Here is a 243,793-nt window from a genome sequence, read left to right as displayed (position 1 = left end):
GTCACTGGAGTATGCTAATGAGCTCTCCTCCCATTGGCTCACCCGTCCGCGGCGGCTCCAAACCACATTTGCATGGCGGTGGACAGCTCTTTGTTGTCAATCGCGGCGGGCGGTGCGCGCGCGTGCCTGGGGAGTGCGGGAGGGCGCGCGCGCCGTCCTGGCAGCCCGAGAACCGCGCGCCCTCCCCCGCCTACCCCCGCGCCGAGGAACTTTCCACCGGGCGGGACTTTCAACCCCGGCTCCGTCAGCTCGCGCCCCCGGCTCTCCTCAGCCGCAGCGTTCCGTCCGCCTTTGTGCGCGCAGCCCCCGCGCTCGCCCGGGGCCAAACCTGCTCCGCGTCTCTGCCTGCCCCCGCCCCCCGCCCCGCCGCCCCCTTCCTCGCCGGGCTTTTCCGTTTTGGAGGGTGGCTGCCTCTCTGCAGGGGAGCGGCGGCGGGATGGTGGACCTGGACAGCGAGGTGCCCCCGCTCCCGCCGCGATACCGGTTTCGGGATTTGCTGCTGGGCGACCAGGGCTGGCAGAGTGACGACAGGTGAGCGCGCGGGCGCGGGGGGCCGCGGTGACAGCCCGCGGTGAGGGGCGGCGCGGGCCCCGCGCGGGCCGTGGTGGCGGCGGGCGCGCTGAGGCGGCACGCGCCGCCCGCAGCCTCCGGTCCCGCGGAGAAACTTTGCTGGGAAAGGGACGCGGCGGCGGCGGCCGAGGGGCTGCGGTGCCCGAGGGGCTGCGGTGCCCACCTCGCTCCGCTGCCGGCGGCGAGTCGCGGCCGGCGCCCCGTACCGAGGCGATGGATGGTTGTCCCGCAGCCTTCGGGGCACCGCCGCCTCTGCGGAAGGGCAGTCCCTTTCTCTTCCCTACGGCTACGGCGAGAGGAAGAGTAGCACAGGTACAGTACCAGCACCGGCTGCTAACGCGCGCTGAGAGGGGAACCTCGGACAAAACAGGCTTTTGCCGCTTGTCGAAAGGCTGTCTGCCGGAGTCACGGTGTGTTTTTATTGCTCACTCTGCGTGCTTCTTTACATGAAGCTTCTTTTGATGCCAGGATCCCAGGCTTGGATGTATCTACCCTGAATTTATTCCTTTATGAATGATTTCAAGGACTGTCAGCACCTTTAGTTACAAACTGATGATAAAAGATATTTGTCTCATGCCAGATAATGCCTTTAAAAGAAAACAATTCCTCACCTTATATGAAAACAAACAAACCAGGAATGTGTGTTTAATTTCAAAAGGCTAAATGACCAGCGTTCACGAGCACCAACAGCATCATGCTGCTCTATTTGACCGTACAACCTGGTGTGTCAATAGGCTATTAGATGATCCTGTCTAGCAAAACTATGAGGTGCACTTTGTAGTAACAATTTATTGTGTTAAGATGACAGAAAGGCAAAATAATCTGGCAATGTATAACGGCAGCTTAGGTCGATTTAAATTCAATATATTTACATTGTTAGAATGAGCATTTAACTCATCAGTCAGAAACTTTGATTTTAATGCTTGTCTGCATCGTTCGGATTCTAGCTGCTTTCCTCAGGAAAGATAGATTTTCATCGACTGCTCATCACCAGATCGTGCAGATATGTAAGCAATTATTACCTTTGCTTTCTGAGAATATGCTATACGTTGAAGCAATTAAACAAATGATGTTTGTTCAGTCAGTCATGAAATGGTGAATGACATCCTAAGATAGGCACAAAAAACAAATGCTGTTAGTTGGAAATGATAGCATTGTAACTGCATAATGGAGAGTGAAAAGAACATGTTTGTCAAAGCATGGTTTCACAGTTTAAAAAAAAATGAAACCAATAGTATATTCATAACTTCTGATCACAGTATTCCTTCAGATTTTAGGAAATGTAGACCTTAGCATCTTATACCTACATTTTGTTTTCTACTGGAATAGAAAAAAACCTCACAACCTTTCTTATTTTATCAACTTTCTTTATTCAGCTAGGGTTTTGATGGCTAATGAAGTATTCTCTGTATACCTTTTTGGATCACTCTATAGCTTAACACTTTTTTCCAGCTGTAGTTTAAACTTCTGTTGAGCACTTCCCTGATTCCAGTTGTTTGACTTGAACTTTATGAAGTTACCTTTTATGGAAGAAGCATGATCTGGTCTCAAAGAGGAAACAGCATATAAGCAACTGCACCAACTATGGCATGCATTTAGCTATGGACATGTCTATTTCAGGTCTATGTTTGCTAAACAATATGAAAGTAAATAATCCTTAAAAAAATACTGATAGTAGTTATAGCATAACAGTATTATAGAGCATGGTTACTGTTGGAAAATTATAGCAAAGGACCACTATTTTTAATGTTTTCATTAATATTTATACAAGCATTACAGGAAAGATCTCTGGCACATCTGAAATACAAAATACGAACCCAGGATTGAAAAGGGCTAGTGAAACTGGCTTTCTAGATCTTCAAGTATTGTCTTGTGCTGGACAGAGCTACACAGTTGCAGGAAGGCTGTGCAGTTGTCTCCCCACAATGCAATTGGGGTTGTGCTTTACATGAGACTGTGGTAGCAGCACTCTCTCCTCCAGCTCTGCAAGTTACCATAGCAGTCTCTTTTGATATTAGCTTTCCAGAAACTGAACAAAGTCCATTCTTAAAAATTCTTGCCTTTTGTTTATCTGCCTTAGAACACGGTTCTGTCCAGATTCTTGTTCTTCTGTACTGGAGACTATCACTTTTAATACAGAAATATTAATCCAGTCCCATGATGCTGGTATTTTGCCTCTATCCATTAAAGGGAAAACATACATATTCTGCATAGAAATATTGCCAAATGGAACATTTAGAATTTTGGACATACTTTCAGGAAATATATAATGAAAAAGACTGCAGACCTGTGAGGACCTGAAGATCAGCTGCTTATAAGTAATGTTCAGTATTACACAAGTCTGTCTCATTTTTAAGAGGTTGCTTTTTTGTCTTTTCTTTGTACTTCTAAGATAAGTGGTTTGAGTTTGTTTTTGGTGAAGCACAACTTTTGTATTCTAGTCTAATGAGTGGGCAATATGGATATTGACATAGGTTTTGCTTTTAACCCCTTCATCTGAATGGACATTAGTTATGAATGGACTATCTGAACACTAGAATGCAGTTGAAAGAGCTTTGTGGCATGGCTACACAGTAGCAAGCGATCAAGGTAGTTAATTTTAGGAGGTTATTGGCCCTTGACTGAGATACTGGAAATAATTTTTGGTGTATCTCCCTTTCATTGCAACTTCTTAATTCCAATTGCTTTCAACTCTGGCAGTCTGACATATCAAGTGTTTTCCATCTGTGTGGTCTGTGAACTTCAAGTCTACTACTAGCTGAACTCTTTGTCTTTTGTCTCAGCCCCATTTCTTTTTTGATCTTCCCAGTCTGTTCATCCTTAAGGTCTCTTCTTTTTTCCTTCCATTCTGCCCTTTCTGGAAAGATGCTCACTTTTTGCTGGCTGGGAGGCATATGTTCCATCTCTGTGTTTTCAGATGCTTGTTTATTCTTCGAAATGGAGGGGAGATGGAATTACTTCTCTCATCTGCTGCAAACAACCCTGGATTCTGTGTCACAAAATCACAGTTTTGATAGCAAAATTTGCCAGTAAGTCATATGGTAGTATTTAATAATAATTATGATTGAAATGATATAGGCCCCTCCTCTTTTTTGCTGAAAAATATGTTTCTGACATAAACATAGTACCCAATTTTGAAACCTAATTGGTTATATTTCTTTAGGAGAGTTCAATCAGCTATTTCCTTTAAATGATCCTGGTCATTGTAAAACTCGCACTTGCTCTAACACTTAGCTGAATGTAACACGACTCTGATTCAGTAATTTTATTCTTAGATCTGTACCTGTTTGGAGATAGTTTTCTAGTGTTCATTTTTTTCTCAAAGACTTTCTCCTATGGTGGAACTTCCATTTCTTACCTATACTTCTCCAATACAGTAAAATCTATCTCACTGCTTTTGCATTTCTCTCCCAGAAAAAGAATTCTACTTACATAGATTCCTAACCAACCTTGTTACTGAAGCAGTTGGCTTGAAGTAACAGATGGGTTCTGGGCTGTAATATTCCACAAACCGCCAAATTGGCTTGCATATTCTTTTTCATCGAAGAAACTGCTGCGTGCAGAACAACATGGTAAATCTTTGGCAAATGCATTTGTTCAGTAAATAAACTGGTTTTAATAATTAACATTCTTGAAGTTGCTGAGTGATTTTTTCCTTGAAAAGAAATTTGAATGTTAAAACTGGGTTTGGTTTCTGAAGGGCTAGTTTTTCAAAGGATCTAGTTCCCTTTGAAAACTGTGGAGATGAAGCTTGAGTACTCACAATTTATGTGGAATATTTAAGTATTCATTTACTCAGAGACATAACTCACCTATTTTCCTGTCACAATATAAAGTATTTATTTCCTGGATCAATCTGAAAAGCTTCCTCAGTCCAGCATGTAAAACATCAGGCCAAGTAGCTACAGAGTGTGTGTGTGTTATGTCAAGCAGCTGATTTCTATGGCAGGTAGGGTAGTGTGCCAAGTTGTTTTTTTTTCTGGTGGTCTGAATAGCCCCGTAACTGGGCTTAGAGTACAGAGGAGACTGAGTCATTGACTTTTTCACTGGTTTTGTAAATATCGCTAATATCCCATTGTGAATTTCAGATTTTGCTGTCATTATTGAAGTATCTGAAACTGACAGAAACAATTCTTATTTGATGGCTATTCTGAGATGTTTCTTGACCATAATAATGCAATTTGTCTTTCACTTTGGCTGCTGGGGAAGGTTGCAGAAATAGAGGGAGGCTGGTGATTAACACAAGTCATTCAACAGTAAGTTCAATGAGGTTTCACTGAATTGTGATTGTAACAGGAAATCATGTACTAAAGTTTCATAAACCTGCTTATCATCAGTCCTTAGGTCTCACCAGCTGTGTTGAAGAGCAACACAAATACAAGTTCAAAATATCCTCCCTAGTGAAGACCTGACATGTTTAAAAGCTCCTAAATAATTTGCTTCAGAGGAGGGGAGAAAAGGGGATGTTTATTTTAGGTTCCCATATAAGCTTTAGAAGGTAAAATGAAGAGGTTATTTACAAATTATGTTTCCTTGTGAGTATACATAGTGACCAGGTACTTCAAAGTAGCCAAACCATGGGTCACTAGAGATGCAAAGAAAAAACTGAGTTAAAAGAAGCATTTACATTCCCTCAGTATCAATGCTTTTTTAGTGAGGTCATATAAATTCAGTGCTCGGGTATCCTGCAGAGCTCAATTTATCTCACATTTCTTAAACCATTTATGTGAGGATGTGTAGTCCATTGTTTAAAACCTTATAAAATATATAAAAAGCTGTGTTTGTTTTAGTGCAGAGCCCAGGAATGATTTGGCAGCTTGAGTGTCTGAGGGAAAACTACCAGCAGACAAGTTGCAGGTGGTCATCCAATCAGGGAAGCTGAAACAGTTTTGTGACACATATGTAGGCTTTTTTGTGCCATTTAATGTCTGTGCCTGGGCAAGTTTAATTTACCTAAAGATGTTGCCAGAGGGTCAAAATCATTTCATTGTGAAGGTAACCTCTACGCTTTAACATTACATAATGCTTCTCCCATTTGTCTCTTTCTGGTCTCCTGTATTTCCTACACATGCAGATTATGCACATGTGGTGGACTGTGTGGCAGGGAGATCCATTTTTAAAGCACAGAATTGTTCATGCTCTGTGCCTTCATTCCTGAAATAGAGAGTATAACCCTTTTAAGTGTGTTTTGTCCGTGAGTCTCTAAGAAAAGGAAAAAGAAAAAAAACCTTGCTGATTAAGAACTTGGTTAATTTGAATAATTATTTCCCCACATTATTTTAGAGAAAAAGAAAGAGAAACAAACATATGGATGCTTTTAAAATATGCAGAGAGAGGTTCATTTTTTTAACTTTACAAAAAGTTAGAGTATTTTTTGGTTCATATAGATGTATAGAGTCTTTTTTGTTTTTCTATACCTTTTACAGTTTAAGTCTGCCTGGGTTTAGGTAAGATTAAGTGGTATGTTGGGCTTTCTTTGAACCGTGCACACCATGGTAAATTTTACCAATGCTGACTATTTCTAGCAAGATTAATTAAGAGACCATGGAAGTACACATTCCAGCATTGACCTGTTGAGTTACTACAGCCTGTCATTTGAACAAGTCATTTGACAATCATAAATGTCTATTTTATACTACTGTTTCGTTCTACTTACTGCCTGCTTAAGTTTTGCATTAGGGAGCTAACGTGTTCTAGGACCAATCAATTAGTGTGCTGCTTAAAAATCACATACAACCAATAACATGGAAAGAACAAAAAATCAACATAGAAACCCAATATATTTTCCAACCCCCGCTTCTCAAAGCATCTGATTTTATAATTTTTCTATATGCTGTTGCAATAACTGTTTACAATTTCACAGTTATGGAACAAAAATTTACATTTTCCACTTCTGTACTTTTTTTCCTTTCTGTTTATATGCAACACGACAAATGAACTTGCATTATAAATACTTTTTAAGTATTGCTACTTTATTGAGATGAAAAACCCAGTAACTTTGCTACAGTATATACTTTCATGATGAAATTATAGAGCTAAAGGTTACTTTTGTGCAATAATTGTTTTTACATTGGATACTTAAAGGATCAAAGTAAAATCAGCTTTCTCTTCTGGTGTGGTTACTGCATAAATGCACATTACCATCTATCTGGAAAAGAAAGAGATTCAGATAATATGGAACACCTCCACACATCACTTGGACAATTGTATACTCCTGGCTGTCATGTTGACTAGTGACTTTCAAGGAACAACTCCCTACTGTAAATCTCAGAAGGCACTTTAACATTTGTCACAGTGTGAATTAGTAAGCAAAGCTCTCTCTTTGCCTTTCCTTTTGGAAATCACCTGAGATTGTTAATCTAAAGGGGGATAAAAAGCCCACACATTTCTGAATCAAGTGATTTAAAATATCTGAGTCTAGATTCAACTTGGATGAAAATTCTATTATTTCCTCAAAGTAAAATTCTCTTACGGCTTCTTCAAATGAATCCTTCTCATTCCTTCAAGAAATAGCTTAGTCAATTTAGCCTTCTCATTTTAGAAAGCATGTTAACTTGTACAAGACATAAAAGCTGGAACACAAGAAGTTCCACTTAAACACAAGGAAAACCTTCTTTAGTGTAAGGGTAAGGGAGCCCTGGCCCAGGCTGCCGAGGGAGGGTGTGGAGGCTCCTTCTCTGGAGGTTTCCAAACCCACCTGGACATGTTCCTGTGCGCCCTGATTGAGGGGAACCTGTTTTAGCCAGGAGGTTGGGCTGGATGAGCAATAGACGTCCCTTCCAATCTCCACCATTCTATTACTTTATAACAGATGCTACAAAACAAAAGGACTTAAGCAAATATTGTCAAATTTGTCTTGATTTGTAAGTAAATTTCCAAAAATAGAAGCCCAGATTTTACTTCAACAGCTTGATTTTGATTGAAACTGCTCAAGATCTTAATGGTCTAAGAAAGTGTTTTCATATCTGCAGGGAGACTGCATAATAGTAGCTGGAAAATCTGAGTTGCCCTAAACCCTGAAAAATATACCTGCATGTATACACCAAGCCCTTTCTCACTCTGCAAAACCACCTAAATTAGAAAAAGAAAGGTTAAAGAAAAATATTAATATTTGCGAAAACACTGCATGAGTCATATCAAGAGGCCTGACTTTACATTTTTATGGCAGGTTTAGGAGTACAGTTACATGTAGGTAAACTGTAATATATCTCTACTCACCTTCCTTCTAAATTTATCTTATAACAGGGACCTAGTTCTAGATGAGAGGAAATCAGTTTATTTGTATGGAAGGAAGAGGAAGTAATGCTTTGAGGAAGACAGTTCTGTCAGCTTCATGCTAATTTCTGGTTTAGCATCATTTTTGCAGCAACAATGGAACCAAAAATGCATTGTTTCTATATTTCACTTAAACTAGCACACACTGGAATGGGAGGAAGACTGTGAAGAGATGAAGAACACTTTGGTGCTGTTGGTACTATTTGGTGCTGTTATCTGTCTGAGGAAGACTTTGGTAGTTTGCTGCAGGAAAAGTTTTCCAGTGCAGAAAAGTTTTAAGTGTCTTAGCTTAGATACTCCCCCAGACAAAGTAGTCTTCCTCCTCTGAGACAACATGATGCACAGTTTGTAAAAATGATTGGTACTTCAGTCATTGCTTAATTATACACTTACTACGCTAAAGCTCTTATTTTTCCATCTAGAACATGATAGACACTACTTTACATCTGGCAGACACTATAATATTCCATGGGGAACTGAAGCAGTTCTTTCCCAAATGGTTTCTCTCTTAATTTTATGATTATCATTCTATCACAGCCAATGATTATAATTATTTATTTTATAAAATTAAACTTCCGTGCTGTACTATGCGTTACTCTCAGAATGACTCTTCTATAACAAATGGTAACTGATTCATATTGTCTTTTATCCTGAAAAACCAGATCACTTGGAGCATCAGAAATGCCTGAAGCTTTAAGATCTTTTTTTTTTTTTGTAAATAAATCTCTCAAACTTTTCAGTGCTACACATTCAGTTTCTAGACTTCACAATTAAAGGTGATCTTTTGTACCAAATTCTGATACATACAGCATGCCCAATTACTTGTCGTAATCCACTAAATGCTTTAAGAGTAGATCTTCATATCTTTTGAAGTAAATGAGTAAGTTCCTTCCTGGAGGCCTGCACACCATGGTCACATAATCTCTGTGTCATTGGAGAGAATGCTGTTCAAAAACTCAAAATGTTCAGCAGCACAGAAGATTTGGTACAGAATGCCTTAAAACAGCTGTTAAAGATTTCAGCCTTCCCCACGCAATCATCTGCTAATTATGTTAGCAGTCAACTTCCTGGTGGGAAGTAGCAGTAAAACAGAAACAGTCATTAAGAGACAAAAACCAGTGTTTATACTCACAGATAAAAACAGTGATATTATTATTTACTCAGAAGCATCTCTTGAGGGACAAATCCTGCCTCCACTTACGGAGACATCTGTTAGGAATTGCTGTAGTTTTGTGATGGAAAGCACTTGCAGAGTATCAAACTATTGTAGATGGGGAAGGAAGGTTAATATCAGTGCAAATTAACTACTGAGTTAGCAAAAAGAAGAAAACTTTGCCTGAATTTTGCAAGTCTCCTGCTAGCTTTAGTCGTTAATAAGTATTTAACAACTAACACAAGGATCCTATTTCTAGCAGAGGCAAGTACACCATTGGTCCTCATTAGGACGAGCTCAGGAAAGTTCAGCCCTGCCTTCTAGATTCTGTACCTTGAGTCAAACCACTTTGGCTTTTCGCAAAAAAAAGTTTGCCCTTCAGCTTTTTATGATATTACAGTTAATAGCATTTACCGTACTTCATGTAGCTGTAATTTACAGAGCTCCTTTAAGTATAGCAATTATTCCAATATTTAATAAACAGTAAACTATAAATCAGGCTCACTCTTTTATTGTTCTAAATTGTTAGGTTTTATGTTTTTCTCACTTTGTTTTCTCTTCCCCTTGTGACTAGACAAAACTGAAGAACAGACAAAGGTAGTGTTACCAAACCAAATCTGAAACAAATACAGATGGGAAAAGCAACAAGCTGAGTTGCAAATTGAAAACTGTGGTTATATTTGTTCCTTATGTGACAGCACTTGTTAATACACAACATTCTCTGACTCTGGAAGGGGATTTAGTCTTCACACCAAATTTAAAAGATGTGAAGAGCACTGGTCACTTTCACTATTGCCCTTTAATTCTCACCATCAAGCACAGACAGCTATAACAGAGGTGGCCTAAAGGCTAAGCTCTATATTTAGCTGAATGTACCCTTTTGAAAAGTGAGCAAGTTATATTTTCACTGTGTACAACCATCTAGCATTTGATCACTTGTTCAATGGGGTTTAATGGCTGAACAAATAATGTCCACTTTCTAATTACTGTTTTGTTGTCTCAGCAGTCATTCAGAAAAGACAATACAAACACAAGAAGTGGAACAAAATATTTGGTAATGTGCAGATTTTGATTAGTCGACCTTTTTTTTTAAAGATTATCAAAATCTAAGTAGTTTTTTTACCCACCTAAGAGTATCACAGAAGTGAAGCTTCTGTCACAAGTGTAGTTCCAGATAACACATATTTCTTTCACACTGAGGAATTAATTTACAAACTGTATTCAGTAACCCACGTGATTATTTATTTTTTACTGAGACTGACCACAGATTGCATGAAAATTAAAATTTAGCTACAATCATAAAAACAACATTAAAAATGCACCAAATTAATTTTAAAGGCTTGATCAGTGGTTTCCCCCCCAATTTTACCCTCTTATTTGGCAGTTCACAGATCAGAGTCTGAGTCCAGAAAAAAACAACCAAGGAAGTTATATTTGTGTTGGCATTATGAATATATTTAATACAATTAATTGTGGCAGTTACTGTTTGTGACAAGCTCAAATGGTCAATCACGATGTTGAGAATTTAGTGTGATGTTGGTGGAGTATTGCATGTAGTAGGAAGAACAACTGGCTACTAGAAATGTTCCCAAGTATGGAGGAAGTTTGAGGGGAAAGGAAACTTCTGTGAGCCTTTAACAGTCAGTCTTCTGACTTATACCATGAGCTAGTCTGAGACTTGTGGAAGACCTCAGGTTTTGCTCCTGATTTCAGACAGAAATGAGCTGTTAGAAGATCACCATTATCAAAATTCGAAGATTAATATTGTCTTCCAAGGCAAAGATGACTGGGGATGAAGAGTTGTCTAGCATCCTTCTGTTACTTGACCTCAGGTTAAGCTGAGCTGAGCCTTTAGAAGTTCCTTTACTTTTTAAGATGGTAGTGATAGAAATGGTCACAAGGAGAGAAGGAAGAGCTGCACTACTTGCGTGTTCTTGTATCACCCTAGACATTTGATAACTCGTTACCAAACCTCCTAATATCAATACAAGCAGTTCAGTGCAGTTCATAGACACAAATCTCTCTTTGTTGTATCCATATACTCCACCTAAGTCTGATCAGTGTTGAGATCTGTTATAAGACTGCAAGATGACAGAGCATTACCTGTACTAACCCACCTCGCCGGTAGTTAGCTAAAGAGACTCTAAAGAGTTTGACTCTCACCAAAGTCTGAAATTTCTGAATTCACTTGGGAAGTCACTTTTAAGGAAAATAAGTAGTATTTCCATTGAACAGGCCATTTTTTTTTCATGACACCTGCTAAATTATTTTCTAAACACACACAGCATATTATGAAAGTTGGAAGTTATTATTTTTGAAAATTAAATACTAGGTATGCTATTCTACCAGCTATTCTACCAGTACTGATGAACAACATTTTATTTCACAGAGTACTGAGACGTTAAGTGGTATTTGAGTAAAGATGACAGAATTGAACTTTGAAAGTATTGGGAAAAATAGATATTTTAAATTTTTCTTAATGAAAAGACAATTAAAACCATGCTTTATGCTTAATCTGGAAATGTAATAGCTCACTAAGTAAGGAGACTGAGATTTATATGAAATCTGTAATTATGTATTCTGTGGAGACAACTGTCAGGTGACATTTTAGAGGTAATAATGACTTTTTAAATACTTTTATGTGTTCAAAGTTCTTGAATCGTTGACACTCCTAAATGAGACATTTACAATTTGTATTGAAATTGTGTAGATTTTTTTAAAATGTAAAACAATAATCATATCCTATGGTTGTCCTGTGCAACAAGCTGGGTCTGAAAGGAAGAAAGCAATTCCACACCACTGTTAGATATATTACAGCATTTACGTATATTAAGCTGCAACTGTGACTTCAAAAATCATCTGTATTTCATTCTCTACCTGGATGGCAACATTACAGCCAAAGCATCTTTAAATATTAGAGAATGAAGATAGGTAAGTATCAATGCAAAATTCTTTTAGGAAGTGTCATCAGCACTCTTCTGTTCATTTGGTAAGGGTAAATGCAGTCTCTGACACCCCTTCCTCTGTGGGAAATGTCAGTTGAGATGCCTACCATCAGTACTGGGCTTTTACCCAATCTTTGCCTTAATACTCCTCTTTGCATTTATCTGTTAAATATTCACCTTTGTCCTTTGTGTAACTGTTAAATTTGATCATGGGAGACTCAAAAAGTATACAGCTCCCATAATTTCACAGAAACTGTGACAATCTCCGATTTAGCTCTAGATCTGCTTCTCAGAGTTGTTTGCATTCCAATGGCAGCTTTTGGGATACAGTCTAAGTGTATCCAGATTGCAAGTCGGAACCATTTGAAGATGTACCTTTAAAAAAAGAAAAAAAGACACTTGTTTGGTAAAGTTACTCTGGTCCTGGACATGTGTAAAAAAGTGTGCAATATCCCTTGTTTCTTTTTTGCTTTTTAACACATCAGCTATATAATGAATCTCAGATAAGTTCTTTCTGGGCTTGTTAAAGTGTCAGTGGGAAGCTCCTGGCAAATTTAATTTTACTTTTTCCTATTTTTTTCCTTTCAGATGAGGTACAGTTCCTATAATTTTTTCTTACATTGTAAGAACTCTAAGTAAAACTGTAGAAAGGTGGGGAACTGAAAAGAGGACAGAGAAAATGAATGGAATATTCTTTTGGTCTAACCCTAGCCAGCAACCAAGCACCACGTAACTGCTTGTGCACTTATGCCCTACACAGTGTGATTAGGATAAGAAAAAAATAAGTAAAACTCATGGATTTAGATAAAAACAGTTTTGTAATTGAAACTAAATAATACTAATCTGATGTAAATGTTTTGCCATTGCTTCAGTGTGTTTTGTGACAGTGATTGGTACACGTTTTTGGACTGCAATCAAAAAGATAACTATAGTTATAGTTAACTAAACATTTCTAAAAATAGTAAATCTAGTACCATTATTTTTAAGAGTACTACTGTTAACTAGTGATATTTCTCCTATGGGAATTGTACTGGCCACAACTAGAATCAAAAGTGAGCTATAAAAACTAGACTTCATTGTGTATGGTTGTGAGGGTTCTTTCCTAGTAAGTGGAGTTCATATGAAGGTGAGGAACGATCAGAGTTAGCTACACATTTATTTTAGATGAGGGGGACTGTGCACATTTATCACACAGCTTAGTGAGTAAATTTCCATAGTGACTTTCAGTAACTCTGAAGAGGCAATTTAAAGTCTTCCCTCAAAAGAAACTGAAAAATTGCTAAATTGTTATACTGAATAGGGAGTTTGATGAGAATTAGCACAAAGCTTAATTTTAATTGGAAATTTAAACTCTTCAAAGCTAAAAAATATTTAAAAAGTACTCTTCTGCTACTGTGATCAAGTAAAGATTCACACTCCATAAAGTTTTATATCTTTAGGACAAAAAAGAGATTTCAGCATTTATTCCTGTAAAAGGTATTGCGCCATAGAAATTATGCACAGATGAACACAGTCCTTCTGCCTTCCAGACACCATCTCTGTTCCTTATTTGCTATGCTTCTTCACCTCCAACAGATTTAGAGTTGAGACTATATATTGCAGGGGTGAAACACTAGTGTTTTATCCATCAGATTGTCATACTACCTTACATGGATTTTCTAATCTGTGCAGCAAGACTGGGGAATACTGCAGCAATATTCTATAGTATTGTTTTAGCCAGAGTTTCATTCCCTGTGTATCATTACGTATTCACCAAAATACTGTATAGAATCATAGAATGGTAGGGGTTGGAAGGGACCTCTTAAGTATCTTTGTACATGAAATGTCACTTTGTACTACAAGTAGAAAATAGTCTTGTTAATTTCCTATTGGTATTTGATCATCTCACCCCGGGTATGATAGCATAAGGAGGACTGGTGGATAAATGCTGATATACTAACTTAAATAGACTCCATAAATAAAGTAGAAACAGTATTTAACAGTATATTTGAATGTATCTGAGAGATACTTCTCCTGCCTCTTCCATACAGGGAGAAAAAAAGCTAAAAGTCTGGGTAGACCAATTTATTTCATCTCTGAGTCTAGACTGAATTCAAACTACAACTTGCTCAACAAATTTCCTCAAACCAGTCATTATTTTGTAGTTTCATTAATGATAACAATCTGGACCATTTCAAAGACAAGACATCTTACACTCATTTTACAGTCATTTCAACTGAGACTGTTTCCTCCACTTCAGTGATTATAAGGTATATTTCACAACACTCTAAGGTATGGAAATATGTTTTTCTAACTTTTATCTATTTGTAGCTTTTGTGGTAACATTTTAGAGTTGGAGAGTAGTGTGCTGAAAGAAGCAAGTGACTACAGACAATACAAGAAGTCCAGGCTACAAATGGGATTTGAACCAGGATCTGAAGGATATGCAACAGAAGGCAATGTTTTCTCGTATCTACCTATCATTAGATGGGTAGATGACAGCATGTTTAAAACATATGAACCAAATAACCACAGCCTTCCAGTGCATGTGGTAAAATACAAGTACTAAGCTTTCCATTGTCTTTCAGGTAACTTCTCAGACTTCCAACTGTAACAGTGCAATTTCAGACCTTTCCATTCCGTCACAGAGGTACCAGAAAGGGAAGACAGATATATGCAGTTCGAGCCATTAAAAAAACCTAACACCTTGGAACTGTCTGGTTTTCTGAATCACACGAGCTTGGAAACTGTTCATATTTCTTTTCCTTGTTAAGAAAAAAGGAACATCTCCATTTTCATTACAAACAATCCTAGGAAAGAGTGAATGCAGTAGAAAACTATAAATCCTGAGATTGAAAAGTTATCAAAGGAGACTAATTTCCACGCAATAAAGGAATGAAGATGGAAAAGTGAGCACAAATCAAAGTTGTTACATTTTCTCTTGCTTTATTAGATCTGAAGATGGAATCTTAGCCCACAGTGAGACAAACAGCAAAAATCTCATTTAACGGTGTGGTGTATATATCTCCATATAAGGGAAATGTTAATGGATATTTTATAAAGTAATAATAATGGAGTATTTAATTTTTCATTCCCATTCATACCCCCTTAATACTTCCTGTGCTAAGACCACTGTTTATTGTAACAGTTAGTCTAATGAAATTCTTGATCTTCTTTTATATATTTAGTATAAATTATTCATAGGGAGGCTAATTTTTTTCTTTATGTTCTGTTTGTCTCAGTATCTAGTAAAGCAATAGTTTCATGTACTGTAATTCTTAATGTTCTGGTTAAAAAAAAAAAGAAAAAAGAGAATATACCAGTCTAGGAATATTTAAAGATTCAGAGTCTTAAGAATATTCTGTTCAGATGAACTAAACAACTGATATTTGGATTGTGGGTTTTTTATTTAACTGAAATGTTTATTTGGCCATCTGTTGATTGCTTTTACCTTCACCTATGGTCATGCCAAATACTTTGCTCACCTTAGTACTCATATATGAATATAATTCATAAAGCAGTCATGAGCACGTTTATATTCTCATTCGTATGTAGGCTGTGTATTATTTTATCAAAGCAACACAGACAGCAGAAAAATAAGAGGTAATCATTAGCTATTTTATTCTGCAACTACATTATCTGAACACCTAATATACATACTAGGAACACACTTTGTTCTGACAGTGTGTTCCAACAGTTGTCCTTCCTCTTTGCCAAAGTAGATTATTCTATACCTGAAGTACATGTGTATCCTGTTTGACTGCAAAGCATTTTTATTTCCTCTGTTACGAGATGTAGCAAAGTCACAGTCTGGTTAATAAATGCTGCTGAACACATTCTTACCAATCAATATATTCACAGCACAGGAAGAGAGTTGAAGTATATGGGTTTATGGTTCCTTTGTGTTGCAAGTGAATATTTTGTAACTTGTAAACAGACATTCATTCATTGCTGTTCGTTATTTTAGTGTTCCTATTGTCTGTGCTCAAGGCAAATAAAGATTAATTTTGTCTTGCTTAGCCTGCTTCTGCTTTATAGGTACATCCAGCCTCTGCTTTGCTATGTCTGTAAGAAGTTATCTGTCTCATTCTATTAGGATTCTGTCTATCTAAAGGAACATTGTACATTCATTTATGAAAGAGGATTTCATACTATTTTATTTTTCAAGTTGTTACCTTCCTGTTCAGTAAAGTCTTTTCCTCTTTGACTTTCAAGCTAATTTATTACATGAAAAAATGTACAAAAAAGATACTATGTTTCTGTAGCCATAGTAGCATCTTTACTGTACATTCTTCCCAAATGAAAATATCTTTTGTGAAGATAGGTACTCACTTTGTGTTGTGTCAACCTTGTTTATTTACTTTTTGGGTTGTTTACTTCTTTTCTGTATTATAAGCATTTGATTTTTTTAGCTTCGGTATCAATCTCCAGAGAACCTTTTCAAATGCCTTATAAAAATTTAAGTACATGATGTTCACTTCAGACTTCTCCCTTATCTATCTCTTCCAATTATCTCATAATGGAGCAGAGTGCTACAGCTCATGCTCTATTTATATCTGTCACTTGCTTCATTCTTAGATTGTTCTCAGGCTAAATCCAACTTTAAGGTCTTGGCATAGGTGCCATTTATTCTTTTTCATCTCTTGTTGACATTCTGACCAGTACTTATGTTTTTTTTATCCTAATGCATATAAGAATAATATTTTTGTTTGCCTTTTGCCATGATTTTATTTAGCTGCTATTTTTAACTCTTTACTCTTATCTCTAATAACGTGCTTACAAAATATGTCAATTCAGTATCTGGCATTGTAAACCAGTCTCTGTGCCTGGAAGCTCTTAACATTTTAGCAATGTTAGGATCACGACAGCTAGAATATATAAAACTAAGTAGAGTTATTATATTAATGGAGTAACATTAACCATATATTTGAGACTACTATATTCATGGATTTTTTTCAGCACCAATTATGAATTCTGTGGATGCATTCTTATGCAACATCACAGGAACTAGAATCACTCCACACTGAGAATTCTCTCCTGTCCATTTAAAATATTAAGACACTCTCCAGCTTCAGTGACTATTGAATTGGATCCTTGAGACCTACATTTTGATTTTTTTCAGGCAAAACATTTTTAGGAGCTCATAAAGAGAAAAATGGGAGAAACAAAAGAGCATTGGAAGGAATGCATTATGATACATAGTAATCTGATTTTGAACTTGATACATATTTCCCTTGTATTTTCATTGCTAAGTGTATTTTGATACAAACTGGAGACCTTGAATCTAGGTCAGAGCACTGTAGGGAAACAGAAGAGCATAAGTTTCCTGTTTTAAAAAGAAAGTGGCAGAAGTCAAGCAATGTGAAGCAAGGACCAGGATACTCAACTGCCCCTAATCCTGAAGGCATAGAAAAGACTTAAGAGGCACTTTTAGAGAGAAGAGCATTTGATGACAACAAACACAAAAACGGAAGAATGACTGAAGGAAAAATAGACACGGTTACAGCAGTAAACTGAACACAGTCTTCTTCGAGACAGAACAATGGCTTGATAACCTTCATATGTGTTTGTGCAGTAGAGTAGGACAGGGGCTTAGGCTCTTGACTGTTATTCCTTATCCAGAATCGGTTCAGCACAAAAAAGATGACCCATAAAAACCTCCTTTAGGGAATACTGTGTTTATGGATCTTCTTCTTTATTGTACTTCTTTCAAACACAGTTCTCACTCTACCTGTGAAAGGATCAATTTTGAATTTATGAACACTGCGAACTGAAACATGGAACTATATCATGCTTCATTTTAGTAAGCTAGCAATTGACAATGTTTCAAGTGACTGTGTAAATGTATACATCTGAAAGTTAAGATTGTAAGTTTTCTTAACTCTCCTTGTTAAAAGGATGAAAGCTCTTACATTGTTTTCCTCCTAGTCATATTTGTCTTTGCGTAATTAGGTTTCTTTTAAAGTTGAAAAGTGTCTGCACCAAGGCAGACTATTTAGCCATTTATTTAGCAGATTGAACTAATCTGTTTGGTCAGTTACTTAGCAGACAGTGGTAAGTGATAAGACGAAATGATGTAAAGGCAGAACAAGTAATCATGGTTAATTGTTCCAATATAGCCTTTTTCTAGTATACTCTCTTTTATCAAGTTTCTCTACATCAGTGCTCATTCTATTCTCATGTATATTCCAACAATTTATCCATTTTGTTCTGAAGTGCTAAAATGGGCTCTGGAACTTTTGTATTAGCTAACACTTCGAAATTGTTATTAGATGGCCTAATACAGGCAATGTGATTAAGGAAAGGTTGCAGAGAAACATCTGTACTATCTTAGAGAGAAGTAACTTGTGTTTTTGAAATGAGCTTTGACTAGATGATTATTAGCATGATCAAGTAAACGAGTGATAGGTTCTGCTTAAACTACCCCTGTAGGAACTCTTAACATTAAAATAGTGACAGATACGTGATTTTCTCATAATCCACTTGGAAGTTTTTTATTAATTTAAGAAGGTCGTTTAGGGATTTGGCCTATACAAATATTGTCTCAGTTTAGGGAACTAATTTTGAAAATAAGATAATAACATTTGTTCAGAGTTGAAGGAGACAAAAATGAATCAAGTAATTTAATTTTAAATGCTGTTTATAAATATCTACATTTGCCAGTTGCAAAAATTCTGAAGGAATGTGCAAAGGACCTATGACAGCTATTATTACTGTATTATGAATGGCATATATGCTTTACAGAATCAGTGGAAGGCCTTTCCTGAAAGGTTAACTAGCTAAGGACCACTGATGGAAGTATGTATACCCAGCAAGTCTCACTGATAAAGAATGCACAACAGCTTATTATGCTAAATCCAGGTTTAGTTTTAAACATAGTTATGGATAACACCAATTTTTTAAAAAAGATATGACAGAATCGTAAATCCAGATACTTATGATTCCATGAACATCACACTGTACAGTCCTAGAGCTAGAATATTTGGTTGTCATCACCCCACCCACACTTTGCTCTCATTATTTTCATTATTCAGGCAAATGAAGAACTAGTCCATAACTTTGTGGCAGCAAATTCATTCTTTTGCACAAATACAAAGATCATTCGTAATCACTAAGTTGAACACCGCATTTGCACTAAGGTCCTGCTGTTGCCACTATTCCAGAGCATTTGCTCTTGCTCTGCTTTTGCATTAGCTATGATAACCACAGTGATTAAGTCTGATCAATAAACTGATACAGTTGAAAACTTTTTCCAAATGAAAGCTGTCTTAATTTAGAGCAAGTTCCTGGCCAGAGTCATCTGCAAATCTCCCTTTGTAAGGATGACATGAGTGGACATCCTTCTCGTGGGGTAGTAGGTTCTTAGACTAGTCATAAACCAGTATCTGAAGTTGACAATGTAGCCACCGCTGTCTGCTAATAGTCAGCACAAGTCTTTTTTACATGGCTGACAGATAAGAGATTTTGTGTTTACATCTAATTCATATAAAAATCTGTACCATTGGTAGTAAGCAAATTGTTGACTGGTCAGTGCTGATAAGAGTTAATGATAATTAGCAAGAAATTGCATTGTTGAGAGCAGTAGCAAGAATATTCCTAATGGTTTTGATGCTTCTGCAGAGATCTCAAATCTACAGTAGCAGAAGACTCCATGCTGAACTCATGTATGTATTTTCCATCTTGTGTGTACATGTGACTGCAAGTTCATCACTCGTACACCACACGATTAAAGAGTTCAGCTAATTCAAATTGAAACCGGTAAACCTGGAAGTGCAGTCAGAGCATAACCTCATGTCCTAAATTCCTCTGTGTTGCCAGGCCTCTGGCAGCAGCTCTCCGTGTATAATAATAATGTAAGTAATAGCAAGCAAATCAAAGCCTAGGCCTGTCCTCCTTTCAGGGCTTCTATTCCCTCCACTCCAGGTTGCAAAAGTAAGGAGAAAGTCCCTCTGTTCCATCAGTCCGAGCCCAATGACTTTGTGTGACGTAGGTACTGTCCAAGTTAAAATCCTGGCCAGCTGCTTTTATTTGCCACATTCTGTGTGTCTTTGTGGGGCTTGTGCAACTACTTCCTGGAGCCTGTGGTTGAGTTTCACTGGGGTAATTCCCATCTATGCTTCCTTTGTCACAATTGCTTCTCATGTTTTGCTGGGTTTTGTTTTGGTTGTGGCTTTTGTGTTTGGTTTTCTTTTTAACGCATAACTAGAGAACTAATTTTATCACTTGACCTGCATGGATCACTGCTGCAATAGTGATTTGGACTGTCAGACTTTTATTTAAAAATGCACTTGACAAATAAAGTTTCTGGCCATTTCGCAGAACATATCTCAGCTTGCCAGTCTACCCAGATATTTATTTTTACAGCACTAGGTAGGTGTGTATATGCATTTATCTTTTATATAGCATAAAACTCAGGCAGCCTTCTTCATGCTGGATAAACCGCTGTGACTGATTCTGCTGCAGAGAGCCCTGGAGAGCAGCTTTGGCACTTACTCTACACTTATATCCTTCTCTGAAGGGGATTAGGAGGTGACAAAGCAAACTGTGGTGACAGCTGGGGGTGGCAAGAGGAAGTTGTGAGGAACAGGGATGGAAGGAAAGGAATAAGTAGCAAGGGTGGTAACAAAGTGAAACTGAACACTTTTCTTCCTTCATGTCTCCTAAACTAAAGACACATTCTGCAGTTTTGCTGAAGGAAACAGGCAAGAGGTCAAATAATCAAAGAATCAAAGATGTATGTATCACAGGTATGTAGGGGTGAACGTATGAACTACAAGTGATCTCACTGGAGACTAAAATTAGCAACAACTTAGTTCTGGTGAAATAAAGGTCTAAGTATTTAAGGGTTATAGTGCCTCAAGAATTTCACTGCTTGGTTTCCCAGGACTTGTCAGTGAAATCCACTAGTTTTGAAAGTGTAGTTCATCCCCGGATTGCCTTTGCAGAATAGATATATTTGAATTGTAGACTGAGTGCCAAAGTTACATTGACTGGAGATGAATCTTACCTGCAAGGTTTTTTCTATGCCAGACAAAATATTCTTTGAGGGAATTGTGTGATCAAAATTTCAAGGCATCAGGTTAGTATCGCATCACTGGAAATATGAAAGTGTTTCACTGGCTTCATTTTGAAGCTGGATTTTTAGATCCATCAACTGCAATATGTTCAGTTAATAGTTATATACACTTCAGGTTTATAATTGTTTGAGAAGTATGCTAAGTTTAGTTTTAAATTGGTTTAATTTCTCCCAGTTATCCATAATATAGGTATTTGGTTTGTTTTGGAAGAAGCAGCTTTAGGAGATGAAGAAAAAACCAGGTCAGAAAGAAGAACCATGTTATCATTCCCATATACTTATTCAGAGATCAATCATGACAAGTAAGTTAAGACACAAATATGAGTAGAATACAGCTCCCAAAAGGGAGAACAGAGAACAGAGATCACATCTCACCAGGTCAGTGTGATACAAAAGGCTGCATAATGCCTTGCATAGTAACTGTTGTTGCACAGAGAATAAATTTAAGGCTAAAAAGAAATTTCAGGTATTCCATTTTAGTTATGTCAGAAAATCCAAGATGCCAAAGCTCAAAAGAAAAACAAATTATTCTTTGGGTTGATGAATGAATTTTCCTTGGGAAAAATAGATTTTGTACCTAAAGAACAATAAAGGAAATATAAAATATAATCACCTTGAACAACATTTTCAGAGGGAAAACTGGAACTTGTGATTTTGATGTGCCATTTTAATATTTCTATTTTAGAACTCAGAAAGTTAATTCTGAAACTCTGCTCCTTATGAAATGTTTATCAGTGAGTATGACTCCTTACACTAATCTCAAATTCATCTGTTTACATTGAATGCTATAGTTTAAGATGATTTTCCCAAGTTTTTCTTGCCTTCCGAGTACACAGCAAATACTTCCCTATAATATACTATGTCTTTGGTAGAAATGTTGTTTAAGTTACTCAATCCTGAAATTCAGTTTTGGAAAAAAACCTCACAAAACCAAAACCACTTGAAAATTCATTTTTCTGATTTGATATAATTATGCTGAGTATTTTTTCAGGAAACACTGAATAAATTGTTGGTTGTAATTAAAGATTACCAAGTATAACTAGAATAATACAATAAAGAAACCCAAAAAACCACCAGACAAACAAAAGCATACAACCAAAACCAGAAAAGCCAGCAAACATAAGTAGTAATAAAGCAAGATAATAAAAAGCTGTGCTTTTCTGATTCTCATATTGACCTGCCAATTTGATGTAAAATATATTGTATAGTTGAAATGGCAAGAAAATTGCTTTTATTTTGAGAGAAAAATAATAATTAAATACTTAAAGAAATAGAGAAGCATCTAGTTTGAATATTTTACTCTTTGATTATTTTACTCAACTCTAAGAACCTTTTCTTGGATGTGAGCATTGGACCAGACCTACTAGGAAGCAGGGTCTGTGTTTCAGGTAACATATTAATGAGTAACATTAAAAATGATATTTAATACTTGGTCATGTGATACTGAAAAAAGGACAGATTGGGATTCACCCACAAAGTTTCTTTTTCCTTTTTGGGATTTTTTTCTATCCATCTGCTCTATTTATCTTCTCCCTGCTGCAGCATTTTCAGAAAATGAAATCTTAACTTCTTATTTTAAGTAAAAAAACCCCTGAAATAAGCAATCTCGTCTGTGAGAATGCTGCATACAAACAGCTCTCAGCTTTGTTCTACTTGCTGGTTTTGAAAGGATGCAATCTTGAAATATAAGAAAAAGAAAATTTAGAAGTCTAACAGTATAGATATGTTTGTCTTACAGTTGAGAAGTAAAATTAAAGTGAATAGTGATTTGGATGTTTCTGGTAATTAGAAGTTAACTCAAGTCACTTGTAAGGGAACAAATTGAAGATGAGTGTTTGCTCACCATTTCCTTAAATTCAAGACACGTTGGGCTCATCCTTTCATTAAAAAAAGAGACCTATGTGCATACGGATTTTTTTGCTAGTTTGAGGCCTGAACTACTACACACATGTAAAGATAAAGAAAAAAAAAAAGAAGATAAGTAATAAGTTGCAACATGTCATCTTTGTTAAGGTGCAGGAGCTTTCACAGGTATTTGTTTTTTTTAAAATGTAAGAGAGATGTGTGTACCAGTGAACTGCCTTATCTAAAGTGAGCAATGAGTCTTTAAGATTATTTTTTTAATATTCTAGAAATGACAAAAATCTACCAGAACAATTTAAGGCTCCTATTTGTCCGAACACCTGTTTCTATCTTTATCTGGATAATCTCCATGACAATGTCCCTCAGTGTTTATCTGCTTGCTTTGTAAGATAAAAGTGTTAAATGGAGAACATGCAAACTGAATCCAAAGTTATTAAAATAAGATCTACAGAAAAATAACGTCACGTGTTAAATGTTGGAGTGGGAGTGATACAACTCCATCACTGCGGTCCATCTATTTGGAACATGCATTGGATATTTTTGTACATGGTCATCGTTAAGTTTCTCATGGGCCCAAGGAAGAAATATCTTCTAAGGACCATATAACACTAACAATGAGAGGGCCCATATAGCATTTTTGCAATGTTGCAGAGTTCATTGATATTTGTGGGCTATCCTAATGTGCAGTCCTGGAAGCAGGCAGAAAATTGATGAAATATTTCAAGAGGAGAGGAAAACCAAACATCTCAAAAGACTGAGATTTCTCAAGGTCATGAAATCCTAACTTTACTACTCTTAAAGTCCAGAGGTACCCATGGCACGGGCCAAGACTTTGAACACTAGGAATTCAGAAGGAAATGACCTTTAGATTTATTATTAAGTTAAAAGTTAAAGTGACAGGAGAGGAAAGATAATGAATAAAGAGAAGCTGACAGAGGTAACACTAAATCAATGACACTTGGTGAAAAAGAACCGTGAAATTTTTAACAATGATATGAAAGGAGACCTAGAGAGAGGACTGTACAATTCTGGTTTAACTGTGGCTAGAGGTGGTGGTGCTCTGGTAGTTCTTCCTGCAAAAGAAAAAGCAGAAGCAAAAAAATAAGAGACCTTGACCAGAAGGAAGAGAAGTTTCCAAAACTGAACAGAAAAGGAGAGTAAAGGAAGAAAACCAGGGTCCTGAGTTACAATTCCAGACAGCAATAGTGCAAAAAAGAAAGGCGTGTTGAAAGCAAAGATCCGTATAGGGAATAAGAGCAAAGAAACCAGTGTGATTTCCTTGATGCTTTCAAGTGAAATAGTGAAATTCAGCAGTACACAGAGGAAGACCAGACAAGGTGAATTATGCACAGAACTAGAGAAAAGGAACTGTGGAAGAAAGGAATGGAAATGGTCTTAAGATTTTGATGGAAAAATAGGAAGAAGGGGTTGGAATGAGAGGGTGATGGAGAGTGCATTCAGAGCTGAGCATGAAGCAGCAGGAGAGAGGTTTCACAGGACCAAAGAAAGAGACTGGGGCAAGAACATAAGTAGATGGACGGCTACAAACATCCTGAAACTACCCTGACCCTGCAGACAGTCTTTAGTGTAGACTCAAGTGTGTCTACTTGGGGAAATAACTAAGGGGATTTGTTTTGAGGGAACAAGAGCCTTAGTAAGCTAACAATTAGCTGGAAATGCTACAACAGACCTGTGTTTAGTAAGTGTTATTAAATAGCTTCAAATGGCAGGTTTGCAATAATTAACATTAAATACTATAGTAGAAAATACAAATTTTAAGTCAAACACCTTGATGCATATTGTTATTCTATGAACAGTAATTTCCAATTCCTTCATGCAATGTGTGCAGGGTACTCAGGCGAGTTTCTTGACCGTTTGTGTGCCTCACCTATCAGGGAAGCAATAGACTCAATGAACAGACCACTGTAGTTGTAGGAGATCTGACATCTAACTGCTGTTTAAGAACACCAACAGGTGCTAAGGGCATGGAGTTGTGATAGAGGAATAGAGCATGTTAGACACAAGAATTGTCTGCCTCCTAATGCAGTATCATTACTCATGAATCACAGCTGTTGTGTTGCCTTTCACAACAAAGCAACCTTTCCCTTGAAACAAAAATTAAATGTTTGTTGACTAGCAAATAGAAAAGTTGATACAGAAAAATAAATCTAGGAAAGCAACAGAGCAATTGGCATGGTGAGCACAGAAGACAATATGAACTGAAAATTACGAAGCTATGGTAACTTTAAATTAATTATTGGCTCTTTTTCTCCTAATGCTCTGATACAGAGTGAAGAATCCATGCTGACAGTGATGGAAATGTGTTATCACAGTATGCTCGATATTCAAGTTTGTTTCAAGCCTTTTCAAAAAGTAGTTACCAATTTTATAAAAAATTCAAACATTCCTGCTATTCAGATATGGGTAATTGCCACAACTACATCCACCTGAACAGTGTCTGGTATCAAAGTCTTGAAGCACACCCTATTACTCAGAGTTCTTTGATATCTAGACTTCAGACTTAAAAAGCTTTGCAAAATGGATTTTCATTGCAGTAGCTCAGTGCTGTGTCTGTCTTACACGTGAAGAATTTTTACCCAGAGGTTAAAAAGACCTATTTTCACATGTAATAAATTAACTTTAAAATATGTTTGCTTTCCTCCTCTTTGGGAGAAAAAAAGAAAAGTTTTACCAAGCTTGCCCAAGTAGCTTTCCCGAGTGAGTTTCTTGCAAAATTTAGCTTAAAAGTGCACCATTTCTTAATGTGTCGTTCATATTTGATCAATTAACTTCCTGACCTTAGGCAATGGAGTTGCAACAGGAAAGTGTATTTTCTGTAAGAAGACGAGTGTGTGGTATTTGCAGGGCCACTGAAATGGGGAGGTAGATTGCTCTGAGATTTCTTTTCCCCGTAGCAAAACATCATAGTATTTTCTTTCTTAAAAAAAAAAGTTTCTAGTGACAAAGAATACGTATTGCAAATTCAATTTGTATTACTGTAACTGAGGCCAACTGACTGTAAAAGGGAACATTAAGCTGGCTCACAATCAGATTTTAAACTATATTTGTATATTTTATATTTGTGTATTTGAAAAAATTGGTTTGGCTTATTTTCTGATGTTGTCTTGGATTTCTTTCAATTAAAACAAGCAGCACTTATTGGAAAGATAAAGTAAAAAGGGTTTGAGCACACATACATACAGTTTTAAGCTCTAAGGGTATTTATGTATTGTCAATCCTTTGTCCTGTAACTTGTGATGAAGCTGAGCTCAGTTCATACTATTTCTATATTCACTAATACAGAGAAGTTTTACAGTAACACTGATAACACTTGAACTCTGTAAGTCCATTAGTTATCATAACATCCAATTACACGATCAAGCAAATGTAGGTATGTCTGGAAAAAATGATTAACTCAGATTCATTTATTTCTAAATAAATGGACCCATAGAAAGAAATGAACAAAAGGAACTCCCAGGTACCAGTATCATAACATACACTGTAAGTATTAAGGTGACCAAACATGTCTTTGTTACACAACAGTATGAATTTCAACCAGTTACACTGCAAAAATTGTTGTAGAGGAGTACTGTGAAAATTTAGTTTGGAAAAACAGGAGAGATAGTAGGTACTACTGTAGATTACAAGGCAATTATTAAAGAGGTGTGGAACCTGTGTTCTATCATGCAGATTCACAATGTTGGATATAAAGAATCTATAAAACACAGTTCTGCAAAAATTTAGAAAGTATTAATTGGTTTATTCATAAACAGATAATCCTGTCAGAAAAAGACTTCATACCTATCAGTTTTTGATTATTCAAAAACATGTTGAGGCCTTAATCTCCACAGCTCTCATGTCATGCTCACAGTGCAAGATTCGACTACCAAGTTAGGAGGCTGCAAAAGAAAGAGCATCTTCTCTGTCTTTTCAACAAGGGAAAATAAACAAGTACCCTGCCTCTCCTAGTCACTATCATTTGTTTTGGATTGCTGTCATTCTGCATGGAGAGGAAATGAAAAACTTGTAACTTCATCTGTTCAGTGTTCATCATGACTGTTGCAACTGATGACTGATTTCCTACCAGAAACAAAGAAAAGGCAAGTTAAGAACCAGGAATGGAAAAGAACTGGTCTTGCTGCCATTTCCTTCAGCATAAGATGATGAGGTGTCATTCAACAAGCAATCTTGATGTGTCACACTGATTCTGGTGGAACAAGCAGGCCTGGAAAGTCCAATGACCGTTTTTCTGTGAAGCTCTAAACCAATCAGTTCTGGGTATTTTAAAGCTTGTAAAACTTCACAAAGAAGAGAGCTGCTACCTAGGACATGTCATCATTAAAATACACTAATCTTTTACTAAAAAGGATGAGAAAAAGATACCCATTTCCTTTTTTTCCCCCAGGAAAAATGAGCTCTGAAAACAGCAGTTCACTGTAGCACTTGAAATACTTGATTTTTAAGTACCTGTCTATACCCTGCATAATGAACTTTCATGTTTGAAGTCTAATGAGATTTCACATACATTGGTTTGTCAAATCCCAATAAACGTATTGGGTGTCTATTACAAGGCCCTATTTGTAGGAAGAACATGAAATACCACTTCCCATTAAGATGGATTCAGATATATTTATGTGATTTCCTCAGATTGGCTCCATTTGCACAGCAAACATTTGCTTGATTCCAATGTCAAAAAGTAGTAAGCATAAATACTTACAGCTATTAGTGCACACACATAGTTATATATCCAACTTTTACTCCTATTTTTTAGGAGTAAAAATTATTTAAGTAACCAGAGTGCAGACAGATTGTTCCTGGTGATTTACAGTCACGAGAACAAGTGCTTTGCATTAGTGTCCTCAACATAAATTAGTATTTTCCTGGTATACTTCGTATTACATTAAAGTGTACTACTCAAGTTACATCTTGACCTAATTAGAGGAGTGCAATGTATACTTGTACTCTGGGTACGTGAGGGTGCTGCTTAGAGTTCGAAAGCATCATTGCCTTTTGAGTTTAAACTAGGGATGACTACTATTAATGGTATTTAAGAAGGTTAAAAAAACCCTCACATTGTGTTTTCAAAGGAATCATATAAATTCAGTTACTTCTGCCACAGGTATTTCAGCCACATATTTGTGAATTTTAAACAAAGCTGAAGCAAGAGTCAGTAAAACATACCTTCTAAAAGCAGCTTTTCATGGAATACTTGTGCCTACCACATACAGATAAAGAGCCAGAAGTGATCAACTGACTGCATTCACAAGGTCCTCATGTTTCAGACATTTCTATCCCATCATCAGAAAAGAGCATTTTAATTCTTCAGTTTTTGGTCAGGGTGGACAAAAACTCCCTTTTACAGGAAGATAAACACTAAAGCAAAAATTTTTTAAACTATACTTTTAAATTACTTCACTAGAAATATAGAACAAAACCAAACCTATTCCATAGGCCAGATGATCTGCCTACGATTAAACTATCTCTTTGAACTGCTTATGTGCTGTTCCATTCAAACTTTTTGCTTCAAATCAAATGCTAGCTGGTATTTATCCTGCAACAGAATATTCAAGTTTTATATGTATGTGGCAATCAATTTCACTCACTTGTAACATCCATAGCAACTTGTATTTCATTCAGAAAAAAGTTTATTCAAGCTCTTCACTACTACTACTAAATGATATTAATATTGCAAGCAAGGGTCAAGGTTTATTTGCTCCTTTCCCAAAATACTGCTTCCTTATCTAGGCTACATTTCATAGTGGGGAAAAATACAGAAACCAGCAAAAACTTGAGGTAAAATTCGTATCATTAAAAGATTACAACGAAAGTTTAATTAGAGTGAATGTTCTCCCTAAAAACAAAAAGTAGAGTATTGAGAAGGAAGAGTGTCTGGAAGTTTCTGTCCTTATCCCTGCCAGTGGCTCCTTAAGACATTCATTCTTGTCTTTGCTTAGTAAATGACCTTTAAGAAACAAAGAAATATTCTTTATCTGGTAGCCAGAGTATCCTGGAAGTGTACAATGATTATAGATGAGTGATAATGTATTTCCTGCAAAATGCAGAAGCTTGATATAGTTTTTGCTTAAGTTCAAAAAAGCCAGGGGAAGGAGAAGGAGGAGTTGAGCCACAGAAGTGGTATTAGCAGCATTCGTAATCCATTTTGCCATGGAAACTGCTGCACTGTGGAATCCCAGTCTGCTGTGAGCACAGGTTGCTAAGGAAAGAGAAGCAGACAGCTGTTAGAAGGCTATCAGAGCAATTCATAATGGTAGTGATAGAAGGGTGATTAGCTCCCACATCCTCTTTTCTCATTCTCATTAAATAATGGCTTACCATTAACATGTTGTTCTTTCATAAGTGACTACTGTAATTTTCTTACAAAAAATGAGAGATTTAAAAAGTATAAAAAGGATACTGCCCATCTTTTAGATATCATCCCTTTCTTGAATAAGTTTTGCCACTTTGTTTACCTACTGAAGTACATCCTTGAAGATTAAGTACATACACTTAGCACATGGCAACTACCAAATCATAGGAAATGTTTCCCACTAAAAGTATCACTGGATTAATAACGTAAGTACCTTGAAAATTGTGCAGAAAAGAAATGAAGCAGAACGCAGGCTCACACAAACCACTAATAAACCCCTGGTCATTTTTCCTTAACTTGCCTTTAGTTTACCACATATCTAAATTGTACTTCTGCTACAGGCAATGACTTCTGCAGTCTTGAACAGCAAAACACAGTCTATATTTAAACTCAATAAAAGCCCAGAAAGAAGTTGCTCTTCATCTGGTGGGCTTTGACTTTAGTTTGGTGACGGCTTCTAGGATGTTCTTATGGGTCCAAGCTCTTTGAAATACGCAGTTGCAGCTACTCCAACTACTTAAAAATCATACTACATGAGAGGTAGAGCCAGATGGGGCAGAAAAGCTGATCCAGAGTAGAGTTTGCTCTTACCGCCAAGTCAAATGTGTCATTGCACAGAAATAAACTCTAAATTCTGTAAGTTATGGAGCTCAGTTCCAATATAGATTCTTAAAAATAAGGTTATGTTTTCGCTTCCTCTGAATAGGAAGCAGTATAATCATCCATTCTACAAAGAACACTACAATAAAACACACTAAAGCTAAGTGTCTAGCTAAAATTAACTGACCTCACTAAGTGAGTCAGCAAGCTTTCTTTTTATAACACACTGACCTTGTCCTACAAAGTGATACATCTAAACTTCCGGTAATAAATAAGCCCGAAAAGATCACACTACCCAAGATGCCATCCATTCTGGCAATAAATACTGCTTGAATTATTTAATTAAATAATCACCCAATTCTGTAATTGTACAGAAATATATGGTATCGGGCAAGAATTTGAAGGGAAGAGAAAGACTATAGATAACACCAGATTATACAAAAATTGTTTCAAAGACTTCACATGCAAGAAGGGAAAAATTAGAAAGTCAGGATCCTGCTTGAAAAATGTGACTCTACATGTAAGAACGAGTAACTGAAGTGCAGTCATTTGATGAAAGGCAATGAAAAGAAATGATCAAATAAAGATCAAGCATACCTGTAAGCAAAAAATGTATATGGAATTTTGCAACACATGATCATAGTATGGTAGGGGTTAGAAGGGACCTTTAGAGATCATCTAGTCCAACCCCACTGCAGAAGCAGGTTCACCTAGATCAGGTCACACAGGGACATGTCCAGGTGGGTCTTGAAGACCTCCAAGGAAGGAGACTCCACAAACCCCCTGGGCAGCCTGTGCCACTGCTCTGTCATCCTCACAGTGAAATAGTTTTTTCTTATGTTTAAGTGGAACTTTTTGTGTTCCAGCTTCATCCCATCACCCCTTGTCCTGTTACTATCTACTATAGAAAAGAGGGATGTCCCAACCTCCTGACACCCACCCTTTGGATATTTATAAATGTTAATAAGATCTCCCCTCAGTCTCCTCTTCTCCAGACTAAACAGCCCCAGTTCCCACAGCCTTTCCTCGTATGAAAGATGTTCTATACCCTTGATCATCTTGGTGGCCCTGCGCTGGACAGCAGTTTCCTGTCCTGCTTGAGCTGAGGAGCCCAGAACTGGACACAGGACTCCAGATGAGGCCTCACCAGGGCAGAGTAGAGGGGGAGAAGAACCTCCCTTGACCTGCTGGCCACACTCTTCTTGATGCATCCCAGGATGCCATTGGCCTTCTCAGCCACGAGGGCACATTACTGGCTCATATTTAGTTTATTATCAATCAGGACTCCCAGGTCTCTCTCTGCAGAGCTGCTCTCCAGCAGGTCAATCCCCGGCCTGTACTGGTGCATGGGGTTGTTCCTTCCCAGCTGCAGGACTCTGCACTTGTCCTTGTTGAACCTCATGAGGTTCCTCTCTGCCCAACTCTCAAGCTGGTCAAGATCCCGCTGAATGGCAGCACAGCCTTCTGGGGAATCAGCCAGTCCTCCCAGTCTGGTGTCATCAGGGAACTTGCTGAGGGTACACTCTGTCCCCTCATCCAGGTCGTTGATGAAGATGTTGAATAAGACTGGCCCCAGAATCGATGCCTGTGGAACTCCACTGGCCTCCAACTCGACTCTGTGCCATTGATCACCACCCTCTGGGAGAATATGAGTAGTAAGGATATAACTTAATTTGTGATGTTACATTATTCTTTAGCAATAGTAGAACAGTTCTCAAACCGAGGACTAACTTCTTAGGAAGGCACAGATGTTGTGCCACAGTAAAGTGATTCATTGCTGGAGGAGAACTGGGACTGATGAGGGACATCAGTCAGTTGGGTAGAGCAGGGACTTCAGTGGAAATGGAATTAGTGCTGCATACATCCTCCAATAAGCAGTGCAGCTCCACAACTCTGGAATGGTCTACATTTATATATGTACATCCTGCACACTTTCTTTTCCCCTTGCCTGCCCCCTGCAATAGTTTTCTTCTTTTAATTTGTAGAACTATTGCATGAGTTGTAGTGAAACTAAATTAAGGGACAGAAATGTAAACTGTATCCTGGAAAATATGAGGGGAAGGGAGGAAAAAAAGATGTTACTGTTTCTTTAATATCATCAGGAAGGGGAGTTATTTTCTGTACAGTATTATCTGATTGTAACATAATTTTGTTTTCAGTATTTCATTGTAACAAAAGCAAAGTTCAGAGAGGGTGTTTTGTTTGGTGCACGAATATTTGGTTAAACGTGAACACTTCACTTAGACCCTAATGACAGACATATGAAGATATTAGAAAGAAGAATCATTAAAATGTCACTTTTAGAGGAAGGGATTTAAACTGAAATGGAAGGTTTAACCTGAACATCAAGAAGTCTTCTTTACAAAGATGCAGATATGAGAATAGTCTTCCAATGAAAATACCAAAACCATAGATTCTTATGATTTCTCAGTGTTGAGTGTCCAAGTAACATGAAAATGATTCTGCATGTAAGGGAATAAAATAAATAAGTTATTTTGTTTGTTGGGTTTGGTGGGGTTTTGTTTTCTGTTTTTTTGTTTGTTTGTTTGTTTAATATTTTAACATTAGTCCTTTAAGGGAGCTTTGGGCCAAACACTATCTCTATATGTTCCCCCAGTTTTTATATAAAGAACAGATGATTAGGGAAACAAATTAGTTTGAAAAAAGCTTTTATCTTTCATATTCAATTCTAATACTTCCTTTTATATTTCAGGGTGCAAGTTGAATTCTATATGAATGAAAATACATTTAAAGAGAGACTAAAGCTCTTCTTCATCAAAAACCAAAGATCAAGTAAGCAGTTGGATTAATTTATGTTAAGCATAATTGTGATACTTTGAGTAGAGTCCAATTCCATTGGAGGCAACAGCAGGGTTATCAATTTACTTGTGAGCTAAACTTTGCCCCTAGAGGAATCAGTTTTATGTATCAAAACCAAATCCAGAACGTATTATTTAAACTTAAAACCAATATACTTATTTTGTAGGTTAAAACATTCAGTGATGTGATTGTATTTCTGTGTCATGATAAAGTTGAGTAATTTGCCTGGATTTGACATTGCAATGGTCATTGCTTGCTTAGGTCATGACTTGGCAAAGTGCCTCTAAGATGCTAGAGGAAAAAGGCTGGAGAATTACTTACCTTTTTGAAGTGTTCAATTAAACTAAGTATTCCCAAGTAAATGTCAAACTTAAGCTGTACTAAAAAAAACAATTTGGGAAGCAAACTAATGGGGAAGACAAACCTGCTTCTCCTCAATGTAGTACCTTAGAAATCTAGTCCTTGTCTTTAGTCTGATTTAACAATATCTTCATTGATATATGCACTTAAATTCAAAGACCATTACAGAAGAAGAAAAAATGTGGAGCAACTAAGATAAACTTTTTTTATACATCCATGCAGCTGGTCCAATGGAATGGAAGCACTGTATATTATCAAATCTTGGTTAGACCAGTGGGGTTCACAGTTGAGAACAGCAGTAACTAACCTTCATTTTCCTCTATGTAGCAGGATTGAATTTACCTCCATTTGCCCTACACTTGTAAAGAACTGAAATAAAAATAGTTTTGTATATAAAACTTGGTAATACAGTTAAGATGATTCCATCGCTTTTTGCTTGGGAAAGGACAGATACGAGAAAAGAAAGAACTTCACTTTTTTGCTGTCCCAATCTAAAAAAACCCAGACAAACAGAATTTTCAAAATTTGAGGCTAGATCAAGTTTTTAAGAATAACAGACATCTTATGGTCCATCTCAGAGTATTAAATAAATACTAGTTTTATACCACAGAATGAAATCTTTTTATTGGCTGAGCTTCTCTGGTTTTCCAAGTATGATAAGCAAAATATTCCCTAAACATCTGAAGAAAAAGGCACTGTACTGTGAATAACTGCTACTTTCAGTTTAGGCTTTTGGGTTATTTGCCAGTTTCCACCTGGAGAATGATGTTTAACAAAGCTGCTGGAGGTTCATCCTCCAGCTTTATATTACAGTTACATAGACACACAAGGGAAAACTTCTTAATTTAGGTGCCTAAATAACACAGAAAGCAGAGGACCACCTCTGCTAACAAATGACATGGGTAGCCTTTGTAGTATCTTGTCCTTTAAACTTCAGAAGAGACATAAATATATAAAAATGTGAAAATAAATCTAACTAGATTTGGTTAGTAAATGTATTTCTAATCAAAATCTTCATTAGAAAATAAGTTCCTTATTCTGTATTAGCACACTTTAGAGCTTTCTGCATTTTGGGCACTAGAAAAAGAATGTGTACAAAAACTCAGTATGCATAGAAGAAAGAAGAGATGCGTGAGCAATTTCATACTCCATTTTATATTCACAAATCTGTGTTGCAAAGAATGATTTGTCTCATACATTTTTATGTAGGTTATGGAGTCTCTCTCCACAGAGATATTAAACACCCCAGTCTAGACATGATCCTGAGCAGCCAGCTCTAGGTGTTTTAGCAGGGAGGTTGACAAAATAGAATCATAGAATGGTGGGGTTTGGAAGGGACCTTTAGAGATCACCTAGTCCAACTCCCCCTGCAGAAGCAGGTCAACCTAGATCAGGTCGCATAGGAACATGTCCAGGTGGGTCTTGAAGACCTCCAAGGAAGGAGAATCCACAACCCCTCTGGGCAGCCTGTTCCACTGCTCCATCACCTTCACAGTAAAATAGTTTTTACTTATATTTTTGTGTTCCAGCTTCATCCCATTACCCCTTGTTCTGTTGCTAGCTACAATAGAAAAAAGGGATGTCCCAACCTCCTGACACCCACCAAAATGACCTCCAGAAGTCCCTTCCAACCCCAGCCATTCTATAATTCTTGTTATAGATAAATGAGTTTGACTAGATTTACATTTAAAATATAAGTAATTGCACTACAACTTTTCAAATGTTTTTATTTCTCTTCTGCTTTTCTCCCTGTGACTTGATATGTCTAAGTATTTTAAATCTTTATAGCCTTTAACTTCTGACACTGTTGATATGTAACAGAGACAAGACAGAAAAAGCATCCTAAACTTGAAAAGAATATTACTCCTTGCTGGAAAGGCAGTCAACAATAAATATCCTTTTTGTTCTTGATCTACTCCACAAAATAGGGATTTGATGCACTCTTGCTTACTTACTAAGAACATCTATAGTTATGACATGACTCACTGTTAAGTCTCTTTTCACTGATAAGACAGAAAGCTTCCAAATAGTACCTTTTTGCTTGAGAGAAGTGAAAGAATTTTTCCCTACTTAGATCTTAACAAGGTTTAAAAAATACATACATACAGATACATATTTTGATGGCAGAACTTCAAACTCTTCACATCTAAAAATAGATACATTTATGATCATCAGCACAAAAATGAAAGCAGAAGTTACTTAATTAGTATCAGTTCACAGCCATTCATTTGCTAAGTGCATACCCTTCTGGCTAAACACATTAAAAGAGTTGTCATAAGTTACTATACTGGGCCATCTCTATGAGGTTATGACTGGGTAAGTGTGATAAGGACAGGAATTGTGTGGAAGTTTATTTGAAATACCAAGAATGGGAAGGAATCTTAATTCATCCTACTGGAGATGGGTTCGTGCTAGTAGACAAGTAGAACAAGAATTTTCCTGCTTGGCTTTCTTGATGATTGCTGGAAAAATCCAGGTTCTGTTGAATTCTACACAGTGATGCCATATAGAGCTGAGGTAAATTTTGTAGAAGCATGCTATGGTTTGGATAAAAAAAAATGAAAGTCCACTAATGAGTTTTTCCTGTAGACAGCTAGTAGAGATGCTGCCATTATGGGCATCTCCTTTTCCCAACAGGTCCTCATGAGAGGACTCCAAAGAAAACTCAAAGAGATGAGGCATTTTTTTTCTGTTGTTGAATTATGCAGCCAGTTCACAGAAAGTAAACTGGAGAATGAGGGTGCTCACAGTACTTTGAGCAGCACAGGGCATGAACACATAATTTCCCACTAGAATCCCATAGGTTATCCAAGCACTGCCTTTGGTTCTCATGATACAAGAAGATTAACTAAGAATTTGACATTAAACAAGGTAATTTTCAGGAGAAACAACACAAAATACAGGAAGATTTTTACTGTAGCAAATGAAAAAAAAAACCCTAACAAAATCCCCAAAGTGTTCAGAATTACTAAGTTCAGTCACACACACCTTTTGCTTATGTAGATCTTGGTTCTTGTCCAAACACTCACAACCAGAATCTTCTAAAATACAGTTTTCAAATAACCACTGCTGAGATATTACCTGCCACTCATTCAAATGTACTCATTCTATCCTCCATTGGAACTGGAGGATTCTGTTGCCCAGAGGTATCAAGGAATTGATAAATTAACCTCTCCTTAAAGCTTAGTGTTCAGTGAGAGTACCGAAAACCTTCCTTCACATGCAAAAGGTTTAACTGTTATCATTGAGGAAATAATTGTCAGTAGCATCAACAAGTCTTCAGATTATATGACTAAATCAAGCTACACACATTCATCAAACAGGTTTCGCTAATCCTGAAGACTTCACAAGTGGATTTAACACATCAGTGTAGTATCATACGGTTTTGTCAACGAGAGCAGTCAACTCTAAAATTTATATGAATTTTCTACAGAAAGCTATTCTGATCTAAATCATATACATATAGACTGGTAACATTAATTGTCAACTGTTTCATTCATTATTCTGATTTTGGAAGTAGTCCTACAAGCTGATAAATCAAGCTTTCATCTATGTCTAATGTCAACCTAGCTTCCACTCAATCTTTTTCAAACAAATGTCTAATCAGTTTCAACCAATGCATAAAAGGCATTTTTACAAAGGTGTTAGCCATCACACCACAGCACACATGCCCCCCCAAAAGTGATGACATATTGTTATGACTTGCCTGTACTTGTCAAGATCACAAACCACATTATCACAGCCTAAAATAAGCCTCAAAGGGAAAAAATAAGTGAAATCTCAATTCAGTGGAGAGGGAACAAAAGATAACTATCACCAGGATATAAATTATTAACAATATATTTTGATCCAAATCCTAAAGCCAGCTGCCTCTGAAATGATTTCGCTAAAACCCAAAAATGTTTAAGACTTATGAGAAAGGAATAATGGAAGGTGACTGTAAAAGCTTCAGCTGCTATCTCTGTCAGTGTCCCTTCAATTTAGATCAGCTCCCTAAATCAGAGGATAAATCTCTAAAAGTGTTTGTAAGGAAAGCATCCAGAATTTACAATAAAATGAAAGTCACAGTCAGTACTGGTAAAGTATAATGTATCAGTCTGTACTTAAAAATGCCTTTAAAAATAGCAAATACTTGCTCAAACTGAGAAGGAAACATTAACATTTGATGTAGTTATATTTATTTCACAAAAACAAACAGATTTTGAACTATTATTATCATCAATTTCTTCTTTTAAAGAAGACAAAGGATGTAACACCATGGTTACATGGATATAATGAAATTACAAATTCATTAAACAATACATAACTGGATAACAGAGTATGACTGATGTAGCTGAATACAAGTTTCAAGCACCAATGTCAAAACAGATATTCTGTGCAAATGACCCTGCTACTTGAACAATCTGGCTGTGAGTGAAAAAAAAAAGAAATTAAGTCAAGCAGACCATGTTGATGCACTGATAGGATGTAAAACAGAGAACAAAAATTGTCAGCCAGCAAACAGAAACATGAAATACTTTCTTTGTAATACAGCAATAAATAAAACCCTATTTTAAAAGCCTTCTGTGGTGACTCCCCTCCTTCTCACATTTGAAATCCTAGATCTCCCTGATAAAGGAATGAATACATTTCTTGCAAGTCCCGGGTGACATTTTCAGCTATGAAACTACAGAACATTTTGACCAGGGATTGGTGAATTGATAGTCCTACATTAGTGATTAAAGCTTTAGCAAAGGTGTCTAAATATGCACCTTCTGACAGCACATCCTATTTCTAAAGGCTGAGAACTAGGAGACGGAACCTTCTGAGACTGAATAGACCTGAACTCTGTTCTTGCATATTTATATTGCAATAACTAACCCAATCACACATGGTGCAAGACCAACCCTACTGCTTTACTTTGTGTATCAACTCAGTCCATGGTATACATTCTCTATCTGTGCTAATTCAACCCTTTAGATGAAAGGATGTCTAGTGTGAAAATGCTGCCTTCTATTCTGTGGGAGACAGTAATTCCAGTGGAAATATTCAGAGCCTGAAGCAATTTTTGGAGTAGAGCAAAACAGAACTATTGAACTTAAATATTTGAATATTTAAGTAGTTCTAGATCTTTCTGGACTAAGATTTCAGAGTTAAAAGTTTAAGAGAGCAGGCAGAAGCATGAGTCCCTTACATGGATGTAGTTGTTAATCAGAAAAGCACCATTTTCTTTTGTCACTTAAACCAACAAATAATTTCAAATGATGATAAAAAACCAGGCTGTTATCAATAGAGAAAAGAAGTGTTTCACACCAAGATTAACACTTACAGAGATAAAAAAACCCAGAAGAAAATAAATAGTAGACTTTTGTACTTACCTAAGAAGGTTGAACAACACAAAATTGTTAAAGAAAAGAAATCATGGTGGTCTTCTTTGCTTGTTTGTAGTTAGGTTTTTTTGGGGGGTTTTGTGTTTTGGTTTTCATTTTTAATAATATCTGCCCTTCTTGTTGTAATAGCCTAGTTGTTATGGCAACCATTCATACTCTAGCAGACTTCCACAAAAGGGTTAGTACAGGCAAACAATTCATGGTTTTTTCAGCAACTGTTCAAAACAAAAAGCTGGGGAAAAAAACAACCCCAAAATCATTGTACTCAGACTCTTCCTAGTCAAATAATATCACAACAACACTCCCACCTCAACCCACTTACTACTTCAACCCCTTCATTTGTGTTGGGAAATAAATAGCCTGTAGCTAATTAACCTTGATAGGCCAGCAGGAATCAGTAGGTTAATATTCACAAACCTAATTGCCAATAACAGCTGTGAGACTTCTTATGGTCAGGACCCCACAGCATTTTAACCTCTAGTTGACAAGATGCTATAAAAGTCCATCCAGTTCTCATGTGATCACTGTAACTTCACAGATAAAAATAGTAAGCAGCATTGTGTAATAATCCAAAAGATTTCTTTAGGCAATTGCATAGTAGAATATTTAAGAATCTATTTTCTGTTTTTCCGTGTTGGCTGTAGATCACATTTTAATGGGAGGGGAACTAATAGATATAAAAGATGATTTATCAGTTTTATCTGTAAAGGGATCATATTGAATTTAGTACTGAGTGAAGTCAAAAAGTATGTAATGTTATTGTAATTGTGCTTCTTTCCTTTAAGGGCCATCTATGCATATAGCTTTGGGTATGCATAATGAAGCTGTAGTTGTTAAAACATAGCAGTAATTACATTGAGTTCAGTAGACTTCCTAATGTATTTGCAACACCACAATATAATGGCTTACTATGACTAGGTGCAAATGAAGTCACACCATTGGAAGACTCAGTGATGGCATTCTATTTTGGACAGAAGAGTTTAGCCATGCACAATTGTCATAATGCTTAAAATGTCCTCTCCCCACCTAACTGTAGTCATCTGACAGTTTTAACTTAATTTTGTTAGCAAAAACTTAAACCCAAGAGTTAGGTACAAGTATTTACACTAGCAAAATTTTAAGACTGCAAATTTAAACTCCAATCCTCTAATGACAGCAAAATCTGATTAAAATACAACTAAGTTCCACTGTAATACATAATGGTCCCGTTAGCCCTGAAATAAATTGCCCATGTGATAAAAGCAAGTGTCCATGTGTACCTTTGGAAAGAATCTTGCCTTTGTGCAGTAGACCTGTGATTGTGGGAAATATTGTAATATTTTGTGCTAGTATTTGTGGTATATCATTTCAACTTGAACATTTCAATATTCACATGGTTCTACACACAAGTTGCTGATTCAGTTTAGTTGTGTATTCAGGATGACTTTCAGATGTCCTGATTTTTTGATGCATAATTACATAACTTCAACATTAAATAACTATGATTTAATCTTTTTTAAGTTGGGATGGTATTAATATATTATATATGAGAAGCTACTGCTTGAACACTTTCAGATATTAATATTTAAATACTTGCCAATGTATATCCTTTGCCCATGGTTGAAAGTATGTACTTTTTCACGTTGCCATACCTTGCATCTTAATACTGTATGTAGTTCTGGTTCCCTTTTCAACAAAGTGGACTTGTAAAACTACAAAAGACCCAAAAGAATGGCATCAGGAAAGATGAATGGCATAGAGTAGCTTTCAAACAAATGACTAAGTAGTTCTTGACATTAACACAATCTGAGTCATAACCCAGTGATTTTTGGAAGCTGGAAAGTTGTATTATGTGTGTCTGACAAGCTTACTCTTAGTTTCTTGTGTATAATGTACCAATCAGGGACATGTTAGTGGCCAGATCAACCTTGGCTCTGTTGCAGCATGGCTATTCTAGTTCCTTTTAGTTTTACCTTAAAAGTGGATGAAGCTGTAAAGAACCTGAATTGATTTCTCTGTTTTCTTTTCTTTTTAAAATAGGTCTGAGAATCCGATTATTCAATTTTTCACTTAAACTACTAAGCTGTTTCTTATACATAATCCGTGTGCTCCTGGATGATCCTACACAAGGACTTGGATGGTAATGTTTTGGGGTTTTGGTGCTTATTTTGTTATTTTGGCTCTCAAAGCATTATTTACCTTATAACAAATAAATGAACAAATAAATGTTATTCTGTGAACAGTGGTTATATGTCGTATAGGTGTTTTAACAGAATTATAAAGCTAGTCTTGCATTGTGAATGAAAATAAGAACAAAACAACAATATTCTTTTTGTTAAATTGCTAAAATAATCCTGATTCTTTGCTTAGATACTGTGTATCGGATATAATTCTACAAACATATATTTTGTTTGTATTATTATATAACATTTCTATGTATCTTATGTTTATCTTTATTAAAATAAAATTGCAATATCTGGTAGCCAGTTTATGCAGCAATAATTTTAGGATTTTACTTAAATAATTTTCCTTTAACACTTTTACTTGAAACCCCAGATCCCAGAAACAAACAGACAAATACATGAAGGTGTCATCTTCTTTCGTGAAGATTACATTGATGATAATTTCCTAGCCCTTGGCTTTTTCTAAGCACTTAGAAGAGAGTGAGACCAAAAGTACAGTCTTTACCCATGATGATCCATGGTCATAATGTGTAATTTTGCACACCTGCAATTGTCAATATGATAGTCTAGGTGGATCACTGGGTACCCCGCTTTACTTATTTTTTCCATGTGTTATACAATCAATCACCAATTGTTAAGGAAATTATTTTTATGATTTATTAAGTCCTCTATTTCGGTCGTATTTGTGTGCTGAATATATTGAATCTTCTCAGTTCTAAATGCTGGTAAGAACCACATTTTATTAACTTACTTGCTTTCATTTGATGTGTTTCTGTTGGCCTTAAATACTGCAAGAAACAAAGCACAGATTAAAATACTAAGCTTGGGATGACAGAACTAGCACTCTTCACATAATGTTAGGCAAAGAACAAAGTATGACTTTTAATTTTAATATTTGAAAATCAAATCTAATAAGAATAATAGGATAAAGAAGCTAGTGCACAAGAGAAGTACTATATTTTACAAGAATCAAATCCAAAGCAAAGTAAGTTTAAGAATATCGGCTTTACTCAGCAGTGCATGAGAGAAGGATGTGTGAATGGGAAGTACAGAAGTTGCTTTTAAGCAGGTTTTTTTTTGGTAAAAAATTTATTTTAAGAAATTAGAACATCTGAAAAAGAGCCAGAAAGAAAAAATCTCCCTGGAAAAGCAAGAACATGCAAAAAACTATTTTTTGACTCCACATGTATCTTAGAATGTCTCTTCAAGGAAAGGAAATGTTTAGGGAGGAAACAAGCAGTAAAGATTTCACGAAACCTTTAACAGTGATAAAGAAGAGAAAAGAGAAGAACCATCCTTAGAAATTTAGACATAGTAGCATAGCAACTTGACGACTTGACATTTTACAGCTAATGATAGTTCTTGGCATGAAGAAGCTGCTGACACTATTTTGTTATGAGAAGTCTAGTGAGCCCAAATGAGCCTATTATACTGCAAGGTCATGTCTGAGTATGCAGAACAGATCAGCATTTCTTGATACTTTTGTATTCATATGCAAAGATTTTTCTGCATCTTGCAGACTGCATAATTCCCCAGAACGTTACTGACATGTTTGTTCCTTCAATCTAAATGTTTAGCAATGCATCAGACAGAATGTTTATTTGTATTTTCTACATATATCACTTCCTTATTGTGTTGTGGTACATTCAGGAAACCAGTTTGTTTTATCTCTGTATATCATTTGCCTGGCTGAGAAGTTTCAGGTATGCACTCGCTAGATCCCAGTCCTAGAAGCTATGCCAGAAAAACCAGCTCAGTGACCAAATGGTACCCGTTAATGTTAGTGATCTTTTCTACAGGGAAGTTGAAGGATTGATATTTAATGTACTTCCATAACACATTCTTACCAATGCTGGGTTAGGAGAAAAAAAATTAAATCCTTTCTAGATACAGTATCACAGCCTGAGGAAAGAAACTACTTGGTATGCTTGAGACCACAAGAAACATTATCACCTGATTGTTTTTAAAGCAACAATTCTGAGGAATGCTTTTCATCACGGATTCCTCCTGTGCATTCATTTTCTGCTTTTCAGAAATGCCTGCACAAGTTAGTATCTTTCATTTACTCCTTCAGGCATACAGGAAGAGCTTAATACATAAAGCATTCTTATTAATGGATACCATTTAGCACCCTTCCCACTCATAGGCAGTAAAAATACAGCTTTTACTGTCTGCAGATCCTTTTGTTTTTCACTGACCTTGCTTGCCAAGGATAAACAAGGATAATTTTCATAATTTTCAGAAATATATATTCCCATATCCTTACATGACCATTTGAAGGGAGGATTTGTGCCAGCAATTCAAGGCAAGATAATATCACAAGTACATAGCAGCTACTTTGTTTTACGTACATGTCACTGGGTTCTTACTTGAATTACTGCTGCATGAAGCTTCATCTCTCCTCAAATCCCCACAAAGATATAAAGTTTGATGTAATCTTTCCTGTTGAGAGTATGGGAAGGATGTATGCTCTTTCTGGCCTATCCCTGTGATAGAATTTCCAGTATCTCTTGATAATCAATATTTATTGTGTACTTAGTTCAGCTTTTGAGTATAATTTAATTGGTTTTGATTTTAAATTGGAACATGTTTGAAAAGAAATATTTTAACTATGTAACCTGAAATGCTATAGTCCTTAATTTGCAGATACAGAACATATCCAAAACTTTGGTTTATTCTTTAAAATGTCTATATTTATTATCTAGGGTTTCAAAATATTGCATGCATTTTATACAACACTTAATAATGTAAATAATATCCCTTTCCTCCTATATGTTTTTATGATTGTGTTCCCACGTACATTCACTGATGAAAATGGACTTTGCATGGATGGAATGACAACTGTCAGTAAGGAATTAAACCGTAATTGTTCCAATCAAAACTACACACCTGGAACAATTGATTGGTGAGTTCCTAATTTAAAAAGTAAGCCAAGAGGCCACATATTGGTGGGAAGGGGAGGAAAACAGGAAGACAAATTCATTTCCACCTGAATGGTGATATTTTAACATACAGTAATGTTTCCATAATTCTCAAGCAATTTCATGTTCCTGAATATGCAGAACTGCCTTTCATATTTCAGTAGTTTCACTGATTGTGTAAGTGAACTACTGGACTATGTGCTCTTGTATGATCTGAATTCCATCAATACTTACCTTTCTGAAAAAAAAAATGTATGCCTTTATGTAAAAAACAAGACTAGCAGTAGAGACTAAAAGCAAAGTGTTGTGCCATTGAGCATGCCAGATTCCGGTAGTACTTTGTCAAGTGCCTGTTATCATTGAATTTAGTAAATGCCATGACAAAATCAGATTTTCCAAGATATGAAAACCCCTGTGAGTTGAATACTATTTATATTGTTACATGGTTAGTAAAAGTTCACATTAAAAAATTGTAAAGTTTCTTTTTCCTACCACAAAAAATTATTCCTCTGCATCTTTAGGATCAAAAGCACAAATTTATCTGTTCTTTCTGGAATCACAGAGAATGAACCAGCAGTCACAGATTTTCATATCACTGGATGTTGAATTACTCCCATGGAAATTCAATGACTGTCTCTGGATTAGAAATACAAGCATTCCGAATACTTTGTAGATAACTACTGATGTACAATTTTTATTACTTTTTTTTAAAATAAGGCTGCTGTAATTTCCATTCACATGTACACAATTTTTTTCTCTTGATTTTGTCCAAAACACAGACCAGATTTTTAAATTTCATATGTTTTTTCTTATTATAATGAACAGGTCTCCTATTATTTGGGTGAATAGAAGCTTGCCTTTGTGGGGATTACAGGTAATATATAAATGGCCAATGTAGCTATTTTCATTTAATAACTGTAGACAGTTGATATTAACCAAAAAAATCTGCATGATGACCAAGTATCACAAAAGTGTAAAGAGAAAGTAAGCTGATCTGAGCTAACTGATTTGCATTTACAGGGCTTTAGAATATATCTATAAAGTATTAAAGCTTATAATGAAATATTGTGGAATTAGATACCCTTTTCTCTTGGAATTACCAAGCTCTGTTGAGTCAAGTAGTCACTGTTAGCTCTAATGATGACTTTAAATTTCATTATTACTTATGACTAGCTTTTGACATGCTTTGTGTGCTTTCTTGTTAAATACACTAGAAAGCAGAAGTTACTTGATAATATAGAAGTCTGCATGTTTAGAGGAGTATTTCACATCAGTGCTTTGCAGGGCTTGGAGATCTTTTGAAGTTCGTGGTTCAATCCTCAGTGTCCTGCAGCTTGCTCATTTTAGGAACACTTTTTTTACCCTGGAACAGTACTGTTAGAATTCTCCCTGTGATATGTGTTTTTCTGCTAAGAAATCATTAAGCTTCAAGAATGGCGATACCATTATACTCTTGCACCATGCTTAATGCAATGCCATTGCAATGGTTTGTACATCTATGTAACACAGTTTTACTAAGGGAAGAATCCCTTGATGAATATACCTTTCAATTCCTTGCTTAAAGTACTCACAGTACTTTATGACTTGTATACAGTAAGATAAATGTTCTTCCACATATTTGCGACATGTTCGTGACATCTTTACAGAAAAGTAAGGAGCAGAGTAGCTTCCATTATTTACAGCTTCCTCCTCTCTTTCTGTCTTGTGAAAAGATCTTGGTACCTTTTAGGAACAGACGACTGAAACTTGAGAAACAATCTGGCAGACTGTATATGGAGCTCTCTAAAAACCATGGAAAGGCCACCCTGCAGGCTCTCTGGACTGCTACACTTTGAAAAGAGCAACGAGACTCAAGTCACAGCCTGTGCTTTAATCAGAAAAATGATGATACTTAAGCTTCTTACTAAATGCTGTTAGCTGAGATGTTTTCAGAGGATGCAAAGAAAAGCTGTTTTTTATTATCTTTTACTTTTCACTGTAATGCTTAATGTCCTATATTCTTCAGAAGCCAGTATTAATACACATATTATCATTTTACTTAAGGTTTCTGTGGCTGTAATAAGTCTCTTTGAAACTCTACTGCTGAGTTATCTAAGCTACAAGGTAAGTACCTGTAGTTACCTTTAAGCGTAATTCATCACAAAAAGTAACCAAATTAAATGTTTCAATATAAAATTCACGTGTCTGCATTTGTGCCCACACTGATGTTCAAACAAGAAGTCAAGAAAACCCAAAATCTAGAGGACAGCATATTGTCACAGACAGCCCTTTTCATGTTTCCTAAATTTATGAGCAAACACCACTAAGGAGTGGAAGTCAGAAATGAAATATCCATTTCTTTTCCATTGTCCACTGGCACATTGTAATTTGAAAACACTTTGATTTTTGAGTACCAATTTTTCAAGTGCCCAGTTTTAGATGTCTATCCATAACATGATGGACATCATTCTCATTAATATCAAAGCTCTAGCTACTCAGTATCTAGAACTCAAGTTTTAGACCTTTAAAACTACACACCAAAACACTAGACCAAGATAAGTTTACAATGGATGTTTACATTCTTGTGTTAGTCATCTCTGATGTTATTGGAACATCTTTACAAAATACCTTGAAACCATCTGATGTGAATACAATATATTTTTGCATTCTCCTTAAAAAGTTATAATTTCCTAATATTTTAATTACATTTTCTTCATTACCTTTTGTCCCGTACTATCCTAGTGAGTTGTAGGTACTATGCATTTTTAGTATCTTCAGGAAAACAACAGTAAAAGAATTTACCAGAATAAATGCGAAAAGACTTTGTTTCTAAAGCTGAAAATACATTGCAGCATAATCTTTTTATTTTCTTTTAAACTTTTGAATTACTGACATTCAGTAGCTATCAGAGTCACCACCAAAGTTAGAGTTGTACTTAGTGTGCTTATCAAGTCACGATGGCATAAATGTCTTCCATAGCACCCAATAATGCTAAGAGGCTTAAAACTGTCCACTGTCTAAACCTTATCCTTTCTTAATCCTTGTAGCATATACTGTTACATGTTGGGGATTACAAATGCAGATGAATTATAGTCAGAAACAATCAAAAATTAACACATCTAGTGCCAAAAGAGTAAAAAGCAATCACAATTTATACTGTTCCTGAGTTTATTTGGCAGCATTTTATCCTTATCCATTTTGCTTGTAGTCTGCATCAATTTCATTGAGTACAGAGATAAGAGAAATCCTGGCAAGTCTGCTCCCATGAGAAGTTACGTATTAGTGTGCAATAGGTGTGGAGCTGTTCTAACTTGATTTGCTCAACAGAAGAGGCAATGTTATGATAGCTTATCTCCATTCCCCATAAAGGAATAAGAGTAATGTAAGGAGGAATAATAGTACTGAAATGCACTTTGACAATCCATCTGATGCAAACACCTCCTTCCCTCTGGCCCTATCCTCTTGGTTACAATCTGGAAATATTATGATGGACCCATTTACTCCAGTTTTCTACCAGTCTCAAGAAGCCAAGATGGCTATCATTTTGCCCACTGTAAGGCCTTTTTTTACAGCCAGGATGACCAAAGGAGTCTTAGTTCATGTAAATCTGTGATAGATGACTTATTTCATGCCAACATCTCCAAAGTTTTTACAATATAGGTACAAGTCAAAGGATAAGCCAGTAAGAAAACAACAATCAAAAGATGATTGTGTTTGCATTTATGTGCACATTGCCAGGATTTCACAAATAACCTGCAAAATAAATAAAGCAGTAATTTGAGGGAATACTCTAAGTAATTTACTTTTCTGATACTTGATCGATGACATATGAGAAATGATTCCACAAGTAGAATAGTGAGTACATAATAGTATATCATACTATTATATACTCACTATTCTACTTGTGGAATCATAATAGTATATCATACTATTATGTAGTAGGAGACAGTGAATTTGCATTCTTTATTGCTTTTACATTTGGAGGAATGCAAAAATTGTAGCACCGTATTACATGCCTGATCACTTGGATCCAAGAATGAATGGTTTACAGTCTGCATTCTCACAGCTTAAAGCATTACATGAGAGTTTGCCCTTGGCCAAAATTCTGAAAGATGTCTACACTAGAAATTTCCTTTGCCAAAACTTGTCACAGACATCTGGCAGTCCTCCTCTATCACTGACGCACGGACTGTCTGAGCTGCTTTTAGCACTACCATACATTCTCACTGCAGAAGGCAGTTTTGCAGAAGACGTGATGCATTTGTATGGTGAAGTGAGAATTGTACAGCTGCACGCATCACAAAGTACCCTGAGCACATCTGAACAGGCACTTTGCTGCACAAGTAAATTCTGTGACATTTCTATATTGCAGAAAAAAAACCCCTTAACATTAAAAATGAGGAAATTAGTGAAGGCACAAAACAAGCCACTGGGAAAATCAAATATTATTTTGATTTTATTATAACTACAAATAAAACTTCAGCTTACAGCCTCATAATTTCATTTCTGTTTACAGGCTTGCTTATCACATGAAATATTTAAGATTATTCAAGTATGTCTAACTCCTACCAATTGCAATGACAATAATCCCTGCCCCATAGGTACAATGGCTTCCAGATGTGAAAAGTTATAAACGGAGAAAGAATTTTACATGATATGGAGCTTGTATTGAATTGTTAGTCATTATCTCAGATGGCTATTTTAACAGGAAACGTTCATATGTCATTGGAACTGAAAATATAAACGCGGTATTGCAAATTCTTAGGTTGTTTGGATATAAGTGTCTGCAACTCTTGCACTTTACTAGGACTTTGTGTCTAGTTTTTAGACACTAAAGCTGTAAGCATTAAGGTAAGAAAAAGTTTGGCACAGTAATAATGCTAAATGCATTATAATGAAGGATTTTAAAGATTTAGGGACTTCTAAGAAGTAGAAATAGGTCTAAATAAAAGAATTTTCCATCAATCTGTTACTTTTATAAAGAGACACTGAAAATTGAGATTAAAATAGAAATTCCACATTTCAGGAACCTCACTTTCATATCTCTAAGTATGCAGGTAAAAATGAAAGTAAACTAACCTTTGAAGAATGAAAAAGGCAGAGACAAGATGTCTGTGTATGATTCTAATGTACCTAAGAATGCAATAGAAGGAAACAACATATTATTCTCCAAAAAACAAAGAAAACTTAATTTAATAAAGCTCTTCATTAGCCGATAGAATGGGTTGACTAATTAATGCAATTGGAATTCTTCATTTGAGCTGTCTTACTAGTAGGTCATAGCAATGAAATATATGGTCATACAGAAATAGACATTTGCCATAACAAAAGTATAGATTTAAAAGTACACATTTTTACCTGTGGGATACATTATGCTAAACAGTAAGTAAAATAGGCCAGAGTGGCCTATATTCTATAATCACATTTGACATATGTGTTTAAATCTGAGATGAATGATATTCCTGAAATTCAGCTAGTGGGAGAGACTCCATATGTGGCATTGAAATATCACATATATTTCTCATCAGAATTATATGTAAGCTTACTGTGACATGGTGGGTTTCTTTTTTTTCCTTTTCTTTGAAGGGAAATATCTGGGAACAAATCCTGAGAATACCCTTTCTCCTGGAAATAATTAATGCTGTCCCTTTCATCATCACGGTAAACATCTTTGAATTCATACATTTGCACATTGCACTTTTATAGCCGCACAAATACTCCTTAATTTTTATTGAAGTAAATTTGAATCTAATTCAGATGAAAAATTTGTGCCTGTGGGAACAGAAATTTATCAACATGAAGAAGATCATTTGCTGCTTGAATGAAGTATTAATACAGATCGCTTTCCACTTCCTCCCCAACAAAAATCCCCAACCCTCTCTAACACAAACTACAGCACAATCAATAAAATAAACTACATAGATATAAAAACCTAAGAATTTCTGGTGTCTGGATTGAAAATGGACTGTCTTTATATATAATCTTACATAAAGTTCATCACAAAGGAAGAAAAAATGGTATTGAAAGCCATATCTCACACTAGAGATGCATTATTTATCCCAAGTACTTATTTCATTTCTACTTGAGTAGAAAAGCTTTTAATGAATTTCCTCATTTTTCTTTCAGATTTTCTGGCCAGTCCTAAGAAACCTGTTTATTCCTGTATTTTTAAATTGTTGGCTGGCAAAGCATGCTTTAGAGAACATGATTGTAAGTATGACAAAGAACTATTTTAGAATTTCTTGGTTTTTTTAATATGTTGTTTTTGATGTGATTTTAGCAGTACAGTCCACTGTCCAACTCTAATAGGAAGCTAACCAGATGTGCTATTTAGATTATAGAAATGGTCAAGCATTGCTAAACTGCTTTTTGTATCAAAATTTGGAAAATATTTAAGACACCAAGTGAAATCTCAATTAGTATAAATTGTTACTGTGCCAATAAGGGAAAGTTGAAATGGCTGGTTCTTTTGCTACTCTTCCATTCATACACAATTGCAGGGGACTCAACTGCTATGCCGTAATTGGCCCTTGTAGCCTGTAATTTGTAAGCTAGGCATGAGCAGACAGACCTTAAGGCAGCATGCAATAGTATTAGAATTGTTCCAGGATGAACAAAGAAATAGTTAAACAATCCCAGAATCACAGCTGGCTCTTTTACCCTCTTCTGTATGACCAACAAATTCTAAATGCATTTGAGGGACTGCATTTTATCAGGGCAGTATATAATATAGAATCAGCTCATGCCTTGTTAATTCAGAACTAAAAATAACACTTCTTTTCCATCAACACAGAATGATCTTCACCGAGCCATCCAACGCACCCAGTCTGCAATGTTTAACCAAGTCCTCATTTTAATATCTACTTTACTGTGTCTTATCTTCACTTGGTAAGTGCCAACCCCCTTTTCTTGTTATTATATTGTATATTGGATTTTCTTCCTTAAACCAGGCATTGTGGAAATATTGCACTGAAATAAAAAAAAAGTAATACACTTGCTAGTGTTAACTAGCACTGGTGCTAGTAGGGTACTGATACACTGGGTTTGCAAACAGAATGTGTATGAGTGGCAAGGGGAATAATTCTCACTCTATGGATGGAAAGACATGAATACAAAACCAGAAGAGAACATTGTGGAGGAAAATTTATTTATGTACAATCTCAGCACCAAAGTAATTTGAATTTGAAGAATACCAACAAAAGTAATGACACTAAGGTCATCTTCCTCTGACTGATGGGAGAGACGGAGAAAAATATGCAAGATCTCAGCTCTATCACTCTGATGACCAACTCAGATTCCCACAAGGAGGGTAGAGAGCAGTTGTTAATGATCTAGATTGTAAAAAATGTAGATTTTATTAATCTAGATTACAGAACGTAGTGGATGGTAGGTTTAAACATCCAAAGTGTGTTACTCTGAACAATTGCTGCAAGACCTTGTAACAAACAGGAGTTTGAGAAGCATGGAGAAAAATCTGTTGAGGGCCTTAATTATAGACATACTTGGTTAATGAAATTCATGAGCTGCAGGTTATTTGAGGTGAAGAAAAAGTTTACAGCAAACACCACTTGATTGCCTTATTTTTATATTATGCCTTAGGAATCTGCTATTGACCAAGGCTGGAGATAGATAAGGTAGACTACATGAGTCTCTGTTGTCACCTAATACAGTCGTGCTTATGTTTGTATAAATGGATAGTGGTTATAATGTAGCTTGGTAGTGTTCTAACATACAGAATTTTCTCAGCAGTAGTGCGTGAGTACCATATATGGAAGAAAAAATAAAAGATAGAGGAAGAATGCATGTGTTACAAGACAGTGTACAAGGAGTCAAGTGAAGAGAGATGATTTTGTGTGGAAAGGCTAAATCACCTGTATTTATCTCGCAAGACAGGCTGCCTTTGGGTCAAGTTTGGTCTGTCATTTTGGAGATAGTGATTTGATTTTTTCTTACTTTATCTCTCTAGTTTGTTTTTCTGATAGGCAATCTTATGTGCTGCCTAACTGTTTTGGTAATAACACATAGTCTTTTCCAGTGTTGTCTTTCTCTGTCCTTTATTTGAGAAGCGGCATTTCTTCTAGCCAGTGTTTAAATAAATGGTTCAATTTTACCCTTTGTCTTTTTGCCACACAAGTGTATAATGACAAATTCTAACAGTTCTAAACAGTAACATATTTTTGTGAGATTAAATTTCCTATTGAATGTTATGCCCCTTTAAGATGAAATTTTGTACTAATAAGGACTACATACTTGAACTGGAATGCACAAAATTCTATCACTGGAGTACCTGGGCATTTTTAATTGGCTCTAATTTTGCTTTTACATTTTTTACTAACCTACTTCAATATTTTACTGAACTGCTAAACAAAATATGTGGCCAGTTCTCACTGAAGTAAACCAGCAACAAGAATGTTTCCTAAGAATTTATGTGGTCATCCCTGGTTGAATGAGGTGTAGAAGCTGCAGATAAACAGAACACCATGCTCACCACCAGGCTTTTAAAAGCTGACACAAAAACATGCAGCAAATGGCAAGCTCACCTACAGTAATTATGTCTGGTCTCAACAACCGCAGATGCCAGCTCATTATAGGTCATTATATACTGACCTAGTATTAACCCTGCTAGACTGCAAAATAAGCTAAATAGGATGAAAACACCCAGTAATGCAATAACTAAGTAAATTAAGCACTTTTTGATTGACTAAGAATAGTTATCTGAGCATCTCCAGATTGCCTAAGACTGGAGTTCTGTTTAGGCAATTGTTACTGTTGCTTAAATGAACACACATGATGGCATTTTATACACTTTTTAACCCATCTATGTATAATTTGATATTACAGAAAATATTTTTAAAATATGTAAATTTTTTCTAGAAACAGTCATGTCTTTGACTATGTTACATCTGTGGTGAATTTGAAACAACTTTTCATTTTAACAGCCATCATTTACAGAAAAACATTGATAAAAATTATAAATGTATAAAAGGAGCTCTTCCTCATTAACTTTGCTCCTGTCTGCATATAAGAAGTATTTGCAAAATAACGTCTATCTTAGGTAGAAGAAAATGAACATAAAATTAACTAACTTCTGCCTTCTTCGTCATCAGCAAGCCCATCGGTGACATCTCCACAACAGAATGTTGGAGTGGTGGTTACACATGTAGATGCATTCCAACTATTGTCTTCTAACTCAGGTTTAAGCTATCAGCTGAAAAGTTAAAAAAAATTAATTAATGTTTAAAAGTAATTGGCAAATCTAATAATTTTTAAATACTATTATTCAAACTGTCTTTCACAGTCAAAATATAGTGGGAGAAGGCTCCTTTTGTATTTTTGTATGCAGCTGACAACTTTCGATGTTATTACAGAATAAACAGTAATGACATAACAAAATTTTTTCTCTCTTCCACTCTGATTTTTGATGATAATTCTTTGTGAACTCATCTCATTTGCAGATCAATGCATTCATAAGAACCACTCCATGTATATGTAAGTTTGCAGATTAAATACATGGATTTTTTTTTCTCATTTCTTCTGATTTCAAGGGCAGATTAGGTTATCCAATAATTTTTCTTTCTTTAAATACCTCAGTAGCCTCCTAACCAGAGCAAATATACATGTACTAAAAGATGTGTACTCCTGTATTGCACTGTTCAGCAGTTGCTATTGATAGAGTTCCAGTGAAAGAACAGACCTTGTCAAAGTATGTGTTGTGTCATTTAGCTAATGGTTGTTTGTACTTGTTTGTCAAATGGAATACAAATTATTTCTGTAAACTGTACAAGTCAACTAATAACAGAGAATGACTATTTCAGGCATCTTTCTGCAACACAGTGAATCATCTATTAAGACTTATTTTGCTTTTTAGATCAGTGTTAGTCATATATCAACACTGTGGAAGGATTAGCTTGTGAAAGAGGTGGCCACAAACTGTTTGAGACAAACTTTTCTGTTTTTCATACAGAAGACTGAGAAGCCTCACAAACTTTGCTCATGTCTTCACTGAAAGCTCGCTGAGGTCAATCTTACCTATTTTAACTTTTAGTGTTTTCAACATCAAAAAACTAGGATGACTCCACAGAGTGACTTACAGAACAGATGTAGTATGCCAATACTATACCCTCAATATCACTTACATGTCAGCATTCTTGTGTGGGGGAAACAATATGAATAAGTTGATTGTAAGGATGAAGACAAATCCAGACAACGATCTAGTCCAAAGAAGACAAATCAAGACCTTCACATTTGGAACACTATGTTACAGAAAAAAAACCCAAAACAGAACAAACTAAAAAAGGTTTAATTTCATGTAATGTTAGAGAAAATAAGGCATCTCATTACTGCAGTTCCTTTTTTTATCAATAAACAGAGACAGACAGCTTGGAGGGTAGTGCAGATCTGAAGGGGGCTAAATCACCATATGAGGGTCTGTGCTTTTCTGATCTTCTTTCTTGATAGCAGTTCTCCCAGAAAGATGCATAGCATTAAGAAGGATTAACTTAAAAGAGTATTGGTGGAATAAAATGTTGGGATTTGCGTCTGCAGTTCTTTTTATGATATCGTGCTTTGTTGTACAGTGCTCAGGCTCAGTCTCAATTTATGATTTAGAGGGATTTTCTGCATTCAAAAACAGCACAAAACTAAATTGTAATTCCACCATTTAGTTTGATCAAATCCAATGACTCACAGGTGGTAAAGCACATGAAGTCTCAGGATCTAATACACTAAACAGGGGTTGCAGAATTTAAATCTTAGAATATTATAAAACATTCAACTGAAAGTTCCAAGTAACAGTAAATAATACAAAATAAATTATTCAACTATTGCAAGAATCCACAAACATATTAAAATAATAGTGTCTGTACTTTTCTTTCTCTGCAATAAAGCAGATCTGTCAGGAACTTTCTTGTTACAAACAAAGGATGTTTGCTTTCTGTTCTGAAATTTTCCTATACAGTGCTCTTCAAACATAAACAAATAGATCTAGAAGTAGGCCAGGTAGCACATGTAGCACCTTCCAAATCCATTGGACCAACTTCCACCCTACCCTTGTCCTACTGGAAATTAGGGCAGTGTGTATAGGTAACCGTATACAATTAGAATTGAGGTCTTCTTCAGATGCTACCTTAACACTTCCTTAAGTGATGGAACAATTGAAAGGTTGTTCATCCTCTGCAAGGTCAATAACAAAACATTTCTTAAAATACCCGTCTGTTATTTGTGAACAAATAGTCTATAAATTCAATTAAAGTTTACCTGAATTATAATTGTCCTCTGACAAAAACTGTGTGCATGAACACAAAAACATTCCCATCAGCTGTGGTAGGAGAAAAACATATTGCAAACACAGTCTATCTTTTCTTAACCATATACATTTCTAAGGTGGCTTTGCTAAAATCTGTTGTATAAAGAAGCATGTGAAAACAGTGTTGCTACAAATAGTTGTCAATCTAGATTATTTAAATGAAACACAAATTCAGATAAACTCCTACTGTTTCTGTGGAATACAGACTGATGAGATGGGCCACAGCTTTTTCACTTTTGCTACCACTAAGAATCATTTGCTTACATCTGAATTATTAGTACTTAAGGGCCAAAGCCTTTGAGGAGACTTGATGAGAAAATGTAATGAAAAATTGCAGTGACATAATATAACAAAACCCCCAGATTGTTTCTTGGATTAACGCTTTTGCTTATTTTTATGCAGCTATTGTTTTGTGACAATGGAGAAATGTTACGTGTATAAATTTACTCTGTTTCTTTTCTTTTCCCTTTGGTTGATAGTGTGGCATTTGTCATTTTTTGCAAATATTTTTACGTGCTTAATATTGAGAATTCACATCTTAAAAAAGCATGTGGGTGATCAGTGCTGTTGAAGACAGCTGCTTAAAGAGTATAGGCTAAGGACCAAATGCTACTGAAAAACTGGTTAGTAGTTTGTGAAGGCAGAAAAGAAATCATGTTTATTATAGGGAAGCAGAAGTATGGAAGCCCAATCAGAAGTCTCTTCGGCTACCCATCAAACATGGTTTCTATGGAAACCTAGATAATTATGCAGTGATTTTCATGCTATTTTAGTTACTAATTTAGTAGTGACATAATATTTCCTTTGTTAATCTTTTTAGATGTTTCTACATGGTTATTTCTAAAATAATTAGGTCAGCATCTTCCCATGGTACATGCAGGGAATTCTTGTGCAAGTCTTGGAACATTTAGAACTAGACAAAGAAACCAGTGAAATTCATAATAATTTGAATAGCCTACGTACTGTGGTTTGTGGAACAAAGTCATGAAGGTTGGAGTTCAATTACTTTCTGAACATGAGACAGACATTTGCAGTCATCTTGTCTTCTCCAGAAAAGAAAAATCAGAAATCAACTAAATGGTCACTGTGTTGTACCACACAACACTTTAATATTTCATGTAGTAGATTATTATAGATCAGGTAAATCATCCCTTGACAATTAATACAATTGCAATTTCACAATCTGGTAGTGTGTTGTTTAAATCAATATTTGTAACTGGCACTGGGAAGAATTTTCTGCATGGTTTTGCAAGACTTTTACTCTTGATGTAAATTAGACATTAAATTACTTTCCATTCTGAAAATTCCATCCTCTACCCTGTGAATCAGTCCAGGATCTTTCTCTTTTAGTAATTTTTTTCTGCTATGGGAAGATACTGAAAATTCAGTCATCAGGATATGCATATTTAAGTGAAGTGTAAAATAAGATTTAAAACCAAACTCCTGCACCAAGATAAAATGTTTCTCAGGTTCTTTCCCAATATTTCCCCCAATAAGTTTCATGTGCTGGGAAAATGTGTCTCAGATACCAAATGGTGCCAATATTTACAATAATCTGGACAATTTTTTGAATTAAAGATACATTGAGAATATTTGGGAGAGATATACAATATTTTGTAATATAATGCCCTCTGAATATGCCATTGGGAAAACAATTTTTCATCTTTTATTGTCATGACACCTTGTAGTACAGTAATAATGTTACCAGATACCATGACAAGCAAAGGTTGTGTTGGCAGCAAACACTAATTACCATTATTATGAAAGGAGGAAAAAAAGTAAATCGTTTTGTCATGTAACATTTGGACTGTTAGAAGTACAGTTCTAAAAGTCTACATCTCCATAGCATCCTTTCTTCAGCAATCACACTTTTAATTTTGTGAGAGAGAAATAAAATCATCCTGCTGCTAATAGTAACTACTTATGGCTTACCAATGTGGGTAAAACAACACAAAATTCCTCAAAGTTAGTCTAAATGCAATACTGTCCTTTTTCTTTTGCAGGAATATTGCACAAAATAGAATGACACAGAGAAAAAAGTAAATATTGAAAATTGAATTAGCAGAGCCTGCTTTAATTTTCTGTGTCACATTGATGTACACAGGAGTCATAGAATTGAATGGAATAACTACTGGGAAAAACAAATAATTCCATAATTGTCATGTGAAGCCCATGTCATCATAAAGAGGGATTTGGTGAAAATCTAGAATTGATCATCCGAAGAGCATGGACAAATAAGGACTGTCAAAGAGAAACAGAATGTCCACAGAAAAAAACCAATCTGAATACAGATTCTGGGGATTGAGACATAGGGAGCGATGGAGGTAAACTAACAGGCTTGCAAAGATGTGTCAATTATTAGGATGTGGGGTTTCTAGTAAGCTTTCTGTTGCTTTATAAACACACACACCTGCTGCTGCATCACAGGCTTATAAGTAGATATCTTGTGTGAAAATGTAAATGCTACATATGCAAAATACTCAAGTTACCTTCAGAACCAGGGTGACAAGAATAACTTTGGTAAAATAAAATGCTAGAATAACAGTTGATCTGGAGTACAGCCAGAGTCTACAGGTTGTGAGATACTGTATGATCCTATTGGTAAAATAAATAGTACGTTTTGCTTTGGTTTATGGAGGACCTCAATAAAAGCAGGTAAAGTTCCCCTTCAAGGGGCGATTTGATACCTAGGTGTTAAAAACCTCCATTTCTTTCATTATGAGAAGGCATTACATTTCACAGGCTTCATTTTGTCTTTGCAGTAAAAACAAAAACCTGGTTCTCACATGTTGTCTTTGAGAACGTTGTATCATTTTAGACAGTAGCAAATAGAATGCCATGTGTAACAACAGATGACTAATTATGTGAAGGATGTTACTTCACCATTTAAAATTCAATGCCTGGCAGCAAACCATCACCACTCACAATCCCTGGCTCAAAAATGAAGTTGTCATTAGCATGCAGACATAAAAAAAAAAAAAGTATCTTTCATTGACTGATTCATTAGGCTGACAAGCTATTTTACTAAAATTTGGTGTTTATGGTGGTTTATGCTAACACATTTAACTGTATTATTAGATGTATCAGTTATTCTGGTTCTCTGATGAGCAGTAACTCATTATGCCGATTTGTGATCAGCATAAATCTAGTGATTTGTTCACTTTTTTGATCTGTTTCCTATTCCAACTGCATTTGAAGGGTGTGAAGTTTAGCAAAGTTCATATTTATCAAGTTAGAAAGGGAAGAGTTAAAAAAGATGTTGATACAACTTTGGCCATGCTAACAGAAGCTGGCATCAGCCACCAGTAATGATTCACTCACACTCTGTTTGTATTAGGCATAACTTTAAAGAATACATCTCAGAGGCTTTGGCAGAGCTATGGAGGTGATAAAAGATGATGTAAAAGAAGACAGATTTTAGTGCATTTACAATGAATTTACAAAAAAACCTTATCTTCTGTGTACTTCATATTCCATTAGAAATTACTATAATGTTTAGACAGATGTTTTTCAAACAGATGAGAGTAGAGGAGCAGAAAGTCATCCAAACATAATATCACATTTGGGTGATAACCAAATATATGCAAAAGTTAAAGGCCATGGATTCCTGTAACTCACCTGTGTGTGATATTCTTTCTGATAGCAGCAGGAGCCTCATCTCTCATGCCAGAGCTATCATATGCCAAAATAACTTACTGTGCTTAAATAAAGGAAATAAAGAATTACAAATACGATTCATTACAGAGTTGTTACTTGTAAGCTCAATCTCTGATAATTGCTTGTGGACTTCAACCAAAGTCCTTAACAAAACATGCAGGTCTGTCAATGTTTTGACCTAGTCACAGCGATTAAACACCAAGTTGATGTCAGAGTGTTAAATCGTATCTCAGCTCCTCCATATTTTTATTTCTAGCACTGTTAACAGATACTGCTTTCCGCTCTTCCTCTCCCCCACAAAGTACAAATCTGTAAATAAAGAATCTTTATAGAGTATAATCCAACTAAACAGCACTCTGATTAATGAGTTCTGTACTTCCATGTGCAATTAAAACCTTCTCCTTAAAGAAGTTTAAAATATTCAATTCTATTGAGATTTTTTATTGTTCAACCTCAATACAATATCTAACTGTATGTTTACAAAGGAACTCAAGCACAAGCTTAAAGTGGAATATATGCTCCTATTCTTTGCAAAACCACAGCAATCATGTTTGTGGAAGTTGCACATTTATGCAATAGGTATGAAAAATTATATATAACAGTATATTAGAGTGAAAGTGCCCAAGTCATTGCAATAAGGAAAAAAATAATTGGTATTAATTTAGTAAACACTCAAGTACAAACCGCGGGTTGACTTTACTGACTGAAAAGTTAACAACAGGCATGTAATCAGATTGTCAGTTCCTTCGGGCAGAGAATTCCCTACAGAACAACATTCTACAGTAAAACAGCATATTTACTAATGTATTACAAAAGGAGGAGAACATATAAGGAGTGAGGCTATTTAAAGGCATCCAATACATTATGAAATCATGAAGGCATCCAGTACATTGTGTCAATTCATATGTCTGCTGTTTTTTAGTCATGCTGCTATAATCTGTGTTCTTCCTTTAAACGATGAGTATAATCAAGTAAGCTATTTTGAGAATATAGGTTGTTGGGATTTCATCATAAACTATCATGAACATACTTACGATTGTTAAAGAGTCACACCTCTCACCTCAAAATAGTCCTGTGAAGTTTTGTATTTCACCGAGTTTTAGAAAGAGTTATACGCACAGATACATTTGATTTCTAGCCAAAGAAATTATCAGATATGAAAGTTTTTCTTCAAGCAAACTTATGGTCAAAACAAAGAGCCCAAAGAAGAAAACTCAGATGGAATTCATAAAAACCTCTATGACTTTCAGGAAGCTCTTTAGGTTTTGAGAAGTTCAGTCTTTTTCACTCAACCAAAACATTTCATTGAAAACACCATCAGGACTCCACCAGTGTTAACAACAGGGAGGCATAGGGGGAAAATGATGATGCAATCGTGAAGTTTGCTGATCAAACCAAGCAAGACACAGATAGATAAAGGTATCTAATTCCTCTGGCTCATAGCTAGAAGAATTACTAGGTGTCCAAGCAGAAACTCAAACCACATATGAGCCTACTTCTTGGATTCTGTGATATAATATATTGCTTTTTCTCCTTTTTTATTGCCTCCTACAATTTTCACCCTACTAGACAGCCTCTATTTAACTGATGCCCCCTTTCTGGTATTTCAGCAAACCTAAGCAGTAAGCCTGGTGCTTAATTACATCTTGTTTACAGGCCAGTTTTTTCTCTAGTCATTGTCCAAACAAGTTCTCCAGCTAAGACAGTAGGTCAGCAAGGATGCAACTTTGAAGTAAAAGTAGAAACAAAACCAAGAAAAAATTGTTTATGTGGCAGACATTTTCACTTATGCTCTTGGTTTTTAAATAATGAACTACTATGAAGTACAGGAGCCAAAACATGCCATATGAGTATTTCAAAAGTCACATTGCAGTTTCCATACAGCCTTTTGGATCTTGTACTACTCTTTTTAGTGAACTTTCTACTCATCATGAGCATACAAATAGGGTTCTAAATAGTCAGACTGGACATCAGTTGCAACTGTCTTTGCTGTTTAACCAGCTTGATGGACACTACCCTGGTAAAGCAGCAACATAGTGTGTGCTTCCATTTTGCTCACTGCCTGTTTGAAAAATCTTTATCTTAAGAGAATCACAGAATGTAGCATCTAAATTGAGAACAAACTAATAGAAATGTAGATGCATGGGATTTACTTCTGTTGCCCAGATCCAGAAAACTTCACTGGCAACTTGCAGAGGTATTTGTGTAATTATTGGTCAGATTTTTCTCCCTTGTTGCCTAGGTTTGCAGTCATCCTCCGTTTTCGTAATCAGCCCATCCCTTGTCACTGTCCTTTACAATCTCAAGAGTTCTCCACAAAAATAAGGATGATAGTGACTACCCCAAGACTAAAGCAAACTGGTAAGAGCTGAGAGAAGCCATAGAGATGAAGCAGGGCGGTTTCTGTTGGTAAGGAGGCTACAGCTTTGACAGTAACTAGTGGCCTTTATTCTTTTCTGTACAGGTAACTTCCCTGGCAAAGGTACCAACACTGACAACACCTATGATATGAAAGAAGTTTAAATGATGCCATATTTGTGCACATAACAGCAAAAACATTGAAGGGAAACACTTAGAGAAAAGATCCATGATGAGTCAGTGATTTCACAGCGCAGCTTGAAATGCAAGAAGCATATAGCACTGTCCTGATGTGATCTGACTACAGCTATTAAATTTAGAGTGTTTAAAGGTTTCCAGAAGGGAGAACAATAGGAAGTTTCCCATTACCTAAAGGCCTCACCCATAAAGGTGTGTTTTATCTAACATCCACAGATGCAGAAAATAAGATACATCCACCTAACTTGTGACTTGGAGAATGAGACTGCTTGCTTCATTCTGTAAACATAAGGGTGTTATTGTATTTTAGAACAGCAGAACTTTGTAATTTAAATACTATAAAGTGCTGCTATTTTCACTGATACTTTCAATTATTGTTAAAAAGACTAGATAATACACTCATGTTTATTGTTCAGCATCTTGAACAATTATTTAAAATACTGTCTTTAGTTCATAAAAATACACATATCTACTTAAAAAGTAAATAGTGGTGCAATAACAAAATCCCAAATTGAGCAATTATCCTAAGCTTTTGTATTCATCCATCTATAAATATTCACCTGCCGAATGAACTTGTTGTAAGTGTAAACATTGTGCTATAGAAAGAATCAATCTCTCTCACTGTGTTCCTACATAATTGTAGCATTTCACAGCAGTCTTCATTTGGACTTCTCACAATGTTCAAGTAAGTCCATCATGTTCCATCTGTCTCCATATCTGCAAACCTCTCTCCTTTGTTCTCAGAAAGATTATATAAAGCACAGCAAGCAGCTGCCATGAGAAACAGTTATTTCTGATCAGTTTTTAGCCTATATGTCTGGGTCTTCTATTTATTCATCCTTTAGTCTTCCAATTGCATATTCTATTGTTTTTCTCCAGAAGTGCATATGAGGGCATAGAAACTTTGTCCAACTTTTTTTGCCTCTTCTTACCATCTCTGTTGTTATCATAAAGAGGAAAGAAACAGGATCTGAATTTACAGTCACAGAGGACATGGAGGATGACTATGAAACTGGATCTTCCAGATCTCCATTAGCAATCTAACCAATAATGGTTACTTACTTCAAAAATGAGCAAATAATAAGAAAGATAAAAAATGGTGTTTCCACGGCAGATATGAACTGATCTCAAGAGATTTAGAAGACTGTGTTGCCATTTCTTTATAACTGTGGCTTCTTTTAGCCAACCTATGATTCAAGATTTTTTCTTTTGAAACAAATCCAATGATGAAAATCCAAGCCTCATGTTTAAAATCTATCAAATACATAATTAAACAATTTCTCTAGCAGCAGTGCTACAGTCTGAGGCTTTGGAAATTCAAGATAATCGTCCATGAGTTACAACTTAGAACAAACTTGGGTTGAGACATATATCCAACCAGCATCATAAAGCTAGTTTGCATTTTTTAGGTTTTCTTCATATTTGTAAGGGTTTTTATTACTTTTTATTATTTATACCAAGGGGATAACTATGGCTTACATTCTGCCACTGGGAAATTAAATGGATGTATACCTAGTCATAGTTGATACCTCTGTCTCTAATTCCTGTCCTGATTTTACACACACTGGGTTAGGTGCTTCTTAAACATTTTAAACAAATATTCAGATAACACATCTTTCAAATGTTAATTCAGTTTGATTGAGAGAGAGTGAGTAATTTGCATAACAACTGTTACACCCTTAAAAGTGTTCCAAAACTATTGCAGGAAACATTAAACATGATGTTCCAAAACATAACCTGGCAGGTATATTAATTTAGAAGTTTGCATTTGAATTTTCCAGTACAATATGTAATTTATGAGCATTATAGATTACTTAATTTTTCTCCCTGAGAAAGAAGGAATTCTACTACTTCTAATATACACTACCTAATTCTGTAGCACTCTGCAGGTAAAGAGTATCTGATGGTTGAAGGACTGACTGCATGGACAAAGTCTGGACTTGATCTTAAAAGGTCTCTTCCAGCTGAAACAATTCTCTGTGATTCTATGATTCTATTTCCTGAACATTTACTGACTCCTTGTGTGAACAGTCCAAAACCGCAGACTCTTAGCTCCAACAGTAGTGACGCATGGAAGTTGTAAGACCAAGTTTTACTTTTTTTATCATCAAAGCTATGAGGCAGACCAAAAGCATACAAAAATATAGATGGTTTCTTGGATTTACAGACAAAAGAGTGCAGAGACCTTTGTATGGGAATACAGTGAGCAGAATGCTGCCCACAGTGGGACTCGTGTGGTCTCACTGACCAGAATTGTTTTCCTACAGTTCCACTTACAAAATGCAGCATCAGGAGTAGAAAGTTTCTCACTCAGTTTCAACAAATATTTATATAAAGCTGGCCATTTCATAATATCCTGTCCTGCTTAACAAGATGTTCTGCAGTTTCTGGAAATCACATGTCTTGCTAGTGGAAGTTTATTTTTATAAGCTGAGCTTTTGCAAGCCTTAGCTGTGTATAACATACCAATCGTTGGGAAGGAAAATGCTTCTATTAGACATCATGGGTAAGCAATAATGATACCATCAAACACCATCGTTTAGGATGAAGATGAAATTGTAATACAGAAGAAAGTGACCTTTCCAAATGAAGAGAAATTAACAATTAATTTCTGACAGAATGGGATTGCTGTGTAGTGAAAGAAAGACTTCTGCACCCCTACCTCAGCTTGCCTACAAAGTCCCTCAGAACTGAAAAGCTTAAGTCAAAGCCTGTTGAAGTTGAATCTTTCCCTTTACTATTGTGATTCTGAAAAAAAAGAGAAAGTGTTGTATGAAAACATATGATGGCATTTGAAAAGAAAACATTGTGGAAGTATTGAAAGATTTACTTTGGACTGTGTGGTGAAGTTACACTAGACTTACAAAAATATCTGAGATATTTGTTATAACATTAATTTTGTCCGTGAATATTAAGAAGCCACAATGTCCAGCAGTATTTTTTTTTTATCCAATCAGTGAATAGATTTCAGTGCAATCTGCTGCATTTGTAGGATTTGTTACAGCAAGTATGTACCTCTACTGACTTAAAGATAACATAACAACCTTCATCTTCTTTCCAATCAACACTTCTCCCTTGGTACTTGCACTGTCGTATGCAATTCATCATTTCTATGTCCTGGAATTCAGGTATTTCCATAGCTTTAAAGCCTTCTAGATGAAATGAAAGGGACAGATTGGGACTCCTCATTTTAATTCCTAGATTTGATATACTACATATTTGGTATATATTTGATATATATGTTGGACCAGATTCTGTTTGAAAATTGCATCTCTACCTAAACTAGTGGTTGTGGTTTTTTTTTTTCCTCTTTTAATGCTCATTTTGGAAAATTGTTTTTTAGAAAATAACCAGATTTTATACAAGATCTGAGAAACCATCATAGGGCTTGGAAAAAGTAGCAGCACTTGATTTTTAAGAACTTAAAAGCTTCAGGATGTTTGGGCAGGATAGACATTTTATTATCAGTCATAGCACTTTCTGATCGTCTCTTCCCTCATTTACTTGCTGTAGTTTCTGATCATTCATTGTTCTTTGCCACTTCATTATTTACATAAGAATCTGAGGTTTTGGCAGAAAGCATTAGGTTTTTAGGTCATGAGTAAGGTTGTTAACAACACTTTCACCTTTTGTAGGTTCAGACTACACAGGTCAGTAGTGTCTCCTTGGAAAAAGAGAATAAAAATTCAGAGGACATGTATTATTCAGAAGTCAACAGACAATATTTCCCAATGTATCTGATACAGTGAATGAAAAAAAGTGCCACTTTGATGTCCTTTCAGTTACATCAGTATTCAATACAGAGTTTTATGAAGTGCGAACTGAATTTAATAGTTCTACGTATAATAATTCTACAAGCACCGAGAATTGCTTTTCCAGTAATGCCTGGACGGATATAGGACAAAACTGCATCTGGCTCTGCATTAGTGTCCTAGAGAAGACACTCCGTAGAGACAGCTTCCAGTATGAAAAACTTTTTACCTCTGTACAAAGAAGGCAATTCTCCAGATACAGCATTAGTCCTAATAGCACTTCCCTTTCGAGGGCTTCAGACTGCCATCAATGTAATCATAACATCTCTGGCAAATAGTGAGCACCTTTTGCAATTTCGGGCAAAACTTCTATGCATTTATGAGACTTCTAAGAGGTACTACATGCCTCCCAGAGTGAGACTGAAGTATAAACTGTTCTATAGCAAAATTTTATTTTGGTATAAAGATTGAGGAAGTTTCTTTAAACATCTTGGAGGAACTCCTCCAAATCTTCACTTCCTTAAGCAGATAGTTACAGCCACCGTCACAGTAAAATGTGACTCTAATGCCTGCCCATATATTTCCTGGAAAGTGAATGTGGTTGTCTTCCTCAATATTTTTCTGTGTTTGCATTTTACCCATAGATATTTGCTACAGTAGATGGTCTGTCAAAAATTTTCCTAACTGATGGTTCATGCTAATTTTTCTCGTAAAGAAAAAAACTAAAATCTGTGACAGTAGCATTAGAAGGTTTTAAAATAATGCAACAGCAATTTGGCAGTACAGAACAACCAATCTTATTTTAATCTGCAATTTGTTCTAACATTACCATTCTGTGGTAGGATAGGTGGAAACTTTAAAGAGTTTTGTCTGTGGGAAGCTGCTGGTAACACGGGGACCACCTCGTGGGATGGGATTCATGGACTACACATCAGACCAATATGATCAATGCAGAAGCCGTTTATTTTAGCATTCAATCACATTATAGATTATATATGTTATTTGTTTCTAAATACATGATGTAATCTATTATGATTGGATAGCTCAGTCTATCATGCTCTGTTCACGCGCCTAATAGCAAAATATGATTTGTTAAGCTTAACTATGCTGATACCTTGATAGTAGCAGTTTCTACATTCTTTTACCTAATTCCTTCTTTATCTAATTTCTTTCTTTCAGTTTCTTTCCCACACACAGCTGCCTTCATATCTACATTCTAATAAGCAACTCATCCTTTACTATTCTTTAGGCCCATTGTTCACTGTCTGATATAGCCAAAGTCTGAGGCCTGCATCTGAGCCCCATGCAGCTTACAGTTACATATAACCAAAGTCTGGGTGGGCCACATGTCCGTTTTCCTTCACATACATTGCTACAATGCAGAATTACTATACACTATATTACTGAGTTATTTCAGATGGCTATTCTGTATTGTGGAAGCACTGAGTCTATACCATGGAATTTCACTGAACCAAATAACATTAATCCCCATTCATTTCAATATATTTATTAGTCCCTTGTGGCTAGCTACGTGAAACACAACAGAGTAACTACACAAGTTGAACCTCTAAGTTAAGATCCAAAGAAAACAATGCTGTTGATACCTAATCCTGAAGACACCTAAGCATCTTGGGCTTCTGCCTCAGGTGCATTATTTTAGACCTCAAGAGATTGTACCTGTAAACAATAATTATCCCTTAAAGTAAAATCAAGAGCGTAGCAATCAGGCATATTTGGCAACAAATGAAAATATAAACTATGTATGTAAAATACAAAAGAGATTAGAAACAAGAATAGTTAATGGACAGTACTTTCAAATCACTATTGAAATGGTTCTTATTCTGTCCATTCTATCTCAGGGGTTGTTTTTCTTTCCTTCTACAGTATTTCTTTCTGTACTACATCTGGAGATAGGCTAGTTACAAATAATACTTAGTTTTGGCACATGAAACACTCAAGCAAACAAAGGTTCCTAGAATTAGAAAACTTCCAGTAAAACAAATATTGAACTCTGAAAAGTTCATATGATAACTAAACTAAACATGACTAATCTTCAGAGATTACACGTTACTATCTTTACTTTTTGTAATTTTGAGGAAAAAAATGAATTTGTTGAACAAGTTGTTAGAAAAGCTGAATTTCTGCTTCAGCAAAGAAGAAATAGCTCCCATATCTTACAGACTTCAATATTGGTAACTAAATGTGAGAAGCTCTGTCTCATGCCCACTGAGTTCAATGAGAAACAGCTTGAATCCACAACATTCTGGATCAGACACAAAATTATCTTGATGGCTTCGAGGAGTAGGAATATATAGGACTAGAAGGGAGTGCAGCTGATAAAGTGAAACCTTGTTCTCACTAAATTCAATAGAGATTTTACTGTTCACTTAGAAAAGGCTGAAATGATTAATGATATATTATTTCATTTAAGCTAAAGTATGATTGGGTGAGCTAGCTGAAGAGAGCTCATGAGGAATAATAATTAATAACACAGAAAATATCTCCTTCATCAAGGCTTGAGTTTTCCTACCAGCAACCTACTAAAATTTTTAAGGTTTTACAAAAGGAATAAAAAGCAAAGAAACAGTTCTTATTCATTGAAAAGGTAAAAACAACATAGAGCAGATTACTTTTAATGTTTTAATCCAACCTGTCAGATATAAAGGGTAAAATTGAACCTTTTGCATATACAGACACCAATCAATTTCACAGGTACCAGCATCAACCCCCTCCCTTACATTTCTACCAATAACATGATCGTTCACAAGATGATCAGGGGACTGGAACATCTTTCATATGAGGAAAGGCTGCAGGAACTGGGGCTGTTTAGTCTGGAGAAGAGGAGATTGAGGGGAGACCTTATTAACATTTATAAATGTCTAAAGGGTGGGTGTCAGGAGGTTGGGGCATCCCTTTTTTTCTATAGTAACTAGCAACAGGACAAGGGGTAATGGGATGAAGCTGGAACACAAAAAATTCCACTTAAATATAAGAAAAAACTATTTCACTGTTGAGGTGAGGGAGCCCTGGCACAGGCTGCCCAGAGGGGTTGTGGAGTCTCCTTCCTTGGAGGTCTTCAAGACCTGCCTGGACATATTCCTATGTGACCTGATCTAGGTGACCCTGCTTCTGCAGGGGGGTTGGACTGGATGATCTCTGGAGGTCCCTTCCAACCCCTACCATTCTATGATTCATTACAGACTGTGTGTTAAGTGGGAGCCATATCACAGTATCAGAGTAACTGCTGCTTTCCTGGTTCTTGTAAACTTAATTTGTGAAGTCAAGAGATGTGCCTACAAAAGACAACTAAAGAGAAGATAATGCACCAAGGTGATCAGGAATAATAACAACAAAGAATTAAAAATCCATCACCATTCTCCTTTTAAAATAATCTGTAACTTATGTGAATAATGGTATTAAAATAACTTCTTTTTTTCATACTTGTCTGCCTCTATGGTATTCTCCATTATTTCAAATGAGAAGGATTTAGCTGAAAAACTGTCTTTTCTGAGGCCAAAAGAAAGCTTTATTAGCATAATTCCTTACAGTCCTACTGTAAATATAGTTATACTTTTTGTCAAGAAGAAAAAGGAAAACTGAGAACATGGAGAAGTTATGGAAGATCTAGATTATAGCTTCAGTGAAAAATGTGGGACAAATTGAATAGGAATATGAAAGTATCAGTTCAGATTGAAGTATGAAACTTATGCAAACAACAGGGGAAAAAACCTTCCCCCTTTTTAGAACATTTTGAGATGTGTGAAAACTACAAATGCTAGAACTGTGAAAAGGAAACTGGGAATTTGATCCATATGTTCTGGAAATGCCACTGCCCACAGCTAAATTATTTTTGGAGAACAGAACAGAGAACAGAAGAACAACTGCTAAAGCTGTTATAAACACAGGGTCTCCCTGGTGATGCAAAGATCTTACCATAGCAGATATTGATGAGTGACTATTACCATCTGGATACCATAGACAAAGAAATCATCTTTGATATGTTCTAGGATAATTACTAAGATATTATTTATCAATTATTCTTCTAATTCTCTGAGAATAAATCATTCTGCTAACTCCAAGGGGGAAAAAAACAGCATTCAGGATGGTTCACACGTTGGTTTTCTTCATATAGCTGAAAAGCCTGAACTGGTCTAAGCAATTCTACTAAGGGAAGATCGTATTTTAAGCTTGGCAAACTCTATGTCTTGATATATTTTATCAAAGTAATATATTTAAACAATCTGCTACATAAATAGCAGTAAGGCCTTTGGATAGATTCTGCTACTGCTTCTCAAAACCAAACCACATGCTGATTGCAAGAGAAATAAGTATTAATTAATTTGGGTTACCATTTACTTGTGTAAATGTAACGTGTGACTGGAAGGAATGAACTTCATTTGTTCTACTATGAAAAACAATCATTTCTCTTCTGTACTTTTAGCAAACAGAATCTTCATGACATATGGTGTCATTCACTTTCTATCTGAAGGATGACCCTGGACTCATTCCTCTGACAATTCGATAGCCTGCAATTCTTACATTCATTTTATTCCAGAGTCAGTACCTATTTGTACCAACGTTATCCTTCTCGTGTGCAACACATAGTACCGTTAACTAGTTCATGCTAGTAACTCTTGTCACAGAAAGACAGCAATAGATTTGAAGAAAGCAGTATGTACATCTTCTTGGACATGCCAGCAAACTCTCTCTGAAAAAGTTAGAAGATGTGTATAAAAAAATTCTGAATGGTGGCAACTATAAACCATCTGTTTTGTTCTGGTTTAGAAAGGAATTACATCAATCCATGATGTTCTATACACCAGGCCTTCCTCACAACAGCCACTAAGCAAAACCTAGATACAAAGTTGTGGCTATCGTACTCAAATAATAAAAAAATGAGTTTCTTTTATTACAAATGACATTTGAAAATTGTATTACTAACACACTTCTGCTTTGAATTAATTTTTACTCTTCTTAAAAAGTTATCTCTGCTAAGCAATTGATGAATTATGAAAGTAAATAGTTCTCTGCACAAATAATCACATCGAACTTGAACTGACCCTGAGTACAGTTTTTATTTTTCGTGTCTTTATTTATTCTTTTCTACATAGTATTTGTGGAATTCAGCATCTGGAACGAGCAGGAAACAGGTTGACTCTCTTTGACTCCCTTTATTTCTGCATAGTAACATTTTCCACTGTGGGCTTTGGGGATGTTACACCCAAGATATGGCCTTCAAAGCTGCTTGTTGTCATTATGATCTGTGTTGCTCTTGTGGTGTTGCCCATACAGGTAAATGTGGATTTTTCTTATCTTTAGAACTGTTTTTAAAACAAAAGAATAATAGCTGTGATAATTTATTGTTACTATTATTATTGAATATTAAATGTCAGAAAAAATAACCATCTTTCTATTCAGGTTCTTTTTTTTTTTGTTCTTTTTCCTTTTGTCTGTTCTCCTATAGCCTAGATTTATACTTAAAAACAGAGCACTAATAACAGTTTTCAAGTGCTGATGAAAGCTTTCTGTTCCTGTCATGTACCACAGAGCCCTTTCTTTATCCTGAGATATGGGTTTGTTATTAAGGGAGCAATTAAAAAAAAAAATCCCTACAACAGTAGCCAGCACTTTCTTCATAGCATTTCCTCTGCAGGCTCTTTGTTTCTAATTTTGGTTCCTTCCACCTCCTCTCTTATTCTTACAGCTCAGTGCTAACTTGAAAAAAATCTCATTAAATCTGCAACTCAAGCAAATTGGGTTCACAGCTGTGTATGTTGCTACACACACACATGCGCGCACGCACACACAGAGCCAACAGCAGTTAGGACTTTTCGATACCTACTTAAGTTTAGAACTTAGAACAGCTTTAACAGGAAAAGACTGATTTATGAAAATCCATTTCAAGTGGTCAACCAGTTTCATTAAATTTCTACCAAGTATTTCCCAGCTCTTTAGGTGAGGCTTGATGACAGAGATTACACTGGAAGCCCTGCCAAGACATTAACTTTCCACTCTTGCTGATCACTCAGATCTCATGCCACAAACAGGGGATGTGGGGAGACACTGTGCATGCTTATCAAAGCTTGTATTAGACTTGGTTGGAAGCTCAAGCTTTCAGCATTACTTTTCTTAAAATTATTTCAACATTTTCTTTATACCTAAATATTTAATTTCTGCATGCCATGGTGTATACACCAACACAAGAACACTGCTGTTCATTGGAAATCTAGTAAAAGAGATATTCTATACAAAACTAAAATATACTTTAGTTAAGAAATTTGGAATTTCCTAGGAAATAGAAATTTAATCTTTCAGGTAATTCTGATATACACTTCAGCCATAAGATCTTGGCATTAGGCATAAGAGTTTGGCATATCTAGTAAATAACCTGGAATCTACTGCCCTTTCACAGAAATGTACCTATTATTAGCTAATTTACTGTATAGTTTTGAAGTTATAATAGAGCTTCATAGAGTTTTCCATACATAGAATGTTGGGGACATTCTTTCCTGAGCTTCTGCTATGATATGAAGTCAGTTATTATTCATGATTCAGTCTCTCTATCCATTGAATGCGGATAAGAAAGAGCATCTATCAAACGGATAAGTAGTTAAACTAAGCTCAGTATTAAATGCACATGAGTTGCAACAAGCTTTGAAATAGTGTTTGTATGTTTTATTACAGATTGTTACAATAGCACTAATTGCTGCAGTATCTCTTTAAAATTTCAGACTAGTAGAGCAATATTTATGGTTACCCTGCACAGATTGTTCAGCTGACAAAGGGGAATTTGCTGTATTAACAATTGCTGTGTGTTTTAAATGGTATCTAAGTTTGCAAGACAGATAAGAAAGCTTCCAGAAGGTCACTTTCAGAACATTGTAAAATCTCTGGGAAGATTTATTGCCCAAACTAAATAAAACGGGACTTCTGAGTGTCTATACTCACAGTATACACTTAAGTATGTGAAAATTTAACCTTTCATGTGAGGGAATCATTTATGTCACATAACACTACAAGAAGAGAGCTCAGAGATAGAAAACATATAAAGAAAATAAGCTAGAGCCTTCACTTATTTCTAAAATTTGGGATTTACTGGAATCTCATTGTATTTTAATGGATTTACTCTGCTATTTTGGTGTGGCAGAGACTGGCTCTACTGCCATGTTTTGCAATCACTGTATTATTCATTTCACCCACTTATTAGAGAACATTTTTACAAGGAAAAAAGACATTGGGGGCTAAGGGCAGCTTTCCATAGAGGCATGAGAGAATGATGCAACATTGTGAAGTCATAGTAGAGTTGTACGGCATATCTGCTTGTCTATATTTCACTGACAATTGGCATCTCTTGCAGTTTGAACAGCTGGCATATTTGTGGATGGAGAGACAAAAGTCTGGTGGTAACTACAGTCGACACAGAGCTCAGACAGAAAAACATGTTGTGCTGTGTGTTAGCTCCCTGAAGATTGACTTACTTATGGATTTCTTAAATGAATTCTATGCTCACCCCAGATTGCAGGTACTTCAGTGGAAAAAAAAGGAAAATAAACTGAAAACACCAACTTTTGGCAGACAGTCTTCTGAAATGATCTTTAATTTGTAAAGCTGAATTTGGGAACAGCTGACTGAATTGAGGATCTATAATTGCAATAAGAAACCTGAGATACCGCGTGGAGATGTTAATTTTAAATAAAGATACATAGACTAAATAGATAGAATTACTGTGGAATTATGCCAGTTGTTTTGAAAACAGATATTTTCTTGCAAATTCCTAATATTCTCCCCCAAAGCAGAAAAAAAATGAAAATTACTCAAATTATTTTTTCCTGTTGTTTTGAGAATGGATCTAAAACTCCTCCCAAGTCAAAGCATCTTTTGGTTTTCAAATTTTGCTTTGTTTTTTGCCAGTGTTAGGAAGATTTGATCCTTTTGGAATTGCTGCAATTAAGAAATAAACAGGTGTACTTTAAAGAGCAAAGATCTTGAAAGATTGCACACAAGACATGTTCTTAGTGTACACTTGTTCCCTAGCTAATGCAAACATGTCACATGACTTGTTTTGATCATAGAAAAACTTATTTATATGAAGTAGCAGTTTGGATTTATTATCATTAGCTTTGCTACAGACCATTTCTTTTACTAAATCTTCTCTATGTCTTTGACTAAGTCACCTGTAGTACCATGCTTCGTTAAGTAGCGCAAAACATCATAAAGATATGGTCCGCAAATTGCTGAGCAGTGATTTGGCAAATCCCAAATCCAAAATATTGCCCAAAATAATTAGCTAGTGAAAAGCATAAACAAATGCAGAAAGAAACCCTGTTCTTTATAGATGCAAACACAAATTGAAACCCAAAATTCAGTTAACTAGCTTGAAGAATGAGTCAGGCTCCACAATTCACTGATGGAAAAGAAGAAAAGCCCTAATACTTCTTACGTAACCTAAAAGAGCTTGTATATGTTCCCTTCAAGGATACAGGTGAAGGATACAGGTGACGCACTGGATCCAATGCACACACTAAGCTTCCTGAAAAAGTCTGTGTGCTAAGGAAGACTTCTATGAAAAGCCTGTCCAAGGCTCTCAGTCTCTCCTCTCACATTGCATTTACCTCTCCTTTTCATACGTGTATGCTTCAGAGCAACCTTACTTTTCTCCACAAGGACTGTTTATAGCGCAGGAAACGAGAGTTTAGATCTGCCCATTAATGTGGAGGAAAAATGTTGGGGGAAGACAATTCCATTTCAATTGTTGAAAACTTCCTATATTCTTTAGAAATGTAAATTGTCGTACTAAAAATGGCTGGACAATTGTCAACTAATCACAAAAGAACCCAGGGTGGCAACAAAAATCCATTTAAAAAAATTTTTGTTTCTATGGGAGCATTAATTTTTTTGAAAGAATTCAATGTTTTAAAAACACATATTCACATAATTTTGTCAATTAAATTTGAGGATTATCAGAGACATTTTTGACATCTTGATTGTCTCTTGACTCATTCTCTACCAACAATAAATGGTAATGTAAAAAATAGCATGACTATTCCCCTTTATGTTTTTGACAGGACTATTACGTCGTTATTTTGTGTCCTACTGAGATGGATGCTCAGGTCCGAAGGGTGTTACAAATCCCAATGTGGTCCCAAAGAGTTATCTATCTGCAAGGCTCAGCACTAAAAGACCAAGACCTGTTGAGAGCTAAGTAGGCAAATATTGACCACAATTGGTTTTTTTACTTGTGTTTCACTCATGCTGTTTGATAAATAAGTCTGACAAACAACTAAAGCTATGCTAGAAGGAAGCATGTGTATGGAGAAAGGCTCTTTTTCTTAATATCTGAAATTTTTCAAGGGAAAAATATTTGTGAGCTCTTTCATTTGACCAATATTTTCTTCACTGTCATTTCTGTCTCATTTTTTAAAGGTATTGAAACAGAGTGCCTGTGATTTCTTCTGAAAAAGCAGCACAGAAAATTCCAAAACTGCCAGTAATGCTAGAATTGATTTCTGTTCCTTGAGCAAAGATGGTAAATGTGATGGTAGTTCTCCTCACCAACTGAAGGGGGAAGAAAGTAAACAAAAATAATCATCACCCTTTGAACCCGTTGCACAGTTTTGTTCTCTTCCTATATTTGGTCTGGTAGTGTAAGCAACTACTATACTATAACTCCATATACTCTTCTTTCAGGGCCTTCCTCTTATCACATACTTCCATGGCTTCCAAAAAACCCTCTCTACCACTTAAGAGTGAATGACATTAATCACAACATATCACTCAAGCACAGTTCCTCACCACCCCCCACATCCAATCACTTGAAGATGTGAAGGAATTCACAGTGGAATTCATGTAGGAGGATCATCTCTTTAAACTCTCCAAAAAGAAAGATGATTCTTAGCAAATAACTGATTTAACTTATCTTCTCTTTATAAGAACTTATTCAGCAACTAATACAGATATCTAAAATTAAGCCAATACCTGTCTGAGTATTTATGTCATTCAGCTTTCTTTACCCTAGGGGAGTTATTGCCAAGAATCTAATCTATTGAGAAGTCTAGTGAGCAGTGTTATCTTCTCAGATTTCTGCTACTGAAAAATCCCTCTACTTTTATATCTGTTTAAAATTTGAAGATACAATGAAGCTTTTTTTTTCATGATTAAGAATTTTCCTTTAGAGACAAGTTCCTTTTTTCACTTTCTTGCTGATTTCAAGAATGAAATAATGTAGGGATTTAGTTGGCATTTGTTTTACACATTAGGAGAAGAAAAATTAGGCTGTCCCAAAAGATAATCTTGAATTTCACTTATAATAACCTGAAGGTAGTACACTGTGGAAGTGTGCTTTTTCCTGCAGAACATGTAATTGGATGTACCTGTCATAGAATAATTTTCAGCCTCTCCTGAGGGAAGAAGTGTACTGGGAATTTAATAGAACACTTCGTATGAAATATAACCCCATACCTAAGACATTTGCTGTATTTCTTTTTAATGAGAACATAATGTACTGAGAAGCTAACAAGGCACATGTTAAACTTCTTCTAATAAATAAATGGTTACCAACAACAAGAAGAAGAAATTATCATATCATTATCAAAATTTATACATGTAGGTGAAATGCAAAGTTAAAATAACACAATAAAGGTCACACAAAAAAGTAAAGGAGTACCCAAAGTTGGCTGAGTGCTCAAGTAGTAAATACTCAATTCACTTAAGACTGTGTTTTCCTTCATATGCTTTAATACACAATTTAACTTTACAAAAAGGATATTTGTTTTTACTTCCTACCTTTGAGAGCTTCACTTTGCAAGTTTTTGGTGTTCTCTGAACAGTTTTCATGTGCCCAGCTTTAATAAAAAAAGAAACAAAATCTGTTGTGAGGTATCACGCTGATGCTTATATTGTTCATCAGCATGACTGGAAGCTTTATAGCTCCTTCAGCTTTTGAAACAAACCACACAGTAGCTGATTAAAACATTCTCCATGCTGACAAGCACTAAAAAGTAAATAGTACTACCATACCTGATTTCTTTCCCCTACATGTTATGTCATGACATCAAATATTTTTTTCTCTCTCTTTGACTGTCTTTAGTGAACCATCACAAACCTTAATCCTCTTCATGCCCGCTTTTTTTCCTTTAACTTACACCTTAAATATCACAAATTTCTCTTTAATATATAAAGTCCCTTTAACTTCTATCAGCCTCAAGCAGCAGAACTGTTGAGTTTTTTTTGTCTCAGATTCAGTTTTCAGTCACAAAAATAGTGTAACTGGCAAAGCTTTACAGTTATTAGGGCATTAACAACACTTCTCTCATAAGGATATTCTGAGTTCTAACAAATTTCTTTTTAAACTCATGCTATTTGTGTTTTTGGCTCTAGATGAATTACAGCCATAGTTGTTAATCTTGAATTATTATCCTTGTCATCTGTGGCTGAAGTAATTCAAGTTACGAAATAAACATTTGGGAAAAAAGTGAATATATTCACACGAGGTTTCACTTCCTTATGAAATCATCTATATATACTGTCAATCTTAGTTATTTCATCAGCTCTCATCAAAATCTCATCTAATCTCACTGAATTTTCTTGAATACAATTTAGTTAAAGATCTTCTGACTTCTGCTCTCATGCTTAGCTGGAACTACCCATACAGCTCCGAAGCTTTCTTCCAAATTAGCACTCAGAAGTGGCCTCCTGTTCTCCCTTCTCCACATTGGCTATATTTGATGTTACTATTTTGGATTTATTGATTTGCTTTTGTTACAATGACTATTTCTATAATCAGAAAATCAAAAAGTTGGCCAAACTATCTGACATCCCATTGTAGATATATGTCTTCATCAACTTTAGTTTAGTTGCAGGTGCATGTAAATAGATCTTAAATTTTGCTACCAAAATAAAACCAATAATCCTATTCTGGATCATAAGCTTGGAATCACATTGTGGAGCATCTTATGTAGAGTGAGCCTGTGTCTTGCAAATGTTTTCTCACACGAGCTCTCATTTTCATCCCACTTAAATCTATATTTGTGTTCTTAAGTCTATATTTGTATATAATCTCAATGCCCTGAACCCTTGTTTCAGAACACTTTAGAAATATTATTTATGTAGCACATCACTTTGCCTCATTACAGTCCTTCCCTGGCTTATCTTTCTTTATTGCATCAATGAATGACCTTTTGTTCTCACTTAGCTTGCAACTCCCAGTTCTTATGGAGAGGTAACCTTCTGAGAAGTCTATAATGCACATTCAGTGGATTAACATACAAATCCCATTATGACTTCACCAATGCTGTCCCTTCAGTGAAGGAGGAATTTCTCAGAAACATATGTAAAGCAATCCCAGTATTCTCCATCACATCCTCTTTTCAGTCAGTTTGCTGCTCTGATAACCAGTGAGACCACTTTCTGCCATTAACCCGTTTCTCTTTGCCCAGAAAGTCCTTTCTTCCCAAGGAGGTCAAGCAAGTCCCTATTTCTCTGCATGTCCACCACCACTGTTTTTATTATGTGACCAGTTGTACCCACTGGGGAACAATTAGGCATAAAAAAGTTCTCAAAGAGACCGTGAACGGAAAACAGTTCATTCATTTAATGCATATGTACACAGAAATGTTTGTTACTTGTCCCAAATGTGTGCTTTCAGTAAATCTACCTGTCTTTCTGCTATCACTAGACAAGAGAAGATACCTCTCTTATTTATTCTTACCAATAACTTGTACAAATCATACCCTTACACACCATGCAGACTGGTGCTATTTATTTACCTTTTATACTCATGGCAGATGGATTTATTTTGCAAATTAATTGTGTTTGAGGCCACTCTCTTATTGCTTTGGCAGCAGGGAAAGAAACTTTCCCAGAACCTAGTCAGAAAGTACTGGTACACCATGAATTACTGCACAAGGTGACTGCTGCTGACACTCAGATAATGCGTGAGAGCAGATAAACTTTCTCTGTATTCTGTTTCTATAAGCATACGAGACCATGAGCTATGAAACACCAATGCACATCAGTATTGTTTTGGTATGTAACAGGCTTGTCTCCCCTCTTCTAGAATGGATGATGCTGAAGCTTGTTTCATTCTGAGCAGCCGCTGTGAAGTGGACCGGACAGCAGCTGTAAGTTTTGTAGCAATAACTAAGAGTGAATGAGTATAACTTGTTTAAAAAAAGTGTAAAAATGTATACATTCTCACAGGACTTCATTCTTTTCAAAGCAGTGTATTCTTACAGTACTTTGAAAAAAGAATTTTCATGCTGAATAAATTAAATTTTTATTCATTCTCTCCTTTTTTACGGAACAATGGCAGAATACCATACATCATGGGTCCTTGTATTGATACTTGGTCATTAATCACTCCAAAGGGTAGCAGTCTGTCAAAACACTTTTATTCATATTGCCTGGACTATTATCAGTTATTAAATCAGAAAAGAGATAGATATCAACTGACTGGTGTCTCCATTCAGAACTACTGAACGATTGAAAGTTTCCTACTAATATGGTAAAAATTGAATGGAACTTTTCAGTTGGTGACTAATGCCAAATAACCTATATATCTGATAGTTTTTCACCATTTCTCCTGTTGGCCAATTTTACATGTGAAAAATGGCAAAGTTCTTTAAATAAGTTGTTATGATTTTGCCCATGCAACTAGTTTGCAGTCAGGTCCACAAAAGAAGACTGATAATACAAGCTGCTACTGAGCATATCTGTGATAAAAGAATAAAGCTATTTCAAGATGAACTAAGCTCTTTAAACTAATGAAATTACCTACTACAAATATCCAGGAAAAAAGTCCACTGAGGAAGGATTTATGAACACAGCTTTGAATTTTTCACCATGAGCTTCCTGCTAATTTATAGCACATTTGCCTTTATTCAGTTCAATCTTGAACTGCAGAGGAAGATCTTAATAAGTCTGTATATTCACAAAGTTAAATTAAGATGCTTAAGAATTACCTAACAAGGTTAAACTAGTGTTTATAATTCAGTAATTATGCTTTAAGCTATCTCAATTAAGAAATACTACTTTCCTACTACATTGTAAGAAACAGCAATTATTTTTCTAAATGCTCAAAATTGATACAGTCAAACAGGAGAAATGAGGGCTCTGCATGATATATGTAGTATTTCTTAATATATTCCATATATCACTTTGTACAATTACTTCATCTGCCATCAAAACTTAGTTGTTACCATATCTACACATATGCATTATTAGAGAAGGAAGAAACAAAAACCATCATAAGCTGCAGCTAGTAAGAAGAAAATGTTATTTTCTTGCTGGGCAAAAAAGCCTCCAGAAGCAAATTTTATAAAAAATAACTTAATTTTTTTGTAGACTGTTAGCAGGCTGCAAAAAAAAAAAGTTTTATTCAAAGCTAAAGACCGTGTGCTGGATCCACCACTTGCAGAAAGAAACAGAGCTCCCTGAGAAATAAATCTGCTCTTACTATAATATTCAAACATACTCAAATAAGAGCGTGGAATTTGATTAATCAACAATAGACTCCTGAACACACCTAGTGAAAGCCACTGAATTGGCAGCAAGTGATTCTGGAGTACTGAAGTAAGGCAAGCATACTGTTTGGAGCTGACAAGAGGTGCTGGAATATCATTTAAGGATAAGAACAAACAACCATTCTTGCAAATACCTGACAAAATACCAATATTAAAAACATAAAAAAGCCAAACTCCCTTACCTAATTAGCCATGAAGTTCAGAATAAATCAGCTACAACATCTTATTTCACAAAATATACTTGAAAGTTGTGGAAAGATTTGAAATGAGAAATCCCATACAAGCAGAGCATGTGATTCACTTTGCATTTGGTAGGTTTATGCAGCTTTAAGGACAGCTGGACCACCACAGCATTCATTTAGAGGCACCTTCTGCCCTCAGGGACAGTGTGCCCCAGGAAATACCAAATTAGTACCTGGCATATTCCAGCTTCCAGTACAGACTGTTGTCAAATCTCATTTATCATTGTATCAGGAGCATACAAAAAGACAAACCTTACCAAAGACAGTCTCGTTACCTTGCTCTAGGACAGAGTGCCCTGTTGGATGACTGGTCATAATGGTGTAGTATCTCAGCTGTTGATGCCACCTGAAGTGTTCAAACAAGATGTCAACCCTCTCTCTTTTTTTTTCGTTGTTCAGATTTCCTTTTCACAGGGAATGCAATTATTTATCCTGCAGGTGGAAAACAGGATGACTGTTTAATTTTTAATATTTTACTGCCCCCTCCCTAGAAAATGGAAATGAAATGGATTGAATTTCCTACCTTGTTCTAGCTCTAGTCACTACTAAGAACTTCAGTCATGTGGTATATAAGGTTACGATTTGTCACCCCATATCAATCTTGGTAACTAGAGCTGATTTTTCACCCTTCTGTGCTCAAGAAGCTGACAAACTGCTGGGAGTGCCTTGGATCGTCTTCTATGTCTCATAACTGTCAAATCAAAGTTAACAGACGCATCAAGGAGATTCCCCACCAGAAAAGCTGTCCTTACGCATGTGATTTTTCAAAGTCCAGAAGGGTTTCTACCTTCTCAACTGCAGTCCTCAGCAGAGGATCTGCTCACTTGCCATGGATACCAGTGGGTGTTCATTGCTTGTTATTTTGTTAGTTAATAAGTTTTACTGCCAAATGCTGGGTTGCTTCTGATCCATGGATTTCATCTATAGCTCAGAAGAAAAGTAAATTCACAGGTGACATGCAGTTACTTCATAAAAATTGTCAGTTGCTTCCTTTTTCTCTTGGAGGAGTAGGAACTTCGACAGTCAGACGAAGAATTTGTCAGCTTTCCAAAGTCTGATACCAGAAACTTTCTCTTCTCTGGCAAGACAAAGCTCTGCCAAATTTTACTCTATCAAATGCTATTTTTACATCTCAGACCAAGACGTGAGCTGCTCATCTGCTATATCAAGCAGGACAGATGTCTGGTTCACTTCTGGAGGATGGAACTCTTAAAGAGAGTGTAAATTGTACTTAAGTCTATAAAAGTAGTATAGAAAAGTGACTAAGTCACAGCTAACCAGTAACTTCTATGGGCTGACTACATCAAATTGCTGCACAAAACTAAACTGCCTGAAAACCGTGCATCTGCTGTTTATCCCAAGGAGGGGTGGGAAGAGAAATCTTGTTTTTAATTATCCTGTAGATAACTGATTAATAGGAAGGACCACGTCTGCTGACAGCCTTGTTCTTATGCTTTCTGAAAATTCAGAGATGGTTGAGTACAAGCTTGCACCTTTTTTTTCCCTCCTTCCATTAATTAAATTGTGTAGCACTGGTAATCTAAGTTACACTGCCTTAATAGCATCACAAGATGGATGCGTCGTGTAGGAAGATAAAACTTAATTTATCAAGTCGTGTGTGGCAAGAAAGAAATAAATTAACAGAACTAGTTTAAAATCTATATTAAATCAACGTCTTGCTTTGAGTTCTGATGATTTCAATTCCTGTTACACCCACTTTAAGATATACAGTTTTTGATATATGACCTTAAATATCTCCTCTATATTAATCACCATTGATATCAGTGATATTTTTTAAATCACTGACTGCAGTTCATTGTGTGGAGAGCACACAGAAGAATATACATTTTTCCCTTCTCCCAAAGAAGCATAATTTTTTGATGTAAAAAGAAGCATAATTTAAAGTTATCTCTTGTTTATAGCATGTACATTTATACCTCTTTCATACTTGGGAGGAATATTAAATCACTTCAAGATAGTCTAGAAATTGGTACGTATGTAAAACAGGGAGCCACTAATAGTATATCATAGAATCATAGAAAGGTAGGGGTTGAAAGGGACCTTTGGAGATCATCTAGTCCAATCACCACCCAAAACAGGTCCCACCTAGGTCAGGTCACACAGGAATGCATCCAGGTGGGTTTTGAAAACTTCCAGAGAAGGAGACTCCACACTCTTCAAAAAAGAATTATCATATGGAAAGCAATTTCACAGTGTTAGAACTGTAAATGTGCCAAATAATCATCAGAGATTTTAATTTTAAGAAGTCATTCCTTTTCCTATACAATTACGTAAAAGTACGTTGACATTCATACTTATGGTTTTACCACACCCAGTTCTATGGGTCTAGGATGGTTTGTTTGTTAACAAAATGGTGTCATTTGAATCAATTCAATAAGCATTTTCCGTACTATTTTTTAGCAATTCTTGCACCTTCTGAGAAAACCAGGCTTTTTAGACAAAACTGTAAAAAAAATCATCAAAGAAAATATCTAGCATTGAGAAGAGGAAGAGCAAACTTAGTCTGAAATGTACTGCAATGTACAACCAAAATGGTATTTACTGGTACAGTTTGGATTTGTTACAGTTAATTTAATCTTAGCTCATGTATGTAATACTCAAGAATTAAAAATATAATTCACCTAAATTTAATTGAATATAAACTATATTTCTATGCAGGTAGCATATAGGAAACAGCCTTTTCTCACCACTTTTAAAAGGCAATGTGTTCTATGAATGATTGCTACGGAAAGGAAGGCAGGCAAATGTCAAACCCTGTGCAATGAAGCCAACACCATTGCTGCAAGTGACACAGACTGTGTTTCCCTGACACCTTTTGAATAAAAATATTAGGTTACATCTTCAACAACACAGGTTTTAGAAATCAGTCCCAAATCTGCTCCCAAACCTGTTACTCCTCCTGTAGTATATCTGTATGACCACCACGTATCCCATTACCCAGGCATTTGCTACTTCTAAGGTGTGTTGGCATTTCATTCCCTTAAGACAATGCAGCATAAAATCCTAAATACATTTCCCCCCCCAGCCCTAAGGACATTAAGTTGACATGTCATAGAAAAAGTGAAGAAAAAATGACTGCATACTAGGAAACCTTGTAGCAGAGGAGCAGAGTATGTCCAAGTTCTGAACTCTCCTGAGTGAGCACAGCAATCCTACAACTATGAAACTGTTAATGAGAAAAATGTGACATAATATATTTTATCATCCTCAAAAGGTCTTCCACTTATGACTCCTTTCTAGTATTTCTAGTAGAAAAAGTACTTGCTAACATCTCAACTGACATTAAAATATTATGGTTTGAAAAATGTCAATTATGCTCTGTTCCAGGCAGAGATTTTCCCTTGTGTTCGTGAGTCTGAAAGCTTTTCTTATTGCTGATGCTGCAAACATAATGACTCATTCTTTATATTTTATCTTTTAATATCACCAATTTCATGACTAGACAAGGCATTTCAACCCAAGTAACACTGTTATTTGTATTTCATTGTCATCACCTCATACTCTATTCTAGGATCATCAAACCATTTTAAGAGCATGGGCAGTTAAAGACTTTGCTCCAAATTGTCCTTTGTATGTCCAAATACTGAAGCCTGAGAATAAATTCCACATCAAGTTTGCAGGTAAGATTTCATCCATTTGAAACACTTTTTAGTATTTAGAGCTTTGTTTCATAACCACACAAGCAAAGTGAGATTCTCTAAGCATACTTACTGGTTAGAATAAGAGTGCAGTATTGTAACATAACACAGGCTGCATATATCCTGTCAATGGTAAAATGTCATGTTTTACATGAAAGGCTTACTGCTAAGCACTTTTAGGGATTATTTCTCTTATGTTACATACAATACAGAGTAGAATTTTTTGCTATATAACACATTGTTGCTCCTTAATTATAGATCCAGGTAGGTTTCCAGCTTGCAATATCCATATTTTTTAATAATTTCTGTCTACTAAAACATGCTGTTATTAAGGAATAAATGAGAAGCCAAATTTTATCCAACAAAGAACTGGAAAAAACCCAGATCTTCCCATTGGACCTTTTTGTCTTAAGTGGTATGAAACACACTATTTTAATTACTTTTGAATATTTTGGAGAGGGACATAAAATTTGATTCTATATGCAGTCCAATACATGTCTTAGAAACTGTGATATAAAATGTAAAATTATATTAAGAAATTCAAACAAATCACAGAATCTCAAGGGTTGGAAGGGACCTCAAAAGATCATCCAGTGCAACCCCCCTGCCAGTGTAGGACCACCTAGAGTAGGTCACACAGGAACTCAGGTCACACAGGTAGGTTTTGAATATCTCCAGAGAAAGAGACTAAACAAACTCTCTGGGCAGCCCATCTTATAGGAACCGATTACCAGCTTTAATCTCACATACTGTTTATCTGCACTATGTAGGTAGGTCTCTCTTCCTCTATCTGTGTAGAAACGCACACCTACATACATACATACGTTCATACAGATATATGTATGCTTATGTGCCAAAACACACTAATACTTTTAGAATGAACTCATTTTGCCTGTATCTGGAAAAATATCTGTGAAGTAGAGACAAAGCTTTCCTTTTCAACTGTAATTCTGAAAATCAAATTTTCTTGAAGCATATTCTAAGGAAGAAAAGTTTGCTGATCCATGCAAAACAAAACCAAAAAAAACCACTATGGAAAAATATTAGTCTCCTCCATCATCACAGAATGTGATGAAAAAGTAAATTCCAATGCAGAACAATTCCAGAGCAACAGTTAAAGCTGTAATTTTAAAAGCTACTGAATTTACCACTAGGTTGAAAAGAAGGGGAAAAAAAAGAGCATCAATAGCAGTCCTGAAGTTATAAAAGTGTAATCTCAAACTATGAGATGGCACAGCAGGGAATAAGGCTCACACTGTGACAAAAATGATGATGCTTTTTCATCTCCCCCTGAAAACCACACAACACAAACATAATCTCTTCTCCCTAGCCACGGCCACTTTTCTTTATCGGTAACCATCTTAATTTGTTGTTCCTAATTGGATTTTTAAGAGAGTTTCATTATTCTGAATGTCTTATCTCAGTAGGAGCTTATCTCTAACTAGACTTGCAAAACAGAGGTAATTTTTCTTATCTGTTTAAAGTCTTAGATTGAGATTTTGGACCTTTATTATTTTTTTTTTTAAAAGCAACAAAAACCCCAAACCTCTCTTTGTAGTATTTCTGTAGTCTGTAGTTTTTCAAGGGCTTGAAGAGACCTCATACATTCTGCGCCTCATTAGCCCCCTCTAATATTAATTATAGTAGTACTGTACTGTAAGTCGAAGCATTTATATAGCAGCTTACATCCCAGATGAATTTCATGTGGATTACAATCACTGCATTAATTTTACACACTCTCTCTGCACAACATTAAGAGCAGAGAATTACAAGCCTTCCTTCAAGATTAACTTAGTCTTACTCCTATAAAGCAAAGGTAATATTTAATGCAGTTTTAAATTCAGCAAGGTTACAAACATAGTATAAATGTCGCCACTGGATGCCACCTACTGCAAATGGTGAGGCCACTAACAGAGTCATAAGGCCAACATTTGTTTGCATACATTGTCCTCAGAGGATTCTACTTTGGTTATTAATCTCATCCAACTCTTCTTCATTCTGAAGTATGGAGCAGCAGGGGCTGCAGACTAAAGCCCTGTGCAGAGTGCTTACAAATGAAATGTATCAGAACCACATGGAACATTTTTCTAAGAGCTTTTCCTACAATGATTCAGGACTGCTTTATTACTGCTTTAATACAAAGGTTCTTTTAAATTTGATATTCTTTTAAAAAATGACTCCTTTCTTCTGGAGGTTTCCCAAAACAATATTGTGCACTTTTATGAACCTGAAATATTCAGTTATAGGATTTCTTCTTTTTTTTTTTTTTTGATCTGTTTGGTTGGGGTTTTTTACACACAATTTTAGAGATTATAATTGGCAAAAAGAACGTTTCTGAATTTAGAAAAAATACAATCAAAGAGTCCTGGAAAGTCCTCCTAACCAATGTTTAACTTTTAACTTCATTGAAAATTTATAAAACACTACAAGACCAGTTTCTCAGCAGCTTCTATCAGGTTGACCAGTTGTCCTGGCTTGCATGAGATAGTCCTGAAATTTAGACCCTGACTGCATTTAACCATGGAATAGCAGCCTAGAGATTTCCTGCCTTAGGCTTCAGAAGCAATATATAAGACAAGTAATTGCTATAATTTATTCCCATTTGGTAAACAAGACTTTTACATTCTTCTTCTCTGTAATGAAAGTAGGAGAACTTATGACATCACAGCAAAAGACACTTTGCACAAGGTAATATAGCTCATCAGAAAGGCACATTTCCTGTCTTTCAGCTGATGCCAGACACAAACCCTTGCATCCTGCATGTTCTCTGTTTAAAATGGTAACTTAGACTGCTATTAGTACAGCAGAAATATTTTTCTGTGCTTGGATATGATTCTTAAGTGGAATCTGAAAAGCACAGGGCATAAACATTTGTCCCAAACTCCTTTGCAAGTTGAAGGTGTGAACACTGTAAATATACAGTCCCTTTAACATGACAGTTATCAGATGAGCAAGGAAACAGTGTCATCATTAACTCTTATGTCTTTAGCTGAAGTGCTTTGACAACTCTTAGTATTTCCAAATGCCTTGACGTGCTCAGTTTTTCTTTCTCTAATACTGCATTTTCCTTCACTGACAGTTGCATATGGTTTTCCTAATCTTCCTGCTTTGCCTTCAAACACGTGGGGCCACAAAAAACTGTGTTCTCTTAGGGCACATGTCTGGCCTTTCAGCACAAACATGAAATAAAGTGAAGATTGTCACAGCAGAGCACTATATTTATCCAATTCAGTGACTGCAGTAAATTGTACATTTTCAGAGTCAGCTTAAAACTTTTATAGATCTCCTAAAAGAGAAAATAACTGCCTTTACCTTGAATATTCAGAAATTATGTGCAATTACAGTTCTAGGAACTGGTGATACGTTTTGACATACTCTGTTTATTCAAAAGTGAATTAGCACAGATTGGTGAAGTCTGACATTAAACCTTCAGTAGTTTATTAGAAAGGAACATGGTCGAGATTCAGCAAAATGGCTATTGAATGCATCTGATGATTAATCTATCCAATTAGAGATGAAAATAGTCCAGAGATAATGGATGGGCGTTTTTCTCTGTCTGGCCTGGTAGTGATCATGTTAACTTATCAAATTGACAAAAAGCAAGGTTTCTCAGAATACTTATGTCAGGTTTAGGACATTCTTACCACATGGCTACTGCTTCAGGCATAAATCAGTATTTTGAGTATGTTTTATCTTCAAGAACATTATAGAAGTCATAGCTCACTGCACTGCATTGCTACATCTATTTTAGACTGACTTAGCAACAAATTTTCTGTCAAAATATATTTTCAACAGAAACTATGGTTTCTGGAAATTCTAAATGTATAAATGCAATCAAAATACTGCTGTTTGGTAGGCTGTTTTGACATATTTAATATTCAGTTTGAGGTAAAGTGGAGTTTCCTGTGCTACTTCACTGCCACACTGAATGGGTAATTTGCTGATTCTGGTACATGCTGTCACAGGACCTGACCGAAGGCCCCAATCTGAGGAGTGGGAGAGCTGTCACCCAGCTTCCTGCCTACTCACTTTAGAAGAGAAAGCATCAGATAAAGTTCTGTATAACCCCCATTGCTCCAAAATAAGAGTCCTGAACATAAACCACAGTAACTTTATAGGCAAGCTGTAATCTGTCAAATAATTGGAGAAACGAGCAAGTTATTTTTGACCTGATCTGTGTCTAATACAAGACCTTAACTCCATCCAAGAGGAGAAACTCATAGTACCTATCCTTATGTTTCAAATGACTAAAATATTTCTAATCATGTTAATTAGGTCACTGAAGAATCTTTCAGCTGGTGTTCTCAAAGTACATCTGAGAATTCAAAAGCTTGAAAACGCTTCAGAAGTAGACAGGGTATTATTTTCATGTACTCATTTTACAGATGCGTAAGAAGTCATGAAGGGCATAAGTAGATCATACAAGGTCAAAGTCTACAACAAGAGTGGAAACAGTGCTATGAGTCCCTGCTCCATGGCCTGTGATGTAAAAACACTTGACAACACAGTGTGACTCTCTCACACTTATGAAATTAAGATGACTGTTGCAGGACAGCAATCTGTATTTGCTGTGTGCTACATTCCCTGTTAACACAATACTTTATGTAAGATCCATCCAAAAAGTCCATCATAATTATTAGACAGTATAGAACATATAGAAGATTGAAGTCTAAGTTATGCTTTTCATTTGCACTGTGTTATCCATGATTTATTAATTTTCCTTTATATATATATTTAGGTCAGCATGTACAATTTGGTTCAAATACAAGATCTGAAATAACAGATGATGAGATAATTTTCCTGTATAGTTTTCCTAGCTCCTATTTTCAAAAGTATTAGCTACAGTATAGCAACATTTTAAGCAAATAATAAGGGAAAGTTATTTGACAAAATCCTATACAAATTAAAAAATCTGGAGAATTCTCATTCTTTCTATATCAGAAATCAGTGTTCATTTTCATAAACCTTTGCCATCTGACTAATGGCAATGGAATGCAGATATTGCCTCCACGCAGTAGACTATGCCTTACTCTCTCAACATCTCTAGTTGAAAATTCAAAGAGATTTATTAATGGCACATGGTCAACTAAAATAAAACAGTTCTATCTGAAGTATTTTCTGCAGGAAATATTTAATTGCTATAACTGAAATATATTTAGGGAAGGAAAAATCTCTTTTTGTTCTCTTTTTGACAGGATATTTATATAACTAAATTAATTCCTTCCCTATGACATTTAAATAGGCCTTGAGCTTCAGAAAATGAGAGAATGAATGCTTCCTTTCAGTAGTTAATGATTCTGTTACTGAAAAGCTTCTAGAAATTTGAAAAAGGGAATAGAGGAAGCATACAAAGTATGCCCTCACTTCTGTTTTCACTAAGTGGCATGCTGTTGTGGTTTAGCCTCAGGCAGGAACTGAGCACCACACTGCTGCTCACTTGTTCCTCATCCCCCTGCCCCTGGTGGGATGGGGAAAATTGGGAAGAAGAAGTAAAACTTGTGGATTGAGATAAGAACAGTTTACTAACTAAAAATATTTTTATATGAATTATAATAAATAATGAGAAGGAATACAGCAAAAAAAGAACCTCCCCAAGTGATACACAGTGTAATTGCTCACCACCTGCTGACCCATGCCTGAGCAGCGACCCACCCTCCTCACCAGCTCCCTCCAGTTCGCAGACTGGGTGTGCTGGCCTATGGTCTGAAATAGCCCTTTGGCTAGTTAGGGTCAGCTGTCCTGACCATGCTCCCTCTCAGCCTCTTCTGTTCCCCAGCCCACTCTCTGCCAGGTCAGGGTGAGGAGCAGAAAAGATCTTGACACTGTGAAAGCACTGCTCAGCAGTAACCAAAACATTCTTGGGTTATCAACACTCTTTGCAGCACAAATCCAAAACACAACCCTGTACTAGCTTCTGGGAACAAAATTAACTATCCCAGCTGGAACCAGACACATGTTTATTCGTATACTACTATTTCTGTCTAGAAAGTAACTTGGAGAGGTAAGGTGGTTCTAAAGATTTCAATTATACATTAGTGCAAGTAGAAGCAGAAGTATGTGGACAGCTCAGACCTAGGTGGGCAGATTATTTGCTTACATTCACCCAGCAGTATTCATATGGCTCATGTTTTGTTCATCAGCTGGAGTCTTGCATTATTCTTTCTCATCAGTAGCAAATTCTGTTCCCATTGAAAGTAATTCAGACTGAATCACACATTAAATTAATAACTAAAAAAGTTTACTTAGCATGCAATAAATACCTTCATGACCTTAGAAAACCTTTATGACTTCAAGTTTCTAAACTGACAAGAAATTTAATTAAGTTTTAAATTTTGTGCTTATCCCTTCTTATATCTATTTTAATACTGTCAGGTATCTGTGAATGACATTAAAGAGTAATTTCTGGTTCCTTTTCATGCTGTCACCAGCAGTGGAGAGCATTTAACTACGATCTGAATTTTAAGCACTAGGCATCCAAGTTGAATAATAACTCATACAATACTGAAAGCATGTGCAGAAGATTTGGCAGGTTTAAGTACAAGCCAATATAGAGGACTAAATATAATGACTCTGTTACTTTCTCTTCTCACTTCCTCTCCCATGAATGCCATTAAAAGACAGGAAAATATAGGTATGTCTATAGAACTATTCCATAGCAGCAAGACTAATGTGCAGACATATTTTCTTGTGAGGACTTTCAAAACCGGAGCACAATTTAGTGATTGCAGGAGTCAGACAAGGACTGCAAAGTGATAAAAAAAAAAAGGAAAGGAAAAAGCAACACTCCCCCACTTCCCCCTGCCCAGATTGCAAGGAGGCAGCAGCTGCTGGCAGTTCCTGAGGGAGCCCGTCAGTCAAATCTACATTGCAGTGCAAGATCCCAGAGCCACTGCCAAGTAACTAGTCTGCAATCCAGTACAGCCTAATTGATCAGCACTTCAGCACTGCAGTAGCCCAGGTATGCTATTTCCTGAACACAAAATCATCTCTCTACAATGCTTGATGTTTCTATATGAGTTTGTGCAAGTCTGCAGAAAGTGCTAAAAGTACAAAGTAGACTATGCAGCATCACTTACTCCACAGAGCCACTGCTTTCTCTCCATGTGCAGGTCAGAAAATATGTATGAACTACATGCAAAATTAACTCATGCAACCTGAGAGGTAACATAGATGGGGCAAATGATACACAGCTGCTCTCTGGGTTCAAGTGGAAGATGAAGATCTGGAGGCAAATTTTGTTTGTCCCTACCTTCCTCATTTTCCTAGACAATGAAAGGAAGTGACAGTTCTGTTCAATGAAAAGTATTTTTGTAAAAGAATTTGTATCTTTTTCTTTTTTTAATACAGATCATGTTGTGTGTGAAGAGGAATTCAAATATGCTATGCTAGCTCTCAATTGCATATGTCCAGCTACCTCTACATTAATCACTCTGCTGGTTCATACATCTAGGGGACAGTAAGTATATACTACCATAATAAAACCCCAAACCAAAACCCACTGCCTTGTAAAACCTATAGGAGAAATTCCTAGAAAAATAGCTTGTCCAGAACTCCCAGACAACTACAGTTCTAAAAAATAAATTAGAACTTTCTGCACACTAGAAGCATCAAGATATTTAACTGAAGATATTATAATTTCAAGGAGAAATACCCCTTTCTCCTCCCCCACTATTTAACAATTAGTTGCATGCTATTGTGCCACTTCCATGATTGTGTTTCCAATTTAATCGATTGAATTGTGGATTTATCATACAGTTCTGCTTAAGAAGACTGAGACCCAAGAATACCAAACTTAAAACATTGATTTTAAGGTCTGTTTTTGTATACAAATAAACATTTCTGTTCACTGAGCTCCAAAAAAGTTTTTCTGGTAACATGAAATACTATTTTCTATTTAGTGCCTATATGTTAAGAAGTAAGCAAACATACATGTGAAGAGATGGTTTTTAACATAATAACTGCACTACCAGAAGGAGTACAAAACTATGGTGTCTCCACAGATTCTGTGGCCACAGTAGAACCTCTATATTTACCAAAATAATTTTATCCCATCTAGTGTATCTCTGCTGTCCTGTCTTCTTGAAGTAATAATGTATTCTTACTAAATTGTTGTGAGTAGGGAGAGGCATTAAAGGGTACGTCTCCAAATCTGTCTGTAGAAATGGAATACGTGTCTTGACTGCACAAGAACACATTGGAGAGTCTGGTAAAAATGTGTACTTTTTTTTTCAAGTAACCATGGGCTCAGCAATATCTTGATACTTACAAGCAGTTATTTATGTGTCTGAACAGCATTTGCAGTATTCCCCTGTGAGCAGAATGGGGAAAACTGAAGTACTGCTAGAACTTTTACTACCCAAAGGAACAAATGTCAAGATTTTAATGGCATTGTCTGTACTAGAATCTGTTAATAACAAGACAACAAAATACTGTTTGCATGCCTCCTGAGAATCATGGTGGAGTAGGCTCTTCATCTGCCTAGCTTTCACTATCTGACACACACTGGAATACAGAGGCTTTTTTAGTTACTTCATATCATATGGACATGAAGGAAGATTAGGATTCCTAACAGCTAGCAGAAAACCATGAAAGGAGTTAGTTTTTTGCTGTAGTTAAGAACTTCAGCATTTCATTGTTAATGCATGCATATTGGTCTTCTACACAGATTGCCAACTGAGGCAAAGTAACCAGAATTAGCATGCAGAAACACTATTTGTTTTGCAAACAGAATAACTTGATGTGATTGGGATTGTTAAACTGATTTCTAGTCTGGTCACTGTATCCTAGGAGTAAAAAAAATAGTTTGCAAAATACTTCAAGTCTTTCTTATAGAAATATACAAACTTGCTGTATAAACACAGAAAGACTGGAAAAGTGAAAATGCCTACCTGTCATTCTTCTTTAGTCAGCACTCATCAGAGTATTTAATCTCACATGGGCTCCAAAATACAGAAGAATGGCAAACTTTGTACATCTTTACACATATGTTAATGCTGGGCTTAAGTAGTTGAATAGATATGACTGTTCTTTTAAACCACATTATATCTGTTAAGTTAAAACCTGACACAAGAAAGAAAGAAAAAATATTTTAAAGGTTTCAAAAATATTTTAAATGTTTCAAAAATATTTCAAATGTGAGTAGTCTTTATTTGCAGTTCTACAAATAGAAAACTCAAACCACTTGTTTTCCCAACTTCTAAGCTTTCAAATTCAATACTATTTAATGCTTTTTAATTTCATTTTTGCCAAAATGTCTGTATTGGCTTCCTTATATTAAAAAACAAGACTTGGATTATGGGGAAACTGCAGTGAATCAGCTTCTTCCAACATTTTTAAAGTCTGTTCAAAGTCATTGGGAGGATTTTCTTCATAATTAGTTCAGGTTTCCATTTGCAGAAGTCTCATATCTGTTGACATGTAGTAGTATCAATATAGTGACTGGGAGCGTTTGGCCAAGTTGTTATCTGCTGTTACATGAACTAGCTTTGCTCTTCAATGCTGCTTTTTAGACTAAACAAACTAGATGTAAATAAGCCCCTTGTCTTCTGAACTGTTTATGGAATTCAGAACATCAGTCTGCAAGACACTACTTGGAATCTTACTCAGTGTCTTATTACTGATAATTAATAATTATCTTGACATTTACCTTTAAATGTAATCTAATAATCTTTTCTAGTAATAGAACTTTACTAGTTTTTGTCTTGTGATACAAATGTAATCTAATAATCTTTTCTAGTAATAGAACTTTACTAGTGTTTGTCTTGTGATACAAAATATTGGAAGAAAATAGACTGACTTGAACTTAATGTGATCTTTACAGAACAGCCCCATGGGAAGCTTTTAGACAACTAACTGGAACCAAGCAGACTTTAAACAGGTGAACCTTTTATTTTAGTGGGAAAAGTGAAATATGGAAAAATTTTCTTCTGTAACTACATTTCTACTTGTGCTATTCTACACCTGATGCAATAAAAATGGTTAACTTATTTCTATCCTCAAACAAAATGTTTCTATGATGAGGGTGGAGAAGTGAAGAAAACCAAAAGTTGTGTTACAATATTGAAAATGAATAAGTGAATACAAAGGAGCTTGAGATCTTATCTCCAAGTGGCAAAACACAGAGTGTGTTTGTCAGTTATCTGTCCTGTCTGCACTAAAAACGTCCACAGGGTAAGTACTGAAGATATTCAACAAGTAAAGCAGAAAAAAAAAATCTTTCTTACAGATAAAGTGACCAAAGCCAAATGGGTCTTTACTCCTTACATTATTTTTAATGACTCCTCACATAGTTCAAGTAGGAACCAATCTTCTATGAAGAATCTGAAGACACTGGGTTCATGAGTAAAATGAACATGCTGTTGGTTTCACCTGTCATCTTTAAATTGCAGTGAATCTATTTATTATAGTGTGAATTTAAAGTAATATGTCTCCTGATATTAAAGTATATATTATATGTCAATTACTTAACAGAAAATACTCTTCACTTGGTTAAAAGTAATCTCTGTACTTACAGTATTACCAAGCTTTCATCTCAAATATTTTTCAGATTAGCCTATGAGACCTTTTTAATAGACATTTTCAGTTTCTGTTGCCATGAAGTACTGTTCTGAAGAATAAGAGTTTTACTTCAGGTTTTAAATTATTGTCTTTATCTGTACTTATTCCAGGGAGAGTCAGCAATCACCGGAACAATGGCAGAAAATGTATGGCAGATGCTCTGGTAATGAAGTGTATCATATTAATCTGGAAGAAAGTACTTTTTTTGCTGAGTATGAGGGGAAGAGCTTCACATACGCTTCTTTCCACGCACATAAAAAGTATGTTTGTTTTCCTATCAACATTAACAATTCAAACAAATAATGAATATCTTTGCCTGCAATGTAGCTCTGCGTTCAAAGTTGCAGTAATACCTATTATTCTGTTTCTGGGTTTAAATATCTGTTCACTAATACATGGATATTTTTCTGTAGGTTACAGCTGGTCAGGTAAAAGCTCATGTTGGTTCTGTATAGTTCAGCTCAGTCAGAGAGTGGAATATAAAGGATATATAGGATAAGCCTGACCACCAGAAAAAAAATTGTACCTTAGATAGTTTATATGAGAATACCAGTCCCTTTCCATCTCCAAAACAGCCTAGAAAAGTGTGGGTGGGAGGGTGGGTGGGGTGGTGTTTTTTACTTTGTATCAAAATTTATTTAGGAGCCAGATGGAAATTTGCTTCCTTTTTGGTGTGCTCATTATATGCAAAATATTTGATTTAAAAGTGGTGTATGCTACATTCTGATCATTATTCAAAAGAAAACTGTGGGGGTTTTTTTGTGTTAGATGCTAACATCTTCTTTAGGTTCCAGATCATGCATCACTTAGAGCTGTGAGGTGAACATCCAAACTGAACACAAATGTTTATATTAGTATATATTTAACAAAGTGGATATATATCAAATCATGAACACTGAGTTTAATGCTGAATAAGTGAAAGATTTTTTTCTTTCAATTCCTTATTTTCTATCATTAATCAAACACATTTCTAGGAGTGAATCACAAAAATGAATTCTGAAAATGGTTTCCATTACGTATGAATAATGGAATAATTTGAAATGATGAATACTTTTTCATATTATAGATCCATTCTTGTATTAATATTTTCCCAGAAGAGACTATTCATCTGATAGAAAAAAACCCCACTGGAACATCATTAGAAGAATATTATGAGTATTAAGAAAAACACTGGATCCAAATGCCTAGGGATTCGTGAGCTCAAAAACTTTTTGATCAAAAGTGGCCTATTTAGGAGATAACATTCTTTCAGACATATTTGTCATCCAAAAATCTGCAAATGTTCATAACCTGCAAAATATTAAAATATACTGGAGGTTCATTTTTTATAGTGGAAATTCTGGTATATATGGGACTATGCAAAATGAACCATGCCTTTCCTTTTCTAATTAAGGTTTGGAGTCTGTCTGATTGGTGTTAGAAAGGAAGATAACAAAAACATTTTGCTGAATCCAGGTCCTCGATATATCATGAGTTCTACAGATATATGCTTTTATATAAATATCACAAAAGAAGAGAATTCTGCTTTTAAGAAGCAAGAAAAGCATAGAAAAAAACATGAATCAAAGTTATCTTATCATGGAGCATCTAGGTTACCCGTACACAGTATAATAGCCAGCATGGGTAAGTAAAAAAACAAACCAAAAATCAAACCTCATAACATATTCTTCTTCAATGGATAATGCCTTTTAAAGATTTTAGCAGTGTATTCCTAAAATTGTCATTTCGATTACTATGTAAGAAATTATAATAGCATGCAGAAAGAAAAAAATATTAAACACTTAATCTCTTATCTTCCAAAGAAACACATCAAAACTCAACAATGTAATTTGGTTATGCTTTTTGTTTACTTCATTATATGGAATTAAACATCTTAAGAGTGTTGTATAAAAAAGCAACAGTAAAATATCTGCAAAGCAAAACAACTGGGAAAAGCACACATGTAATTTATTTGTCATTCACAGCTGGTTGCTTCTAATAATTTTTTGTAGGCTTCTTTAATGGAAAAAATGCCCTTGCTCAAGAAAAACCAACAGGTTGTTGATGCATATAAATATGGATTAATTATATAAGGTAGGATTTCAAAAAGGTAGTTAACAAGAAAATAGGTATTAATGGTCAGGAAAAAAACCCACATTTTGCAGGAAGAGGCTTCCTTGGGTATAGTTTAAATATCTGTAATATTCTAATGTAATAACTACAATCAGTATCGTATTCTTTTCAGTGTTTGGCCAAGTAGTCAGGTAAACATAGGAATCTCATTCAAATACTTTGACAAGGACACTGAAAAGATGCTTTTAACACCACTGCAGGGACAGTGGCAATCGATTTACAAGACACGGGATGCCGGCCGTCGAGCGGCCCAACGCTGACCCTCCCTTCCGAGGGTGGGAAGGAGGGCAGACGGCCCAGCATAGCACCGGTTCTGGAGGTTGCAGACTCCTCCTCACTTCAGACTTGTGACCTGCTAAGTGACCAATCAGAAGATGAAACTACCCCATCAGATGATGAAGTCTCTGCAGGCTTAGAGTATGTATATTAAATAGAAAATGAACAACGTAATCTGAAAAGAAGTATTATGTAAGTGGCATGGATAATTTTTGGATGTACACAGAATCACAGAATCAGTCCAAGCAGTCATAGCAAGCAGGACCCTTAAAGGCCAATTATGCAATTATTCCCTTTTATGAAATGCTATTCTCTGTTAGCTGTTATGCCTATTTTGAAACAACAAAACCCCAAACAGATTAAATCCTCCATTTGCTGGAGATTTTTCTATATCCAGTTATAAAGACCCAGTTGTGAATTGCAACTTTTTAATAGCATTTTTAATCGCCATTTTTCTTATCTCCTACAGTTATAAGAACTCAACTAATTTGTAAACAGATCAGTACTTCTGTGATAATCAGATCCTTCAACAGCCTTATTGAATACTGGGACTAGGTGTCTGGTTTCAAAATGTAAAAATGACAAAAAAAAAGCCATAAGAGACAAAATTATTACATCTAATTTAAAATGCTTGTTAACGTGCTACTGAAAGTAATGATGCATTACTCAAATAAAGGCAGAAGATTCAATCCTGCAATTGCCTTGCAGGTAGCAATTATGTTTATTGGGATTACTGACAGGGATGTTAAAACTGAAATATACAATTAAGCCAGTGGCTCACCTAGCACAGTTTCCAACAGTGTCAAACCTGAGAAGCTCCAGGGAAGATCATAAAGCTCCAATGAGAAAAATAATAGAACAAGTCATCTTAAATTAGCAGAAAAATACCAGGATTTAAAAGGCCTCTTATTAAAAACTATAGTCAATTAGAAATTTCATCTCATCAGTAAGTTTCATTTGATCATGATTTACTTGTATGTTATTAAAGCAAGAATATAACAGCCTCAGTCATTCTTGGTAAACAAACAGAGAAAGAAGAGCAGAAGTACCATAATTATTTCTATTTTCGTTTCTTCCTGGTTTTCCTTCCTTAAAAGTTTCAAGTACATGTGTTCAAAGTATTAGAACAGCATATCATGAGACATCAGCCCATTTCCAAAAACGCTTATATGAAAAAAAAACCACCACCAGCAAAATTCCTGTCGTCCACTAAGGCATGATAGCTTTCACTGAACTGTGTCGAATTGGCCAAAGCCATAAAATGTATTCCTTTGATCCTTCCTAAATATAGTTCATTTCATGTACTTGACTCTACCTGTCTACAGTTAAACAGGTATAAATATCCCATAAAAGAGTTGTATAGTCAACTGTGTTCCAGTAATTTGCTATCCTGAGAAACGTTTGTTCTGTTCCTAGGTATGCCAAAGGCTATCCCCCTTACTCTCCATATATTGGAAGCTCTCCCACATTTTGTCATCTTCTGCATGAAAAAGTACCCTTCTGTTGTCTAAGACTAGACAAGGTAAAAGGAGTTTCTGTCACTGGATAAAACTGCATTCTTATTTGTATCTTGCATCTGGACAGAGTTCAGTTCTAGTTTCTGCTTAGAGATGAACTTTATTCAGCACTTACTAAGCTATAATATGTTTTCTCATCCTTTCCATCATCAAGCATTTGTTTATGGCTAATGAGGTCTGTATCAGGTCATGTGACACAATTTTCTATTTCTTATGGCAAAACCCTTTAATGTCACAGCTAAATCTCTTTATGCATATCAACTGAACTTGTTTTTATTATTATTGATTTTAGGGATGCCAGCATAACTACTATGAAGATGCCAAAGCCTATGGATTCAAAAATAAATTGATTATAGTTGCAGCAGAAACTGCTGGAAACGGCTTATATAACTTTATTGTTCCACTCAGAGCTTATTACCGACCAAAGAAAGAACTAAATCCCATTGTATTACTCCTGGATAACCCGTAAGTAGATTTTAATATTTATTTTGTGATACATTTTAAACTCATTTTACCATTACTTTGCTAGATCATTTTTCACATGGCCAACTTGAAATCAAAAACGTTATGGCACATTTATTGTTGAGAAAAGCTGGTGACAAAAATAATACCTTATCTTCACTGTCATATACAAAATTGACTTTTGTTTCTGACTGTAAATGGCTGTGGTGAATTTAAATGTCTTTTTTTCTTCATGGCCAGTGTTTCAGCTAATTATTTGTTTAAAATACCCCAAATAATGTGAATAATCCTGCTAAAATTAAATATCTTCATAAACATCATAAAAAACAAACTGTATAATGGTTTTACAGCTACATGACAGCACTTCAGACAACAATAACGAGGCACTTATTGCCCTGCATATATTTTAAATAATTTTAGACTCTAAGATAAACAGTTCTTTAAGCCAGCAGAACCACCCACACCTCTACTCCATACACATTCTCCCACTCCCCACTTTGTCTACAATTCTATGAAGCTGTGGAAGAAAATAAAACCTGCAATATTGTTGCTACCATATCTATCTGCAGATGACTGTCATTCTCAGCCTTTCTTGCATTAGCTGTTCAACATTTCAGACAATCTTCTCTAGCAAGACTGATTCATTTACAATCTGACAATGAATGAGGGTTTTCTCTTTTTGTTTGTCAACACTTTGGTACTGCTCGAGTAATTAAACTCCCAGTTTGGAAGACAAAAAAATGGTAGTTAGTTGTATACAAAATATTAGATCAAACCATGAATCACAAAAATGACAAAAGCAGAGTTTGTTATAGGTTCTCATGCCAGGCTGATACTTTCTTTTGTATCTATATATTCTAGTTTAAGTGATTTATTGTACAGAGGTCTGTTGTGAAGTGACCCACTTCTGCCCCAATCAGCTCTTCAGTGAAGCTCTATACACCTGTGTTCACAAAACAGAAGTGCCTTTTTTTTTTACGCGTGTATCATGACATAAAGTGATTAACACAGATTGGCAAAAGCCTACAGTTTTGCTGAAGGGCTTCGAAGTGTCTTACTCTCAAAGACTGAGCACACAGTGTCCTCTAGTGATTGTTCTCTTTTCTAGCGCAGGGCCTGATTTTACAGGCTGTCATGCTGATGTGACATTACCAACGAAAAACACTTATTTAGCATAAAAGAAAAGCTATGGTTGCTAATTAAACTCGATCTCATTAGTGTGTGTCTCTTCACAGCATTTGCAGTGACTCCTTCAAAAAGCCAGCATGCTTTTCATACATGCATGAGGTGGAATCCAGGCTGCCATTCAAGTCAATTGCAATTTTGTAATTCACTTCATTTGGCACAGGAATTCAGCCACCTTTGATGAACATGTCTATGCCTTGTTGCTGTATTCCTATTTTCTGTACTTATCAAGGCATTTTATTACAATATGCTTATTCCAATATCTGCACATTACATCTGTTCCAAGTGATGTTTCTTGTTACATAGGAGGAAACACAGAAACATTTATGATTAGAGAAACAATGCAGCAAAATACAGTGTCTCAGTATTCCCTTTCCATTTAAAAAATAAAGTTTCATCCATATTGTGTCATTGACTTGAATGGAGCTGTTGACACAAACACAAATGATGACTGGGTTTCCACTTCACATTTTGACTGAAAATTCTCACTGTGCTTATTTTAAGTACTCCTAAGTCAAGTCATGCATTGGAGTATAACTTGGTAGTGTGTCTTTGACATGAGTCATTCATTCTATTCTGTTTGGAATTGCACTGTGCCATAAAATTTCTGATTTAAGAGATACGTTTCTTAATATAAGCATGTTATTCTGGTCATGCTTTATGATCACAGAAAACTGTTGCTTCACAGCTTTCTGCAAACCTGTTTCCTGTTTAAAGTGGTATTATACTGCCAAAGTTTAAAAAATGTTTTGTTTTCTTTTTTAAAAAGCTACCAGTTTCTTGAAATATTTTAGAAGAGATGCTGCTGTTGTGATATTGTGTTTCATTTTGTAATCCCATCTGCTGCTTAGGCCAGATATGCATTTTCTGGATGCAATCTGTTGGTTTCCAATGGTTTACTACATGGTGGGCTCTATCGACAAGTAGGTGAAATAACTGTTAGAAAACTTAACATTGTAGTGCTCAGTGATTTGTTGTGTGTATTGTCATTGCATGTTTAAGTGTGTGTTGTATTTGAAGATGATCTTTTTGCATGCATGGTTTGTGTCTGTGTGCTATAATTTGGGATTTCAAATTTCTAATTTATAAAGGATATCGTTAGTGAAAAGCATGACATGGAACACAGGTTAATATCTTCAAAACCAAAAAGATTCACACTTATTTAGGTGCACTAATAGGTTTCTACAGACTGCCAGATTCTAGCCTTGATTCTAGTGTCATTCTATACTTAGTTATAATTTGTTTGGATTTACTTACTAGGGTTTATAAAGATAGCTACAGAGTGTAGACAGCACTGACAGTCTTGAATGTGTCCAACAGTCTTCATCTTCTGCTACTTAAAATATCACTTACTCCCACATTTCTATCTTCACCTCTGCTAATATACATTTGCATATCTAGGTTTAGCAGCAGAGACTTCATGTAAAAAGCAGGCAGAAATGAGAGAAAAGCAAGGGCTCATTAGCATTGTAGTAAACTCCTGTGCAGAGGGTGTCAATTTCAAGAATTGTTAAGAATTCACTACATAGCTAATTTTGAGTTGGGGCTAAAAGCTCATAATACTTATTCCCCAGGCAGAAATCAAAACACTTGTTTCCTGCCTTGAATTAACAGAATCTAGTTTTTCCAATGAGAATTCTGGTCATTCAATGATCAGAACAAGGTTGTAACAAGGACTTTAAATCTACTTATAACAGTGATACAGTTACAGATTTACCTTGACAACACCATACTCACGGTGAGATTTGCAAAGTACCCACAGAAACACTTTACACTTTCTACATTTCTTCCTCTAAACCAAAAAAAGTGCCTCAGGTTAATATCTGCTGCTTTCTTAACTTTTAATTCCACAATAATTATAAATAAAATTCATACCAGCAAAATAACTGAATTGATTCAAAGTATCCAAAGTAATTAATAATCTAAAGATGTACACCTGGCTTTATTAACATGCAAAATTAAACTTTAATTACATTTATGGAGTTGAATTCTAAAAGAAATTCATCAAATTCCCCCCAAAGGTGTTTAAGGACTTTTAAAAAATATATTTCATACTTATTCTCTATGTTTTCATAAACATGTTTATAAATCATGTACAACCAATAGAGGCTGATCATCTTTAGCTAAGAAGTGCAATGTAAAGTATGCAGTTTCATTTCTTATTTAATAAATATAGGTAAAATACACCCTCAAAGTGACTGCTACTGCCTATTAAGTATCTTATACATTTGTCATTGGGTCAGCTGGCATGAAATGTCATCACCTTAGAGAGAAAACCACCAAAGAAATGACTCTCATTTACCACTTCTTATTGATAGTTGATGTCCTGCAGAAAAAAAACAGCTTTAACAGAACTCCTATATAACTAGACATACCTGAAAACTACTTTAGTGAATTTTTAGTGAGTTTTTTAAATTCCCTACAGATTAGTCATTACTCAGAAGAAGGTCAGAGTTCTATTTGTGCATGGAAGCTGCTAATATAGGTTCATAGAATCATAGAATGGTAGGGTTAGAAGAGACCTTTAGAGATCATCTAGTCCAACCCCTCTGCGGAAGCAGGTTCACCTAGATCAGGTCACACAGATCATATACAATACAGGCTTTGTTTTTTTTAGTAACCACAGGTGATATTGCACAGTTTAAAAAATTATGACATTATATATTTGTTTTGGAAGAAGTCAGAGAAGATGTAAAATAAACAGCAGAAATTTGTAGAGGTTTTTTATCCAAGATTTCATAATGAACTTATAATCAGTTACTTAAACTTAGAAGCCTGTGAAGATCATTGCTGAAAAGAAAAACTGTACCAGGACAAAGAAGACTTAATTAATATAGTAGATTTCCAAATAAGAAGCAGTTCTAATGCCAAAACAGCTTTTTGCTTTGCTTTGGAAGTGAAGAGAATGATGTAAAAATTTAGTTTTCCAATTCCCTTGGAAACAATGAAATTCATCCTTTCTTCTAATTTTCACTTAAAAATTGCTAGGAACCTAGCAGTCTTCACCAGTACAGAAAAGTCTTGTCTAAACTTTTCAAAAAATGCTTATATTCTGTGGGAAACATTATTGTTAAAACAACAAACACGCTTCATTTTGGAAACAAAGCTGTAAGGCATGATGGGAAATGTGACTCAGTTGTCTGTGTATGTTTTCTATGGTTGGGCTTCACAGGAAACCTGGTTCAGCAGAGCACAAAGTTTTCCTTATGTACAGCTGCTCCTAAAAGCCGCATGAGAACATGCCAACTCGTATCTCAACCTAAAGGAGGAATGTATCAGTGTCCTGGCAGAACTTTTATTAGCACTTTGAAACTGAAATGTAATGTGGGACAGAACAACCCAAAGCATTAATTTCAGTCTATTTATTGTGAAAAGTAACTGCGATGAAGCAATTTGTTGCAGGACATGAGGACATATTGTCTTCTCAAGTAACTGTTAAAGGTGTATTTTTAAGAGTTGAAATAAATTTGTCATTTTAGCAAGAGGAGAGGGCCTATAAAAACTTACTAAAGTGCATTCTGTATGACTTCAAAGAAAATATTCTTATTCTATTTTATCAATTGACATGATATACATGATATAGATTATATTGGAATTTCTGATATGTACATGGAGATGAAGGGAACCAGCAACTCAACCTGTGATCTGCAAATTCCAACCATCTCTAATCTTTTAAGTGTTCCATATTTAAGTTGCTTGTTTCTTTCTCCCTTTTTGTCTTCACAAAAGCCTAGATGACTTATTAAGATGTGGGGTCACCTTTGCAGCTAATATGGTGGTGGTGGACAAAGAAAGTACAATGAGTGCTGAGGAAGACTACATGGCAGATGCTAAGACTATTGTAAATGTTCAAACACTTTTTAGGTAAGGCATTTTTACTATCTGTGTATCTATACATCCTCACTAATTCTGAAATATTTAGCGCCTTTTGTACTCTGATAAGAAATGATAGTTTTTTTCTTTCTTCTACTAAGGTTTTCCCTCGTGTATTTGTGTCTTAAATGGGAAAACTTTTTCCCACCCTGATTAGCAATGCATTCAAAATCCTGAGGTGTTCTTCTGAAAAGTCAGATTAAATTCTATGCATCCCAAAACTGCATGATGACTTAGGAATTCAACTATCAGGTTTGCAGGAAGAGCAAGAAAACCCCCCTTGAAGACCTAGGACCAGAGATAGTTGAGAATAGATTTTTTTTCCTCAGTGCAGCAGTCTTTAACAGTAATGATAAAGTCAGTATGAAAAGCAGATCCTTCTAACACTGAGAGCTGTCCATCAATATGAAGTTAGTAGTAATTGTTCACATTTTGGATATTTAGCATATGAGTGCAACATTACATACAGCAACAACATACTAAGCATCATGAAGGAATAACTCAATACAGAGTGAAAAAACGGAGCAGTCTAGTACCAGGCAGAGAAGGCAGTGCTGTGATGCTGAGCTAAACACCTTGAGTTTCCTGTTAATTTGAAAACCTCTCCTGAATAAAACCTCATTTTGTTGAATCAAAATATTGAACATGAGAACCAAAAGATACATATTCCTTCAAACTGAGAAAAAAAAGGTTGTTATTTGCTTAAATAAACACCCCAAAGCCCAAAAAGCCCCCACCAAAACAAAACATACCACACCACACAGTCAAGTATGAAATACCTCCCTGATTTGGAGCTTTAGTCTAGAACTTCCTGTTCATTCTAATTAGACCTGGACAAAATTAAATCTTTCCTTCCAGAATTCAGTATCCTTCAATACTGCTGCCCTTTTCTGTATCAAGTGTTCTACATAAGGCTGGAGAAAAACATAGGAAAAGTCGTTTGGGTCTGTTAGTGGTTTGGAAAACTGAACACATTATTTCAATGTGTTCAAACCTCAGCTCAAATATTTTTAATGCAACCGTGTGAAAATGGAGTTAAATGCTGTTAGCATTTCTGCATGTGCTCAAAAGAATCAAAAGCTACATTGCAAAACAAACTTTAGTTCGATCTTTTTCTTTGAGGGTTTGCATTTGAATCTAACACGAGCACAGATGTGTTTCATAATCACAGCTCAATTTAAGAAGTATAGTTGAATTTAATCTGTGCGTCATTCCAGTCAACACTTAATCATATTGTGTTGGTGTGTCTCACAGAAGTTTTCACACACATCACATACGTTTCTCAGAAATACATTTCTCTCCCCAATATAAAACAGAAATATGAGCTGCACAAGAAATAAAACTTATGAAGTAGCAGTTGATTTATCCCATAGTTTTGCTCTACTGTGTGAAATACTAACACAAGAAAACCCAACCAAAAAAACATAGTAGCACACTACGTACTGTACATATCCAGCTAGAACTTAAATCACTCAGATGTCTTGCACACTGTTCACAACTAGATGGCAGCTTTAACTCACATATGGACTGTAATTCTGATCCAGTACATTTGTAAGACTTTTTATGAATATCAAAAGAAATCAGAATGAAGACCTTGTTTTAAGATACTTTTTCAGAAACAAATCAGAAATTTTTTTAACAATATTTCAGAATATTTTATAAGCTTTCACAAGTAGTGTATTGTATGAACTTTTTTTCTATCCTTTTTCCCTAGAACACTGACAATCATTTCACTGCATTTTTATACTATGTAAAAGTTGTAGAAATAAGTAAAATTTGGCAAAAGGCATAGGGTAGTATCATTTACCTGTTTCACACAATAAACTACATTCATTGTACTGAGGCAAACAGTTTTTTAAGTGAACTCTAAAAACATGTTTGAAGATTTCTTTTGTTACTTGATAATAGCTGATATTATCAGAAACTACTGAAGAAGAGGCTGGACACCGAGGAGAACCACATCACTTCACACCAACTGTAATGTTAAAAATGGATTTTAAATCACTGGTGCTTTACTAATATATGCTGTTCTCTAAGATATCACAACAAGGAAGAAGATTCCACTTAAGCTTGGATTTATGAATTAGATTAGTCAGGCTAATCTAAATCTCATTGATTTGACTGACTTGGATCAGCTGACCTTAGTAAGAGTTATAGACAGGCACTGCTGCTTGGTCTAGGTTGACAAATCTCATATACCTGTTCTGACATTATTCCCTGATTTACATAAATTAATATTCTTGCTTTGCCAGAGAAGAGAAGACAGATGCATTTTTTAAGAAGAAAGTTATTTTCACCTTAAGTCTAGAAACTGTTCTATACCAACAAAAATTATGACACTAGTTCTACTTACAGGGAGTAAAGAAGTGTGAGTCAAATGGTCACACTAAGAAAATAAATCTTGAGTCTTTTGGATGGGAAAGAATAAATTAGCTTAGTTTGAAAGTACAAGGAGAAATTACTAAGTTTGGACTGTGTCCTAGAGATGCTTTTTGCTTTTTAGTATGACATATGAAGCCACTGAGTCCCTATCAACAATTATGACGCCATCTGAGAAACATTGTTGGTGTCCTCAGGCAGCAGGTCTGGACTAGAAGCAGTGTTTATATTTACTTATTTACTCTTGCATTCTATTCATTAATGAATGGGACAGAAAAGTGGAATCTTTGCACAGAAGCCAGCTCCAGGGCTGAAAGCTTTCAGGCAGTGGGCCTTACACTCAGGACAAGAAGCAATATGGTCCTGACTACCTGGAAAGACTTTTCCCCCAATTCCTTTAAGAGGCACCCATAATTAGAAAATGAATTTTACCAAGATTGAAACAGATTTCCTAATATAAATCAGTTTTCACATTGTAGTGATCTATCAGAAAGCTACTAACCTACATTTTTTCCTGTAAATTGTGTATATTTTATCAATTAGAGCAGTATTTAATTTCCCATAATTCTCATCTCTAAATGTTAAAGGAAGTTTGAATTTCTGTTAACTTAGAAATATTTTCTAGATGTAAATATTTCAAAGTGAGCACTAATGTATACCTAAGCATACATTTTCTTAGCGGCTCCCAGGAAGAGTCAATTTTCATCTGTGTTGCTCAGTCTGTGGAAACAGATCATACAAACAGAACTCAAAAAAACCCTTAAATGGAAAGAGTACATAAGCAAGTCCTAATAAAATGGTAGTTTACATGCAACCTGTTACTAAGTGCAGCCTATATAGCTTTGGCTTTTTTAGTTGTTCCCTACAGATTTATGTAATTTCAGAAATTATCCCATAAAATCTCTGGTAATGAAATTAAGTAGTTCCTTTCTAGCATTAAAATATTTCAGAAGCTGAACTTTTGAATGGATGTTTGCTGCTTTGTGAATTCTACAGAGGATGCTATTATACCAGCATTTCATTTTGCTAAAAAACACCACAGGTTTCAGGTACTTGATTAAAAATGTGGACATAAGCACAAGCATTATATAGAGCCTTACATTTGTGTACTGTTATAATTAGAGGTGTAACTGCTACATTCTTTTAAAATACAGGTTGTTCTCAAGCCTAAGCATTATCACAGAACTAACTCACCCAGCCAATATGAGATTCATGCAGTTCAGAGCCAAAGACTGCTATTCTCTTGCTTTATCCAAATTAGAAAAGGTAAGGAGATTTGCTTCCCACAGCTCCCACCTCCAATTTAAATGTTCTCATTTTCACTCTTTTTCTCATTTTGTAACAATGCTTTCAAAACAAGTGGAACCAGTGAAATGATTTTATTATTGCAGAGCTAATGTAAAACATTCTTCTTTCCAAATTCTACCCTTTAAGAATGAAGTTTGATATGTGTTCCTTCACAATATAATGTTACTCCACGAACCCTCTGGACAGAGGTGGTGACAATTTGCTCAAGGAAAATGGCATATTTTTGGCTGACTAGAGCTAATATGGTTTTCCACAGGCAATTAATGTGGAAAATATTTTAATTGACTAAACAGTTAAACCAAATAGAGCTTTTATTGAAAGGCATTTTTTAACTCCAATTCACTCTGAAACCACTATAATTAAATACTCTGTATACATTTCCATGCATGTGGTATTTGGCATTACTGTGACACTTTGAGAACAGCAATTGTTTTCTAAGGGCAATCTGAGTTCCAAGAAGGACAAGAACACTACTAAATGCTATCTATAACCTTCATATTCATACAACCTATAGCATGTGTTGGCTTTTTTGAGCTGTGGAACAGGGAGACTATGTGGAGATAAGTTTAATTTAATTTGCTTGAACAAAACACTATTTTAAAACATTAGTTGGAGCATGTGAAGTAACATTGTGCATCTGTTTAACTTGGTACATTCAAGGACAATCCTCTTTTTCACAGACCTTTGTTTGTGACCTGACCTACCTATCTTTGCAGTCCACAACACTTACAGTATTACTTTCATGATCTTTTAGGCCATTTTCTGAGTTTATGAGAGTAAGACAGAATATTACCATGTCAGTCTTCAAGGACAATCTTTTATTCCAGTCAGCTCTTTCTCCCCCTGGCTATCAATCTAACTATTATTGCTAGGTTCTCTCATGTAGCCTCCCAATCTCTTCACCTCAGATATCTTACATATCTTAGCAAATGTGATTTCATGCTAAAATCATTATCATTATAGAGAATTAGCATGTCTTTGTTACTGCAGTGAAACCAGGATTTTTATCTGAGTTCTTCTTGCTTTACAAAGCTCCTTCATTGTTTGAGCAAAGGTTCTAGAAATCAGAAATATAGTAACTTTCTCCTTATCTTTATTAATTTATTGTGCAAATTAGGTTGGGAGCGGAGCAGTTAATTATCTTTCTATCCAAACTAAGCTATGCTTAAATAGAGGTAGACACATTATCTTAATGAAATAACATTTTCTTCATTGCTGTTCAAGTTGCCTGCTGTTAGTAGTTCCCACTCATTTCATTGTAACGTTTGCAGGGAGCACTTCACAGGTGGTGCTGTAGTTCATTTGATGTTTTAGAACTCCCTCATGCAAAATGAAAGGTGATTAAAAACGAGTAAAAATTATCTAATGCAGTCAAATGTACAGTTGATTGTTATTTCTGCATTACACAGCTCATTTTCAGAAAGACAAAAAGTCAGGCAAGTTGCCTTCAGGTAGCACCTAAACACACATGCAAAATTAACTTTTCAACCTAATGGGCTGAAGAGGAAAGATATGCAAATCAGAAGACCATCAGCTGTTGCAGCTGCAACTTTCCTCATTTTAGAGATAAATAAATCTGAACTCTAAACTCAGTACTGATGTAGGAGAAAGCAATGGCCTGTACACAACAAAGAAAAGGAAAAACAAAGCACTTATAGTCTAAATTTCAAACTCCATTTGTCTTAGATAAGAATATGACACAACCACTGCCTTTTTCTTCAAAGAAAGGGTTTAGAATGTCATGGATAAGAGTCATACTTTAGTTTTCCATATTTTTTGAATATTTTTTTCATTTTCCAAGTAAATCTCACAGATGTCAACTGAAGGATAAGAATTCAAAGCCTTTAAGTGATCATTTTCATATATGTACTAATTCCTTTATCTGTTCATCAAACCAAACCTGTGAGTTTGTATCTTCCACAGGGCTAAACATACATGTTAGATGAGTAGAAATCTATCTGGGATGGCCCAGTACCTTTGCAGTGATACACACAAATCCAGGCTGCTTTTTTCATCTTCAGTTAAGCATAGGGCATGCACTCTCTATCTGTTTTTAATGTTACTGAGGTTTTAATCAGATTTGAAGTAACAGTAAGTAATAGCAAGCAGTAATGGTATATGAGTTAGAGAAAAAAAAAGGTCACTGTAAAAGAGGAATGTCCTTGAATGTATCAAATTAAATAGATGTACAATGATGAAATCCCTCTGCAAGTAAGATGAGGTAAGAAAAAGACATAACAATAGTTATTTTTTTCTGCATCTCTTCCCTAGAAGCAAAAGAACAAGAGGTTTCTTCCTCAGTCTATGTATGATCTTGTCTAACATCCTCACATTCAATGAAATACCATTTTTTTCCCTTGGCATCAGATTCTCTTCATATTTTGTGTTCCTGTTCCTAGTAGACTTTCTGAACCATCAGTACACTAAGGAATAGGAGCAGGAATAACAAGAATGTCCCTCCAAGCACAGTTGAAATCTCTCAGTCATTTAAAAAATGGTCTGGTAGAATAGGCCCATGCAATTAGAGATGTGATAATTGAAAAAACATATGCATGAAAGTCATTCTACCTGAAAAACTCTATACTGGATAAAGATGCCACATATTTGTAGAAAGAAACTATATTCAGAGTAAAGGGATTTTACCCTTTTACCTCTTTCAAGGTAGTATCAAATTGATTTTTCATTGTAGTGCTTTCAAAACCAGCATTGAAAGTATTTGCTATTTTTTAATTCCTTAACAGAAAGAGCGTGAGAAGGGATCTAATTTGGCATTTATGTTTCGGCTGCCCTTCGCTGCTGGCAGGGTTTTCAGCATCAGTATGTTGGATACGCTGCTTTATCAGGTACTGTGAACAATACTGTGACTTATCTTAACCCAGGTATGCATTGCTGCCACCTATTTTATTCTACATAGTTGTTAAATGACACTGTTTTCCTACATATAAGCTGTTAATGTGCACACCTGTACCAGGAACACAGGCAAAATAGAATGGAGCACACACTCCACATCACTGTACTCAGTTATCGAACCAAACCAAAATCACATTGTCCTTGCATGAATTCTGCAGTGAAATGATATCATACTGTTTGTGAATCTCTTCACAAACAAATAAGCAGGGTAGTTTTGATGTTATAATAACATAACATACAGATTATACGGAGTAGTAATGCTTGTACGCTGCAACAAAAAGGCAGAACCTGTTCTCACAAAGTAACATGTCTAACCATGAATATCAATAGAATTACTTTTGTGAATAATTAATCAGTCATCTGCATTTGCTGAGAGAGGCCTTGATTACTTCATTGTGTCCTGTCCTTTTACTCATGTTGAGTAGACCTCCAGATGACCAGTCGTCGTATCTTAACCATTATGGCCCTAACAAGAATTAGGTGCAGTGGTTACAAAGACACAGTAAGGGAAGAAAAGGCCACAGTAAACCTTGTTGCCCAAGAATGCAGGACAGAGGTCCTCATGCAAAAAAAGGTCATGGCAGTCAGTGAGGATAAGGGTAAAGAAACAAAGAAACAGCCTCAGACAGTTGAAGAAAGAACATATCAAAAATATACTATTAGGACAAATGAAGGTAGTAATTGCTAGTTTCAGGGTGGAAAATCAGGAGAATATTGCCCTCACTCCTCAGCAATGATCACCTTTCTGCACACCCTGATACACTGCCCAAGCGATGGGTCCCACCACCAGCCTTCAAGGATCTAGCTCCTAGGAATAAGCAGCAACATCACCACAGCCCTTGTAGTCTGCTCACCTAAGCGGCTACCTATGCTTTGCCTGCACATAGAGGTAGGCTGTGGATGCTTTTGTATTCAGGTACTAAACATTCTTTCAGGGAAATTTGTTTACTTGGTAATTTAGAGCATGAAAGGTGTTCTTTCATCTCAGTTTTACTTGCAAATAGATTCCCTGCAGGCAAATTCAATGTAAACAGAAAAATTCCAGGAGCTAAGCTTTTCTCAACAAGTCATTAATATATAGAACAGTCATGTATATAGACAGTTACCAAAAGCAGATAAACCAACAGATATTAAGCCATTTATCAAAGTCCAGATGTTTTAGAAATAAATATATTTGCTTATTAAACACATTTTTAATCATGCCCCAGAATATTGATTCATAGGTAGATAGGTAAGTTTAGGTTATGGAAGCTTGCTTATTAAAACTTAGATTATTAGTTAGAAAATCTCACATAAAGTGTTATGAAACTCCTAGTCTTGTAAGCCCACAAACAGAGCTATTAGAAAGACACAGCTATTTCTTGTAACATAACTATTGCTTAGCACTGATAGTTTCAAGGCTGGCACGTTCCTAAACAAAGTTACTATTGCTTAGCCCTGACAGTTTCAAGGCTGGTATGTACCTAAGCAAAATTATTATGGCAAAGCTCTTATGTTAGTTCTACACTTGAACATTTGGACATTGTACACCACTGATAGTTACAAGGCCTGCCGAGCCCTAAACAAAACTGTTATCTGGGATGGCAGAGGTTTTAGGCCAGTTTTAATTTTGTCTGATATATATCGCAAGGAAAGTTTGGATCTTAATCCAATAGTGATCCCTAATGACCACTGAAGGAAGCAAGAGGAAACCAAAGAAACCAGACAGAGATGTAACTTGGGCGGACCAAGACAGGACTGTGAGTGGGCCCTTTCCTGGAAGTGTGATGAATATTCATGTTTGTTGTAAATCCAAAGGCTGGTGGGGGGGCACTTTTTTTGGAGAAACCCCATTCATTATTATAATTTCACACCTAATAAAGGTAACACCTTACTTCCATTGATCTTACATCTGCATTGATCTTTGCTTTCATGGTGCCTTATTATGCCTCAGTCTCTTTGAATCCTCTGTGTACATTGCATGCATATACAGAACCAAATAAGAAAACTTACTTTATGTAAGTAGATTCAGCGTAAAGAAAGGGATAGCTATTCCTGTGGTGGTTAAGAGACTTAGAAGATGAAGGGACTGATTGTAAACACAGATGTACAATTTCTTTGAAGTTCATAGATAGTGCTAATGGTTACCTGCTCATCTCTTCATTAAAGCATTCTTCTTTCTTTTCTGTCTGTCTTGTTAAAAATCTTGCAGTCATTTGTGAAAGATTATATGATTTCTATCACAAGACTTCTGCTGGGACTTGATACCACACCAGGATCTGGGTTTCTTTGTTCTGTAAGTTATTAAAAAAAAAATTACTACAGAGTACCAGAGAAGATTCTGTACTGTCTGCAAAATACCCCTACTTCCTATTGTACAGCACTTGCTTTTGTGATGGTCCATGAAAGGCCATCTGTTTCCTTTTCCACCAGGGAAGAAGACAGTAAAAGAGGAAAGACAGGTAAACACAGGAAAAATGCATTTTATATGAAATAGCAGTAGCAACGTATTGTTAAAATGAAGTCTATAAAACCCAGGAAGCAACCTATGGCTAACACTCACATGCAACTTCACAGCAACCAGTTCTATCACAGGCAGATGGAAACAAGGGCAGGACTGGATTTCGCATAAAAATATATTAGATGACTTCAGTTTAGGTGTCAAAGTTTAAAAGTCATCATGTAATTATGTATGTCACTATTCACCAATGCTGAATCTATTTTTTTAATATTTATATACAGACACAAAAATAAAATCCTAAAAATGTATTTTTTATTAAAAATAACTCCCACCTTTGTGTTTTCTCGCACACCCCTCACACACCAGGGGGCAAACAGATGAATAGAAGTTACTGCTTTCAGAGGAAGTTATGAGCAATGTTTTAAGAAAGTTGTTTAAATGAAAATCAAATATGGATTTGCTGGTGAATCACTGAGCTTCGTTACAGTGAACCAAAGATAGTGGAATCGCTGAAAAGGAGCTTTCATATCTTGAAATAAAGCTTCTGTAACAGTAATGAGATATTTGGGATTAATTTAAGACTTTATTATACCCTTTGTGTGCAGCATCTTACTTTCCCCCCCACTCCCTTCTCCCCAAATATTCAACCTTCAGCCTAGTGAACAGATAGCTGGCTGGAGGATACCAAATAACTTTCTAAGTAATTTCAGGAGACTGAATCACTTGCAGTGCAGTGGCTTCCAAACAGAGAGAGAACAAAGAAATAGTGTCTACAAACTCGGTAGAAGTTCCAGATTCATTGTGGAGCACAAGTGCAATGCTGCAATATGATCATTAGCAGCTACTGTTTAGTTTTAAACTTTTTTTTCAAGAGTACTATATTGAACACGTGATAAGCCCTCAAGAGTTAAAAGTCCTCCTTCCTATTATTTGTTCAGATGAAAATCACAGAAGAGGATCTATGGATTAGGACATATGCCAGACTATATCAGAAACTTTGTTCTTCTACAGGAGATATTCCAATTGGAGTCTACAGGACAGAATCCCAAAAGCTTACAACGTCTGAGGTATGTCATTTTACCAGACTTTTCTTTGGATTTGATTACAGAGTATACAACGTTCTTTGGTCCTAGCAAGAATGGGAACCACTTGCTTAAAGAACATACTGAATGTTGTATCTGTAAATGCACCAAATTCCAATAAACACTGCTGACATAACTCAGGGCTCACATTCAGACTTCATGAATACCCACAGCCAGTCTACACACTGACTTCCATCCCTGTGGTCATCTACAGAGAACTGAATGACTGAAACCAAGGGGCAGCTCAGGCACAGACAGGCTCTCCTCAGAGCTTGTGTGTGGTGGCTAATGGCAGTATCCATACCAAGCTGTGTGATCAGGTCCTGTAGCAGGTGTGACAAGAACATCAACACTGTATCTCAAAACAGGCCATTTCAGTAATCACATGAATTTCTAACTAGAAGTGAGCAAAAAGAGAATAAGTGTTATTAAAAGCATTGTGGGATTTCTCCAAATTTAGGGGCTGGACAGTGGTCATTTAAAAAAATATATATATTTACATGTCTGCCATATAAATGTAGACACTTCTCCCTATATATAAAAGAATGACAAAAGTACATTTTCCCTGACTGTTTACACACATTTTTGTTGTTTGTGCAGCTTTTATTACTGTCCTGTATAAGCCATTTGTTTACATTGCCATTAACACTATCATATCATTAAACCACAGCTCAAATGCAGCTCCAAAATGCAACAGTGAAAAAAACCTGCTCCTTCCTTCTGAAATCTTCACACACAGTTTACTGATTTCCAAGACAGACAATTTGCATTTTCTCATTCATATTTCATAAAATGTTATAAAGCATTAAACTACATAATGCTGAACTGCAAGGTTTATCTTGAAGGAAGTACAAACATTCAGTTAAAGTTCATTTAAAAATAAGAGTTACAAAAAGCTATGCAAGGTTCCTCCAAGTTCACAAGTGTCTTTCTTTGAAGACCACCAATACTTCTACAGGCAGCTGTTACAGCTTAGCCAGTGCACTGTTCCACTGCAATGAAGTCAGCTCATTTTAAAAAATATAGCAGCATTTCCATTCCATGGAAATCATTCCTTGGAGAACAGTACAGGCAGCATCACTGCTAATACAGAAAAGCCTGTCATAGCTTTCAACAAAACAGAGGATGTGCCAGATTAATAATTCATTAAGTAAGGATAAGTAAGATAAAACTCCTGGTAGTGCTTTATTTTCACATTCACAGGTGGCTATTTAACTTCAGGTCCAAACAAGAGAATCAAGAGCAGCTGAACTGTGAACATGCAACATACTGCCAAGAGGGCATTTTTTTGGTGGCCTGTTTTTTACTTTCTGCATTGTCATGTGCTTTCAAATGTACAGGCTGATGGGCAAACAGCATCTGCACAAGGGAGGGGTAACTCTAAGAGTAACATCCTTTCTACATGAACCTTTTGGTTTTGAGCAGGGAGATGGGGGTGTGCATACACACTCTTCTGAGGAAAGCTTAACTGAAAAGATCTTTAATGTGGGTTTCTTTTTCTGAAAATAAGTTTTGGGACCATCAGTCACTTAATTCTAAACTCAGAATTTCACCATAGCATTGGGAACCTCTGGAGCTGCTCAAGTGCTTGAATGCATGATCAGGCCAGGCCTGGATTTAGTTAAAGATAGTTAGATTGTCTTTTACACACAAGCAACTTCTTAAAGAATTCAGACTCTGGAACCAGACTGGAAGCTACTCTCCAGTAGGTGTGAGGAATTCTACTGTTGCCTCCTAATAACTCTGAGTAAAAGTATTTGTTACTCTTTTTAAAAACTCAGCTCTGAATGCAGATCCCCAGGGGTATTTTCCTACTTCAATGCTTCAGTAGTTTCTTGTTTAGTGGGTAAGCATTTGTGGAAGCCCCCTTTAGAGAGGGGCAGGGGAATCTTCCCTAACCTAGATCTTGCCCAAAATATAAAAGAGCAACCTCTAGCTCTGGTTCTGTGGTCTTTCAGGGTAGATACCTACAAATACAAGAGATGCTGAAAGCTGTAATCATTCTGTAAAGTGCTTCTGTTGAAGTTAAAGGAATCTTCAACTAATTTAACTAATAAGATAGTATTAGCGTGGAGTAACATTTCAGCTTTTCAATATATTAAGCCAGAATCAACTTTAAGATATTGTTGGATGTGATCTGTAAAACTGAGGTTAGGAAATGCAAATTGCTATGTTTCTCGGGAATCATGAAATTTTAACCAGAATATGGAGGTTTCTAACTGAGAGAGCTTCCAATGTATCTATCAGTTTGAGTTAAACAGACATACAAAACTTGTATTGGCACACATCTGGAAGCTGTCAGTTGATGGTTAATGAGTTACAAGAACAAAATATGCCAATATTACTATTTCTGTGTGTACAGTTTCTCCTCTTTGTGTATAGAAATGACAAGCCCTCACTGCACTCAGACCTAAATATAATTTCTTTGAGAAAACAGCCAATTTTCAGTGATCTAGGTTCTAAGTAGTAAGCAAACCTAGCCTGTCTCTCAATAACCCAAACCTGACTCAAACCATTTCCATCCTACATAAAAAACCAAAAAAGGAGATGTGAAATCATCCTGGAGCTGATTTTCTGTGGCGTGTGTTTAACAGTCCATGTTTGTTTCTTTAGATGCACTTCTGTTTAAATTGTCTTTTGTTTCCTTTTTCCCCCTTTCATCAGTCACGAGATATGGCTTCACAAGTAAGTACTTGCCTGTTATCTGACTGTTTCTGGGTGTCATAGTTGAAGACTAGTAGGCAGGAAGGGCCATGCAGCCGCCCGCTACCCCCAGCGAGGCATGGGACAAGGCAGGGAGGGAAAAGTGAGGCAGCTCAGGGGCTGAGCTAAAGACAGTTGAATAGGTAAAGCAAAAGCTGCCTGTGCAAGCAAAGCAAAAGAAAATTCTATTCCCTGCCTCCCATCAGCAGGCAAGTGTTTAGCCATTTCTAGGAAGGCAGGGCTCCATCAGGCATGCTTGGGAAGGCAAATCCCATAATTCTGCAAGTCCTCCCATTCCTTCATCTTTCTCCAGCTTTTATTGCTGAACACAGCACCATATAATACAGAACATCCCTTTGAACAGTTTGGGTCAGCTGTGCTGGCTGTGTTCCCTTGCCAGCATCTTGTGCAACCCAGACTACTCTCACCAGCAGGGCAGTGTGAGGAACAGAAAACACTGACACTGGGTAAGCAATAACTGAAACATCAATTTGTTATCAACACCTTTTTCATCACAAATACAAAACGTAGCCTCATACAAGCTACTGTGAAGAAATTTAGCTCTATCTCAGCCAAATCAGTACACTGGATTAAACCCTGGGACTAAAATCCTTACAGGAAAGGCAACTATTCAATGGATCACCCTTGAATACATAAAGCTCAAGGCAACATTGTTCTGGATCCAGACATCTCACTTAAAATCTGGAAGCTGACAGACTGGGACTTTCAAAGAAGCCCAGTGGAATCTGGTCACTATTGGGCCTGTCCCTAGTGAATTCTGAAGATAACAGATCATTACAGTCTGGTGAAAGCCTTGATCCTAAACACCTTAATGGATAAAAGTCCCAAAGTTTATCACAAAAGGATTATGTGGCTGTAAGACAGCTGTTGGAGCATGAAAGCATTCCTAGAACCCCAAATGCAACTAAGAGCTAGTGGTATTTGGAAAAGTAAAACTATTTTTATATAAAAAGTAAGGCATTCCTTCAGAATAGAACAGATGAATCTGCACATTAAAACTATTTCATATTTTACACACTTAGCTCCCAGGGAATAGCAAGGCAAGAGAACAAAGATCCAAAAAACTTACTCATCTTTGGTGTTGTCATGCTGTTACCACCATACTCACCATCTCAAATATGAACGCTCATCACTACATCCCTGTTCCTGCCATGAGCTGGCCAGCCTGAGTTAGTGTTTGTAGAAGGATGTGAAACATCCTATCACAGCACCTTGCCTGAGTGGAAGAACCTCTGTGAGTCACAGATATCCAGGAACACAAATGAGCAATTACACCCACTGGGGCACAGAGTCTGATGGTTGAGATGGAAACCTGCCTGAAAAAAACCCCAAACACCCAAACTCCTGGAACTTTAAAATCTTAAAGGCAAACATCTCTTCACTTAAGGTGTGACATATGGATTCTTCCCCAGTAAAAGTAGCAGTGATTATGTAAAGAACATACAGCTTGTTATTTTCCAGAGATTTCGCCATGTTTCTGTATTAAGGAATCTCAAAAAACCACACACATTATTTTATAGCATGTTATATACATATAAATATATGGTTTCTTATTATAAAACATAAGAAAATCGATTATTATTACATGACAGTAGTGACACCTTATCATCAATAATGCTTCTCATATTGCAGGTTTACAAGTGATGAAAAAATGAAATAATAGCAACCAAACCTCAAAATAAATTAATGATATTTCAAAAAGTTTTTAAAGGTAGTTTGGGACTGACTAAAACAGAGGGGGCCACACAGAAGTATGGTCTAGATGGTTGGACAAGGAAAGCTACCAATGCAGACAGGAAGAAAGGCATTATACTCAGTTTGTATCAGATTTGTTCAAACCAAATAGACTCTTCCTATCTCTGAGTACCTTATCAAACACAATATACATCAATTACCATAATCCTTGCTGTAAAATGCATGCAAAATCAAAAGTCACGTGATTTAGAAAATCACAAACCAAACCAACTCTCTATCTCAGGATAAATTGAACTGTCTTTGCATGAGGCTTACTGCAAGATCCTAGTCTAGAATATTAAAAATGTGATTTTATTTGAAGTGCTACAACATAAATATATTTAGTGTTCTTATTAATCAGCGATTCTGATGGTTTTGTTACATGTTTGGGATTTTTTGCACAGATAAAATCTAGTTTGTGCAAAAAGTTACTAACTTTCTCACACTGTCAGACTTACTCCTATCAAATGTAATTTTATGGAGTCAGGAACCTTACAGGTTCTGTGTGAGACAAGGCGGTATGCCTCTGAAAGAAGTTGACAGAATCTTGCTTTCAGATTTGGTGTTAATGGGAAAAGGCCTTTTGAATGTCAGTAGCTCTTCAGTTAAATTTGCATTATTCACTGACCACTTCTGGCATATTGTGAACTCTTTCTGTTCTTGGGGATTCATGAAAACTGAGCCAGCTCTGCTTTAAGTCATCTTTGTTTTATACTTCATTTGTTTATTTCAAACACTGAGCACACTGAAATCAATCACCAGTAACTTCATGATATGACTGCTGTGATACCAGTGAGAGCTTCACTATTTCAATGTCAATAAAAGCCATGTTTCATAGATAAAAGCAATAACTCAGGATTACAAGGAAGCAGTTTTGAAACTAGAAGCTGAAAGTGTGGGTTAAATGTAAATTTAAAATAATTTTGAAGTTATCTTTTGAAATTTTTCCACTATGATCTTTTTAGATGTTAGAACTGCATCTGTAGCCCATCCAACAGTTCTTTCAGCACTGCTGTGTGCATATAATATTGGTCAGACTTGGGTGGCATGAAGGAAACACAGCAACACAGGCCAGATTTTGGCTCTTAAGTCCGCTTTTTTTTGTTACTGTATGTGTGAAAATGTAACATCACTATGCTTTAAGATAGGAATTAGTTGCCTCTTTTGCAAGAGGTGCCCTGCATCACACTGAAAGCTACTGCACACATTCCTAGTTTCAGAGGCATTACGGGTATTATGTGCTGGAAGGTCAAAATTGTCTGAGAATTTGAGAGGCACACTACTCCTAAGGACTTAAAACAGTACTCAAAATAATGCAAAGTTGAATTATGACATAGAAAAAGCAGTTAGAGAACTTGAATGTATATGTAGACTTGGAAAGAAGTGGAGAAGTCATTCAGAACAGATTCCCAGACTCAGGAAAGGCAGTGTCGGAATAGCTGGAGTTTTTCCTCAGAGTCAAAATGGAATCAGACACTAAATAATGCTTACCTGCTTTTGCACTTGAGAAATGGATCTATATCCTAAATGAGCTTTTTACATAGCAGTCCATGTCCAGTAAAGGGTGTACAATTCAAGAACACTTGCTTTACCTAGAGCAAACAGCTCTAGAGCAAACAGCTCTATCCCCTCACCTCCATTGAAACTGCACTGTTGAAAAAAGGAGAAAACATCTTCATCTGCTTCCAGTTTTTAAACTCCTTACTCACTCTTGTCAATTTCCTTTCAAGTCTCAAATCTCTATCAGTGTGGAAGAATGGGAAGACACTAAAGACACCAAAGAACACATTAGCTATCGTAGTAATCATCGTAACTCAACATCTAGCGATCAGTCTGATCACCCCTTGTTACGGCGGAAAAGCATGCAGTGGGCTCGACGCCTGAGCAGGAGAGTGCCCAGGCACGCTGGGAAAACAGCAGAGAAGATCAACCAGCAGAGAATGAACCTGTACAGGAGGTCAGAAAGACAGGAGCTTGCTGAACTTGTGAAAAACAGAATGAAGCATCTGGGCCTTTCTCCAGCAGGATACGGTATGATTACTAAAATACTTAATGAAGAAAAACAGTGTCACGCTAGATTAACTTGTTGTTAAGAACTGATATTGCCTTAAACAAGATGTTGTTTATGAGAATCACTTTGGTTTTTTGTTCAGGTGAGTTTTTTTGTGGTTTGTTGTGGGTTTTTGGTTTATTTTTTTTTTTCTTACTGAGAGAAGCTTGGAGAGGTTTTAATCACTTGCATTATCAACCACTCTACAGGAAGATTCAGGACGAAATATTTTCCAGCAGTGACACAGGCCACGATAGCATTTGATCAACTAGAAAGAAGTTCTGTAAATCTGATTCATATTTGTACTAATAACAAGAAAACTTTGTTGTATTCCTGCTTTTCTTTTAAAATCTTAGTTAAAAGACAACAGTAAAGATTATTTAAATTTAAGAAGACTATGTGCCACCCGCAGAACAGCCTTTCCTCTCTTTCAGAGCTCACTCAGTCCCCACTCATCCCACTACATATTAAACATGCAATAGAAACTTTTAAATCTTCCTATTCTTTTAGACTAGCAGGAATCAATCATGCCAGTTACCTCCCTGCAGAAGTCATACTCCTTAGTACTGTCTCTCTGCATATGTGGGGAACAATGAAAAAACAAACCCAAACCAAACATGAAACAAAATTCAATCAATTAATTTGATAACTCAGAAGATGCTATGTCAGTTCCAATTCAAGTGTAGTTGAAAAGAAGTTGCTAAACTTATTTGAAATCACTGGCACCTGACACTTTGACACCTCTATGAACCAAAGATGATGATCTATCCAATTAATTTGTCCGAAATCATACTTTTCACAATTTGTTTGCAAGTAATTGATTTGGTATGGTTTTTTTTCCTATATTCCAGACGAAATGAATGATCATCAGAATACCCTTTCTTACATCCTCATCAATCCTTCTCCAGATACAAGATTAGAGCTGAACGATATAGTGTAAGTGGAAGCACAAAAAAATAGTTAAAGAAAAATCCCAAACATCACAAGACGTCTTCTTTGCACTTCCTGCCTGAATTTGTTTCATCATTTTTCTGCTGGAAAACAACCCCAAACTTCCCCATGCACCTGCAAAACCCAAAAATGATTGCGAAAACTACTATTTAAATAGACATCTTATTATACATGTATATGTATAGATTTAAAATATATATGTAAGTATATAATCATGATAGTAATGCTCTTACCTCAATATTCTCTCATCCTCCTCTTTGTGCATTTAAAAAAACATTAACCAAATCTGCTGGTTAACCTCACAGAATTCATATTCTCATTAAACTCTTGCCTATAATTTAGCTACCCAGACATAACAGTATGATCAATCCTTCAAAATCAGCTTTTTCAAATAGGACTTTATTACATGGAACCAAAGCTCATTAAAGCAAGCATCAGCCTTCCCCTGAATATCATGTGACATTCATAATTCAAATACAAGTGGTGTCAAGTCTTTTCTACTAAGAGTTATAATTTCTTTTTATAGATACTTGATTCGACCTGATCCATTGGCGTATGTTCCAAATACTGCACCCAGACGAAAAGACAGCTTCTGCAATACAGTGGGACAAGACACCAGGGAGGAAACACAACTTTGATATGTAACTCATCATAAAATTAAGAGACAATTTTATAGACATGTTGTTTCCACTAACAATTTTGAAAACTGAATGGTACCTTTTATTCAGATTTTGGAAACAAAATGACAGTGGGTAAGTGACAAAATTCGGCAATGTGGTGTTAGAAACAGAATTATGACACCTATTACTATTTAATTAGTAAGAACACATGATTTTAAATGAGGATTTTCAGTGATTTTAAGTGACAGATTCCATCATGTGTTTTGCTTAGATGCTTCTAAGCATATTTATCAAGGCAACAGCATGGCAATGACTAAGCTTCTGACCTACATCAGTAAAGATTATGTGATGCTCATAGAGCGACCATGCATACTTTGTAGTAGAAAACGTTAATAGCTGAAGCTACCAATGAGGCTTTGTGTGGCAAGAAACATTTGAAATATTTTTCCATCTCAGCCTGTCACTCATTTATATTAGAACAGGCTAGTTTCAGTCCCATTTTAGCCTCCAGAACTTGAGTGTTAGTTCTCTGGGTTTACACAGATCAGGTTGAATTACACAGCCTAGTCACACCATAGAGGTTGAGGTCTGAGGCATATTGCCTGAAAGATTAGCCCAGAGGAGCCCACCGGGAAGAAAGTCCCTGTCATCTCACACAGGCAGACCTCACATTTGCAAAAACTGGAAAGGTACTGTCTATGTGAAGCTCTGAACAGCAGGAGCTGATGAGCCCTTAGTGAGTTTGTCAATAAAAGCCTGACTAGATGATGATACTAAAGTGAAAGTATCCCTCTAAGGAACAGTTCATACCACAAGTCTTTCCCATTTCCATGAACATGCCATAACTGTAACTGTCCAAGGTGTGTACATGCTGAGTCACTCAGATTACTCAAATGTGATACATTTTCATATTAAATCATGTATCACATGGAAAATTAGAAATATTTATAGTAACACTCATTCCATAAAAGAAAAAAATGTGAAAAGACACCATGGATTTGAAGAGTCCCTTTTGGCATTAAGTACACAAGAAAGCATCTGCAAGCCTATGAAACATCTGAAGCTGCTACAGGGTCTCCAGTCTGCACATACAAGAATGGCACAATTGGTCAAGCTTTCTACACAATTAAACATGCCTGTATGTGATCTTCCAAAATCACATTCTTGCTTTGCCATCTGTCACAAAGGGGGAAGATCATGCTTAAGGTAAAACCTCTACTGTTATGTTCATCCACATAGCACTGGTACAAGAAATTTGGCAGATAGTCTGCAATAGAACAACTGATTATTATCTGAATTCTCTTGATATGCTACATGTACAAAAAAATCCAATCTAAATTGTTTATTTCCTCTTCTATATTATTTGATAGAACAACTAGATTTTACTTCTGAAAAATAAAATACCAAATCATCCAGTGAACAACTCATGGATATGGGTATGCTTATCAGTATTGTAAGGATGTTGAAATCAAGTCACATTCATATTAGGAGTGACACCAAATCTACTGGTATTCCCTCCCTTCGTCTTAATTCTTCCAAAACTTAACTAACCTGTTCCACATTATGTCAGAAATCCTAAAAGCCACAATTATAAAAAACCCAGAGATGTCAGAGTGAAGACCTCAGAAGACCAACTGTATCAGTTTTAAAAGCAAAAAGGATAACTGGAAAAAAGTTTCTCAGCCTTTTTTTATATGGACATATTAAAGTAGTATCGTGGTTCAGAAGGGTTTCAGGGATTCTGCATAAAGTCCATGATTGTTCTGTGTTTTTCCACACACAGCAATCATTTATGAAATTATTCGCAGGTAAAGACAAAGTATTTCAAATGTTCCCTCTGTGCACTATGGACAAAAAGGAGACAATTCAAAGAGCTGCACAGACTGAAACCTGCCTTTTTAAAACACAGTATATGGTACAGGATCTTGTCCAAGACCTGTCAGAGAAGTTATTCCAGAAGAGACTGCATGTGCAGTGAAATAACCTGCTACTTCTAATGCCTTCAAGTGAGAAGACTGTATTCCAGTTTAATATATTTTAAAGAAAAAAGACTTAAAAACATTCACTCCAAAATATTAAGAATCTTTTGTTTTGTACTGAAGGCTCTTCTAGCAGTCTCACACAGACAGGATTCAGTAATATGCCTACCCTTCAGCTGGCAAGCTAGAAAGGTCTGCTTTCAGTGTGATTCACACAGTGTTCACAGGCATTCCCTGTACACTACCTACAGTACCAGCACAGATTTAAGGACTCTTTGCAACAAGGGTCTGTAGCTAGGACTTGATGTCTCACATGTAACAACCTATAAAGCAGCAAAAACAAGCAGTTAGGTGTATCCATTTTCCCACCCAACTCAGCAGAATTGCTGCCCAGCTAGAGTTGAGCAGTAGCATCTATTGTGACCTGATACTTCTCCAGGCTTAATGAATTTCTAATTGCTCATTAGACTCAGAAGATTTTCTAAAGCAAACATGGAGAATTGGAGACCCTTGCAGTCTCTAATATGAATGAAAGGCAATCTGAACAAAATGCTTGGTTATTTTTGAAAGACAAGCAAAGTAATAAAATCCATCAGCTTCTCATGAAAGTTCTAATAACCCATGAATAATATACCACAAAGTTCTATTATTCAAAATATATTGCCTTTCACATTGAAAGCAGAATGCCTTTGCTTCCTCCGGCATATCTTCACAATCACACTCCGTTCTAGTGGGATTTGGGCCTTCCAAGAACCATCCTAAGCACCTCTGCATTAACAGCAAATGAGACAGTATGCACATTCCTTCAGTGATCAGGAAGGAGATTTTTTAAATGGTTATCCCACTAGCAATCTTGTATTCCATTGCCTTCCTTTCATCTTGATTATCAGAAACAAGTCTAGCTGGACTAGCAACCAGATTGAGGAATGGTAATCTCTATGCACAGTACAAGAGAAGGGATGAAGAAGTTCTAGAATCAGCAGGTCCAAAAATCACTGTTGAACAAAGGAGTTTTGTCTGACAATAGTTCACTCAGTAGACAGAGAGATTTAGTGCTATTGTCACCAACATAACCAAGAAATGTACTTCTAAACCAGTTGTCAGAGGTCTGATGACCAGATAAACTATGTTTGTTTCTCTTATTAAAAAAAAACCAAAAAAACCAACCAAAATAGATTACTTCAATCTGTGTTTTTTCCCCTTGGCTCACTTCTACCAGTTACTCAAAGGTGCCTGTCTTTCCCAACACATATCAAGCAATTTGGTACCCAGAGTCACAGTCCAAATGAAGAAGGTGGTAGCAGGTAATAACTTCATTCTCACAAAGGAATTCTCCAGCAAAGCAAGACCTACCCATGAAAATGTGTTACCTAGCCTGCAATAAAAAGTCACTAAAAGTGTTTCAGTGGATTGCAGTGTGTATCCTTAACTATTTCACTCAAATTCCAGAATATGGATTAGTTCTCATACAAAATTAAAAGTATAGTTTGAGTTTTTAAAACCTGCAGTAGAATGAGTTAGTGAAGTTCCCATGACATTTTGACTTGGAAATGAAAAGAACAGTTATTTCCCAGCATACGTATTTCCTCTCCCACAAAAAGCTTCCTACTGCAACTATTCTCTAACAAAACATATAAATAGATGTTACCAAATATTTCTTAAACATCTTTGTTTACCACATGTTTGTTTACCACAGCACTGTCCAGTTCCTTGAGATCTGTCGCTTTGAAAATGTTCTCCTCTGCCCCACCTTGGGCCCTTAACCTAATATTATCATTCAATGCTCCTCACAATATATTTTTCTGTTCTTTTCCTCTTCTGCAAAAGCAACTATATTTCTGCAGTGTCCTCGTTGCTGTCTGTTGTTCCAGTTGTCCCTGGAATCAGTCTTGCTACAGATCCTCATCTCTGATGCCAGACAACTCTGGGAAGGTTTCAAAGATGTGTTAAATGGGATGGGATGATGGTGTTACCTTGGCTGTCCAGGGGTGTCTTTTATCCTTCATGGACACCTCTAAGATCCTGAGAAGCACAGTCCTTATTTCTAGGGTAATGCTGTCCTTTAGTTTGTTTTACTTAAATATAAACAATAGGAAAGACTCCAATGAAATTCCACTACCTCACTGCACTGCAGTGTGTCATGCGAACTAATACATAACAAAGTCAATACACTTTCATACTAGAAAAACTGATACAATGGTTAAAGAAAGGGTATTTTTATAGCATTATATTTCTAGCACTATAAAAAAGGATCAGCTCCTTTAGACTTTTGTCTCCTCAGATAAAAGACATAAAGGTCAAAATACTTGCTCCCTTCCCCCTTGCCCCCCCCAAGCTGGCTCAATCCTTGCTTTACATTTCTCCAATGAAAGCTTAAAAGTCATCACTCTCCTTGTATTTGTCAAAATGAAGAACTGACTTTCTCCTGAGTGACACTTCCTTATCTAACTCAAATAAATAACACATGTTGAAAGCAATAAGGAGAAGATTCTCCTCTGTTGGCACAAGGCAAAGTAGCATAGCCTGAGACCTTTCACACTGTTACCTAGTTTAAAACATAGCATGGTGTCATGCATTTTCTCATCAACAGAATCCAAGATATACCAAGCATAGGGTATATGGAACGTACTCATAACCAGTTTTTTGTTAAAGAAAAAAGAGGAAAAAAAGAATGAAAACACTAGATCAAGGTACAAATGATAGGTAGAAAGACACACAGATACTTTATTTGCTTTCTCTCTTGTTACAGACTTGATTTGTTTATCAGTGATACTGCAGCTCCATATGAGTTTCATATATAATTCCACCCCTAGTGTCATTTCATTATTGCCATCCACAGAGCTGCTGCTTGCACAGCCACCATCACATTGTGGTAGAGGCAGTAAATGTTTTCTAAAAGCATTTAAGGAATTTGTGAACTTGTGTAAAATAAGAGAAAACCAATCAGCTCATAAGTTAGCCATAAGCTTTTTTTAATTAAATGGAACCAGCAACTGAGAATTCCAAGTGGAATACTTGACAATTGCTACACTTGTGCTATGCTCTTGCAGTGATTTTGGCATATAAAATACTACTCTGTATCAAGCAACCTCAGTTTTCAGGCTGACCTCCTCAAATAATTTGTTCATATGACTAGAAGGAAGGGGAATATGTTACAGCATAAGAACAGCTCTCTGGTCAACTGAAAATGTTATGCAAATGTCTGCAAAACAACTCCAATTATGAATGTGAAACAATATACTATCTGAGGCAAGAGAATATTTTTTAATCATTATTGCACTGGTACATTTTCTTCTATATTTTGAATGAATACATCCATTAAAAAAACCAAAGCTGAACTGAACAGGGGGTGGCTAAAAGGAATATATACACTGAACTACAAGAATGGCCATTCTAAATCAGATCAAACTTAGCCTAGAGCTTTAAACCTTCTCCAACAGCTTCTAGAATACAGGAGTCCCTAAGACAAAAATCAAGACGTCAAATCTAAAATAGAACTTCTTTTAGTTCTGTGAACTGATAAGCAGAACAGTAAACATCATGCCAGCAAACATAAAGGCAATAATGAAATCCAATTATCAGTTAGCTTTTTCAGACATAGCTTTACATTATTTCTGGATGCAAAACACTACCATTTCACTGGCCAAAACCAGAATTGGAAGATGATAATGTTCTTGGGATTCTGTTTCCTGAGATTAGTTTTACCTGGACACAGGAACCTGATGCAGACAAGTTACTTTTCCAATATCTTTCTACCTACAGCAGTGAGAGTGCTTCTGCCATAATGAAGACTTTCCTTGAAAAAAAAGACAGAGGAGAGAAAACTACGCAGCTCAAACCTCTCTCACAGGGCCCACAATCTCTACCATGACTGTAAATCACCCCTATCAGAACTCATCTATGTCTGCAGACAGCCTTAAAGAACCAGCATCATGCCTTACATAGGGCATATTGATTTCATTTGCAAAATTAAAGATTGCCCCAAAGCACAGCAATATAAATATGAATTCCAAGTGCTTTTTTTTACAACGACTAATGTAAAACCCAGTTTCACTGTTTTAAGAGTCTCTACTGTTCTGGGGACAAATAAAAAGGGTTTGAAAGGGCACAGAACATATTGCAGAAACAAAACAGTATATAATTGCTTGTTCTCTGTTTTTGGTGCCAGACAATAGACCCCAGTTTGTTAAAGCCCACATTATTCTGTGTAGTCATAATGTGTGTATCAATTTGATACACTCAGTAAACTTTTTTCAAGTAAGCACTCTTGTTGGATTTAATTGGAATATTTGCATGACCAAGTATTGTCAGCTCTAGTAAGCGGCATCTTGAAGGAAATGCTTTCTCAGTAATAATTATTATTACTCGAGTGGATCTCTGTTCCCATCTAAATGCCACTGCAACCACACAGAATCTCCATATAATTATGTTCCTGTAATTACATTGTGTCATACAATCATGGGATCACAGGATAACACAGTTAGAAGTGAAGTTCAGGAGGTCTCCAGTCTCTAGTCTCCTGCTCAATGCTGCTCAGATATTTCTTTAGCTGTGGGAATGAAAAGTACAATCTAATCCTTACCTCTATTGCAGGGCAGATCAGCTAATCTATTGCTGGCATATTAGTGCAACACAATCTTGAATTAGAAGATGGCATAGAGAAAAGAGTTCTAGCTTCCTCAGGTTTTCATTGTCATTTTAATCAAGGCTCCTGCTAACTCATGATTTTCTCCTTTGGATTCTCTAAATGGTTCAGCTATTTGGACTCCAAAATAAACTGCTTGCCAAGAGGAAAAAAGAAAGCTCAGTCTATAACCTTGATTTCTATAGGTGAATTTCCTAAAGGAAGTATATTTTATCTTTTTCTGAGCAGCTGCAGAAAAGGGTTGTTTTCTCCACATAAAGGCATATAATTCAATTAGGTTTCTTTAATAAACATCACTATGTATCTTATAAAATGACAGTGGGAATATGTAGTGGTGGTTCAGCCCTGGTTGGGTGCCAGATGCCCACCAAGTTGTTCAATCACTAAACTGGACAGGGAAGAGAAAAATATAATGAGAGGTTTGTGAGTTAAAGACAGGGAGATCACTCAGCGATTAGTGTCATGGGCAAAACAGACTCAACTTGGGGAGAAATTGATATATTAATGAACAATCACAACAGGGAGCAGGGAACAAGAGAAATAAAACTGAATCTTAAAACACTTCCCCCTACCCCTCCCTCTTCTCAGGATTCTCCTTCCTTCCCCGCAGTGGTGCAGGGGATGGGTGATGGGGATTGTGGTCAGTTCATTAGAGATGGACTTTGCTGCTGTTTCTTCTCAGGGGGAGGCCTCCTCACACTTCCCATTGCTACACTATGGAGTCCCTCCCATGGGAGTCCATTAACTTCTCCAGTGTGGGTCCTTCCCATGGTCTACAGTTCTTCACGAACTGCTCCAGCATGGGGCCTCCCACAAAGACTTCAAATTGACTGGCAATTCTACAAGTGAAGATTGTGGCAGCGTTTTGTCTAAAGAAGCCACCATCTCTAGCTCCTCCACTTCCAAAACCTGGCTCAGAAAAAGCCATTACCCACGTATATTATATACTCTCTTACTTAATCTCTGGCTGAAGTATTTGGTATTTATGTGTTTGACATTTTGATTTCCACATGCATCAAGTAATCTCCCTGCAAAGCTACAGGTACTTTTTGTCCTAGTTAGTTAATTAATCCAGCCAATTGGCCTACTCAGTAATTACTGAAAGGTCTCTTAATTCTTACTGAGAGCAGCAGATCATTTATATTCTTGGTTGGAGAGAAATCTGGAAAGTAATTTACTTACAGAGGCATTTTGGCTGAAACTTTTAGCTTGCAAGGTTATTAAGCATCATCTTATTTTTCCTGTAGCTATGAGGATATTTTGTACATGGCTGAGTTCCCCAAAACAACATTTAATGTGTTCTTGTCAAAACACTATCAGCATTTAACTTTCCTCTTATTATATCTCCATAATAACAACTAAGTGATATTATGTGTGAGATGTTCTTTGTATACACGCCTACAGAGAGAGTAATGGCAGCTGCGTGCACTAACAGAGATCTGGCAAATTCCAGTGAATAAAAAACTCCAAACAGTTTCCATCCATATTTCTATCACTAATTCACCAGCATAGGATATCATGTACGCTTTCTTCTTCAGTCACATTGAAATGTCATCTGAGGAAATGTAATGGTATGTAGACATATATGAGCAATATAAAATTAACACATTGTTATTACTCGTTAATGAAAAAAATGTTTAATTGCATCTTCATTGCTTTACTTCAGTGTAGTTAACATGATCTCTTGCCATGTTTCAAAACAGTTTTAGAATTAATTGGCACCTCATCCAAAACAAAGTAAGATACCAAGCAGCACTCACTCAACAGACAAGGCCTACTGTATAGAAGAAAAACCCTTTGAATGCAATCTTATACGAAAACTGTGCCCCTGACTCAGAATGTCTCTGAACCTTGTAACTTAGCTCCATGTAGATGGCTGTAAAAGAAAATCAGGAAAACATTTTTCTTGGTGCAAATCCCAAGGAGAGGATAAGAATTTGCTCACATTGGCAGCTTTGATACACAAAATGCTGAAAAATTTTAGGAAATTGGGACTTTTCCTTTTTTTTTTGTGCCAAGACACTACTTGACAGATGAAACGTGTAGCTCAGTCAAACAGCAAGATTCAACACTTCTTACCAGCATCTTTGAAAGTGCAGATGCATCACAGTCATACAGCCATGGTAGTTTGGAATAGGTTCTTCAGTAGTCTCCTGCTGCTTCACAAAGAAATGACAACTTTAGGAGGACTGAAATACAGTCAGGGATCTTGGTTGATAATAAATATGAGCCAGCAACGTGCCAAGAAGGCCAATGGCATCCTGGGATGCAGGCAGCAGGTTGAGGGAGGTTCTGCTCCTCCTCTACTCTGCCCTGGTGAGGCCTCATCTGGAGTTCTGTGTCCAGTTCTGGGGACAGGGAACTGCTAGAGAGAGGCCAGTACAGGGCTACCAAGATGATCAGCGAACTGGAACATCTTCCTTACAATTAAAGGTTGTGGGAACTGGGACTATTTAGATAACAGGAGACTACAGGGGGATCTCATTAATATTTACAAATATCTAAATGGTGGGTGCCAGGAGGTTGGGACATCACTTTTTTCTGTTGTATCCAATGACAGGACAAGGGGTGATGGGAAGAAGTTGGAACACAAGAAGTTCCATTTAAATATAAGGAAAAACTCCTTCAATGTTGAGATGAGGGAGCCCTGGCACAGGCTGCCCAGGGAGGGTGAGTTGGTTCCTTCTCTGGAGGTTTCCAAAACACACCTGGACACGTTCCTGTGTGACCTGATCTAGGTGGACCTGCTTTGGAAGGGAGATTGGACTAGATAATCGCTAAAGATCCCTTCCAACCCTACCATTCTATGATTCTATGATCCTGTGTCTGTGCACATGGAGAACCTGAGGACAAGCTCGTGGGCCTCTGAGGTTCTGTCCTACACAACTACCAAACACTCCTGATTATGTTATGTTTTTCTTATTTATTTAAAAAAAGACTTGACAGCTCATGAGTGAAAAATCTACCTCAACACTTTCTAATTCTACCTTCATTGCAGATTTTTGGAAGAATTTCAAAATAAGACAAACCAACCCCTCACATTGTAGCAATGCTTAGATATCTTCCCAGCTTCTTGAATTAATGAGTTATAAAGTCCAGTCAGTTCAAGGAGGTCACAAAAATGGCAAATTTCAAAGTAATCTTTTGAGATAATGATATATGTGTTTGAAGATGCAAACTAAAGGTTGGCAGAAAGCATGAGATAGCTAATTTAATCTCAAATTGCCAGCTGGTAAAAGATCAGAGCATCTTGAATACTTTGTTTCAATTTAGCAAAACTGATTTTTAGTCAAGTTAAATAAATGTACATAAGAGGATAGAGCTGGGAAGGAGGAGAAGAGCAGGAGATGCACCCACCTAAATCTGAGGCATCCTCTCCTGGAGATCAGCTCTGCACAGTACTTTGCCATCTTCTTTCAGTCCTCTGGCTCAGCCAAGACAGAATTGCAGAAAGTCCCAATCTCCACCTCCTGTTTGATCTGTAAGAACTCCCAGAGATAACCACAGCATTAATAAGATGAATCCACAGCCATTTCACTTCTTTTTTTTGACACTTGTACTTCATTTCAACCCCTACATACCACAGTATTTGAAGGATTAATTTGGGCATCTCAGTAGCACTCAGTGGTTATAAAGGGAAGGAGGAATATTGCAGTTTCTGTCTTTGAAACAAGCTCCACTAATTTGTTCTTGAGTTACAGTGAAAAAAAATATTTCTTAATGGCACTCAAGGACCAGGAAGCCAGTCCCACTCCCTTTTGCCAGCAACACAGGCAATTCTACTATGGTTTGTGCATGTAAACTCATCCTAATGGGTAATGTGAGGCTTGAGTGGAATCCGTGGTGGAGAGGAGGAAAACATTCTTGTCTTGGTATGCCTTGTTGGAAAGATCTGCATTCAGTTATTCCTCAACTTGAAATAAGGTCTTATGTTCCATAAATGACTTGGTGTGTATCTTTTAAAACACTTTCTCTTAACAATGATTACAGCAATTTGAACAGCAAATGGCTTAATAAACTGCAAAGGGAATTAAGCACTTCAAAGAAAATGCTGAAGAATTATGATAATAATGCTTTAAAGTGTTTAATGAGTGTATGGAATCAATTTAACAGATGTATACTTTTTTCTAGTGTTCTGTAAAATATTTGTATGTGTACTTTTCTGATTTAAATTAGGCCTAGACTGAGTTAATCTCATCAAAATGCTGCTTCTACACAGAAACATTTTTTACTTTTTTTTCCACTGGAACATTTGTAAAACTCTTTTTTTTCTAAAAAACCCAACAGGAATATGTGAAAAACTTGAGAATTTTAGGTTCTCTTTTTCTTTACACAAGTACATAAAAAGGTTAAAAATAATCTTAAAGGAGAATTTAATATCAACAGCTATTCCATGGTTCGGTTGGCTCTAGTTACCTGCTACATCAATTTTTTTTCAAGCACACATCAGAATGTGGATGCTAAATATTGGTGAGGTCCAATGAGTCAGTGATGCCAGATTTTCTCAAAGAGGAGAAGGATTTATGGCAAATTTTCAATGCATCACATTCTTTACCAGAAGGAACACCCTGATGTTGATGGAAGTGCCTTCCCTACCCAAGAATCCAGTAGTGTGAATTTCCATGTGTTTCTGAAAATGCCTGCTGGACTAGTATGTCACAGCTACCTCAACTACATTGTATGCTTTGAGATATAGTGCTTCAGTAAAAGGGCAAATTTAATGAGGTCTTGCTAGAAAGCATATTTTTTAATACAGAGATGTAAACCTAAACCACAACCCAATAAAGTATATTTTATTGCCCTTTTTTCTACAAAGAGATATTTGCATAAGCATGTACTATAAGCACCTCATAGTACTTTTGCTCACATAGGCATGCTAACAAAATAAGCTTTTTACTCAGCATTTTTCCCTCATTATGAGTAGCAATACCAGGACTTCTCTCAAATATTTTTAATATAGTTTTATTTGTTTTGATATTGCATTTGTGCCTAAAATAGAATCGTGCCTTGTTAATAACAAAACACAAACCCACAAACATAAAAACAATTCCTGACTTTTTAAGTCTCCTTCCAGGAAGAGTTTTCATAGTGAAGAGATAAGAGAGAGATGAAGGTGCAACATAAGCATGTCAACCAGTGTGCCAGTTCAGCTACATATTATTGCTGAGGGAAAGGGAAAATGCAATAACATCAAATATCAAAAAGATTATTTTCTAGAAAATTATATAATCCTCTCCTGTTAGTTTCATCTGCCCTATAGCTCCTTATCCAGTGATTCTGCTCCGCTCACTAACAACAACAACAAGCACCCTGTCATTGTGCTGCTTATCCAAAAATGCAAACATAGTTTACCTTTCCCCTTTATTTTTGACAAAGCACTAAGTACCTTCAGTAAGACTGCAATGCCTTTACACAGATTACAGAGGGGTTGGACTTTCCACTGTAATCACTTCGACACTTTTCTGAGTGTGGCTCAAGAGACGTGTGTCATTGTGTCGGCTGCTGTGACTATAGACAGAGCACTACCCATCCTATTGATTGTTTCTTATTTGTACACTACGTCACAGGAGATATTGGACACTTTTAAGGTATATGTAAGCCCATCTTTACATGTAATAATTTAAGGGCAGAGTTGCTTGTATTAAAGCTCCAAACACTCTTACTAAGCAATGACAAAAGAGAGAAAAAATTCACTACATACAAAACTGTTTTTGTAGTTTACCTGGTGCGAAGGGTTTTGTAATAATGCCATCTTGTGACCATGGTGGAAATGACACTGCCTAAAACTACAGCACATTTGCTTTTTTCCATGTAATTCAGGCTCAGGCAGCTAGTGAGCAGATAACATTACAATCAAACTGATGACAGGGGGTACTAGTCTTTGTGCCATTTCATTACTTGGCCTAAAATGGTAAGGTCCCCATGGTAAGGCCTTCATCAGATGGCTGGGTCTTCAATGGTCCAAACAGAAGGTAGCAAACACGACTCCCAATAGTTTTTAAGTATTTTAAACCCCCCAATTTATTTGCATATGTAGAACCAGCACTAGAACTCTCTTTAAAGACTGTACCTCATACACAGCCATCTATCCAGGTTTATATGTGCATCTAAAGATACCATTTTAACAGCAGGAAAACTATGTCTCTGCAAGGACGTTACTTCACTACACACAACAACGTCTGAATTGCTTAGTGTGTATAGGGAGTATAAGGAATTCAACTCAAAATTTGGAATCATCAGAGAAAGAGATTGTATTTTAAAACAGTTGATGCTGGCAGTAGTCTAATGGGAGTCATTTGCAGAACATATTTGCTCCATTGATCCTCCACTTTGAGGTGGCCCTATTAAGAATTAGGAAACTATTTTATACTTTGTACACTCATACAACCATGAAAATGCTTTCTTAAATGTATCAGGACAATATGCAGAAAAAATGTATCTTAGACACAAGTCAGAAACAATACATTAGGTTAAAATTTTGTTTTATTAAATTTATCCTTCACTTGTTTGCTACCATTATGTCTGGATTTTTAAACTCCATTTATCATGGGCACAAGAACCAAAACTGCATTAGTTTTCTTTATTAACTTTAGCACATGACTGGGATTTTATAGGGATTAGGATAAATTAAAATAGCAATTTCTATTAGAGATGTTTGGCTAATTTCTATTTTTAATTAAAAGTTCTGACAGTAATGAGTTACTTAGATCAAGCACGACAAAAATTAACATAAATTTAATTACGAGTGTTTATGTGTGGGTAGCTCATAAACAACCAGTCTTCAGGATTAGTGTCTCCTAATGCCTTATGTGGATTCCTGTAAAAGCTGTAGAACCTTCAGGTCTTTCTTCCCTTGAACTTATATAGCTTAATTCACTTAAAACTGACATTTATAAAGCTTCATTATTTGCTAGAACATGAGCTCCTTGTTCTGTTGCCACAGAGGAATATGCACATCGAAAGTCTTGAGAGTTTCTGTTCAGCAGTCACTGGCTGCAATTTAAGTGGCTTGTTCACTGCAGGGATCACTAATGTTTCGTCACAAATGTACCTATGTGAGTCTCATGCTGTTTCCTACGTGGATCTGCCACAGGGAATCAAAACACAGGGAAGGTAACCTGCAGCCCCTTCCATCTGGGAAAGGTACTGAATGAACTCTCTCCTCTCCTGGACAGAGGGTTACCTTCATGTCCTACAGCTGCTGCACGTGTTTTAATGTCACTCTTCTGCATGAGGCACGAGCAATGAACACTTATCACATCTTCAAAAGACAAAACCAAAATGTTACCTTGTTTAAATATTCTGAAGTGAGTTTAGGGATGAGACAGATAGAAGCTGTCGACCTTTCCCAGACAGTTACTGCTGTGAGCACATCCAGAGGCACTGCACAGAGTTCTTGAAAAATCTCCTCAGTGAAAACACAATGGCTTTTTCAGTTGCTGTGGGGATATACTGAAGTTTAACCGAGACTTGTAGTTTTAACTGTACACATCTGAATTTCACTTTAATTTTCTTTTATGCAGTTCATGTTCTGTTGTATTTGGTAAAATATTTTCACTATTTGAAGCCACATAGTATTTCAAGGAGATGTTGATCAATGGAACACTGGGGCTCCCAGGATTGCTGAAGCAGGAGCTATCTGATCCAGGCACAGGTTTTACAGCCTAGATCTTCAGGCTTCTGTTTCTTTTCTAAAATTTACTGATAAATCCCCTTAAATGTAGGAGAAACATCACCTTCAATTAGGGTTTGTTAAGAAAAATTGGCCTGTAAAAAAACATATATACTGCTTAAGAAACTATGCCATGAATTCCACCCAGACTAAATCCTCACGTTTAGACAATTCCAAATAAATACCAGCATAGTGATCTGCCTACTGCTCATCATCTGGCTTGGCCAAAGACATCTGCAAATCCAGATGTGAGAGTATTTGTCCTCTGGCATAATCATTTCAAGAACAATACATCATGTTTCAGTCCTAAATAACGAGAAGATGCAAAAAGGTGATGCTAACAAAATGCAGGGTTAAATAAAAGGAAAAAAAAAAACCCAAACAGCTTTACTTTCCTAAGTGAGAATATCTATGTCCTTCCTGTTAAATCCTTCACGTTTTTGGTAGATTTGCAGGAGTTTGCTCTCAGTCCTAACAGTCAAGAAGTGCACCTTTAGAAGATATTTAGCAAGTTGCCAGTGTACTCGGGCAGTTGTATTGTCAGGCCTTGAGAACTTTCAGCAAAATGGGCCTAAAAAGGGTAAAATTTTTGTACTCAAGAAATACTTTGAAAAAGCAACTTCTTACAAAGATTTTGAAAACCAAAATACCCTCTGAGTTAAGAAAGGAGGACTTTCTTTTAACTTTACATTTCAAGGTGAAACAAGAGTTTACACTAAAGAGTTCTTAAATTCTCCATTAGGCTAAAAACTTCAAAAGTCTGAAATAATCATAACAATCCCATCCTGAAGGTAATCATAAGGAACTGAATGAAAAGCATAAACAGGAACTGATTTTCTGGCCTTCATGCTAATATTCAGGTCGCACAGAATAGACAACAATTTCCATTTGTATGGGAAATCTTTGCTGAAAGGCTCTTGACTGATGGTTATATGTAACTAGTTCAAAGTAGAACGAATAGCATTTGTATAGGTGTAATAGGTACTTATCATAGCTTAATCTTGGCTGGGCCTCTAGATGGTAGTGCAATACCACTAATAATAACAAGAAGGTGGTGTATTGGAATGTGATTATTTTCACTTTTATCACTGGCCAATACCCAGTTCATGTTATGAAACAGTCATAAAATCCATGTGTTATCAGTCTTCATAAAACTATCCAGTAGTTCCAATTCAGGTTTTATTGGAAAACTCTGATTTCTGCCATCTGAATTTGCATTCTTATTGGCCATGACAGCCAAACCATTATTCTCCAGCACACATTAGTGTTAAAATACTCCACTGCAATAAAATAAGGGGCGTTTTTTTATGTTTCTTTAGAGGAAAATATCAAAACTGACATTTTAGTCTGACACTTAAACAAACATCACTTTTATGTCAGCAATCTATTTAAAAAATAACCTTCTGGGAATATGAATTCTGAGAGGATTTAGAATGTGTCATGTAGCCTTTTCAGTACACATTTTTGTGTACTGTTTTCTTGTTCTGCTCTTGATGTTTAGAGTTTACCAATAAAGCTAATCAGTTCATAATAAATTTATGAATATATTTATGTATCTTCTATATTAAACCATGGGTTATGATGACTGAGCTGATTGCATTGAAATGATGTAATGATTATTTTGGATTCACACTAAGTTTTACTTCCTAAGGATGGAGTTGCTAGGCTGGGAAACTTAAATTTTCAAAATAACTTCTACAAACCTTACAGAAAACATAGTTTTCTAGTCATTAAGGATATAACAGTAGATAGATTAAACCTTTTCAAGGCACTGTGCACAGTACACTCAACCTAAAATAATGAACTATTTTCCATCTCTGATAAGATTTGAGACTGGATTTTGCAATGAAGGATAAAATACCTGTCTGCTCCCTGTCTGCATCACGGTATCCTCTTGACTGGACAGGAATTCATATCATGGGAACTGAATGAATATGTTTATAAAAGTGTAGTTCACATAGTTTGTGAACAAATAAAGAAGTTTAACCCACAGTTCTCTCAAACGCAAGACGTACAACTGTAAAAATCTCCAGTTGTATCTGGAAGTCAGATTCAATACAGATTCAAAACAGAAAGAACCTGTGAAATTAAGACAAATTGTCACACAATCTCTAAACAAAAATATTTTCTCCTGGGGACAATAAATAGAAATGACCAGATGTCTTCAGCTGCTAAAAATATTGGGCTTTCAAAAACAAACATTCTCTGTCAAATACACTTTTTCATCACAGTACTGGATTATATTGTAATGTTTTCAAGATAATACTATGATGGCTGCCAGGAAATTCTGTGACAAACAGAAATTGGAATTTATGAAAAAAAAAGATTATATTTGATAGATATACCTGAAGTATAAAAGCAGGAATATCTGCAATATTCTACAATTAGTATACAAGGTGGGTGATAACCTGTCACTTCTGGGATTATTTGCATTCTCACTTGTACTCTCCCCATTTCTCTTACTGATTTTTGCTGCAGCAAATAATGTAGGAGCTGAAAAAAAAGCATTGAATTATTTAATGGGAGTCACCTCCTCAAGGCAATTACAGAAAGGAGCATTTAGACACGCACAATATTTTTCACTGAGGTTCCAATATTCTTCCATTTGCTACCATACCTCGAGCTCTCATACCATTTTTACTTGGATTTATAATTCAGTTTTGCACTTCAGAATACTACTGCAAGTAAGTCTATCATGTATAAATAAAACATAGTTTTGAACTGTCATAGTTATTTTTTCATACCATAGAAGTAGCATTTATGTGGCAGCAAAAGGGAAGCTAAGCTCAGCAGCAAAAGCACTGGAAAGCTACATTTATTAATACTGCATACAGACTTTACCAGGTTTCAGAATAGTACTTTGTTGTGTAGTTCCCTCATGATCAAAAGTTTCCAAGGGGAAAAAAAAATGCTCCCATTCTCTGCTAACCTCAGATCAAGTCATCTAAAAAGGGAAGCAGAAACAAAAGTCTCCAACGCTAGAATTGTTACCACTTGCAAATTTCTTCCCTTAGTCTGAAAGCAAAAAGGAATTTTCAGACTTTGCATTCCTAGCTGAAATACAACATACTGCAGGAGGAGAAAAGGTGATAGAAAATTGAGTTCTGATATAACTCCTATGTGTGCTGAGAAGATAAGCAGGTCATTCTAAATAAAGGACCAAGACCTTTGGAAAACTTAAACCAATATTATAATATAAACATGATTCTTATTTATGGTTAGGATCGATGGAAATGAAATCTTATGGAAGTGGCAAAATATTCTATTGTTTTCTGTATTGAAAAAATAAGAATTATTTGGAAGTTTCCAACTTGAAATTTGATGAACGCAGCATATGCTTTTTACTAGCTGGCTATTACTAGATGATCTTTTAAGATCCCTTCCAACCCTTAACATTCTGTGATTCGCTATGAGTGTAGAATAATCTCTTAATTTGTCTGTTTTGATGCTATCTCCATGGTATTGGAAAACACTTTTCCCTCCAAAACAAATTGAGCACTGAAGTGAAGCTAAATTTCACACATCCCAGGGGAGGGCCTCACTTACCAGAACTATGCTCACACACTTAGATTTTTATTTCCTTTTTATCTTCTATTGTAGGGCTGAAGAGGAGAAAAAAAGTAATTTTCAAAGGAATTTTAAGAGTTTTGATTGTTTATGGGTGCAGTTGAAACGTGTTTAGAAAGTGAATAATGTTTCCAGGAAACTGACAGCACTAGTAGAAGTAATTGAGGCCTATTTACAAAATCCTGTTGAGCCAAATTTCCTCCAGAGGCATAGTATAAAGGAATGAGGGCTTAGTCCCTCTTTTTCTTCAAATCTTGTTTCTGAAGCGTGGGAGATAATGACATTGCTAACATGAAAAACAAGTTTTTACGCACAGCTATGCGGGGACCATGATTTAGTTCTCATGCTTTCCTTCATTATAGAAGTCACGATAGTCACCTTATTTCCTCACAGAAATAGTGACATCCTAAGTTATTTATTCACTCTTTTTGTAAATAATAGTAAATTGCTCTTCTGATAAGCAATAGGTTATTGCTTACAAGTACCATCAAGGTAAAGGTGCATTAAAGCGCAGCAGGAATGAAATATCTATCTCCTCAGCGCTTATCCAAAAAAGCTTGGTTATTTTAATGGGCTGTGATACATTTTGTCACTGCAAGTCACTTTCAAAACTCTCTCTGCAACAAATTATTTACCTATTTCCAATCTTTTCTCATATATCAAAGGCATTAATTAAAATGCAATTACATGCACTTTCTTGATGTTTGTAACGCTTTCCTCCCATCTTCTTGTAAGCAGAAATACATGGCAAAGAAACCCCTTTTAGGGATGAACTTCAGCAAGCATGATGAGAACTAGTTTGACAACCTCTGGAAATAGCCCCCCCAAAAGGTCTGACAAGCAGTACTTCAACATTAAAGCAGAGTATGAAAGTAGTAAAACTATTCTCTTATTCAACTACCATTTTATTTTCCTCATGCTTCTACTTATAGCTTTCCTTTTCTTCTTCCAATTTCAATTTAAACTTTATGACTTGTGTAAGAATATTCATTCCAAATTGAAATCCTACCCTCTGTTAGGAGGATACAGCCTGCTCCCAGAAATGGTAGTCTCAGCATTTTTAAAACTTGATCTGGAAAAAACAACCCAAAAGGATCTCTTTTGTACATGTACAATAAAATGTGCAAACTCCTCTATAACATAATACGTAAACTTCCTACCTGTCTAACTGCATATACTTTACATTAGCTATTCTGCAAATTCTCATTTTCTCTGTCAAATGATGCATGAAAGCTAGAATCACTACAGCTTAATGGAATAAGCCTTTTATCAGCTCTATATATCAAAGGCATCCCTCTCTGAACATCTAAGGACAGAAGGATTGCAGGTTATAAAACAATTTCAGTAGAATTCACAGTAGATCTCCATGCTTGAAGTTTTACCCCAGCCATTTACTTTTCCCTTGCTGCGGAGACAGTGCTCAGTGTCAGGCTGATATTTGTTCTTTACAGGCTTAAGTGTGCAAGAGGTCAGCATGAGGTTACAGCTAAGAAATGATGTCAAGAGCAATTTCCATGTCCCAATGAAGCTCTCTATTTTCTCTATTAGAGAAGCTAGGAATAGGAAAAAAATCGTGCATATTTGAAAAAATTTATATAGGAATATCAATAACTAAATAACAATATGAATAACATAATAATAAATAATATATATAAGCAAGGAAGAAGGAGGTTGAAAATAGTTTTATAAATTTAAGGCTGCAGTCACTGTGGCTATGCCCAAGGAACAGAAGCACAGGTTTGGGGTAAGCTACAAAGAATGATGAGGCAGGAGAGAGGAGAGAGAGAGAATTCACCTACCTTGACCCGGACTGAGTGCCTCTGCATCTCTTCGGAGCTTATGGTAACAGTACTTGGTAGATGTAGGGCAGACAGGATGATTCAAGTCCCATCCTAGAAAACAAAAGGCGAACAGGTATATGAACAGTTTTTTCCTTGCTTAAAAAAGATCAGTTAAAAAATATTCTTCAGATACTCTTGTAGGGGAGGGGGGGTAAGGACAGGACTGTGCAAAAGGTTCAGAGCAGAACAGTGAGAATCAATTCAGTAAACTTTACATACATGTCCTGTCTTTGCATGGTGTCCAAAGCCAAACTTCAGATTTCATTTTTTTAAATCTTAGGATGCTTACGATGTTGTGGGAGAAAATGAGTCTGACTGAAAGTGTTCAGTTGACTGATAACTATTACTTCCTTTACCAAAGTCCCATTTTCCTTATAAAGTTGCATCTTAGCTAGATCTTCAAACTCTAAAGTGACCTATAAATTATACAAACTCCTTGCTTCACCTTCTTAGTTGAATCCTCTTTTGGATTCAGTCAAGAGTATCCAGCTTTTCTCATGAGAAAATCTGTGGCTCCTTAACTAGAGTTAACCAGTTAGAGCCCTAACAACCAAAAGCCACAAGTTTTTTCTCATTCATTTCTATCAGAGAGTACAGTAAAAGGGAGAAATGAACATGTGAAACATGAAACTAACACAAGAAGCTTTTGAAGTGTCCATCACTGGAGAGCTTTGAGAACTAACTACACGAATTTAAGCCAGAAGCATCAGTCTGCTTTACAGCGTGGGAATTCCCCTGATGATCAGTGAAAGTTTCTTTCTGCCTTATTTTAATTTGATTTCTATATTATACTAATTTCCAAATATTTAAGCTATTTAGGATGTCTTTTGAAAAACCTAAAAAGCCTCTCACAAGTTTACAAAATATTTGGTAGACCTTCCACCACACTCCCTCGCCTCAGGTTAATCTCTTCAATCAAAAGATTCAGGGTTCTCACTCATTTCTGAGATCTTTATAATATAAAGTTTATGACTTTGTGCCTCACGTTCTGATAATAATTGAACTAAAACAGGAACCTGCATTAATTCTTCAGTTTTCTTTATATTGATTCTCATATTCTGCATACTTTATATGGCACGTTCCTTGTCTTGAGAAAATGGCTCTGCCCACAAAATAAGTACTCCAGAACAATTCATTCCTATGGCTTCAATCTAATACTGTTGTCATTTCCAGGTCTTTCTATAACATTATGTTTATCTGAGAATATTTTCTCCATTTTATAGGATTTCAGTAGCTTTGAGGTGCAGCTGCTCAAGTTTCTGTGGCCACTGAGCATGACACGATCACTCTAATTTTTATTCCTAAGTGTACTAACATGCATACCTACCCAGGATAACAATTACTAATACCTGTAAACAATAGAGAATGCTGTATTATCCGTTGCAATTACATTTATAACTCTGAACCACCACTGATGGAATTGCCAAGGTAAACAGGTGGGTTTTTTTATTCTTCCTCTGTGTTGATAAAGGCCTGATTTCTGCTCAGATGCTGGCATTTTGTAAATGTCATAGTTTACGAGGAAATAATAAAACCTCAGATAACACCACACAACACTGCGACCTTTAGCTGAGGGTTTGCTATAAATTCTTAAGTAAGCTCAGTAAAGAAATCCAGAGGTAAAAATTCAGGTTCTAGTTAGTAATTGAAGACTTCAAAGGTCATAGATTTAGCAGAAATTCTGTGTGTGAGTCAGAGACAGCAATACTTTTTTTTTAATTACCTGTTGCTTGTGATTTGATTTGCAAATGACCTCCTTTAGCAACAGATTACAAAAAGCTTTAAATGACAATTTGGAAATTTTCACTGTTATTTGGAACTGTGTTTGTTTACAGTGCTCAGTCTAAGCAAATCTAAAGGCATTCCCAAGATTAATTTTATTGCTTGAAAGTACATTTTGTGGATGTGTTCCCACAGTAGTATTTCTGGCAGACCAACAGGTATACATTTGCATTTCATGAACCATTCCAACAATATAGTTTGAGAAAAATATGTTTTGTCCATAATTTAAAAATATTATCAGAACTAATTCCAAGACATCGAAGTGCTTTCATAACTTGATGTGTCAGAAAACAAGGGTGCCATCATAGCTTACATAGGTGTTATGAAATTTGAGGAAGAATCCTCCAGTACAAGGGTTACCTGTCAAGCAAGTATCATGTGAAAATACGAGCACTTGATAAATGCTATGAATAGTGATACTCCTTAAGAGTATTGTCAAAATAATTTTGTAATAGAAAAGGAAACATTTGAGTAATTTGGCATTCCTACTCCAATGACCTACAAATACTACCTTTGGTGTGAGCATTATAGACCTCTGAACTCTCCAACTAGTGCTGTGTTTAGGTAAGAACTAAGAAGTCAGGTTTAGAATTTAAATAAACGCTTAAAAAATATTTCTAGCACACATTGAAACATTAGTAGGTTACTTGGTAGTACTATATAGAATTTTTATTGTGTTTGCTAATTAATGCATTCTGTAGATATTTAAAAACCATAAAAAGCCCCAAACCAAACAGTTGCTTCGCTGCAACTGTGAACTAAGGTAGTACCACTTCCTAACATCATTTATTAAAAAATATCACAAAAACATCGAACTTGGCAGCTTCCTGAGTCAGGTACAATGATCTCTTAATGCCTGAACTGTGGAAAGCAATTTCTTTAAAACTATAACTGCTAATTGTTCTCTTCTAAGTCCTTCTCCATTCAAATTTTATGGATGTCAATTTGTTCCAGGTCATACTTTCACATTTATTAGATTTTGTGGGTTGTTTTGTCAAAAGGCTGGGTTCAAGCTGAGAGGGCTTTTGCGTGTCACTGCTAATTGTATCCTAGGAATATGGCATAGCATTTCATCTCAGTCCTTAAGTATCTACATATATAATGTATTTTAGTATAAAAGATTCATCAGAAACAACTAAAACTCAGAGTAGATAAAATCAAAGATTTTCCTGTTAATAACAGGAACTCTTGCACTCACATTGAATAATTTGAGAGGAAAGGATCTATTTTGTACCCAGGTATAACTTTGCCTCTTCTTTAAACCTTGAAAAAGAAATTTACTGTTACAGAGTTTCCTACTTTTATGTGTCAAATCCAGGCAAAGTTATGATTGTGCAATAAAAAGCATTGTCACTGACAAATACTTTGCCAACGTAAACATGCATTTTATTGAACTGAAATTTCATGCTGTCTTTCATTTTCATTGCATGTTATTCCAACAGGTTTTGTGGTGACTCATTCACAATAATCTTCAATGTTCTCCAGGAAAAATCTGTTAAAAGTTAACATTGTCATAGCAAACAGTATTTTGAATATTCTTTGCACAGCTAAGTTCAATTTATTTCTTATTTTTTTTTTATAATAATATACTGTACCTCCTACAAAAACATATTTTAGAAGGGCTCACATACACTGCTGAAATCAAGTTTATAAACCTACTGTGACTAAATAGAATAATTGCTGGGTATTGGAAAGAATTAAGACATGAGATTTCATATAGAGAGAATAATGAGGAAAATATTAGTAAGAAATTATTAGGAACCTAATAGGAAAGGTCAATTGAAACTGGAACAGGGAATGGAAGAATGAATGTCTCTCCTTCTGCCATTAAGCACTCATGAGATGTGATTCAACACATTTAGTCTGTGCAGCAGCAGGTTAAAGATTGTTCTGTTTTAGGTTGAGACATCTAATGGGGTACTTTGAGGAAGTACAAAAATACTTACCAGTTCATTTCTATAAAGTTCACAATACAAATCCTTGGAGAAAAGGTATTTCAGCAGCAGACATACTCCTGGCATATAAATTCACACCCAGTTTACTCATAATTTATGAGGAAAAGAGCCTTCACCATTTCAAAGATGCAACAATCCACTTCAGCACACATTTTATTTGAGACAGGGAGACTACTCCCACTCTTAAATGCACCTCTGGAACAGACACTTCTGTCAAACATTTGTAACAACTACTTCTTTGAATCACATACAGAGATAAGCAAAAATTATAGAAGTTCCAAATCAATATAAAGATTTTAAAAACTCTCAACATTTGGTTAAGAGGTTTCAATTGCTGATAGCAGAATACATTATATTTCTTTTTCTGGAGAAGTACTCTTCTCTTTCTCACAATTTCTGTAAGAGCTGTATCCTATGTTCCTCTACAAATGCTGTTCATATTTCCATATTTTTCCTCAAGCCTAATGTTAAGACCTTTTGGAGAAGAATTACATTTCACTAAGATTTTGAGATTTCCAAGTACAGTTTTGCTCTGCTTCTAAACCAGAACATTACACACTCCATAAAGGAAATATAGTATTCTCAAGACAACTTGCTTTGTCCTAAACAATTAAATTTTTAACTTTCTTTTTACTTGTTACTATAATACATTTTTTGAAATTGGTCAATATTAAAACTTGTTCTATAGAAGATATACTGTTAATAACAAGTTTTAAAATAGAATAACCTGAAGCTGACAGGACTTATTTTTGTGGGGGTTTTTTTCCCCCATTGAAACAAAGTTCTAAGAATAAAATGACTGTTTTATCCAAGATTTAAATTTCCTTTGAGCAATACATTCTCATAGAGGTATTTTTGTTGCTTTTCTACTTGTCTCAATTAGAAATCTCAACAACAGGGTTTCTTGTACATTAAAAAGAGTGGGCCAATCTAAGCTGCTCTGTAGAGACACGCCCACACCAGCTGTGCAGTTATTACTTGCCAGACTGGAATAGTTTCCAAATTTCCTATGAGAAATGTGTGTACCCTGAAAAAAATAAAAAATCCTATGACCTGTTGGCTAAACTCTGAATTCAGAGGCCCTGCCAGAATTCACAGGTATGAGATGTCTGAAGAGACCGTCATTTTAGACAAGTATAGAATGAGCCCGGCAAGCTTTATATGGACAAAATTACTATTAGTTCTTTCACATTCATTTTAGATATTTTAGAAGAATAATTTTGTAAACTTTAAGGCAGTGCTACAAGGAAAATGTTCTTCTGTTCCACACACTGTGATTCTGTTACCACATTGATTTTTCTCAACTACTTATGTTCTTGAAAACACTTGAACTCATCCAAGTTTTGAACTTAACACTGCACTTGTCTTCTGAGTGACAAGTCTTTCTCCCTGCATGACATGCCTCATTTGACTTACTTAACTTTGACATACTTAATATGAAATTATAATTGGAACAAAGATGTGAATAAAGGGAGTGCCCTTCAATAAGGTATCTTAATGTATTTAAAGAGTTTTTAAAAGTCTGTTGTAGAACTTATCAGTACCTATGTATAGACTATGTGTTATAAATATCTACAGTTAACCCTTCAAAACTCCTATTGGATTCTGTGGCTGTTATTCCAGGAGCATCAGCAGTGATGTACATACACTGTTATTTACTGTCCTCCATTGGCACTGTGTTCAGGTATACCACAGTCTTTTAATTTATTTGTAAACCTGCAAACTCAATAAGCCTGGCATAAAGGACTACATGCAACAGAACTTGGTTCTGTACAAGTAGCTACATCAGCTCAAGATCCTAGCCAGCAGCACAGGAAAACTGAATGCATGCTCTGTGAGTTAACAACCACATCTGTTTGGTCTAGAACTAGATATGAAAAAGAGGAATTATGAAAAGTTACAAACTTGGAGTAAAATAGTAACAGCACTTTTTTTTTTTTTCCAAATGATGATTAAGCATCCTTCTTCCAGGAATTGTGCACTAACTCTTTGCAACCTGCTTTTGGGAATATTCCAAATATCACAGAGTTCTCAGTGTCATCCACCAAATCATACATATTACAAGCAGTATCCAAAGTATCCTCCTTCAAATCTGTCTGTACCTGGCCATGTATGAATTTCCATCATGAAAGCTAGCTTAATTATTTTCTTTTGTTGTGTTTTTTTTTTTTTTTTAACCACTGGAAGTCAGCTGTGCTATCTAATAACAATTGAACCCTTTGAAAAAGGGCTTCCAAAAGTTCTCTCTCTGTGGAATCCTCATATATCTGTCACAAATAAGCAACCATTTGCTGATTAGAAGATGTAACCAACTCTATTAGCCAAGCTGGGTGAAAGAGCACACAAACATATGAGATACACATGACCCTACAGGCTTCCAATGAGTGGTTTAGATAGAATTACTTTGTTCTTTACTACTAAAACACAGTTAATACTGGTTTGTTCCTACAGATTCTTGGCAGCTATTGGCCTTGGTTTTATTTTTAGTTGACAGCTTACAGGGCACACAATTGAAACTAAGATGTAACATTTTTATAATTTAGCATCAATCAAGTACCAAAGGACCATTAGTCTGCAATTACATAGTTACAACTTAACACAACCAAGTCATGAATTCCATCCTTCCCTTAGTGGACAAGGAAGATGGTAGAGAAGAAGAGAAAGGCTGCAGTCACATCTCTATTTCAGCTACACGGGAGTCAGTATGAAGTTTTGTTTCACACTTCTTAGAAAAGGAATAATTAATTCTTCAGGCCTCTTGTATAACAAGCAGTGTTTACCTTGCTCTCATTTTCCTTTGTCCAGTTTCATAGCTGAGTAATAAATCCTGTGACCTTGTATAACAAGCAGTGTTTACCTTGCTCTCATTTTCCTTTGTCCAGTTTCATAGCTGAGTAATAAATCCTGTGACCTTAGCTAGTTATTTGCTACTGATTCAGTAGCTTCACCTAGGGAAAGCACAGAGTGAATCTGAACATTGCAGAGCTTTGAAAGACACCGATATTGTAGGTATGAAAACTGAGCATTTTGTTACTTTGGTATCAAGTGAACGTGAGTAGGCAGAACAGAAGATGTGTGGGTGTGTTACTGACTGGGGAAAAAAAAGCAGTCCTACTTATTGAGGAGAAATTACAAATGAACAATAGCGGAATTTAACTACTTTGTTTTGAAGAGCAGACACTTGCAGTGTTAAAAACTGCTTTTTTTTTTTTTTTACCCCATAAAAAGGTAATATTCAGAGCCAAATGAGATTTGTATCTCATGAGTCCCCAGACACATATGGGAATAGGTATAAAGTACTACTCATGTGAGGCACTCTTCACTGCTAGTCTTCCTAGCTGAATTGAATGCTATTTTGAAGACGTTCAGCCCTTCCAGCCCTCTCAGTCACAAGTTCCATTAGAACTTGTTGTGATAACAATGCTCTTCTTCTGTAGGTTAGGAATGATGTGTTCCACAAGATGTCACAACACGGCATCTACTGAAGAGAAGATAATGTTTAGTTATCAAGGTGATAGCTGAAATCTAAATAGCAACTAGTGGCTCCAAAGAAAATGGCTCGTCAGTTATATCCTTGGAGTAAGAAATCAATTCAGAACTGTTTTGATGTGGTCCAGCATGTCACTACATAGAAGGAAAATTTCCCTGTGTTTCTGAACGGTGACAAGTGGAAACTCATTTTAATTATGAGAGGCATTCATCACCTCAAAATCCAATAATCTTATTTCTCTACAGAAAACACACTGGGTTTTCAGTTATCTTCAGGAGTTATAATTTTATGTCATTAATATTTTTATCTACATAGTTGAGGCTACTTTATTTTACTACACATAAACCAACATCTCACAGGTTTGACAATGCTTCTATTGAGCAGTCAGTCATAAATCTTCTTTTTAGACAGATTAATGAGAGATTTTATGAAGGAAAGAGCTCATTTAGGAATTATGTCTGAGACTATTGCAAAGTCTTGTCTATACGAGTACATTAAAGATGATAAAATATTTAGAATTACTTTAATGAATCTATTCTTATCTCTAAAAGAAAGATGGGGGGAAGTTCATGCAGTTAGTGCTTAATGGAAAAGGTTTATATGCTGACACATACTGTTGTGTTAACCTTCTTCTAGTTAATTCTTTATATATTATTGAAAAGACTCTTACAAGGTGCTGTAAGAGAACTTCTACTATAAGACAAACAAAACTAACAGTAGAGCTGCTCTGGCTTTATATCACCACCAATACAAAGCATGCTTCTCTCTGTTATGTACTATATATTCAAGAACTTATATGTACAACCATTTGTCATCTCTTTCCTTGAAAGAAGAAAGAAAGAAAAAATTATAAGGTATCCTTAATGGTCTCACACCATTCCTTCCGTGAAGAAGGGAAGATTCTTCTTTAAGAATCCAATGCTAATTGCAAAAGACACGATTTCTATTTTTAAGTTACTCCATCTGCTCACAGAATGTAGAAGTCCAATGAGTAAAAATATACCAAACAACTGAAAAGAGCACTTCACTGCACATTTTGCCATTACTCCATTTTCCTCTGATGGACATTATCAGACCTCTGACAGTTATGTTTTTACTTTCATAGCCTTCTCATACTGTGCAAAAACTGCACATAAAAAAGAAGGCACACGGATTGAAATTAAGGATTTTTTCTTTAGCTCTGATGAAAGAATGATGGGTTTTTTCATTAATTTTAGTGGCAGTGATTTTATTTTAAAATAGATTTTACTGGAACAACTTCAGCCAGGTTCACCTATACTTTAACTGAGAAAGACTGGTAAAAATCTAGTTCTTTTCCTCCCATCTGAACCATTTGTTTTTCAGCAATGTCTTTTCTCGTGTTGAAAAGCCATCCTTACTCTTTTTACAAATTTTCAACATGTTTGTGCCCTATTTTTATTCAGTTTCACCAGTGAAGCAGGATTTTCCCTCCAAACACTGCTGGATTATCTCCTATGAATATGAATGAATATTGAATTTTTCTGGTGGTATCAGAAACAACGTGGCAGAAAAGTCTTAATGGAAATGAAAACCACTTTTCACATGAAAGTGAAGCATGCTCAATCATTAAAGCAAGAGACTGAGAGTTAAATCATCTGGGTCATCAAGCAGCTGTGGGCAAATCATTTAAAACAGCTTTCCTTAATTTTCTTCAAATCAGACGGCCAATTTAGATTTCACATATGCAACATCCACAAAAATCAGGTCAGTCATATGAAGTGTCTAGATTTGAGTTTATCACACATGCTTTATGGGACAAAGTATTAAAATCTCTGACTCACTTTTTCTCCCTATGCAAGATTAAAAATGGTTTAGTTCTTTCACAAAGGTATCTAATAAGACTTAAATAATTATTGTACCACCATTACTGAGTAATTAAACCTTCTAAAGATCCACAGATGAAATCTAATGAAACAATATCATTAAGAAACTTGTGCTAAGAAACATGCAACTCATGGCAGCAATAGCAAGTAGCTCTAATGAGGTTACAACATACTACTTTCACTTTTTCATTGAGTATAATGATCCATTTATATAGGAAAAATACTGATAACTGTCATTTCTTTAATGATTATAAGTTGAAAAGTGTGAAAAGATACCGTCCATCCTGTTGCTGAAAATTCTGATACTGAATGGCTGACAAAATCCTTTTAGCAATTGCATTTCTTTCTGAAAGGAGGTATTAAAGATTTAGAAAGATTAGAGAAGATACTGATTTAGAGTTTAACATTATCCCCTGACCTACTACATATAATGACTAACGTGTTTTAGGATTAGAGGGCATGTCCAGACAGGATGTGGAAAGGTTATATTTGAATGATGCAGCATATTTAATTGCTGGCTATTAGAGGTACATTCCATCAGAAAGACACTTCCTCTGCCTCTCACACTGCTTGCCTCCCACAAAAGCACAGTAGTACAGAAATAACTGCATTTTCTACTACATTGTTGAGGTATGAGACCTGATTTGTGACTTGAACAAAAATTAGCTAGAACTACCCATCATCAAGGAGTCTGTTATTTGCAAGTTTTAAATTCAGAACTCAATAATGAAGGTCCCTATTTTACTTGCAGTGCTTCTCATTTAGCAAAGACCTCATCCATATCCTGCAGATCAATCTGGTCTCAAGCAGGTTGTGCTCATGAGTCATCACTGCAATCACGTCTGCTTATTACAAGTCCCCACAAAACTGAAGAATATCAATGATGAACCAGGACACACTCAAGACGATGAACTTGACCAGAACTTCAAAACTGGATCTCTTACTGGAAAGTCTCTGAGGCTCAGGCCAAAGGAGGTTGCAGTTCAGTTTCTTTTTTTTTCCCAACTGAACCGTCTCTGCTGCACCAAGAGAGCAGAGAAGTCATTCCTCAACTTTATTATCAAGCAAGGAAATGAAAAATTTTAGTCTTGGAAAACAAATGCAAAAGTTGCAGCAGCTACTTTTTCAGTTCAAAACACTTTTTGAATGCTAACCAGCACCTAATTTCCCAGGACACTGAAAGCTAACCTCCCTCCCTGGTCCCTATTATACAAGACAGTTGTAAAAGAAGCACTTTAGAAGTCAAACCTTTTTACGTGAACTCTGTTTCTTTTCACTTTGGAAAAAAACCCAAAAGTTTATGTCAACTAATTTATATAAAAAAATTCTCAATAGCTAAAAGCTTTGTGATATATTTAGCACATCATGAAGGTACAGTGTTAATTGATTGTAACAGAGCAGTTGATTTTGCTGCTTACTTTCCAGATCACCGTTTCCACAGAAAATTCGGTGACTATTGCATTATGGAAAACTGTGTTCAATAAAGCCTTTTTTTCCCAACTCTTCCTAATGTAGATTGGAGTTAATGTAAAATCTGTAAAATAATGTCACATCATTAGTTACATTTCAGTGTAATTAATTCAAATATGACATAAAATCAGAAACTAGATAAGTGAAACAGGACTATTCTGCTTGGTTGAGATACGTCTAACCTGTCACAGCTGAGCCAGCTTAAATCTTCTGAGATGCAACTAATATTCGAGGATTCTTTCTTGAGCAGTGTAATTAACCACGTTACATAAGGCAGAACTGGAAATCCACACCAGATAGTAGAGGGAAAATATTCCACTGTTTCATAGTCCTTTATCTCACATGGTGAGCTGGATTCCCTGACAATTTAGCTATGTGATTTTATTTTAAAATAAGATGGGTTGAATGGAAAAGGTGGTCTGAAAAAAAAACAGGAATGTCATTCATAGAAAAAACAAAAAGCTGACAGGTAAAATGTCACCATAAAATAGCAACTTTATTAGTCTAGTAAAGTGCCAAAGCTGCAAGGTGAAAGCATCACGAAGATTTCAGCATCTAAACAGGAGAGAGCTTGACAAATTGCCATCCTATTCATATAATGACAAGGAAGAGAAACTTCAATGCTTTTGTATATTAGACAGTATTAATTTTTCCAAATGATCCAGAAGCATGTAATCCAGAGAGGTGTGTACTAGCCTTGCTAAGCATAAAGAGGATAAATTACAACAATATGATGACTTTTATTTCAGGTAATCAAATTCAGTCCACAGTAGTATCTAAGTTGTGCTGAAGACCTTTCTATAAACTGAGGATGAGTGAATTGCCATGTAACATTTTTCACTACCAGAAACACTGGAAAACATATTAACAACTAATACATTTGCTGCTATCACATACAATGTGCACAGACCTAAAGTGGATTAAAATAATTCTTTTGTCAACAGTTCATGATCTGAGCATCCAAGGCATGAGGAGCATCTTTTTTTCCTCCTAATCAGAAATTTGTTACCCTGTTTTTTACATTATTGACATTCCTAAGGATAAACCAGCAATAGTTTCAGTGCTGCCTAGAAAACTCAGAGCTGGTGGTTTATGTGCAATAAGCCACCATCATCAAAAAGTATACAAATTCCAGACAAGATAAAATGAAAGCCGACAAAGGTAAGAGTCACACAGCACATTATCACCAGATTCTGTTGGAGATTGCCACCTCCTTTACTCAGATCTCCTGCTTTACAAGGCAGTACTTACTGTCTTTCATAAACCATTTCATATACTAACCTAAACATCAAAAGTAGGCAGAGCAGTCCATCCCCACTCTACTCAGCACGAGACACCTCTTCCAGTGAGTGTGTTAAAAAGTTGGTTAAAACTGAAACACATACTGTAAATTGGTTTTGTGAATCCAATGACTATGCTCAGCTTTTTTTCTTTTATTTTTTTTAAGTTTAAACTTGCAAACTGTTTTCATTTCTTCCTTAAAATTAGCAATAGAACCTAAAGTTACCTGCAGCACAGAATCATGACATGATATAAGAGGGCATTAGTGAAGAAGTGTGCAAATCCTGGGATTTGCAATCACTTCAACGGACAGCTGTCAGCTCAGATACAACATCAGTTAAAATCAACTGCTGCAAGTACAATTGAAACCATAAACTTAGTGAAGGAAACCATTGTGTGAACAGTTATTCTCTAGAGCTCTCGTTAACTGATGGCACGCAAATTTCCTGAAGGGAAGACAGGATATCCTTGAAATAAGTCTAACTGTGACAAACTTCTATGATAGAAAAAACTCATTTACTCACTCAGAAATGCAGACTGACAGCCTGGATCTCCGAATTATGCAGCCTTGGCTCTAGTGTTCACTTCTAAAGGTCAGTTAATGTGTCAAACTTAAAAGGAACAACTGTTAAATCATGGCCTTGAAAAGCCTATACTTTATTCTTTTTCTTTAATTTTATTTCATTCTGGTAATAAAGAGGTCATACTCACTTTGAGTTAGAGGCTTAGACTCTCCCCTTTGCAGGAAAACCTATGAATTCACATAACAATCTAGATTTTAGAGAAACAAAATGTTCTGCAGTGTGAAGATTCACTTCTGCAGCCTACCTCCAGACAAACACCTATGCACACAATGGCAACAGGGATGTGACAGTCTAACAAGGCCACTTCTGGTTGCAGCTAAAGAAATGAATAGGAGGGTGGCAGAAGGTATTTAGAAGATGTTTTGGTGTACTGAAGTCGATTTGATTCCATAATCAAAGGCTCAGTGAGCCATTACACTTTATCTTTTAGAAGACAATGTGCTGAAGTGGTTAATGGAACTGGTAAGGACGGCAATTAGCAGAAATCATCTCTGAATTTTCAAGACACAGTAACCATAACAAAGATGCTTCAAATGTTCTGTTACAGAAATCTCAAAATGACAACAGTAACTGGATAAATACAGTTGCCTGATGGTACAAATGCAAATAAAAACTGCACTTCTCCATTAAATCCAATTGTAAGAAAAAGATTCCAGTCTCCATGGTGTAGCTTCCATGATTGCAAAGATTGACTTGAACAAGAAGGTCCTAGGAATCTGAAGCCTACTATATTTATTGGTCAACCATATTTAGCATGTTTGGACAATGCAATTAATATCCAGCTATTTCCAGAACTTGCAAGCCTCCACAGTTACTTTCTAAAGGGATCTAATTTTATCTGAAGCTAGCATTTGGCGATTTGTGTCATGACAAAGATAGTGTATACAACTGCTCTGCCATAGGTAGTACCTACAAAAACTAGTCCTTGCAAAGTTACTTCAGGTAAAATTAATAATCTGGTACAGGCTGTTTGAATTATCACGAAAATTGCTTTTTTGATACAGTCATCTCTGGTGTCTCCTCATCTAAATTATAAGAAAAGGAAGATCATTTTTATAAAGCATGCTATTCTTTTGGAGATTTGTTCACAGTGGCAACCACTCTATTGATGTAACAGCATCTATTTCAGTATTTCTTCTACAGCAATTGTCTGCAAGAGTCATTGTGTCTTCAAATCTATCACACAAAAACAAGACTAAAGGATGAATTGTCTCTTCCAAATTATACACCAACCCCTCCAAGCTCTTAATTCCTCCAGATTCTATATTCAGTAGAGCTTTGATGATCTTAAATCAATGCCTAATATCCTAGCTCGTACAAAATACAGCTTTTTGATAACAGCTCCTTTCAAGCTTCTTCTCACTGTGGACAGAAGTGAGTCTTTAAGAATTATCACAGATGAAATTTGCAAAGTTGGGTTCCACTCTGCTCTATAAAGCAAAACAAAACTGCCTTAAACCAAAGTTCACAAATGATTTATCTACTTCTCCTTAACTAGTGGCTTGTAGATGGTTAGAGTTCAAAGATTCTTGTTCCATGAGCAGATTGGAATGGAAGGAGGAACCAGGAACAAACTGAATGCGTTTTTCCATTACCAGTCTCAGTGGAAACACAGTATTAGTTTGATTCAACTAATTACAATGCAAAGCAGGAACAAGGCTTATAGCATAATGGCATACTATTTTTGGAAATACATTTTTATATAATCACAAACACATGCAGTGAAGAATGTTACAGGCTGCTTCTCCAGCTTTATCTCAACTTGAAAAATGTAGACAGCCAGATATCTATCAAACCCAACAAAGGGATAATTCCTTTTGTGTGCTGAGAAACTATAACATGCTGAAAAGCACGTCTCTTTCCAAAGAAATATATTAAAAATAAATCTAATGAAAAGAAATCATCAGCTAATGTTTTAAAAATCAACAGATTGATATGGATGCGATATGTAGTGTTTATGTTCAAACAGTTTGCTTCTATTTTGGATGTTTTAATGTTGTTATGCTTGAATGGCACATTAAGTTTAGAAAACACAAGAAACGGGAAACTCCGAATGTACATATTATTTCCATGTGAGGATGAACATGAATTTGGCCTGGGACACATCTGTAAGATTTAGATAGTTAAATTTTATCTCTGTGATTTGGATTCAGAATGTTCCAGAGATCCAAAGTGATACAACATACCTTGTTAAATTATTGTATACCTTCATTTTTAGCTAATCATCTGAATATTTTTTAATGAAAAGAAATAACTTGGATAAAAATATGAATTAATAAAAGTGACTTTTTTTTAGGTATATGCTTTTTGTTTCTGAATACGGTCTTACAAATCCGGAGTGGATAGGGAAAACTAACTGAATCACCAGTTCAGAATGTAAAAAACTCTCAGACAGGATAGAACTTAATGAAGGCTCCAAGTCTTAGAGGAACAGAGAATGTTTTTGCCTTTCAGGAATTCTTTCACAAATTAAACACTCAAACCGGTAGGTCACACAACTCTAGAGAGGATTTTTTTTCAAGTCTATTACCTGTTTTATATTCAAAGGACATAGAAAATAGTATTTTTGTTTCTGAGCTGGCAAAGCTCCTGGCATAATGGGAATAGAAAAGCAAAATATATGCTCCTCCCCTGAGCACTGTGTTTTGCATAACATGTTTTACATATTAAGCAATATGGACAAAGGGATATTTTTAATCTCCCCACAAAATACAGGCTAGTGTTCCCAAGTGCCCCACAAGCAGCTTTTATTTGAGCAATTTTATTAAAATTACTGGATTTTTACCTGCATAGATGAGTATAATTTGGATCAGCTGATCAGAGTCTATTTTTCCATGGGAAAACGTCCCATATGTGCTAGTATTACTGAATTCTCTCAATAAAAAAACAAAATTAGCCCTATATTGAAGGCTTAAAAGATTACGTCCAACTAACTAATAAAACACCAATGGGATAAGAATTTAAATATAAAGGATGCTATTAAAACCACTTTGCATCTTTCTTTTTTAATGTTAAAGTTCTACTCTAATTAGGCATTCAGACAGCTGTTCTGATGGCCTTCTAACTTCTCATAACTAACAGGAAAAATAGAAAAAAAGGAAGCTAACATTATTATATTTGAAAGTGTAACTTTCCTTACGCAGTTACTTTCATTGTTGGGTTGTTTTGTGGATTGGGGTTTTTTTTTTCCTGAAAGAGTACTTTACTAATGGAATGGATTTCTTTAGAAATATGCCAGTAAGAGCATTTTAGTTACACTTTAATATAGAACAAGGCTACTTAAAAATGTTACAAAAGCTGACGGACCATATAATTACATAGTAAGAGACACCTTTATTTTCATTAAAATATAATTGTAATTTCCTACTGTAAATTTTACCAAGTGCAGTTGACAGGAAAGCTGAATGGATTTTATTGTTTAGTCCTCAGTTGCAAGTTGCCAATAATTTCATGAGGTGTGACTTCTGTAACAGTTTCTACTGTTTACAATAAACCTTTTATCACTGAGGAGGTAAATTATATGCAGATTTATAAATTGTAAGACACTTAAATTTTTGCCTCTACAGACCTGCATGCAGGCAACATATTTACTCTGTTGACAACCATCACTGCAGGTTCCCCAAACAGCCTTTCAAAAATTGCTATCACTTCTTTGTAATCAGCTAGTGATAGTATGGTCACAGAATATCAAAATGTTTCATAGACAAGTATGAAACAGTTTTGTCTGCAAGATTCAGGTAACTATCTCCTTCAATAATTAATGGCTTGATTTTATTTGTACTGTTGAGTTATAAGTTAACTCATTCAGGACACAATTGGATGAGAAGAGCTTAGGTGAAGCCTGACACAGAGATCCTGAGGACTTCAGCACATTTACAAGTGTGAAGGTTTGCAAGATCAAGCTTTGACTATATGTAGAAGCACGGAAGATTTAACAGGAAAATACTTTAAAGCCCCTATTAGTTCTTAACAGAATCAGCAATCAAAATGAATTCTTGTTGGTAGTTTACATCCTGTATTTCTATTCTACCTTTGTCTTAAAGGATGTGTCTGTGTTTATGCTGCAAGAATCCAAACTAAAGCACAATTTTAGTCAGATATTTCACTTCATAAATAAAAATCAACATCCTTTCTAACCTGTGAGCCTATGCTAGGAAGGAAAAGACAAGTTCCTAAGCAAGAAAAGACAAAGAGAGATACTATATGCAAATATTTATGACTGCTGGGTTAATTGGTCATGCACAGGCATTTGATTCCAGTTGTCAGTTGAGGCACTTATAAATAAAGCCCTCAACAGCACAATCCTGCCTGTGTGACTGCATTTAATATGACTGAATCTGTGTTCTGAACATTTCATTTTCTAAGAATGTCTTCTTTTAAAATACTTCATATGATCTTGATCTCTTCTAGTCTGAATAAGACATTTAGAAAGATTTTTCAACATTCTACTCTTGAAGTTGCAGGAACATGGAAATTAGATAGAAAACAGTAGAAAAATCAAGTGCTTTCTGGATTTTCTCAGTGCATAATAAGATGAAGCAGAACATCTGTTACATTGGAAAACAAAGTAAGGCAAAGATCCAACTCATCAGTACCTACAGCAGCCTTGCAATAGTAAGGGGGGGGGGGTTCAGCTTTTATTGATGAAGTAATTTATTTCTAAGGACACATCTGAGTTTACATTTCATAGATAGCAGGACTTAATAACAACTCTATCTCCCAATAGGTAATTGAACATAATTCTGTCATTTTATCAACAGGAGTGAAATGATTTCATGTTCTAATTTCAAGGAATATAACATTAACTTATTATTACCAAATAGTCCACATCAAGTTAATTAGACCTAATAGCTGAGTTAAGTGATATGCACTACCATTAGTATTTACGGCAACATGCACTTACACTCTAATTCTGCAGGCTAATAATTTGCCTGTAAAAGCTTTATTCAGAGTACTCTGTGATTTTTTACTTTACTGCTAAGATGTGGATCATCGTTTCCTCAGGCCATAAGGAGTGTAGTCAGTTTTAAGAAAGTTTTTTTTTTTCAACCCACACAGGGCCTAGCATTAGAGAAAGAGTCCACAAAGTGACAGCATTTGCCATTTCACAGCTCTCCAGTATCTCTCCAGTACAATTTCTTTATCACTTTCCAAGTGGTCCTATAAGGCTCCTCCAAACAGACATCCTTGACAGTACAGCAACAAGGGAAATTCCCCTGTAGGAAATCAGACTTTTCTGCATAATACAAAGGAACTAGAATGAGAACAGTAACTTTTTGTTTTCATAAAACTCAAAATGACCCTTAACTGAAAGTTTCTGAAACTTCTGAAAATCGAGAGCCCCCAAATTCATGATCTCTGGGCACAGATGAAGCTGAGAAAACTGCAAAGTAAGAAGTGTTCCAAAGGGATCACTTTCTCTTCAACATAACAAGATATGAAACAGACCCTCAGTATGAAATAACTATTACTTGATACCTGTTTGAACAGATGTTGTAGAAGATAAACCAATTGAAATGAGGGGTGGGGGATTTTCCTGTAATGTGTGACAAGCCCCAACATTTTCTGTTCTGATCTGAGTGATCAAAGAAGACTGATCAGCTAACAATCTAAGGAAGGCTTGTCTCATTAGAGGTACCAAACACTGGTAACAAGACATCGGATGACACTAAAATTCAGTTTGTACAAGGAAGCTTAGTGGTTCAAGGGGTTCTCCCTGGCAAAGATATTTTGAATATAAAGTCTTCAGCTTACTGTTTAACATTCATAGGGAAAAACATTACAATCGTGCATGGTCTCTTTGATGGACCACATGTAATTAATGGGTGTTAACTATTGATTTATGATGGAAAGCAGACAGTTCTCACTATTAAATATCACAATCTGGTTAGCATTACTCCTGTTATGAATTTTAACAGAATTGATGTAGGTTTAATGAGCTTTGAACTTGACATTAAAAGGAAAAAAATCACAAGAATATGCAAGATTTTTATTTAAATGGTTTGAAAGAACGGATAATAGAATAACAAATCCTAGCTACTATTTCCAGTTGAAGAACAAAATTTGGTACACAATATCCACCAAAAAAAGAATGATCTTGAAGCTGTAACAGTTGTGATTATCAACCATTAGCCTTAAGCTGTAGAAAAAGAATGGTCTTGTAATGGAAACAAAATAATGCAATCTATTTGGCTTCCTGCCTAGACACACTGGCCTGTTTTAAGTAGAAATGCTATGAAATAAATGATTCTCTGATTTAACAGCTCTGACATACTATATCTGCCATCTCTATAAGGGAAATAAAAACCAAAAAGTGATATTACAGTAATGCTATTACCAAGTACTGACCTAAAATCTAGCACAGCACCTATTACAGTAGGTATCAAGAAAAAAACTACCAGTGAGTTAAATGTCATTCTAACTTAGTGTATATTTTAACCATGCTGTTATCTTTGCCAGCATGACCACTCATTCACGACAAAAAATGTGAGCAAGTAACAACAAAGACAAAAAGCAATAGGATAAGCTATGAAAAAACCAAACCATAATACGTGATGGAGAAAAGCATAAAAACATAACAAGGTCATTTGTCAGTCAAGAAGGCCAGAGACCCAGACACAAAAAATACACATCTCCTGGCAAAACAAAGTCACTTACATCTGAAGTTACAGTCCTCAAAATACTGACACAGCTTCTGTTTACTAGTAGAGTCTAGATGGAAGTATCTAAAAATTCAGTCAAGTTACACTCAAAAGTCATCTAAAGTGTGCTAAAATTCCTTCTGTGCTTGAAGGAATATCAATGTTGACATAGATGAAAAGTTCCAATGAAAATCACCAAAACAAAATTCAGGCAAATGTAAGCAATTTGGGTTTTTTAAAAAACTCTCTGAATTATGGAGCACAACGATGCAGCTAAATTACCATTTTGACACAAATAGTTGTAAGATGTATGCTTCATCAAAAGGTATTAGAAGAAAGACAAATTGCTTATGTCTTTAACTGCATGAAGTGTGTGAGGAAATCTTTAAAGTACATACAGGTAATTATCTGGAGTATGGATGAAAAGACATTTTAAATGTCAGTGATTTCATTAATTTTACAAATGAAGATTGAGAACTGGCAGGGTAGAGAGTAACAAACCATGAACAGCTATCATTACAGGCTAACAGACTATTAGGACAATTCTGATGTAATAAAAATAGTTGGCATTGAGGTACACACAGAAACAGAGAAGTGTGTATGTACAAGTTAGTAACATCCTCAAATCATCTTGGTCAGGCACACTGCGGAAAATTATTCATCTTGTTGTGATTGCTGATTCAACTACCCGGACTGCATGGTTTATAGATAGGACAGAAAGATTTATCATGATAAGGCAAGATGCCTAATGTGCTTTTAACAGGGTTTTAATCTAAAATCTTTAGAAAATAAGAATACTACATTTGTGCAAACTCTAAAAGGAGAATACAGTGTGGATTTCAAGACAGTGAAGAGACTAGAAAAAAAATTAACACCACTATGGTTAAGTAGAAATATGTTTCAGCATTGAAAAAGTTAGGTTCAACTAGGAAGGCCATAAATGAAAGACTAATTCATTGCCATTATGTATTAATAATTCATACATGAGATCCATACCATTAGCCCAGACATTCCATCCCTTCCTGATCCTCACCTGTTCTTTTGACATCCAAAATTTAGTTTCTCTTCTCCTATAGTATCACTTATGTAGCTGTTACTGTGCATGGAATAAATTGATACACGAACTTCTGGTTGTTTTAAAAACGTTGAATGCTTTGATTTATAACAGTAAAAATATGGAAACAATGCTTCTTGCTACATTTTCCAGGGAAAGATATACTCTACATACCCATCTAGAGAAAAGACAAGAAAAATGCTTTCTAGGAAACAATATTGCAGAGATAGTACACATAAAATCAAATCCATTTTGATCAATATCTTACAGAGATTTTCAAGAAGCATGAAGAAAAATCAGTCATCTACTCCCAATGACAAAGCCCAAACATTTTATTCACCCTGTCTATGACAACAGACAATAAGAATGGAGAACAAAAAAATTAAATGATAAAAAAAAATCCAGTTCTACTCTTAATGAAAAAAAAAAGCATACTCTTAGGAACTAGGATTTTAGTAAAATGAGACACAGAAAGGTGTTTCCATTGTTTGTTTTTTAGGAAAAGATAATAATGAATCTCATTTAAATTTATTTACTTATTCCTGCTATTCAGTTCCTGGATAATTAGAAGACAGTTTTCTTCTCTTGTCAGGCAAAATATTATGTGGAATCCTAATGATGCCACCCCTAAAGCATCATTAGGTTACTTGATGGAGGATATGATTTATATATGTTACAGAAGCATTAACTCCAGGGAACCTTTTCAAATCAGTAAGAACAAAATTTTGTTCTCTGGTAAACAGAAATGTAATGACAGGGTATTAGTTTTGGGTGGCTGATGTTTGATTTCCTGGAGTTATAAAGACAGTCTGTTTTTGTTTTAATGACATTATATATTTCTATAATAGAAATAATTAATGACTGCCTAACTTAGATCATTAATGGGATAGCAAACACTGTTCAGTTGTACTCTTACACTTGTGTAAATCCATTTCAACCTGTATTTTCAGAAAGAAAGAATAAAATACATCTCAAATTCCTGCATATTTGTAGGCCTCATACCAAAGCAGAAAAGAAGTTTTACTTTTCAATTCTGTTTAAAAACTTTAACTTCACTTACTCCTTTAGTCACAAAGAAGTGCAGGCAGACAAGCATTTAATATCTAATGAAAAGTTAAGGCAGACAAGTGCATTCACTCATAGATACTACTGTAGAATAATGTCATCATCTACAGAGTTGCACTGCAGCCCGTGAAGTAGATTGAAGTAGAATGAAGTTCATAAGTATCAGAAGAAAAAACACAACAATCAAAGAAAAGAAAGGAGGTTTTCATGTTCCTTCCCCTTCACTAGCTGAAGTAATATTAACTGCACTAAAGTCCTAAATCTAATGAAAACAGGTTTAACATAGTAATATTAATAACAGTAATATACTCAAGATGCATAAAGCTTGGGGTAAAAGGCTTCAGTTTTTAAAAGAGAATCTTCCTACTCTCTTCAACTTCTGACTGTAATGCATCAAAATTCTTGGACTTGCTTAAAACATCTCAGTGTAATGTGACTTCACAGGTAACAACCATTGCAGTACGAGAATTACAATACAGTGTAATACAAGATACATGCAGAATTTTGAAGAAAAATTAGAAATAATGACAAAATATTGGACATAAATATTTTCTTTACAAAGCAACACTGAAGTTGTACAGAATCCAGCTGTATTTCAATTTGTTCATTTCATTCCTTCATCAAACTGATGTTAATAGAAATAACCTTAAGGTAAGAAGTAAATGAAGTTGCTGAAGATATCCGAAAGCATTTTGCTAACCTCAGGCTACTTGGAAATAAGGTGCAGCTATGTAGAGTTTTATTGTGAAGTAATTATTATAATTTACATTCTCAGTTGTTACAGATGCAACCTGTAGCCGAACGCTTCTAATCCCTTGGGTCCAATTACCTCATGATAATCCTGCCAGTTGGTGCCATATTTAGTTTTATTCAAAAGACAATGCTCAAAGGTAAAACAGATATTTTCTGATTGTAGGGAAACTTCAGTCATCCTTCTTTTTTAATTTCTGGTGAGTTACTGTGTGGGCTGTATAGCTCTTAATAAACAGCCTGACAGTGGTGGATTCTTTTCCAGTGGTCCAAAATTTTGAGTAGCTCAAACTACTCAAGAAAAATCCCAAATTTATTCCTTGAAAAGAAAAATCAATCCAGACCTAGTTGCTGCAAGTGGATCAGCGGACAGGTGGTAAGATGACAAGGAACTAGGCATTTATAAAAGATGAAGTACCTCTCCTGAGCAAGATAATGTTTTCTTATGACACGTGAAATGATAACGTTAGGTGTGTTCAAATCTTAGTGCAAGGTGAAATCACGCAGGATTTCATTGAAATTTTCAGATCGGTAAAGCAGCACAACATTCATCAGCAAACAAATTTTGGATATCACTACTTAAAAAACTTCTGACATTAGACTCTGAATTTCGATATTACTTGCCATGCCCTGCAAGAGCAAGAGGTAAACTTCTGTAAACTACAGGAGGCTGCCATTGCACAACTTCTACTTTATTCTGTAGTGAGATGTGACAATATATTATAGAGAATAATTTCCACACTGTAGGCAAGTGGAGTAAGTTTACAGAGCCAATTATACAAAGTCCCAGATGTCTAAAGTCATGAAGTGTAAAGAACGTTAATATGTAACCTGAATAAACAATATCATCACACACTCTACTGAAATTCACAGGTACCTGAGGGGATATCTGTCTAAAAGCCTCATGAACAATTTCAAAAAGCTACTTACATATGCATTTCCCAACAAATAGCAAGTTATACTATAGTGAATTTTTATTTTAAATTTCAAAGAGTTTTGTAGTGAGCTCCATTGCTGAGTACACTTCAGCTGCATTTCCTTGGAGGGCAGACGCTTAGGTAACTAGATTAACAAAAGTGGAATACATCTGCACTTTAAAACTCTCTTTGAAAAACAAAACCAAGAAAAAAAAAAAAAAGAGAAAAAAAAGAAGATAATCTTCAGTCTACAAGCAATTATACTACAACGCTATCCCATTTTAGCCACAGAAACTAAACATTTCTCTCTTTACAAGTTACTGAGTTTTATACAACTTGATCTTTTATATGGTAATATGCTTTGCAAACTTCAGATATTCCAGCAGTCGGTCATACTGTAACAAGTCTAAATGAGGAGATATGGTGCCTGGCAAGTGGATATGAAAGATATCTCAAAACATACAGACTTCTAATAATGAAGTCAACACTGCATGTTCCAACGATCTCACAAAATAGCTATATACAGTAAATTCTTATCACTTCAGAAATATAACCACTAACAGAAAAAGCTTCTGCTAAGCAAGAAAAAAAATGTTTAAAAATATGACATATTCCACAGCTAATATCTGATGCAATTCTGAATTAGAAATCAAAAGGAGACAGATCCAGAACATAAGTAAATAAATAGTGGTTATATGATCTTCTAAAAAATATTTTTCTCATATGGAAAAAAAGAGTAGAGTACATAAAACATCAGGTGTTATGGAAATAATTCTGCAAAATGAAGAGAAATTGTTTCAATTTTTTAAAAAAGAAATCTTGTTTTTACCTGAATTTACAGATCTTTTACTTCATCTACATAAAGCACATGCCCAATTAAGACCCTTGAAGAGAACAGTAGACTAATAAAGAAGGATCAAATTGAATGAGAAGATATGAAAAACAGTGATATCATCTTAAGGGGCATTATACAACATTCTGGCTCATCTTATCATCATATTTTTCCAACTAATGTAAAGCAGCTTCTTCCCCTAAAAGGCTCTGTGACAGAAGCAGTCGATGTTTGACAAACACATGTAGCTGCCCCAATTTTGAGTTGCAGGAAAGAAAGCATCATTTTAAATTGTCTGTTTTTCCTGAGTGCGTCACTTTAACTAGTTCTATAATAACAGTGTTTTGTTTAATCCCTTCCCCCCCTCCCCAAACATCAGTAAAAAGACTTTTGAGGTCCTAAATATAATATCACACAAGGCTAAGAGAAATTTATTCCTTACTGGAATAAATCATAGGGAGTTTGTTGGGGTTTGAGATTTGTCTTTTTCAAGAGTTCTTCTAATATCATGAGAGGACCAGAACTTGACTCTATGATAGCCTCACAGATGTAATATATGGTAATACAGCTTTTCATTAAATGTTCATAAAACAGGCTTTGAGTAGTTGTATGTTTCCTTCCCCTTTTCTCTTTTTAAAGTCTAACAAAAATTAATTCTGAGTAGACTTAAATATTACAGTGAGTAAATGGTTTGATGTCCATATATATGAACATACACACACACAGACTTTCTCCATATCAGGAGAAAACATATTTCTCTAAATATAGCCATATAGCTAATGAGAAAAATTGCAATCTCTAGTTAATGAACCATCTGCTTCAACCTCAAACATCATCTTCCATCGTAGCATTAGAGCTACACATATTGTGATGTTTGCTTCCTAGGTCTTTACTAGCAGCTCTTATATAGAGTAGCTTTGGCCAAGATCTAAGAAAGGAAAAACTGTATCTCATCATGCATTTCAGTAACAGATCGTGCCCAGAATTGCAGCAAATCTTGGAAGTAGATGCCTGGAGACTTTTCTCATAATGTGTGCAAAGCACAACTCAGAGAAGCTCTTGCTGTATGATGAAAGATAGAAAAATACTTTCTCCTTCCCTCTTGGATAAAAGCCAGAGCTATTTTTTGCCCTCAGACATTGGAATTCAGCTGGTAGCTGTTTCCTTAACCAGACACGGTAGGTTCAGCAAATAAACTAGGTCTTTAGTAGAAGGTTAGATAAAGATAATGCAAGTATTACATTTTACATTCAAATAAGTACACTTGTACAGTGTTATTTAAATACTAAAATCACCTCTTCATTTTCTTTTACCCTATAGATTGTGAATCTTTTGATTTTCATAACCAGATAACTGACCTGGTGATCTCAATTGTATTTTGTGTCACTATCACATTTCATAACAACAAAATTCCAGTAACTCTTCAGAGCATCTCTCCAGTCATAAAGAAGAGAAAATGAAGGTGGAGTTTCTAGTAGCATCAAAAGGCAAACATTGATTGCTTTCTACTAAATACTCATGGTGCATGCTCATCACCAAATGAGCAATTAAAACCTTATTAAGAGGTTAGAACTAAAACTTTATGAAACTTGCAGGACTGACCATACTGGCATGAAAAACACGTGGACAAAATAATGTTTTTGTGCACAGAATAATCTTTTTTGTGATATATACTTTTATGCCAAAACATTATGCGAAGCGCATTAGTTCTTCACCCTCCATCATAAAGTGAGAGAAGATCTGAGACAAAATATGTCATCAAATATTAGACATAAGTTCAGTTATTTTGAGTAATGCAAGAGCTTCTTATCATAACAGGATGAAAATAAAAATAGAAAGAAAACCTAGGTTGTTTTTGTAGGAGCCTTATGTTTTGCTGCTTTCTATCGATGAATATAATAATGTTTGTGGTAAAAATAGTGGAGTGGAAGTAAAGCTGAGCTATGAAGTGGAACGGTTTGAAATACAATGAGGTATAAAGTAAAGCTATATAAATAGATCACAATCCTGCTCTGGTGCATCAGATATGACCTGGACTATTCTGCCACATGCTTCTTTAAGAAAGAAAAAAATGTTACTTTAGCTGCAGTAAAATTTCATAACACTTTATGGTTTTATGTGGTTCATTGTAAGCACAAAACTTTTGAATTCTGGGCACAGCAAATAGAATAGGCCAGTTCAAGTCAGGACTTGCTACAAGACTGACACCCTGTGAGGAACTTCAAATAAAACTAGACTGCAGTAAGGATAAAATGCTTGCTCTTCACCACCTTATGTTGTAGAAATGGTGAGATCCTTGTCTCTCTCCTACTGAAAAAAAGTTTTTATTTTCAAGGCTAGAAATCAAGCTTTTAAAGAGAGAGGAAAGGAAGTTCCCCTTTTATGAATGGTTACTATGAATTCTCTTATCAAGAGCTTCTGACACTATATCAGTTACCAAGGCAAGCTAATATATATTGAATATGTGAGAAAAGTTTCTTTTTTTCCAATTCTGATGTTGCTATTGGAAACAATTTCAAAAGTCTTGAAGCAATCATTGTGAACTTTGATGGCAGTAGGTATGAAATTTATCATTACTTGAAATTATAAAACCAATTCCCTTTCTAAATTGAAAAACATGAAGCCGATTAAAGTATTTTTCCTCACTCTCAAACACATTAGCAATAAGAAATTACCCACTAGCTTTCTTTCAGCTTTGGAGCAAACCATGAATCTTTCTAACCAGAAACTTTGGAAAATTTTCAAGAATGATGGGAAACATTTTGAAATCCATTTAGATGTGAATGAAGTGCTACTTCCTCCCCTCTACAGCTAAATATTTTATATATTCAGAGCTATAACAATATAGAATATATGACAATGGTTTGTATTTTGGAGGTCAGAAAAGAGAGAGCTAAGCAGCATGCAAAATTATCTTTCGATTATGAAAATTTAAAGAAACTAAAGTAAAACTGAGTTTTTCTTAGGAAACAATTGCAATTTGGTTCACCTGAAGATAGACACGGTTACTCTCTTTTTAAGAGGAACTAAAGACTAACAGCCATTTGCTCATCTCCTCTGATGTGATCTGAGTTCAGCCTCTTCTGAAATTATTTCTTTATGGCTACCTTGAAAAGTTATGATCAGTGAAAGAAATGAATAATAAATGATAAGAAATATTAAATCTTGTTAAAAACAAATAGCTTTCTCCCTTAAGGAGTAGGGCAAAAAAATTCAGTTTTACTTTGAACATTTTGGGGAAAGTACTAAAATATTGGATAAGAGAGAATGTAATGGAAGAGGAAGCAACAAAGTGAACATGCTATTTCGTTTGCTTTTATCCTTTTCCAGAATTCATCAGAAGCAATTTTCAACAGCTCAATCTCCTGCTGTTCTGATTTTCTAAAGGAAAAATGTAATCATAAGAAAGGTGATATTTATGTATTCCAAAGATAAGCTGATGCTTTTAATGAGAATCCCTGTCTCATTTTCTTGCTGATGCTTTTCGTGGGGAATCCCTCTCTCATTTTCTTTCTGTAGGTACTGGGTAAGTACCAATAAGGAGATACTGTACTGTAGGAGAAGGACCAGAGGCACATCAAGGATTTTGAACCGTGCACATCAGACTGGATCATCTCCCTGCACAATGCCAAAGCAGAAAAAATACCGACGGTCCCACATGCTGAGCTATGAAGACCTGCAAAATATCTCACCGTCTGAACCTCCTGCATTTCAAATCAAAAAAGCATGTTAAACTCAATCAGTATAGCTATAGAGCCTGTACCTGTATCAGCTTACTACATAGTTCTTTCAATAGTTCAAGGACAACTTTTTTCTTCTGGAAGCTTTATCTCCCCTCATCCCACCTACCAGAAAAAGCTACACTGTAGTTAACGCTTCTCCCAAATAACACAGTTCCTATGAACTTTTCAAACACAAAAGGAAACAGAACAATTACTTGTGACAGTACTGGTATGTGACTATTTAGGATAGGAAGAAAGGAGCACCTTACACCATTTTGAGGCAACTAGCAGAGTCAAATACAAAAGACAGACAGATAAAATTTTACTGTATTGAGACAGTTTCAGTGACAGATATCCCAAGTTTCTTGGACACAAGAAAATAACGATAATGAAATCTAATATCAGGAATCAGGGATCTTCCCTTCATAATTTCTGATTAAAAATACCTTTGTGATACTGAGTACTACAATTATTTATAGGAATGAATTTGTCAGCATTTGTGAACACATTAAGTAAAACAAATTGTATATAGTGTGGTGTGTGGTTAAAAAACTGATTAAATATAATAAATAAAAATAAATACAAAAATAATTAAAAATAAAAATATTTGTGAACAATTACAATAGCATCTTTCTCAATTTAATGTGATTCACACATAATGAAACTGGGTAAATGTAAAGAATGACAGCAGGTACAAGTTTTCATTTCATAGCAATTAATTAACTTGATGTATTTCTACCAATTTGGCCTGTAGCTTGCACTGAACTGCAAAGTGAATTTGTGTAAATATGATATACATGTACTTTGCATACTTTCTATTCTGAATTATAAAGGGGAAAAAAGAGGATTTCATGTTATATTTTCTTTACATCAGAATATCATTTCAAAGTGGAGCACAAAAAGATTTTTGCAGACACCATGCTTTTTTAACCTTCAAAGCCAACGCTTTTCTATTGGATATTTTGATTATTCACAATGACATATAATTTTAATGTGGCAAAAATGAAATATGGCACCTGAAACACATTCCAACTAGTGCACATAACTGTTTTTAAAAACATTTTATCCCAAACAGGAAACTGAAGTAATTTGTCTTACTGCATGAGAGCATATATTTTGATAAAAACTATATCAGAGACAACATCTTGTAAGTTCCAAATAATTGGTTCATTTTTTCTGAGGATAGCTATGCTTATATCAATCTCTCCTACCTCTAACAAACACTTAAAAACTTCATCGTTTTATGTCAGGTTACACTTTGCATACACTTCCATGAATATTCACTGACTGTCCTTCAATACAAATCCTCCAGATTTTCCTTTCTGAACTTCCAAACTTTGAGACAAGGCTGCCTCAAAGCTATTTTATCAGGAAGGTAATTTTAATTTTTTGTTTAAGACATGTTGTTACATGTCCAAAAGCCTTAAGTAGATCATATTTTGTAAATTTATTTTCAAATGGCCACATTTTCAGAAAATCCTGTTACATTGTTTCAATATTATTATCATTAGAAAGTTCTTACCCCTTTTAAACTAGACCCCTTATGCCTTATCCAAGTCTGTTATTTCTTGCCTTGCCTGCCATGAACACAAGAGCACAAAATACTATCAAGCACAAGGAAATATATGTGATTGAAGGTTTCCTGTTTCTATTACCTTCTTCGGGGTAAACAAACACAATCCCTTTAATTTTGCAAGCAAAATGGAGAAAAAAACTCCAAATGTTAATCTAATTATTTTAATTTCATTTTCTCCAAATGAATACAAAAAATATGAAGAAAAAAATGTGCTTATGTATTTTTATACCATTGTATTCAAGAAATGTGTCCATGGTAACTGTGCTGTCTACCATATAGAGGACAAAACTTCCCTCCAAATTTGGGGGCCTTTCCAAAGCAGAGTCTTCTTTATAATGGAATATCTCCTCTGTCATCAATTCCTCTCTCATCCATGACCAGAAATTTGATATTTTACTGTTAGCAAACAGTGGAAAGCAGAAAAAGAAAACAACACCTGTGGAAAGGTTTTCTGCATTCCCTGGGCAGCAGCATGGCCCTAAGTTCTAAGAATATTTCTACAAAAAGATTGTAAAGGAGTATTTGCTGTGATGATCCATGACTCTCTATGGGCACCAGAAAACTTGGATCTAAAGCTGTTAATGTTGGTGTCAAATAGTCGGAAAAAAATCTTCAAGTGGAAGGAAGAAACCCAGTACACAAAAAGAAAAAAAGAAAAAAGAAAGTCTGTGCTTCTGCAACAAGACAAAAATAACAAATCTCTTCACAACAAGCTACAGTCAATAAGAAAGAGACTAAAGTATGACTGCAATCTGCCTGTGACTAAATAATGCATCAAACCAATGTAAAGCTAATGCTCCAAACCTTCACAGATCTTATCACATACCTGAAGTCTGAATACAACCACAGTTACAGATTCATCTCAAACACTGAGTATTTCTGCACTAAAGATCTGATCCCCCTTACTATACTAGTGATTGAGGCACCAAAAGATCCTTTTTACTTTACTTAAAGAGCTGATTAGACATGCAAAGAAAACCTTTCCATTTCTGTCAAGCTCAAAAGCAGTTAGAATTTTATGTTACTAATCACTCATGCCATTATCTATAACTATTTTCTAAATACTCTCCCTAGCTAAATTGTCACCCCTATTCTGGTGAACAGTAAAAAGACTAAAGACCTTTCCTTTTGTGTTCTCTGTCCTAATCTCAGATCTTGTTAATCTTCCTCCTACCTCTGCCATCATTTATTATGTTCTTTCCCCTTTTATCACAAACTTCACTTAAGCCAATGTCATATTGAATGCCAGCACTACTGTGGAAACAACCCCAGTGGCAGCAATTCAGTTTTCACAGTGAAGTAAACCACAGCTTAGGTGATAGCAGTCAGCCAAGTGTCTGTATGAGAAATCTATGACCAGAATCAAGCTTTATTTTGCACAACAAGCTATCATACAGATTTCTAGAACCAGACTGAAAATAAAGTTCTGTCAGTCAGAATACATTTTACAAATAGAAAGAGCTGGGCAGAGTCACATTTCAACACCTTTTTTTTTGGAGGTATCAGGTGTAATTTAACACGGCAAGTGAACAAGAGGGGACATCATTTTTAGAATATAACTTATTCTGCAAAAACATCACCAAAAGTTGAGTTTCTGGTACCCACCATTTAACAGTTGGTTAAAAACTTCCAAACAGCACTGTATTTTTCTTACAAGATACCAATTCAGGCGCTAATTTCAGTAAAAGACATTCCGAGATCTCAGTCTGCACAAATGACCTTGGCAAGGAGATTGATTTGTATGGGAAAAACAAAATAATCTCTCATCCCTATATGTAGATTGATTGTGCATTGTATTGTTTGTGGTTTCACTTGTTTATAGGGGCCCATACAAATAAATCATGCCACAGTTTTATTAGCAGTTACAGTTTTTTAACACAACTAGTCGATGAAACTAGCCTTTTTTAAAACAATGAAATCTTGCTGTGAACCGAGCACTTCAGCCCTAAAACTGAAACAATTCTTTCTCCCACTCGTAATGGTTTTGGCTTGCTGAGACACAGTGTTTGATTCCAGCTGTGAAACTGTATTGCACCATGCCCAGTGCTTGGCCTAAAAGGGTGTTTGGATCCAGGTGCAGACCATTACAGACTGATGTATATTGCTCTCCTCTACCTCTCCCCTCCTCTTCATGTTTGGTTTTTTTTTTTATTAGCTTCCTAGATTATTCAAACTGCTTCCTCTCCCCCTCATGCACATCTGGATTTTTCTGATTCATGAATTCCAGTGTCTTAAAAAACATACCAAGAGAGCGATCTCGCTTTAAATGATGGAAACTTTGATGAGCATGATGTGAAACTATCATCCCCATTGCCAGCACAGAGAGGGAGGGTCATATTACTGATGCCATCCTTTAAGTAAAGACAGCCAGCCATTAAAAAAACCCGCAAAAGCAGCTGCATTAATAAACAACATATTGTAATAAAGAAATATATACTGTGCTACAACAAGGATTATGAAATACCCAAGAAACCCATAAAGCATGATTAACAAGATATTATGGATTTATAAAGCTGTAACAACACAAATTTGCAATTCATAATTTAAATTGAACTGAACAGTTGTATATTTCCAAAACTGTTCTTCACATGCACTGTAAGGACAGTTGTTTCAACAATACAATGAAACTCAGAACTTTTTTCAGTGTAGGTTTGGATTACAGTTAACATGAGAGCAACTCAGAAGAAATCTTTTATGTTTGTGCTTTATGGAAGCAGCTTTACTGCATAGTGGAAAAATAAAAAATTAAAAAATCATGTTGGTCAAGAACACTGCTCATTGCAAAATATTTTCAATGAAGTTCAGGAGTTTGATTTCTTAAACTCCAGAAACTGATGAGAGTTTAAAAGAGTGTTTGTTCATCAAAAGATAATACACGACAAGGTAGGCTATGAATTAATAATACACTGACTAATTTCACTCATGTAGACAGCTGCAGCACAAGAATGCACTCCTGGTAAAAACTGAAATGTTTTCTAGGCAGTAGTGAGGAGTATGTAGTGAATACTAAATTCACAGTTGGCTCTGTACAGAACAGCCTTCAGTTATCCCAAAAGTTACAAAGTTACTCTAATTACTCAAAATATGTGTGTCTGAGTTTGTTCATCAGGACGGAAAACATACAAAGATGTTACCACACTCTCTTGCAGCATGTTTTAACAAGAATGAGTTATACTTTGAAAAACGTAAACAAAAGCAGATTCAAAATTATGATGCAACTGAGTACATCTGGCCATTTTAGGTTGGTATTTTCCCATAAGTCACGAAATGGTTTAAATTCATTTCTTTCAATGAGGTCAGAAAATAAGACACCTACAATAAACTGTATTGACTTTAAATGGATCTGTGCCAGGTCACACAGGGACAGAATCTACCTTGACTGTGATACAGATAAAAGAAAATGGATATTTGGTAAAAGAAATTAGTGTCAGATCGTCAATTTCGAAGTGAAACTGCAGTAGAATGTGCATTGCCTAAGGGACAAAAAAGTTCACAAATCATACAAAGAAAAAAGAACACAAATGTAAATAAAAGGTGCAGTTGCTTAGATCCAACTTCTAGGCTCACATGTGATGAAAAGTGAAGTACATAAACATCATGATTGGGAAAGACAGTTTTCCAAACAAGTAGAAAGGTGGTCTGGCCTTTCTGTATCAGAAATTTCTAGTCCCTGTAGCTGAACAAATGGGGACAAGCCTCAGGGCAAAGATTCATGTGTTTTATGGAAACATGAAACAACATCTGCATGTATAATTAAGACAAAGAATCTACAATGTTACAATCTAAACTCTTTGGAAAGTGCTGAAAATCTGCCAACTGTGAAACAGAATGTAATGTATAAACAATTTGGTTGTAAAGCAATTTAGAGATTCAAGAAGTGATGTAATTCTCATTATCATTCATGTATCACAGGCAAGTAATAATGGTACCATGAGGCATGACTTTTTATTAGCATAATTTTCTTCTTGATGCTACCATTATGGTTTTCTTATGTTGACAAATGACTGCTGCCCATTCCTACACCTGCTACCTTCCTCCTTAGACAAACTATTTTATGCTTCTGTTCTACTTGAAAAAAAAAGCAACACCAAAAAACCAAAATGTCATCCACTACAAAGAATACCCAAACAACAAAACCTCCAAACAACCAAAGAACTACTTGCATTTCATTTCTGCTTAATTACTTTGTTTTCTGTATTCATTTACGCCTTGGTTATCTGTGGTTACTGACAATTGCACTACTCTGTTATATGTTGATAATCAGGCAAAATTTCATAATCTTTGAGAAATATTAGTTCTGTTTTTCCTAATCATTCTGGATATATGCTCTACTATAACTGAGGGGATGTATTATGAACTATAATTTCTGAATGGGGAAAATAATATGGAAACAATTTTCAGATTAAGCAATTAAAAACAAATTGTTGCCTAGCTCAAAGTTTCAGGTAATTGTTAAATTAATGCAATTTGTCTACTCTACAGCAGTTAAATTTCCAGAGACTGTGAAGATGGTGTTTAAAACACTGAGCTACTGTTACGGAGGTCCATAAATTTTCTAAGCATCTGGTTCCTACAAACTGAATTTTAATACAGCACACCCTGTAGCAATTTGAAAAAACATTTTGAAGCAAGAGTTTCTTTCAGTCTTTGAAGTACTTGCTTGGTAATGTTAGCTACTGAGGTACCTTCCACAGAAATAATGGAGGCTTGGAGACAGAGAACTTGTCAAGTCTACCTGTATAAGTCTCCCTGAATTCCGCTTCAGCAGATTCAAGGATCTTAAGTGGGGTATCAAGTCCAATCAGCAACATAACCAGCATCAAAACTGAAAAAAGACCAACCAATTTTCACTGTATCTTCCATTTGGCTGCCCATGAACGAACTCCAACTATATAGGTGATAATCTCACATTTTAGTTAAATAAATTTCCCGTCCAGACATTCCATTTTTTTTGCTAGTGTGCAAAAAGCCATTCAAATGTTAATAGTTACTGAAAAAAATTAGAGTGGAAACTTCTGTTACTTCTTTTAATCGTGAAGAGAAAGCAAGCTCATGGAATAAGAAAATAAAAAGAAAAACAATTTACCCTTTATCCTCTCAAATCAATAGGTTAATCAAAAGAATCTTAATTTGCGTGACATTGGAATGCCCTACAGAAATCAGCCACTCTCAGATCTATACTATCTTTATCAAGGACAAGATAACCTTAGACTGGGCATTACATCTATTGCATGAAATTGATTGTTTTCTGTTTAAAGATGTTGTTTTTTAGCAAAATGAACAGAAATCTCTTACAAAAGAGATGGTAAAATAAGGCTTAGCTATTAAAAAAATCTTAAATATTGAAACAATGAAAATATTGGAAAAATGAAAACAAACTTGTTACAATATTCTTAACGTTATTAAAAAAGAAACCTGTGACGCTAATTTCAAAAAGAAATAAACCCCACTAGATTCAAATCAGGAAGTACTTTAACCTCAAAAAGAAACTCTGCCCTTGAAAAATAGTAAATTAAAGCTATCAACAGTTTGGTTTTATCTTGTAGAAAACAAGGCATTAATGAATCCTAGAAAACTCCTTTGAAGCCAATGTGTACACACCCGGTTACTGACAGAAAGTATGGGAGCAAAACAAAGAACACTGGGATTTTAAGACTCCATAAAATAAAGTTCAAAATCTGAAAAGTCAGCAGGTGTGTAGGGCCCAATGTCTCTTTGGATCTGCATTCTAAATAGTCAAAGTGCCAGGAGCAACAATGATGTTATTAACTATGATCTATTTAACACAGTGACTAAATGAGGTTGCAGAGGTATAACAGAAATAATTTGACTATGAATCAAAAATCATCCATAGATTACCCCTTATATGGTCACATAGTTGACAGTACACTTGCACAGAACTTCAGGTTTTTGGGAAGTCTAAATATGGTAGCATTTCGGCTTCAGTGTGATCAGGACATCTACCTTCCTTAGACTCTAAAAATTGCACACATTGTGTCTAGCTTTAAATACATCAAAGAAAAACCTTGACTCTTACCTTCAAAATCTCATAGCTAATAGACTATCTTCTCTGTCATATCCATTATTCTAACAATGACCAAACTATCAGCTCTGAGATAGATTTCATTATCCTAGAAACTCAGCCAACTGTTGTCTTCAAAGCAGCCAAAAACTGAGATCCCTGCCTTGTGTCCAAAAGGCACTTGTTAGTATGATGACTTCTTATCTTCAAACAATTTTTACAATGAAATTAATTAATAAATTTTAAAAAACAAATTAACAAAAACCTGTGTGAAGAGTCTGCAGATCCCACTGCTTTCTTCCCTTGTCAGGAGCTTCATAAAGAGCCTGACAGACATTTCAGATGTTCCTGCAGGGAAACAAAAGATGAAAGCTTTAAGGATTTTTGACTTTGGTTCCGTAACCTTGAAAGTACCTGAGCAGTACAGGCAATAGCATCCCATAAGGGACTGAAATGAAAGGATTTTAAAACATGGCTACTAATAATGCTCTCTCATGTTAACACAGAGTGAGGGTGAATTCAGAAGGAGAAAGTGAAAAACTGAAAAACATCAATAAGTGAAAAATAACTCACATTTAAAGTATGCTTTAAAAATTAAGTAGATAGCTCTGTTTCACAACAAAACAGAACAGGCCAATTTGTGTCAAAATGCAGTGCTGTTGTCTATAAGGCTGTACCTCACACTCTATACTCTATATACACAACGGGAGCATTACACACTTCTACCTTCTCTTGCCAACTTTGCCAAAAACATATCAGCTTGCATTAGTCCCCATCAAAGTGTCAGTTGAAGAATACAACCAACACTGCTACTGCACTAAATAAGGATTTAGTTATGTTTACATATGAAGAAGTTAGTTACTAGTGATGCTTGCTAAAACTTAAACTAAACCAGTCACTAGTCTAGTTTCTGGTTTCCCATTCTCTTTTAGAAACCTAAAATTGACTCTTGTGCAGGTAATGTGGAAAGCCTGATCTACTTGCAAAGAAGATGGAAAAGTGGAAAATGCATCAAGTCAAATACATTCTTTATTGCATTCTTGTAAACAGGCCAAAATCCCATCCCACTTGTTATAGAGACTAAACACTCAGTTCTTTGGCAAAGATCAAAATATAAACCAAATGAAAAACTTTAATGTATTGTTTGGAACAGCAGGAAGCATTATAGCCCATCAGAAAGAAACAGAGTCCATTCTACAAAATTAAAGGAGAGGAAGAAGAAATAGTTTGCAGAATTGTTCTCAAAATGAGCACATCTTTAAACTGGGTGAATTTCTCTCTCCCCACTCCCTCCCCCGCATTTCATAATCTTCACTTTCTAAGAGATACCAAAAGAAGGAAAGTCAAAAAGAGATTTTGTTTGCAAGCTGATCCTGTTACAAATCACAAATTTATAAATTTAGGAAATCACAACCATGCTAGCAGACAACCAGGATTTGCAGCTATGATTTCCACTTTAAAGCCTTCTTTCTTAAACAGCATGTTAAACAGAAATTTCTTTTTATGGCTGCTTCTTTACTGCATTCACAATGAAGTCTGTCAAGGGAAGCTCTGTCTTGAGGACTGTGCAAAAATGGTCACTTTTTACCAGACAGATGAGCTGCTGCTGCAGATCTTCAGGTGATCTTAGATGGAGAGGATGTTAAACTAGAACTTCAGGATTTTCCGAATTCCTGATAAAGTTATAATGGAGAATTGGGAATAATTTTAACATACAAGATGAATTTCCAGGATCTGCAGTTCAAATTAATTTCTATCTCATAAATTCTATCCATTTGTTTGGAACCATTAAAAATATCAAAACAAAATCAGCCATAAAATACTCTAAACTTGTAGAAGTAATATAAAAATTAAAAATAAAATATTCTAGGCTATTATCTCAAGTACAAAAATATTGTAACAGACCAAATACTGTAAAAGCTTTTAGACAATAATACTAGCTTCTGATGAAACTCATACTGCTCTTTTTGAAAACTGTAATAAATATGTAATAATATATTTAAAGAGAAAAATGCTAGACAAAGCTTTGCGGTATTGAAGAGGCAGATTCTACATACTTCTACTGTATCTTGAGTATTGCATATTTCATATAATATTGTTTATGGAAATAACGAATTGAAAAATCCTCTGTGATTTTCATGGCCAAGTCCTCTGTGACTATTCATGCCTTTATGTCAGCTTGTGACATGAACTAGTTAATTTATCTTCCTGAAATGAATCTGATAGATATAGGAGAATAAAAAGTTGAAGGAAATCTTTATATAGACAGCTTCTTTTTCCCAGTTCATATAGCTGAAGAATAGTATAAGAGACAGCTATTGCTGCGGCAGATTATTCAATTGTTTTAATTTTATTCTATTTTTTCGGTTTTAAATTGTTAAAAGAAATTCCATTGCGCTAAGTTTTGAAGTCATGACCACTAGCTGGCAGTACTGGACAAGACTGAACGGGCACAAAAGTTTTACATCCAGTTCAAAAGGCCACTTCATAAACTCGCAGAATAAAATCTTCTGGGAATTAGTTCAGACTCTAGCAAAATTTTTCAGGTTGACTCAGGTTAAATAGCTTTAGATGCATTTTGCAGTTGTAACTTTAAATATAGTTGTTGTGTAATGTGTTTGACCAACATCTAAACCTGAATTCCAATCAACAAATTCAAATAGGAAGTATGAAAGGTCAAGACTGTAAGTTGTTTACATGAAATGACACAAAACCCATAAACTTAGAAAAAAACACAGGTCTGGCAATATCTAATAAGTGATGATGAGTTGCGCTTAAGCATAAAAATCTAGTTGCATATACTTTCAAAGGAAATCATATCACAGTTTTCAGTGATTTATTTCCCGTATCTTTTCTTTTGGTGGTGGTACTTTCCAAAATGTATCACTTTATGTACCCAGTCAATCCACACAGATGAAGTAACAGAAGCTACTCCAACTGAGAAAATAAGTGACTGAGTAGTAACCTCAAATGCCTGCTACTGCCATAAACAAAATATTTTTAGTCCCAAGACCTGAAAAGGGGTGGAGATGTCTAAATTCAGTGACAGTCCAAAAATCCTTGGCATAATTCCAATTAGACTTATGTATTACCACAGAGTCATGGTGTACACAATAAGCAGATAAATTAAGAAGATAAATACTGACAACAAGTAGGGTGAGAAAGGTGAGAAAAAAAACTGGTTTAGCTGGAGGAACTTGAAACTAAAAAACATTTCTTTCTTCAATGTAATTACTATGTGTATGCACTTGTTTCTGTTCTCCTTTTTTCTTCCCATGTAGGTGTTACTAAGACTAGTAAAAGCATTCAAGTGGATCATTTAAATCGTTGTCCACTAACATTTTTTTCTGTGCTTGACTTTAATTGTAAGCCCTTAAAGCTTAAAAGCTTGTAAGTTCCAAATATCTGTTATTTTAAACAGGCTACTTTAGCAACTTAATATTTATTTTGTCACATCTATTGTATTTTTCTTTCAAAATTATGCTTTTCTGGTATTTTCAGTTTGACATCTTTATTTTTCTGGCCATGTCTTGTTAATATCGAAAATTTGGAATCCTTTTAATTCCCACCTTCACCATTGTGATGCATTTGTAGACACTTCAATTCAATGTCAATGCCGTAATTTCAATGCCATAAGCCCCAGCTGCAGAGAAGAATCCTGTTTCCATTTGTGCAACCTATGGTCTTGTTTGACTAATGGTAAAACTGGGAATAACCCAAAGCATGTACATACGTTAAATTTATTTTACACCTCTCTAATGCCACTGACTCCAACATCACAGCTACTCCTCATTTCCACTGCTCTAAATCAAACTGCAATCACAGTCTGAGAGTACCTTTTTGGTCAAAAGCTCACATTTCCACATAATTACTGTTCCAAATAGAACTGCAGTTAACATCCTATTTATTTTTCAGAAATCTTTGCATTGTAGTTTTCATTTCCGCTGATTTAGCTATGTAATTACTTTTCAGTGGTGGCAATAGCAAACATGCTTTCTCCTTGCCATCAAGGCAGCATATGTTTTGTCAGTTACAGTAATTGCATTTGCCACCATGAACAACATCCAGAGGTAAAAAAAAAGAAACAAAAAAAAAAGTGATGTAAAAAAACCCCAAATAATCAAAAGTTAAAGAAGTGAGGTTTTTTTACAAATTTTTTGGCCCCCTAAAAATAGCATCATGGGCGTAAGAATATCACATATCAAGTGAAACAACAAAAACTAGAAAGAAGAATGAAACAGTTTCAGATTCATAATGACTACAGGAGTTCATTTTGAGAGTGCAGAAAGCAGAAAAGGAAGAAAGAGTATTTTAACTGCAACTAATTTCCATAGCCATTTACATGGTAACTAGTGAAAATGCTGTTTCTGAGCCACAAGACTCACAGAGGCCTGGGAATATCACAGGAGTGGTCCAGAATTGAGTATCCCCCTGGACTTGGAGGTGTACTTTAAAATGCATTATCAAAGAAAATCAAGTTAGTCTGTGCTAGATATTATCAGTGAGACTGAAGCATACTGTAGAGAAGCTTTAATTGAAAGCACATTTTCAATTATTTACTGCAGGCACTGACAATAAACTGGTCAGGGCAACACAAAACTCATTAGGAGCTAATTTATATTGCAACGCTTTGTGCTGCTGCAGTTAGACTGATACAGTCACCTCAGCTGAGAATTTGTACATTATACTGAGTCTCTTAACAGGCAGTTTATGTTTTAGGATTACCAGTGTAATCCTATCAAATTCAATGCTGACGATATGAACCCTGATTAATTTTAGTGTTTTTCTAAGATCAAAAGCAATCTGCAGAAGTCAAAATAATAAGAGTCTTCTTTGGTTTAAGTCATACGTACTGAATATAAATTTCTGTATTATCAAAGCTTCTGTTTCCAGAAATTGAATACAATTTAGTGAAAAAAGTAAAAGAGACATAAAAAATTATTTCTCCTACTAGAGCAAGAAACCAAATGCTTCCAGCTCAAGGCCAAATCATCCAAACAGTAGAATTGGATTCAGTCATTATGGCTTTACCGCTTTTAAGGTTAATTGGTAAAAATAAGGACTAGGAATTATAAAAGCCCTTATCTTGATATTCTACTGAATGCAAAAATAGAATTTCAGCACTTCAAAAGTAATTAAAACAGGAATCTAAACCCTTAAATCTAAAATTGCAAGCCTCTATTCAACTGCCACTTAAATGTTAGATGTACCAAAATTGTTTACTTCAGATATGTCTTAAATATCTTCCAGAACCCAACATTCTACTCCCAGGTATTCTTGGCAACCTTTAAATTTTGTCATGGCCGATAACTCAGTGCTTAAGATTGGTCAGGTTCCCTCAACCTCTCACATTGAATTGTTCTAGAATTCTTTAATTGCTCAAAAAATGTTGAAGTTTCTCAAATCTTATTTGGAAATATCTGATGTGGGAGTAGGAAAGGTAAGAAGAACAGGTAAAAGCTGTTCCACATGTTTGTTCCATAAAATAGATACTACTTGGAGTATCTTGGTTCAATTCATGCATATGCCCAAGCATAGAAAAACACAGATTTCCAAGGAGAAGACTAGACAGTCTCATAAACTCTTTAGGCTATTCTGCAAAAGTAACATTAATTCTTTTGTATGGAATATGCAGTAGCAGGAGTTACAGCAGGCAAACAAGAACATTTATGATTCTTTTACATTAGTAGGTTGAGCACTCATCTGTGACTGAGGGCAGTGTGGTTTAATTCCTCTGTAGGAATTTTAAAAAAGTATTTTATACTAAACAGTCACTGAATGAAGAATACAATAAGGTGGGGTAGGAATGAAATCCTGTACTCTCACGGGGTAGTTTTAAATATTAGGCACTAAATTTAAACAAATGATGGGAGATTTCCTTTCTCTTCATCTCAAGGAATCATTTTCCTTTTTCCTTTTCAAAGATGTAGAGCTATAAGAAGGCAAAACTGCAGTTCAATTGATCTTTCACACTTCATAGGGAAGGTTCAAATACATTGCTTAAAAGAATAACTTTTCTAGGTTCCTGTCAAATAACAAACTTGCTATTAGGTGTCTACTTCAGGATACAGTTAAAGACACTGAAAACTTGACTGGAAAAAGTTACAATCCTGCTAGGGCACGATTTAGAGTACATTTCAGTCTTTACAATTATGCATTTTCTTTCTCAGTATTTTTTTCTGATCAGTACAAGCTGTGAGGTTTTTTTTCCAATTTCACTCTAAAGGGACAAGCTTTGAAAGGATTGCTTACAAACCAAATATTCAATACCTAACCTAAAGACTCTACATGGATCTAGCTAACACTTTTAGAGAAGAATTTCACTTTTAGGGAAGAAAGAAAACATTTTAGAATTAGGCCTCTTATTTGGAAAGCTCATAATTTCAGGCCTTCTAAAACAAGCTCAGAGGTACCTTTTCAGTAAACTATTTTACCTACCTTCTAAACATTTAATCATACACCCATGTTTTACTCATGTTGAAAGCCTCAGTGATTGTAATAAACCAAATGTAAGTAAAAGTATGCATAATTTCAATCGCTTAAGTAGAAAAAGCAATTGAAGTACTTAAACCCAGATTGACAGACAATAATAGTAATAATCAAAAAGATTTCACAGGCAAATTTGAACTGAAAGTTATTGCAGCAGCATGGGAAATAGCCAAATGGACACAAAAAATAAAACAGAAACCAAGCGCAACTGTACGCACTTGAGTTTCTATGAATTGATCAGTGGGTACATTGTCTTAATATTAAGTTCTTCTGGCTGAGACTATTGTTATGGCTTATTAAGCACTGTCATTACTATTTACAGACTGCAGACACCTGTCCAATGAGAACTGGACTGAGACCAGCTGGAAGAGTTATCCTCACGCAAATGAAGCTCCATATGTTCAAAGGGCTACAGGAATGAACCCTGGCTAATAATTCCTCACAATATCATCCTCAATTTGAAACATCATCATCGTGGGGTCACTGTAGAGCAGAGGGATGGGAGGGACACATAATGACACTCCTTACAGGGAGAAAAAAATAATGCCAAGGATAAGGAATCGATAACCTTGCAGTTGTTCCTTTAAATTTCGATGGCCAAAACACAGACTTCTGGTAAGTCAGGAAAATATATGCATTACCCATCTCCACAGCATTTGCTGTGATTCTAGAAATGAACATTACTTCATTCTGAAGAAACTTTCAGATTTTCATAGCTGCTAATACAGCTTAAATAACTTTTATTTTTTCTCTCCTAAAAATAAATACCTGTAGCTTTCCCCTTTCCTATTTTCAATTATAGTCATAGAGATAAGTACAGAAGCTACTCAGCATAGAAGTGATTGATATTCATTCATTCTTTATTTTTTAAATGCTAAGTATAATAGTATCAGGTGTTTTAATCAGCCTAAATCCTTCCTGTCTCATGGGAACAACCCACAGATAGTAAGGACTAGCAAAGAAGGAGGCTGATCAGCATAGCATATACACCTGTTTATTACAAATTTTAAACAATATTTTAAACATATATTTTAAAATATCAAGGACTTAATCAACATAAGGAGAGTTTCTGAAGGAAAAGATTTTCCTCCTCTATGAAAGAAATCCATAATAAGAATATTATTAGGTGTATACTTGACAGATCCAGAAAAGGAATAGTGCATGGGAAGTTTACCAGTAACTTAGAAAAGTGGGGTCTTCCTTCCACAAGGACAAGGCTACGTTTAGAATTACAGGACAGTGATCTCAACATACATGTAACGATAAGCAATTGTACCCAGAGCAGTGACAGCTCCAAAGCTGCACATACCTACTCTGCATACTCTAGGTGGACCCGCTGTAGCAGAGGATTTGGACTAGACCATCTCTAAAGATCCCGTCCAACCACTACCATTCTGTGATTCTGTGACGCCAACATCTCACAGCCATTGTGACAGAATTAGTAGTGACATAACTGAGAAATGACTGAGGAGCAAGTGAAAGGTATATTACAGCAGTGTAACAGAGCATTAGAAACAGCTAAAAGGCTAAAAAAACTGCTCAATAAAAGACAAAGTTTGCAAGCTTGTCCTGAAGAAGAGTTGATTCTGCCCTGCATTCTTTATTGTCATTGGGGCTGGTTTAACACTTGAACAGCAGTTCCACATAAGGCTACTCCTATTTTAGAAGTAGGTTTTAGAACATGTTGCTTTCACTCAGTGCTATTGTCCTGCAAGGACAGACAATTTATGGATTAGACCTTTCAAAATGTAGCAACCTAACACAAACCCTCAGTGTCACCAAGGAGTGTGACAGTAATCCAGTGTGTGATAACAAAGAAAAAAGACTCTCAGATCCTACAAAACAGTCTGGCTTCATCATTAGGTGCTGTAATAAAACAGTGAACCACAGGAGACAGAGTGAAGTTGCTCTGTGCTCAGATTTCCACACAGCAGCACTTGCCTCTACCAAAGTTCTTTCAAATTTATTCATTCGAAACTACATATATGTACTGACACTTTAAAGCAGGTACTTGGTTTTCAGATATGATGGGAAGCAAAACTTCTAGTCATATAAGTCACAGAAAAGCAGCCTACATTTATTTACATCTTAATGTTATTAATTATGACATTAAATGACACAGTGACTTAAAAAATTAGTCCAACAGCCTTATTCAAACATAACTTTGTCTAACAAATTGAAATACATAAACATTTCTATATGAAATACCTGTAACTAGAAAATTCTAAAGCCCCACTCCAAAGAATCTCAGATCTTAAAAACTTTGCTGGATTGTCACTCAAGACTGTTACTTTCTTCCTGGGAGTATTGTTAGGTCTTTGTAGCATATGTTATGCACTTTATAGATTAATTCCGTAGCACTTACAAATAATTTAAGGTCACATCAGATGTATTATTATCACTTTTAGAGTAAACATATACTACTAATTAAAATGAATACTCATAAACAAACCAGCAAGTGTTTTAGGATTTTCTTACTATAAAAAAACCCCAAAAAACAGCAGGAAAAACCCTTCACAGAGCTAAAAACAAGTCTGAAAAGCTACCTAGGTTGTTCTTCCCATAGTGCATCTGTGAAGCTGATCACTGCTATTTGAGGGTGTCACCTTTCACTTGTCATTACTGAAAACTGTACATTTTTCAGATTATTTTTTTTATAGCATTCAAGTATCCTTCAGGAGACAAACATATGTGTGACAGTATATGTTAGTCTGGTTTTAGGACATGTACTGTCAAAAAATCTGCAAAGATCCACAAGAAAAAAAACATGAAGCTGGCTTAAAAGGAAAAGAGTAGTATACATCAAATATTCATTGTGCACCTAATTAGTATTCATTTCTAGTTTCTCCTGAGTACCAAAGGAATATGGCAAACGGAAAAAAAATTACAGCAACAGCAATACTTAAAATATAGATGTCAGCTCACCAAACTCATTATTTTCTTTCTTTTTCCCAGGCTATAAACAGTGTGCCAAGAAAAATAGTTCCTATGTGTGGCCATGCCTATGCATTAATATGTTTTATAATTTTCTGAGGAACCATTTCAATCCAATGCAACAAATGCTAGAGGCAACAGTAGGCTATTTATGATTTTTTCCAACTGAATAGCTTTACTATATGATTCTAATAGCTTCCAGTTCTATCTAATAGCAGAACTGTTTCATTTATTAAATGCCGCTTATTCCATTAATCTAGTAAGGCTCTAGACTACCTCTTAGTGTTACAGTTTGGCTTTCCCCCACAGATAATTATGAGACATCTAATAGGGAACAGTAAATCAAACTTACCCCACTGTTCACTCTAAGTCTGTAAACAACTGAATCTATTAGTTACTTTATGGAGACACTTCAAATGGTTGGTATTTCCTTCAAACCAGGCTACTAAGATCACTTAAAAAGTTCCATGGAGTAATTTTACTAAGACTTATTCAGAAGTGAAGACTTGTCTCATGTCACCCTGTACCAATGCACCTTTGCATTCTGCATGGCCTCTTCTCCTCAGTACTGCAGCTTTATCAGTCATCAGGAGAAGGAAAAAAAAAAGAGAAAAATGCTCAGAAATGTAGTAGAAAATCCCTGTTAAACGGTACTGGTGTTCTGCCTACACATAAATATCACCCCTCTTGAGGAACCCTGATCTACAAATCTTGGCACCACAGGGTTGCCTTAATTTTTCAGTATGGCACATTTCTTCAATTACTTCCAAGCTTCTGTTTCCTCCAACTCAGCTGGTGTTGAAGCTGTTCAGTGAAGAGCCAGCCCAAATTTTAGGATAGCATCCTAATGTTTCTGCAGTCTACTTTGCTTATATTCTTGGCCTTAAGCCATATTTACATTACAAGGTTTTGTTTGCATACCTAGATGAACAGTGACATGAAGTACTGAGAGTCTCTAACATGGATGTAAGAACAATTAAGCCATTGCAGTTCTTTCAAGAGAACTCATATTGCTGACACAAAATATACCCATAAGGGATTCAGAATATGATTTTTAGGAAAAGGACAGTTTTGACTATAGCAACTGCTAGGAATACTTTCCAAATGTAGTGTATCTGCACTTGATAACTATCTTGCTTTCTTTTGCCTCTACTTAGATTTCTGTTTCTGCAGGTATGTGAACGCAGAAAATTTAAGGCTGCAAATTTTGTATGATAAGAATAAGGAAATTTTAGGTGTGTTCAGAATGATCTACTTCACAGAAAAGCTATATGCAAATTTTAGTGAGAAAAAGGAAAAAAAATCAAAATATTTAACTACTAGTTAGGATGATTGTTAGTAAGCGCAAGGTTAAGTAGAGTTGATGATGTAATCATAACATCACGGACAGACATTTGATCTGTTAATCAAACCAGAGTCAAGAATTAGACACAATAGTTAAGTATAGAGTTGGTAGAAGAAATATCTATGTAATTAAAACAACATATATAAATTAGAAAGGTAATTAGGTGGATGGATCTGTCCGAGGCTTGATATCAAATATTCTTGAGTATAGTTGAGAAGCATGTATGATGGAAGACTTTTTTTTTTTTTTTTTTTTTAATAATGGTAGGAGTTGGAAGGGACCTTTTGAGATCATCCAGTCTAATCCCCCTGCACACACAGGTTCATCTCGATCAGGTCGCATAGGTCCAGACCTCCAAGGAAGGAGACTACACAACCCCTCTGGGCAGTCTGTTCCACTGCTCCATCATCCTCACAGTTAAACAGTTTTTTCTTATATTTAAGTGGAACTTTTTGTGTTCCAGCTTCATCCCATCACCCCTTGTCCTGTTACTATCTACTATAGAAAAAAGGGATGTCCCAACCTCCTGATACCCACCCTTTAGATATTTATAAATGTTAATAAGATCTTCCCTCAATCTCCTCTTCTCCAGACTAAACAGCCCCAGTTCCTGCAGCCTTTCCTCGTATGAAAGATGTTCCAGTCCCCTGATCATCTTGGTGGCCCTGTGCTGGACTCTCTCCAGCAGTTCCCTGTCCCTTTTGAGCTGAGGAGCCCAGGACTGGACACAGGACTCCAGATGAGGCCTCACCAGGGCAGAGTAGAGGGGCAGAAGAACCTCCCTCGACCTGCTGGCCACACTCTTCTTGATGCATCCCAGGATGCCATTGGCCTTCTTGGCCACGAGGGCACATTGCTGGCTCACATTTAGTTTATTATCAATCAGGACTCCCAGGTCTCTCTCTGCAGAGCTGCAGAGACCCCCAGCCTGTATTGGTGCATGGGGTTGTTCCTTCCCAGATGCAGGACTCTGCGCTTGTCCTTGTTGAACCTCATGAGGTTCCTCTCTGCCCAACTCTCAAGCTGATCGAGATCCCGCTGAATGGCAGCACAGCCTTCTGGGGAATCAGCCAGTCCTCCCAGTTTGGTGTCATCAGGGAACTTGCTGAGGGCACACTCTGTCCCCTCATCCAGGTCATTGATGAAGATGTTGAACAAGACTGGCCTCAGAACCGATCCCTGTGGAACTCCACTGGCCACAGGCCTCCAACTCAATTCTGTGCTACTGATCACCATCCTTTCCTCTCACCTGCCTGTGAGTCAGCAACCTTCATTATCCCCAAGCAAGAACTGTGTGACTGTTCCCCTTGGCTGTTATGTAGCTGCCCAGGAGGAATTAGCTAGGATAGTTTTGACTCCTGAACATATGTCAGGCCATCTGGCCAGGAAGATAGGTTCCTAAGAGGGAAAGAAGGAATTTGAGAGTGTGTAAACAAAAAATGAAGATCCTATAGTCATTTCTATATATATATATATATGTCTCAAAGCATATTCCCAGCTGTCTGACACATTGGCAAACTGTTGCCACCTTTACTGAAATCCTCCATCCCTGCTTGATTCTTGTTTTCATTAATACATGATAACTTGTGATTTCCTTGCTTAAGCTGGTATGTTATAGGGTAGAGGGAAACCTATACCAGTGATTATAAAAGCATCTACTATTTTGAAAGTCCTTGATAGGTCTTTTCATGTTAAAGGCAAAGGGGTTATCTCTAGAACTGGTACAATCATTCAAAACAGTGGAAACCTTAAGCTAGCTGTCAAATGGTTTGGTTTAAACACAAAAGACAGACAGTTTTAATCGGAAAAGCTAGATTCTCCACACAGGTTTGAACAATGCCTCTTTCAAAGTGGGGTGGAGGTGGGGTGGAGAGTGTGGGAAAGCTTGTTTGTAAAACTATTATACAAGTCTGGGGTGGTAGAAATACAAGAGTACTTCCAGAGACTTCATTCAGTTTGGCTTTGATATAGCTAATCGCCACAGAGGCCTCCAAACCCAAATATACAAGCTATAAAAATGACTAACCAGTTGAAACCTCAACACAAGACTGACATGTCAATCAGCATCTATGTCATCAAGTTAGCCAATCATCTTAATTTTTTCAGTCAAAACAAAGGGGATAACTTCCAATAATATTTACTTCTATCTCTAACATGCTGCAGTGTTTCAGGCTTTCATAAATCAATTTTGAATTATCACCGTGCTGTGGCACAATTCAGAATATGTGCATATGTACAATCCAGTATATAATAAGACTTCAGGCATCAACACTCACAACTCTTTCTGCTTTCACATACTTTGTTATTGAAGTTCATTGATGCAAGAGACGAAATAAATCTTTACCAGATTCAGACATTAGTTACTACTGAAAAGGAAAGATTCTTCTTGAAAACTACTCTCCTACAGATTATAATGAGAGTTGAAAGTATTAGGTACACACCGATGTTTCAAGCTCATGATATTCACTTATTAGAAGGATCACTGATTAAGGGACTGCATATTTAGTACTGCAGGAAATGGCAAATATCCATACAAAAGAAAAAGAAAGAAAAAAAAAGAAAGAAGAAAAGAAAGCCCGCAACACTGTTTTAAATACCTGTATAGGCTTTGGCAAAAATACATCTTAAAAAAGAGAGACAGCAATCAAATTTTCCTCCTTCAGCTTGGAAGTATATTAGCAAAATCACACACAGGCCACATGCATACAGGCTTAATCTCTCATGTAAGAATTATATGTTAGGGGAAAATATACATTTTCTGCTACTGTAGGTAGCAGTAAAATGCCAGTGGGCTTGAAAAATTCCCCATTTTAATTACATTTTTGAACTGCAATTTAATCAGTCCTGTCACTCCATCATCAGTCACATGCAATCTTTCTGCGCAATGAAACATCAGCTCAAACATTTCATAAAGTTTGCTTAGCTGTAACTAAGAAAACTACAGTTGGTAGATAGAAAGGGTTCTTTATTTTTTTATAATCTTTCAAATAGCAATCTATATGCCTGGGAGCTAGCATGTGAAGCGATTAATGGGTCTGAAATGACACAGCATTTCTCTCTATTAATTTCTCTTTAATCCTCAGATACGTAACTCCCTGGATTATTAGACTGATACAGTACACTAGTAAAAAAGTATTGACAACCGTATGTAGACAATGAAGGAAGCTTTAATTTGCAACACATACAAACAATTAACCAGTAGAAATGAATAGAATCTCAAGTGTGCAGCTAATGTGCAATACCTCCTCTATAAATAATTAACAGTCATAATGTCCATATAGCAGCCAAAATGCATTGCAATTGGTCATAAACAGTTCAAAAAGAAAGATCGGGGAAGGTTAAATGAGATGGATGCTCAAAATAGTTTTGTCAGGTCTAGAGGCTTCCACAAGTCAACTCAGAAGATTCTTCTCTATGCAAAAATAAAGCAAAAGGCATGCTTTCAGAAATTCCTTTTCAGAAAGTCTTTACATGTGAACCGACTCTAGGACAAACCTTGTATCTAACTCTTCTCGCTGTCTTAAACCTGTGGTTCCAACAGTTGCTAGGGAAGATTTAAATGTGAATCAAACAACCCTGGATGCAGCACCCCAAAGTCATGGACTTTTTCTTCCAGATCTACTTTATGCTGTAATATATGAAATGTAAATTGAATATATGAAATATGAAATTCCATTGCCACTGGAAGAGATGCCTCCTTTTGATCATAGACCTGTGTTTTACGTATTTTCAATTTGTGTGGTGTGACAGTCACTCTGCTTACACTGTTTCCCGTCACTGTTAGAGAACAATTTTAACTTGTCTATGGCCAAAGAAAATACATCAGAACTCATCATGCTCTGAACAGTGTGATCATTACAAGCTATCCTTTCCTCCTGAAAAATTAGAGAGGCAACCATGGCTAACCCAAGTGAACACAACACAATGGATCACGAACTGGGACCAGAATCATCATAGCTCATTTCCAGAGCTTTCAATAAAAGATTTGTCCATAGCCCAGTCTTCTCTCAAATTTTCAATAATTTTTGGAAGGTCTCAAAAAAACTTAAGTAACTCATATTGAAATGGTAACAACAAAGCAAAGAGACACAGCCTTACAGATTTTCTGTAAGCAAGAAACATTATTTGTAATTTTCTTCACCAAAATTAAGTCCTAAATAACCACATGACTGGTGAACTTTAACACCGACTGACAAAAGGAATATAATTGAGAAAAATATACTTGGGAAGCATGGTAACGGAACTCAGAAAATATTATAATCATTAACTATCCAGATGGTGCACTTGTTGCTTAGTTTTGAATGATGAATTAAGCACTAAAATAATATAATTCTTCATGATCTGCATTTTTAACAGTTTATCTTTTCCAGATGATCCTAATATTAACCACAAAAAGTGGACAAAGGTGTATTCTTTTGATTATATTTCTTATTTGGTATTTTTTTTACCTGTTGAATCTCTGTTTGTTCAAACTCAGACTTCAGTATTTGCTTTCAGGTTTTCTACTTGTAGAAATGATGATCTATTTATACAGCTGGTGTGCTAGCAGCAATTTGTAAAAACAACAAGAAAAGCTGCTAAATTTTGCTGTATAGCTCTTCAAAATGTAAATGCTTTTCAGCACACAGCTGCCTGATAGCCACAAACACTACAAGCAAGACAGGTGGACATAAAACCACCTGTGATTGAGCAGGCTGCCTACAGCATATAGCAACAGCAGTGTAAGCCATTTAGCCAAAGCTACAGGATTTTAAGTTTTTAAGGTAAATGTTCAGCCCTGGATGAAGCAGAAAGCTGTAGCCAGAAAACGGGAAGTGATTCTCCTTTGTAAAAATCAGTCTATCAAAAAAGAGGGAAAGAACTTGTTTCTAAGCTGTTAAGCACTGGGTACAAATCTCACACAGAATCCTCAAAAGGATACTAGGAATAACAGCACAAGAAAGACATTCAGTTCCATGAAGAATGCCCAACAGACACATCTACTTTTATGCCTGGTTCAGTCAGCTAAGCATAATGTACAACTAAACCTCTTATTTTAATGTTCCATCTGTTTAGGCATATTCTGTAACTATTCTTGTCTGATTATACTGACACACAGACAGTGCATCCAGCAAAATCTTAAGACTCGTCATAAAACACTATTATTTTTCATAAATAAAATGTCAGTAAATTGAATGATGAAGACAGGTATCACAGTGAAAAAGAACCCTGCACTGTAATCAATATCCAAGATGTTCTGTCATACTTTGCTTGTCAGATGTTTTCCTTCTACTACTGACTTTAACCTCAGATATATTCAAAATTCAGATCTAAAACACTCCTTTTTCTTTAAAGGAACTCTACTGGAAACATTTACAGCTTCTTGAAAGGTATTCATTTACTTTGCTGAGTGTATTTGTTACAATGCAATATATCTTACTATTAGCAAGATATTAGCAAGACTCTTTATAAGTCTCATTTCCCTCTTGCCTCTGCCTTGAAAACTAAAAGAAAATTGGACTAACTACTATTATCTGCTGTATAGGGCATAATGTCTAAATGATCATGAAAAAGCACTTAGAAAATTTTACCAAAATTTTGGCAATAGAATAGTGAAAATATTTTTGTTTGTCTCTACTCGATAACAGAGACTGTTTGGAAGATACTTGAAAATGTTTGGATATTTTTTAGTTAAAATTAATGGAAAATTTTAGCTGTATCTTCAGCAGATGTATCTACATAACATATTCCCTTGTGGGAGCAGGGTTTACACCCTGCTTATCAGCCTGTCACTTAGCTTAGAGGAAGAATACCACCCAATTCAGCTTCCCCGTTTTGCATCACAGGTTACAGATGAGAAAAATTAACAATGATGTATGTCTAAAACTAGCACATTAATGAATACCTTTATAAAAATTGGGAGTAATGTGCTGAAAACACACTAAGAAAACTTTTGCAAAATATTTACTATACAGTAATTTTAAAAAAATACTATCAAGTTATTTTGTCTCACCTTTATGTGGATGTAGGAATCATTACTGTAATTTTCTAGAGCAGTTGGGTTGTAACTGAGCAATCTAATTTGTTCTGCAGTCACATCTATCCCATGTTTGCAGCATCCAGAAGGCTATACAGGTACCTCCTAGGTTTTCCCTGGAGTGATTTCTGTCTTTCTTCTTTATTAATCTCTAAAACCATGGAAAAACTTTTCTCCAAAAAGCAACAGTTACAAAACATGTTGATTCAGATATTCTTTTTCTGATCTGTTATTACAAATCTGATTAAGAAAAAATACTTTAATACATTTAATGTTTAAATACATTTCTATCACCATAAATTGCCAATTAAGAGCAACTGAAGACAGGTTCATTGAGGAAGCAAACAAAAAAAATAGAAGTGAAGGAAGTAGAAGTCCTGTGAATGTGCTAGTAAAACATTATCAGATATTTTTCCAATTAATATTTGGAGGTTATTCAGTCAGAAAGACTTTTGTACAAATCCTAATTAGCTGATCCAATGTGCTTTAATTCACATAACAATGGTAACCCATGAGACTTGCTATATACCAATTAAATCTCTCAGTATAAATGACCTGCAGGATTCTTTTGCTTTTCTCTATTGAAAAGAGACTACCTTGTCCTTCACTAACTTTTCCCTTGGCCATAAAAAGGCATCTCCTTGGGTTTCAAAGAGGTTAAAAGAAATACAAAATGTATACCAAACAGACATATAAAATAGTGTTTCTGATAATAAATGAATTTCTAGATAATTTAGGGATATTTTAGAAGACTATAATAATAACATTAATGAAAATATTCTATAAGATAAAAAAGTCGTCTTTCTGCCTTTCTAGCTTACTGACATGTATTGTAACAAACTTCAAATGATAAATAATAATAAATGCTTATGAGCTTAGTGGTCAGTTTTACTAGCTAACATGTTAAAGTTTTGGGATTGTGAAGAACAGTTTATTAGGTACTCTTATGGTACTGTGGAATTCAACATATCAAATAAGGGAAGGATATGCAGCAGCAACAACTGCGTAAGATGAAAGTTAGTTCAGGATTCTAATTTCTTGATCTGTTGTACACTGAAGCTGTTTTACTGAACATATGGCTTACTTAATTGAGGGTTTGGACCAGTACCAAAATTAAAAAATGCATATGCACATTGAAAATGCTAAAGCTATATAAATAATTACAGGAAACTAAAAATAGGGGATGACACTCATGGATCATGGAAGGAAAAGAAAGTATTAATTACTAAGGAAAAGAGAATTAAAATCATGAGCCTGCAATCAGAGCTAGAAAAAATAAAACTGAAATCTCAGCAACCCTTCCATGCTCTGATTCATACCCAAACAACGCCAAATTCAGCTGTGTGAAGGAAATATGTTGAATTTGCCTCCTCTTTCAGGCACTCTTTCAACATTAAAGAAGATGCACATCTAAGCAATTACAAAAGTGACTATACAGCATTCTCTATGAAGCATGTAAAAACCAGTGAAATGTACACATTATCTTTGTAGTTGCAACCTGCATGGGGCTTATGCTGGAAGAACTGCATTGCAGTATTCACATACTTCGTGTAGCCAAAGGAAGTGAACTACAATATGTACAGTATCTGTAACATCTTGGAAAGAACTGCTCTTTAAAGGTGCAGAACATGCCCCTGTAAAGCCACAATAAACATAGCTTCTTGTGATGTGGAAGTACATTATAGGTTTGGAACCATATACAATGCATTATTACAACTTCACCAACACTGGTATTTGTGGTTCAAACATGAGGTGTATTGAAACATGGCTGAACTTATGATCAGTGGCATGAAGATCGGCTGTAGGCCAGTCACAAGTGATGTATACCAGGGGTTGATACTGGGAGTCCAATGTTATCTGTTATCTTCATTAATGGCCTGTATAATGGGACACAGTGCACACTCAGCATGTGGATAACACAAAATTGGGAGGAGTGGGTGATACACCAGGTGGTTGCGCTACCATTCAGGGGGACCTCAATAATCTAGAGCAAGAGGCAGACATGAACTTATAAATGTCAACAGTGAGAAATGTGAAGTCTATCACCTGGCAAAGAATAACCCTATACACCAGTCCATACTGGGAGATAACCAGTTGGAAAGCATACGTTCAACGTCAGCCTACAATGTCCCCTGGCAAAAAAGAAAGCCAACAGCCACCTGGGTTGCATTAGGAAGACTGTTGCCACTGGGTGAGCTGGAATACTAAACAAAGAAGTTAAAAAAAGTTTACTGTTCTTTGTTATGCTTCATTGTTAATTGTTTGGAAAGTGGGGAAAAAAATCTACCAAAGATATTTGCTCAAACAGGATCACAGACTGGAAATAGCTCAGAATCAATCATTACTTCATGTTTACTGACAGATATCTGCTGTAAAAGCGATAGATGTTTACATAAACAGCCTGTTCTGAAACATGTCTAGTGCCAGTAAACAGTGGTAAATTGATATGTTGTTGATTTTTCTTTACTAAAGAAATAAAGCTTTTCTGTTCAGGTTATTCAAACTGTTTTTTAATCATTACATTTTAAACCAGCAGCAAATAAAAAATCTTTTCTGGATTTTATCAGGTTTGGGTTTTTTTCTTGCAGAGGTTTTTTAGTACATTTTTGTTTGATTTTTTTTTTTTGCTAAAACTTTCAATGCATTATTCATAACTGGCAATGCATGAAGCTCCTAAACTTGCATTTACCTGGAATATGTAACTACCTCTTTTTACTAGTTGTAATAGACAAGAGAAAAATCAGATTGAGTTTAAAATGTCAGCTTTCATATTGAGTAAATCCTCTAGGTGACAAATCTAATAACAAATTGTATTCCATACAATCATTTTTTCTCATTTAGAACAGTTATATGGAAAGGAATACAGTAGCATGTCATTAAATATTACTGTTTTTCCCTATCACTGCATTTTTGTGTGGTCAAGGAGAGTAAAGTTCTTTCTGGTCCCATATGGTTCTCTCTTGTTAAAATAGTCAGATATTTAAGATAATCTATAGAATTTAAGATAATCAATAGAAATGTTATGCATAAGTTGAAATCATCAAGCAGAACCAAAGGACAACCGGATATGAGTTTGGAAAAAACCCAAAATGTTTGTAGGAAGTCTTAATCCAGCTCAAGTCACCATTCTAGGACCATAAGAATAGATTATTGAAACAAACTGTTTGCTTTAACAAATATTCATGCTGTCTTTGTGTCCAATAAAATCATTCCTTGAATAGATTTGCTTTCTCTTGCTTCCAGGCAAAACAAGAACACGCTTCTAAAAGGCTGATCATGCACTCATGTTATTTTAAAAACTAAGAAATAATTACTTTGATTTACCAGATCTCTAAGTATATAATTCATATATAATTGAAGATAAAATTTTTAAAGTGCTCAAATTTCATTTTCTTCTTCAATTCAAGTGGCTTCCCTGCCTCGTGGCAGAAGCAAGTCAGCAAAAAAAAAAGTGTCTCACTTTTGTGAATTGAAACAGATCTGAGCATACTTACCAATGAATGAGAGACTTTGTTATTCCTCTCTCTATAAGGAAGAAAAGCAACTCATTTGGTTGAACCTCCTTGTGAAGGTATAAAGAAGGGAAAGTCAATGATGTGGGAACAGTGTGAAGGAGAAGAAAAAGAAAGCTTTCAAGGTGAGAGTTTAAGCAGTCAATTCAGGAAAAAAGAAAGAGTCAAACAAAAACATAAACAAAAAACTTGGACTGTGCAACTTCAGTGTTACAAGACATGATAGAAAAGCAAATATCAAAGAATGGGTTTCATAGCAGCATTATACATTATGATAAAAAAAGCATGGTGATTGTGGTTTTGAAAAGCCCCATTACTGCAATAGATAAACAAAACTTTTATAAATTTATGGACTAGATAAGCATCACTTATCTACACTCTTAGTCTTTTTTGTCATTTTAAATCTGTTCTTTGATAGCTGGTAATATGCTTCCTGACTTTATCAATAAAAGTCATGTTTTAGAAATGGCATACAAAGAAAAACTGTTTTACTGGGACACAGCTAAGCTTTCTTTTTTCTTTCTTTTCTGAAGACTAATTGACCACAAAAAGTGAAGCACGTTCAGCTGACAATGCTGTAGAAAACATAGGAATCATACCAGCAAAAATGTACTTAACCACCTTTCTCACTATAACAAAAGACAGTAAATCATTACTAAGAAGGTATATACCATAAATCTTTACAGCTTACTCTATAATTTACAGAATGAAATGTAAGAAAGTAGAGGAAGTCAACAATCTGTCTCAAAATGTCCTGGAAGGAATTGGTTATCTTTAGGGAGGATGATTATCTCTGGTTATATCCATACTGCCTTCTGCAGGAATAGCAACATGTTCCATAGTGCCAAGCAGACAGTCCATACTCTCACAGCTTCAGTCTTATTGAGATAACCAAGTTGAGGAAGCAGAGGAATGTGTTGTGGAGACAGAGAAGTTTATATCATGAGAAGTTGGGTTAAAGAGAGTTATTTTAATAATTTTGCATGTCTTTTTACTAAAAAGGATCTAGCTTTCGTACTGATATGTGCATAGGACTAGTTATTTTAGCTCTTATTTGAAACTACTTGCTACAACAGAACATATCACATGACCAAGCATCCTTGAGAATCATTACCACATTGCTGCTGCTTTCTACAGTGTGGGCACCTGTCTGACAGAGAGGCAACCCTGGAAATCATTCTAAAGCCTCTTTAGCTATTCTCTCTACTTCACTCTGGTGAGACTCCACCTGCAGTACTATTGTTCAGCTCTAAAGTTTTCAGTACAGGAAAGACATGGACCTGTTGGAGGGTTCCAGGGGAGAGCCACAAAAATTGGATGGAAAGATGGAACATCTCCACTGTGAGGACTGGCTGGGAGAGCTGCAACTTCAGCCTGGAGAGGAGAAGGCTCTGGGGAAACCTGATTGCAGTCCTTCAATACTTAAAGGGGGCTTAAAAGATGAAGACAGATTTTTTTGTAGGCTTTGTAGTGATAGGATGAGGGGCAACAGTTTAAAAGAAAGTAGTTTCATACTTGTTAGAACGAAGGCATAGACATAGCCCTCATTTTATATGAGGGTGGTAAATCACTAGAACAGGTTGCCTGGACAGGTAGTAGATGGGCCATCCCTGGAAACAGTCAAGGTTAGGTTAGACAGGTCTCTGAGCAACCTATCTAGTTGGCAATGTCCCTGCTCGTTGTAGTGGGGTTGGACTGCATGATCTTCAAAGGTCTCTTCCAACCCAAATCATTCTGTTTCTAAAGAGCATCACAGAATGAGCGAATAGTTCAGGTTGGAAGGGACCTCGGGAAGTCATCCTATCCAAAACTCCTGCTCAAGCAAGGTCACCTAGAGCAGGCTGCACAGGAGTCAATATTACCTCTTTGTGTGAGCATGAGCTTCTAGGAGGTATGTTATAAAATACCTTCTGATAGAGTATTCATAGGAGAGACAAATGGAATATTCATAGGAGAGACAAATAGATGAAAATTTTTTATAACTATCACTCACCATTTCGATTATGCAAGAGCTAGGAATGACTACAGAAACCAGGGGATGTAAGTAAACTTTTTCTTGAACTTGTCTTTCCCTTGAGAGGCTGTGTGGACACACACCACTTATGAACACTCTATACTGTTCAATCAAAAAAACCACCCATTTCTAAAACTGAAAAAGATGATAAATGAGAGTATCACCTCTTGAGTGTTTGAAAGGATCTCAGAAACTGGGCTAATGATATAATAATTTAAATAGACACTGATTTATTCCAGAGCATATTCCTTTTCTTTAAGAGATAGTTTAGTAAAGAAAGAGAGTTTTCTCTCCAAAATAAACATATAAACTTCTTGAAGAGATTATTCAGCCTTTTAAATAAACAATGCTGCATGCACTCATTTATGAGTGACTATACATTTCGATACTGGACTAAGTGACTGAAATATTTCTCTGAAACTTTGAGTAGTGACATTAACATTTAGCTGAAGGCACTTCTTGAAAATTGTTCCTGCTTCTTAATTTGAATGCTAGAGTAATAGTTGTGTAAAATTTTAGGATACTTTGTTGATTATAGAATTATTTTATATATTGAAAATCTATTTAATTTCCTTGAGGGGATAGATTTGTATTAAACATATTTAAAGAATAAATATTTTTATAACTCTAATAACTGGCTGAGCAAATGTAAGACTTGCAGCACAGAAATCAGCATATCTGTAGAGGGTTTCTGAAGATGATACAAGAGCAGATATTGAATGCTAACAAGAAGGATGTTGCAAGGTTATCAGTTGGAAACAATACTGCTTTGAGATAATTTTTTTTACAGCCACTTGTATTTTCCAGGTTTGGAAATAAAAAACCAAAATACTACTGACCACTGCAGTTTTACAAAATTTTGCATAGCAATACTCCTAAGTATGTTATTTTCATAAAGTATATTTAGTTTTCTAATTTTTTTTTTGCTGCTCCAGTGATATTTCCAGCTGTTCCTTCAGCCTTGGTATTCTAAATTTCCCTTACTAGCTCCTACTTTGATGACATTCTAACTTGCTCTTATTTTGTTCATTAACAAAATTCAAACAAATTGCCCAACTAGAATTCTGTAACTTGAAATGTTGCTGAAGATAATACGTACTAGTTATTATTAAAACAATATACTGTCATGCCATAGAACTGAAGGAGCATATTAAAGGAAAGAAGTTAATACTTTAGTTAAAAAAGGAAATAGTTTTACATCCTAGATAAGTGGTCATTCATGTTGCAAATAACATGGAACACCCTCTGAGTGTCACGTCTAGGTAATTTTAATTAAAATTAGTCTAAGAATGAAGTGTACTTTTTGAGATTAAACTTCATCAACTCTTGCTATCAAAATACAGTCACTTTCATAATACTGAGTAAAAAAAAGAACAGAAAATTGATGTGTTAAAGTTATCTTCCATGCCCTACTGTCTTTTAAGTAGTGAAAGTTAACTGCTGAGCGCAGCAGTGAGTGAAGGACTCGTGCAGTGAGCAGCTGTCTACTTTGGAATAACACGTCTAAAAATGCTTTCTTTTACAGGTAATTTTGTCTTTAGAGTCCAAATAAAGCCTCAGCTGCTCTCAAGGACAGAGCTCATGGTGCCTAGTTGTTTGAAAAGTGATTTCCTTCCGATAGATACTTTTTCTTTCTCTAATTTAAAAATCTCTGACAATAAAAATGGACACGTGTGGATTAGAGACTACAAAGCAAGCATGTAATCCCGTTAAAAATCCAAGTTATATTCAATCCTTTCTAAAGCCATTCAAATCTAGGGTGTTCTACAGTGCAAGGAAGTGCTTAGGAAGCTTCATACACCTAAAGTTCACATAATAAAGACAATTATCATCACTATTAAAGGTCAGATATTCAGCTTTCTATGCACAGTTCCTACAACATAAGTTGCATTTTGAGCCAATGCAGACTGCTCTTTAGGATATTACTGGCATGAGAAATACTCAGTTTGCATAGAAACGGCATATGGTTCCTAGCCCTAAATTCAGGTCAGAGACTTAGCAGAGACTAAGAATGTTGCTCTTCCATAAGCACATACAATGGTTTGATGGGGCTTGTTGCAATCAGGTACAGATTAGAGTAACTGTAAAGACTGTTTAATCTTCAGGGCATCTTATTTATTGGGGGATTTTGGCACAAAGTTGGGTATTGCTCATTTTGCTAGACCAAAAAAGCTCACCTTGTACATTTAGAACTAAACAAGACGTTTTCAGCTCAAAACCTTCAAAATTACTTTATGTCTTAGCAGCTTAAACCCCATCTGATCTTTCCTCCCATATACATTTTTTTTAGTCTTTCCTTAGTCTTCACTTTAATTACAGGAGACATTAACAGCTTAACTGTATTAACAGAAATAAGCAGATTTACATTGGATTGTCTACCTACAAAATTAAGACTAAAACTATGAAAAATATTTTATGAGTAGAGGTTTTTCTTTTTCCAGTTTCCATGTGTATGACTACAGATAAATGTTTTGTACATTTTCCTCCTTAAAAAAATTAAATTGCTCTGTGCAGAGAAGCCTTCACATATTATCCACTTGCAATTTTGCTAAATATTTCTGTTATGAAGAATATCTCTAAATCATACTTACTGTTCAGACTTCTTGTTTCCTTAGTCAACCAAACTGTTCTGTAGGACTATTTTTTTCTAGGCTTAAGAAAGCAAATTTACATCGACTGGTGAATTTCCATCAAGCTGATGTGATTCTCAGCTGGACCCAATAGACTTGTTCATTCAAATATTGATTCGAAACCCAAGTCATCAATAGAAAAAATGGTTAACACTGTTTTTTTGAGAGGATTGAATCACACTGAAATATAACAAAAGTATAACTCAGATAATAACTACCAAAAAAAAGAAGAAAAGAATTTGTGCTTTTATTTTAATGGAAAAAAGTTTTACTCTTTCAGTTATTAAGATTCTTTAAATAAATCAGATTCTCAGATTCTTTTAAACAGGGTTCACTGTAGGACAAGCAATAGATTTTTACCTCTCCTTCTCAAAAGACAGTATCACCAATTAGCTGAAGAATATCATGTAATAAACTTATTTTTGTGGTTCATAAAATACTAAACAAACATGAAACCAGCGTTCTTAATTATTAATTTGAGTTGGACCTAATAAGGAAATGGTAATTTAAAGTTATGGTTTTCTGTTTTCTGTTCATAGAAACTAGAAGCCTTGTGACATTTTCAGCTATGAACTAAGAATATTGTTTTACCGTTACTGAAAAATTCCTAGACCTTTTTAATAGTATTTCAAAACCAAAATTACATTTTAAATTGTCAAAATAACATCAAACTCACAATATTTTTTTTTTCTTTTTAGGATGAAAGCAATTCATGCTGAAACAGCAAATGGAAACAGACAGTAACATAATGGCACAAAATGCAAGTCACACATGACTGCTATAGATTTTTTCAGTAACTTTTACAGTTTGGTCACCCACTTTTCCCAAATGTCATTTCATGTACATTCATACAACATACCACAATACAGCTCAATTACACAAAAGGCATTTCTAAAAAACACCTCAGCATCTGTTTTCTTATTTTGAAGGTAAAAGATAAATACTGATGAACTACAGCACAGCATTTTTTCCAGAAAGAAACACACTGTATATCATCATGATACTCCTTGTGTTAATGTCATGGATATAAATCTTCTGTGGTACAGCATGATTGAAAATCCCTAAAACGGTAACACAAGATTTTTACAGAGTTTCAACTCAGGAACTATTTAATTGATCGGAGCACATCTTGCTGACAGTCACACCTTTACAGGTACTACATCAGCACACAAGAATGTACACCTTATTTAGGGAGGCAGGGATTGTAGATTTTGGGATTTATATCTCTACCAATACCTATACTACAAGTCTAAAAAAGCATTCATATTGTTATTTCAAAGTGCAAGAAAATAGATTAAAGGTTCTATCTCTGGTGACCCAACATTTAGTAAGAGTCACAAAGTCCACAAACAGAAAATCAGAATGGAAAATTTCCTTGAGTCAAGCAATGAAAGGGAACGTTAAAGACTTGACAATAGAAGATAAAATAGTTTACCTAAATCTTTCCTATTCAAAGATGGGTTTTTTATGGCATTTGTTAATAATATATCTAATAAAAAGTGTATTTCATCATATTTTCATAATCGAAGCTTTCTCACTGTGACTTGTACAATCATAGATTAGAAGCTGTTTCTATAGTATGAATAAAATTCTGAAAGGTTTTTTTTGAGTGGAGGTTGCTTCAGTCATAAAAAGAGAATGGAATGCAAATCATATGCCTATGTGACAATTAAGAACAGACACGGATTTCTAATATCATTATTATAATTCAAATTCTGGAAAGGATATTCAAAAGTCTCACACCTTGAAGAATTTTGAAAGATTGGTCATTAAGTGTGTGCTTATGAATGCTTTGAAATCTAACCTCCATTGAAAAGAATATCCCACGAATCAGTATTAAGAAAGCTAAAACCTCTTTTTAAAAGCAGATATAACTCTGACTTAAACAAAAAAGTAAACAACACTGTGCAAATAACTTAAACCAGTACACAGCTCCAGTGTATACACTACTTTGTGTTCCAAATTGAAAACAGCAACTATGCCCAAGCCAATACACCGAGCAGCAATTATCTTATGGCTAAAAAACAGCCTCAGCAGGACTGCTGGTATCTTTAGAAGTTTTGCTGAACAGGAATCTATGCATAAGTGAATTACATCCAGACTAGTACCTCAGCTGCCAGGATCAAAATCTGTGCATGTATATGAAACAAACAAAATGTAGCTCGGATTCACAAGTGTATTGTACCCATTTTTCTGATTAATTCTGCTTAAAACAACACAATTCCTGTAATTCATGTATGCACAATGCATACAGTTTTTGGTGTCTTTACTGCATGCAGCATTTAAAACCATTCACCACTTTACTAAAGTAATCCTAGTGTTAATACTGATGTTGCTTATTGTAATAAAAATTAAAGAAACATCTAATTTAGAATCTCCAATATTTAAAATTACCTGATCAAGGTGGACCTGCTTCTGCAGGGGGGTTGGACTAGGTGATCTCTAAAGGGCCCTTCCAACCCCACCACTCTATGATTCTATGAAAATCTTCTCTATTCACTTATATTCAACAGGGGGCAAACTTGATGCATATTAAGGCATATCTGGTCAAAAGTTTCTTCTGTTTATTCTCTGCCTCATTTTCTCTATTCTTTTTTTTCCCCTTTTCTTCTAAATATCACACAGTATCTGTTCATAGAGATAGTCGTCATTCCCATACAATTGATTTGTCTGCAGCCTTTTTAGCAACTACCATTTCAAGCATTAACTAACAAAAGTTTTATTAAGAAGACTAAGTCCTCCCTGCAGCTGTAAAACTGTACTGATAAGACAAGCATGAATTCTCAGTCTGTTTCTTTTTTTTTTTTTTCATTCTAAGAGAAATAGATTAGGCTCTGAACAGATAATGGCTCATACAAAAAGCACAACAATGATGAAAAAAATATTCTACCAAGCATATTAGATATAACATTGATCAGCAAAAAAGCAGTGTCAATACAAAGTAATATCTACCATTATGTGAAGGATCAACAGACTTTGAGACTTTTGCTGAAATTAGGACACAGGAAGCTGTTTGTTATGAAACCAATCAGATCCCAACTGGAGGCTCAGGGTGAAGTGCTATACAGAGATTATTTTTTTTGCATAGAAATCTGTTTTTGGCATTGTTGTTGAATATCTTTGAATAAAACTTCTTTCTTTTTCTTGTTCACATTACGTGGGTAAGCTTTTAGCAAGAGTACTCTCCCCCATGCCAAAGGGAAAAGGTAGGTCCCTATGCTTAAGCAACGTTACGACAATTCTAGTATGGCTTGTGTTCTAGGGGTACACTCTGTCTTCCCAAAGAGTTTAGCTGACTGTGCTGGACTGAATTTGACTACTCTGAATGTAAATTACTTCATTTTTCTATTTTTAGCGGTGTTGCACCCAGGAACAGCAAAGTAGCAACATATAAACTATTCTTTTTTAGGCTGACAGATAATTCAGGATCTTCCCAGCTACACGCTCCTTTTCTCTTGCATGGAGAATGCCGACTGTGACAAAGTATGCAGATTTAATTTAATGCTTTAATGGTTTGTGTCTTATTCATTAGGGAGCATGCTTTTTTTTTTTTTAATTAACTTTGCAAAAGATGACTTCTGACCACTTTGAAGTCTCACACGTGTTTGTAATTCATAAACACGCCAAAACCAACAGCCTGCTTTCTGCTGACATTTTCATACATTGTTGTCCTATAGCAGATGGCTGAAGAACCTAATCAAGTGTTTTTTGTACAAAGCAGCAAAAATTATAAACTAGGAACTGTAGTTATTACCAAAAAAAAAGTGTTTCAGAACTCTGTGTCTAATCTACTGATGAATGTAACTCTTGCAAAGCATTTAATGAGCTTGTACTATTCTATCAAAAAATCCTTCACTGTATCAACATCTCTCTAGTCAAGAGAAGTTACCTCAGCATAAAGGTCAGACAGTTTTTACTGAGCCCAGTCCTTTACCAAATTAGGTGGTGATCTCCCATCACTCTCAAGGATTTCCTATTAAACACTTCCTATTGAATACTTTTTATTGATGTCACATCTTTAAGTCAGACTACAGGCTGACCACACCTTCTCTACACTTTACACACTTTGGTTGTCAACAAAAAAAACAAGCCTACAAAGAGAGATTACAAAAGAACATTAGTAGAGATTCTCAAAAAATATTAAAGATGAACTCATGGCTTGATAGAAGTCAAAAGAAAACCCTACAGGAATTGAGTCACAGTTTCTTCAAGTTTGGCTTTCCTGAAAGTGGGGTTTTTTTTAAAGAAAAATCTTTTCAGCAGTTTTTAATTATTTCCAAATCAAAATATTAATCTGAACTTGAAAAAACACCAGGGATGTAATTAAGCAGGACCTATGGTCAATTTTCCCCCTCTATAATTAACAAACTCAGCTACCTTTCCCTGACTTGGCAATGAGATTCTTGGGTATGATGTTTTTCCAGACTTTACTTAATTTCACAGTGCAGTCACTGTGGTAATTTGTTGCTTTGATTTTTTTGAGTCAGTTAAAATGTTTGGCCTCTTTTTTGGAATACTTTTTACAAGATCCACAATAATTTGAATTTGGCTTTAGATTTTAATTATTTATTTTAACTTTGCATCTGAGCAAATACATCAGTTCTATATCTTACTGCAAGCTGCAGTTGGACTGGATTAAAAAAATGTACCACTAAAAAGCAAAGACAAGAAGATGAAAATGTAGAAAGAGACAGGACGCAATGGTGGCACCATTACATATTTAATTTAGAACTCACTAAGAACAAAAACTATTGTTGGACAAGTTGCAGTTGGCCCACTGACTGATATGAAGCTTTGCAGTGTATATACACAAATTATTTCTGAGGTTTTGGGGTGGTTAGGGAGATAGAGGCTGTTTGCGTTTTTTTATCATGAAATCTCTTTCAACAATTGAAAATGAGGATTATTTAAATCACTTTGGCATGAATAACACATTTAAAAGTCTGATCAAATCCTTTTATTTTCAAAGCGTGCTATGATTTTTCAAGTTGGCCTTGATGTGACTCAATCAAATCTCAGCTTTTAGATTAAAACAAAATCTAATCAAGTCATAGCTGATTTTCCTCTTTTTGCTGCAGTTTGCCTCAAGTAAACATGTTTGTTTATTGAAAGTGATATTGCCTAACTCACACACAAATAAATAAATCTTCAGAAATGTACCAATAAACAATATATATTAAGTAAGGAAATGTGAGAATAGGTTACACGATGGGAATGAGCAGTGGCTATTCTCTTTTGTTTATAATCCCATAGATATCTGTTGTCCTAGAGAAGCCTGAAGGAATATCTGTTTGCCCTAACTGTACGAAATGAAATGTAACTTCTATATAAGCAAGTATCTAAACATTTAAGATTAGGTAAAATGAAGTCATAGCTCTTGTTTTCATGAAGTATTCACTTTTTTTTTGTCAGAGTTGTGTATCCTGCTTCTAAATCAATGCACCTAGTTGTAAGAAACACAAGCTCACTGAATTCCTCATCTCAAACACCATTTTTTCCTAGGAAAACACAATGTATCCCCTATCTGCAATACAAATATAATGAAGAGGTCCAAATTGTAAGAACTAAAAATGAAGTTATGTTAAAGATTTTCCCTTATATTTGTTTAGGTTTTATATTCGGTGTAAAAAGAAAACTTACACAATAGTTTTTCCCCAAAGAGTTAATACACTGTAGTACTTTACAGAAACCAATTGAATTCTTTCCATGAAAGAGAAAAGGGTTTGTATTAAGGGTTTTGATAATTGAAGTAAAAATAAATATAGGCATCAAACTATTTTACTTTTTCTCTATTTTTTTAAAAAGCAATCTTAAATATTTGGGTCTTCAAATTATAGTAGTAAAACAAAGAAGCATTCTCATTACTTGTACTTCTCTTTTTTCACACTTTCCTTAGCTGTACCACTTTTAAGATACACCAGCTATCTTTATTTTTACTTCTTTCAGAAGAATACACGGTTAATCCTCTCCTTAGTGTCTGGTTTGGTTTTTTTTTTTTGTCATTACTGTGACATCTACCAGCAGAACTAGTTTGCCAGGAACAAGCTTGTTTCTAACAAGCAAAAAACCTAACCAACTTTTACACTAAATGTTTTGTCAGGCAAAACATTTTTACTGTATCTGTAATACTCATCCTGAAAGAGCATAGTAATAAACAGTAAGAATAAGAGTTATTTCAGGCTAGTTTGTACTAGATCTCTTTCAGGAACAACATTAAAATTATTTACTAATTATAATACAAAAAGGATTGTCCAGAACCCAGTCTTGCCACTCTGTCCTGTTCTCGGAGCTGCATGCATGCAAAGCACAATGCTACATAATGTGCCTTCTTTCTCTTTTGAGCGTATATACAAGTTAATATCAAAAAAGTGTACAGGATAGTTTAGTATTACAAAAACTAATACAAATAAAGTATTTTGTATGATTTGTGCCAGCTTGCAAATATAAAACAATTAATATTGGTTTTGCTTGTGCCTCACAAAGTTGTTAGGCACAGGTCAAAGGCATTTCGTCTCAGTTATTGGAATAAATATCTATTTTTTCCTACAAACCGATACTTACAGATTCTTTAGAGTAACAGCCCACTATCAGTTCTGAAAATTCAGTTTCCTTAATGCAGCTCATCCCTGAGCAGCACAAAGAACTTCAACACTTGATGTGCATATAAACAGCTTCATTGCCTCACAGTCTCTTTTAGAAAGTATTTTATGGTTGCAAGCATGTATCAAAATACTATTAAAATTCAGTGGAAGTTAGATGACTAATTCCTATCAGAACTTTGGAAAATTCCAATTAATGAGCTTGGGAACATTGAGGCTAGTAAGTGAAAATGTAGTTATTTTTAATTAAAAGGCACGGTACTAATAAGAACCGTGAACATCAGAAAGTGCATACAAAGCAGACATCAACCAGAGCAGAATCATGCTACATAAGTCATTTGTAGACAGAGTGACTGTTTCCTAGAATTCTTTCCCTCCCCACTTGACTGCTTGTTTGTTCCAGCAAATTACATTTTGTTAGAAAATATAACTTTCATTCTGTGGGAATGACAAAAGATCAATAAAGTCACAAATATGGGGAATGTATAATATGTTTCTTCAGAGCTACAAATATTGTCAGTCTGTATGACAGATTGTTTCTATACTGTTGGAGAATGCTTGTGACATGCTAAATAGTATCAATTTTGGACTTTGCAGGTCTTTTTAAAAATGAGGATCACTTTATTAAAAAAATGTTAAAACTTTCATTTTGTGATTTTCAGACATCTAAGTGATTTAATAAACAGGGAATGTTCAGAAAATTCCCTACAGAACATTGCAAATGTGTCTGTCACACTTTTAGCTGCATTTTAACACAATGAATGCACATATCTAACTATATTGGTTTTGCTTTATTTTTGCCAGTCCCACAATGAAACTTTACCTTTATATTGCAGTAGAAAATAACAGTTGAAATTCATCTAGCAAATTGAAAGAAAAATCAGATTGAGGCCAATGAAAACATCCTATTTAAGCCATTGGGAGTGTAGTCTTGATGGTATTGAAAGTCATGCCTCTATATCTTGAAGTTAAATGTTATAATGATCACCTACAATGAACTTCACAAGTAAACCAGAAGGTTAACTGTAAAATAAAGGATAAAGGCATAGTACTCAAGGCAAACATCTGTCTAGAAATGAAAAGAAACCACAGCCAAAACCAATTTGGATGAGACTGTGACCAGTAATATAACAAGTCTCCCAGCTATTTTTTTTCCTCACATTACTAAGTTAGATCATTTTAATAAGTAGTAGCAAATTACCATTGTCAGATCCATATAGATGTTTTCCCATTTTCAGTTACTCTAACAATAAGAAAATCTCTCCTGCTCATCAACATACACTTTTGAAACATATAGCATGCATAGGCACCAAAAAAGAGAGCACTGATTAAAATGACAGAGTTATGGGTAAAAGACAAATATTTTAGTCCATGTGCATTAAACAAACCACATAAAATGTGTCAAATATAAAACTCTTTGTCTTTTTCATCACTGGTTTCTTCAGACCTGAAGACAAGCAACACCAAAGCTGGTGAAGAAATTAAGTGGCACATTTTGTTCTTTTGTTTGATTAGTTTTTTTGTGGTTTTTATAGACTGGCTTAAGAGAAAAAGCACAAACTGCTGTGTGGCTTCAATGCTGTTGTGTGACTAAAACATGATACATGATACCATCTACATGCCTCTGACTTGTTTTAGCTACATCTGTCCTCTTTAAGGATTATTTATCCAAATTCAAGCTTAATTTATTTATGTCTGAACATGCTTATACTGACCCAAGCACAAAGCTACCAAGATACAAGGGATGTTTATGTGTACAGATTGTCGCTGAGCAGAAGACTTCTTTATTGCACACATATTTATTGCCAGTGCACAGCTCAAACTTCCTCCTTAGACACTAACATCAGTCAGTTTCAATGGTAGATATTATTGCTTGTGTACCATTGTGCAAGTTTACCAGTTAGGACAGCCTCTAGACATCTCATCTGGCCAATGGTCTCATGGACTCACTAGACTGGGACAGGCTAAGCACAGAAGTAGTTCAATACCGTCTTTACTTCTCCATTATCCACACAAAGCAAGACCTGAAGACCCAGCATACCATTCGCTATGAGTAACTGAATACAACAGAGCATCTGGCAATAGTCAAGCCTTATTTCTGTACTCAAAAAATGTACTTACTCAATTTACTGAAAACAAAAGACTAGTTATCCTAACAATACAAATAAAGGCTAATCCCTATCAATAATATATTGACTGTTATAAAACTAGTAGAACCGAGAAAAACAGAGATAATGTGTATACAATAAAGCTATACAGGTAATGGAAGACAGACCTTGCTGACCTTAGCTTTTACTAATATTTCATACTTTTAGGATCTCAGCTGAAATTACTACTAATTTAATGTCCAAATCCATTAAAATATTACAATATTTATTGAAGAACAAGCTGCTTTAAAATATTTCCTGTGACAGTTACTGCAAAGTATTTTCAATGCCGTAGTAACAGAAAAGCAATTAACACTAAAGAAGTGATGAAGCATCTAGGGAAATCAGTTTTTCTATGTATTAAATTAACTGACATAATTAGCACTATTTAAAATAAAGTATTTGCATGACTCCTAGGATAAAGTCTAAATGGTGAACATTTTTAAGGGTTATTTATACAGCCCTTTCCCTCTCAGGAAAGTAAATAAATCTAGTTTGTTTACAATAGATGGGTTTAGAAGTCAGGCTATTTATAATACATACTACAATTATCTGAACAAATAAACATTTGCTTTTCTTGGTTACTTATTTACATTCAACTTCAAAACTGAATTGTTCTAAGAACAACTTGGTATTATTAAATCAATTATTGCACAGAGATAGAAGACAACAATCTCATTATAATGTAAAACCACTTTTCATGTCATGTTACTAAAATCAGTATCGTATGAGTAGACTTCTTTGCTGAGCTTTTTCTTTTTAAAGATCAGTGACATTTATCTTCCCTCCAGAGATGTCTTATGCAACGAAAAGTAACTACAAATAACTTAGGGGAACAAATCTGTATAGATTACATATAGGCAAGTCTTCAAGTAATTCCAATAATGACACAGAATCTATATTGAAACAGCACACAGGACTGTTTATCGAAAAATATTTCAATATTAGCAATAAGTGAAGTTATTTTGCTTGAGCTTTTTTTTTTTGTAAATGCGTAATACTCATTTTTTAAACAAGTAGTCAGTGGTAGCTAATAACAGCAAGCAGAACTGTACGTTGTAGCTGCGTGTCTTTCATCTACAGGCTGCTTTACAAACATTAAATAATATCATCATCATTAAATACACCTCAAGTACTGCAGCTTAGGATCATATGGACTGTGCAGTGATCCATGCAACGGTGAAATAATCTGTTTACTGTGGCTGGTGGCAAAACTGTTGAATTCAATTGGGCAACAATTTCTCAGTGGGCTGAAAAAATCATTGTGGATGAAGGTTCCATGTAATATAAGTTAAATGGAGAGAGAAGTTAATATTTTTCATCACTGTTTCAACAAATTGAAATAATCTTCAGCAGTTGTAGTTGATGCTAAGGTTGCTGCAGGTATTACAACTGAGCTTCTGGTCTTCTGTTGCATTTTTTTGTCTTTAACAGCTCTCCCAGGAATATAATTTTGTAATAGACCATGTGGTTATGAGAAAATAATCAGACAACAGTAAAGGGAACATCAGCACATTCTGTATTAGACGTTTGTTACCATATTATACACTCTTGGAATTTATATATGTCAAATAACTTTGTTCCTTTTTTAGTTCTTTGGACAAAATTGGAAAAACTACATCCAGATCCTGGGAGTTATACCAGGGGAACATTTCCATAAACTAAAGGAAAGCCATGAATATTGTTAAAGTGTTTTCTAGGCCTTCTATGATGTTTCTTGTGTACAGAGAATTTTCTAAAGGACAATCCCTCCCCTAAAAAAATTCCAATGTCTGACATAGTACTATCAGAATATTCATATTCAAAGATATTTTATCAGTACAGTACAAAAGTATTATATCATGCTTCTGCAAGGGGTTTGGACTAGATGATCTCTAAAGATCCCTTCCAACTCTACCATTCTATGATTACAATCCTCACCATCTTCTTCCCATCATTCTGGTATTCTTAGATAAACACACTAAAAATGCATATCATAGAATCATAGTATATAATAATGAGGTGTATTACAGAGTGACATCACTACCGCTTACATTGCAAATCAACCATGAAACTCTTAATGACAAAGTGTACAGACTCTGGAGATAGGTGGCTGCTATCATTCACAGATGTCTCCTTGAAAGTAACTGCTGTAAGTGGCAATTGCCTGGTCCAGAGAGAGAGATAAGCACCATAACCTTGCAGCTTCTATGTACAGTACAACTGTAACAACTCTAGAAAAGGAAATTTCAATGAAAATATAGGACTAATAGATAGCAATAATTAGAGCTTATGACAGTTTGGGAAGATTTGCTGTCTAGGAAGAATAATTTACTAAATTATGTTCGGAGCACCTAATAGAAGAGAAGGAAAATGGTATTTTTGCACTTTTTTTTTTTCTTTAATCTACAGGAGGTCATATGCTGGTGATTACTCCTAAAGGGAACAGAGTGTGCTACAGAATGGGAATTATCAAGTGACACATTTCAACCTTCCAGAGGTATAGGCAATCTGCAAATTAGGTGTCCGCATACTTTCGTATTTACTAGGGTCTCTAGATGGCACTATAGCATATTAACTGTATGATTGTATTCCTGTTTTCTGCATAAAGAAAACTACTTTCACTGTCCTGGAGCAGAGGCAAAACTAAAGGAATTATATGCTCTGCACCACTGTCGAATTTGATATGTTCTTCCATCAGGATTCATAGGATTCTTCAAGACCCACCTGGACATGTTCCTATGCGACCTGATCTAGGTGAACCTGCTTCTGCAGGGGAGTTGGATTACATGATCTCCAAAGGTCCCTTCCAATCCTACCATTCTACGATTCTATGATTTTATGTGATTGGGAGAGGTTATTCCTGAAAGGAAAAGGACAGTGAGTTTACTAACAAAACAGCTGCATAGAACTTCTCTCAACTTAAGTTAAAAACCAGAGCACCACAGATGGAGAAGACTTCATGCAAGCCACTGATTCTGGAGATTCTGTAGGACTGTGTTGAGGCAACTCTGCTGAAGAAGAGGGAGTCACTGTGGCTCTCCTGGATAATTCAGAAATTCCTAGCACAAAGTTCTGAATGGAAAAAGATTTTTAGTATTTTAAACTCTAATGCTCCCATTCAGTCTAAATAACTAGCAATCACACTTTGAAACATTTGGGATAACTTGTAATTATGAATGGAAAAGTGCTGATAAAACATGGTGAAAAAACACACCACAGACCACAAATACCCTCACAGCTGGTGGCTTTCACAAACAGTACTTGTTAAGTACAACTGCCACATGCTCTTGAACTGCTGCCATTCTTCCATTTTTGCCTTTTTTTTCTACGTAGGAAGATGCAGATGGTAAGGAGGCAGGGCTGGCTGTTGTTGCTACAGTTAGTTGCAGTGAAATTGAGGCAGTAATGATAGTCTATGCTGGAAATAGAACAGCTAGAACTCCAACTACCACTTTCCCAAAGAACACAACAATATCCAAGCACTGGGAGATATGACAAGAAAGACCGAGGAGTGTGGAAAGCTTAATTCTTGTTCGGGACACAGAACTGACAAGTGGCTCAAAAAATAGTGCTTGGAAAGTAACTTGGGAGGAATTTTTCTTCAGCAGTGACCCATGTTTTTATAAAACCACAGTTCTAATTTATTAGATAGTTTTATTAGTAACCATATTCTTGATGTCATTTGAGGGAGTGACACTACAGAAACAATCACAAAAGACACTGTGGAAAACGTTATATAGAAGACATTAAAAGTAACATGCCAAAAGTAACATTCAAGACCCACAGATGAAAATACCCTACCTTCTTCCTCTAGCACTACTTCAGAGTCTCCACATAAGCAGATGAAACTATTCCACAAGCTGACATTCAGGAGGGAAATATTAACCTTACACTGCTGTACATTGTCCTAAATGAAATACATTGCTCCTGAAATACAGGGAGACTTTTTTGTATTGCCTTTGCTTCAAAAGGCAGACTCAGATATGTTATTTCTGATAGTTATTCAGTAGAAAACTAGAAAATGCATCAGTCCTATTCAAGTCACATCTGTGTCACTACAGAAGCAGCTGATGTATACAAGAGTCAATATCTTTCATCAATGATAAATCCCTGAGGTACTTCACTTGCATAGGTACATAGAGCATAACTATTAGTAAGGTATCTCTCAAGTTTAGTATATAGTTCTGTATTTGCTGTCATTATCCTTGCAACAGAGCTGGACTTCTTCCACTGAATTTCCACTGTAATAACAGAGATGGAAAGTAACAAGAACTTTTGTTGGAAATAAGTTTCAAATACGAAAAACTTTCCATGAGCATTTAAGTCATATAACCAGGTGTTTCCTGTTCCTGCTTAGCTGAGCTTGAGAATTAAATTATAAAAAGTATGAAATATTTGGGAAGAGGTACAAATTACTTATTTCTAAAGTATATAAATCTAAATTTAACCAGGAAACATCTAGGTAGAGTTAGACGCAAATTTTAATGAATTGTAAATAAATATTTGCTTTTGTTTTACATGTTTTCTTTACACTGTGCATGACTTTCCTTTAAGGTGCTTCTTGTAAGGTAGATTATAATAAGTAGATTTAGGGAGAATTAGGGAAAAAGTAGAAAAAAAAATAGTCTTGCTGTATACCTCTTAAAGACTAAAGTAAAACAACAAATACCAAAAAACCCCTATTAAAAAAAAAATAACCCAAAACCAAAAGTAATGTCTTCATTTCATCAGAGGCTCAAACTCCAAAGGAACCTTCAGCTGATCCACTACCAAGATGCTGACTTAATGATTTCTCAGTACAATGCACACCAGTGACAACATTCTGGCATTCTCCCAAGCACAGTAATGTGAGGATGGAATCCCAGAAGCATTTGCCCATCTTTAAAAGTGACCTGACAGAAAGCCAAGTAAAAAATGCACTTCTAACTCTATCTATCCACAATGAAATCTCCAAGCAAAAAAAGTTGTTTCCATATCTGTTTTAAACAGAACATTAGGGCATCTAACACAATGCTGTAGGATTTTTTGGTAGATAGACAAAACTCCCACATATCAACAGGAAAATGCATTTGACATATGATATCAGTCAGATATTTGTATAGTCTCATGTCTTCACATATCCAAGTAACCATGCCATTCTGGTTTGCTTTGGTCTTAGAGAAATAGTTTTCTTGCCCTATGCTGTGGTGCAGGAATAGATGTATTTTGAAACTCTTCCTATAGTCACACACTTCCAAACCAAACAACAAATAAGCTTCCACCACTAAGTTATTGTAGAATTGACGCTGCTCTTCTGTATTTTCTATGAAATGATTCATACTTACTGCATCCATGAAGAAATGCCTGTGCCCACTGCTACCTGCTCCTCATTCTCCTGTATGGCATTTGACCTTCCTTCAAAACTGTATTATCTCCCTCACAGAAGTAATCTATCATACTGTGTCTATACTCGGGATTAAAATGTTCAGATATCAACTCTGTTTAGTCTCCACACTATCAATTTGGTCTTAAGTCAGAACAAGTACAGCTTAAAAATACCTGTTTATTGGAAAATACCTAGGATTTATGGTTATTACAGAGCTTGTTGTGATTTATGACACATGGAATCGTTCATCTTACATCAATGTTCCCTTTCATAGCTAGTCTCCAAGGAGCTAACCAGACAGTTTTCACAACTTACATTTCAGCTCTAGAGTTCTAAACAAATATATCATTCTGTACAGTGTAAATAGGTTAGAAAGAGCTAAGTATTATAAGACCAGATTTAATCACTTCATTAATCCTTTGTAAAAAAAAAAAAAAAGATTAATTCTCTTGGTACTAGTTATGCTATCATTTATGTATGGAAAGCTCTTCAACAAACAGAACTGAGCCAACTCAGGTTCTGGCCTGAAGTGTAACACCCCTCATTAAGCAAATCACAACTCTTAATTTGAAAAGCCTAAAAATGATAAAGAAACCTCAGTGCCTATGATTTTAGATAAACTACAGCAACATAAACATCTGCAAGACATGTCTTATTCATTCTGACAATTTTCAAAAGAGCTATTTATATAATATGCAGTCGTTACTCATCATTCTCATTCGGGTTCTGTGCTAGCACATATTAGAGTTCAGGTAAGTCATAACATAAACCTGAAGGAATATAATGATAATTCTGATCATATCTAGCAAAAACCATCTGCACTCAGACCAAAAAAGATGTATTCATGCTGGACACAGTAAGTTCTAATTTAGGAAGCTGGCAACACATCAGTAGCATTGGCAGTACTGAAATTTTTTAAAAGACTTTCTGACCACATTTACTAGCCCCAAACAACCCCAAAATTTTTATTCTAACAAATTATGAACTAGAATACATTTTGTTTTCTTGTTGGTAGGTTGTTTGGATTTACTCTTTAATTATATTAAAACCATTATCTGTGGAGTGTGATATATTCATATGCATAGTATTCAACTGATAAATGTTATTTTAAAAACCTCTGAAAATATATATTTGTTTGCCTTTAAAAAGCACACCACAAATACACAACAGACCAGATCATTGTTTGTGCATTTAGTTTTCAATCCAGAGCAATTCTAACACAATCATGGCAACTTCTGAGAGTTCACATCACAGTAAGTGAAACTGGAATCTGGCTTGGTTTTTCAACTGCAACTGTTGTTTGTTCAGCTGGTCACACATTTGCAAATCATTTCTAGTGGTTTAAAATAATGTCAGATCTATCCATCTCTCTTTCCTGCCTTTCACAAAATAAAATGGTCTGTAGCCCGGAAAATATCCTATCCTGCACTTCCACTTTATGTTCAGATAGAAGTTATCTGTACCATTCCTGTAACAGTTAAGCACATTTTTCCTCAGCTTGTCTTTAACTGATACTTCCAGCAGCTATCCTGGTTTGAAATTAGGAGACAAAACACAAAGAGAAGCACTCTGAAATGGAACTTATGCAGAAGCGACTGTTGTTCCCACTCAACATACCAAAGTTGATTGCTTAAACTATAATATTCTCTTTACTAGCTTAGTTATTATGGTAAAGTTTATTGGCAGTATTAAAATCTATTTTGATAAACACAACTATCACACCACATAGAAGCCTCCAAAACATCCTACAGTTTGTGTCCGGTTATACTGGCTCAATACTAATACTCTCATCCAAAAGCACCAACGACTTTTTTGCTTAAAGAATTTTTATTACTATATTATTTGTTTGAGGTTATTGTCTGTGATTCAATTTTATTGTCATTGTTGCAGAGACACAATGACATCACACAATTAATAAATTTTACCATAAGTATCAAATTTTCAGAATCCACTTAGTGGCCCATGAAAAAAGTCCTGTTGAAGCAATGATTCGTATTACTCCAGTTTTTGCAACTCCTTGTTTGAAAGATACCTCTTCCAATTAACTTTATCAATTAACTTTGTGTGAAACAATGAAGTAATACCACAGACAATCATTCCAACACATAAAAGAAAGTGAAAAGTCTATTTTTATTCACAATTGGTGGTCAGATAAAAATGAGTATCTGAGAGCTCAGGTTGAAAACTGAAAAAAACTCAGAGTGATTCAAAAGAAGGGCTTTGAAGTCAATGAACTGCCAAGTCAGGATCCTATTCAGCAAGACACAGTAATATATGCCTAACTTCAAACATACAAGTAGGCCAGCTCGACTTATTTGCATTATGGCACCTTTATATAAAAAATGTAAATGAGAATCAGATACATCTACTTCAAAGAGTCTGCTCCTGAAATTGTAGTATGAAGCATCGTTAAGTACATAACAATTCCACAGACTTTTACTGTCCATATGAAGCACTAGATAGGTACTGCCTCATACTCAAGTTCCAAGCATGCTTATTTTGTATTATTTCTTGTAACTATTTCATTTGCACACTTCTGGACCTCTCAAAATCATAGGCTTCCATATTTCTGATGAATAAGCCCATGTTACAGATAAAATAATATTATGTTTCCACAGTACAGAAAAAAATGAGCTACCAATAATCAGTATTTGTATCCATTTCACATTAAATTTTGGAAAGATCAGAAAGAAATACTTCCATTTTTTAGTTTTTAAAACTTTGTAACTGAAACCATTACAAAATTGCAATGTTTTTTCTTTCTTCTGTTACTTGTGAGCTAACTAGGTTTCATTTGGCAATTAGGGTCAGGGGGAAGGAATTTGCTCCTTTTCACAGGAAATTAGGAACCATGTACAGCACCTTGGAGCTCTATGATGTTTTATTCTTTTAATTGATAATCTCTAATTCAGACAAATTTGATTATTTCAGTGATCCTTATCAGAGTACATCATGATGCTATTTGAATGCAATACTGCCATTTTAGAAAATTTGCCTAGCAGGTATGTATATCATTTCAACATTTAGTGCTTTGCAGATAGAAAACCTTAAAGCTCTACTCCTATATCATCATATATTTCTGTGTGCTGAGAAAGTATAACTGCCTAGCTCAACTGTAATCACTGATTATTTACCAATCTCTCTTATTCTCTCCTTTCATCTGCACTGTTGTTCTAAGTGCTATTTTCTTCAGTCATCTTATGTACCTTTTTGTTCTTAATCTCAATCTTTTTCACCTATTTATATTGCTCTCCACTATTCATCTTTGCTTCTCCTTTTTTTATTTTTTTTGTAATGATGTTTAGACATCTATCAAATCTCATTCTTCTGTAACATTGCTTTGTATAGGAACAAAATTTGTGCAGCTTGTAGAATAGAGGACAAGTTCTACTCTGAAGGCTGACTCACATTCACAGATTTAATATCTGGAGTCATAAAAGGTATTATTGATCCTAGCTCAGCATTGTCGTTTTATCCAGTTCTGCAAATTAGAATATGCTTTTTCATGTTCTGCAGAGGTATGTGATTTCAATGACAGTGTGCATTATATGCTAAATGGAAACAGAGAAGCTCAGATACAGGCATTATGCTTTCATCTGGCTCTGTCATCACAGCAGTAACCCTAACAAAGAGGCAGACTGGGCACCTGTAACCTCTTAGAATTTAGACTTAGCCATAGCAACAAGCACCCTACGCTTAAGGAACACTAAGACAATAAAGTCAGCCAAGAAACACTGATGCGAGTGACAGAGGCAAGAAAAGCTGGCCCAGACTCTATTTTCTACTGCCTTGTCTACCTGTACAGAACAGATTATTGAACACATTTGTGTTTGCTGCAACCCAGGGTCTTAGCATATTAGTGCCATATTCCCCAGAGATCTAAATGCTACAGTTCAGAGTTGTCATTCAGCAATAAAACTATACCAGCTATAGATCCATCTTTTCATATCATCTTCTTATGATAAAGTTTGTTTTTAAATACCCCATGGATTGTACAAAACATATCCACAGAGTGTATTTGGAAACAGTGAATTTCCTTCATCACCAGCAAGAAGGCACTACTGCAATGCAGTCCCCTTGCAACAATAGCACTGTCAAATCTTCCTCTTTAACAATTTGTATTGCGTAAGTACTGTAAACGTAGCCTTGGGACTTTGGTTGGACTGTTGTGAATATGCCTGAGCTTCATTAAGGCTGCTGCGGTGGTATATTACTAATTCACAATAATAAATAAAGCTGGCAATAGTGCATCTGTCACTTAAAGTTGCAGAGAAAAGGGACTGGTTCAGACTTCTGGTGAAATGAAACAGCACTACTCAAGCTTATAGCACTTGCCATGAACTGAGAAGGTACTTCTCAAATTAGACTGTGTTTGTTCTGCAGACTTAAAATCTCAATCCCTGCTATATACTTAAATGTTGAACTGAAACTGTGTGCAGCTAAAATACAAACCCAAAGACTATAATGACCAAAATAAAGAGAAACTAGAGAGACAGAGCACACAGGATAATACAGATCATCCTGCTGAGATGGTATTGCAGTAGCATAAACTTTATTCCCATGATCCCATTTCATGAGTGTTTGTCAAAAGCTTTGATGCATCAGGATGAAAACATTTATCAAATGTTGATAACTGCTGTTATCATCCTACACTTAGCCTATATTCCAAACAGATCTGTCATCCCCTAACTTTGTTCTAACTCAGATATCAGATTTGTGCATAAAACAATCTGAAGTTAAGGGTAAATATAGAAAATAAAGAAGTGAAAGCTAAAAGACACACAGGTACAGAGAGTAAAAAACAAAAAAGGTCTTAGAAAAATAGAAGTAAACCACAGATGACATAGGCTGTAGATAAAATGTTCTTTTTAGCTTGAAATAAACAGAAACAGAATATTAGTAGCTCTAATGTAGAATGCATATGGTAAGTGCACAACTGACAAGTTCTACTCCATGCATTTGATTTCAAGAAGAAAGCTAAAGGTAAATCTTGCAAAATGAACTGTGGAAATTGGCACCTCCCAACTTTTTTTCTCCAAAGCATAAACTAAAGCTTTAGCTACCCACACTATAAAGTTGCAGTTATTACATATGATTTATTGGTGATTCTTTCTACTTCTAACTACATTTTGGAACAAAAGGAAGTTAGAACAGCCACATCATAAAGGTTGCTTATCAAACAACCAGTTTGAAAGCTCTAGTGATGTTCTATGTCCACCCAAATAATTTGGTAAGTTATCATTGAAACAACATAGAAAACAAAGAATATAATGTTAAGAGCTGGCTGAGACTTTTTACTTCTCGGATCCCCCTTCAGTAATTACAATCAGTGGGACCACAATAAAACAGTGCTTCAATTATCCTCTCCAATTCAAACTTCTCTTTTGCTCCTTACAATGCACTGTCAATCTCTGACTCGGCAATAAGCTTACATGCATTAGTATGTTCTGCCTGAAAGAGATATTCTTCCAAAAACAAAGCTCCTGTACATGGCAGGAGTAGTCAAGATATAGAAGCAAAGTACATTACGGTAAGGCATAATGGTTTGTTTCACACACAACTCTCCTACATAGTCTCCATCATAGCTAGGCTAAATTATTGTTTCAAAAGTTGCAATTGCTAGAAGATCAAGCGATGGGACGTGTCAATTCTTCATAAAAAACAACAATAGCAATCCCACCAAAACTTTGATTGAGCTCAGGAGCCTACTGAAGTTCACCTCCTAAAATTTGTTCCACAAATGGTTACTGTTAATTAACCTTACTCTTTGCCCCAGTCTTTGTCAATGATTTTTTTGTCCAGCAAACAAGATCAATTACCACTGTTATAAATCTACTAAACTGTTTGGGTGAATAAACTACCTACTATGATAAATAGATTTGCTCTGTTTAAAGACACTTGGTTTCTGTATGCTATAAACACATGAAATCAGGAAAAGCTTGGTAACACCTATTTTTCCTCCTGCCCTTCTGAGGGCAAGGAATCTTACTTTCCTCTGTACAACATAAATATATTTATTCTTAATATAGATGCTCGGCGATTTGTTTCAGAAACCTCAGACTGTTAGAAACAGAACCTATTTTACAAACAAATAGTTATAAGAAGTGCCAAACTCAAAGATAGTCAGAAGCTATTTATCCCAGTGTCTGTTTCTTTACAGCAAGAAGATATCACAACACTTCTTTTTCACTCTTTTCTTTTTGTAAGTTGTAGGAGAAAAAACATCTGGCAATGGAAGGTGCTCAAGAATATACTAATTGAAATTGGAGACTAAGTGCAAGATGAAAAGTCAGTACCTCAATACAGCTATTTCAATTTGTGTAGAGGAAGAAATTAATTAGAAGTTTAACTTTTAGGCTTTTCTAAGGTTTTCTTACAAGTTACATGAAAAAAAATACCCTACAGAGTCACCAGGAAGCCCTGGCATAACAGTCACTGAAAGAAGAAAAAGAAATTCCATATCTCATTAAGATGAAGATTTTTACAGTCTTAAAACACAATACATTCATCTAAAACTTTTAGGAGAAAGCACATAATAAAGCAGAAAAACTTCTGCAGAGTTGAACTGAGATAGCTTTGGGCTTTTTTTGGCTTGCTTTTTTGGGTTTTGTGAGTTTTTTTGTTCTGTTTAATGAAGCTGACCCTTGAAGCCTGATTTTTTTTTTTAATTCTTGTAAAAATTCGTTTTAAAAATTAAACATTTAAAAATAAATATCAAAATTTAATATACTATAAATATAGTTAAATATTTAAAACATTAAATATTTTAAAATAAAATCTAGACACAAATCTGTTAGTTTAGAGGGCTGTTCAGAATTGAATGTATTTGCTAATCAGAGGGGAACTAGTTTGGACAAGACTACCTAGAAAGCCAGGAGTAACTTAGGAATACAAACTAGCCCATAAACAGAAGTTTTCAGGAGTCCATCCCTCAGTTTCAAAATTAAAAAAATTGTTTAATATCCTCTTCCTAAAGTGATTTAATATCTCCCACCAAAACAACTATAAAGGTCTACTGACACTACCACTATTAGTACTCTGGAGAAAAAAGTGGAGTTTAGCCCTGTATACTCTACTCAAACCTTTGATCCTGGTAGTAGAAATAAGAACTAGAGTGGCCTAGGCTTACGCCATTTTGGTATGCTCCTTGCTTCCACATGACCTAGATAAGCCATTTGAATGATTGATTGATTCAAGAGTCTACCATGAGATATTAGCATGACATTACTCTCTTACATGGCTGAAATGGGGAACTCTTTTCTACACTGATTCCAGGAATCGCTTAGGATTACCATCTCAGTAACAGAAGTATACAAAGATATTTTTTAACGTGCCTTTAAAAGAACCAATACAGCTAAAAATGAGTCTGAAATTGTGTATAAAGTCCCAGTTACACATTTATTAGTAAAGACACAGATTACTCTTGAGAGATGAAAGTTATATTTTTGCCAGCTTTTTGTCTTCTGTAATTTCTGATGTTCAATAATGACTGTTGAAGTCTTCATGCTTGATGGCTTAGGATGTCATAATGAAAGTACAAGCTTTATTAATCCTCTCATCAATAGAAGCCACAGGGTGTCTGTCACATTTCATTTATATTTGCCAAGAGTAAATAAACTGCAACAAATGAAAACTGTGTTTATAAATATAGACAGATGTCAAGTGGTTTTCACAGCTACCCATGCTGGTATTTCCTATTTAAAGGTTTCCAGGCTTGATAAAGAAATTGTCAAAGCAATACTTGGAAATATCTATATTTACATAGAAGTTTTTATGTTAATGTTGTATACAAATGAAATGAAAAATACTATTAAATTAATTTCTATCTCAGACTGTTGCAACATTTACAAATTAGCTAGCTGGCAACTGGCTACGATGGCAAATTGTCACATTTGAGAATCTCAATTCTTTTCCATGAGGGGCCCAATGCATAGGCCCCTATCTATGAGTTGAAAAAACCCAAACCAAACAAACCTACTTTCTTGATTTTATGAGTTAGAGTGAGAAAGGGAAGACATACTGTTCAGAAATGCATCATGCTAGTTCATATCAAGCATTTCACTTGACAAGTGATAGATATCACTACTTCAATAGCACATGAAAGCTCATGGAAAGTCCAAGGCAAAGGGAGATGAAATTATTTCTCTATATCCATATATTTTGCTAGTGGCTGTTTCTTGATTTGTGATCTAATGACCTTGCAAAAGCTTGTAGAAAATCACTAGTCTTCACAATAAGAAGCAATTCACAATAAGAAGAGGTGATAAAAATGGAAATAAAAATGGAATGTAATTGAGTATTTGTAGGGTAAGGCACACAGGAAAAAGTTAACTGCAAATTAATCTACACAATGATGCCTGGATGTTACCACTGAAATATGAGATTCAGGAGTTAGAATACATAGTTCTACTTAAAAAAAACCGACCTCAATAATGGTCAGAAAGTAAACCAAACACTACTCACTGACATTATTTACAAGAAACAGCACAAAAGATGCAATAATGCCATCATGCAAACCCACGGAGCACTTTCTTTTTAAGTGCTATGGCATCTCTGATTCTCTGCTGACAAACAGTGAAAAAGAAGACATGAATAGGATATGATTGTCATGTAATGAAAAATGAAATAAAATAGGACATTTTAGCCTGAGAAGAAATGACTAACAGAACATTATGACAAAAATTTCTAAAAGACCCAAGCAAACAAAAAAACCCCCATAAAACCCAACAAAATGAAATTCACCAAAAGAAATCCATATAAGTGGTCTTGGAAAAGGTTCTAAAGATTATTTGCTTCCTTCCCTAAGCCCAGGTATAAGAACAAAACAGGAGGCTGTGGATGCTGAAAGCTCAGTTTTTCAAGCAAACATTGATACATCCAGACCTAACAGAAAAATAAAAAAAATTGCTACCCACAGTGTCTAGAGACCACGAACATATTTGGAAGCAGTGTATCCTATCCCCATTCTGACATTTTTTGCTAGGAAAGCACTGTCTGAGAAAGATCAGTGGATTTTGGAATGTTTACTTTAACAAGGAAGATTATTCTTATCTTTTCATACGGATTAATATTTAGATTTTTTTCTGCAGGTTTCTTTAACATTATTTTTTTAAAAAAGAATAAATGTTAGAACTCTTTTCAGACAAATTATCCCCAATAATTATCAGTTTTATTAATTCAAAAAAAGCCTCACAGTCATTTGGAACAGCAAGTTTAACATAACCCAAGTTGAACAACATTCACTTGAAAGTAACATTTTATTGTGGTAATTTTGTGTATGCAGAACTACCATCAAAATCTATACTCAATACAGTACATGGATAGGAAAACGTTTCTTTGTCCACCAAAAAATCAAGCCTTTGTTCTCTTTTTTAATTGTTTTTTGTTTTGTTTTTTTTTTAATGCAGAAAATGCTGGTTTAGGTTAAAAAAGGTAAAAAGGGCTCTGCTGTTATAATAAATAAAGTTCATTGTGGCTGTCTCATATCTCAGGAAACACCTACAGTGTATAGGCTTGTATCCGTCACTTCTTATATCCACAAAATCAGTGAGGAAAAGACATAAAGAATAATGACAGTTATTAACACACAGAATGTCTCAAAACAATTGTTTCCTCTATTGACACTAGAACCATTAGAAATAGAACAACACAGTAACCTGAAATGTTGGTATTTTAGTATTCAAAAGCAAAATGAGGACCTTTAATACACATCAGATGTTCTCACATTACTGACTTATTTTTATTGGTTCAGGTTGAAAACTGAGACAGAGAAGGCTGGTAAAGAAAAAAACATGAATGAAAACAGAAAGAAAAGTGGAATGACAAAAGAAAAATATGGGAGATTGAAGGCAGCTTTATGGGGTAGATCAATATGGTCTCATTAAATCAGAGAACACTGTCATGTTAAGTTAAAGTCTGAATTCTCAGGATACCATTTGCTAGAGAAATCAGAACACAGTGTAAGTGAACTTTGGCGGATCAAGGAGAGAAGTAATTCTGTGTCTGTCTCTCAGAAACTATGGCACCTGTCACTGTGACAGGGCACAAACTGAACCACAAAGCAGCACCGTGTTTTCTTTGGGCTAGGGCTCTGGTTAAAATTCCAGGTAGTATATGCCAAATGCTCCTTATAGGGAAAGGCTAGCTACAAACAGAAAAACATTTACCAGAAGCTCAGATCAAGTTATACGCCACTGAATATAGCTGTGTTTTTCCTCTGCAATGATCACATACATTCTTAGCTGAAAGCATGAGAAGTTAGCAAAATACCATTGATATACCTCCAGGCAAAGTAGAGCCATATGTGAAGTAATTGACAAAATAAAGTACTACCTTAAATGAATAAAAATACACAATATAGTAAGCATATGAATACACATTCTATTAAACTCTAGAATGTAATATCAAATCATAGCTTAAATCCTAGTCTTATATATTGTCAATGCACCTTTGTTTTGTTGATCTGATCAATATACTCCATTGAGACTCGATCCTGCTGTACAATATCTCCAATGAAGCTCAAGCAAGTGTTATCAGGTGGAAGCCTTACAATTTTTTTACAGCTTTGTACTGAGATTACCAGGCCTTCTAAGAGAGGCTTCTCAGGTGTGCTTTGTCTGAACTTCATTTTACCTGTCTCCTGCAGCTTTGTTTCACTTGTTCTAGCTGTAACAGCAATTTTTCTAATTGAGCTCGTGTCTATCCCCGATTTGTTTTACATTAATCCTCATATGGTATCAACTTTTTTTTTTTTTTTTAACCTAATCTTATGGTGTAATATAAAGAAATACAAGCCTGGTATGATAATAGAGAATTTGAGATACACAAGAAAGTGTACAAGATGGGATGACAGTAAGTAAGGATCTTCCATTATCAAACTCAGAAAAATACATACATGTAGATTCATCTGGACTAGATATATCCCAGTCTTAGTATTAAATCTCTCATAATAGAAGCCTATGATAAGAACAATTTAACTGGAAATGAAGTACAGTAACAATTAGTTCAACATGTCATTTACAGATAGCACCGTTTTTCTTTAGTTAATATATTCTGCCAGACCTTTCTTCACATAGACTAAATAGCCGTAAAATACTCATTTTTGCACAGACAACAAAAACAATGCTGCTGCACAATGCTTCATGTTTCTCACAACATTGAACAACTCCTGTTGTTCAGTTCACTAACATCTCTGTTAGTGAAATATAAAAAAAACATAAGGAAACATAAGGTTCTTACATGTAAGTGAAACGTTGCCATCAAATAAAAGGGAATTTTACCACAAAGTACAGTCTTTCTCCCAAAAGCTAATTTGTATGAGCTACACTTTCTGCCTTCAAACTCCTCTCATTAAGAAGCTATGAACTTCAGTGGTGATTTATATGGAACTTTCAACATGAGAACATCGTTCAAATGAACATATATGATTAATTATGATGCTCGTATCTTTTTCTCATCTTAAAAAGACATAACAAAGATTTCTAGACAGGCATTATATGATTTTCATAGAACCATAGAATGTTAGGGTTGGAAGAGACCTTTAGAGATCATCTAATCCAATCCCCCTGCAGAAGAAGGGTCACCTAGATCAGGTCGCACAGGAACATGTCCAGGCGGGTCTTGAAGACCTCCAAGGAAGGAGACTACACAACCCCTCTGGGCAGCCTGTTCCACTGCTCCATCACCTGAACAGTGAAATAGGTTTTTCATATATTTAAGTGGAACTTTTTGTGTTCCAGTTTCATCCCATTACCCCTTGTCCTGTTGCTAGCTACTACAGAAAAAAGGGATGTCCCAACCTCCTGACACCCACCCTTTAGATATTTATAAATGTTAATAAGATCTCCTCTCAGTCTCCTCCAGACTAAACAGCCCCAGTTCCCGCAGTCTTTCCTCATATGAAAGATGTTCCAGTCCCCTGATCATCTTGGTGGCCCTGTGCTAGACTCTCTCCAGAAGTTCTCTGTCCCTATTGAGCCGAGGAGCCATTGGCCTTTCTGGCCAGAAGGGCACACTGCTGGCTCATATTTAGTTTATTATCAATCAGGACTCCCAACCTCTCCTGGTGTATGGGGTTGTTCCTTCCTGGACTCTGCACTTGTCCTTGTTGAACCTCATGAGGTTCCTCTCTGCCCATAGGTACCACTATATTTTTCCAGGAATTCTGATTACTACAGGATATTGCATCTTCAGAGCAACACTAATGAGAACCTGGAGATGGAAAAGTAGAGTAAATCCATGTATGTGTAGACTTAGTGTGTTAAGCAGGGAGATGCATGATTTCTGAAACTATCATTTGTATTATTTGCCTGCTTTCCAAGTCTACCTAAGGCTGTTCACTCATTAATTGGTATAACAGAGAGAATGGGATCATAGATCCTTCCCTGCTTCCTTTTCTGAGTGAAAAAAAAAAGTCTGTTTTCATATAGTTTAGTAAAGTACATTGACAACAGTACTTTCTGAACACCAAGAAAAGAACTTAAGTCAACATTGACTTTGCAATGAAGTTAGCTTTTAATTGATCCGTGATTTAATAGAAGCTGACATTATATATATTTATCTTTCAGAAAGTCAGTTCTATTCCAGATCTTTGTAACTGATCTAAATTTAATAGTTCTTTCCATACCTTTTTTTTATGCAGCACATTACATGTAGGATTTGTGTTTCCCTGCCTTCCAGCTAGATTGTCACAATTAATACAAGTTCAAATTAGATGTGTCTGTAATTTCAAAGGCAAGCTTCATTTCAGGACAATCTTTTCAGATTAGCTGATACAATGAAAATATTTTAGAAAGAACTGATGATTTGATAATAAATTTGAAACCCATTTCCAATTTTCTGTCCTGTGCTGATCATTTATGTGACCATACAAGAATGTTGTTATTTTCTGTATCTTAATCACATGTCTAAAATGGAAATATTACTACTTCCTTATCTCTTAGAATAAAGGGATAGCAGATAATTAACAGTGGTGAAGTTTTCAAATGCCACAGCAGGGCTGCAAGAGCAGTCTATATTTCTTGCTCTCAATGAGAAATTCAATATGTCTGTCTGCAACATTCCAGTGAAGTGGGAGCAAACTCACTGTACAAATATTTGGAGCACATTTCATATGAGGAACGGCTGAGGGATCTGAGGCTGTTTAGACTGCAGAAAAGAAGGCTCATGGGAGAGCTTTGCGCTCTCTGCAGCTGCCTGAAAGGAAGATATAGCAAGGTGGGGTTTGCTCTGTTCTCCCTAGTAACAAGTAATAGAACAAGAAGTGGCCTCAAGTTGAGCCAGGGAAGGTTCAGGCTGGATCTGAGGAGGAATTTCTTTCCTTCAAGGGTTGTCAGGCATTGGAAGGGGCTGCCCAGGGAGGTACTGGAGTCACCGTCCCTGGAGGGGTTTCAGAGATGCATGGATGTTGCACTTAGGGAAATGGTCTAATGCTTGATAGGGCTTGGACAAAGGCTGGACTCAATGATCTTAAAGGTCTCTTCCAGATGAAACAATGCTATGATTCTGATTCTAAATGCGTTACCAGAGTCTTTCTATACAGATAGATAAGAGTGATACAGTTGTTTCACTAGTTTACCAACCAGCAGATTTGAGCCAACTCACTAGGTTAGGAAAACACACTGACAGATACAAGATATTTTCTTCTTTGCACATAGTGGAACAAAGAGAGTCTAGTCTAGTCCTGTACTCACAGCACATGTACAAGACAAGAATTTAACCTCTCAGAAAGGGAGTAAAGAAGCTCCAAAGCAGATAGGGGAAACAGAGATCACAGTAAAAATGGAGCTACTATAGACAGAAAAGGACAAGTATATGAATATACTTTTTTTAAAAAATATATTTTTAGTTTATTTCCACTTATAAATCAAGTTATGTTGTAATGCTATTTTTAGATGAATCAATATTTGCTAAACCAAATCTCTCCACATTATTCTACTACTCCATCTACTTTTCCCTATAAACCTCAACTTTAATTCATAAAGTAAGCAAGTTACTGAAATACTGTTTACAGGAAACTGCTACTAAAATTAAACATATATACCAGGGAGAGGTTTCTCTTATTTTTCCTTTCTTCATTCACTCTTATCTAATTAATGAAATCTTGACCAATGAAGCACTCTCTTACATCCTGTTTATACTGCAAAAGAAAATTCCTAATAAACTATAGAGCACACCCTAAAGAACTTGATTACAAGCCTAGATAAACTGTCATTTCCAAAGAGGACAACAGGCAAGCTCTGTCCAGAAATAGCATACTGTATGACGGAATCAGTACACCTAAAGACAGAGGCAGAAACAGATCTAGGTGTCTTACTGCTACTAGATAAATATGTGCAACCCCTACAGCCCTGAAATTAGTCACTGTCTGGCACAAATCTGCTTAAGGTTATGAAATTTGTAGAAAAGATAATTCCAGGGGTTCCTTGAGTATAAGAGTAATTTCTTTCCACAATGAAATTGTATAGGATCTTTATTAACTATTGTTCTGAAACGAGAATTTTGATCAAGGAGTTAATTTCATAACGGAAATTCAAATTTGCTGGTTTACTTTTTTAAAAAAAACAAAACAAACCCAAAACCCATAATTAATAGATTCTGTTCTTTTGATGCTGTTTTCCTGTCTTGCTGTTTGGTCACCTGATATAGCTAGCAAAATCAGATGCTTAATACTGGATAGTATACATAAACATCTGTATTATAATTTATTAATTTAAATAACAGTTGTGGTAAGAATTACAAACCTAACTCCTCTTGGATCCCAACTAATCTATAAGAAACATGTTTCCATTTTGGAAAGCCCACATAATCAGATGTTCAGTCATTTCTGTTTTAAGAGGGCAAACATTTTCCTCTGATAAGCATAAAGACATAAATACTCCTGATTAAGCTTTAGTCATCTTTGTTGTTTGAGATTTATTTAGTAAGAGACAGTTTTTTTTGTTTTTGTTGAGTTTCATTTGATGGATTTCTTCCTAAAGACAGGTTTTTAAAAATGGTTTAGATAACACTCTCTACATCATTAGAAAGGAAAAAAGTATTTTTCATTTTACTTTTTAAAGGGGTAATAAGGGGACTAAATAACAAGGTGTAGAAATATTGCCTCAAGCTATTAAAAAATGCATAAGTATGAGCATGGGAATATATAGGGATGCATAGTTCCTGTTACTGCCATTTTCCTGTAACTAGATTTTACAAAACAAAAATTTCTTCGGTTTTATTCATCTCTTTTATAATGTCTTAAGTTAGAAATTATTATATATTGCTGCTCATAACATTACTCCTGGAAGTTTTCCCTTTCCAAATTCAGTATAACTGGTTGCTAGCAAAAGCCATTCAAAGATCAATGAAGAGACAGCACTACATCAAACAGTATATGTACTCCTTGAGTTATTTGCAATATCAAAAGTTGGCACATATCATATAAGTAAGTGTTGTTACACCATCCTTCTAATTTCTTTCTCCATCTTAAAAGCAACTTGAGGAATAAAAAAGTATCTAAATGCAGTTTATGATCTCCACACAATTTAATGTTGTGGTTTTACTGGGGACTGAATTAATATGTAATTATGAATATCACTGTATTTTTTTAACAACCTGATATATATACACACACACATATAAATCTGACATTTATTTACAGTCAAGAAAATAGAATCACAGAATCATAGAATGGTAGGGTTGGAAGGGACTTTTAGACATCATCTAGTCCAATCCCCCTGCAGAAGCAGGTCAACCTGAATCAGATCATAGTATCAGTTAAAGAAAACAAGGTGAAGTAAAATTTAAAAAGCAAACACTGAAGTATGAGTCTTCATATTTGTTGGAAAGTAAATCCCTATCACATAAGCTTGCATTTTTCAACACTTTCCCTAAGATTTCTATAACTGTCCTTATAGACATGGAGCTATATTTAGCAGAATTTTCTCAGCAAACCATCTAACAGATTTTTAACACTTTGCAACCATTTTGTCTCATTGAAAGTGTCAAAGAAGAGTTATGTATATCAAAAAAGACTAAATATTTACATAACAAAAACTGGATTTACAGCTAATTTTAAATTCACCTGTTCTGGATGCCCATTATTCTGAACTTAGGTAGCCTTTAATACTAGCAGAAAAAAACAACCCTAAGCATTTCCCCTACACGAATGTATTCTAAATATTTACTTTGTTAAATTGCATATTCAGATGTAGTAGGAAATACTTTTCATCTAACTGTTCTTGATGTTAAAAGGGACACTAAAAGCTCTCTGAAAGCATTTATTTGTCAATGGCAAGTCTTAGCTCTATCAATGTAAGAATATTTCTGAGCTAATGGAGCTTTAGACACTAGTAACCCTTCTTGAAGACTTCTGGTGTATTTTTTTAACCTGTAGCTGTGACAACTTATTTATTGTTGTAACTATTTTGAAGATTAAAAGAAGCTTTTAAAAAACACTTCTCTTTTCAGAGGTGAGTGATAGTTAACTAAGTAGACAACTCAAAAGGAAATCAATAAAGAAAACCTGAGGTCAGAAGTGAAAAACCCAATGTTTGTAGGCGGTTAAAACAATATATCAACAACAGATGATGTTAGAAGTAACATTGTAAGCAAATATTGGATTTTGTTTGTGTATCCTCTCCTTTCAAAAATTAATACATGTAACATCTGATTTATTCAGGGACAACTGACCTTCACTGAGTAAAATTTACTAAGAATTTAAAATATATAAAAATAAGTTAGCAAAGTGTTATGGAAACATAACACATACTAACTAATTTCCATTAAAGTGTCTGTAAAATAGAGACAAATCTCATCATATGCAATGAAAAATTAATTTTGGATAATGTCATTCTTGTCTACTGATCATTTTCAGCCATTAACATAAGGATGTCAACTGCTATTAAAAACAGGGTTTAAATAGAGAAGAATCTTGCAGAAATAGCTTGTAGAGTTAAGATAGTTCTATCTTCTGCAAGAGAAAAAGGAAGAGAAAACGGATGGAGGTAGAGGTGTTAGTGTGAATTTTTTATTTGTCATTAACGCAACCTTGCATACACTCTAATTTGCCTAAACTCTGAGAACATCAAGGACTAAGAGTGCATGGATAGAATAGCACAATACCAGAACCCTGTGAGTTTACCTTAGATTGAAACAGAAATCACGATTTTACATTTAGAATTGTAGTGACACAGATTTATCCTATTTAGGAAAGAGAACAGGAACATATCCGTTATTCTAACAGTAAAATAAATCAATAAATACATATAGTTATATTCCCTGTCTTTCACCATGAAACTAAGTGACCTGGGCTGCTTTATATTCTTAGCAGTGAATAAACTGACATCGAATGACAAGTGTGATGTTCCAAAATAAGCTCAATAATGAAGCAAACTATCTGAATCTCAAGTAGTTAACATCACAGATTTCCACCCAGAACTATTCCTAATATACCTACAGGAACTGAAAGTCAATCAAAGAAAATTGTTGCTTTGCTGATGTTGTTAGCTTAAGCAGTGCGATGCAGTTAATATTTCCAAGCTACTGTATATCTGTTAAAAGCAAAATTATTCAATATCAGTTTATTAAAAATTGATTGGTTGCTGAAGCTCAGGAACAGCTGCAGAGAGTGGGTAGCAACATTTCCCTTGTGGTTTACTGACTATAAAAAAGTAGCATAATTAAAATAATCTACTGCTCCATATCACCTGCAAGTGAACAGACTCATTTTAAAGGTTTTCTTTCTGTTACTCAAAGCAGATTCTCTTTTGAAATACATTGATTTACACACATTTCAGTGGGCCAGCCTGTACAACTGCATTATTTGTAAAAAATACATGAGACTGGAAAACCTGAATATTTCCTCACAGCCAATGTGATGCAAATAATGGAAGAGATGTCATTCTAATGTACACACATTCCCAATGCATTGCAATATTGTAAAAGCCATTACTATTTGAACTTTCATGTTTACTTCAACAGGCTTCGAATCAGTGACATTCTTGGATAAGTTTCTTCATACCCTTCCTTATTGTTGTGAGAAATAAAGTAGGAGCCTACTTCCCTTTGCCAAGCTGATTAAAGATTTGCCCTTGTTTCATTCTGTTACATGCTTACATAGTGACACCTTCAAGCAGATGTATGTCGATGTACTTATTGCATTGAGTGTGCCAGATTTCGTAACTTGGATTACCCTGTTGATTAAATATGGGAACCCATCTAATAACCAAATTGTGAATAATCTTTTCATTTCTAGCATGATGAATTATCTTTACTAGTCTATGAAATGACCTTGGAATCCTGTAACTGCTGATATGAACATCTCCTGAAAAATAAGAGAGCATTCAGAAATGTAAGCAGCTGTATCAAAATTGGCCCACACATTGTAAACTAAGAATAGCTCTGCTATTATGTAGCAGAGCGCTTGAATGACAACCTCACTGCATTATAGAATTCCATTTGAGTAAACACACATACGCCTGAGCCAGCCCTGTGCAATCAAGGGGCAATTTGAGTGCATTATTAGACAAAAATTAAATACTCTATTACATATTTGTACTTTCTCTTGCAGATTCATCTTATAATCAATAGATTCAACCTCTTTCTTTGACAATAAGACTTTTACTCTGTGATTATTTTGTTAATCAGTCTGATACAGTGTAAAGCTATAAAAAAATAAATCCAGAGAAAAGTATTATAACTTAATGGCAGCAGTATAACATCATATTCATTTGCATTTAGGTATATCCAAAGTAAAATTCACAGTTATACTTAGCAGTCTTTATAAATGGACATAAACTATACAGAAACTTCACTATATTTAAATATATTCTTTTAATTCTAACAAGAATGACCATGAGAAACAAGTCATTGCTTCTTCATTTTTATTTCTACATGTTAATCATACGTTGCCTCCCAGTTTACCTGAAACTTTCAGCTATATAAACTATTCTTTACTCCTTATCCTAAACTATTGCACACTAATTGCACTGTTCAAAAAAAACTGCATAAGCAAGATACTCCTCTACCCGGACTTGTAGACAAATGGCTGCTGCCAATTCTCTTTTAAGAAGTTTGTTACCAATCATGCCACACAGATGAGGCAGAATATAGTTTGGTTACCTAAAACAGTCTTTTCTTAGATAAATGGGAAATCACAAAAAGACATTTCAGCAAATAAGACAGCAAAGCTCTCTTAAAAACCAAAATCCTGCATTCTGGTGCAGTGCCAATGTTTTCACTGAGTGAGAAAGCATAATGGATTTAAAAGCCCTGAAATCAAGGCACCTGCATCAGAAATGAATTTGGATCAATATATAAATATAAAAGTCAAGTGTGTGATTGTACTTGATTTCTAATGAGACACTAATAGATATGAAACTGAGCTACTCATACAGTGGCTTGAATGTGAGTTTTGAGTGCAAGAGAAATCTGCTGTCTACTACTGCACAGCACTGCAGAATAGGTCATTTATCCATAGTTACAGTAAAGCATGAGCACATTTCTAATCTCTTACTTGCAATTGTCTCACATGCTCATTTTCAATACAAAAGTAGAATCTACGAGTGAAATTTTATTAAATGATATCCATACAAATGAAGTTAACACCTTCAATTAATTTCTTTTTTATTCAGATGAAGGCTCTACTTGTATTATCTGCTTTCTACATTATTTTCCTCCACACACACTGCTACTATTGCTTTTTGAAGATAACATAATTCTTGTTCTAAAAATATGTAACTTTAAAAATAATTCTAAATCTTCTAAATCTTTTAGCAATTTTAATCCTACAACTCCAAATCCAACAGTCAGTTAGAGATTGTGTTAGTTAATTTTCAAATGTAGTTTTTATTATAAAACCAAGACCTGCTATCTCCTATTTTCCTAACCTGATCTTGAGATGGATAAAGTTTGTTAATTGTCCTGCTGAATCAATAATTGAATTTTCTCTTTCTAGGAGACAATACCCTGTCCACCTTCAATGACAAAGAAACCAGATAGGAAACTACCCAATTTTCATCAGCATGGCAATGTGACAACCCATTCAGCTAAGGATCAGCTCCTGGAAGAAGAAATGAAGAAATTCTCCTTATAAAAAGTATATTAAAGCTAATTATAAAATGACAGATGAGTTGGATAAAAGTAGATTGTAGAGGCGTGTATAAATAGCAATGGATTTTTAAGAGCCAAGTCTTTAAGCAGCATCTAAATAGAATCTATAAACATCTAAATATTACTTAATTTTCAATAATAGGGCTGACAAGGAGGTGACAACAGCAAAGCTGACGTCTGGAAGGTACAATGAAAAGCAGCAGAATATCCCTACCATAGCATCTTTTGCCTCTCAACGAAAGCGTGGTGTGCAAATTAGCATGACTCCAGGGGTTTCAAGGAAGTCATGCCCAGACCAACCTGACCTGAACTCGGGGGTGATCCTGTACTGAGCAGGAGATTGGACTACCTTCCTCAGAGATCACATGATTCTATGGTTTGCACTATACAATGATTTAGCTGCTGACAGGTGAATGCACAAATATTTTTTCTGCATAGAATCCCTCTTAAATCGGTTTTACAGAAATATTACTAAATCTTAGGAGACAATGACCAGTGCCTGGAGTTTTATGCATTAAGAACTAAGTATTTAGAAATTCTCAGTAGCATATGTGAATAAACACATAGGCCTTGAAGTTTTTCTTATACTGCATTTAGAGCACTGTAGTATCATTGATTTCTCCAACTGTCCTGATTCACAAGCATGCAAGTGAGAGGACAGACAAGTCCAGAGAAACACCATGCAGAAATGCAGATTTGAAAAAAAATAGCTAAGGGCAACTTTTCTTTCTCTTCTGTGTAGGATAACACAGGAATTAACCCAGTGGGATTTGTCCCAGAAAAATGTCTTTTGAAAGTAGCAAACATCAATGTCTTAATGTAAGAAGAAATCTATGTAGCCATCATATGCAATAGAAAAGGTTGGCCTTTCAGTATACTTTGTTTTCCTGACATGCAGGTACACATTAATGTACCTTCTATAGTGCTCTAGTAGAAACATATTTTCAAATTCTTAATCCAGCCTCCTAGAAATGAGTGGCTGACACTAAAACCCTTCAAACAGCTTAGACTCTCAAGTGGGATTTGTGTTTTATATGTACTTGTCATTGTAATGGAAAACACATTGTCCTAATGCCAGGTTCTTAAAGTAAAGGCAGGACCTTTACAACAAATATAATAGTAATTCCAGGATTTGCAAACTAATGCCTGTAAGGTTTCTCTTAAGGATGGATTTTAGCTAATCATGTAAAAAGATTCCATGTTTCCTCTAAAAACAAACCAAAACAAAACACAACACACTTTATAAATGCAAATAAGGGTATAATGCAATGTTTGTGACGTTAATGAAAAAAGGCATAATTATGCAATAGGGCTTTAGGATTATATGAGGAATTTATAGTCACAACCTTGTGGATTTCATTCAAATCTAAGAATTCTGTATATATATGCAGGATTGAAAACTTCAGTAGAAAGCTGATCGTTGTTTTCTTTATTCTATCTTGGACTCCAATTCCTAAGAGCTTCTGTCATAAAGCTAATAACCCCTGGTCATTGATTAAAGTTCAACTCTACTGAACATGTAACAATTCTAATCAGAAGAACTTGGATTGGTTGAGGACTGGGTGTCAGGTCAATTTGACAATGATCGCACCTCAAAACCCTCTCTGATAGTTAATGAAAGTTCATCAGTGACAAAACTCTTAGCTTTCTTCAATAGCTTGAACAAATGGACATCTACACATATCAAAGGCTTAATAGGAAAACTCTATCTCCTCATCTGAAAAGGGGGAAAGAGCACTGTGAGTTTAAAGAAGTCTCTATTCAGAAAGTTCATTGATATGTAACTTCTGTTCTAATCCTTAAAGTCAATGGTAAGGTTTCAATGTTCCAGACAGCCATTTTATTTATTCATTTCAAACCTGTCTGTACATTGAAGCATTAATAAGGATTAAATAACTGAACTGACCTATTAATCCCTGCCCTTTAAAAGGAGTAATCCTTTTCTCTCATATATCCTCTCCCTTGTCTCTCCTCTTAGCATAATTTACTTTTCTGAGCTATCTTTCTACCATTTGAATTCAAATTATTTCATTTGGTTTACCAAGGAGATGAAAAAATAGAGGAGACCTAGAGAAAGGACAGGAAGGGGAAGGAGGGAATACGAGGTCCAGAGTGAAGAAAGACTTCAGAGGGATTGGGACTGTCTTTAGGGACTGTCTAAACATACCCAGTTACAAATAGCTACATTTTGAGCAGCAAAGGCGTTTAAGATCCTGGATATGACAAACAAGATTATATTAGTTGCGTGAAAACTCTATATTGAAGTGACCATGGCCTCCAATACTCAAAATATCTTGTTCAGAGGTAAGTAAACTGTGTTGAACTGGGATGGGACTGCTAGTTAAACAACTTGTTCTGTTTACTCATGCTGCTGCATCTACAGGCCACCTTGTACACTAGAATTCTCAACTTCAGCAAGACTCTGAAAAGTTCTATTGAACATTTATCTGACAGTGGAAGTCTGACAGAGTACAAAACAAGCAATTGGACTAAATTCTAGCTCTCAGGAGGAAGTGCTGTACAGACAATCTATACCTTTGAATCAAACCTAGACATTTTCCCAGGGTTTGATGACAGATAAAACAACAAAAGACCACAAGAATGCAACTATAAGAAGTAACATAGCCTTATTTGGTTTTAAAAATAAGTATTGAAAAAACTTTAAGCAGTTTCATTGGAGTGAGACTAACGGCTGTAAATTAATGTTTCATATAAAAATAAATGGCACCTTTCCATTAAAAGAGGAGACAGTCTGTTTCATTGCAACCACTGTAATTAGAATACATTCTACTAACAAAGCAGAATTGTCCACCGATCAGTGCAAATCCAAAAGGATTTTGTGTCCTCTTTGCAAAGGCAAAAAAGGAACAAAGACATGACTTTGTTATCCTAATGGACAAGTCACCAACAGCATGGCTCTGATAGCAATGTGGTTTACACTGGAATATGATAAAAAAGAATCAGAACCTAGGGTTTGAGCTGAGTGCAAAACAAAGAAGGAAAAAAAATCCCTTGGTGTATATTAACACAATATGGTATAGATCCATTGTCTAAAACATATTGGCTTGCTTTTAACTCTCAGCCTGAAGCCAAATCAATTTCAACAGTTTCTGCTGGACAGAGACCAATTGCTAACCTTCTTTCTCCACTTTCCTGCTGTTTAACAGGGCTACCAATAATGGTTTAAAATTACTCTCAAAGACCTACCCACATGGTTTTCACAGCAGAAACCAAAGTAACTTAAACAACAAAAAATCATTTGCATTGCATGGTGGAATGCCTCTGAAATACACAAAAAATTCATCCAGAAATACTAGTGGTCTACTGTTACTGCAAGGACCACTGTAAGGTTTGGATTTGCAATCATGTAAAGCAAATTTAGGGATCAAATTTAAAACAAATTCACAGAACTCAGAGAAGCTTTAGACAAGATTTTTTAAAATGCTGTTGTAAATTGTTAAGCTAGACTTTCTGATGAGCATAAAACGTGGGACACTGTGGTTTTAAAAGTGACTTAAGTGCCATAGACAGCCCTTGGAGGATGTGTTTACTTGCTGAAATGTTGGGATTCACGTAACAAAATAGAACAGGGCTAAAAGAAACAGCTTGCCAAATATGCATTAGAAGCTTAGAAAAAAGGGATGTAAGATAAGGAATATCAACATTTAAACTATTGTTATTCCAAATACTGTAAGGATTTGATGTCCATTAGTATATTTGGTATGGATTTGTCAGAGGGAAAAAAATAAAAATAAAAATCCCAATCAGCACTTGGCTATACAGTTGAAATTAAATCCCATTATTCTCCACTCTCGTTATGGTTGCATCTAGCTCATATGAGAGTCATCAAATATTTCTTTGGAATGCAGTAACAAAATTAAGGATTTTGGCTTTTCATCAAACTCTGATAATAGGACAATAACGTTCAATTTGTTTCATACCTCCCAGAACAGAAAAAAAAAACCCCAAAATTATGAACTTTTAGTCAGTACAGTAGAAAATGTAATAGTGATGATAGCAATAATGACAAATGATTTTTTGACCAACAAAATATTAAAGACTTCAAAAGAAAATCTGACATGCTATATTGTCTAGGAAATAAAAATGTTTCCTGTTTTTATCAATACAAGGTCTGATCGTCTGTTGAACTGTTACCTTATAGTTTGCAATGAACACAATGCTATGCTACACTAATAAAAGACTATTTTATTACTAAAGTACAAAAGTAGATTAGATAGATATGAACTTCCAAACCTTGTCAAATTCCAAACCTTGTCAAATATCAGATTGAAATGACGAAAACTTTTCTCACGTTACATTAAATACTTAATGAAGGGAAGAAAGTAAATTACTGTTTTCAATTCTTGATTAATATTGTCTTTTTAGAAAACAGTTTGTGTTTTTCTTCTTAATGTAGGTTTTCCTTACCTGCCTACCATTTTCTATCAGCTGCTTATTGAAATGCATCTCTGACATAATTTAAGTATTGTGAAACAGGGATGGTATTTTTTCGTCTGTGTTTCACTGGACTGGTAAAAAGAATCAATAGTCTCTTATTATATGAAGACATAATGCCTTAGATTGAAACAGTGATGTATTAGGTTAATTGATATGAAATGAGTTCACACAAGGATAGCTCAGACCAGAGAAGAGTGTGAAACACCAAGAGACACACCTACTAGAGCTCTGAAGAAGTTTTAGCTTACTATTTGGCACCTAGAAAAGAACATGAATTATGAATCTAGATTTTTATAAAATAAGTGTTTAAAAGTAAGTAACTGAGGCAGTTTCCTTAGAAGGAATAAATACAGGGAATATATTTTATACAGAGCAGCTTCAGATTAATTTGCTACTTATCATATTATCATCTATATAATTACATATGATTTATTCTTTTAGTATGTGTACCTACACGTGCATACAAACTGCTATTCAATTTCCCACTAACTCATAAAAAATGTCTGGAAGGAAAGGACAAAAACTATGTGCCAAAAATTTAGAACAGTGCTTTTCATAGTTGATAATTAAAGCTATGTCAATAAACTTCTCTCAGGAGACGGGCCGTGATTGGTATGTAAAATGCTTTTGTAGCCCCTTTAGATTACACAGAATTATGAGGGAATCATTTCACTTCCAAATGTTAAATTTATAGATTATGAAGAGTCATTTTCCAGAGAGAATTAAGCATGTAATAATTTGCATTTTCCCAAAAGTTAATGAGGAACTCTAAAGGAAATCTTACTCATATATGTGCTGCAAACTAGAACAATTCATACAAATACACTGAGATCGACCTAATGTAGGTGGCTCTAATAATAATAAACTACAGCACTATTGGCTACGAGACCTTTTTTTAAAAGCAAGCAAGCAGTCAGTCCCACTAGAACCGATAAAAATTACAAGTGATAATAGATATCCACTCATCAAGTTACCTAGACAATCTAACCTAAGGGCTCTTCACTTTCATTTCAAATCAAATTATCACAATCTTAGTAATGTTCCCATCTATCCATAACACATTGTGGTTGAAGAAGAGATAAAAAGATCTTGTAAAGTACACAGTGGAACTTCTGGTAAGATCTCAAGAAACAATTTACCTTACAAAAGGACAGTAAAGGAGAATGGATTTACTCTAGCAAAACAGAGGCTGAGAGACAAATGGAAAAGCTAAACATTAACATAGTACATATTAAAAGCCTAATAAAAAAAAAAAATCCCAAACCAGGTAAAAATGGTCCAAAATAGAAGAGACCATTAACTGAAGGAGCCTAACAGTGTTGTTGTGCTTACAATAATTACAAGATACTCTATCTAAAACACTGTCAACCTACTATTTTTTCTGACGTATGTAGACCTCTGGTACAAACTAGAGAAAAATTCAATAGCCAAATTGAGGTGACATTTCTCAGGGAAGTATCCATATTGCGGGGAAATGATGCTTCCTGTACTTTAGACAGAAGGTGCACTACAGGACATTTTTTGTGACTTCTGTCACATATGCTATTCTCTTCCTCAGCATTATTATTTGCCAACATTGATTTTCTGTTCTTGTTCTGCAATAGAAATATATGGGTGTGTAAAGTAGTTGTCTGTTTATACAGGTGTAGATACACAAGTACCATCATTTATTCATCAGTTCAAGAGCTTCATATGACAAGCAGGTATTTTACATTTCAGATACTGGCTGCTTCTGCAAGAAGGCATTTTTCATTACTGAGTATAACACACAAAGAGGATGGAAATATCTAATATTTTCTCCAGTCAATATTTTTGTTATATTGTACATAGACTCAGAGTAGAAGGTTCCAGATGTCAAGAGAATCTGTGCAAGTTTCTGTGGAGTTTGCAGAGACAAGAGTCACAACTCTCCTCTCCTCTTACAGATCCAGAATCTGCTTCTTTTCAGAAGCTGCTGATTCTTTGCAAATCTCATCCAAATGTCTGAGAAACTAAAAACAGTGCTAAACACAGATGATTTTTCTAACACTGAAGTTTAAAATAGTGTATGAAATACGGTCTGTTATTTATCATTCATCATGTCCTACCACCATAAATACTGCTGCTTTAAGACTTCTGTGTGTGGAAGAGGTAGTTTAACCAATAGCACTGGAGCTGCTACTGTATTGAAGAAACAAATAGTTCTATGTTTGAAATACGGACAATGCTTTTCATTTTTCTCTTAGAAACCAATACTGTTAGAGGAAACAATCTTTTCTCCCAGGATCTCTTTCAGTAGGGTAACTAAACCTGTTAGAAAAACAAAGGCATTCCACTTATAATACTAGCGAGTAACTGCAGATGTATAGTAGATCAGAACATTAGCATTGTCTTCAGTCTAATGAGCAAGTCATTAGTTTAAGTCAGTTATGTCATGATGGAATCTTCTTCCCTTTCTTGGTGTTAAATAATTACTTAAACTTGGCATAAAGAAACAATAGTTGTCATTTTTCAACAGGTAAATCACATATTAAGTCTGCTTGGGAATTATTTATGTGTCTATTGAGATTACAAACAGTAGATGGAATAAGATGGGATTATGTTGGTTATTAAAACTTTCTCATTGAGCTTTTCTAAAAATGACCAATATATACAAAAATCACCTCTGTTGTGAGAAAATGTCAGACAGATGCTACTACACAAATCCCAAATGTACATCTACAATTTAACCTGCAAAAAAAAGCACAATAGAAATCATATAATGAAATCCTACAGAAATACACAATTCCCTATCTTTGAAACAAATTTCTGCATAAAAATCACATGTTGACCTTGACACTCCTGCCACATCTGCAGAATTGAAAGGGAAAAATATTTTGTAGTTCTCCCTCACACTATTAACATTTAAACAGTTACCAATTTGCATCATACACTAACTATGCTAAAAAATTTGGTCCAATTAAAAGACTGTTATGATCAGTATGTTTACTTTCATGACCCTCTCATCTTTCCTCTTCAAAAATAACGTTCTTTTGGGTCTCGTTCACTTTCTTGGAAGATAATGATAGCCTGTTTCTACAGTGTGTTGGAAGTTTGGCAGTGTTTTAAATGTAACTAACTCCTTTGCCAGGTGGTGTTGTCAGTATTGAAGGCCAAGTTTAAATATCATGGCAATTTTAAACTAATGAAGAAGCTCAACCTATTCAACTACCAATCCATGTGTTATATTCCATAAGTCTTAGTATTGATAAGAAATTATTCTCATTCATAAGATATGAGTCAATCCTAATGAAAAATTTATAATGAGAACCCTAAACACAGAACTGGTTTGTTCTCTCCATGCATAATTGCACTTCTTTATGCATATGGATGTATACAAATTAAAGAAATAGATAAAATATAGACTTTTCTCACAGTATCACGTTAAACGAATTTCCCATGGAGGATCTGAAGTTTTGATAACCAAGTGTCACTTGCACCTTATTTTCTCTCACGCTGTTAAATTCAGTCAAGCTACAGATCTGTATTTCCATAAGCAGTTATGCATTGCTGCCCTTAACCCTTGCCCAATTTACTTTGTATGGTATCATGGTGGATATTCAGAACACAGAGTTAAACCAGAAGACAGGTATCTCAAATGATCAGCTGATTAGTTGTTTTTCATAAGGTAATTTTTAACTAGTTGAGATTCCTGTACTGACTCATTGTAGAGACAGATGAAAATCTGTGCTGGCACAAGGAAAACAGCAGAAGAAAAGAGTCAGATGTGTGCTTATTAAATTTTTGGGATACCAAAACCAAAAAATCCTGTGCCAGAGCCAAGATACAAAGCCCTAAGTGACATACTATTGTATTTTTGACCTGTTCAGAAATCAGAGAACCCGCTTTTGAATTAAAGCTGATGGAAGGCACCTTTTCATCAACCTATGAAAGTTACATGAGGGGAAAAGAGCTGTGCTAAAGCAGAGTGGTGAAAAATTGACAAGAATAGTCTCAAGCTGCCTAGCACTTGAAATAGAAAGAAAGGACTATATTGCCTATCAGCTTTTAGTAGTCTGGTACAGTTTCTAAAATTTTCCAATGGATAGCTTCATAAAAGTTACGAGGCACTTAAAGATGTAGAAAGGTAAGAGGATACAAAAAAAAATTATCAAGCTAAGTTGCTATTAAACATTGAATTGTCCATTCTTACAATGGTAGTATCTAGACATTCTCTCTATAGTAAAATCCATAA

General features: G+C 35.5%; 1 protein-coding gene across 4 annotated transcripts; it reads left to right on the top strand.

The window, feature by feature from the left end:
* The first annotated feature begins 413 nt into the window (after positions 1-413).
* On the top strand, positions 414-122,585 carry KCNT2 (potassium sodium-activated channel subfamily T member 2). 4 transcript variants are annotated; one of them, XM_062003503.1, is made up of 29 exons: positions 414-531; positions 32,542-32,621; positions 40,397-40,496; positions 43,388-43,444; positions 44,286-44,334; positions 45,504-45,563; positions 49,026-49,100; positions 49,566-49,649; positions 50,233-50,327; positions 69,821-70,001; positions 72,067-72,231; positions 73,775-73,911; positions 77,764-77,827; positions 83,003-83,111; positions 90,477-90,585; positions 93,797-93,946; positions 95,080-95,309; positions 95,999-96,215; positions 97,491-97,596; positions 97,884-98,056; positions 100,090-100,161; positions 102,968-103,102; positions 106,645-106,756; positions 109,540-109,641; positions 111,900-111,983; positions 113,087-113,215; positions 119,419-119,719; positions 120,590-120,674; positions 121,216-122,585. In XM_062003503.1, the coding sequence occupies exons 1-29, from the start codon at positions 437-439 to the stop codon at positions 121,325-121,327; spliced, it is 3,468 nt and encodes a 1,155-aa protein (XP_061859487.1). In that variant the 5' UTR covers positions 414-436; the 3' UTR covers positions 121,328-122,585. The 4 variants fall into 4 exon arrangements, with proteins under 4 accessions (XP_061859487.1, XP_061859488.1, XP_061859490.1 ...); XM_062003504.1 differs by lacking the exon at positions 43,388-43,444; XM_062003506.1 differs by lacking the exons at positions 43,388-43,444; positions 93,797-93,946; positions 100,090-100,161 and adding an exon at positions 115,895-115,915.
* The last annotated feature ends 121,208 nt before the right edge of the window (positions 122,586-243,793 follow it).

Source organism: Colius striatus, chromosome 10 (assembly GCF_028858725.1).
Source record: "Colius striatus isolate bColStr4 chromosome 10, bColStr4.1.hap1, whole genome shotgun sequence".
NCBI lineage: Eukaryota > Metazoa > Chordata > Aves > Coliiformes > Coliidae > Colius > Colius striatus.
The sequence above is the reverse complement of the archived record's forward strand: the minus strand, read 5'-3'. Positions and strand labels throughout refer to the sequence as shown.

Excerpts from the sequence above, each read along its gene's own strand:
- KCNT2 (XM_062003503.1), top strand. The coding sequence starts at position 437 with ATGGTGGACCTGGACAGCGAGGTGCCCCCGCTCCCGCCGCGATACCGG. Across the intron at positions 77,828-83,002 it reads AAGTGGACCGGACAGCAGCT|GATCATCAAACCATTTTAAG; the intron begins GTAAGTTTTGTA and ends ACTCTATTCTAG. Across the intron at positions 103,103-106,644 it reads AATGTTCAAACACTTTTTAG|GTTGTTCTCAAGCCTAAGCA; the intron begins GTAAGGCATTTT and ends TTTAAAATACAG.